We start from the raw sequence: 288,358 nt of genomic DNA, 5'->3' as shown, positions 1-288,358 counted from the left end.
CAACACGGCACGACTATTGCTGACCCATTTTGACAGAGTGAATCTTCCTTTCTGACAAAGTGCAGTTAAATCCTGGATCATTTTCCTAGCTTCCTCTTTTGAGGCCATTGAATGGAGGCAATCATCAACATAAAAATAGTTTTTCACTGTACTCACAACTTCTGGCGGAAAGTGTTCTGCATTGTCATCTGCAAATCTTCTCAAGGCATAATTGGCATAGCTTAGCTATGATATAGCTCCATATAGATGTACCTACCTTCATGCGGTATTCCTGCGAATCCCAAGCAGTGTCACCACCTGGCCACCAGAGGAAGCGGAGAAAAGCAATGTGCTTATTTGAGACATGAACCTGGTGAAACATGCAATAGGCCACTATTGCAATAGGCTCCTGCCTAAATCGGACTAAAACTCCAATGAGGCTGCTGGTAAGGCCGGGGCCTTGCAAAAGCTGACTATTGAGTGATATGAGGCTGCACAGTCAAAAACAACTCTTAGCTTGCCCTTCTGAGGATGATACACCCTGTGATGAGGGATATACCACACCTTTCCATTGCTCTGTGTCAGCTGGTCCAAAGGAACTGGCTCAGTATGTCCCTGTGTTATCATTTCATTTAGGAACGTGGTATATTCCTCCTTAAAAACACTGTTCCTGTCAAACTTTCTTTTCAGGCCCCATAAGTGCTGCTCTGCTATATAGCGATTATCTGGCAGCATTACATTTTACTTTCTGAATGACAAGTCAATACAGTAATGGCCTCCAATTAGTTTTGCTGTACTACTGACAATATCCATAAACTTTATATCTTCTCTGGACATTTCAATCTGCTCTTCTGATGATTTCTCATTAAAGTCATGGTGATACTGCTTAACAAGCATTTCTTGCAGATGTTAAACGGAGATGCAATTTGCTGTTACAGCAGAATAGCCACTCTTACCTCTACGGCTTCCACCATGAAGAGGACCATTAATGACCCAACCAACCCTGGTTCTGACAGCATATGGGCCCTCATCTTCACTATTTATTACTTCCTACGGCTCCAAAACCTTGGGGGTGTTGGTTGCAATAAGTAAAACAACATTTGTATGAATGTCATGGAGTATTACATCCTTCAAATATGGCCATAGGTCAATGGCCAAAGTGTAGACACAGGTATAGTTCTTTGAGTCAAAACATCAGGAAGCTCTATAAAATCTTCAGCACCCATGCCAGACACTTCAAGACCTGACAAAACATGAGCATTCACAATCTTTCGTTGGCCTATTGTTCTCAACAAAATACTTGTCTTCTTACCTCGCAAATTAAACCTTTTCACCATGGTTTCTGTACAGAATGTGCCAAAACTGCCAGGATCCAGGAAAGCATTTGTATGCATGATCGTATTAGTCAGTTTGCTTCTGACCTTTACTGCAACAATAGAGAAGGTAGAATAATCTTCCACACCATCCCCAATATGGCCACATGTCTGAAAGGTTACGGTCGAATCACTTGGAAGGCTCACAGAATGTTTGCCTTGTTCTACAGATATGCCTTTATCCTGTTTTTCTATATAAAGGACCCCGGGGTGTTTCTGATGACATACATAGCAATCCAATCGACTCCTACATTCCTTGCTTGTGTGGCCTACCTTCAGGGAACCAAAACAAATACCCTTGTCCTTAATGAAGTTGATCTTGTCCCGGTGTGACTTGGCTTTAAACTGTGAGCACTGACCTAGTGTATGATTTCTGTGCAGGCAGAAAAGACAGCAATGAGTGGAGGGAGTGCTATGTTCTACAGACTTTGCCATAGCTTCTTCTAGGGCCCTATAAAATCCGTGTTATTTTTTTCCCAAATTCCGTTTTATTTTTTCCCAAATTCCGTTTTCTCCGTGTTATTTTTTGCAAATTCCGTTTTAGCCGTTTAAAGTTTGGGCAATTATTTTTTTTACCCTTTACTTTTATGTTAGTCATAAAAAGAGTGTGCCTTTAATGTTAATGATTAAAATGTAAATGATTTGTGGAAAAACTGGATAACAGGATTACTTAATGACTATAAAAGATGCATTTACACACGCACATACACACGCACACACGCACAACTCAATTCAATGCATTGTTGAGTGTTGGTGCAGGAGGCTACAACAAGGTGTCAAAGCAGTGGTGCCTCCAGAAGTGCCTTAAACATATATTTTATACACAATCGCTTGAAATGCATATAACTTTACAAACATACACAGGATAGTGATCTGACTTAGGACAGCATGAGCACGCAGCTCTTTGCACGTGGGAGCGAAAGAGAGACAGAGAGCGGCGCCATGATGCAGATGATTATATTTTAAATGCGAGGGATAGTTAGTTTGCCTCAGCCCGCTTGAAATGCATAAAACTGAACAAATACATGAGGATTTGTGTTCGCACTTCGGACAGATGCGTGAGCGTGTGCACGTGAGAGAGGTACAGTGAGACAGACGTGGATGAGAGAGTGCATGTATCTTTGCGCTCACCGTGAACAGAGTGTTGACAAAACTTCCAAAATAACAGTTCTCCGGTCACATAAAAGTCATGTGAGACCTGCTCGGAACTAAGTGCTTAGCGTCGAATTTCTTAATTTTTTCGCTGACGAAAGCAGAGTCGTGGAGAGCGACTGAAACGACAGGAGGGGGCGTGTCGCCCAGATTTACTTCCCCCGGTCTGCATTTCCCCCAGACATACGTTCGTGTCCCACACAAAAACACAATTTTATTCAAAATATGTAAAATTCCGCAAAATTCCGCAAATTACTAGATTCTGTGTTAATTAGCCAATTCCGTGATTCCGTCCGCGATTCCGTGATCGCGGAAATTATAGGGCCCTATTCTTCCCTCACAGGAGTGACATTCATAACGTAGCGGCTCCCCTTCCTTCTTTGTCGTAGCTGACTGCTACAGGAGGCCTTAGGATGTTGAGGATCTTGAATGTTTTCAAAAACTGGATCTTAAGCAATTTTCACTTGTCTCTCAATAAAATATACAACCCTACTGAAAAATCCAGCTAAAACCAGCATAAGCTGGTAGCTGGTTTTAGCTGGTTTAAGGTGGTTTACGCTGTCCTCCCAGCCTGACCAGCTAAGTCCAGCTAGACCAGCTTAAAATGGGAGCAAAACACAACTAGACCAGCTTGCTACACCAGCAAAACCAGTTTCCTACACCAGCAAAACCAGCTAAAACCAAGCTGGAGACCAGCTAAAACCAGCTCACCAGCTTATACTGGTCTTAGCTGGATTTTTCAGTAGGGAAGATCAATGAATGTAGCTCTCTGTCCACTTCGATCTTGCAGATCACATGCAATATTCCTCCATTTTGGAAATTAATACTCCGCATGTTAGTTGGTAAGTCCAGTTCCCTCATATACATTACTTGTTCTGTTAGATTTGAACATCCTCTGAGAAACAGAAATAATGATTGTAATCCATTTACATCTTCACCTTTAATGGGTGTACAGTTAAGTATTTTTTCCATGTAGGCGGATGCAATTTTATATTTATCTCCAAAATGCTGAGCAAGAAGACTCTTTCTATGAGAGGGGAATAAACGGAGGTCGGAGCCAGCTGCAAATGGGTGGGTTAGCAGCAAGTGGGTGGAGCTTTACCCGCAAGTGGGCTGTACAAACTTCCAGAGGATTTTGATTGGTTTATTTATATCACCTGTAGCAGTTATTGGTTTATGCTCCACAGTTGGTGGCGCTAATGTGTAAGTTTTGTTGCGATCGATCAGAAAAGAAGAAAACCGCTTTCACATGTCAGCGTGTCGTTGAAATGAAGGGGTAAGTTTGCTGTACAGTTTTTAGTTTTGTAAAAAAGCATTATAAGTTTTGAAGAAGACCATTTTATAATGGCGTTTGTACGCTGTTTTTAGTCTTGATGTATTAAAAAAGATAAGGGTTAAGTGTATCCAGATACATTTCTGTAGTTTTTTATTAGCACACAAATTACAAAATCTGTAACGTGGATGACAAAATCTTTGCATATTATGGGATGCACTGTATGTTATTCTGGGACAGAAGTTTGACTTCACTGAAGTAAGTAGGCTATTTATTTTTGTAGCTATATGCATTTTAATATAATTGAAAATTGTACTAATTCATTACTTTATGTACACAGCTAAACATGAAGAACATAGGAAAATGGTGGTGTGCCATCTTGCTTGAAAATTAAGTAAGTGTTACTTTTAACGTGGTGTTTTAAGAAACTCTTAAAGAAGTGAGGAAATCTTGTTCAGTCTGTAAACTGTTTTGGGAAGACATGGAACGGAATGATTTAGTGACTCGCTAATAACACTATTTCAGTAACAATATATTCTGCAGACACTGAAAAGAGTGTTTCAGTGATGATAAAAATCAGCAGGTGTAAACACTACTTGCTCTATCAAACTCCTTTAATAGCTGTTCTTAATACTATTAGGGGTTGGCAAGATTTTGAAATGTTTTTGTATTCAAATTTTGTTGTATTCATTGGTGAATAATTTAAAGTTGGACCATTAATTCAAATTTTTTCTATATTTACAAAAGTCTTTACTGTAATTTGTAATCAATGTAATGCATCCTTGCATTTAATTCATTTTGATATCGAACTTGTTCTATTTCTTACTTTATTTGTTTTTGTTGCATGACAATCAAATTGTGGAAGACATGGGAGAAAGAGAAAATGAGCTGTTGTAGCTGGTATTGTCAGCTTTTTATATTTTGCTGATATTTTTTGTCAATAAAAAATTAATGGATAATTTTATCACGTTTTTATTCTAATTCTTTTTCAGAAGAAGAAGAAGAAGAAGAATGCTCTGCACTCCCTGAAACCTATGGGAAGAAAAAAACTGAACTTGCATATGAAAGTAAGAACTTTAATATAAAACAAAATACATATACTTTGCTGGGTTTCAAATTATGTAACTATAATATTGGTCAGCTAATTTTAGTTTACTTCATTTCAGCAGACCAAACCCCAGTTGTGCCCTCTGTTTTTAGCAAGGTATGCATAATCAATTGCAATGATGATTTCAAATGTGTATCATAGAACAATTTTAATCCACTTATATTTTTCTTTAATAATGAGCAGTTAAAAGATGATGACCCTCCATCATGCTTCATCTTCAAGGTAGTTGAATGTTATATAATGTGCTTTTTAAAAAAAATTTAACGGCCTGTGCTAACTTTGCAGTTATCAGGAGCGTTACTGAAGAATATACTTCTTGAAGTTGTTCTTCAAGAAGAAGATGCTGCCTACACGACCCTGTCATTGACCTGCTCAAGGTTCAGGGACATAGTTGGGGATGACAAGTTCAAGAATCAGGCACACTTCTTATGGCTAGAAAGTAAATATTGACATTAAAAAATAAAATGCATAACAAGAACATCATTGATAATGTTAAATGTTATGTGAATTTTTTTCACCTCAGCCTCAGGTGTTACATGCTGGAAAAAGTCATCTCACTACAAACAGCTCTTCTGGAAGATGTACTCATTCTCCACTTGTTTGGAGTGTGGGTTTGAGTACAAATGCTGCACATAGGGTGACCACCTGCTGATAAGCCCAAGGGGGGACAAGGGGTGTGTTTCTGAGGGACATTGTGGGACACTCCCTGGCCCGGCGGTGCACCCGACCCACGGGACGACTTATTGATAGTGGTTTACCCATTTCTAGCACATACCACCTTACACTGCAAAAAAACGTATTTTCTAGAAAAATTTCTAAAAAAAATTATTTTTGTCTTGTTTTCAGTAAAAACATCTAAAAATTCTTAAATGAAGATGCTTTTTCTTGATGAACAAAACGACCCAAGAAAATAAGTCTAGTTTTTAGAAAAAAAAAAATCTAATTTAAGTGATTTTGTGCACAAAACAAAAAAATCTGCCAATGGGGTAAGCAAAAAAATCTTTAACATTTTTCTAAAACACTTAATTTAAGATTTTTTCCTTGTTTTATGCACAAAATCACTTAAATTCGATATTTTTGGTCTAAAAACTAGACTTATTTTCTTGGGTCGTTTTGCTCTTTAAGAAAAAACATCTTAATTTAAGAATTTTTTGATATTTTTTTTTACTGAAAACAAGACAAAAATACAAAGACATCTTTCTCCTGAAAATCATTTTTTGCAGTGTACATGGCATATTAATAATGCCCTATTCCCCTAAACATGATGTATGCTCATGAATAGGCCAACCAATGTGTATTTTTTTTTAAAATAAAGATTCATAATATTTTGAACATTCAATGATTGACAGATGCACTTTCACTTACGATTTACTTTAGTTTATTCACTTTAAATACATTATAATATAAAATTATAGAATTAACAGGAATTGAAGTTGCTCAATAATACAGAAACCGTTAAAAAAAGTCTTAACTCACAACTCCAGGGGTTCACGGAACGAGAAGAGGGAGGAAGGATGGTGAACTTGCATGTTAGTAAAGGCAGGCGCAGGAAAAAAACTGCTCAGTGTTCTGGAAACATCTTTAGGACTTTTAGCCACAAATATTTATTTTCCAAGTCTTTCTTGTACCCACACCTTCTCTTTTTAATTGATGATGGCGGTGCAGAGTCAGACTCAGTCTCTTTCTCCATTTTTCGAATTGGAAAGCGCGTATCTAAAAGGGATGCACGTGCGTGGCTGCGTGCGGACTGCGCTGTCATGACAACAACGAAAAGTTAACAACAACCTGTCAGCAGTTCAGCTGAGGGGCAACAGTAGCGTGCGAGTAGCGAGTGGCGAGCCAGCATGAACTGTCTAGTAATGTCCGTTTGGCTTGATTGATTATGCGTGACACGGTCTCAATATGCGGGACGCATGAATTGGGCTTCAAACGCTGTGCGTTCACGCGCTACGCGGGACGGGTGGTCACCCTAGCTGCACACCTGGTACTTTTTGTGTAAATTGGTGATGAATAAACTAGTTGTTAGTCTAAAGGAAAACTAAAAATCTAATTTACTTATATCATCCCTTGGAGTTTAAAAGTTCTGGGGCCTCATTTATAAAGCGTTTTTACGCACAGATTTGATCTAAGACCGTGCGTACGCTCAAATCAGCTCAAATGCTCAGATTTATAAAACTTGTCTTTGACGTGGAAAAGTACTTACCTCCACGTCAGGTTCCGACTTGACGTACGCACGTTTCCTTGTGGCAATATTGCAGTATTGCAGGTAGGCATATTCGAAACTTTTTGTTTTGTACCTTTTGTGGTCAACATGCAGAAATTTTTTTCATTTGTTTTGGAGTTATTCAAAAAAAAAAGAAAAAAAAAATGGTTAGATTTGTGCTCTTTTGTTAGAATTCATATATTTTTCTTAAGACTTTGGAAAATATTTAATTAGTTTTTTTCTCTTATGATATCTTATTACATACGAAATATTATTTGATTAATGTGTTACTTTTGTTTGCAATGTTTATTATAAATAAATGTAAATATGGTGATTATAAACCATTATTCCGTATTTTTTTATTAGAAGTTAAGCAATAGGTTACCTAAAATCTATTAATAATCTGATAAACAAGAAAGCTGCTAAATGTATTAATGTATGTCAGCATTTCCATGTTTTTATTAAATTATTTTTCTCTTTCATCCCCTGGCTAATGTAAAAAAAGTGTTGAATATGTTTGATAAAAAATAAATAAATATTCGAAACTTTTACAGCGTCAACATAATCGGTATTAGAGCTTCGATCGGGCACAAAAAACCCTACCCAGTCTCCTGAGGTTGCGTATAAATAGCACGAAGTATAAAACTCGTGCAATACATACGCCAAATTCCACTTTGGCGTGCATGTGATGCGCAGGTCCTTCCTATTCACTTGGGCGGGGCATCTTTTTTTGTCGTTTTGTTTATTGGTTTCTCAATTTTTTTCTGTTTTTTAAACCATTTTCGCTTGGGTTTAGGGTTAGATTTCAGATTTGCTTAATAAGGTTATTTAATATACAGGTTTCTCTATGTTTTTGTCCATATTTAAGCCATGGTCGCTTGGAGTTGGGGTTAGAGTTGGGGTTTGGGTTAGGATGTCATTTTTAAATAACAAAAAGTTGTTCTAACCCTAAACCCAAGCGAAAATGGTAAAAAATAGCAAAAAAATTGAGAAACCAATAAATTAAACGACAAAAAAAGATGCCCCGTTTAAGTGAATGGGAAGGACTTGTGTATCATATGCATGAATTTGGCGTATGTATTGCACGAGTTTTACACTTCGTGCTATTTATACGCATTTTCAGGAGACTGGGCTGAAAAAACCATAACCGAAGCCCCTGCACGTTGTGTCCGAGCCCAGCCCGACCGACACATTACCGACAATGTTTTAATAGTGCGCCGTGACGTTCTCAACTACAATCAGGGCTGGACTGGGACATAATTTCGGCCCTGGCATTTTGGCTCAAACCGGCCCGCACTACATAGGCTGCAAAAAATGATTTTCAAGAAAAAAAATCTTAGTATTTTTGTCTTGTTTTCAGCAAAAATATCCAAAAATTCTTAAATTAAAATGCTTTTTCTTGATGAAAATTACCCAAGAAAATAAGTCTAGTTTTTAGACCAAAAATATCAAATTTAAGTGATTTTGTGCATAAAACAAGCAAAAAAATCTGCCAATGGGGTAAGCAAAAAATCTTGAACATTTTCTTAAACACTAAATGCAAAAAATTCCCCATGCTTACCCCATGGGCAGATTTTTTGCTTGTTTTATGCACAAAATCACTGACATTTAAAATTTTTGGTGTAAAAACTAGACTTATTTTCTTGGGTCATTTTGCTCATTAAGAAAAACCATCTTATTTTAAGAATTAAAATTAAGACAAAAATACTAAGAATTTTTTTCTTGAAAATCATTTTTTGCAGTGTATAATTACAAATACCACCCATCTTTGCACTTTTAAATATGTAGCAATAGCAACTCCAATTCCATAAAAGCACTAAACCCAATTAATAGCAGAAAAGAGTGAGAGTTGACACAACAAACACTTCTAGAACATGTTATTAGTTTAGTTTAGCTTAGTTTAGTTTAGTTTAGTTTAGTTTAGTTTAGTTTAGTTTAGTTTAGTTTAGTTTAGTTTAGTTTAGTTTAGTTTAGTAATCCACACTTAGGAAACCTAAAACAAGCTATATGCAATTGGCAAAATTTGCCATTGAATTGCTGACTTTTTACAAAATACAAGTCCTGCTTACAGTAATATTGAAAACTGATTATTACTTGCAGTACTTACAGGAAGTATTCACTTCATTCACTGAACTAAACTTGTGTGATTACAGTAATAGATATTTTTAAGATTATCTGTCAAGTGTGTTGTTATATAAACATATAACATACACATATATTTTTCTGTAAGCAGATCTCCTGGATTGTTTGATTTTGCTTGAAGAGAAATGATACGTTTTAAAACAGACAATCAATGAAAAATCTACGAATCAGATACAATCTCGTAGTCACAGAGCAAAGAGTGCAATTATTTTATTGCAGCTTTATCACCATAATTTTGTGTTTTGTGTTTTATCAAGGGGTATCTATCTAAACTTGTGTTTTTAAAGCAGTTCTGCTTACCGCACGCACTTATCTCTCGTCTCTCTCCCTCTCCTCACTGACACACTTTGCGTGCTGGTGCTGCGCTGCCAGTGCCACCACCGCCACCACCACCATCATCATCATCATCATCACCAGCGACGCGAATTGAAGGTCCTACTGTGTTATTTTAACACATTTTGCAGCGTCTGCTGAAGAGCCTCTTTCTTTTGTCGCGCAGTTTATCTGTGCCTCCCTTGCGTGTTATCTCTCTCTCTCTCTCTCTCTATTTTGACACGTGAACTGACCGACGACGCATGCTCGCTTGCACAGAGACCAAAGCGGTGATTGGGCCAGCTTAATGTCAATCAAAATAACCAATGGGCTGCTGCTGAGTGGGCCGGTCTATCTAGGGAAAACAGACGATGACTGGGCTGGGCAGTCATTGGGCCAGCTTAATGTCATTAAAAAAAAATAACCAATGGGCTGCTGCTTAAATGTCAGTGGGCCGGTCTGTCTAGAAAAAAAGACGCTAACTGGGCTGCTCAGCAGACAAAGATAGTATGAGATGTAGCGGCCCAAAAAGTACGTCGGCCCACCGGGAAACTGGCCGGTGTGCCAGATGGCCAGTCCGCCCCTGACTACAATTCAGAGTTTTTTGAATTACAGAAATCTGTTTAGAATTATCTTAATGAGCTAATGCAACAAGGACGAAGCATGTAAACTGCGCTGTTTGTTTATTCAGAATAGAACCGTAGAAACATGCAACAATGATGCACACAGAAAATGAACAAACTGTGGAGAAGGCCTACTAGGCTACTCCAAAATAATTTAACCAGGTTTTAGAATATATTTTAAAACAAAATATGTTGGCCTATTTTGATATTTTAAAATGTAGGCCTATTCTAATGCAAAAAGATGGCGCCCAAGCTATAGGTTCAGAAAACGGTTTTCTAGTTCGTCATCTTTTCAAAACATATTTAAAAATATAGCAAAATCGTTTCGCAGTGTTTAAGGCACATCTAAATGTTACAGAACATGTGCTTTATTCAATGAAAGTAAAACCGATCGAATTTAATGATTAAAACAACGTGAAAGGAACTAAATTGTGAAGCCTCGATTTAAGGGACATGCGACATTTAAGAGTGATGGGTATTTAAAAAATTAATACAAATTATTCCCATGCATCGATTTTAATGTTAAACATCGGTAAATCCAAATGAATCCATATGGAATATATTCCGACAGTTTAAGATACGATCTTTGAACTTTAAAGTCGAAAATATCTTATTTTAACACCGTCGCGCAGGAGGCATGGCAAACTGAAACAAAACTTTAAAGACACAAATATAATATATAATATATGTTTAGCCTACGTGTAAAACTATATTTAAATGAAACCCGTGAGTTGAAAGATCCACTAACAATCGCCTTAACTTGAGTGATGTCAATGAAGTTTCCATGTTAGAATTTAGAAATATTAAAAACTTAAGCAAACGACAACAAATATGTTTTCTTACCACTCGCCATTGTAGTAGTCAGAGAATTTGGCCTTTGAAAATTTAATATTTATATGCTAATGAATTAAATTAGGGGCGTTTACAAGGCGGAGTTCTAAAAGCATTCAGCTGCGCACAATTTTAAGATCATTTGCGATTTATAAACCGCACATCTGGAAAAGAGGCGTACGCACGTTTTTTTGTGCGTAAGCTCCTTTTCTCTGAATCACACTTACGATCATTTCAGAAATGGTCTTAGATTAAATGTAGCACAGTTCCTACGTCGCACTTTTATAAATGAGGCCCCTGGACACCATTCACTTGCATGGCATGGACCTACAGAGCTGAGAAATTATTCCTAATGTTTGTAAATGTTCACTGTCAACTATAAACCCTAGTTCTTATTGTGCTTCTTGTGTATCCATCAGGTTATGCTGGGAAGGGAAAGCGAGGAGAGCTCCAGGGCATTTATTCAAAAACCTTCCACCCTGGATTTTGCAGATTTGACTGCATGCAGATCAGTTCTAATGAGCTGATATAGTTTCCTTACAAAGACTAAAAATAATAAAATAAAATAAACACTTTTGCAATAAATTCTGAGTGACTTGTACATGATTTTATTAATTGAAAAAATAATTTAAATGTAATATATGTGTAACACGTTCAGAAAAACATTAGTCTGCTATTTAAAAAAATAATGCAGTAAATGGATGGTAACTTTATTTTACATTAGCCACATGTTTTTCATGTATTTACACATTCACTTCACTAAGTCCAGTTGCATCACATTTTAATATGTTCATTTACTTGATATTGTAGAATATGGAGCTTCAGAAATGTGCTTGAATAAGGCCTACAGCCTGATGAATTTAAAACGCCATCACTTTAAGTGTAAAAAGGTGTAAAAACATGACCTCATCATTGCCAGTGAGTGGTATTGGACACACACAATAATAACAAAGCTGTAAGAAATCAGACCATGATGAGGAACGTGATATTTGATCGTTTATTTTCATTACTGTCGCTACTTCCCGCCATTCTCATTCACCGCCGTCCCATTTGCGGCGTAAACTCCTCCTACTTGCACATTTCTGAAATCCTTCCTACTTGCGGCGTAACCTCCTCCCACTTGTGGCGTAAGATCCTCCCACTTGCAGTCTCCGGGCTGCAGCGATACATACATGCTTTCTATGATAGCTTTAATCTGGAGGTATATGTTGACAACTATGCACAAGATCCTTTGACTGCCCCCTAGTGTACTGTTCAAGGAACTGCAAACAGTCGCTGGGATTGTTTATTTTCTTCTCCACTATATTTTCAAAGGTTTTAATGAAGGATTTATATTGAAGAGGTTGTCTCCATCCAAAATTTGCATAGTTCTTGGAGGAAGAATAGAGGATATATTTTGCTGAACCAACAGTGAAGTGATTTCATTTTGTTTTTGCATAATGCCCATCATGTCATTTTGGTTGTTACCACTTTGAGTTTGAGAATTTAATATATGTCCCATTTGACATACATTTGCAGTCTGTACTTCTTGATATAGAGCTTCTGGCCTAAAACGGCCTTCCATAGATTCGCTCAGCAAATCCTTGGTTTGACCTAAAATCTGATCAGGTACAGCAAGAACATAATTTTCAGGTGGAACAAGAGGATCTAAACCGATGGATCTTTGAGCTTTGCTCCTCTCCAAATAAAAGTTAATTCCATCAGATCGTCTTGAATCACGCTATGATGAGTTTACTTCTAAGACCTGAAGCCTTGCAGTTGTAGCTGCCAAATCTGTTTCAAGCGCCAATTGCTCCTTTTTTCTACCTACGAAGCCTTTCCTCCTGCGCTTCTATATGATGTTTCCCTTTTAAAGCTTCGGCGAATTTAAGAAGAGCTGGTCTTTCGGCCTCTGCATTAATGCGCGCCACATTATCATATATATTTTATATTGTCAAAATATATATTACCAATATGAGCAAAATCATAATTGTTGTGATGAGGCAGAGATGAGTGAGAATCCAAGTGCAGTTAAATGTAAATTTAATATAAAACAAGAAACAGTAAAACAGACAGGCAGGCAAAACAGAGCTAAACTGAAACAACATTAAACAACGACTAGCAACAGGGTAGTGAACAAACAGAGTATATATGTAAAACAAGAACCAATCACAAAGCACAGACAATGAGTAACTATGACAACACACAAGAGGGAAAGAATGAGTCTAATGAGTGTCCAAGGTAACTAACAAGTGGGCGGAGCAAACAATCAACAATGGGGAAAACAGCAGACAGAAACACAGGGCAAAACACAGACAGAATCATTACAGAACCCCCCCCCCTAAGAGCGGCTTCCAGACGCTCCCTGAGCTGGGATGAAATAGTCCAGGTGCAACAGGGGTGGGAGGGTGGGTAAAGTTCATGTGGTGGAGGATTAAGTGAACTCAGCAGAGCAGGTAGCCAGGGCGGTGCAGGTAGAGCAGGTGGCCAAGGCGGTGCAGGCAGAACAGGAGGCCAGGGCGGTGCAGGCAGAGCAGGTGGCCAGGGCGGTGCAGGCAGAACAGGAGGCCAGGGCGGTGCAGGCAGAACAGGAGGCCAGGGCGGTGCAGGCAGAAAAGGAGGCCAGGGCGGTGCAGGCAGAAAAGGAGGCCAGGGCGGTGCAGGCAGAAAAGGAGGCCAGGGCGGTGCAGGCAGAAAAGGAGGCCAGGGCGGTGCAGGCAGAAAAGGAGGCCAGGGCGGTGCAGGCAGAAAAGGAGGCCAGGGCGGTGCAGGCAGAAAAGGAGGCCAGGGCGGTGCAGGCAGAGCAGGAGGCCAGGGCGGTGCAGGCAGAAAAGGAGGCCGAGCAGGAACCCAGGGCGGAGCCGGCAGAGCAGGAACCCAGGGCGGAGCCGGCAGAGCAGGGAGCCAGGGCGTAGCCGGCAGAGCAGGAACCCAGGGCGTAGTCGGCAGAGCAGGAACCCAGGGCGGAGCCGGCAGAGCAGGAACCCAGGGCGGAGCCGGCAGAGCAGGAACCCAGGGCGGAGCCGGCAGAGCAGGAACCCATGGTGGTGCTGGGGAAGCTCGAGGCCTGCAAATAGAGACAGGGTAGAGAGAGGTCGACTCACTCGGCTCAGATGACTCACTCTGCTCAGATGACTCACTCGGCTCAGATGACTCACTCGGCTCACTCGGCTCAGATGACTCACTCGGCTCAGATGACTCAGAAGGCTCACTCGGCTCAGATGACTCAGAAGGCTCACTCGGCTCAGATGACTCAGAAGACTCACTCGGCTCAGATGACTCAGAAGACTCAGACAAATTAGGTGAATCAAGCGAATCAGGTAACTCAGGTGAATCATTGAACTGAAAAATGAAAAAATTGGTCGAACCGGCAGACTCTGTGATTCCTGTCGACCTGATCGGCCCGGCTGACTCCGATGGCCCGATCGGCCTGGCTGACTCCGATGGCCCGATCGGCCCGGCTGACTCCGATGGCCCGATCGGCCCGGCTGGTTCCGTTGGCCCGGCTGGTTCCGCTGGCCCGATCGGCCCGGCTGGTCCCGTTGGCCGGATCACCCCGGCTGGTCCCGTTGGCCCGATCGGCCCGGTCGTGGAGACAGGTGGTTTAATGACGCCGGCCGCCCGAACCGACACCATCGGGGTAGAGATGCGCGGATGGGCTATTATTTCATCCGCAACCGCATCACAAAACTCATCATCCGTCCGCCATCCATCCGCACCAACGTTTCTGACAAGTTTTCAAAACCGCACCCGCCCGCCATCCGCTGACTGGGCGATGCAAGGCGCTGCTGACAGCCATTATAAACGCTATATCAGATTGTTATAACATGTATCCTTCTAGATAATGTCTATTTTATATTAATGTTTGAGTATTGTTGGGTTTGAATATTGTTGTAATGTGTTTATGTTTTGTTTAAATTTAGCTAGCTTACGAAAGATAGACTGTAATTTTAACACCAAAGGCGTTGTAAAGGCCAATATGAAGGGAGAATTGTAATGGCTCAGACATTATTTTCCAGTTTAATGTAAGTTTTGTTTGCTACTTTATAAAATGAATTTCGTTTAAGATAATTTGTCTCTTAATTTTAATTGATGTTTTGTTGATAAGTTTTGTGAATATAAATTAATAAAAACAATAAACTCAACGTCATTAATATATAATGCTCGTTTAGGCATTGCGCTTTTAGCCATTTCTGTGTTGCTAGCGGAGGACGTGCACGGACCTCGCACACTTTTAAAAATTAATGCAATAAGCATTTCTGGTAGGCTAAAGCAATACTTCACCTCTTACTATGTTTGATTGAAGTTTGCATTTGCTGAAATGTATTTTTGCTTCAAGCTCGCTACTGTTTAGTACTGTTCACTTGAATGCTTTCTTTTTAAATCATAAAGACCTTTCTGTTTAGTTATAAAATCAAAATTAACCTATTAATCATATTAATATGTTGTAGGGGGAGCTAGAACAGTATAAGACTTTCCCAAACACATCTTTAGAGGTTCAAAAATAGTGTCTGTTATAGTTGCCAGCAAAGGACCCAGGTATGACTTTTTGTCAATATCGCACACCCCCAGGCTGCATAAACGCGCAAAGGTAAGCTATTATTAGAATAATAAGTTATTTTACACTTTTATGCGCATGCCCAGTTACATGATTGGGCATGTTTCATGCATTTATGGTGGTGTATGGTGTGGATGAAGATTGTTTTTAAAATGCCAGTATAAACGAGGATCGTCTTCATTTTAAAATGCCGTTTTAAAATGCTCTAATATAAACAGGGCCTAAAGCTCTCGAATATCAGCAGTGAACTCAGTCTCCGATTAGCGCACATGGGACAAAAATAAATAAATAAATAGCCTAAATGAAACGCACAAATTACATAGTCTGCACTGGTATCATCCTGATTTACCACTTTGTAAAACTTATTCCAGGCAACCCTTTTCTGACCTTCTATTTCCTTTGTTTTTAATTCTCATTTTTTGAGTTTGCCATGTAAGTTACCTCCTTCGCCGGCGTTGATAAGAGCTGTGTCAAAATGCGTCCTCATTCTCCGTGCTGTTATAATGATAGAACGAATAATCCTTAACAGTCGAGGCTATCCCAAACAATTAAAACCCTTATTAAATAAAAGTGTATTAGAAAACTTTTTCTTGTCACTGTTTTAGTATTACAAGTTATGTTTTGTGTTAATATTATTCTGTTTATGTTGCGTATATTTCTAAGGTTGGTTATTTGTTGAATAGTTTAATCTACATCAATGTGTCATTTTCTAAAATAAATTAATATTTTTGATTACATATTTATTTTAATAAGTCAGAAATGTCTCCGCTGTTTTCTGCTGACAGGCGCGGTACGTGGGCGCTACTGGGGGCGTGTGCAGCAGGTGACGCAAATTATGGGTCCTCAGAAGGCTAGACTGTCTCATTTCAGTTCTCTTGGAGAACTTCTGAGGCTGCCACCCTGAAAGACAGAGTGCTCACCTTTTAAGGTAGCATGCTTAGAAGGACACAGCTAATAAGCAGTCGATCCGCCACCCGCCCGAATTTAATAAAAAAAATATTTTTCGTCACATCATCCGCCCGATCCGCGGTTTATCCGCGGAGTCCGCGGCTGTAACCGCCAACCGCGCATCTCTACATCGGGGTATCCGCTAGGCTCGCGACCAACCGGTTTGCCCAGGCCTCAACTGGACACACCGGTGTAGCAGCCATCATGTGAACAGGCTCGGGACTTGGCGGAGACAGGACTAGCGTGGTGCATTCGGGTGTCTGTGGCTGTTTTGGCTCGGCATCCCACGGACCCCGATGCCTACTGCCCCCCCCCCAAAAAAAATATTTAGGATCGGCTTCCCTCTCAATTCTGCTCACTGTGAGAGCGGACCCGCCTAACAGTAGCGCCAAGTTCACAAAGTCCAAAAATGACCCTACCTCTTGGCCACGAGGCATTAAATAGCGCAAACTGTCCTGTAATCCAAAGCGGAAAATGTCCTTAAGCGCTTTCTCACGAAAATCCACTTGGTTACAAAGTTCCAGAAACAAATCCACGTATTCCTCAATGGATGAATCCTCCTGGTGTAAACACAAAAGAATGTCTGCTGGATCCATGGTGGCTAGTCGTTCTGTTGTGATGAGGCAGAGATGAGTGAGGATCCAAGTGCAGTTAAATGTAAATTTAATATAAAACAAGAAACAGTAAAACAGACAGGCAGGCAAAACACAGAGCTAAACTGAAACAACATTAAACAACGACTAGCAACAGGGTAGTGAACAAACAGAGTATATATGTAAAACAAGAACCAATCACAAAGCAGAGACAATGAGTAACTATGACAACACACAAGAGGGAAAGAATGAGTCTAATGAGTGTCCAAGGTAACTAACAAGTGGGCGGAGCAAACAATCAACAATGGGGAAAACAGCAGACAGAAACACAGGGCAAAACACAGACAGAATCATTACAATAATAGTAAACAAATTAATTATCAAAATTATAACAAAATGACTACTACTGAAAACAAACTAATGTGGCTCCAACAAATATTCCAACACACGTTAGCCTACAATATTAACAGTCTATCCAAACCATAGACTGTAAATAAAGATGGACGACGCCCGTTCGCTCTCTTCCATTGGTGAAAAGTGAAGCCGTCAGTGTCCCGATACGGCGCTGACATCTTGGGTCTTGAGTCTGTACAGCAGCGTTTTCAGGACCCGTCCTGCGCACTAGTGAGCAGGAAGTGAAGCCGCGAAATCAAGGCCCTGCCCGCGCTCTCGCAGAATAGGCATATCAAAGCTGTCAATCATGACGTGACACTACCGTTTTTATAGCATTAAATAACTAAATAAAAACAAACTTATTTTAAAAACAAACACTTGAATTTACATCAGCGTGATAAAAACTACAGTAAATGACAGAAACCAGCTTAGGAAAAAAGATAATTGAAGTGTAATTAAATTGTTTAGTTGGTCTCAAGTCCCATTGAATAACATGGGGAGGCGGAGTTTATGACCTATACTGGGACCAGTCAAACGATTGAGACGTTTTGGCTTCACTTTTCAGGGCTGTGAATCTCATGCACAAGTCAGCTCGTATGGTCTAAATATATTGCTCACTGCTCAGATCCATGCGCAGAGTGTAGACCGCGAGAGAGACGCGCATTTCACAGGGAAAGCAATAGTCGCAAAGTTGGCAACACTGCTTCAAGCCAATCTCCATTTCTGTAGCAGGGAAACCCCACCCACTGGTTAACATAGATTTTGCATGTTGAAAGATTGCAAGCTGAAAATTAAAAAGAAAATGAAAACCAAAACCAAAAAATAAAAGAGAATATTTAATTAAAACTGTAAATCACTATAAGTCACTATTATTACTTGGGCATGAATAAAAAGCCTTTTTAAAAATGAATTTACATTTTCTTTTTTAAGTTTGTCTTTTAATTTTAATATTGGCAGTACTGCCTAAAGATTTAATTGAAATTGAAATGTCAAATCATTAATTGCATTTTTTTTATTTGTCAGGAAAGATGCATTTTATTGTAGCATGTAATTTTCAAATCACATGATTTGCCATTTTTTTATTTAAACATTTAATTTTAAATCGACTGAATGTTTTTACCTTCCATAAATGCTGCCCTCTGGTTTATGGGGAAAAGATAAGGGATACAAGCACTGACATGGAGAACATATTTATATATTGCTTATAAAATCAAAGTCCAGCTGAGCCCTTTTCAGCATTTTATGGCTATGAACTCAGAACACAGAACAGAATAGAATCCCAAATAATAAAAATACTGTACAAACACACAACCCACAGTGTCTCAATATTTAATATTTTAAACATGAAAACAACATAATAATACTTTCTGTCTTAAAGCAGGAAAAATCCCATAATCAAGTGATTGCTTGCATGACAAAACTTGACAGGAAATTCGCAAACAAATTTATGGGTTTTTGCATTTAAATGACAAGGGTTTGACATAGAAAACAAACCGTAGCGAGCAGACAAAAAACTGACATGTTGGTATATCAGGGCAAAGAGTTACATTAAAATTCAGCCCACAGTCCAATGTGTTACCTAACAAAAGGGGTTGATTGACAGTTTGGACAGAGAGGGCATTCTGGGAGTTTAAACTGACTGCATTGTTGCTTTGCAAATAAGCTGCTGTAGAACAGTGAGCATTGAGTAAATAATGTCAGATAAATGTATATCTGATAGGTTAAAATGGATGAATATAGGTTGAAAATGCTTTACAAGTCAGTGTGTTGTAAGTGCACATGAAATTTCTCTTAAGATAAACGATAATAATAATAAATAGGTAGGGGCATTTTCTAAAGAAAATGTGAAGGGGTGCTTCCTGTGGCAAAACTTTGGGGACAATATCATCCAAGAATGATTATATTCCAAGTCGCAAGTAAAATGATCCAACCCCCGTGACTCTATGATGTTTTGATGCAGAGATATAAGGCTTTGTTTATTCTGTTGCTAGTTTACTGTATTTGGTTGCTAGGGAGAAATTTGGCATCCGCTAGTAATAACACTCCAACCCACGAGTTAAACGGTTCAACACCCATGTCTCTTCGATGTTCTGATGCAGATATAAGAATTTGTTTATTCCGATGCTATGGTACTGTATTTTTTGCTAAGGAGAAAATGGAGAAAATTGGCATCCATTAGTGATAATACTCCAAGCCACAAATAAAACGGTCCAACCCCCGCGTCTCTATGATGTTCTGATGCAGAGATAAAATAATTTGTTTATTATGATATTTTGTAGCTAGGGCATGGCTTAGTACCTCTGTAAGCATCCTGGATGGATCAGTAAAATGAGCCCACCCCTATGTCTCTATGACACTGTGGTTCGAAGATATGCTTCTGGGCATTTTATAATGGCAGTCTATGCGATCGGTTGCTAGGGTACTGTCTTTGGTTGCTAGGGCGTGGCTTTGGAGTGGCCAATTATGATGCTCCATAGGCTACTTGCCAGCATGAATGATATCAACCAACCCCCATGTTGCCATGACATTTAGATTTTTAGATATAACTTTTTGAATTTTATGTTGCTAGGGTGCTCATATTCGGTTGTTAGGGGCGTGGCCTAATACATCTGTTAAGGGGGTAGGACAGTGGACAATAAGCGCCGCATCGCATCTAGGACAACTCGGAGGTATCGTTTACCGAAAGTGCACATTAAATAGCGCGTGCTTAGTAAGATAGCGTCCACTTCAAAATGCCAATGTTAAACGATCTGGGACAAATTATGATGTTATTTAATGTTAAACTATGTGAGTGGTGCGACAAGGATTTGAGCAGTGTCCAGAGTCACAGTGGACAGCTCCCGTCAGCTGCCGGTGTGCATACATTCTGTTGTGTAAGATGCAAATTATCCAACCTTTAAATAATACACCTAATTTTATATGTATTTCTTCTGAGCAATATAAATCTGTGGTTTGTTATTTTATACTCCTTTTACTATGTTAAACTCTTTGGGTTGGTTTCCCGAACAGGGATTATCTTAAGCCAGGACTAGGGCTTAGTTTAATTATGAAATATAACTAGTTTTAACAAACATGCCTTACTAAAAGCATTACTTGTGTGCATTTTAAAGCAAAACAAAGGGGACTGATGTATCTTAAGATATGTCAGTGCAATATGTTTTCAGTTTGGACACCTCTTACATTTATTTTAGTCTATGACTAGTCTAAACCCTGTCCGGGAAACCGCCCCTTTATGTTACTTAATACGCCTAGGATTGCTTTGATGTAAAGTATTATAATCATTGAGTTTGGAGTATATGCATGACAGCTCTTAAATTGCATGTTTAAAAAAGTGACACATATATGGTTTTGTATTTACTAGTTTATTAAGAGTAGAGAGATTGATGCATGTATTAGATAGAACAAAGCATAAGGGATACATTACGTTTAAAGCATGATTTAAAGACCTGTCTTCGTGGGAGAAAGCGCAGAGGAGTTCAGAGAAGAACGACAAAGAGACTTTGTCGTATATTTAAGATATTAGGGGACTTTCCCAGTAGACGTAAGGATCAAAGGCGTGCCATGAGGCCCTAAATGTGATTCCTGGAATTCGGACCTGAGACTGTGCCTATAAATTGATGCTGGTGCAGAGCTTAGGCAGATCTGGAGACCGTGCAGCATCCAGCATCTCTGTTGTCTGACAGCCTGAAATCTTGTGTGCTCTAGACTTAGTACTTTTTAGACTTTGTATTTTTGTCTTATTACTTTTAGTTAACTTGGTATTTTTTATTTCTTTTCTTTTTCTTTTTAATTCGGCAAAACTTGTAATCGCAACTAGCTAAATTGTATTAATACATTTTTTAAAAGACAAGAAGAAGTGTGCTTGCGTGAACTTAGCTCAAATAATCAACCACGGGGAAGTCTTCTAATAATTATGTGAGTATAATCCAATTTTCAGTTTCTATCTTATTTAAGGTATGTACGATTGGTATACTAGGGAAGTAATTATTAGATTTGACTGTCCTTGCCTACCCTGAATAGAAAGAATAGGCAAAAGGTACAAATTTTCGTACCGTAAAACAATTCATAGAAAATAATGTGTTCTGTTTTTAGATTTATGGCGCTTCTCATCCGGTGTGCGACCACCTTAGAAACTGATAGAATGCCTGAGTAAAATGAGCCCACCCCCATGTCTGTATGACACTGTACTGCAAAGATATCCATCTGTGCATTCTATAATGGCAGTTTATGGGATATGCTGCTAGGGTGCCCAAAATGGTTTCTAGAAGCGTGGCTTAATAGCTCTGATCCTGAGGGACTAATTGAGTAAAATGAGCCCACCCCCTTGTCTCTACGACACTGTTAAGCGAAGATATCCCATCTGGAACGGTTTTATTCCCTTATATGGGCATGTTCCCTGCCCCATTATAAGTCAATGGGAAATATTGGGTGCCTCTTACACCCCAGGGGTACAATGTATACCCCAATGTGATGTATATTCTAACACAGCCTACCACCCTCCTAAAATGTTGTAACCTTCATGTTTCTACAAAATCCTAGAGCGGAGCTATGACACGTCAAAGTTCGGCCCAATGTTAAGTCTATGGGGTTTATCAGGTGGTTTTCACCCCCCTTTCGGAAATCCTGCACCGATCTCTCATAAAAGTCATAGCAGACGTGTCCTCAATAAGCCGGTCGATTTGAGCCCTCTTTCATGGGTATACGGCAAACCGTGCGGGACGAGTTATCCAGTACATGCACCGGAAGCAGTCACAAGAATTATACACAGGTTTATTGAACACTGGAGATGAACACACAAAACGGGAACAAACACAGAGTCCAGATGATGGTAATGGTAACGAAGGACTATGGTGGTAAGCGGGTGATGGTGGTTGCTGGTGACATTGGTAGAGTGGGTCTGTGGTGAGTAATCCAACAATGAAGACCGGAACATCCAACATGAAGTCGACACGCAACACAATTCAACATGCTACAGAACACAGTCCAAACGGAACAGAGACCAACATAAGAACAAGGATCTGACAGGGAACAAAGAGTCAAGTGAGTATTTATGGAGTGGATGTAATAATGATCAGCTGGAGTGAGACAATCAACACAGGTGAAGGGAATCGGGATAAAGAGCACATGACATCACAGGTGAGGAAACACCACACACATGACACGGAGGAAACAATAGCCGTTTCTCAATACCAAGTACGCCAAACTCGGACTTGTGTCCTTCGTAGTTCGAACTTGCAAGTTCACACTCGGAAGAACGAACTCCTGACGCGAAATGCATTCTGGGAAACTTCGCTGCCATAAGTCCACACAAGTCTCCTCTGATGCATCCTCGATAAAATGGGCGGATCAAGAACACAACCGGGGATTTTATGTGAACTTGTGCTTGATGCGAACTTTGAATTGGAACAGTACTTGGGCTGCGACTGATGACGTTTCACAAGTCCACAAGAACGCAAGTACAGACAAGAACGCATATTGAGAAATGGCTAATGTGTTTGCCTACCGTGACAAATAATAAAGATATAATAAGTATGAGCAATAGTAATAGTGATGCTTTGTATAAATGCAAGCACCACTAATAAGTATGAGCAATAGTAATAGTGATGCTTTGCATAAATGCAAGCACCACTAATAAGTATGAACAATAGTAATAGTGATGCTTTGCATAGCACCACTAATAATTATAACAACCGTTGTGGGCTTTTTATGTTCTTGTTTAAGTCATGTTTGCAGATACATTTTATGTCTGGAACACAATATTTGGCTAAACACACAATTTGAGGAAGTTGGTTATTCACTGGCTTATAATTATGTTTACAAATGAGACTGTCAGTCTGTACAGAACAAATCAGCTGATGAGAAATTAAATCAGTTAGTAAACTGTGCAGAAGTCATGCAGCATATGTGATGAATTGCCCCAATTACTGTATATGTATGCATCTAAAAAATGAATGACACAGCCTTAGTCTTAGTTTCAAAAGAGCATCAGTTTAGGCTTTATATGTTAAACTTGTATGACCATTTAATTACAGTAATGTAGCCATTAAGCTCAAAATGATTTAATCGAGTAATGTTACACTAAAGCACACTGCTAGTAAGCTGGCCTTTATTATTTCCAGCTTACTGAACAGCTTTATTTCTCCATTCTTACTGTTACTAATATGGAGGCAGAACAGAAGAAAATTTTGTGAACAAAAACACTCCCATAATATTCATCCATGCTAAGGCCCAATTATCTGATTCTCCCAACAGCGCATGACTTCTACTTATAGACAGTGACATGAGATCAATATTGCAACTCTCACACAGATGCCCTGATAACATGCTTTCGTGAAATTATACCACTACTGTGTCAGCCTCACAAGAATGACATCATGCACATCATGAATGCATGGGGGTGTGTTCTCACACAGCTAAGGGATTATGTCTCCTATTTCGAGGCCTCAGTAGTTACATTCAAAATTGCGCAACCGAAAAAAATAGGCAAGTGAGCAATGATGTGTTTACACTTTGGTTATAAAAAGCCCGTCAAGAACATAAATTAAGGAAATGTGCTATTGACACGTGCATCGCAATTAATCACGTTAGCCACAAGAGGGTGGACTTGCACCGTTTTTGTTTGTATGATCCATGAAACTGTCAAAGCCACTCAATACTCAAGGTGGAATTGTTTAGTTATATGCTCTGTTTTGTGATCTTTCAAATTTATGTGACAGTGTTGTTGAGATGAAAAATATTCTAATATGTTCAGGATATTATTCATTTCCATTTATAGACAATGAAAATGGAGAGGACAGTATCAAGTCATTAAAAAAGTGCCCGGCAGAATGTATTTGTTGTTTTGATTATAAAAGACCTGATGATTTCGGTTCTGGTTCTTATTATTATTTTACCTTATTTTGGGATCTTTATAAAGATTCTTTGATTGATCAAATGTACTATAGTTGTTTGAAACATGTCAGTTTTGACTGTTTTGTTTATGAACAGTTCAAAAAAATGCAAAATATTTGTAATTCCTATATTTATATTTACGCATAAACTGTAGCAAATGGAGATTAAGGGAATGCTTCATAAACATGAAAAAAAGCAGTTTCCCATCTGCCCACAGTCATAAGTGTCTCAGTGGTCTTATGATGAAGGACTTTTCCCACACTCCAGCACACTGAATGGGCCTTTTGGGAAATTTGGGAAAAATACTGTTTAGAAGTCAATGATGTGTTGACCATCCTCTAAACAGCCTTGCATTTTGTTTATAAAATGTTTTTGCTTACGTAGGACTGTGGCTGACATGCATCTAATGAAATAAACTAAAATAGGACTGGGAGATTTACACTGCAAAAAATTATGTGTTAATTTTTTACACATTGTGTGTGTCATGCCATTTAAAGGGGACATTCCACAAGACGTTTTTAAGATACTAAATAAATCTTTGATGTCCCCAGAGTACATTATGTGAAGTTTTAGCTCAAAATACCATATAGGTAATTTATTGTGGCATGTTAAAATATGCACTTTATGGGTCTGAGCAAAAATGCACCGTTTTTGTGTGTATCAATTTAAATCTAAATGAGCTGCTCAGGTGGGCGGAGTCTCAAGCGCTCACGCTGTAGTCAAAACAGAGCATCAGGGAAATTTTCTCACGAAAGAAGTTATGTAAGCGATGCTAAGCATTATATATTTGAACAAGTTTAAAAAGTCAATCATCTGTTTTGCATACTAAATACATGTTTATCAGCAGATGGGGAACATTGTGGAATAAAAATAAAGACTTTTAGGTCTCATGCTGCCAAGGTTTTAAACAGGCACAATGATTTTCAGCATGTTACAGTAAAATACACGTCCACAAACACTCAGAAGTTGACTTTTTGACCAAACCACACGAGCACATTTAAATGACCTGTAATAAAACAACACGTTTAATGCTTAAACTTTAGAGAAACAGATCAAATGCCATGTTTAAGTTTATTGTGTATGATTGAACACAATCGCGTTTCTGTCAGTCTCTCACTCTCTGTCTTGTAACTCCTCGTATTCATTTGTAACTTCAGAGAAACAATAAACAACATATTTATGCTTATTGTGTATGATAGTGAATACGCGTTGTTCTCTCACTCTGTCTCGTGCAGTGCATTAATCCTCGTGTTCATTCATATAAACTTCAGAGAAACATACTGTATTAAACAACATACTTGAAAGCGAACCGTCGCGTTGCTCTCTCTCTCTCTCTCTCTCTCTCTCTCTCTCTCTCGTGCGTTCGCTCACTAGCTCTCTCTCTCTCTCGTTCGTTCGCTCACTAGCTCTCTCTCACTCACTCACTCTCTCTGTTGCACTAAGGCAGTGTTCTTCACTCCCAGTCCTGGAGAGCCGGTGTCCTGCAGAGTTTAGCTCCAACCTTAATCAAACACACCTGCAAGCTAATCAATAGCCGTTTCTCAATATGCGTTCTTGTCTGTACTTGCGTTCTTGTGGACTTGTGAAACGTCATCAGTCGCGGCCCAAGTACTGTTCCAATTCAAAGTTCGCATCAAGCCCAAGTTCACATAAAATCCCCGGATGTGTTCTTGATCCGCCCATTTTATCGAGGATGCATCAGAGGAGACTTGTGTGGACTTATGACAGCGAAGTTTCCCAGAATGCACTTCGCGTCAGGAGTTCGTTCTTCCGAGTGTGAACTTGCAAGTTCGAACTACGAAGGACACAAGTCCGAGTTTGGCGTACTTGGTATTGAGAAACGGCTAATGTCTTCATGATCACTAGAAAATCACAGGTAGGTGTGTTTGATTAAGGTTGGAGCTAAACTCTGCAGGACACCGGCTCTCCAGGATTGGGAGTGAAGAACACTGCACTAAGGTAAGGTTAATCCTTTAGAACGTTAATTCAATCTTTAGAAAGATTATTAAAACTACAAGTTATAAGATTGTAGGCTCCTGTTTGTGTTTGAGGGAATAAAAACGCGTTGTGCTTTCAGTCATTCTTTCTCTCTGTCTATGTTGTGGTTTTCTTTTTCCTCAAATGAAACAATCTTCAGTCTTAGGTTTTGATTTCAAGAGATAGACTTTTATTTTCCGGTCAAATAAAAAGCCGAGCCTGCCCTGGTGAATCCCCCCAGAACCAGAGTTGAAGTCCTTGGGAGGATCCTCCAAAACCAGTCTGACTCTCTGAGCCGTGGCTTGGTAAATATATAGGTCCCCCTCCATGCTTAAAACAATATAGGATTTGTAATATGAAGAACCACATGACATTCCTCAGACCAGTGTCTCCTTCCCATGACCTATTTGACCCTAGGCTACTTACTCAAACCCTTTGTGCCCTTTGACATGAAACATGAATACACACAGCTGGGTTGCAATAGCAATCCCATGGCAAACTCCTGACACACACACAGCATAACACATGACACAAATACTGCATAGTTGGATTATAATGGTAAACTCATATCCATGTAGATTGGGATTAAAATAAACTTCTTCATCTATCGCACTCATGAGGCCGTTCATGGTTGGATAGCGCAGTTGAAGGGGCGGTATCATTACAATAAGAGCCCCTTAATACGTCATGGGGGGAGCGAAATTTGAATGACCTATTTATTCACATGCTTGTGTCACAAGGTGACGATCTTTTAGGGGGCGGAACCAAAGTTGGGGAAGTTTGGTTCCGCCCGGAAGTGTTTCCATCCGGACCGGAAAAACAGAACACCGGAACTTCCGGTAGCGCCGTAAGCGGGAAAACCAGGGAATTCGATGCACCTGTGCCTAGTTAGGAACAGCGGTTGGCGATTGGAGGATACGCCAAACAAGGCAGTACTTAAGGCCAAGTTTATTCACAGTCTGAGGGCTGTTTGGTGTGTGTTGAAGCGCTGTGTTGTGCCCGTTTGGTGCGCTGCTGGTGGCTGTCTAAACTCTCTCTCTCAGGCTGGAATCGAATGGTTGTGGAAGACATCGCGAACCTTAAAGGTTGAGAACTGAACAGAGTACATTTCAAACGGAGACAAAGTGAAAAGGGGATTGAAAACCGCATTGATGTGAGTACCAAGATCAAGTTGAAAGCGTCCTGTATATTGACCTGGCTTTATGTTAGATTCCTCCAGGAGAAGGAGGGCGGCCCTACCCCTAGCATAGCGTGGTGGGTGAGCCGGAAGAATACTTATTGAAGCAGTCACAACGACGACATCACTAGCTAGGCCGCATATTTCATCGCCAGATCCGAACCAAGCGAAGTGAAGGAAGACGGGTGTCCTTTTTTTGTACACTGAGCGTGGTGGGTGAGTCCTTGTGCTGTGAACACCTTTAATTTTGACGTGGTGCTGTATATTGCTGTGGGTTGCTGTGTATTGCTGTGTGTCCTGTCGGATAAACCCCCGCTCGAGGAAGGACAAAGAGGCTGCTGGTCCTAGCCTAGCTCAGTACAGCATATGTTGTGAGTGTGCTTCAGATCTCGGGAAATAGCACGGTGCCTTGGGACGATCTTTTCCCGTCTGGACATCGGGCGGATGTGAAGAGTGGCAGTAAAGAGCTGAAGGAACAGCAGAGGTGTGAGTACGATTTGGGGTCATTATCATTGATACTTTCAATTGCATGAATATTGTTGTTGCAGAGAGAGAGGTGAAGGAATTCCATCGTCCCGTGGCCTCTACAAAGGGGCGCCCCTGTCCAGAGTTTGAACGCCTGACGGCAGCGAAGAGAGGGAAGCGTTCGGCCCGGTGAGACGTTGAGATATCCCACCCCTCTGCCACCACCGAGTAGTCAAGAGGGTTCGCCCCCGACGCCAAGTAGAAACTACTTACTCCATCAGACGCCTCGCAAAGTGCTGTAAGTCCGCCACTGCTGCCAGTTGTAGATATCAACCTCCTAAGCCGTCGATTCATAAGGACAGAGAATGCACTGTACCCGTTGATCTGTGAGGAGCACCCTAAAGAGAGAGATCGAGTAGAACCTGTACTTACAGTACGCTGAGTCCAGCCAAGAGGTGAGAGCCCTTTAAAGCAAATTAACTGTGCTTTTGTGCCCCAGTTGATACCTGTGGAGAGAAAAGGAGAGAGAGTGAATATTCTGAGGAGAAATCGAGGAAACCTGTACTTACGGTACGCCGAGTCCAGCCAAGAGGTGAGAGCCATCTAAAGCAGAGTAACTGTGCTCTTGTGTCCCAGTTGATACCTGTGGAGAGAAAGGGAGAGAGAGTGAATATTCGGAGGAGAAATCGAGGAAACCTGTACTTACGGTACGCCGAGTCCAGCCAAGAGGTGAGAGCCATCTAAAGCTGAGTAACTGTGCTCTTGTGTCCCAGTTGATACCTGTGGAGAGAAAGGGAGAGAGAGTGAATATTCTGAGGAGAAATCGAGGAAACCTGTACTTACGGTACGCCGAGTCCAGCCAAGAGGTGAGAGCCATCTAAAGCAGAGTAACTGTGCTTTTGTGTCCCAGTCGATACCTGCGGAGATAAAAGGAGAGAGAGTGAATAATCTGAGGAGAAATCGAGGAAACCTGTACTTACGGTACGCCAAGTCCAGCCAAGAGGTGAGAGCCATCTAAAGCAGAGTAACTGTGCTTTTGTGTCCCAGTCGATACCTGTGGAGAGAAAAGGAGAGAGAGTGAATAATCTGAGGAGAAATCGAGGAAACCTGTACTTACGGTACGCCGAGTCCAGCCAAGAGGTGAGAGCCATCCAAAGCAGAGTAACTGTGCTTTTGTGTCCCAGTCGATACCTGTGGAGATAAAAGGAGAGAGAGTGAATAATTTGAGGAGAGAATCGAGGAAATCTGTACTTACCGTACGCTGAGTTCGGCCGAGAGGTGAGACCCATCCAAATTGAACTAACTGTGTCTTTCCGTCCCAGTGGCTACCTGTGGAGAGATAGAGGAAAGTAGTGAGTGACACGACAAGAGCTGTGCAAATACGAGGAAAAGCCTCCACCAGAGAGATTCAGGTACGCAACCAGAATAGTAACCCCCCACACTCATTGGCTTTTGATTTTGCCTCCAGGAGGAAGAAGGAGCGCGCCACGGATAATAAAATCCAGGCCGGATCCTGAGTCCCACCCCCCTGGACCCCCGTTGCCCCCTTGCTCCCCGTCATCTCCCGGCTGAGGCCCATCCTGAGGGCAGAGCCAGAATTTAGTTTGAATTTCCCTTTCCCCATTTCCTCAGTACATTTTAGATATTTATTAAATAAAGATTATTTTATACTTACTTGTTCTCGTGTTGTTTGGTCATTGGGTTGGCTTTGGGGACCTCCTCGAGGTGGAAGTTGAGAAGGGGCGTGGCTTTAGCCATTAGCAGCCAGCCCCTGGGTGTGACAGATTTTGGCGTAGTCGGCAGGGTTCCACCTCGAGTTGAGTAACCAAGGTCGCCCAATGACCGACAACGCGGGGCCCGCAGCCCAATCCCGTGCCATGCCTGTTTTTATGGGTAGCCCGTGGATCCAAAAATACGGAGGAACAGAGTCAGAGGTACAATTAGCAGAATAGAGGGCCCAGTTAGAATATTTGGCCGATTTGCAGGGCCTTAGTGTAGCTCAGTGGCTCCAATTTGTGCTGAACTCCCTGGACGGAGAAGCACGACGAGAAGTGCAAGCCGCCCCCGAAGCTGTCCGAACCACCGCCCAAACAGTATTCCAGTTCCTTACCGAGCAATATGGTGACCACACCCCCGTAGCTGTCCTTCGCTCCCAGTTTTTCAACTGTAAGCAGGGCCCCCGCCAACCGATTAGAGCTTTTGCCCTGAGACTGCGAGAGCAGTTTACCTGACTGCAGGCCCGTCGTGATCATGGGCTGGGAGACGGAGAAGCCTTGTTACGCGATCAGTTTCTTCTAGGGATGAAGGAGGGCCCAGTGAGGCAGGGTTTACGAGTGCAATTTAGGAGAGACCCAGGCCTCACGTTCGAAGACTTGAAGAAGGAGGCATTGGCCCTGGAGGGTGATGAGACTGAGTTAGGCGAGCCCCCGGTGTGTGCGGTGGTCAGTGAAGCAACACCGGCGCGACCGGAGGGCCCTGACTGGAAGCAAACGTTGAAGGCCGAACTTTTGGAAGACGTCCGGGAACAGATGTCTGAGCTGTCTAAGACCCTGCTGGGAGAGTTGCGCCAGGGACGAGCGTGGGAGGAGCCGAGGCAGGCACCCCGAGGACGAGTGTATTCCGAGAGGGGCCGAGAGCCCCCCGGACGTCCGAACCACTTTAACCGGCCCCGTTTCGAATGGGACGATCAGGGGAGGCCAATCTGTAACCGCTGTGGAAAACCAGGCCATTACAGTCGCCAGTGTGGGCCCCGCAGAGCATCTGAAGGGGGTTTTTAGGTCGACCGGCCACAGTGGGTCGTGTGGCCGGTACCCCTCGAGAAGACCCTGGAAGAGGAAATGGCTCTAGGGCATAGCCCGACAACAGATGTTAAAGTGTGTGGTAAGAAGATTCAGTGCCTGGTAGATACGGGCTCACAAGTCACTTTGTTCGCAGAAAGCCTCTCGCAAGAGATCTTTGGAAGGCAAGGAGTCCATGGAGCGGAGACCCCCTGGCTCACTTTGAAAGGAGCAAATGGCCTAGATATCCCATACACTGGCTACCGGTTGGCCGACTTGGAAGTTCACGGCGTGGTGGTTCCCCAGAAGGGAGTGATAATTGTACAGGACCACTGCTTGGGCACGCACCGAGCCCTCCTGGGGATGAATGTCCTTTCAGAATGCTGGGAGGAATTATTTCGGGCAAGGCCCGTTCAGAAAATACCACCCGCCGAACGGCCCCAATGGGAACGCGTGGTGGCCGACTGTCGACGGGTACAAATGGCCCAGGTCCGAAGAGACAGAGAAGACGTAGGTAGAGTGGCATGCCGGTTTGCATTATCTATCCCCGCAGAGAGTGAGGCGATTGTCTGGGTGCGAGTGCCGCCGCGAGTGGTTGGCCCCGAAGAATGGGTGCTTATAGAGCCCCATGGAGACTGCCAGCAGGTGGAAGTGGCACGAGGCCTGGCGGCGGTCCGACGAGGATGGGTCCCCGTAAAGGTGCGGAACGTACACCCATATGCAGTGCATCTGCACCGGCATCAACAATTGACCCGGCTGACAACAGTCACGTTCCATCAGGTACGGGAAGGGAGAGACGTGAGTTTCCGTCAGGTGTGCCCCACCGTCGTCGAGGTGGCCCTGACACAGACAGATCTACCCCCCAATGACGCTGAGGGAGGCGTACCGGGCCATATGAGGGGTGAGTCCTTACAGGGAGAAAATTTAGAGCGGGCACAAACCCAGAAGCTCCAGGCCTTGCTCCAACGATGGCAACATGTTTTCGCAACGCACGACGAAGATTATGGGTGTACCCAGGTCGTGGAGCATCACATCCCCACGGGGGACGCAGGCCCCAGCCGAGAGAGGTACAGACCTATTCCACCTACCCTATACACCAAGGTGCGTGCACTGTTACAGGGCTTGCTGGAGCGAGGCATTGTCCGGGAGAGTAGTAGCCCCTGGGCTGCCCCTATTGTGCTCGTGCAAAAGAAGACGGGGGCTTGGAGGTTCTGTGTCGATTACCGTAAGCTCAATCTAGTCACCAAGAAAGACGCCTTTCCTTTGCCGCGGATTGAAGATTCCCTGGCTGGCCTCACACAGTCCGCATGGTACTCCACCTTGGATTTGGCCAGCGGCTATTGGCAAGTACAGGTGGCTCGGGCAGAGCGGAAGAAGACTGCTTTTACAACCCCGTTTGGATTATTCGAGTGGGACCGGATGCCCTTCGGGCTCTGCAACGCTCCGGCCACCTTCCAGCGCCTGATGCAGCGGTGTTTAGGAGGTCAGTTAATGGAGTCAGTATTAGTGTATCTGGATGATGTGATTGTCTATTCCCCAGATTTCGAGTCTCACCTCCGGCACCTGGAGGAGATCTTCCAGGCAATGGAAAAATACGGATTGAAGTTGCAGCCCGGAAAGTGCCACCTGTTACGCCGGGAAGTCAAGTTTTTGGGCCATGTGGTCAGTGCTGCCGGAGTGGCAGTAGACCCGGAAAAGGTCTCCGCGGTAAAGGATTGGAGTGCCCCGAAGACGGTGAGACAAGTACGGTCCTTTTTGGGCTTTGTGGGGTATTACAGGCGCTTTATTAAAGATTTCTCCAAGGTTGCCAAACCCTTGAACCAGTTGCTGGTTGGTACAAGCCGCTCCAGGGGCCGTGGGTCGCCCACGATCGAATGGAGTGCAGACTGTGAGGTTGCCTTTAGAAGATTAAAACAGGAATTGCTACAGGCCCCCATCTTAGCTTATGCTGATTTCTTGAAACCTTTTGTCCTTTATACAGACGCCAGCAACCTGGGATTGGGGGCAGTGTTGGCCCAACGACAAGACGGGGCCGAAAGAGTCATTGCTTATGCGAGTCGGAGTCTCCACCCGGCAGAAAGAAACGATGCGAACTACAGCTCTTTCAAGTTGGAACTGTTGGCACTGAAGTGGGCACTCAGCGAAAAGTTTAAAGATTATCTCTGGGGCGCAAAGGTAACAGTCATTACCGACAATAATCCATTGGTGCACTTACAGACGGCGAAATTAGGAGCAGTAGAACAGCGGTGGGTGGCCCAGCTGGCAAACTTTGACTACCAATTGCAGTACCGTCCTGGACGAGAACACACGAATGCTGATGTACTCTCGAGGCTCCCTGAAGTAGAGGACCCTAGGGGCCGAGTTGGGCCCGAAACGGCTAGCGCCGAAGGAGATCTGATGGTCGGAGTGATCGAAGCACCAGGAAGCCAGCGAGAGGCTGTGCCTGAGAACTGGGGATGGGACCCCCGCCGGTGGAAGGAATGACAGGCTGAGGATCAAAAGGTAAATTACGTTCGAGAGTGGGTGGAGCAGGGCAGACGGCCGACACTGGAAGAAAGGAAAAGCCAGTCGGATAGAGGGAGACGGCTGCTGGGACAGTGGGACAGGCTGGAGTTACAGGAGGGAGTGCTGTGCAGGAAGGTGAGGGAGCTGGGCAAGGAGATGCGCCAGATCGTGGTGCCCAAAGACCAGGTGACGGCATTGATCACGGCCTATCACGATCGGTTGGGACACCAAGGCCAGGAGAGGACTGTGTCCTTGCTGCGACGACATTTCTATTGGCCCGGCATGGAGGCGTCGGTGCATGCCCTGATCCAAGTGTGTCCCCGATGCACGCTGTTCAAGACAAGAGGTGAGACCCGGGCGCCCATGGTACCTATTCATGCCAAAGCTCCCCTCCATATCATGGCCATGGACTTTCTGACGCTGGGTCGACCCTCCGATCGATATCAGAACATCTTGGTAATTACAGACCTGTTCACCAAATACGCTTGGGCTGTCCCCACCCTCGACCAGACAGCAACTACCACCGCTACAGCTCTATGGCGAGCCGTCTTTCAGACGTTCGGGTGCCCAGAATTCCTGCACTCCGATCAAGGGGCCAACTTCGAATCCAAAGTGATCCGGGAGTTATGCCAGTTGTATGGTTGCACTAAAACCCATACAACGTCGTACCACCCCCAAGGAAACGGCAGTTGCGAGAGGTTTAATCAGACCCTATTGGGGCTACTAGGGACCCTGGACCAACGACAACAGAGTGACTGGGTGAGTGCCTTACCAAATCTTCTCCAAGCATACAACAATAGTGTACATAGTACTACGGGTATGCCCCGACCTATCTGATGTTTGGCAGGCACGTGCGTATGCCCACTGACCTGGTTCTGGGAGTTGCAGCAGGCCAGGAAGAAGGGAGCGTGACCGAGTGGGTGGGGCGCCACCATCAACGATTACACTATGCCTATGAACAGGTGTCGAAGAGGATAAAGACAACAGGAGAGAGGAACAAGCGGCTGTATGATCGCACTGCCCGAGAGGCCCCCCTGCTGCCAGGTGAAAGGGTCTTGGTGCGGGACAATCGGCGGCAAGGAAAGGGGAAGCTGAGCGATCGTTGGGAGGCCGTCCCATATGTAGTCTGCAGACAGCAAAGACCGGGACAGCCGGTGTACACCATCCGGCCTGAAGGCAAGTCTGGCCCTGATCGGGTGGTGCATCGTAATATGATCCGCCCATGCCCTAACTACCTGGAAGCTGCGGAAGAAATCCCCACGGAGCCTGTACCGGCGGCCCCCTGGATCGGAGGTTGGGCTGTGGTACCGGGAAGACCCGTGGTAGCGCCACCCCCGGTTGCCCCGAGAGAACCAGAAGCGGCCCTTGAACATGCCGAGCCCGACTCACCTCCAAGGAGTTCCCAGCGGGAGAACCGAGGCCGACCCCCTGCCCGTTACGGTGAGTGGACGACCCGAAGACGTTCTAGGGACTAGAACGCATTGGCGGGGGAGGATGTCACAAGGTGACGATCTTTTAGGGGGCGGAACCAAAGTTGGGGAAGTTTGGTTCCGCCCGGAAGTGTTTCCGTCCGGACCGGAAAAACAGAACACCGGAACTTCCGGTAGCGTCGTAAGAGGGAAAATCAGGGAATTCGATGCACCTGTGCCTAGTTAGGAACAGCGGTTGGCGATTGGAGGATACGCCAAACAAGGCAGTACTTAAGGCCAAGTTTATTCACAGTCTGGGAGCTTTTTGGTGTGTGTTGAAGTGCTGTGTTGTGCCCGTTTGGTGCGCTGCTGGTGGCTGTCTAAACTCTCTCTCTCTCTCAGGCTGGAATCGTATGGTTGTGGAAGACATCGCGAACCTTAAAGGTTGAGAAGTGAACGGAGTACATTTCAAACGGAGACAAAGTGAAAAGGGGATTGAAAACGGCATTGATGTGAGTACCAAGATCAAGTTGAAAGCGCCCTGTATATTGACCTGGCTTTATGTTAGATTCCTCCAGGAGAAGGAGGGCGGCCCTACCCCTAGCATAGCGTGGTGGGTGAGCCGGAAGAATACTTATTGAAGCAGTCACAACGACGACATCACTAGCTAGGCCGCATATTTCATCGCCAGATCCGAACCAAGCGAAGTGAAGGAAGACGGGTGTCCTTTTTTTGTACACTGAGCGTGGTGGGTGAGTCCTTGTGCTGTGAACACCTTTAATTTTGACGTGGTGCTGTATATTGCTGTGGGTTGCTGTGTATTGCTGTGTGTCCTGTCAGATAAACCCCCGCCTTCACGCACTTCGTCAAGGAAGGACAAAGAGGCTGCTGGTCCTAGCCTAGCTCAGTACAGCATATGTTGTGAGCGTGCTTCAGATCTCGGGAAATAGCACGGTGCCTTGGGACGACCCCCCACACTCATTGGCTTTTGATTTTGCCTCCAGGAGGAAGAAGGAGCGCGCCACGGATAATAAAATCCAGGCCGGAGCCTGAGTCCCACGCCCCGGACCCCCGTTGCCCCCTTGCTCCCCGTCATCTCCCGGCTGAGGCCCATCCGGAGGGCAGAGCCAGAATTTAGTTTGAATTTCCCTTTCCCCATTTCCTCAGTACATTTTAGATATTTATTAAATAAAGATTATTTTATACTTACTTGTTCTCGTGTTGTTTGGTCATTGGGTTGGCTTTGGGGACCTCCTCGAGGTGGAAGTTGAGAAGGGGCGTGGCTTTAGCCATTAGCAGCCAGGCCCTGGGTGTGACACTTGCAGAGAGAGCCTTACCAAAACAAAGTTACAGGGTTGCTAATTTTCATGTTTTCTGGGTTGGTAGAAGCACTGGGGACCCCATTATAGCACTTAAACATGGAAAAAGTCTGATTTTCATGGAATGTCCCCTTTAAGGCGTTTTTTCATGTTAAAATAAATAAAAGGGACCACACGTTACTTGATTAAAAACCGCTAAAAGTAGTGGAATTACAGTAACGGAATTACTTTGTAATGCGTTGCTCCCGTTTTTAACACAACTTGTGTTGTCCCTTTTATTTATTTTAACATGAAATAACGCCTTAACGTGTGTGTGTGTGTGTGTGTGTGTTATACATAATTATTATACACAGTACACCCACATATATTATGTAAACAAAACCTTTTATTCTGCAAATGATTAGTCGCGACTAATTGTGAGGCAGCACTAAATAAACAACAACAACAGCCATAGTGGTTTTTGTTGCCTTTCAAGTCAACATTGCAGTTAATATGAATAGTTTATAGATGGGTTGCTGGTTTACAAACATTACAGGGTGCGCGCGCGTCCAGGAGGCAGAAAGCCAGATTGGTGAGCTGGTCTGCTACTGCAATAACCTTAATTATTGAAGCGTTCTTTATTGTTTGTATATAAATAAAACTTGATTTTAGTTGGATCTGTTTTTCTGTCTTTATTTTTGCAGTGGGCTAGTAACGTAATAGTCGCATCTACTGGTATGTTAACATCAGGCACCCAGCACTGGCTCTGTTGGTACTATTTTCCATGCAACAACTCCATGGCATTTTGACTTACAGACACCGCTATAGCCTACAACACAAGGCACGTCTCTTCTTTCTGCCTCTCGGTTGCGCGCGCAACCAGTTAATGACGTCGCCGTGCAACCCATCTATATGTCAGGATTCTGTCTTGTCTTTTCATGTTCATGTCTTTTATTTTGAAGTCATGTCATGCCACGTTGTCTCTTGTTTCCCTGTTGCCTTATGTATCATGTTCTGATTGGTTCTTTGTCTGTATACATAGCCCTGGTCTTGTTTATTGTTTTTTGCTTTATGTTTATGTTATGTCTTGGATTGTCTTGTCTTGCAAGATGCACTGATTGCTATGCACCAAGGTTCAGGTACAGTTCTGGGCTTTACTGACAAGTTGTAGGGTTTGGTGTCCCAGGCTAATTGCCCTAAAGGATGCCTTAGGGCAGTGCTTCCCAATCCTGGTCCTCGAGGCCCCCCTGACAGAAAGTTTTAGATGTCTTCTTATTTAAAACACCTGATTCAACTTATCAGCCTACTTCAAAAATGGTGAACATGTCTCCCTAACAAGCTGATGAGTTAAATCAGGTGTGTTAAATAAGGAGACATCTAAAACTTTCTGGGAGGGGGGCCGTGAGGACCAGAATTGGGAAACACTGCCTTAGGGCATGATATTGGCTGGGACTCAACCCCACATTCGGAACCTGGTCCCATTGGAATTTTACTGTCTATTGACGGATTTTGTGGGTGCAGTTTTATGTGCTGCCATATCCATTGATGCCAAGTCTGTCAAACCAGAGAATAGTTATGCCATGTCTACTAAGCCAGAGACTGTTCTTGGCATGCCTGTTAAGTCAAAGCCTGCTCACATCATGCCTACTATGCCACAGCCTGCTCACGTCAACCCTGTTTTGCCACAACCATGTTCACCTCATGCCTGCCTTGCCACAGCTTGCCTGAACCTGTTCCCAAGATGACCGCTGCCACAGCTGAACTTGTTCCCAAGATGGCCGTCACCATGCCTGAACTTGTTCCCAAGATGGCCGCTGCCATTGCTCCATGGCCCAGGCCCATCTTTGCTCCTTGACCAAGGCCCACCACTGCATCACGGTCCATGCCATGCCTTGCCTTGGATTTGGTTTCTGTCTTTTAATTTAGAAAAGTTATCTGCATTTAGATCCTTTTCATGCTGCTTCCATCGACTACAACATGGTTTATAAGGGAAAACCCTTAACCTACATTTTATACAATTTATACTTCATTTTAAAGGTCACGTTCTTTCTGATCCCATTTTTAAACCCAAGTTAGTGTGTAATGTTGCTATCATATCATAAATAATACATGTAAAATGATAAAGCTCAAAGTTCACTGCCAGGCAATATATTTTCTTTAACAGAATACGCCTTTCAAAGCCGACAGTGAACGGTCGGTTTGGACTACAGCCCTCTACTTTACCCCTGCTTTAATGACGTCAGCAGAATAGTTTTTTGACTAACCTCCACCCACAGGAATATATCAGTCACCAGCTAAGCTAACGGCAAGCTAAGCTGCTATCGAATCACAACACACTAAACAAACTACACAATCAGAGCTCGATATGTATTTCAGAAGAAGGGACTTCATAGAACAAGGAAGACATCAGCCCGTTTTGAGGACAGTGAAAACAGCGATATACAGAAGAAAATTGTGTGAAAAATACAGTGTTCTGTAAACACAATCAAAGCTTCAAAAACATTGAAAGAACGGGACCTTTAGATGATAATGTTTTAGACAGAGATATATTTTTACTGTGGTCAATAACTCACAAGTGTGGTCTGTCAATACTAGGTGATATACTGTACAATGTAGATATTGTACTCAAGTAAAAGTAAAGTTACTTTAATAATATTTAACTTAAGTAAAAGTAAAGTTACTTGTCTAAAAATCTACTCAAGTAAAAGTAAAAAGTATGCAGAGTAAAAGTTACTTTTTTACAGCGGGAGAGGTGGAGGATTGTAGTATAGTTCAAAAACTACAAGGGAATATAAATCTCAAACTAGTTGTTTTTAATTGTAGGAACATCTTTACAATTAAAGTGCAATAACAAAAAGTTAATAAAATAAAAAGCTTTTTTTAAACTCATTTATGGAATTGTTTAATGATTTTTACATGTGAGTTATGCACTTTTGAAAATGGTCAGCAGCTAGTAAATACAATCACTATAGTAAGGTGGTAATTGATGTATTGCTGGTAACACACATTATTTTATTAAACTATATATAGTTTAAATGAGCATATAATGAGATGAGTGCCATGTCATACTTTTGACACATTTATTGTCTTCTAACTCAGTGGTTCTCAAACTTTTTAGCATGCGGCCCCCCTTGTGTATGGCACATTCCTTCGTGCCCCCCAAACTAAATTTATGACAAAAAAACAGTTCTAAAACTTAACATTTAAATTAAACAAAACATATTAAATCATACAAAGTAGTGCTGTTGGTTAGTAGCCTTATTTTTTATGTTTAAATACAGTGAAATCATGACGGCCCCCCTGGATCCCAGTTTGAGAACCACTGCTTCCCTGACCTGGGTACCTGATGTCAGACCTTTATTCTCTCTCTCTCTCTCTCTCTCTCTCTCTCTCTCTCTCTGCAATGTCTAATGACCTGCGCATTCTCGAGGACGTTCCTAAGTTGTGTTTGACTTGACGCGAAGCTGCTAGACCTCGGAAGATAATGCGCATGGTATTAAAAAAGCATCGTGCAAATGAGCGGTAAAAATCCGGTTTCGAACTCAAAGCATGAATCCTACCTTTCATAGGAATGAAACACTCGCTTCGCCTCAGTGGTCGCTTAAATATGACCAGGGGGTTCTATCATAAGATTTGAACTAAGGCGGTACTGCATTAGCGCGCGCCTGTCTCGTCCGTCTCCATGGTTCTTTTTGCTCGTTCCCCCGGCCCCCGCCCATCAATCATCCGTTGCGCATCTTTATCACCTTGCTTTTTTACTCAGTAACGGATATGACTTAAAATGTAGCGAAGTACAATACTTTAAATAAAACATACTGTAGGAGCCATGTCATGTGACCGTGGGAGAATGGGGTGTCACCTAGCTAATTATGCAACCCTATCTTGGGAAGCATGGGGGTGAGTGCAGGAGCACATATTTTTTGGTTGACCGTACGTACGTTTGTACAGCAATACGTAATGACTGTTTGTTTATTGAGAAGCTGTATTTGATCTTGGGCAAATCACTGTTATTGCTGCATTGAAACAAAACATGCGGAGAATAAACAGCAAACTTGCAAGATGATTAACGAGGCACCATTTATTGCTCTCACTCAGCTCCTTGGCGGTTTTAAGACACTGTGCTACACATACTTAAGTAAAAGTAAAAGTACAGATTTCAAAACCTACTCAAAAAAGTAAAAGTACACAAAAAACTACTCAATTACAGTAACGTGAGTAAATGTAATTCGTTACTTTCCACCTCTGGTAGAATGACTTCAGTATAATTTCACTTTAAACATAAGTTGCACAATTACTTTCAACCCTGTCAGCTGGGTCAGACAGTTATGTGTTTTTTTTTTTTTTATTAAATATACCTGACTATAACTTGTTAGTATGTAACTGCAAACACATTTTTGTCCTTTAGCTTTGAAAAAATCTAATTTTCATCTTAAATTTCAGTTTCATCAAAATAAATAAATAAAGAAAGCAACCCGACAATTATGATTCTGTTCTGTCTGGTGTTCTTTTTTAAGTTGTGTCTTTGTCTTCCATGTCTGTAGTTCTCTGTAGTTCTTTTGTTTATTGGTCCGTGTGCTTATTGTTCCCCAGGTATGTCTTGTTATCCCTGATTACTCTGTGTATTTATGCTGCGTTCAAAAATCTGGATTTTTGGGTGGGCAGCCATTTCTCGACTAAAATGATTCATACCCTAAAATTATGGATGTTTCAATCCAATATTATTTTGCATATGTCTTATAATAAAGGGCCATTTATATGTCCTTTGGCACATTTAAATTTTAAAAGTAGATGCGATTAGATTTATAATGATTTATAATGTTATAATGATTACACTTCATGTAGTTTTACACATTAAGTCAGAGTTAATGAAATCAGGAAAGCAGGTGATATGAATGCAAAGCTGTACATATTGCTATATTTTATTAATGTGTACACTGCATTTTATCTATTATTTCACTTATAGATAAATTAAAGCCATTCTTATACCTACCCTACCCAACATATGCCTTTATTCTAAATAAACACTTGTTAGGCACATTATTTCCACTTCTCAAACATTTTCTTCATTTAAAATAATGCCTTTTCAATGTGATATGTAATGATAAGCTATATTTTCATTAATTCTTGACACTATCATGCTGCTGCAGCAACCTCAAATATCACAACAAAGCACTATGCTTTAAATAATCTATTTTGAAAAATCATGAAAGCAATTTGACATGCATGACAAATTCGTCAAAGGTAATCCTGTAACAGCACCAGACAAAAGCACAAGCCCTTAAATACTGTAAGTGTGATTTGGGACGAGACTAAAGATAAATCACACTGCTTTGTTCATAACACAGCAAATTAGATATTATAACACAACGCAACATTATAAAATACAACGTTTTACCTTACGATGACCTTACGGAGTGAAAGCTCCTCCTGAACTTAAAAGTCGGTACATTTTTGCATGTGAAGTTTTTCTCAAACGCCAGCTGAATGAGCTGACGAATGACGATGACAAAACCGCTAAAATTTGATTTTAAAACTGCATGCGATGCTCAGCTGTTACAATACTGTATATTTACTGTATAACCATCTTATATCATTCATATCTACTATAGTATAGACGGGTTGCAAGTTTACAAACATTGCAGGGTGCGCGCGCATCCAGGAGGCAGAAAGCCCGATTAGTGAGCTGATCCGATATTGCAACAACCTTAATTATTGAAGCGTTATTTATTGTTTGTATATAAATAAAACTTGATTTTAGTTGGATCTGTTTTTCTGTCTTTATTTTTGCAGTGTTACTGTGATACATGTATGAATTATAATGTTAGGCTAGTAACGTAATAGTCGCATCTACTGGTATGTTAACATCAGGCACCCAGCACTGACTCTGTTGGTGCTATTTTCCACGCAACAACTCCTTGGCATTTTGACTTACAGACACCGCTATTAGCAACACAATGCACGTCTCTTCTTTCTGCCTCTCAGTTGCGCACGCAACCAGTTAGTGACGTCGCCGTGCAACCCGTCTATGCCACAACCAAACTGCATATTCTAATTTGAATAAACAGAAGTACGTCTAAAACAAACACACTAAATGCTGCTGGAGACTTGCCATTGGCTGTTGTATTTGAATGAATAAATAATGAGGTGAGTCTAAGAAAGGATAAGGGGCTATTTTGGGCATGTTTTACTATAAAAAAGTTTGATTTTAATATGTGTTGTGTTAATACGTTTATGTAAAACGAAATTGCATTGTTTCTGATATATATTTTAAAGATATATACGTTTTTTTTTTGTTACCGTCATAGAGAACAGTAGTACTTTTCCTATAAGTTAAATACTGCTGAAAAGACCTTTAAAGCTTGAATAAGCTAATCAGATAATAATGGGCGGAGCTGTAAACATTTTTTGTTTAAAAAGACTGGACATTTTTGGGGGGGCAGAAGGAAAATCTGGGGGGGCAATGCCCCCCTCAGCCACCCTGTAGACCCGGCCCTATTTGCACGTATAGCCATAGCGCAGCCTTGACAAGTATGTAGACGATCGCTGACAAATTGTATCCCACATGTTGATTGATTGACACAAGTGATCGGGTGGGAGAGTGGATAGTGTGTCGTCGACTCTCATACAATAACCCTTTAGATCGAACCCCAGGAAACGTATTACTATTACCGTCGTCACAATGAAGTTACATATTTTTTGTTGTTGTTTTAACATCTGTTTGACAACTACATGAGCTTTTAGGCTCATCATTGTCAATAACTATAAGCTGGTCTATTTAATAAATAAATTGAATAGAGATAAATATCACATAAACAATAAGAAATTAATAAAATATATCAAGCCACCATGTCACATATAAATATCTGCTGTGTGTGGACTTAGCCTACTTATTTTTTTACAGATAATTTCTCCAGCCTTTGAAAAACTCCTCCCACAAAACCCACAAGGTCAATATGCGTTTATTTCACTTTTATAAAGATGTGCGATTGTTGTCTGTTCCCGACCGTGCCAATCAAACGCTGATTCGGCAGACCACACCTGATGAAGTGAAACACTTTGAGGCTTCGTTTGGTCATAGTCACGTGACATGGGTGTTTTGAATCAAGCTTCGGATCAGTGTTTCGACACATCTGCGCTTCGTGATCTCGCAAAGCTTCGGAACGACTGTTTCGCGTCAGCCATCCCTAGAAGACACGAGTTTGACTGCCGTTCCAGTGCACTTTCACAGGTAGAAGGTTGTAAAAACACGGGTTACATGCTGCCTGGAACGCATACTCCCAGTTCAGAGTCGTAAGTCGTGGTTTTGAAGTTGTAATTCACGGGCTCAAAAACCTGCCTGGAACGCAGCATTAGCCACAGTGTTTCCATTGTCTGATGTCAATTGTTAAATGAAAAAGTAGGTTGTAGATGGATGTTTTGTTCCTTGTCTTTCTATTTGGATTACTCATTATGGACTATTCCTGCTTGTTTCTTTTGTTTTATATTTTCTAAATAAACTAAACTGCATTTGGATCCTCTGCCTCTGCCTGCTTTAACTTCTATCAACATCCATCATAACAACAGTACAAACTTGAATTGTTGAGAATAATTTTTTAACAGTATGAACAATATGAAAATTAAATTAAATGAGCATAATCTAAATTCTCAAAATAATGCAACAGCAGGACAAAAGAGTGTTACTTTCGTCTAGACAAGAACTCCTGACATTTAGACCAGGTTCACTTTAATACTGAAAAACTCTGAGAAGGCAAACTTTGATTTTATTTTGATCATTTAGTTTTACAGATATTTTTTTCAGAATATCATTGATATATGACTACATTCTAATTATTAGACTAAAAGTAGTCTAATAATGTAACTGCTATTGACCAAGCATTCACATCCTTGATTCAGTACTTGTACTTCAATTTTGGCAGCAGACAATTAACAGCAAATTATGTGATTTTTTTCACCAGCCAGATGTCGCTAGATGCACTCCTGTCCAGCACATTTAGGTCCTTATCTGAAAAAAAGCTAGCAATTTTGCATAAAAACACCGATACTGACCCTGGTTAATGATAAATAAAAGTAAGAAGTGTATTTCCTCATTCCTAAAATTCGTGGCACAGTATACTGAAGGTGGCAGTTTGGTGGCACAGTGTTTTTATAGCCTCTGTCTGGATAGCTAAAACAGGAAAGTTTTTGCAAGAGTGATGTGAAAATAGATAATAAAAGCAAAGGTCAAGGGAACAGGAAGAAAACACTTGTGGTTTGATGTACAGTTGCACGATTGTGTGATTCGTGTTTATGAATGTAGCAAGTCTTATATGGAAATGCATGCAAATTCTGTGTGGGCCTACTCCTACTTATCTGAAACAAGGAAAAATGTGTTCACTCTTACAACCAAGGGTATTACATTGCATGTTTTTAAGAATACATTTCAATTAGAAAGATGTATGCAAAGTGTAAATGACAGATTCGTCGGTTGGTCTACTTTTACCATCATGTTTGTACTAATTTCCACAATAATCACATAGACTAGCTAAATGAACTAGTTGGGTACATTTTCTGAAGAAAATGTGAAGTGGTGCTTGCCCAGGCAAATTTCGGGGGACAATATCATCCAAGAATGATTATTCTCCAAGCCACAAGTAAAATGATCCAACCACCATGTCTCTACTATGGTTTGATGCCAAGATATAAAGCTTTGTTTTATTCAGTTGCTAGAGAACTGTATTTGGTTGCTAGGGAGTGGCATAATACCTCTGTAAGGATCCTGAGAGACTGATTGGATACCTGAGTACCCACCCTCATCTCTCTATGACACTGTGGTGCAAAGATATCCATCTGGGCATTTTATAATGCAGTCTATGGGATCGTTTGCTAGGGTGCCCAAAATGGTTACTAGGGGCGTGACTTGATACCTTCATGATGATCTTAGTAGACTTATTGGATGCCACCCAATTGTCTCTGTGACACAGAATTGTTCAATAAAAAAGCCCTGTATGTCCCAGATATCATAGTAGGAAAACTGCATTACTTTCCTTGTCTTCACCATGTATTTCTATTGGGCTTTAGAAATAGCTTTTGCTCCTCAGGGGAACAATTTACACCCCATTTCGAGATATATTCTTACAGGGCCTGCCATCCTCCTTAAAATTTGTAACCCACATGTTTCTCCGAAATTCTAGCTTGTAGTTATGACTTGTCAAAGTTCGGCGCAATGTTAAGTCTATGGGATTTTTGGAGTGGTTTTTCACCCCCCTTTTGGAAATCCTGCACCCTATCGCTTATAAATATAAACCTCTCCTCAATAAGCCAGTAGATTTGAGCCCTCTTTCATGGGTCTACGGCAAATCGTGCAGGACAAGTTACGTGCCGAAAAATGTGTCCAGATGTAAGAAGAAGCAGAATAAACCTGAGCAATAATAATAGTGATGCTTTACATAAATGCAAGCACCACTAATTACAAGGAAAATGTATGCTACAAGCACCTAATAGAACTCCAGAAAGAAAGTTTAAAAAACTAAACTTAAAAACAGAAAACTCCACCCCAAACTCACACCATATGTTAATCCTGCTTGTCTCAGTCAAATAACATCAAATATTTTTGAATTTTTTACACTGAGTAAAGTGACCGCAAATTCCCTTACTTCGCTCAAAGCTTTCTTACTCTATCTGCACTCAAAGTTTTCCATTTCCTACTTCTAGACATTCTGTTTCCAGCAGGCATGAAACAACAAAAAACAGACATTCAAAATTGCACTCCTGGCTCCAAACTCCAAAGTCTCCTAGCTTTAAATTTACTCCACATATTGTCATCTGAAATTATATAAACGGACAACCAGAAGAATGATACAAGCAGTGAAACATGTCCCAGTGCTGTTATTGTAAATATCAGCTCTTCACTTAGCCAAACGTCTGTTGGCCAATCACAGGGAGGAAAGGCTGAGGCTTTCTGTCCCTGAATGAAGTTGTCACTTTATCTAAATAACTTTAAAGCGTAACTAAACCCCTGTTCAGAGCCTGACTCCACCCACTGGCAATATTTGAAAAATGCAAGAAAAGTGGGCAGATCCCAACGGAGATAGAGGGGACGAACTAAGCTCGTACCAAGCATGTGGTGAGATCGTAACAAGGGCGTGGTGAGCTTGAACCTGCTTACGTCATGAGTAACTTTTTGGACCCAACATCCAATAGGAAAATTCAACTGTAGTAGCCACCGTTCAACCTGAAGAGGGCAGCACTCAGACGTTTTTACACCATATATTGTAGTATTGAAACACTTTATATCCAAATGTCAAAAAACTTACTAAAATCAATGAACAGCTCTAACAAAGCATCATTCTTACAGATCATTAACTAAAAATAGTTGGTTAAGGGTTTAGTTACTCTTTAAAGGCTAATTCGCATTGATTCAAACAAAGTCATTCATTCTTACTCAAAAGTTCGAATACACAAAATGTGTGTTTTCTCGTGCAGTTAAACAATTCCACTTCTAAATTCTGGGGTTCAAAATTTAATTTATTACTAAAAGAAAGTTTTGATTCTGCTCTATTTTTTAAGTCAAATGTAGGTAGCTTTGTGACATTAACAATGTAGACATCATTAATCATGTTATTAATAAAGTTTTCAGAAAGTCAGATACCCTTACTTACTTAGCCTAATTCATGTTGCTCTTTGGAACATTCTTATCATGCTGTGATTATATTAAATAGTCTACCAGAACTGCTGGAGCAAATTATGTTATCAACATAACAGTTTGATTTTAAATAGCTTATTATGCTAATAATATGCTATCAGCAGTTTTAAGCTTATGTAGAATTAATATATGCTAGATTGTAAAGCTATTAATATAATTGGTAGACCCCGTGGCCATGATGTTAAAAATAGCTAAAATAACATTTCCGCTAAGATGATAAAATGCATATTTTATAAGCATATCACAAAGTTTCAGAGTTTCACGTTGTTACGTGATGGTAATAAAGAGTTAATTTTCGTTCGATTCCTCCTCCTACGTAACTCTGTTTAGCCTACATAAACAAACCAAATTTCTGTGCGCTCAGTCCAGCAATTGCGTCGGAGGTTTCGCGCACAGATCTACAGAGATGGACAAGAGTCACGGATCCTCGGACACATTCTCCGAAATCATCGAGCTCAATGTCGGAGGGCAAGTTTACGTTACGCGGCATTCAACTTTACTCTCCGTTCCCAATTCTTTACTCTGGACCATGTTTGGTCAGAAAAACCCAAAGGAACTTACGACAGACAGCAAAGGACGCTTCTTTTTGGACAGGGACGGCTTTCTGTTCAGGTATATTTTGGATTACTTGCGGGACCAGACTCTGGTGTTGCCAGATTTCTTCAAAGAGAAGGCGAGCCTGCTTAAAGAGGCAGAGTATTTCCAACTTCAGGAGCTGGCGAGACGCCTGACACCGGCGGTCACTAAGAAGAACTCGGTCAGCGAGGAGGTGTGCCAGAGCGACCCGGAGGAGGCTGCTCTCTCCAGCGAGCTCGCTGGCACCAGCATCACCAACACCGGGCTCCGCTCGCCGACTCTGGAAGCGAGGAAAACTGGTTACATAACCATCGGGTACAGAGGGTCTTACACCATAGGACGAGACATCCAACAGGATGCCAAATTTCGACGCGTGGCCAGGATCACCGTTTGCGGCAAAACGTCTCTCGCCAAAGAAGTTTTCGGGGACACATTGAACGAGAGCAGAGATCCAGACAGACCCCCGGAAAGGTACACATCTCGGTATTACCTCAAGTATAATTTCCTGGAGCAAGCCTTTGACAGGCTGGCAGAAGTGGGCTTTCACATGGTCGCATGCAGCTCCACAGGCACCTGCGCGTACGCGAGTAACGACCCCAGCGAGGACAAAATCTGGACTAGTTACACCGAGTATGTGTTTTGCAGGGAGTAATAGTGACTTTCGTTAGGGCATTTTGTAACTGTTGCTTTACTTGTTTGACACGCACCTTAATCCGTTACGCATCACGAAAGTGCAACAATGTCAACATGAGAAATATAGAGATCTGCTAACTTTGAGAAAGTTTTATGTCAAATATATATATTTTGCAAGTAACGTTTTAAGAAAAAACTGATCTGTTGTCTGCTTCCTAGAATACAAACCTATTTACCAGCCACAGATGACAATGTTTAGTGTTCAGAGACTGGGAGAAAACACAAACCTATATTAAGTGATATGGCCTTATGCAACCCTTATAAGAAGAAGAATACAAAAAGTCAATCTTATACCATTCTCATGTCTAATACTTCATTGTATCAAGCGTTTATTCCTTAATATAACAGCTGCCCTCAGATTATGTGGGATTACAATCTTCATCATTTCTTTATTTCTAAGAGTACATAGACTCTAGAAAAAATGCTGGGTTATATTGCACCAAACTGTTGGGTAAAAATAACCCAGACATGTTTATATCTGACCCAACAATGAATTAAAACAAGAATCTTATATAACAACCCACTGGGTTGGGTTAGTTCCTTTTTGACCCAAAGCTGTGTTGAAAATGACCCAACATTTTTAGAGTGTACTTAAGATCAAGAAACACAAAACAAAACAATGTTAGATTTATTAAATGTCATTCCTATAATAATCCATAAAGACAGCAACCTGTTGCATAACAAATATAGTCTATACCTACCCCCTGCTTTCACTAAACCTTTAAACCCTCCCATTGATAAGATGATATTTTGTTTGTTTTCAATCTTATGTATCACACCTTTTAATCTTAGCTAATATATCTTTCAGCTTTACACAGAATAAACAAATTATAAAAGACATATGTTTGTTCAGAGACTTTGAATGTGGTATAAGATGATATTTTGCTGTGACAAAAATGCTTTAAGTGACACATTGTACGATACAGTAAGTTACTGCAGCACACAATTTTATATGAGTAGACGACCAGATGTTCTGTCACAGAGCATTGCAGAAACAGGTACCGAAACACACTTTTAGGGTAATGCAACAGTTAGTGTGCAGGGGCTCTAAAAGGAGATGTGAATGTGATTGTAGAAGAGACATTGTCAGGCCTGAGGAAACAGATGAAGTATTAAGAGACAGAGAACAGGAACTAGGCCGGTCTCTGCTAGGAGTCCCGTGACTGTGCACACACATAGACTTACTATTTACCTTGTTTTATATATATATATATATATATATATATATATATATATATATATATATATATATATATATATATATATATATATATATATAAACACATTTTTTCTAATCTTTAAAAAACCCACTTTTCTTATTCAACTATCAGGAATTTTGTACAGTGTATGACAGAATAATGCAGAGCACCTGGTGTGTGTGAATAACGCAAGGACAGTAACAGGAAGCTGTACAAAGAGGAAGAGAAAAAACAGATGAGCAGCAAAAAAGAGAGAACTCAGAAACTCAGCTTTCACTTAAACACAATACATGCAGCAGTTATGATACAGGACAAATGATATGAGTGCATTAATGTCAGTAAATGTATTTACATTGCACAAAAAGTTTCAGGTTGGGATATAGTTAGAAGTATAAAATATTATTAAAATTGTATGAAAACCATCAAAGTCTATGAGAGGTCCTCACTAACATCAGCAAAACAGAAAAAGAATCAAATCAGTGTGTAAATGTGAACATCAAAATTTCAGCATTGTCTTATAAAATATTAACTGTATTTGATGATCACACCACAGTCATTCTACTAATAATAAATAACTAAACAGTTTGAAGGCTGTTGCATGCAACAACCGGGGCTGATTGACTTCACAGTTTTAACTGTTGGTTACTTCTTGATGTCACCTACACAATGACACACAATGATGACATTTTAGATGTTACTCAAAACACACAAAGTCCTTCCTTGTGTTGTGACTGCAGTGAAAGTAGATCTTTCCCCTTCTTCCAAATGCAGAAATATAAGCCTTAAATAAAAACAGCATATTAACATCATTATTGACATGCACTACAAGCGCAACATTGCTTGTTAAATGGTGCTGCACACATTTGATGATAAACTAGAGTAGAATTATGTTCTAAAAAAATAGAAAAGACTAAAACTCAAGTGTTGCTCATTTCCAGATTTTTTAAATATCTCAGGGTCTCTTATTGCTTGTAATTATTCAGTGGGATACTCTTGTCTCTTTTGCCAGACCAGAGACATATGCTGTGGCGGAGACAGCAGATTGTCCGGGTCAATGCGTTCCTTGGGAGACATTTGTCCTATTCAGTCTATTTGAACATATTAATTTATTTATTCTGTTATCCAAAATACACTCTTAAAAATATAGGTTCCTAAAAGTTTGTTTGTCGGGCTGTATCAGTCCATGAAGAACCTCAAAGGGCTAATTCACACTGATCAAATGAACACCAACATACACTGACATTTTAATTTAGGTTGTAAATTTGTTTGTGTTTGTTGGTGACAGTGTTGGGGGTAACGAGTTACAAAGTAACGGATTACAGTAACTATATTACTTTTTTGGGTAACGAAGTAAAGTAACGCATTACACTAATAATATTGGTAACTACACTACTTTACTAGACTATAGGAACGCTCTTTTCTGCGTTACCCAAGCAGTGTTTGCCTGGGTGTAAAGTTCTGTCTGTTTAAGTGGTGCGTGCATGCGTGTCCCTGTACGTGTGCCGTTGCCATAGAGATTGATTTGACGTAGCTGCTGGTGCAAAGGGGAGCGGGAAATGAAGACGGAGGGTTTCAGCCACTGGGGCGATTCACATAACTTTCAGCGTATTGCTCGAAAGTACAAAAATATTCGTGTGAAATGCACACTATGCCCACACGACAAGTGTCTTTCAACTGCTGACAACGCGATGAGCAACCTGTCTGAGCATTTGTAAGCCCAGCATGGCAATACAACACTTGTGGCGAAAGATCCTGCTTAACTTACCGGTCAGGGATCGAGAGGTCCGAACCCGAAGACGGAATTAGGTAAGTTAATGAACCTCAATCGAGTCAGACCCAGAGCATAATTCTTTTAAAGAAAATTATTTGAACGTAACCCGAACAGCAATGTCGCGTGCGCCCAATTTATAGAAAAAAGCCAGGAGTCAGGACCGCTGTTTTCTTCATAATCTTACTTCCAAATCTAATCCTATAAACTTTTCGGTGTTTGATGAATCGCTGTTACCGCCCTGCCAGACTGTCTTAAATAGAGAAATAAGTTAATTCCTTGATTTGCGTTGTTGATTCATTTATAAATAATTCCCCCAAGGGTTTAGTTTATGCGCAAAAAGCATTAAAATGAATAGAACGTGATGATTACGTCTTTCTTTGGTGAAAAAATAATAAAATAAATAAGCCTATATTAAATGTGTTTCACTTAAATAATTAGCAAATTAACAAAACGAATTCAAAAGTAGCCTATAGCCTATATGAGTTTATTTTTTGTGTGACGTGCTCCCAAACCGATGCAGCACAAAACACTTTTTACCTATTTAAAATAGCACAATGTTTTGTTATTATTGCGAGTGTTACTTTACATAAATAAATGTACACATTACAGTTTTGAATGTTGTTTTACTTTTATTTGTATGACCATAATTTAAGGTAATTTAAGGTAATGCAAAATGCAAGCTCCTCACGCGTTTCATGCCATCACCCGCGTGGGTTTACACAGGGCAGCGAGAAAGAGACATTAAACTTTAAACATTTAACATTCTACTTGAGTTTTTTTGGACATCCCTTTGGAATCACTGCAATCATATCATCAATTTATAAGGTAATAATAAATATAAGCGCAGCGCTTATGAGTGTTCAAACACTGCTGACCGCTCAGCTGTCAATCTGCCGACCCTCACAAAGTTTCACATTAAATGATAATATATTTGTCCAGTCATGGTCCTGTGCTTATTTCTGTCAATGTTCTGCATGAAGATCTTTAAAGGTTTCTACTTACATCACGATTTGCGGTGCGGCCGGTCGCAAACTTTATGTAAAACGGTATGAAATAAATTGATGCTGATGTCGGATAACGAGTCAACTGTTATTTTAATCGCGCGGATGCGGGTTATCAAACAGGACTGTGCATGACTCGTATAAGGAAAATGGAATGACAACATGAAAATTATAAAATAGCCTAACTTGCGGTGTTAAAGGGACAGTTCACCCAAAAATAAAAAAAATCTGTCATCATTAACTCTCCCTCATTTTGTTACAAACCTGTATAAATTTCTTTGTTCTGATAAACACGAAGCAACATATTTTGAGAAATGTTAATAATAAAACCAAGCATGAGCCCCATTCACTTCTATAGTAGGAAAAAATAATACTATTGAAGTGAATGGGGCTCATGAATGGTTTGGTTACAAACATTCCTCAAAATATTTTCATTCATGTTCACCAGAACAAAGACATTTACAGGTTTGTAACAACATGAGAGTGAGTACATTATACAGAATTTTAATTTTTGGGCGAACTATAAATCCGATGGGGTCAAAAATTAGGGTGCACCTAACTTTTGTGCTGGTGCACCTAAGAAAAAATGTTAGGTGCACCAGTGCAACCAGTGCAAAAAGTTATTGTAGAGCCCTGGCCGGTCATTTAAAGTAGTCACTCATCATCAGCCGACCCCGCCTAAACCATGTCCATGTATCTATGTGGTAAATTAAGAAAAAGGAAAGTAAAGTAATAAGTAGTGAAGTTACTTTTCAAATGCAGTAACTAGTAAAGTAATCTCATTACAATTTCAAGAAGTAACTAGTAACTAGTAACTAATTACATTTTTTGAGTAACTACCCCAACACTGGTTGGTGATCATCAGATCAGCCTCAAGACCCACAGAACCTCTCTGTTGTATAAAATGTTCTTTAGTGGAAAAAAGATTGAGACTATAAAAATGTAAGAAAGAAATTATTATTTTAAGAACCTTTGATTGAATGGTTCCTTGAGGAAAGGTTCCTTCTTCTATGGCATCACTGCGAAGAAGTGAAACTGAAATTGTCAATACTAAGCAGAAAAGATTTAAGATTTAGTTTGCTTCTGTTAAACGGCCTCTGAACCGTAAATGTCATAAAGAAATATAACGTTTCTGCATGTTAAATATTTGCACATACTGTTTATTTAGAGTAAGCCAAGTGCACAGTTATGAACGGTCCAGAGGACATTCAGGGGAAGCCCGGCCGGATTAGATTGTATTGATCAATGCTTGTCGCTATGGTTTTGGTCTACAGAGAGGCAAAGGCTTCTTGCGGTTTATGACAGGAACATAAATAGACATGTCTGCAACCATGCAGCCTGCAACCTAAATTGTTGCAGACATGTCTATTTATGTTCCTGTCATAAACCGCAAGAAGCTTTGCCTCTCTGTAGACCAAAACATAGCGACAAGCATTGATCAATACATTCCAATCATGCCGGGCTTCCCCTGCCTGCAAGCTCAGGAGGTTTATACCTTTATACTGTTTATTTACTGATCAACACAGGTCAGTGGTTAAAAAAGCCTGCCTGGGTTGTCAGTTAAAGGAATTAAATATCCTTAGCAGATTGTCTGGTTTAGTGAAATTCATTTAAAAGTGAACTCCAGAATACGTCCCAAGAAAGGATAAAAATTGTCAGAAAAACATCACCATGACAATGACTTTTAGGGTGTATACGAAGTCGCTTTACTGCAGAATCAGTGAACAATATTGCACCTGTAAATGCCTGTGTTGATATGGCATGTGTATTCCCTGGGGAACACAGTGTACTGATAAAAATGTACAGCTTGAATTCTGTAAGTTAAAAAAAAAAAAAATGTGCAATTTTATCTTAGTATGGGGAGAGTCTGATCTTAAAACAGTAGATCTTCATATACTTCCAATTTCCTTTTTAACACTTGTAACCAACCTGACCTGGTATTTAAACCTATAAACTTAATGCCACAGACGGTAATAGAAATGATCACTTTTACAAGCAGTTTTATTTATAATACAAAACTTCTAATTCCATATAACATGATAAAATATTTAAAATACTATCCCAGATAGCAAGGTGACATTGATTAAATGTTGAAATTCCATCAGAATCATCATTATGGTCAAGGTTGAAATTTCAATGTTAAATAATATTGAATCAATATTGCTAATGTATTGCTTTCTCAATGTTGAAAATCCAAACATTGAATCAATGTTTATAATAAATTTATTTTTCAATGTTGAAAAGCCAAACATAGACTCAATGTTGATTTTTGGTCAGCTTCATCTGCACACTTTAACACAAATCAAATTGGGTGAATTTCTTTATAATTAAGTGAAAATGTTTACGATCCTATAAAGTCCTGTTCATTTTATGACCTAAAGACCTTTCCCCCCCAGGACCACCATCAGACAAGTTTTTTGCTTTTATACAGCAAGTAAAAATTATCTGGTCAGATCATCTCTAAATATGTGAGTGTTCAAGAAGATTTCAAATGTATGATCATTTTGGGGGAATCAACAGCTATTTTAAATACGTTTAACAAAAATGACCTAAATGCCTTAGACGGAAATGCCTTAGTTTACCATCGTCAGAAAACTGCCAACTAAGTGTATATTAACAAACAACAATCATAAGTCAAAACATATTATTAATAATCACAAATCAATGACATTATAATTTTTTTTATTATTTAATTTTTTTTTGCAGGAATTGGTAAAGTTATGAAATAAATAACCTAACATTAGTTTTGTTGCTCTTATATCTCTTATAGTGTTTGTCTAGCAAATTTGCATATAATTATGTAAAGTGTTATAGAAAAAAAATCGTGTGAAATTTAAATTAACTTTAATTTTCATTTATTGCTCAATTTTAATAGCCCAAAGAACACAGTATATAATAAAAAATCCCCCCACTGACTATTAAATGCGCTACACCCAGTCCAGTAGGTGGCAGTAATGACCCTTCAGTTGCCAACCGCCACTCAGTTTAGAAGCGCAGAAGATTAGAACGTTAAGTTTGGGCGCGAAAGGACAACGACAGTGCCAGCAGGGTTTTAGAGGTAAGTTTAAAATATTCATTAAGTTTTGCATAAGTTTCTTGCTGTCTTGTTTGTTACAGCTTAGTTAGTAATTATTGTTAGGGGAGGTTTGCAAGTTTATGTCGTAGTAATGGTGTGGTAGCAGGATTGCCACCTGTCCCGGTTTTACCGGGATTGTCCTTATTTTTAATAACCTGTCCCGGGAAATTTATCAACTCTCCCGGGACACTAAATGTCCCGGTTTTTGAAAAGCTATGTGAATATGAAATTTAACGCGCGCACGGCAGAGAGGGAGACCTTGCATCTGTGTGTGTGTTTGCCTCATTTAGCGCATGTAAGACAGAGTGAACAAACCAATTGGCCGGGTCATCGATATGTCCAGGTTTTTTATCAGACATGGGTGGCAACCCTATTTGTTAATGCTTAATTTTTCGTGGGTGTTTTTGTAAATATGTCTTAATTTAATGTAACTGCACAGAACTGTTCAGTTTATTTATATTAGTATAGCTAACCTTATAAAGCCTGTTGTTGTTTTAGGAACAGTGATAATACGAATTGTTTATTTAGCCTACTTAAAGAAGAGTATATATTTTAAAAGTTCTAATGTATTTTGACATTCCTTATAGCTTGACGTGGCTGAAGTCAATACTTCACCAAAATTACAACCAATGTTTGGCTCAAAACTTGCCTAATGGGAGTGTTTTTCCCTTTCATTATTTCTCTTTTTGTAGGCCCATTAGAGTGATTTCCTGCGTTCTCTCCCACATGGTAAGAGTGCCTTTCTGCCAGTTGATACATGATGTGACAGGTGTTGTTAATTATTACATAGTTTATCTTTGTATTTTTTTTATTAAAGGTCAGCGAATGGATTATCCAGTCACAGTACATAATGAAAGGTAAATGGCAATTAATTAAGTAATGTACAAAATGTATAAACTGAAGTGTATTCGCTAGCTACTAATCTCTATCATATTACCTCTATCACTCTTTCTAAAAGACTTGCCGAAGTTAGAAGAAGCTGAGTGAATCTTCAGAGTGATTCTTCAGAGAGAAGATGTTATGGTAATGTAAATCTTAAGTTTTTATGTTGTGTATATATATATATATATATATATAAACTAGCCCCCCCCCCCCACCTATTCGGAACGCGTTTTAACTCGTACGATGGCCCGGCCGTGTCATGCCAAGGTTAACATGGCTTCCAGTAGCTACAAAGCAAAAGCAATGAAACAAAATGAACAATTTGCACTGTCCTTTGCCTGTGATCCATCAAAGCACACAGATTTATGTTTAACATGGAAAAAGTCTGATTCCGCTTAAAATCACATACAAAAAGCAACCATATACGTAGCTTAGACACTCCTTTTTCATCGACATGAGGAAAAATATCCCAGTGGCTGTTAAACTTGGTATTAAGATGTGTTTTCGTCGATCAGCTCACAAGTGGACGAGAGAGACACATTACGTTTACACTTGGTGTTTAAATCTGTCTGTCTTTGTCCATTTTCGACTGCTTTAATTTTTTATTTGTATTTAGCCTTCATACAAAATTAAATGTAAACTCACTGTCAAATAATCTGACTTTAGGGCTCACCTTTAATATTAATAAGGTTCAGTCAGTGATAAATGCTGTAATGCAGGGCTCTAAAACTAATGGATCATTTTAATAACAAATTCTTCAATCACAGTATTAACTTTCATAGTGCCATAATTTTTTATCAATTCACTATTATAGTAAAATCTGAAAAAGTGTAAGTGACCCGAAAACTTTTGAATGGTAGTAGGCTATTTAATGATACATAAGATAGTTGGACAGAAACATTTATATCAAAGCTCTATTTGTAATTGCATAGCAAGCTACATAATATATTGGACACTAGCATACTACTTCATATAGACTGTTTCAGCAGTAACAACATAAACAAGCGGCTGTCGCGATCCGCACGTAACTTCCGGTAAACTCAGCTAAGAATAAATAACAACAAAGTTCTTTAAACGTAGTTTATTTATATAACAAGCACAAAAAACAACACATAGATTACCTAGGAAACAAAAACATTTGTTATTTTCGACGAGGCATTTGTTCAAGAGATCAGTTTAGCAACAAGTCAGACCATCAAAAAAAGGAAACCGGAAGTAAGGTTCGGATCCAGACGTGTATCACGTGCGTCCGATGAAACCGTCTATACATATACTCATAACGAGAAGAATAGCTGCCTACATACTTTTATCTATTGCACGTTTCTTTCCCCCTTTTTAACACGTGAACCTGATTTTTCTCATTCGTAGTTCAGTTTTTGTTGCATTACATCTCCTGTTCTCCCTCCCTGGTGTCACCATTGGAAGCTGTGACTTGACACGAACTAAAGCCGCACCTCCTTCTCATATTCTGAGTGATAGCTCTTCTCTGGGCGAACAGCAGATTCATTGATCTCATAATAACAATGATATGATTTGACGCAAGGCACAGATGAGAGTTTAAATTCTATCAGGCATTGTGTTCCGGAATGCACGGCTCATGGTTGCTTAGCTGCAAAAGACGCCACATGCTCTAAAGAAAGAAGCGCATTGACCGGCATTTAATAAGTGTTTTTACACCCCATTAAGACAGCCAGCGACCAGCAGTAAATCTCATTCATTTCAATGGAAATCTGACGACTTCTGCCGACACGAGCGAAAGTAACCGTTGGCGACTGTTTGGGCGTGTCCAGCGTAGCGAGAAAGTTAAGAAAATTTAAACTTTATGCAAATGTTGAGAGAATTTTGGGAGCGACTACCAATGAGAATGAAGCAGCGAAGTTCACATCATCCTTCTTTTGTCAGTTACTGGAGTGGATAGTACTCATTTGTTTATGACTACCAGATTTAAACATGCCTCATTGAAGGAGACGAGCGACACACAGCGATGACGTCGCTGGCTGTCTGAACGTGGGAAGTGACACACAGCGATAACGTCGCTGGCTGTCGGAACGTGTGCACTGACATGGGCACGGCCACGAGATGCAGTAATGTATATCGAAATATCGGAAATGTGTTTAGAAGCCATATCATTGAAAAAAATTATACCGCGACATATATCGATATTTAATTACCCTTCATTCAGACAGCCAGCGACGTTATCGCTGTGTGTCGCCCGTCTCTTTCGCTCAACATTTGCATAAAGTTAAACTTTTATTAACTTTCTCGCATCGCTTAACATGCCGATACGGTCGCCAACGGTCGCTTTCGCTCGTGCCGCCGGAAGTCGCCAGGCTTCCATTGAAATGAATGAGATCGCGTCGCTCTGCTACTGCTGGTTGCTGGCTGTCTGAATGGGGCGTTATTGTCCAGCCCTATATCACTACCTCTATCTCGCATAATAGTTTTTGTACAAACACCCATGGCAGTCGACACACTCTGCTGAGCCTGATTTAAGTTGCAGAAATGCCGTGAATGCGGGCAGTATGACAAAATCCATCCCACACAATTTGTCATTTTATTTCATGGTAGCGGTATATATGTTTAAGATTTATGTTTATATTGTTTTTGGAATATACAAATTTGCCCCTCACTAATTAGCTCTAAATTAAATGCCCATCACAGTTTTTCAAATGTATTAAGTTCAAGGTAGTGTTAACGTGAAAATGCACTAAAGATAACAAAAAATTAAGGGTTGATAGACAGAATCTTGTTTTAAAATCAGTTATTTATTTTCTAGGCTATTGAAGATATAGTATGCATTGTATTTTATATTTATGCATACATAACATTAGAAATAGGCATACAAACAAGTATGAATATGCACAAACCAGACAAGGAAAATACCTGTATATGAGATCTTTAAATATGGAGATTATAAATATGAAGGTGCTATGAGGTAATGATCATGGAGTCTGTTTCGAAGTGGTCTTGTCGCTTTTTACTTTCTTTGTTCAGTCTCTTTTTTGTCATTCTAATAAAAGTTGTTGTCCTGTTAGCAAATGGATCGTCAAACTACATCGCTCAAGCGGCGTTCGCTGCTCAACATACAGTACAATGTTTCCTAAGTGAAAATGTTATTTACACTTTGTGCAGAATAGTAGATCGGATTAACTCTTTAACATTAACTCATTTATGTGACCAAATGAATCTGATCAAGAAGTGACCAGGTGTAAAAAGGACATTTAATGACTGCTGTAATGTAAAAAAATGTTTTAAATAATGTAAACTAAATATAGTAAAAAGGACATTTTGAAAATTTTAATTGTGCAATCATGTTGAGAAAATTGGCAAAATAATTAGAAAAATATGTTTTTTTAAATTGTCAGCTTTGGACAAGAATTTTACTTTTGGTGCATCTCCAATGCTTAGTATATCTTTAATAGCCTACAAAAAATGGCTGATTCGGAAACAAGATTCTGTCTATTAAGACTTATCTTTTATTTATTTTTTTGCATTTTCCCTTTGGCACTAACTTTAACTTATATTTTTAAAACTGTGGTGAGCATTTAGTTAAAATCTAATCAGTAAGTGGCAAACCCGTATACTCCAAAAACAATATAAACACAAAGCTGAAACACTCATATACTGTGATATATCTCATTTTGAACCACACTCTTCCATACACAATACTATGTTGTCTAGGAAATATTTTCCCCATGTAGCCACAGTATGCAGTTCTAACTTCCTGCTTGTTTTTAATTCTTTAGATGTCTCACAAGAACCAATGAAATTTGGGAGACCTCAGAGTATGTCCTTGCTGTGACTGTGCAGAAACAGCTATGTTATGCCCGTGAACGGATTGGTGTATAAAAGGGCCTGCAGTGTTCAACAGTGTCTCTGTTTAATGTGAAGTAAATCCATCACATTTGCATCAGAGGAGGAGCTTCAGTTACTGAATAGTCCTAAACAATGAACTGTGGTAATGTTTCAATTTCAAAATGTTTCAAGAAGTACAGTTGTGTCTTTGAGTTTTGTATGGTACCTGTATCTGGTCATTAAAAATTGAATTGAATTGAAATTGAATTGCTTTTCCAAATTCATTTTGCTGATGTATGTTTATGATGTTGTCTTAATTTTCCAGAGTCCTCTAGTGGCAATATTTATAATTTTAATTTGTACTTTTGTATTTTATGGCAAAAAAATTTGAATCATACAATTGTATTTTACGATATATATATATATATACGTTTATTTGCTCGTGGTATTTAATTTCTTGAGTGTGATGTATCCTGTGTAAACTGTGTGGGTGTATTGCAAGTTAGTGACTTTTTGGTTTAAAGTATGTTAATTGTAGCCCTACATGGTCTCTGATTTAAAAACTAGTCAAAACAGACTTGATTTAGTAACATTGAATCCTGCAGTAGATAAAGCTTGTTTTTTTATATTGCTTCAATGTTGCTATATTGTTAATTACACTATTGAAATGATGTTCAATAAACATTGATCTTATATCCATCTTGATTGATTTTCCATCATTGAAATAACATTATTCTAGGCTGCAAACCTGATGAAAAATCAATGAAAAATGTCAACGTTGTTTCAATGATAATTAGGTTAATGGCATCAACATCAATTCTATGTTGATTCACTGTTGGTCTGCTACCTTAAGTGATTGAATTTATGTTGAATTAAGATTGGTTTTGTAACCATTTAGATTGATTTTGCATCATTGAAATAACATTATTCCAGGGTGCAAACCTGATGAAAAATCAATGTAAAATTTCTATGTTGATTCAATGATAATTTGGTTGATGGATTAACATCATTTCAATGTTGATTCACTGTTTGTCTGCTATCTGGGATGGCAAACCTCATGATGCAGAACAATATTTATACTCTCATGACAAAATCACAGGGCTCCTTAAAAGGCGCCACTGGAATTGTGAAGGATATACAACCACTGCAATGCAACCCCACTTCAACACAGCAATCACAGCACACAATAAAAGGTGCCACGTCACAAGAATATCCCACCACCGCACCAGTCCCAGTCGCACCCACAAGGGAAGCCCCTGTGCTGCCGAGAGTCAGAAAGGATGAAACTACAAAGAGAGGAAACAAAATTAATCATACATTCACAAAAATAAAATAAAAATAATAATAATGAATAGAAAACCCTCAAATCATAACACAAATACTAATAATAATCATAAATCACTTATACAATGAAAAAGGGGTAATTCACCACAAAAATCAAAATATAAAATAGTAACAATAGTCGTGCTCGACCTGTAAAACAAACACTTAATATGAATTCCTTAAATCAACCCTTAAATTAAATTAGAGGTTTTACCAAATTAAGAAAATACCTTTAACATATATCTGGATCTGAGAAAGACAGAATTAAAACCAACCGGTTGTTTCTTCTATTAAAAAGGAACCTACAAACAACCTTTATGAGCAAAAACTTATTTTAGCATATTAACAGAAAGACTTATTAATACTCATTACCTCTAACAAGCATTTCGCTCATACATCACTCATACTCTTTGAAGACTCTGTCGTCAGACCAATCACCATTAACATCTGAAAGATGACAACAACATAAAACACTTTTCTTTCTACCCATTTAACCTACTAATTTCTTTATAAATTCTCATTACCTTAACAATAAAATCTGTACATGAAGATGCCTTATACCCGCATTAAATTAAATGAACAGTAACCTATAAACACACAAACAATTCTAAACATAAGCGATCAACTACTTGGCATTAATTAGCTGGCTTACTTAAAATATACCCCTCCATAGTCATAGAGACCACATTACCTGAAGATCGACAGGCTTGTTTGTAGACCCGACAAATGAGGTGAAAGCAATCCACACTACTATGAGTCTATTTATAGTATACAGACAGCGTGAAGTGCAAATCACTTAGTAGCAAATACTTGTATACAACATCAATGCATAAATGAAACGAAAGTGTGTTATGCTACTACACACCCCATATAATTACACAAACACAATCAAGCACAGGTTACCTTATAATAATGTTTGCTTGTTGGCAACATCAATGAATGAAAGAGGAGGACACGCTATGCTACCGTGCGTCTATTTATAAGGCGTGCTGACGTAAACATTACGCTACTGCATAGCCTTATGGGAAATGCAGTCTCAAACTCATATCACCCCGTTACACACTGTTTTTCTTTTATGTGAAATGAGGCTTTTGGCCCAGGAGACCAAATGGCCTATAATGTGCAGGATGTCTATAGCACAGTGGACACAAAGAGGCTTGAAAAATAGGAATCTTGTGCTAGTCCCAGTGTGGGTCTATACACAAGAGGAATTTAATTTAAGTGCACCATGAATTGAAGCCCCTCAAATCCCCCTGTATGAAAGCAAAGACTTAGAGAGGCTTGTTCTCCTGGCTGATCATTTGAGTTTGAAATTGGCCAATCATCTTTTGAAATAGTGCTCATGTTACTAAGTGGTTGAAACACTAAACTAAAACACACAAAATAGCTACACAGAGAAAGTATGTTTTAATCCAAAGGTGACTATCTTTTCATTCCAGGCTGTTTAGATGAGACTCCATAAATACTTCTCACAGCCATCAACAGGTGCAGTTTAATATCATATTTTTATATAACATCACATTACATAAGGGCTAAGCACATCAAGGAAAATCAGATGAAGTCACTGTTATCATCCATTGACATGTGGGTTTAATAAAGAACAGATATGATCTATTCTTTCACAGACTCTTCTACAAGGACAAATGTGGTCTTCAATCCTGGCCTGAGAACAGATTTGTAGTTTTTATTTTTACACAGCAAAATCACCAGAGTTAAATGTACACTGCTGGTGTTTATATGAGTACCACCAGACCATTAACACTTTTAACACTTGTGATTTTGCAGTGTATGTTCGTAGCTGTGTACATCTGTGTTCATCATGATGAATGAATCAAACCTGGGATCAGGACATAGAGCAGCATCTAAGATAAACACAAGTTGCACATTTCCATTCATCATCGACTGTAGTATGAGAATATCCGAATTATGACAGATGCAAATCCCGTTTTTAGTTGGCATGTGCTGGTGTTCTCTATAAATGTCGCCTCTCCCTCTTACTGTGTCTTCTGCCAAGTCAAGCTTCCGCTCTGTGGAGGTCCAGTTACACTCAAGCTGCTCTTTCTGAGCAAGCTAAAGGCCATCAGCATCAATCAGCGGTGGGGAACAAAAGCTGGAGCTTGGGCACACACCTCCAGCATCCTGCACCCCCGCTGGTCCTTACACAGGGCTCTTTTGGACAAAAAGGAACTCCTGCCGACTCCAAAAAGGCCAGGAAGTCTACAGTCCCAGGACTCAAGAGTGTTTATATGACAAAAAACGTATGGACTTACACAAGTGCACAAGCTTTCATGCCTACGCTCCATTGTTAGTAATACCACATTAACACATTCACAGAGTGAGGTGACAGAAAAAAACAAGTTTGTAATGATTATCAGCCTGTCTGTCATGCTTCCGTTATCTTAAAATTTTTTCTCTTATAGGCAAACCATGTTCTTACAATGTATACAACATACATAAAAAAGTACTGTTAACTGCATGTTCTACTTAATATGGGTTAGGTTCAGGGCTGGTACCTAATAGTATAATGCAGCTACACAGTAAATGCATAGTATTTTAAACAGGACTATCAAATAAAGTTCATGGATAACAACAGTTAAGTTTTCAAAGCAATATTTGAAGTATTAATGTTTACTTTGGAGTTTATAGAAAAATATTTTTATTAACACACAGAAAAATATTGCATATATTACATTATGGCAGTACTCTTTATTTTGGACATTGTACAATTGTAATACCATGGGTTTTTAGACATACATAGTAATACCATAGTTTTTCAAGCATCTTACCATGGTACTATGGGAGTCAGACTGGTAACCATGGGCGGTTTGGCCATCTGGCAAATGCGGGAGAGGTCAGAACATTTATTTTAATTTGGGCCAGTCTGATTTTTAAATATATATAGTCATTGGCAATTATGTTTTACTTTTATTTCTCTTTTACGTTCATAATACCATGGCACACTTAGAAAATCAATGGCATATATGAATATGGTAACTATTTACCCTAAATTGCATACATAACAAAATTTCATGGTATTGCATCATAGTACCACCACACAACATTTTAAAACAACACTAAAGAGTTTTTGCTGTTTGCTTCCCCTACAGGTTGGAAGCGAAATTGTCCATTACCACTGTCGTAAATAATTTAGCCTACTGCAGCAAAGCTGGCTCTGATTGGATTGTAGGTCTGCCTAGCAAGTTTTTGTAGTTTTCACTCGAACTACAGGACCACGAACCGATGGTTGGAAACTTCTTTAGTGCGTTTTTGGCCGATAGAGGGCTGCAAAGCGAATGTGAAAGTGCCGTTCACGCTGTTTCGAGTGGATGAACGACTGCAACTTTTTTGGAAACGTTATTTTAAGGTACAAAACTCTTTAGTGTTGCTTTAAAGAGTTTAAAAATTACACATTTTTTGACTGAATTAATACTTTTATAACACTTAAGCAAATTAATTTTATAACACAATTCACATTGTGATCAGTCTAAGAGCAAAACAAATGTAAAATTCGCTCACATCACCCTAGCGGTACGACATAGATGCAGCATGGATGCATCCAAAGCCAGTGAGCCAGCATTTGAAGCATGTCAAATGTGCCTATATGTCTGGATAGTGTTAGCTTGGGGGGATAACAGTCCTACGTTCTGCAGATGCTCATATGCTTGGAGCTGTAGCTTATATCCGGCACTGATAAGGAGCTTACTTATTTCAGCTATGGTTAGCTCAACAATTCTGATCCGATGAGAGATGGACATTCTCACAGAGGCTGTGCAGTCAGTTGTCGCCATGGCAATTGTGACGCACAGGATTTTCGGTCTACTATTATTACATCTGTTTATTTTAGTGCTTATATGTAAGAAAGGGTCTACTTAAAATAAAAAAAATTATTTTAACTTTGGTCTAAAATCTTTAGGTTTTTTTTAAATAATGTATTTTATCTGTTTTATATGTGTTTATCTGACAGGTTTAAAACAGGACTATTAAAAAACAGACCCAAACATTTCAGGGCCCGTATGTATAAAGCCGCTCAGAGTAAAATTTTAGTCTTAAGTGTGTCAAAATTCTAAGAATGACATCATTTTACTCTTATTCCTAGACTTAAGAATACGTTTAATTTATAAAGCCTTCTAAGTGTTAAGACTAGGTTTCAGCTCCTAAATTATTTAAGAGAGCTGGAGAGGTCTCTTAACCTAGTTAAGAGTAACAAGAGGGCAGCAGAGAGGTGGAGATCATGCACTTTACAACAAAGAATGTGTTAGAATTACTTTAATTCAAATGTATTTCTATAGTACTTTTGTAAAAAATTATTGTTGCAGAGCAGAAAATGTACAATATATACATGTTAGTAGTATATAGACAGTAGATAGGAATTAATATAACATGAAATATAAAGAGTATAGGATTTTTATACAATTATATTACACAGTATAATATACAGTATAAGATAAGTGAAACTTATTCAAGTGCTTGCACAGTACGAAGATTTTTTATGGGACTACCAAGACAGCAATGGTATATACTTAAATGGTATATACATTTGAATAATATACACTGTAAAAAGTTAAAGTTGGATCAAATTATTGATAATGCCTAAAAATATAATGTTTTTTTCAACTTAAATTTCTCAGTTTAAGTGAAATAATTAAAGTTAAAAAAAAATTTAATATTAGGTGTTACCAATTGAAGTACGTTTTTAAGTAGAGCCGCTTTTACATTTTATGACAGGTAAATAAAATACCACAAAATGTAAACAAAATCTACAATAAAAATGTGAAGCATCTACAAGACCGCAGCGACACCACTACAGTGAAACACCCTAAGTGATATCAATAGAGTACACAACCCCGACCCAAAACACAATGCTAGCAATGCCAGCAGTGAGCAAGCCAAAGGCGAAAGCCACAAAGATGGCAAAAATCACAACCGCGTTCAAGTGGAGAAATCCAACTTAACTGGATCATCTTGTTCAGGCTTGATCAAAGTATTTTTTATCTAAGTGTTTGCAAACTTTAGTCTTTTCTTTATAAACAGCTTGTGAGTAAAATCAAAATGATGTGATTCATCATCTTCATTTTTAAATAGCATTACATTTGTATATTTCATTAACATGTTGAAACTGAATCAAAATGGTGCAAAATCGTGTAAAATAAATGCATGTACTTATTTGTAATAACAGTTCTTTAAGCAATTTAAATTAAAATATTTAATATAATTTTAATGTCTTCATTAGTAAACTAGTAGGTTACTTATTGTATACTGCTTGTGTAACAAAGCACTTTGACACTGAGGATCCATCTGCAGGTTTTTATTAAACACACTCATATTCCAACAGGCAAGGTTAAACAACAGCAAACACATTAATGTAGGGCAGTCAAATCTCGTAGTCATGAAACAGGCAAAAGGGTCAGGGCAGGCAACAAACATACTCATAAACCGGGTAAAACAGATAAAGATCAATAAATACAGATAGATATGCAGGCAGGCAGGCAAACCGCTTGCAGGGCCGGCCCGAGCCCCTTAGGGGCCCTAAGCAGAATTTGTTTGGGGGCCCGCTCCCACCATTTTTTATAAAAAAAAAATAAAGAAATTACAAACATCCATAAAAAGAACAAATTTGCACATCAAGTAAGGTCCAAAACCAGCACCAGGCTCAGAAATCAAACCAAATGAATCACAACACCGCCCCCACTGCAGGGCCGGCGTCAAGGGGGGGCATTCGCGGGCAGTGCCCCCCCCCCCCCCGAACAGGTTGTTGTGCCCCCCTACAAAGTTTTTTATTACTTTAATATATATCAAGAATAATTAAAATAAATTAAACATTGAATGTTTCATGACTTGTAATGTAATCAAATGAGGAAAATATAGTTGATATATGTTTTCTTTAATTAAAATAGACCAGTTTCTCTGATTGGATGTATTGCCGCGTCTCACCCGTCCTTAGCATATTTGTGACTTGATACTAGCAACGTGTTTTTTCGCAGCATTTTATGGATCGTGTAAAATATGGATATTAGAACATTTAGAACAAACCAGCACCGCCTGCTTCATCTTCATGCAAACACAGACTGGCTCAAACTCAGAGATTAAAGGTCGAGGTGGAATTTACAAATCTACAGGACACTGTTTTAAGGAAGTTTAATGTTCTTACACGCCGTCTCCAGCTATTTTAAAGGTAAGTTAGTGTTGTTTTAAATTACGTAAGCTTAAATGTGAAGTGTGGCTATAGACCGTTAACAGCATTACGACGTGATTATGGTAAAGCGGCTTTTTTAAAGCTACGCGGTGTGCGCTGCGCTATGAAACCCATTCATTTCAATGGCTTGTGCCGCGCAAGGGCGGTTTGTTGTTGTGTCGAGCCAAGCGCGAGCACAGCGGAACTCAGCTTGCGCTCACGCCGCGGTCGAAGTTCAATAATTTTGCGCATAGTTTGTGGTCTTTTGCACTTTATACGGGAAATGAGCTGACAGTCTGTACTAGTTGTATGAGTCTGTGCTTGCTGTATTTGTTGTTTTAATGTCTTGTTTTTGCAAGTTATTGTTGCTATTGCGTGCCCCCTGTTGGAAGCCGAGTGCCCCCCTGTTAATTATGGTCTGGCGCCGGCTCTGCTTTATTGTATGAATTAAATATAATTATTATTTTTTAGAGCTACAGAAGTGATTTTCTCTTTGTCTTGGATTGCTTGATTAACATTAAAGACACAAATCCAAACGGGCCATAGCGCGAAAATCTGACCTCCCTCACAAAATTTTAATAAAGATCAACCCAGCAACTCTGCTTGGGCAAGCCATTTTCTGCAAGAGTGTGAAAAATTAGGTCGTTCAGAGTTCACCTGTTTTGTGAGGTAGGTAGCGAGGCGAATTACAATAATACCGCACCCTTTATCTGCAATATCCAACCACAGCACTGCCATAGCACAGAGAGAAAGAGAGAAAGAAAAAAGTACTTGACAGCACAACCGAGTTTCAATTACAACAAACCACCATCATAGTGATCAGTGTTTGCATTTCATCAGCTCATTTGTATTTTAAACGACACACCCAAAAACGGCACATTTTTGCTCAAGACTACAAATTAGCAATTTTAACATGCTATAATAAACTAGAGCTCAGAGGTGTCAGAGGTGATCCTCACTACGCCCACCAGAGATCAGAACACTTGATGTTTAAACTTTAGAGAGAGTTACGCTACTGTGTGTCATACTGTAGCCCATTAGCATAAATTTGAGGGATAGAGCACTTAAAAACAACGTAAGGTTTTTATGCTGCGCCGTTTGTAATTCGTCCTCCATCTGTGTGCGTGTGCGCTTAAGTGCACTCGGTAGTGCACACATTTGAAGACGCGTTTCAGCAAAGCAAAAAAAGCAAGCGAACATAACATCTTTCTCTTCTTGACAGGGCACATACAAACAAAATGATCTCCACAGTACTCTTTTTCCAATAAAACATTTGTTTATGTATTAGGTTTATATGTATAGATTAGGCAGAAAGCACAGGTCCGTGCTTCTCTTAAAGAGACAGTAACCTCAATTAACCTACTTAAAGGGGTCATATGTGTGCTTATGTGAAGTTTTAGCTCCCAGAGTGCTTATGTGAAGTTTTAGCTCCAAATACTCTACAGATATTTATTATAGAATGTTAAAATTGCTAATTTGTAGTCTTGAGCAAAAATGTGCCGTTTTTGGGTGTGTCGTTTAAAATACAAATGAGCTGATGAAATGCAAACACTGATCACTATGATGGTGGTTTGTTGTAATTGAAACGTCTCGTTTACGTATGTAACCCTCGTTCCCTGAAGGAAGGGAATGGAGACGTCATGTTGTGACCGACGAATTGGGAACTTGCTTAGAGAGACCAATCTGCTTCGTACTCTACTAAAACGCCAATGAACTTGGCATTGAGATATTTGCATAATGCTGGTGCCGCCCCGCCAGGTGCGCATATAAGCCACAGGTGCAAATATGGAAATTAGCTTCATTTTGCTAAGAAAGCCGGAAAGTGTGACCGGCTGATAAACAGCAGGGAGCAGCCCTGTGGCGACGGGACGTGACGTCTCCGTTCCCTTCCTTCAGGGAACGAGGGTTACATACGTAACCGAGACGTTCCCTTTCAGTCGGTCACTACGACGTCACGTCGTGACCGACGAATTGGGAATCCCTACCAAAACGCCACTGAGGGCTGACCTCTTCCAGTGTCTGCGTAAAGCCCTCCGGTTCCCATTAAGGAGAAGGAGAATTAGGTTTTAAGGCAGAAGGCCGGGCACTAGATGTTCCTTTAACCCCACAGTAGTGCCAGCGACTGGGAAGCGCCATCTGAGCGGTATAGGAACGCTGCGGAAGCCACCGCCCCATTAAGGGCTATTGGTGGGCGAAAGTCAACCGTAGTTGAGGTATAAATGACAGCCGTGGCTGTGTAAGCAAAGCAGTGCTCTGCTGAGGGAAACGTGGGCTAGTAGGATTAACCCCACGGAAAATACTCACAAAGGAACCCGGTGGGATGCAATGTGGATGCCCGAGCCAAACACAGGTTCGCGAGGATGCAGCTAGTGAGAGGCTGGCAGCGGATGCTCCGCAACATCAGGCTGCCAAGGCAGCGGAGGAAGGCAAAACAAATTATTACGCGTTTTTGCCTTGATGGCCTTCCATACTGAGCTCAGTTTGGAGCAGCAGTCGGAGGCTGCAAGCCGACCTGCGAGCCTGTTCTCTGTGCTTCCCCTAACGAGGAAAGAACACGAGAGGGGACAGGCTCGACACGAACACTGTAAAATCTAATGAATGTATTAGGTGTCGCCCAACCAGCAGCTCTACAGATGTCTGTTAGCGAGGAACCACGAGCGAGTGCCCAAGATGAGGCAACACTTCTAGTAGAGTGAGCTCTCAAATTAAATGGACAAGGAATGCCCTGCAGATTATAAGCAAGGGCGATAGTATCAACTATCCAATGAGACATCCTCTGCTTAGTGACAGCTTTCCCTCTCTGCTGACCACCGTAACAAACAAAGAGCTGATCTGAATTCCTGAGGCTTTGTGTGCGATCCACGTAGATGCGTAACACTCGTACGGGGCATAATAAAGCCATGGTTGGGTCTGCCTCCTCCGGGGGCAACGCTTGCAAGCTCACCACCTTATCTCTGAAGGGAGTGGTGGGAACTTTGGGCACGTAGCCTGGTCTGGGTCTCAGTGAGACAGCAGGACCAAACTGAAGGCACGAATCGTCAACAGAGAATGCATATAAATCCCCTACTCTTTTCACGGAGGCCAATGCTAGCAGGGTCAGAGTTTTCATTGACAAAAACTTGAGACTCGCAGACTGCAAAGGCTCGAACGCGGAACCTGTAGTAGAGCTTCAGCACCATGGACAGGTCTCGGAGGAATAGAGGGAGGGCGCGAGGGGTTTAGCCTGCGAGCGCCTCTTAAAATCTAATAACCAAATCATGCTGGCCAACTGATTTGCCGTTAATAAGTGAGTGATGAGCAGAAATAGCGGCGATATCAACTTTAATGGTGGAGGGTGACAGCCTACCATCTAACCTATGTTGAAGATATATAAAAGCACAATGTTAAGCATTCTCTGGGGTCCTCACGTTGCGAAGAGCACCAGGTGACGAAAAGGGTTTCGTTTAAGCGCGTAAGCCCGTCTTGTGGACGGTGCTCGTACCGTGTCGATGGTGTTAGATACCGCTTGCGATAAATCACCTAAACCTTGCGCGCACTCAACGACCATACATGGAAATCCCACAGGTCGGGGCACGGGTGCCATAATGTGCCCCTTCCTTGAGAAAGAAAGTCCTTCCTCCGGGGAATTCACCAGGGAGGGGCTGTCGCGAGGAGCATTAACTCTGAAAAACAATTCCTGGTCGTCCAGTACGGGGCGACTAATAAAAGGCTCTCCTCGTCCTGCCTGACTTTGCACAGTGTCTGTGCGATTAAGCTCACTGGAGTGAATGCGTATTTGCGCGTCCCCCGCGGCCAGCTGTGTGCCAATGCATCCACGCCGAGGCTGCCCTCGGTTAGTGAATAAAAGAGGCGACAGTGGGTATCGTCCGGTGACGCAAATATATATATCTGCGCACGACCGAACTTCTTCCAAATTAGCTGAACCGTCTGGGGGTGGAGTCGCCATTCGCCGGGGCGCGCAGCTCGGGAAAGCGCGTCTACCGCTGTATTGAGCGAACCCGGGATGTAAATGGCACTAAGGGACCTCAGATGCTTCTGACTCCAAAGGAGGAGATGACGAGCGAGATGCGACAGGTGACGAGAGCGCAAAAACTGCCTTAACGGTAAATAACGCAACAGTCGCAATGTTGTCGGTGCCGGCTAATACATCCTTCCCTCGCATCTCCATAGCAGAGCGTACAAGTCCCAGATATACAGCGCACCGCTCGCGGCAGTTGGGGTGCTATGCACACCCCTGAGACTGCAAGCCCGTCATACGTGGCTGCTCATCCCGTGCTGGGGGCATCGTATGTGCTACAGAATGCCAAGAGACCCGACTCAGGGGCATATCCTGCTATTAGAAATGCTGGGACTCGATCGTAAAACCAATGCTGAAGCGGTCTCATATGAAGCAGCTCGAGCAGTGTCACAGCCGCAGCTGAATCCATATGTCCAGGAGCTTCTGAAATTGTTTCAGAGGGACCGCGTACTTCTCTCGAATTAAACCGAGGCAAGTCAGAACTGACTGGTTGCGCGCTCTTGTAAAACACGCCAATAAATCGATCGAGTCTATTTCCATACTGAGAAAAGGATCCTCTGCACGGGGCAAAGTTGCTCTTTTCCCAGTTGACCTGATGACTTAAACGAGCGAGATGCTGAAGCATTAAATCTCTGTGTTCGCGCACGTCTGCCTAGAATGAGCCATTATAGTTGACGTAAATATAAGCAGAATGCGAACAACGCTCTCTCTCTCTCTGAGATTTTAATGCCGTGACTAGCACTTTCATGGAGACACGGGGAGAGAGTGACAGCTCGAATGGTGTACTTAGTATTCATATGCCCACCCCACGAACGCAGAGCGAAAAACGGTCTAAGGTGAGGGGAGATGGACACATGAACTACACGTCTACAGGTCTAAGGCTGCAAACCGATCTGAATATTGAAATACGAGCCTCGGCATATCATCCTAAAGGATCACATTTGTAGAGCCGGCGCGTAAATAAATCGGTCGTAACCCACCGCGTATTTTGGGTAAATGTACTTCGTTACTGTACTTAAGTATTTTTTGGGCTACTTTGTACTTGTACTGAGTATCAAAAATATAAGCAACTTTTACTCTCTACTCAATTACATTTTTGATTGGGTATTTGTACTCTTTACTCCACTACATTTGAAATGACACTTAACGTTACTCGCTACATTGTTTATTCGTCAAATAAAAACGAAACGAAAGTGTCAGAGAGTGATGATGGATAGAATCTGTGGTCGCGAGGTTAAGGCCCGGGTATACTTTTTTCCGCGTCCGCGTCCGGCTCGCGCGCGCACGCGTCCGCGCAGCTTTCCGAGTATAGTCCCCGCGGCTACACGCGGATGGCCGCGTTCGACACTATACGCAATTCAAATGATTTTTTATTCAAATTATTAGTCTAACAGGCTGTCAGGGCAGCACTGATTTGGCGACATTTACAGTACATTAAAACATTAGGATAGGTGAAGAAAAGTTACTGATCCACCATTGCAAACACAGTTTAGAACAAACAATAAGACAACAAAGAACAGGAATCAAACAAACATGCTCCAGGGCTTTCTGTTCTTGGAAGAAGTAAAAGTTAAAGAAGAAAAACGATAGTGTGTGTGCAAATGCTGTCTATTTCCTTTGTATAATTGTTTATAGTGGAGTGTCCTGTCTAAATATGTTCACGCGCATGCGCTGTCGTACGCGGACTGTACGCGCACTGTCCGCGCGGTCTCAAATTTTGGGCTGCACGCGGACGGTCCGCGCGGCCGGCCGCGGACCCTCTTGATGACGAAAATGACGTCATGCGGACGGCGCGCATACGCGGACGTCCCTAGTATACTTTCGGCTTCAGACGGACACACACAACTGAGGGACTTCATTGGCGCTACGCAGGGCAATCGTATGAAATCAAAGTACTGCGAGAGCGAATCAAATGCATATGGAGAAGTCTGGTCTCGCGGTATTTTGATGTCAAACACTGAATGGCTTGCGTTGAGCCACCGTAGCGGGACATCTGCGTGCTGCGTATGTCATAAACTGTAGAGAAAAGTTAGCGTCTTATCTGAGAGAAGAGATAAAGCGCAAACATATGGATGCATATCACATTTGCTTCTGTCAAGGGACCCTTTGTTAAACTTGTGATGCTACAATCAAAACAAAAGTGATGCGCGATTGGGTCATCCCGCAACTCAAAGGCAAGCACAATGTTTTATATACTCTGATGCTACTTTATCAGCTAACCTAAGCTGGTAAGTTACATAACTTGATATAACTTACTATATAAGCCAAAATAAACCAGCGATGTCCTGTACTGATTGCTCAAGTAACTTAAGTCCATTATAAGATTGATAACAAGTGTACAATTTCACTGTCCTCAAATTTAACCAAGTATGCTGTAATGTATTTACTGTAAAGAGGGATGCATGACTAAATGTGCACTTAATGTGAGATAGTGGTGTTACGCACTACATGTGTTTTCAATTAATCTTTCGAATGAACAACTTCCTGTTTTAAATATGCATTATCATATTTCTGTTAGTGTAATTTTAGTTTACTGGAATTTTTTTTAAATTAAAATTATATCTTTTATATCTTTAGGCCTATAAGAATATTTGGTAACACTTTACAATAAGGTTCATTAGTTAACAGTAGTTAATGTATTAACTAACTTGAACAAACCATGAGCAATACATTTGTTACATTATTTATTCATCTTTGTTAATAGTTAATAAAAATGTAAGCTTTAATTGTTTGTTCATGTTAGTTCAGAGTGCATTAACTAATGTTAACAAGATTTTAATGAAGTATAAGTAATTGTTGAAATTAAAATTAACAAAGATTAATAAATGCTAAGTGCAGTTCATTTTTAGTTAATGTTAACTAATGTAGCTAACTAATGTTAACTAATGAACCTTATTGTAAAGTGTTACCATATATTTATATCACAAAGTTAGGCTATATATTTTTCAGCATGGCACATTCAAATACACAATGACACTAGACTAAAATTAAATGGGTTTAAATAAAATGTAATGTTGAATAAAATTAGACTAAAACTAAATCAATTCAGATGACAAAAATATGACTAAAACTAAATTAAATTTTAATCAAAAGACTATGACTATGTTTAATCTGTGTTTGTTCTGCCAGGTCAAAATTTTGAGGTGTTCGATTTCTTTTCTATATTAGGAAATAAAACCTCATAAATAAACGTTCTTAGTTTTCACTGACCTACAATGTCTCTTTGTGTTGAGGACTAGTGCATCTTTGAGCCAACATTCAGTACGAGTAAAAATACTTGAGTACTTTTAAATTGGGTTACTTTAATACTTTTACTCAAGTCGTATTTAAATTGGTGACTTGTAACTTGTAGTGGAGTAATTTTTACAGTAAGGAATTTGTACTTTTACTGAAGTATGGCTTTCAGCTACTCTTTACACCTCTGGTAATATGAGATAAAGGCTGGAAAAACCTTATCATCATTCTCGGTAAGAGGGACTGGCTCGAAATGTCCTTCGCCAGCAGGACATCGACTTTTGCACGCAGTACATGTGCATCGGACGCTTTCACTATAGTGAAACGAAAGCCCGAGAATTTGGGGGAGTGCCGGTAATTGTATTTCGTAACCGAGGCGGATCGTGCGTAAAACCCAACAAGACGGGCTGGGAACTAAAGCCAAGCATCCAGGGACCGTACTAGGAGAATTAACGACACTACCGAAGTACCAGCAGTGGAGCAGCAAAGCGAGACAGGTGGGACTGCCGGTGCGTCTGCTGTGACAGCATAAACATCTACAGTATGTGTTTGTGTGTGACACTGACCTGAGCCCGCTGAGGGTGCGCTGAGGGTGCGCGGAGAGCGCAGACTCCGTAAAAACACCCGCTGGCGATAGAGGAGAGGTAGGGTGAGCTGGTGTGCCCGCTCACGGCTCTCTCGATCCTCTGGAGACCTGGAGAGGGAAGAGGAATGCACTCTTATGTGTGGTTAAGTGGGTACCGGCTGGACAGCCGGTGGAACAGATGCAAACCAAGGATTTTCCACCCGACCCTCTACCGGGGGAAGGAGCGAATCACCGTCTCCTGAAGAGTGATCCTCTGCCACTCCGGGTCGCCCGTCTCTGGCCACAAACTCCCGATTTTCACGGGAAGCGGCTAAGCGGGCGGGGCGAGCTGCTGAGGACCGGGTCCCATGCGCTGCCGAGATGGGGTCCGAGGAGGGGAACAGAGGTGGCCGCCGCAGGGCGCCGACGGCGAGAGGCAGACTGAGGAGCCGGCGTGGTGGACCAAGGGCAGCTCTCTTTCGCCGGGGCATGACCTAGAAGATCGCCTCAGTCTGCGCAGTGGAGCTGTACGACTCCACGGGCTCGCCGAAGAGGCCGGTCTGTGAGACAGGAGCATTCAAGAAGTTGTTCTCGTCTGCGTCCGTCATGTAAGCCAGACATAGCCAAAGGTGGCGATCTTGAACACTGTGGTGGACATCGCACGACTGAAGGTCGCGGCTTCCCTCGTAAATCTTCGCTTGGTGAACCTGCAGTAACGTTATTGCGTGCAGGGCTGAAGCCGCGTCTCCGCATGCCTGACGGGCAGCGCCCGTAACCGGACGACTGTCTATACAAACACGGAAGGGAAGGGTTGGGTGGTCCCTCCAGGACCGCAGCTGCATCGCAACCCCCCGCTCCACTGAAGCGATCCCCCCCTTAGCGGCTCCGTTGGTGAGGGAGGTGAGGGGTAAAAGCTGAACGGCCGAGACGGCCGCAAATCACATCAGCTCTTCGTGCCGTCGGGAAAGGCAGGCACAGGAGGTGAGGACCGTAGAGGCCCGGGCAGCTCCGAAGTACCAATCATGTGGGCGGGACGGTTCGGGCGGAGAGGGGTTAACCCCTCCAACTCTACCGTTTCCGCCGCTCGAGCGGGCACGGCCGCCATCTCCGGGACCACTCTCCCTCGGAGGTAAAAAATGGGCACCCCTCTGATGCTGCAGAAGTGACGGGACCAGACGGAGGTCCAAGGGATTCGGCATAAATCCAAGAACACGACTCTGCAGTCTCCACCGGAGCCTCACCCGGCTGAGGATGAGAAGGCCGGTAGGTGAAGGACGCATCCTCCGTCCTACTCAGCGTAGTGATGCGAAGAGCGTCCTGCGAGCGCTTGACAGCCGCACCATGGCGGCGTTCAGCACTGCAAAGGCACGGACGTCGTTCCCGTAGAAACGACAGTCGTCTCCGCAATCCAAGAGGGTTATGCTCTCACAGAGAGATCAAAAAGCTCTCCACGAACGCAGCCTCGGAGTGCTCGATGCGCAAGCACGAAGACAGCGCTCGTGACCGTCACTGGAATCCCTGTACTTCTCGCACAGGGAGTGGCTGTCTTTAAAAAGACACAGAGCTCTCACGTATCACTCTTTAGGGAAATCACTCTTTAGGTGCTCAGCTGATGATGCGCACAGGGAGAGACAACGCACACACTAAACTCAAAACAAAAAATATGCAGAGCAGTGGAATACTGCGAGCGTCCGCTGTGTTAGTACTGCTTGTCAATCAACTTCAGCAACCGTTCCCAGAAGAGCAGAGAGTAGCTTCTCAGTAGCAGATAATGCCGGCTTTCGAAGCGAAAAAGCTAATTTCCATATTTGCACCTGTGGCTTATATGCGCACCCGGCGGGGCGGCGCCAGCACCACGCAAACATCTCAATGCCAAGCTCACTGGCGCCCCAGTAGAGCACGAAGCAGACCGGTCCCCCCAAGCGAGCTCCCAACTCGTCGGTCACGACGTGACGTCGTAGTGACCGACTGAAAGGGAACTCAATTGTGCTGTCAAGTACTTTTTCTTTCTCTCTTTCTCTCTGTGCTATGGCAATGCTGTGGTTGGATATTGCAGATAAAGGGGGCGGTATTATTGTAATTCGCCTCGCTACCTACTTCACAAAACAGGCGAACTCTGAACGACCTAATTTTTCACACGCTTGCAGAAAATGGCTTACCCAAACAAAGTTACTGGGTTGATCTTTATTAAAATCTTTATGAAAAAAGTCAGATTTTCACGCTATGACCCGTTTAAATTTGTGTCTTTAATGTTAATCAAGCAATCCAAGACAAAGAGAAAATCACTTCTTTAGCTCTAAAAAAGAATTATATTTAATTCATACAATAAAGCAGAGCCGGCGCCAGACCATAACTAACAGGGGGGCACTCAGCTTCCAACGGGGGGCACGCAATAGCAACAATAACTTGCAAAAACAAGACATTAAAACAACAAATACAGCAAGCACACACTCATACAACTAGTACAGACTGTCAGCTCATTTCCCGTATAAAGTGCAAAAGACCTCAAACTATGCGCAAAACTATTGAACTTCGACCGCGGCGTGAGCGCAAGCTGAGCTCCGCTGCACTCGCGCTTGGCTCGACGCAACAACAAACCGCCTTCGCGCGGCACAAGCCATTGAAATGAATGGGTTTCATAGCGCAGCGCACACCGCGTAGCTTTAAAAAAGCCGCTTTACCATAATCACGTCGTAATGCTGTTAACGGTCTATAGCCACACTTCACATTTAAGTTTACGTAATTTAAAACACCGCTAACTTACCTTTAAAATAGCTGGAGACGGCGTGTAAGAACATTAAACTTCCTTAAAACAGGTCTTTTTTAATTAAAGAAAACATATATCAACTATATTTTCCTCATTTGATTACATTACAAGTCATGAAACATTCAATGTTTAATTTATTTTAATTATTCTTGATATATATTTAAGTAATAAAAAACTTTGTGGGGGGGCACAACAATCTGTTCGGGGGGGGGCACTGCCCACGAATGCCCCCCTTGACGCCGGCCCTGCAATAAAGACAGTGTTATGATTCATTTGATTTGATTTCTGAACCTAATGCTAATTTTAGACCTTACTTAATAACTAATCTTTTTATAAATGTTTGTAATTTCTTTATTTTTTTTATAAAAAAATGGTGGGAGGGGGCCCCCAAACAAATTCTGCTTAGGGCCCCTAAGGGGCTCGGGCCGGCACTGACACCACTGCTGCTGCACAAATTAAACATACTGTTAATAATCATGCAAACATACCTTTATCTTGCCCTTTTTTCTCCTCCTCTGTCCTTTTCTACTCTCTTTTCAGCACCAGAGGGATACATCCTTTTTTGTGGCATTGCTTACAAATTGTCAGTTCACGCGAGGTGTCTATATTGCGCATGACTCAACTGCTAGCACTACAGACACACAGCAGTTGTCTGCAAATCAGAATTTTCTTGTCTTGAATTATTCATTTATTCATTCGTATTCATTCATTCATTCATTCATTCATTTATATTACTTGTATAAGTTATTTAAATGTACAAAAAAAATTAAATGTAAAAAAAAAATGATTGGGGGCCCCCTGGTGGCCGCGAGGCCCTAAGCAGCTGCTTAGTTCGCTTATGCCTCGGGCCGGCCCTGCCGCTCAGCAATGACAGCCAGTACAAATCAAGACTTTGCACTGACTGAATGTTTCCAGAGAGTTTATATAGGCTGTCCAATGAATTTCAGGTGGCAGAGTAATCAGTCCAGGTATGCGGGATTATGGGAAATGGAGTCCAGAACGAAAGTTAATATTCAGGGGATTCAGCCATATATATAGATATATATACAACCTCAAATCAGAAAAAGTTGGGACACTGTAGAAATTGTGAGTAAAAAAGGAATGGAATAATTTACAAATCTCATAAACTTATATTTTATTCACAATAGAATATAGACAACATATCAAATGTTGAAAGTGAGACAATTTGAAATGTCATGCCAAATATTGGCTCAATTTGGATTTTATAAGAGCTACACATTCCAAAAAAGTTGGGACAGGTAGCAATAAGAGGCTGGAAAAGTTAAATGTACATATAAAGAACAGCTGGAGGAGGACCAATGTTTAGGAATAGAAATGTTGTCCCATTATTGTCTAATACAGGCTTCTAGTTGCTCCACTATCTTAGGTCTTCTTTGTCCCTTCCTCTTTATGATGCACTAAATGTTTTCTATGGGTGAAAGATCAGGGCCCGTATGTATAAAACCTCTCAGAAATGCTCTTAAGAATAGTCTTAAGCTATGACTTAAGTGTCAAAAAATTCTTAGTAAGGAGTAGGAGCAGTCTGAGAGTAGGAGATGTTTATAAAGAAGCTGACAGCAACTTTCAGTAAAGTGTAAGACTCATTCTTAAGTGCTGACTTAAGTGCCGCAAACTGAGAACTACAATGATTTCAACCTAAAATGGCCACCCTTAACCTCTGAATCAGCCAATAGAAAGCCAGCAATGTTATACAGTCACAGCAGCATGTGACACCATACATTCATGAATCATGAAGACATTCAAATTATATTAAGATTTAAATATTGTAATTTAAATTTGCTTCAAGAAATGTTTAACAATATTACAAATAAGTACATACATTTATTTAACACGATTTTGGACCATTTTGATTAAGTTTCAACATGTTCATGAAATAGAAAAACGCAATGCTATTTAAAAAAAATTAAGATTATGAATCACATCATTTTGATTTTACTCACAAGCTGTTTATAAAGAAAATACTAAAGTTTGCAAACACTTAGATAAAAAAAATACTTTAATGATCAAGCCTGAACAAAATTATCAAGTTAAGTTGGATTTCTCCACTTAAACACAATTGTAATTTTTGCCATCTTTGTCACTTTCACCTTTGGCTTGCTCACTGCTAACATTATGTTTTGGGTCAGGGTTGTATACTCTATTAATATCACTTTACATGTAATGGTGTCACTGCAATCTTGTAGATACTTCACATTTTTTATTGTAGATTTTATTTACATGTTATGGTATTTTATTTACCTATCATAAACTGTAAAATGTAAAAGCGGCTCTATAAAAACTTACTTCAATTGGTAACACCTAATATTTAAACATTTTTAACTTTAATTATTTCACTTAAACTGAGAAAATTTTAGTTGAAAAAACATTAATTTTTTAGGCATTATCAATAATTTGAATTTGTATTTTATTCAAATGTATATACCATTTAAGTGTGCTGTCTTGATAAAAATGTTTGGTACTGTGCAAGCATCTGAATAAGTTTCACTAATCTTATACTGTATATTATATTGTGTAATATAATATACACTGAATAAAAAAACCCTATACTCTTTATATTTCATGTTATATTAATTCCCATCTACAGTCTATATACTACTAACATGTATATTGTACATTTTCTGCTCTGCAACAATGCAACAATATATTTTTTCAAAAGTACTATAGAAATACATTTGAATTAAAGTAATTCTAACACATTCTTTGTTGTAAAGTGCATGATCTTCACCTCTCTGCTCACCTCTCTTGTTACTCTTAACTAGGTTAAAAGACCTCTCCAGCTCTTAAATAATTTAGGAGCTGAGAACTAGTCTTAACACTTAGGAGGCTTTATAAATCAAACTTATTTTTAAGTCTAGGAATAAAAGTAAAATGACGTCATTCTTAGAATTTTGACACACTTAAGACTAAAATTTTACTCTGAGCGGCTTTATACATATGGCCCTGGACTGCAGGCTGGCCATTTCAGTACCCGGATCCTTCTTCTACGCAGCCATGGTGTTGTAATTGATGCAGTATGTGGTCTGGCATTGTCATGTTGGATAATGCAAGGTCTTTCCCGAAAGAGACAACGTCTGAATGGGAGCATATGTGGTTATAGAACTTCGATAAACCTTTCAGCATTGATTGTGCCTTTCCACATGTGTAAGCTGCCCATGCCACACGCACTCATGCAACCTCATACCATCAGAGATGCATGCTTCTGAACTGAGCGCTAATAACAACTTGGGTTGTCCTTGTCCTCTTTAGTCCGGATGAAATGGCGTACTAGTTTTCCAAAAAGAACTTCAAATTTTGATTCGTTGGACCACAGAACAGTTTTCCACTTTGCCACAGTCCATTTTAAATGAGCCTTGCCCAGGGAAAACGCCTGTGCTTCTGGATCATGTATAGATATGGCTTCTTTTTTGACCTATAGAGATTTAGCTGGCAACGGCGAATGACACGATGGATTGTGTTCACTGACAATGTTTTCTGGAAGTATTCCTGAGCCCATGTTGTGATTTCCATTACAGTAGCATTCCTGTAGTTGATGCAGTGCCATCTCAGAGCCCGAAGATCACGGACATCCAGTATGGTTTTCCGGCCTTGCCCCTTTACGCACAGATTCTCTAAACTTCTCTAAATTCTCTAAAATTTTTTTCTGAGAAAATCCACAGTTTGTGTCATTTTTTAAGTTTTGCTTTCGAAACTGCACTTTTAATGAAAGTTTCCAATGGAGTAGAGATCAACGGATTGGGGTGGGGTCTCATTTACAAAGCGTGCATACGCACAAAACAGGGCTGGAAACTTGCGTATGATCTCACGAATTTCCGTGGCATAGTCACGGAATTTTGTGCTCATTTTTCCGTGGCATTCTCACGGATCTCCGCATTTTTCCGTGGCCCTGCTACGGACTGTCTTTTTCCGTGGCATTCTCACGGATTGGTTACTCAACTGTTTTGTCCTATTTTCTTACCATTTTCGCTTCGGTTTAGGGTTAGATTTACATGAAATGACATCCCTACCCAAACCCAACTCTAACCCCAACGCCAGGCGACAATTGTTTAAAGTTTAGAAAATATAAAAGAATACATCTGAAAAAATAGTATAAACCAATAGTTAAAGTGACATACTAACGCAAACACCAAATCTAACCCTAAACCGAAGTGAAAATGGTTTGAAAATAGGAAAAAGCAGTTGAGTAACCAATCCGTGAGAATGCCACGTAAAAAGACAGTCCGTAGCAGGGCCACGGAAAAATGCGGAGATCCATGAGAATGCCACGGAAAAATTAGCACAAAATTCCGTGACTATCCCACGGAACTTTGTGAGATCATGTTGCTGGTTCCCATGCAAAAGTGATTTATAAAAAAACAAACTTAATGGAAGAATGGGCTTGCAGGGTGGGATCTGAGCATGATTCATGTATGCACCCTTGCATGTGATCTGTGATTTATAAAAGGGGACATTGCTTTGTTTTATGAGTCTTAATAATTTTTACTGTATGCCATGATTTTTGCACCACCATGTTTAGCTTTTTTACACTACTGTGGCTTGAATTCAGTACCCGGGGGTACTTTGGGCCAGTTAAAATGTTGATGTGATTTTGCACATGCCTTTTTTGCAACCATGGTGCTTTACAGGGGCTTCTTGCATACAGCTTAGTTTCAATCAAACGTCTTCTGATGTTCACAGTATTTACAGATCATTTTAAATAATCTTTCTAGAGGTGATGAAATGCTGAATCTTTGCCATTCTGACTATTCTTCAATCTGTATTTACCGTAATTGCTTGTTTTTTTGTTGTTGCTATTTTAAAACATTTCAGATTTTCATTTTAGCTGAGCATCCAAACTTTGCTGCATTTCTTTATACATGTTCCACTCTCGTCGTTCCTCTGAGCAAAGATGGAATGGTCAATTTTACTTAGAAATTCAGCAGCAGATATATTTTTCATAATTGGCGAAACATTTGCTTCCCCTCTTTCCTAATTAAGGACAAAAAGGAATAGTTTTATAACAGAATATTCCACTTAAACTTCACACTACTATTATTTTGATTATGCCACTTTCAATATATAAGTTTATAATTCAGAAGAAATAGTGTGGATATAATTACCAATGGGTGTATTGTTTTTCTATTAGACACCTACATCTGTAAGTAAATAATTTTGAATGCAGAAATACTACGAATAACTGGTTTATCAGGTTACTGATGTTGCACTGCTATTATTTTGAACGTAACTAAGAAAATATTTATAATTCTGTTTATAAACAGAAGTGCTCATTATAGCATTGGTTAACTTCATTTGAGCCACCGGCTCAAAATAATAGCAGTGCAACATCAGTAACCTGATAAACCACTGTTATTCATGGTAGTAATATTTCTGCATTAGAAATGATTAACTTACAGATGTAGAAGTATCATAGAAGAAATAGGGTGGATATCACTATTTGGGTGTATTGTTTTTTTTTTTTTTTTTGAGTTATAGAGTGCATGTGACGTAAATGGACCAACAGATAAATGAACCATACAAAAATCAAATTTCAGACTGTTTGATACATAGTTGCTTTGTTAATGTCACGGCCAGGGGCTGGCTGTGCTAGGCTAAAGCCACGCCCCTTCTCAACTTCCACCTCGAGGAGGTCCCCAAAGGCAACCCAATGACCAGACAACACGAGAACAGGTAAGTATAAAACAATCTTTATTGAATTTAAATATTTAAAATGTCTTGGGGAATGGGGAAAGAGGATTAAAACTAAATCTAGCTCTGCCCTCCAGGTGGGCCTCAGCCAGGGGATGACGGGAAGCAAGGGGCCAACGGGGGTCCGGGACGTGGGACTCAGGCTCCGGCCTGGCCTTAATAATCCGTGGCGCGCTCCTTCCTCCTGGAGGCAGAATCAGAACCAGTATGAGTGTGGGGGATTATTATATTGGTCGCGTACCTGAATCTTCCTCGGGGAGGCTCTCCCTTGTAGTTACACAATTTTCGTCAGGTTACTCACTACCCCTTTCCTTCTCTCCACAGGTATCGACTTGGACACAGAAGCACCGTTAGCTTGCTTTAAGATGGCTCTCACCTTTCAACTGGACTAGCGTACCGTAAGTACAGGTTTGGCTCGGCTTCTCCTCAGAATATTCACTCTTTCTCCTCTTCTCTCCACAGGTATCAACTTGGACACAGAAGCACAGTTAGTTTGCTTTAAGATGGCTCTCACCTCTCGACTGGACTCAGCGTACGGTAAGTACAGGTTCTTTGCTCAGTTTCTCCTCAGAATATTCACTCTCTCTCCTCTTCTTCCCACAGGTATCGACTTGGACACAGAAGCACAGTTAGTTTGCTTTACGATGGCTCTCACCTCTCGACTGGACTCAGCGTACTGTAAGTACAGGTTCTTTGCTCGGTTTCTCCTCAGAATATTCACTCTCTCTCCTCTTCTCTCCACGGGTATCGGCTTGGACACAGAAGCACAGTTAATTTGCTTTGAAATGGCTCTCACCTTTCGACTGGACTCAGCGTACCGTAGGTACAGGTTTTGCTCGGTTCCTCCTCAGATTCTTCCCCACAAGTCTACCGGATCCAGTGCATGCTCCGTCTCTATGGATTGACAGCGTAAGAGATTTAATAGGCACACAGGCAGCAGTGGTGGACTTACAGCATCGGCGCGACGTGCGATGGGGTAGGTAGTTCCTAGGTGGCGTCGGGGGCGAACCCTCACGACCGCTAGATGGTGGCAGAGGGGTGGAATATCCCAACGTCTCACCGGGCCGAGCGCTGCCCTTTCCTTGTTACCGTCAGGCCTTCGAACTCTGGAAAGGGGCGCCCCTTTGTAGAGGCCACGGGACGATGGATTTACGTCACCTCTCTCTCTGCGACAACAATGTTTATGCAATAGAAAATGTCAATAATAATAGCCCCAAATCGTACTCACACCTCGGCTGTTTCCTCGGCTCTTCACCGCCACTTTTCACCTCCGCCTGAGGTCTAGACGGGGGAAAATCGTTTCTGGGCACCGTACTGTTTCTGGAGGCCCGAAGCACGCTCACAACGTATGCTGTAATGAACTGAGCTAAAGCCAGCAGCCTCTTTGTCTTCTCTCAACGAAGTGCGTGAAGGCAGGGGTTGATCTGACAAGACACACAGCAATATACAGCACCACGTCAAAAATAAAGGTTTCCACAGCACAAAGACTCACCCACCACTCCAAGTGTACGAAAAAGGCGCCCGTCTTCCCTCACTTCGCTTAGTTCAGATATGGCGATGAAAATATGCGGCCCAGCTAGTGATGTCGTTGTTGTGTCTGCTTCGGTAAGTATTTCCTCGGCTCACCCACCACGCTCTATGAGGGGTAGGGCCGTCCTCCTTCTCCTGGAGGGAGTTAACATAAGCCAGTTTAATACCCAAGACACTTTCAGCTAGATCTAGGTACTCACAGCGATGCCGTTTCAATCCCCTTTTTCACTTCGTCTCAATCCGTCATGTGTTCGTTCTCCTCACAACCTATAAGGTTCGCAATGACTTCACAATCAACAGTTACAGCCTGAGAGAGAGAGAGAGTTTAGGCAGCCACAAACAGCGCACCAGCGGCCACAACACAGCGCTTCCACACACACCCAAAAGGTCTCCAGACTGTGAATAAACTTGGCCTTAAGTACTGCCTTGTTCAGCGTATCTTCCAATCACTAACCGCTGTCCCCAACTAGGCACAGGTGCATCGAATTCCCCGATTTCCTGCTCGCGGCGCTTACCGGAAGTCCGGTGTTCGTCTTTTCCGGTCCGGGCGGAAACACTTCCGGGCGGAACCAAACTTCCATAATTTTGGTTCCGCCCCAAAGAAAAAAAAAGATCGTCACCTTGTGACATTAATGCATTGTGATATCCGCTGGTTGGTTTTGAACAAAGACCTTTTTGACCAAACACAGGGATAATCACTTGCATGTTAAATAGAAGTCAACAGAAAATCTCAGAAGAATACTCCCACACAAAAAGAGAGGTGAGTCATCCACATACCTTTCCAGACTCCCCTCAGCTGTCTGCCTTCCCTGTACAGGGGTTTCTATGACAACCGCCGAAGACTGTGCTTGGCTGGTCACTGACCCCAAGTCAATAGAGTCCACCAGACCACACGGTAAACCACAAAAATGTTATACTAAGATCAGGCCATATGCTGGAATCATATTTACAGTAGTGTTGTGTTTCCTCCCACACATTCTTCTGGCAGCACTGTAATTTCTGCTTTTATCCTGACTGTCTGATGAAAACCACAAAGTTTTATAGAACGAGTTGTTTTTTGCTTAATATGCCATCCAAGAATGTCAACAAGCGTCATTCACAACTGTTGTGTAAACAAAGAAAGGTATCAATGCAAGACGACTTGAAGTGTCATTGTGGCCACAACAAATTTATTGAGAAAAATCGAAGGTTTCTTTTGACGAGGGGCAGAGTGGGACAAAAACATTTACAGAGACATTTCATAGACCACCAGCCCTCTGTGGTAAAAAAAAAAAAGAAAAGAAAATGGTTCCCTGTAAATAAGCAAATGCTGAAATCTACAATTACAACAAAATGATTGCACAACAACAAGAAATACCAAGTGTAATAATTATTATTTAAAATATCTTAAAGTCAACAACAGTTCCCTAGTTTCAGGTAAGCTAAAGCTTAATTTGGTTGCAAAGCAGTTGCTTAAAAAATATTAAGCCTATTTGGAGAGAGATGTTTAATGTGACAAAATGTCAGTCATTGTGTGATAACGAAAATATAACGAGGCCTTCCTAGACTACATGTTCTGAGCAGGTGTTGTCAGTGAACAGGCTGTAAAACTTTTGGCTAAGTTACAGACACTCATGAAAAACTGATGCTGATTTATCTGGGAAACATTAACAGCAGTCAAGTTGTCATTGTTTGTGTCAAACAATGTTTGTGCCTTTGTTATAACATTAAAACAGGAGATCAGACTCTTACACTCTGAGGCTATTTTGGGGATCCTCGCCTGGACTTGGCCCACCCAACCTCAAAAGCCTCTCACACCCACAAGCAGAGGTGCACACACAAAAGTTTGGTATCATTTAACAGGAAACCCTTTGAAATTACATAAAACACTGGTAAAAGAGCTCAACATTGATGTATGTGTTGTCAGTCCTCTAATAAACACAAAAATAAATAGGCGCTTTTTGATGTTTTTTTTCTAAAGTCTGTATTTAAAAGTGTATAACTCTGGCCCTGAGTGGTAACGAAACCTGCAGACAGTTTTGTTTGATTCCAGCAATTGCCAGCTTACAGGAAAAAAATGATTTTTTTCTCTATCATAATAAATGCAAAAGTTATTTTACTCCAACTGATGGGAGGACTAATACGCTTTTGGTATACAATTTCTGCCAAAAAACATTTGAAGTGCTCCCATAACCACATACAATGGAATAAATGCAATATCTTTATATCATTTTGCAGAAAACCCTTTGAAGTTACATAAAAAGCTGCTGTTTGTGACAAATATTGTTATTTATGTGTGTTTTTTTTTATATGATAAAACACCAAATTTTCTTTTTTTATGTTGTAAATACTGTCTCTGATAGTGTATAACTCTGGTTCTGTGTGCTCTAGCAGACTGCAGACAGTTCTGGTTGTTACCAGCAGCAGACAGTAAACACCCAAAAAAGAATGATCTCTTTAGTATGTCGCATTCAAAAGTTATTCTTATTTTACTGAAGTGTGCGAAAATACATTTTTCATATAAATATTAATTTTTTGTTTTGCACATATAATAAATAGCAAGGGATTAATTATGCACACAACCAAAGAAAATGCTGTGAATGGACTCATTTTTTAGAGTAGGACCTAAGAGAAAAGATGGTGTATCATTTGTGGCTATCTGTGCTATCTGAGGCAGTTCACACTCAAGTTTCCCATATGTTTACAAAAGACGATTTTTTACCTCATTATTCATTCGACAATTGTAGGATATGTGATAATAGGACAAAAATAACGATGCAGCCTTATTCCTGAGAGTGAGAGCTTTCATTTGATATAAGACTTGCCCATGTTTGTCATACTTGAAAAATATGAAATATGTGAATATTAAATTATATTAAAAAATATGGGGGGGTGATAGTGTAAATTAAGTGTAACTTTCTTACAGTAAAACATATCTCAAAGTGATGCATATCTGCAGAAAGTAGAGAGTCTAAGCTTTCAAACAGTATCTCATATGTGGTACTGGGTCCATGACAGACCATTAAAAATTAAAGGAAAATTTTATATTAAGTCAAAATAAGATAATTCTGGACCCGGTACAGGGTCCACAGAGTCAAACAATACAACAGTGCTGTTTTCTGATTGGCGATTGTGTAGCTTCTTTCTTTTTTTTGTTTGGTGATAAGTGTCATGCTCGACTAGAACTCCAGGGGAGATGGGCTTGATAGAGAGAGCGGTGCGGCCAGATAAATTTTGGGCGCTGCAGCATATTAAACATATTATAAATTATTTTCTGTGTGAGAAATACAGTGTGTAGTGGGAGTGCATGACAAAAGACTGAAAGCCCAGCCATTATCAGACCTTCAAAAACACTACCGACCCACTGGGAAAAGTCCCGACGCTCCCGATTACCACTCCGCTACTGCTTTGACACTAAAACCAATCACAGTACTCAAAAAATTATTTTCTGAAAACAATATACCTTTATTAAATTATATACCTGTTATATATACACCCAAATATTAATGGCAATATTTCACAATTATCACAATTAAAATTAAATTAAAGTTTTTCAGATTGTAAAGATTTGGAATGCATATAAATTCGAGTTGATGTTAATCAGAAGTTTGAACATAAATAAGCAGTGTATCTTCATAACCTATTGTGCTTTCTGGGATTGAGAATTGAGTTATTACAACTTTTTACAACACAAGTTACTCATATGACCACATGATCACCATAGCCTACCACTCAATAAAAATGGTCTTTGTTGTTTCTATAAGGCTGTAGTGGGCCAATAGGATATGGACAACAACATATACGTAACCAGATATTGTATTTTGGAAGTGACCCTCGTGGAATAAATATTAAACTGACTGTACAGTATCCCTTAAAGGAGTCATATGACCAGATTTCATGTTTTCCTTTGTCTTTAGAGTGTTAAAAGATGTCTGTGCATACAAAAGATCTGTAAATTTAATTGCAAATATTTTTAAAATAAGTTTTAAACCCAAAAAGATCTTCTTTTAGAAAGTGAAGCCTCATCTACACCTTTTTACACCTTGTTCGAACACACACCCTTGCAGTTGGATGTCATACTGAAGGGAACATTTGCACCACCCTAATGTATATGGAAAGATAGAGGGTGTAACATTCATTCACACTAGAGTAGAGAAAACAATAAGAAATCAATGGTTACGTTTTATTTACAACACTGTTCCAAAACAGTACAGCTTAAATATTAGATTGTATGCTGCATATTTACTTGTGTCCTATACATATGAGAGTACACTGGATGTGCACAAAGGTTTCTCTTCTGTTTCACAGCCTGCAAGTCAAATATTTAAATAATTTTATATTGACGATTCAAATGCGAGTTTTGAGCAGTGTAGAGTAGCGCATGTTGTTTTTCCTTTCCACGATCACAAATGCAGACATGGTTTTATCTTTTAGTATCCTTACTATATACCGATCTTTTAAGTTCTGCTGAAGTCACACTGACAAAGTTGATATATTAGCTTGGTCATCTGTTTTCTGGGTCAGAATCGGGCTTGTCTCATATTGATAAAGTTGTAAAGACAATATTATCTTCTGGCTTTCACTATAGACGGTTTCATCAGATGGTTGTGCATTGTTGCAGTTATGCATCTGGTCTCTGTTTGTTTAAATGGTCTGACTAGTGGCTAAACTGAACTTTGAAAATAACTCCCCTTGTTTCCTAAAGACAAGGGGAGACAACAATCATGTATCACCTCTATGTAAAGGTAACTAGTTAACAATGTATATTAGTACACATTTTACACAACAACGTTAGCTCAGTGTCAATTTTGATACACTTTATTTACAGTATAATATAAACTAATAAGGTAATTGTTTATTTTACTTGTTATTAGAAATACTCTAAAAGGACTCTGTTGTTATTGATTATTTGCGAAGTTTACTTGAAGTTACGTTTGTTCCACAAAAGCCATTTGTTTATGTTGTTACTGCTGAAACTGTCTATTGCTTTTGAGCTGATCTTTCAAAGATGGTAAGGAGTTTCACATTTCAGTTTATGCATTTAAGGTATTACAACACACTGAATGCTGGTCAATAGGATCATACCCTGCTTTCTCAGAATGATAAGCTTTGTACAAATCGCTGCATTTCAGAAAAGCGGGGCATAGAGGACAAACAATAATGCATGGTATATGGAAGATGTTTTTTGAGAACCGCAAACCACGCGAACACATTGCATTACACTAAATACACAAAGTAATGTGCTTTTTAAAAATGGAATATTGGCCCTTTAAGTAAACAGTGTATTAGCCAAATTGTAAAAAGTGAATAGCCACATTGCAAAAAGTGAAAAGTTAGATCAACTTAAAACTAGTTAGTAAAGTTTGAAAACAAACTTTATGTTGGCTTGACAAAGCCTGGCCTGAAAGTTAAAAACGGTTTGAAAGAAGTTTTACAGGATAAACGTCTACTTCTTAAGAAGTTTAGTTTAGTATTCTAGCTGGCTGTTAACATGATTTAGCATGAAGCTAGCATAATGTTAACACGATTTAGTATGAAGCTAAAATGATTTAGCATGATGTTAGCATGATTTAGCCTTGAAACTAACACGATGTTAGCATGATTAGCATGAAGCTAATGATTTAACATGCAGCTAGCATGATTTAGCATGAAGCCAACATAAAGTTAGCATGATTTAACAAGAAGCCAACATGACATGAAGCTAACACGAAGCTAGCAAAATTTAACATGAAGCACATGATTTAACATGAAGATAGCATGATTTAATATGAAGTTAACAATATTTAGCATGAAGCTAACATTAGCATAAGCTAGCATGACTTAAAGGTGCAAAAGAGGATGTTTGTTTTATACATTTTTACAATATTAATTATTTGGTTGCTAGGGTGCTCATATTTGGTTGCTAGGGGCGTGGCTTAGTACCTCTGTAAGGATCATGAGAGCCTGAGTACAATGAGCCCACTCCCATGTCTCTATGACACTGTGGTGCGAAGATATGCTTCTGGACATTTTATAATGGCAGTCTATGGGATCGGTTGCTAGAGTTCTGTCTTTGGTTGCTAGGGCATGGCTTGGGAGTGGCCATTGATGATGCTCCATAAGCTACTTGCTAGCATTATTGATATAAACCATGTCGCCATGACATTCAGATTGTAAGATATAACTGTTTGAATTTTGTGTTGCTAGGGTGCCCATATTTGGTTGTCAGGTGCATGGCTTAATACCTCTGTAAGGATCCTGAGAGACTGATTGGATGCCTGAGTAAAATGAGCCCACCTAATGTCTTTAAAGATATCCATCTGGGCATTCAGACCTATGACCGGTCAGGTTTTTTTTGCAAGGTTAAATCTATGTTATTTTCACACCATTGTTTTTCATTGGGAAATTTGGTGCCTCATACACCCCAGGGGTACAATGTTCACCCCAATGTGATGTATGTTCTAACAGAGCCTTGATCGGAGTCATGATCCATCAAAGTTCGGTGCAATTTTATGTCAAAGGGATTTTTCTGGTGTTTTTTTGCTCCCCTTTCGGAAATCCTGCACCGATCATTTATAAAAGTCATAGAGACAGAGCGCAGCGCGTCATAACCTGAAAACCACGCCCACCGGGGGGGGGGACAATCCAACAGTCTCCATTGACTTTGTATTGAGAGAGGCCGCCTCCTTGTCATTTCTGGCTTATAACAAAAAACAGAATAATGCCTTAAAGCTGCTGTGTGACAATATGTACAGCTAACAAGCCAAAGAACCCAGAAATACGTTTGTATAAGCTGTCGAGCTCAAAAAACGAGCGTTTACAAAAAGAAAAGTGGAAACAGGCAACTTTTCATAGTACTCATATTAGTAGAACTGCGCCCACTAAAGGTAAACGTAGTCGGCGATCCACTTTTTTCTCCTCAAAGGCAGGGTTTTACGGCTCGACAGTTTATAAAAATGTATTTCTGGGTTCTTTGGCTTGTTAGCTGTACATATTGTCACACAGCAGCTTTTAGGCATTATTCTGTTTTTTGTTATAAGCCAGAAATGACAAGGAGGCGGCCTCTCGCAATACAAAGTCAATGGAGACGGTTGGATTGAATTCCCCCCCCCGGTGGCCGTGTTTTTCAAATTTGCATAACTGCGCTCTGTCTCTATAGCACACCTCTCCTCAATAAGCCGGTCGATTTGAGCCCTGTTTCATTGGTCTACGGCAGGGCTATTCAATTAGTTTGTCGTGGGGGCCAGTTCATAAAAAGTATCTTAAATGAGGGGCCGGAGATATAACAGTGATATGATGACTACATTTTTCTACCTTTAAACATATTCATGTTGTATTTTGAAACTGCACAACAACAAAATCAGTGCATTGAACAATAGGCTTTTTCTACAAACATGTATTTTGAAACTGCATTCAACAACATTAGTGCATTGTTAGATGTCAAAGTAGGCTTTTTCTACATCCAGATATGTTCATATGTTGTATTTTAAAACTGCATAACAACATAAGTGCATTGTAAGATGCCCAAGTAAGCTTTATTCTACATTTAAATAGGTAAATAAGATCCATATCACACTTATTGAGAATTTAACTCATTTACTCACTTCAGTGCACATAACAAAAAAGTTTATAATATGGAACATAATTGTTTTATGCAGTTTTTTTGTCAAAAGCTAATTATTACAGTAGCCCTATTTAAACTACAACAGCCATCTTAATAATTGGCAAACATTAGGCTACCTTCTAATAAACAGAATATGTTTTTAGATTTCGCAAGAGCAGTAAAATCAGGTGTATGTTTGTCAGCGCGATACACATACAGTGGTGCAGGTGCTGGCTGTGAGCGATGGGCGACTAACTGTTACTCGTTTTAGTTGCATTCTTGTGTGAGAACGATGACTCGCATAATATTTGAGCCTTTGTCTGCTTTGAATTTTGGAGAAACTGCAGGATCTTTTTGTCTAGTTCACAAAATCGTTTCAACGAGTTTCCATTATCTAACGTTAATATCATTGTGGATAAGCATAAACATATCAGACAACAATTATCGGAAAAGGTGTTTTAAGCTGAAAATACAACAAATAAAGTTAAAACAACCATAGAGTCCGGTCTCTTAACTCACCACTGTCAGCTATCGCGTCTTGAGACGCAGGCGCGAGCGGGGGAGGCGATCGCTTTGAACTTGTGGACCAAAGCGCGAATATAATCACGTGACACAGCTGCTCGCACCAGTCACGTGACTCGCGCTCTGCAGCTCATGCTGCATGAAACAGACGCACGCGCATCAACTCATAACTGTACGGCCCGTTGTCTAACTTACTAAATTTATTTTAGAGACGTCTTTTTTACAGACTACAATAAGGGGCCGGATCAAATTACCTTGGGGGCCGGGTTTGGCCCGCGGGCCGCCAATTGAATAGCCCTGGTCTACGGCAAAGCTTGCGGGACAAATTACACACCAAAGTTTTGTCCAGATGGAAAACAAAGAAGACGACAACGACGACAAAGAATAAATTGAAGACGACGACGAAGACAATGATGAAAGCTTGCAGGATGAGTTATGTGCCGAAGTTTTGTCCAGATGAAAAAGGAAGATGACGATGAAGACGATAAAGATTTGCGACGACGACGACGACAAAGAAGGCGACAAAGACGCGACAAAGAAAACGCGACGAAGACAACGATGATGACAAAGACAGCAACGACAAAGACAGCAACGACAAAGAAAGCGATGAAGAAGACGTGACAAAGAAGAGGGTGAAGAAGAATATGACAGGGAAGACGGCAATGACAACAACGAAAAAGATGAAAGCTTGCGGGACGAGTTATGCACTGAAGTTTTGTCCAGACGGAAGATGAAGAGGTCCTTAACAGCCGAGGTTATCCCAAGATTCATCACGCTCCTGCAACGGCTGCATATAAAGGCTGGATATTCTAAAATAAACAAATAAAACCTGTGTTCTCTTGACGAACTTCTGAGGCTGCCACCTTGAAAGACCGAGTGCTCGCCTTTAAAGCAGCCCTTGAATTGGGACATAGTTGAAGACGAAGAAGACAAAGTCAGTCAAACTCTGTTAAAAATTACTGGACTATAAAAGTTTCTGTGTTCATTTGTTGTAAAAAAAAAAACCTGAAATACTAAAATGGTGCAAATATACACAAGATCATCCAACAATAGCAATTGCATGACTTGATCCGATTGCACAGTGCCATGCTAAAGCACACAGGTGAGGCAAGCATGGGGCTGCAACCAAGCTGGAGTGTCTTAACTTAAGCCGAAGTAAATATCCCTCTAATAAAACCAACTGAACAAGTGTTATCTCTGTCTCTGGTCCCCGGCATTCTCTTATTTTCTCACTCAAAACAGATAAGGAGAGAAAACAGTGTATTAATGGAATCTTCAGTACAGCGCTATTAAAAGTCATGGTAACACTTTATAATAACTGCACACCACGAAGCATTAGTAAAGCATTATTTAAGCATTACTAAATAGTCAATTCATAATTTATTAAACATTAACAGACACTAGTAAATAGTTTATCAATGCTCCACTCTTGATCCACAAGCGTATATATAATGCGTTCAATGATTGTCCTTTCATGCTTCATTAATGATCACTTCATCATTTCTAAAATAAGTATTACATTATTTACAGACCACTTATTAAGATGTTGTCATTGGTTCATAAGATCATTTAGGAAGTGTAAATAAATGATTAATAAACTATTTAAACATTCATTTATACATCTTATACTTAGATGTATAGTAATAAGTTAGTCAGTGTGTTAATAAATACTTCATTAACACATATTCCTACTGTAATTCATGATTCATTCAGGTAGCTATTGAACATCCAGAAGTGGTCAGTCACCCATCCCTGTGAGCTCATCCAAAGTGAGGACCTCCAATGCCCTGCAAAGCTTCTACAAAGGAGATTCAAAGTCCACGCCATCTTCCAAAAAGGAAACAAACACAACACAGAGTAATACAAAACATGAAACATATTTATTTCAAGATGCAAAAATTACACTGTACAACTGTACACTTCCAACGTGATCTCATGAGAATATGTGTGTATTTTTACGTTTCAGTGTGGTTGTACCATACGTACATTTACTTACATTTAAATGACAGACAGGACTAATACGTAAAATAATTACGTATTTACAGATTTACAAATGTACAAATTTGCACGTAAGTTATTCTTATTCATAAATATAAAAATCGCGGGCATTAACGTTTCTTACTCATATTAATGACATGTTTTCAGTCATATTTTCTGACTTACTTATTTAAGACAGTTTCTCCATTTACCTAATGAAATGATTATGATATTCAGATAATTTCACAATATTGATCATTTAAAAAAAAATTCTGTATTTATTTAACTATTTTTTAAATATTTAGTTTGCCATGACAAACAAAAACGCGTTTTCTCTATGCAATACGTGTCTTCTATGCAATACGTTATTATTACTACTAAGCAACAATTACACCAAAATACAACATAAATTCACAAAAGATATTACTTTTATTCTGTAATCCACATCTTTAAAATTCATACGATTCCGAGGAACAGATCCAAATTCAGCCCTCGGGCGTTCGTCATATGCTAATATAAATTTGATTTCAAATATCGCGCCTCAAGAAGCCTTAGGACACATTGCTTTATGGCATTGATATTAAAAGCTTATTGGCTCTTTGCGTGCCACGTGACATATTTGCGTCGTTTCCATTTCCGTTGGTGTACTGAAATGTAAAAAAAATGCGTTGTGACAGAGGGAAGGCATATCAAAGTTCTGGATTAAAAATTTAATAGTTTTCTTTACTTTACTTCATATACTCCAGGGAGGACCTTGGCATTACGTTTCAAACATTCCAGAACAGCAGTGCAGATTGTGGACATGTTTCAGTCCATTATACAACTTAAAAAAAAATATATATTCACTTTCTTTGTTGTTGTTTATTTATTTTATTTTTTTATGATATAGCAGAGGTTTATTTTTCCTTTGATATGAAGTGTACAGTTTTACAGTTTAATTTTTGCATCTTGAAACAAACATGCTCCATGTTCTGCACCACTCCGTGTTGTGTTTGCTTCCCTCCCAAAAGACAACGTAGACTTCAAATCTCCTCCACAAAAGCCCCACAAAGCATAAAAAGTCCTCAATTTAGATGAGCTCACAAAAATAGGTAACTGACCACCTCCAAATGTTTTATAACTACCTTTAATAAAGCATGAAAAGACAATTATTAAACACATTATATATACGCTTATAAATCAAGAATAAAGCATTGATAAACTATTTACTAATGTCTATTAATGTTTAATAAATGAAGAATTGACTATTTAGTAATGCTTAACTAATGCTTCATAGTGTGCAGTTATTATAAAGTGTTACCAAAGTCATCTCTCTTGTTGGTGCTCTTACAGCTTTAGAGCAGGTGGGTTGGCCTTGCAGCTCTCCTATACAGTCTTATATCAGGTTTAAAAAAAATTAAACACTACTGATTTAATGTTCTAGGTTACATTTTAATATAATCTTAGTACTTTTTAGCTGAAAGTACACTTCAACTAAAAACCTGGAATGATCATTTAATGTAAGGATTCGAACCCTCAACACGTATAATGGTGGAAAACTGAAAATTTAAGCAACTGCAAGAAAAGAAATGTTAGAGGTTATTGGATGCAGATGCAAATTAAATGTCAAGTTCCAACCTCACACAAGCTCACCTCACCTCAAGCTCAAAACCCAGGTCAACTATACAGTCTTTCTTTGCACCTTCATCAGCTTGCTTACTTTCATTTTTCCATCTCTTTCTTTGTCCTAGATTTTAGGCTCTTCATTGTCTTCTCATTTTCTTTTTTCCTGTGCACTCAGGATTTAACTTTAAAATGAGAGCCTGTCCCAAAAGCACTCTTCAGCTGATGAACTGACTCAATTTGGATGATCTAATTTATATAATTAGCAGATACTTGCTATCCAGTTTAAACATTTATATTAAAACCTAATTGAAAATGGCAACAGATGTTAAAATAAATTTAAAGTGTCAAAATATATCTCCCACAGCTGAAAATATAATTATGGGTTATAATTATATATATGGTAGAGATTTTGGACTATCGTCTTTGTGCGGTGCGTTGTAACGTTGTACACTTATTTAAGCACCACCATTTTTAAAACAAGTAATTTTAAGCAATTGAAACACAAACAACAATGCTATATGTGCTTGCTGTTTCTGTGTGTGAGGAGCGTGCAAGTCACGCATCCACTGCCCATTAAGCTTGTGAGCATTTTTTGCCATAAATATATACTCTCAAAAATCCCGTCTTTGCAAGTATCTTCACAAACATGACCATTTAGGTCTTAAAGAGACACTCCACTTTTTTGAAAATATGCAAATTTATAAGTAGTATATTTAAAAAAAAGTGCAGTATTCCTTTAAGAGAAAGTAAACAGCTGAAAAAAGGAAACGCATGTGTAACAGTACCTATACCAGATCCGGATTTTGGTCTTAAAGAAGTATGCTAGTTACCTAATTTTGCTCCTGTATGTCAAAAGACAGAAAACCTCACACAGCTCTTGACAATCATAAATAATAATGATAATAATAAGCATATTATTATATAAATAAATAAATATGGCAACACACACACACACTTTTTTATTATCATTCTTTTATTACTTATCACTGACTGTTTATCTTCAGTGAGTATGAGTTTTGTTTGTTTTTATATCTTCTTTTTTATGCGTGTATAAGTTTTCTTGTAAGAATTATGAACATTATATGCATTAAATATTTTAATAACATAAGAAAACGTGATACATATCGTTACCATGATATAAAATGAATCCTATCTTTATATAAGATTTTGGTCATATCTCCCACCTCTGATGTAAGCATTCCTGAACGTGATCATATTACACACTACACAAGCATTCTACTAACCATTTACAGATTAAAGGGATCATGTCTTTCTTAAAAAAGAAGAGCAGCAACAATGTCTGAATCAATAAAGTCATATGGGTTTAGATCAGCATTAAGTAGATGATAAAAGAATTAAGGGGTGGTTTCCCGGACAGAGATTAGCTTAATCCAGGACTAGACCTTTGTTTAATCAGGAAATATAACTAGTTTTAACAACCATGCCTTACCAAAAACATTACTATTGTGCATTTTGAGGCAAAACAAAGGGCACTGATGTATTTTGAGATGTCGTTTCAAGTGGTTTTCAGTTTGGACAGCCCTTACATTTATTTTAGTCTTGGACTAAATAATCCCTGTCTAATCCCTGTCCGGGAAACCGTCCCAATGTGTGTACGCTTAATCACTAAAAGAGAGCACCTGCTAAATGCTGCAAATGTAACAGCGTTTAAAACAAGATGAATAGAGGGCACAATATTATTAAAGATCAAGTTTTTCCTGTGTTTTCGAAGCTTTGATTGTGTTTACGGTGCGCAATATAACACGTGTTCACGTTTTGTGTGAAAAATACAGTTTTTTTTACACACATTTACCTCTATCTTTACGGCTGTTTTCACTGCCCTAAAAACGGGCTGATGTCTTCCTTGTTCTTTGAAGTCCCTCCTTCAGAAATACGTAATGAGTTCAGATTGTGTAGATGTTGTGATTCCACACCAGTTTAAGCCTAACCAGGGCCGTTAGACCTTATAGACATCATATACGTAGACGTGCTGGAACGTAATCCAGCATCGCTGCCATATTGAAAAGCAAATTCTGGCATTGATCTTTGAGCTTTATAATTTTGCAGGCAATTTATGCTGTAACAGCAACCTTACACACCAACTAAAGTTTAAAAAATGGGATCACGAAAACGTCTCCTTTAAAACTACACTGTTAAAACTTTTATTATGATCTACTAAATTTTTTGGTGAAATTGTTTTACACTTAAAAATATTGAGTAAATTTGAAAGCTGTACAATCTAGTAGATTTCAATAATTACATTTATTTCTAATCACAAATTAAATTGAGATAAACATTTTATTTTATTTATTTTCATGTAAGTAAAAATATTAAAGCAAAGAAAGACTTCCTAAGTGAAGTCTGCTAAACAAATTAAGCAAATATTTTTAAAAATGTTACTTGGATGTAGCTGAAAATTTTGTGAATATTATTTAACTACTAAAAAAAGTTGGATTTACTTAATGTAAAGAATTTATTTCATACTGAACTATCAATTATCAATGATAAAGCAATTTTGTACACAGGTTATTTTATTGAAAATGACAAACAGTGTACATGTTACAAAAACAATGAGCCTGATATATAAAGCGGGGAAAATAAGTATTTGACACATCAGCATTTTTAAGGGGATTTCTAAGTATGCTATTAACACAAAATTTCCACCAGATGTAGCCATCAAACCAAATATTGAAATCAGAACATTTAAGTATACAAGTTGAGTCATAATAAATAAAGATGAGTCGTCTTTATTTATCGTCTAACAGTGAGAAAGCTTGAATATTGGAAACGAGCAAATTAATTAACTCCTGCTGTGGTTTCCTAGGAGAGAAGAAAAAAAATACTTAATGGTACCTTTGGAGTGTCAAATGCATCGGAGTACAGTTAAATAGAGGTATCTAGATTTTACTTGGTGGCTTAAGGTAAAACATGATGACGTACTGGGAATGGAATGACAGGCTAACCATGGGTGATGCAGGAAAAAATTCAATATGATTTTGCTGCCCGGCACATGTGTGGCAGTTAAAATATATTTGAAGACAATCGTAAAAAGCATTTTATAAAACGGGCAGTTCTGGTTCTTCATTCTGATTGGTTGAAACACGTTCTAAGCCGTGATAAAATACACCGGTAACCTCACGGTTCAGACCACATTACATAAGTATCACTCAGTGTTGGGGTAGTTACTCAAAAAATGTAATTAGTTACTAGTTACTAGTTACTTCTTAAAATTGTAATGAGATTACTTTACTAGTTACTGCATTTGAAAAGTAACTTCACTACTTATTACTTTACTTTACTTTTTTTTTTTCCTTTTTCTTAATTTACCACATAGATACATGAACATGTTTAGGCGGGGTCAGCTGATGATGAGTGACTACTTTAAATGACCGGCCAGGGCTCTAGACTAACTTTTTGCACTGGTTGCACTGGTGCGCCTAACATTTTTTCTTAGGTGCACCAGCACAAAAGTTAGGTGCACCCTAATTTTTGACCCCATCGGATTTATAGTTCGCCCAAACATTAAAATTCTGTCTAATTTATTTGAAAATCAGGTTTGTAACTCTCATGTTGCTAGAAACCTGTATAAATGTCTTTGTTCTGGTGAACATGAATGAAAATATTTTGAGGAATGTTTGTAACCAAACCATTCATGAGCCCCATTCACCTCCACAGTATAATTTTTTCCTACTATAGAAGTGAATGGGGCCCATGCTTGGTTTGGTTACAAACATTCCTCAAAATATTTTCATTCATGTTCACCAGAACAAAGACATTTATACAGGTTTCTAACAACATGAGGGAGAGTTAATGATGACAGAATTTTTTATTTTTGGGTGAACTGTCCCTTTAACACCGCAAGTTTAGCGACCATGGTGGTTTCATACAGAATATAAACATGTAGGCTATTTTATAATTTTCATGTTGTCATTCCATTTTCCCTATACGAGTCATGCACAGTCCTGTTTGATAACCCGCATCCGCGCGATTAAAATAACAGTTGACCCATTATCCGACATCAGCATCAATTTATTTCATACCGTTTTACATAAAGACTGCGACCGGCCGCACCGCAAATCGTGATGTAAGTAGAAACCTTTAAAGATCTTCATGCATAACATTGACAGAAATAAGCACAGGACCATGCTTGTTCAAATATATTATCATTTAATGTGAAACTTTGTGAGGGTCGGCTGATTGACAGCTGAGCGGTCAGCAGTGTTCTGCGCTTATATTTATTATTACCTTATAAATTGATGATATGATTGCAGTGATTCCAAAGGGATGTCCAAAAAAACTCAAGTAGAATGTTAAATGTTTAAAGTTTAATGTCTCTTTCTCGCTGCCCTGTGTAAACCCACGCGGGTGATGGCAAACGCGTGAGGAGCTTGCATTTTGCATTACCTTAAATTATGGTCATACAAATAAAAGTAAAACAACATTCAAAACTGTAATGTGTACATTTACTTATGTAAAGTTACACTCGCAATAATAACAAAACATTGTGCTTTTTTAAATAGGTAAAAAGTGTTTTGTGCTGCATCGGTTTGGGAGCACGTTACACAAAAAATAAACTCATATAGGCTATATGCTACTTTTGAATTCGTTTTGTTAATTTGCTAATTATTTAAGTGAAACACATTTCATATAGGCTTATTTATTTTATTATTTTTTCACCAAAGAAAGACGTAATCATCACATTCTATTCATTTTAATGCTTTTTGCGCATAAACTAAACCCTTGGGGGAATTATTTATAAATGAATCAACAACGCAAATCAAGCAATTAACTTATTTCTCTATTTAAGACAGTCTGTCAGGGCGGTAACAGCGATACATCAAACACCGAAAAGTTTATAGGATTAGATTTGGAAGTAAGATTATGAAGAAAACAGCGGTCCTGACTCCTGGCTTTTTTCTATAAATTGAGCGCACGCGACATTGCTGTTCGGGTTACGTTCAAATAATTTCTTTAAAAGAATTATGCTCTGACTCGATTGAGGTTCATTACCTAATTCCGTCTTCGGGTTCGGACCTCTCGATCCCTGACCGGTAAGTTAAGCAGGATCTTTCGCCACAAGTGTTGTATTGCCATGCTGGACTTACAAATGCTCAGACAGGTTGCTCATCGCGTTGTCAGCAGTTGAAAGACGTGTGGGCATAGTGTGCATTTCACACGAATATTTTTGTCCTTTCGAGCAATACGCTGAAAGTAATGTGAATATCGCCCCAGTGGCTGAAACCCTCCGTCTTCATTTCCCGCTCCCCTTTGCACCAGCAGCTCCGTCAAATCAATCTCTATGGCAACGGCACACGTACAGGGACACGCATGCACGCACCACTTAAATAGACATAACTTTACACCCTGGCAAACACTGCTTGGGTAACGCAGGAAAGCGCGTTCCTATAGTCTAGTAAAGTAGTGTAGTTACCAATATTATTAGTGTAATGCGTTACTTTACTTCGTTACCCAAAAAAGTAATGTAGTTACTGTAATCCGTTACTTTGTAACTCGTTACCCCCAACACTGGTATCACTGCGCCACTGTTGCTACGTACTGATTTATGAAAATAAACACCAGTCTTTGATCATATTTTTAATTTGTCTACAATTGCACAATTAATGGCGATATCCAGATAAATGTCAATAAATATTGTTGAGACATCTCGTCGATAAAGAGAAAACATTGTCTGAGGAGTTTATAACTCAAGTTCATACGTCCGCTATATCCACTGGGTGGCGATCTTACCCAACTTAAACACTGATGCATTTACTCAACAACACTGAAAACCTCGTGTTTTCATCAGGCTCTGAATCTGATCTCTTACAAAAGTTCTTCACAAAAATGGAATTATCTCCGCTTTTAGCTAAAAAATCGGAGAGGTGATAAGAGAACAAATGAAGGTAGGATGAAACGTTTTTTTTTTGTTTTTGTTTTTGTTTGAAAGCGGATGGTCTGTTCTTTCATTTGATATTTTATGTTTATTTAAAGAAGATAATTTTTCTGAAAGGCATTAAATGCAGGGTAGGCAGGAATTATCCAAAAAACTGAACTGTCTTTATATACAAACACATAATCAAAATGCAAGTACTCTGAAAAAGAGAGTACAAAACTCAAGTTTCTGTAGACCTCCCACGACTGTTCCAAACACAGCTAATTATCTCCATTCAGGACGAAACAAATGATTAGCTTGCGCGAATATCACTCTCTCTCGCGACCATGGCACCACCCGTTGCTATGGGATCTGCCCTGACATGCGCACACCCGATTGATTTGAACGTGCACGAGGCACTCTAGAAAGAGCACAAGCATGGCAGAGAAAGTGCATTCAGAACTCTCAGTAAGTGAATTCAGAACTCACAGTACCTGCATATCCAGTCAGCGAAGGCAAACAAGGCAAAAAGGGAATACACGAAGCAATCAAACGAGAGTAAATATCACGTGGCTTTTCCTCGAGTCGACGATGCGACGTAGCGGTATTGTCTGCGGAGTGTAGTCCTCATCAGAGTCAACAATGCTTTCATCACGGAAACTCTTCCATGCAAAACACTGGCTTAATAGTGAGTACTAGAAGGCATCCTATCTGTTTATATTCCTAGTGATAAAGTTAGGTGTATTATTACATGTGATTGTGATATGATGTTACTACATGCACCGCGCTCCTTCCTCTCCGCTTGTCTGAGGTAAATCCTTCTCCCAGCAAAGCTGTCGGTGTTGCGCGTTCATGTGTTTTGGGGGCGTGGCTTTAGAAGAAACCCAGAAGGGAGGGGGTGGAGTGAATGGAAAAAATGAGCTGTGTTCAAAACAGTGGCCAGAGGTCCACAGACACTCAATTTTTATTCTCTCTTTTTCAGTTTACTTTCATTTTACTTATGTATTGATATATAAAGACAGTTTAAACAAATTTGTAAAAAAGTTTTTTTAGATAATTCCTGCCTATCCTGCCTTTAAACTAAAACAGGGGGGCAACTTAAAAAAAAAAAACGCTGACGTTAAGCATGCTTCCAAGCATATTTGATCATCACTTCAACAGTTGCACAATATAAATGTTAATGTATAAATTAGATGAATGGTGATTTATAAAATAAACACCACAGTCTTTAATCATATTTTCATTGTGTCTTTGCTGCATCTCTAGTGGTGGGGAACTGCGCTCTGTTTCAGTCACACTTGATTCTGAGGAACTACTTTGTTTGGCGGAAGAGTAATATTTGTACTAATATAATTACAACTTATTTGTGTATTTTATAAAATCCCGCTAACTTTATGCATATGAAGTAACCGTTTTATAAAAGCAATAAACCCCTCGAAGCGTTGGGCCACCAGTGCATCTTATAACAGCCAAGGGGGTTTTAGCCCCTAACAACGTCCCCTAGCTGTTATAAAATGCGCCGGCAACCCACTGCCTCTTGGGGTCCACCGCTTTAATAGCGAGGGGGCGCAGAGCGCCCTTATTAACTGGAGTGTGCTTTGTTGACAATTTTAGAAGAATGTTTTTATTTCATTAGAAAGCTTCAAAGCCAGCATGCAGGACAAAGCAAAAGTTAGCATTGAGGGTAGTTTACCTTTAAAGCAAAACTGGCGACAAAGCTATAAATATAATAAAATAAAATACAGAAACCCAAAAGAGGTGGATGGGTCCAATGATTTGCACTCAGCGATCAGAATGTCAGGGTCTTCAAAACTTTTTAAACTTTAGGGCGATGCACCGTTGGAATAGCATCGGGTGGTTACACTCTTAAGAAAAATGGTTCTTCAAAGGTTCTGAAATGATGGTAAAGGTTCTATATAGAACCATAGCTTACTAAAGAACCCTTTTTTGTTGAAATGGTTATTTGTCTTGGACAAAAGGGTTCTTTAATTCCCTCCTTTTTGGATTTTAAATTTAGTCAGTTATTTTCAAGCTGCATCATGATTATTTTAACCTGTAAAAGCACTGAATCAACAGTCCTGCTGAACCGCCTGCAGATTAACTTCACAAGCAGGTAAGAGAGGAAAATAATCATCATTTACTGTTAAAAACATTATGAATATTGAAGCTTTGTGTGTTTTTATTGTAATTTATTTCTTTTATAACAGGTAAACTTTATACTGTAAGCTTCATTCCCTTTACAACAGGTAAGCTTCATACTGTTTTAAAGTATATATTTAGGGGAATCTTATTTAAAAATGACATAGGATAATGATTTGTTAAAAAGCATATACATGTATATTGTACATTAAGTTTATTAAACTAATTATCAGAAGAATGTGGTACAACATGTGTTTAAGTTTTTTTTATTGATATTTCAGAGTTTTCGTATGTGAGGTTATCTTTCTTATGCTGGGAGTGAAGGCAGAGCGTATGACCGCTTGATATGAGAGACAAATCTTGTTTTTAAAGGTGATGTATGCATGTTGCTTTCAATGCTGGTATTAAAATAATATTTATTTACTGTTTAAACATTTTGTAAATTGAAGTTTTGTGTGTTTTTGATGTACTTTATTTCTTTTATAACAGGTCAACTTTATACTGTAAGCTTCATTCCCTCTATAACACGTAAGCTTCATACTGTTTAAAATGATATATGTAGAGGACTCTGCTTTAACAATGACTTAGGATAATGATTTGTTAAAGTGTTAAATAGCATATACATGTATATTTACGTTTATTAAACTAATTATCTTAAGAATGTGGTACAACATGTGTTTAGGTTTTTTATTGATATTTCAGTTTCGTATGTGAGGTAATCTTGCTGGGAGTGAAGGCAGTGCGTATGACCGCTTGATATGAGAGACACATCCTGTTTTTAAAGGTGTTGTATGCATGTTACCTTTAATGCTGACATTAAAATAATAGTTATTTACTGTTAAAAACATTTTGGAGATCGTGTGTGTGTTCTTGTGGCACATTTACTTGTAATAGTAGAATTACTTATTATTTTTGTCTATCTGTTTTAGGTGGATCGTGAGTGAAGCTCTGCAGGTCGGCCATTAGCTTGATAACAGTGGTTTATGTGAACTGAGTGAATTCAATTTATAAATAAATCTTTCATCAAGCATTTACATGTTTACTGACAAAACAGGTATCTTGTAGCCTGACGTTGTCATACTCAATTCTAGACAGAATTTGAGTCTGATACCGCTCCATTGAGCTATAATTATGAGGCGTGTCTCAACCGAAAAATGCCTATCCACTCAATTGGATAGACCTATGACCAATCAGAGCAACGGGGTGTGTGACGTATGTTGAAATGTCGTCTTTTGCAGCCTGACCGAACTGCTAGTTATTTCGCTACAATGACACTAACATCATTGTAATTATACTAAGTCTGAGTTAGCGAACGTACATCAACACCTACTATGTTTACAACATTTAATTTATATCACAACATTAAAGTGTAATACTGGATGTTAAATAATCAACTTTAATTTTATTTATGAAGAGACACTATAAAACAATTAAACCTCAGGTGGTGTTGTTAACCCAAATTTGACTCTTAGGTGGAACTGGTTACAGACATGAAACTCTTGGTGCTCCTAATCTCTTCATCACAAAGACTTTTGCACTGTTAGCCTTTAGGCTCACATCACTGAGTTTCTGCTGAAATATATGATGTAATGTATACATATTTTGTGGTTCTAAGATTGTAATTTTATATTAATGTTTAGTATTATTTTAAAGGTCATGGTGCGATGAGTAAAAAGGTCTCATTTCTATAAGTCTAAGATCAGATGGATTAAGGTTTTAGAACTTTGGATAGAAGATGCATTTCTTGTAGAGGTGGGGTTTTGTCTTGATATTTCTGGCTAGTTTGACCAGTTGCCAAGATACTCCTGGCTAGTTTGACCAGGTGCTGTTTAGTATCACTTGGCACATGTCAAACTGGACTTTGACCAGGTGTTCTTTAGTATCACTTGGTACAGGTCAAACTAGATTTTGGTAGTTTTCTCAAGCTGTGTATAAAAGGTGGCCTGGCAAAATGTTCTGGGAGCCATTCTGTACCCAGAAGCTCCCACACTCTGTGTGTATTCAAACCTTATGGAGGCATCCTGTAATCAGGAGCTCCCACACTTTGTGTGTGTATTAAAACATAATGGAAGAAATCTTTAACAAAGAATCTTCCTAGACCACTTTGTGTGTCTTTAATTGCCAGGTATGCTTTGTATTTTATGAAATGTTCATTTTTCTATGCTGATCTTTTAGTGAATGTTTTGATATATTTTTGATGGATTTGAATAACCAAATTATTGATTTAAGTGTAACCTGCCTGGCAAAATAAATTGTTAATCTTTATTGATTTCAAAACTTGTCATATCTTCTATTATATTTTCAGGGATTAAGATAAATGTATTGAAGGGGGCATAGATTAGGAGAATTGCCTCTATTGAAAATATTACTGGAGTAATTGCCTCCCCGTTTTAAGGTTAGATGGAGAAACCTCAACCTAAAACATAGATGGATCCTCTTATTTTCAATGTGTTTTGGAGAAACCTCTAACTTTAACTTAAGTTAGAAGGAGAATGCCTCTATGCCCAGCTGTATGGAATTGCCTTAGCACCTTCAGAATCACACCTTAGTCCCTATGTGGATATAATTCATTCTAAATAAATATAATAATAATTTTATAAATTATGATCAGCATCAGAATAGTATTGGTAACTTATAAATTGGAGTCAGATTATAATTTAACCGCAGAGGTCAAAGAAACAAATTAAATAAATGGAATTATTCTTCTAGAAGCGCTACGGACGGAAAGAACACGTGATACCTTCACCACACCATTGGACTTTGAATTTGGGCCAATTGGGTGGCGTCTTACAAAAGGAATAGTCTACTCATTTTCAATATTAAAATATGTTATTACCTTAACTAAGAACTGTTGATACATCCCTCTATCATCTGTGTGCGTGCACGTAAGCGCTGGAGCGCGCTGCGACGCTTTGATAGCATTTAACTTAGCCCCATTCATTCAATTGTACCATTTAGAGATAAAGTTAGAAGTGACCAAACACATCAACGTTTTTCCTATTTAAAGGGGCCGTGAATTGGTCGATTTTATTGCTTTATGACGTTGATTGATGTCTACTTATGCATTTCTCGTTGTTTTTACATTCAAAAACATCAAACGCAATAATTAATACGCTATTTTGTAACATGTATTAATGGCTGTCTTGTGAAATGGTTCGTTTGAAGGGGCGGGCCTCATTGAAGACCTGACCGTAAACACCCACTGCTATGATTGGACAGCTTCATTCCCCGTCATTACATGTAGGGAAATGTTTTAAAAACATTAATGTGATAAAAATAGCAGCCGAACACAAATATGTTTGAGACACAAAAGATTCTGGGTGCTAAAGATGATACACATAAATGACAATACGTATATTAAAGTAGAAACAAAACTCGACGTGACTAAATTACCGTATAAAACACAGTAAGCGTGCATCCGAATCTAAACTGCGTCTAATAAATCCTTATCAATAACTTTGTATATTTCTATTGTGCTTGTGAGGTTGCTTTTACATTCACGTAATGTTAAATACCACAGTTATATGATAAAAAATAAGCTTTGTTGAGTGTTTGACCTTTCAAACGCAACTTGCCTAAATTACCGTATACAACACAGTAAACGGGCATCAGAATCTAAACTGCGGTTGATAAATCCTTCCTTATAACTAACTTTGTATATTTCTACCTTTAAATTACAGTCGTATTGTTAAGTGTTGTACCTTTATTAATCGTTTAATGTTTTTAGTAAATTAAAACAGTCAACAAACGTATTTAGACACGGATGTTACAACAGGACATATCAAGCAATCTCTTTTAACAAAGCAATAGTGAAACGCAGTAACTTAAATAAAGTAAAATGTCTTACTGTGAATTATACTGCTGTGTCATTGTTGTCAGATCCAATATAAGTGGTGCTTCTGAGTCTCTCTGCAAATCCAGCATCGACTTCTTTACAAATGAATCCATGTCCACAACGTTAACAAACGCTCCCCACACGAGCTGGAACTTCTTCAAAAGCAAACTTTATCCAAGCATATTGCTAATGTTAAGTTCCAAGCCTCCGAATTGAAGTATTTAGCTTCTGTGTTGTTCCCATGGTTGTTCCCACGCGGTTCTTTCACAACCGAAAATGCGTTTCCATGGTATCATAACAGATCACCGCGTCAAAATAAAAGTCTCTCAGAAAAAAATGTATTTAAAAAGTCATTTTGGTTAAATTTGTCAATTTTTAAAGACATGTTTACTTACTGAGACACACGTGTCACGCGAAGCTGTGGGCGGGGCTACAAAAGTAGACTTGTCCTTTTGGTTATGGGGAGGTGTTTCAATTCTACTTTGACGTCATAGATTTCCGAATTTTTCACTGGAGTGTTTGGCTGGCTTGGTGCCAAAGACGGTTATATTTCAGTAGCACGGACGTTTTCAGTTCTGAAACTTGCAGGATGTTCATTTAAGTATGATGACCTCTTATATAACAAATTATCAAGTTAAAATTGAGTTTTTGATTCACCGCTCCTTTAAGACGAGTAGCTATACGAGCAAGCCCGGTGTCACAAAACAAAACGCAGCGCTCCTCCAAGCAGACCCAAAAGAGGAACTACACTGTATGGCGCAATAGCACTCCTGGGAGCACCTCGACTCGCCTGAAAAGTCCGCTCCCCTTCTCACTCTCATAATGGGATAGGGAGGGTGTTACTGCGCCGAGTCGAAGTACTCCCAAAAGTGCTATTACGCCATAAAATACAGCTCCTCTTTTAAATCCGCTTAGAAAAGCGCTACGTTTTATTTTGTACCACCAAACTTGCTCGCACAACCACTCGTCCCAAATAGGAAAAACGTTGATGTGCCCGGTCACCTCCAACTCCATCCCCAAACGGCACCATTGAATGAATGGGGCCAAGCCAAATGCCATCGAAGCGTCGCAGCACGCTCCAGCGCCCACGCGCACGCACACAGACGATAGAGGGATGTATCAACAGTTCTTAGTTAAGGTAATAACATATTTTAATATTGAAAATGAGTAGACTATTCCTTTAAGTATTTACTAAGTCATACAGTAAGATTATCTCTTACCATTTGTACGTTAAGGTGAACTTCATCCACGACGATACCCATTACGTTTGTTTGAAAAATATCGGAGCCTAGCATGTCCCTCCACTTATTCAGCAGCCACGATTCCGGGGTTCCGAAAAGAAGCTGGCAACGACCGCTAATTATATCCATCTCGTCGTGCACGCCGAGTTGCATCGCCGTGACACTCATTTCAGTTGCTTCTTTAACTTTGTCCTCCATAAGTGCGACCAACTTTTGCCAAATCCTGTAGGAAGGACGGCAAAAACATAAACAAATGCGTTGCTCGCGTTTCTCTGTTCCTCTTTTAAAATCAATGCTCTGTCGATATCTTTTAGAACAGACTCAAAGTCAGAATCCACACATCTGAATTCTCCAGCGGCAGCCGTTTCGTTGTAAACAGATTCAACACACGTGCTCTTTGGTGATGTGGTTGCTTACGTTACTGTTGATCATCTGTCCATCATCGTATAAAGCCCGCCCTGACAATTTGATTGGTTCGACCAGCTTTGGGACTCGCATAGTAGCTCCTCAACGGAAAAACTCCAGACCGATCTTCCCATTTATCAAATGGTGGGCGGGGCTAAGATCGGCTGGCACCCAGGCTAGGTATCTTGAGCAGAATCATATTAAAACTTCTGTCCAATCATGTTTTACATACAGAATGTAAGCAAACTCCAGGCTAATATTAACTTGTTTTGTCTCCATGTCTTATCCTTTCTCCCATGACCAACAGATCCACATCTTGTTCGACATGATGCTCAACCTTGTATGATGATGACCACAGCAAGGTGATGGAAATCTGTGTTAATCACAGCCTGCATCTCAAGATCAACATGACAATAGCAGACCATTTCTTATCTTACTTCTTATCTGACTAAATGTTCAGCATCATTGCCACAAAAGAACATTGGATGGAGTATGTACGTACAATGATCCAGCAAACAAAATAATGTGGACTTTTTTGGTCAGATTCTACAAAGATTGACAAAATCCTATTGACTTTTATTTTTACAGTTATTAATGCATTATAAACATCCCATTCATTTGTATTCTATGTCATCGATCTGTTTGTGCTAAAATGTATACATCTGAATGTAATGTCATATGTTCATATTCAGGATTTATTATCATTTGCATGTTTTGATGTTGCATGTCATGATTTTATTGATTTCATGTAATTGTTGTCTATTTAGAGTTATTGTCTTTGCCAAATTGTATTGTTAATTTATTTAATATTGAAGCTGTTATTTAACATCCATATCTTATTTGAGTATTTTTTTGTTATATTTGCATAATAATTCATATATTTATTCTGATTGTGATTTTAATACACATATTTATTATTGTATGATATCTCATGTAATGAAAAAGTGAAAATAAAAGTATTTTTCTGATGTCTTGCAATTCTGTTTTTAAACTGTTAAACCTGCTATAAATAAGAAAAAACAAATAAAAATAATCCTCCTGACTGCTGATAAATGAAAGGGTTCTTTATAGCACCACTGAGGTTCTATTTAGCACTTTTTCAAGGCAAGGTTCTATATAGAACCATCTAAAAAAGGGTTTTATATAGTACCTAAAAGAGTGCTGCTATTGTTACAAGCTAAAGAACCCTTATTTGGTACTATATAGAACCATTTTCTTAAGAGTGTAGATTACAATTTTTCTGTGAATAGAAGAGGAACTGCATAGTTGTGAAAACAAAAACCCTACACACTTCAGAAATTTGCGTCTAATTTTTCCCACAGGATGCTAAATAAACTTTTGCAACCATAAAATAACGTCTGATAAATTAAGCTATCGTCGGAGACACAATTTGAAGATAAACGTAGGTGTTTATGGTTGCAATAAGCCCGTAAATAGACAGATTGGAGTGATGAAATCAGACAGAACACCAGAACCATAAAAATTACAATTGAATGGTAAAACACTTCACACCGCTACTGCAGAGCAGTCACTTTCTGCCACCAGTTGGGCTCTGCCCACAAAAAAGTCATCTCTGTTTGCAAACACGCAAAAGGTCTATTGTCTACTGTTTTATAGAATGGATATGCCAATTCAATTTTGGTGTTGTAAATCAATGTTTGCGTGGTAGGTAATAGAATCAGGGTATCTTCCGTCCATTCCATATGCGTTTTAAAATCAAAAATGGAAAACGAAATAAACAAACCGTATTTACATTTATCGTTTCCTTTAATAAAATGAAAAAAATTGAAAGCTGCTTTAAAAAAAATGAATTGATACATTTTTCTATATTTAGTTTTTCAGTCTTACTTCTTAAAACTAAATTGTAAAAAATGAAATAAAGAAAATATTGGAATGCTTTGTTTTCCAATTTTCAACTAGGGAGCTGCCTTTTCTCCCCAGCATTTACAAACGTTACCGCTGGGGGGAGCAAATACACGGAAATTGCACCTTTAGCAGGGCACGCAGATGTAATCATTAAGATTTTTAATGATCATATGAATTATAATTTTTTGCATACCTTTTAATGGGCGTACAAAAATGCTCTGCAATGAATGTTTGCAGGTTTTGCAGAGAACACAGCATGAAAAGTCACTGCCACATAGATGATGACAGCAATTTGCCAGTGGCTTGGAATTCATGATCAGTAAAGATAACCCACCTCATCACCCCCCCAGATCCAGCCATGGACACAATCATCATCACCAATATTTAGTAAGATTTGCTTTTGCTGGTTAAATGAGTTTTCTGTAATGTACTGCACTCATAATAAATCTGCCCTTACATAACATTGACAAATAATAATGAGCTTAAAAAATAGTCCATAAACTTATCTTATTTATAGATATCTATGAATAGAGTGGCAGCAACGTTTCACGTTTCAACTTTTCACAAAATCTCCAAAACATTGCAGAGCATTTTTGTACGCCCATGTGGGAAAGGTGTGCAGAAAAAATATAATTCCCAGTTGGTCCCAAATTGCTCAGTGGTAAAGCATTGCTAGAGCATTGCAAAGGTCATGAGTGATGAACCCAGGGAACACAAATATTGATAAAATGCCTTATAATGCACTTTGAAGCGTCTACCAAATGCATAATTGTAAAAGTTTATTAGTCATAGGATAATTAATCATGTTAATGATTAAATCTGCGTGCCCTGCTAATTGGAAGTCTTCGCTTCCCTCGTCTCAATAAAGGGCCATTCACATTATAACTATAAAAAATATTGTTTAAAAATATTTTATATTAAAGAGAATAGCAGAGTTCACACCACAACTATAACAACAAAGTTACAATGAACGATATCGTTGGGATCACTTTCTGAGCGATTTTCCTCCAACTGATTAAACGATAAACCATTGACAGCCAATTAAATCTATTTGAACTTCAAGTGCACGCATTTGAATGACAGATGCCACTTTGAAGAAGCTAAGGTACATTACATAAAATTACATCAGGTATCTAGCACTGATGCAGTTACTGTGAAATTGACTACCTAATGCTTTTTACTTTACTACATTAACTACGCCAAAATGTAAGATATTAGATTAAACAAACTACTATTTACTGTTATGTAAAACGCAGCGTGAGGACATCTGCTGGTTACCCGATGTGTAAACGCAACAAGAACAGTAGCTTTACACATTCAATGACATGTAAACAATTGCAAAAGTTTTTATGACAGGAAATATGCAATATGCCTTTGAAGGTTAGTGATTTGCATAAATTTGTCGTTATCGTCCAGTGGTGTGGACGCTAATATATTTATTGTTAAAATTAACTTCTGTTACAAGTGAATATAATTAACATTATAGTCAACACACGCTCAAGGAAAGTCGTGTTATAGTAACGAAATTTTTAATTAATTTATTCGTGAGAACGGCCCTTAAGAATTTTCCAGTAAGACTGAGAAGCTAACTAGAAAAATGTATCAATTCCTATTTTTCTTTTTTCTTTTTATAAATGGAAACAATAAATGAAAATTCGATTTGTTTTTTTCGTTTTTCGTTTTTGATTTTAAAACGGATATGGAATGGACGGAAGATACCCTGATTTAATAGCCATACATCATCAATATAATAACAACAAGCTACCATAGTTGAATCTGCAAAGTTGAAAAATCGATTTGCATTAGGCTATAGCCTGATGCAAGACACTTTCACCAGAAAAATAAACAAACATGACTATCAGCAGTCATCAGGCTAGTTAGCCTAAAAGATGAATTTGTCAGTCTAATAATGTATTATTTACTTGCAAGAATGAAGCCCCCATCAAACTTGTACACGCCATTTAGAATAGGCTAATAATAATAATAATAATAATAATAATAATAATAATAATTCGCTCCTCTACTAGCATTACTTGATTCATGAAGATAAATGGAGGACCAAATAGCTTCTGTAACAGTCAGGCTGACAACAAATTACCTAACTTACTAGTACAACAGCATGACGGCCAAGTCAGCATCGGTCGGGCAGCCCTCCACCTCCTTTAGCTCACGCCAGCAAGCAAATGCTGTACCAATGTTTATCCTCGTATCCTCGCCTTTTATTTTTTTCACTCTCCCTTTTTCTCTTCCTAGACCCCTTCGACAAAACCTTTGCCTCCTTGGGTTTCGTTGCTGCTTCGGCATGATAACATACACCCGCACGACAGCACAAACAACTGCTAGTTAGGCTCTCACGTCCAAACTTGATGAAATGGGGGTGGGGCGGAAGTGAGATTGAGTTCTTTTTGTGCCATGGTTACTACCCGCACCCCGAAGTTCCGTGGTGCCAGTAAAAGCAATACAGACCCGTAAGGCTATTGCATACGTGTCATTCAACCTATTGTAAGTCAATGTACCATCACAAGGGTCTTGGAAATATATTATGAAGGTTGAAAAACTACATAGTATTGCTTTAAAGCTACACTGTGTAGGATCTACTCCCACCTAGCGGTGAAATTCTACATGACATCCAACTGAATATTTTCTTATTAGCCCCCCACCTCATTCGGAGCGTGTTTTAACCCTTAAACAGGCAATGTGCACCACTGGATACACTCTCTTCAGGGGTAGTTCAGGTAGTATGCAAAATTAAAGGGATAGTTCACCCAAAAATCTAAATGCCGTCATCATTTACTCACTTTCATGTAGTTACAAACCCACATACATTTCTTTGTTCTGATAACAATGAAGGAAGATATATTGAGAAATGTTTGTAACCAAACCGTCTGTGGACCCCATTTACTTCCATAGTAGGAAAAAAGAATACTATGGAAGTAAATGGGGTCCACAAACGGTTTGGTTACAAACATTTCTCAAAATATCTTCCTTTTTGTTCATCAGAACAAAGACATTTATACAGCACTCTAAAAATGGTTGGGTTAAAAACAACCCAATTGGCAACCCAGCGCTGGGTAAATATTGGACAGAACACATGCTGGGTTAAAGTAACCCAGCACGTTGGGTAACACATTTTAACCCAGCAGGTTGGGTTGTTGAGAAAACCCAACATGTAGTCATTTTAACCATTTATGGGATTAATATTCTGGGTTTTGGGTTATTCTTGCTGGGTTATTTTTATCATGTGCTTTATTGTAAATCAAGACCATTGTTAACAGCAAATAAATGTTTATTTGACTGCAAAATAACTACAAACTCTTACATTTTTACAGTTGTAAGTTGCAAAATCATTTAGAGTGAGGTTTGTAACCACATGAGAGTGAGCAAACGATGACAGGATTCAAACTTTTGGGTGAACTATCCCTCCAATCAATTCTTAAATAATTTACCAAACTATTATTATCTACAGTTTCAACGCAGACCTCCCCGTTTCAATGGCGTGAGAGCGTCAACAGTCCGGGCTCAGGACGAGTCGATATTGCATCAGGAGATCTGCAATCTCCTCGCCAAACGAGTGATAGAGTCAGTTCCGATGCAAGAGAGAGAGAGCGGTTTTTACAACCGGTACTTTGTCGTCCCGAAAAAAGACGGTCTCAGACCGATCTTGGACTTGAGACTAATCAACAGAGCATTACACAAACGTGCTTTCAAAATGACTACACTGAAGCAGATCCTCGCCCACATTCGGCCCGGGGACTGGATTATTTCAGTGGACCTAAAGGATGCTTATTTTCACATTCAGATTGCCCCGCACCACAAGCGCTTTCTGAGATTTGCATTCAAGGATGCTGCATACCATTTCACTGTCCTCCCGTTCGGCCTGGCTCTCGCCCCACGCACATTCACAAAATGTGTAGACACAGCGCTGTCCCCGCTGAGAGTGAGAGGCATTCGCATCCTGAATTATTTGGACGATTGGCTGATTTTAGCGCAATCCAGAGATGCGCTCATCACTCACAGAGACGCAGTACTTTCACACTTAGACAACCTCTGTCTGCGTGTGAATTTGCAAAAGAGCGCTCTAACTCCGACGCAGGAGATTGCGTTTCTAGGTGTGCGTCTCGATTCAGTCTCAATGAAGGCATTCTTATCAGAGGAGCGCAAACGAGATCTGACGTTTGCTCTGAATGCATTCAGCCACGGGTGCACCGTGCCACTGAAACGGTTTCAGAGACTTTTAGGCTTGATGGCGGTAGCCTCCCCGGTTTGCCCACTCGGCCTGCTCTATATGCGCCCGTTACAGCTATGGTTACGGTCCAGAGTGCCCAACAGGGTGTGGATATCTGGACGAGCGCGCATTACAGTTACGAACGGATGTATGCGAGCGCTGAGACCCTGGTTCGATCCCAACCTGTTCAGCGGGGGTGCCCCACTCGGGCTGGTTACGAGACGGAAAGTAGTCATGACAGAAGCGTCATTAAGGGGCTGGGGAGCCCTATGCGATTGCGTCCCGGCTTCGGGCTCCTGGTCGGAGACGGAGTGGTTGTGGCATATAAACCGTCTAGAGCTCAAAGCCGTCTTTTTAGCACTGCAGAGCTTTACCACGCTGATCGGGGGCCATCATGTTCTCTTCCAGACGGACAACACTACGGTGGTTTCATACATAAATCGCCAGGGAGGGGTGCGCTCCAGGTCGCTGTTCAGACAGGCAGAAAGGATACCTTTCAATAAAAGTGACGCATGTGCCGGACAGTATGAACTGTGGAGCGGATATGCTGTCGAGGAACGGCATTCCCCAAGGGGAATGGAGATTAAACCCCCTATCTATCGAGCTGATCTGGAGTCAGTTCGGGAAAGCAGAAGTGGATCTGTTTGCGTCCGAGGAAAACACACACTGCCCGCTATTCTTCTCATTGACAAGCTCTCCTCTGGGCGGGGAAGCGCTGTTGTTGCCATGGCCAAGAGCCAGCAAATACGCGTACGTCTTGGGACCTGGCCTTGGTGCTGAAAGCGCTAACTCTTCCTCCGTTTGAGCCTATTCTAGTGGTAGGTTTCAAAGAGCTTTCTCTAAACTGTGCTTCTACTAGCTTTGGCTTCAGCTAAGCGCATAGGAGATCTGCATGCACTCTCTGTGAATGCTGAATGCTTACATGGACCAGGAGACTGTAATGTCACGCTAAAACCCAGAGCGGGTTATGTGCCTAAATCGCTATCCACGGCATTTAGAGCGCAGGTTATTTCTATCCCCGCCTTCTTCTCGGATGACGCAGCATCTACTAACGCGATCGTCCAGAGTGAGCTTTGCCCGGTAAGAGCGCTAAAAGCTTATATTGGTTGCTCGGCGCCGTTCCGGACAGCAGAACAGCTGTTTGTTTTGGAGGCAGAGCCAAAGGACGACCCGTTTCCAAACAAAGACTTTCGCACTGGGTGGTTGATGCTATATCACTGGCATACTCTAGCCAAGGAGTGTAATGCCTTTTGGATATTAGTGCCCATTCTACGAGAGCTATTGCATCGTCATGGGCCTGGCATAAAGACACATCTATTCAGGATTTATGCTTGGGTGCTGGCTGGTCGTCTCAGAACACCTTTGCTAGGTTTTATAATCTGGATGTCTGCTTATTGGCTTTCCAAGTGCTTTCGGTAAGCACGGCCTCTACCTCCAGTGCCTGACATACCTGCTGGTTTCTATAAGGTCGTGTGTGGGGGCGGGACTTCCGCGACGCCAACTTGAGAATACCTTAGCTTCGGTCGCTGAGTATTTAACACAGATATGGTCGCTGAGTATTTGATTTATTTACTACGAGAATACCATGTACTGGTTTTTCGGATTATCACTTTTGCATTCCTGACGCCCGAAATCACCCGCTCGCTGGATGCTGAATCATATGAATACTGCATGTGAATTATTTCCTACAAACTTTTAACGCCAGACCTCGTCCGCCCGTTGGGCAAGTCAACATGTGACTGCAAGAGAACTGTGTTCACCGCTGCTAGTCCAGTGATCTAACACTTCCACAACTTATGCGCCGGACGCCGTCCGATCGCTAGGTATGTTGCTTAATTCATTAACATTTACTTCTTACCCGCTTAATGTTGTAGTTACGCTAGTAGGCTACCGGCCCTGTTATGGTTTTTAACTGGTGCTTAGTACAGTATGCCGTTATCCGGCTGGTCATTGAGATTGTTGCATGTTGTTTGCTTTGCTATGCTAGGCCTATCTTGCCGTATGCACGGCGCGGTTCTATACAATCTCCCATAGCATCAGCTAATTGACGCAATGTCGAGAGAACGTTCTCGACAGGGAACGTCTCGGATACTAACGCAACCTCGGTTACCCGAGAGAACGCGAACGAGACACTGCGTTAGCTGCCGTGCTCACGGCTTCGTTAGGCTGTACGCTCGTTCAGTCGTTTTTATTGAAGATATTCGCTCAGGATGGCTGCTATTATAGTAAGAAGACCACGCCTCCTTTGCCGTCTTGAGCGTCATTGGCTAGCGCAAGTTCCAACTGCACTGGTGTTGTGCTATAAGGCTTCAGGGTAATCATGATTGAAGGATCAATCCCATAGCGTCAGCTAACTGATGCAATGTCTTGTTCACGTTCTCTCAGGGAACCAAGGTTACGACAGCAACCGAGACGTTTTTGCTAAGAATAAACTCAAAAAAAACTACACAGTGTACCTTTAAGTAGGCATTGGTTGTGTCCAAGTTTTCTTTCATTTCACATTGGAAATTTTATAATTTGTTTCATAAAACAACATTTCATACTGACAGTTAACTCGTTTACATGGATTTTTAAAAATACTCTAGGCACATGAACAGTAACAGGAAATGTTATTCCCAATAAGGTTTTGTTTTCCATTCATTTAACAATACATCTCTTTCCATTCTTCTGTGTAACAGTACTCTACAATTAAATAAAGATTCAGTATTTTTTCTGTTATCTGATATGCAGAAAGACCACAACATGCACTGACTGGTAGCTAACCCAAGCCACGTGTTGTTTGTAGATATGCTCTTCAAGGAAAAACAAAACATTTGGCTGGGTACAGTTACATTGCTTTAGGGCAGGGCTATTCAATTAGTTTGTCGTGGGGGCCAGTTCATAAAAAGTATCTTAAATGAGGGGCCGGAGATATAACAGTGATGATGACTACATTTTTCTACATTTAAACATATTCATGTTGTATTTTGAAACTGCACAACAACAAAATCAGTGCATTGTACAATAGGCTTTTTCTACAAACATGTACTTCGAAACTGCATTCAACAACATTAGTGCATTGTTAGATGTCAAAGTAGGCTTTTTCTACATCCAGATATGTTTATATGTTGTATTTTAAAACTGCATAACAACATAAGTGCATTGTAAGATGCCCAAGTAAGCTTTATTCTTCATTTAAATAGGTAAATAAGATCCATATCACACTTATTGAGAATTTAACTCATTTACTCACTTCAGTGCACTATGCACATAGCAAAAAAGTTTATAATATGGAACATAATTGTTTTTTGCTGTTTTTTTGTCAAAAGCTAATTATTACAGTAGCCCTATTTAAACTACAACAGCCATCTTAATACTTGGCAAACAGTAGGCTACCTTCTAATAAACAGAATATGTTTTTAGATTTCGCAAGAGCAGTAAAATCAGGTGTATGTTTGTCAGCGCGATACACATACAGTGGTGCAGGTGCTGGGCTGTGAGCGATGGGTGACTACTGCTACTCGTTTTAATTGCATTCTTGTGTGAGAACGATGACTCGCATAATATTTGAGCCTTTGTCTGCTTTGAATTTTGGAGAAACTGCAGGATCTTTTTATCTAGTTCACAAAATCGTTTCAACGAGTTTCCTTTATCTAACGTCATTGTGAATAAGCATAAACATATCAGACAACAATTATCGGAAAAGGTGTTTGAAAATACAACAAATAAAGTTAAAACAACCATAGAGTTCAGTCTCTTAACTCAACACTGTCAGCTATCGCGTCTTGAGACGCGGGCGCGAGCGGGGGAGGCGATCGCTTTGAACTTGTGGACCAAAGCGGGAATATAATCACGTGACACAGCTGCTCGCACCAGTCACGTGACGCGCTCTGCAGCTCATGCTGTATGAAACAGGCGCACGCGCATCAACTCGTAACTGTACGGCCCGTTGTCTAACTTACTAAATTTATTTTAGAGATGTCTTTTTTACAGACTACATAAAGGGCCGGATCAAATTACCTTGGGGGCCGGGTTTGGCCCGCGGGCCGCCAATTGAATAGCCCTGCTTTAGGGCTTTAAAAGGGACAGCCCTAGTTCTGCCAAGATGATAAAGAATAGGCTAAATAAATTAAACTGTATCCTAAACTCACTGCATTGCCATATAAAGAAAGAGAAGTACAAATGTGCCCTTAAAATAGGGCATGTGTCATGAACTAGCTGAATGGACCAGAGAAAAAAATACAGATCATAAGATCAACCAATGTTAGAGATTATATGTCATCATGCATAAAAGTGAAAACTTGTGAATTATCATGGGCACAAGATAAAAAGAAACTAATCGTGTCAGGCGCCCAATACATACTGGACTTCAACTTGTGACTTGTGCTTAGTATCATTCACCTGGAACAGGCTTTATATTTCTATAACAGAAACATAATTGCAGCAATATTTGGCTCTATATTAAATAAAGAATGCTACCAATTGACCATTGCTTTCTCAGAGGAGTTCTGATCCCTCAGTCAGCAGATCCAGATCTCAAATTCTGTGAATTGAACTTCATTGCTAAACTAGAAAAGAGGACATATATTAAACTCAGTTGCACACATCAACGGAAAGCTGTGCTTTATGCGCGATGTGAACCCGTGCGGCTAGCGCACTAAGGTCATGGCTTCCATAACAATTCTGGGAAGAATGTTAGCTGCTGGGGGAAAAGATTTCTGTGTGGACCGAGATGTTATGAATAGAAGGGCAAAAGACCATCGTACTGTTTTTTTTTTTTTTTTCGCAAATTATGCAAAAGCATACAAAGCCACTCTTAAATTACCCTAATAAGAGTGAAGAACATGTTTTTCGAAAGATGATATATACAGGTAAAAACAGGCTGCAATAAAAAGTAAAAATTTATTTTAAATTTGAGAAGACAGCAAAACATAATTCAATGTGCATAAACTGTTTCCTAACACAGATATGATACGGATATACATTCTAAGTGCTAATATGCAAAGGTGCTTGAACCAATCTATTTGTTCTTATTACACCTATTTGTGTGAGTCACATGGATTGGCAAAATCCAGTATTCATGAAACAGAAAAACAAAGCTGTACTGTTTTTGCTCAGATCCCCACATACTGGACAGCATCTCTTCCTAAAAAGCATGACAGACCACATGTTGTTTTTCCCTTAACTCAATAGGCAGTTTGCTTGAAACTTTAAATTTACAAATGCAGAACAATGACTCACTTGCATTACAGTCCAACTACCATTACCAGCATGTGCTTTGAACCAATGAGAAAAGTGGTAGATAAGTGATTCAAAAACAAATAAAGTGTGTTTAAACATTTACGATAAATCTGAGGAAGGAAAGTTTATATTAAAGAAATAAAATATTATAATATAATATATGCTAAATTTAAATGAGTTATTTGCAAGGAGTTACATGAAAAAAGCACATACAAAATCTCTTAGGAATTATTGGACACGTTAGACATGTAATTACATGTCACTAATGCCACGTAATAAGTAATATAAGAACAGCTGTGCATTCCATCTAACCTTGAACGTAAGCCATTACAGGAATAACCTCAGGGGTGCTACGATGTTGTGTTGTTCTTGTTCTAACTTTTCACAACAGATCAGTCACAATATGAGAAAAATTACAGAAATAAAAAAACGGTCAAACTTTAACTGGATGTTGAAACCGTAATTTAGGTTGTACTAGTAGTTGTGATTCCTGAAGCGGTTTCTGTGGTACATTCCTCTTCAATCTGTTGCAATGCATTCTGGTCACTTAAGGATTGTGGGACGCACTGAGAAAGAAAATGCACATTAGATTAGTTAACAGATATCAAAATAAGAGACCTACATTCCAGAATAAAAAGGTTTTTGAAATAAAGGATCAAAACGGCAATTATTGACCCAGTGCATCATATTTTATTAGGCACACACCATTGCATAAAACACCATTTTACCCCCAAATAACTGTATAAGGGCTTAATTATAATAATTTTAATCATATAATATAATAATCATATAATAATCATATAATAATTTTAGGGGTGGTTTCCCCGACAGGGATTATCTTAATCCAGGACTAGGTCTTAGATTAATTAGGAAATATATCTGGTTTTAACAAACATGCCTTACTAAAAACATTACCTGTGTGCATTTTGAGGCAAAACAAAGGCCACTGATGTATTTTAAGATATGTCAGTGCAAGTTGTTTTCAGTTTGGACAGCTCTTAAAAATGTTTTAGTCTAGGACTAGTCTAATCCCTGTCCGGGAAACCGCCACTTAATCATATAACAAGAGCAACTACTTTAACAAATCTCAAGGATTGAGATTTCGTGGTGAAATCTCAATCCTTATATTACTAGACATTAGTGCAGCCTTTGACACAATAGATCACAGAATCTTACTCAATAGACTAGAAAACTATGTTGGAATCAGTGGTCAGGCGTTAGCCTGGTTTAGATCGTATCTAACCAATCGATATCACTTTGTTTATGTAAATGAGGAAGAGTCATATCACTCCCCCGTTAAATACAGCGTACCTCAGGGATCAGTTCTAGGCCCCATCCTATTCCCGTTATATATGTTACCTCTAGGAGACATTATCAGGAAACATAACATAAGTTTTCACTGCTATGCGGATGATACCCAGCTTTACATCTCGTCACATCCTAGCGAAACCCACCAGTTTGCTAAGCTAACAGACTGCATTAGTGATATTAGGGACTGGATGGCACATAACTTTCTTATGCAAAACTCCAATAAGACTGAGATACTTATTATTGAACCAAATCGCTCCAAACATAATATGTCAGATTACAAGTTGTCCGTAGATGGCTGCACGGTGGTGGCATCTTCCACGGTTAAGAATTTAGGCGTAAAGTTCGACAGCAATCTATCTTTCTATAGTCATATCTCCAACGTCTGCCGCACAGCATTCTTCCATCTTAGAAATATCTCAAAAATACGCCATATGCTGTCTGCATCAGATGCAGAAAAGCTTATCCATGCTTTTATGACCTCTAGAATAGACTATTGTAACTCGTTACTCAGGGGATGCCATTCAAATCAGGTAAACAAGTTACAGCTGGTTCAAAACGCCGCCGCAAGAGTGCTTACTCGATCTAAAAAGTATGACCACATTACTCCAATTCTGGCATCTTTACATTGGCTACCAGTTAAATATTGCATACAATTTAAAATTTTACTAACCACCTACAAAGCCTTAAATGGCAGAGCGCCCTCGTATATTAACCCTCAAACGCTCCTCGTTTTCTGTTTACACTTCTGGCCCTTGGGGTCTATATGACCCCAAAATTGAAAGCATAATTGTAAGAAAAATATACATTTTCAATAATACAAATAATATATCATTTTTTTTGTTTACTTCTCATCTATACAATAAAGCTGTGTTTTGAGAGATTTGAAGTAGTTTTGTACCTGTTTACCACTAAAATCCTCAACTACACAATTTGCTTTCCTGAAAAATATCAAATTTTTATGAAAATTCACATAAATTATTATCTAAATTTGATTTAAATTGTTTTTAGATATTAATATAGGTGTGAGGTGTTGAATTCAAGCATCGGTTTTTAGAAAAAAACATAAGAGAATTACAGTGTAGAAATTAAATCATTTAGACCGGCAGATTCCCATAGAGACCCATTCATTTTCCTGGATATGGACAACTGCTCAAATCATTACTTTTGTGATACATTTTGTAAATCTATGTTTATATAAACATTAGAAAGGATATTAAAAATAAATATTATGTCAAATAGTAATTTTTTTATAGTTTTTTATGCATTTTGAAATGTCTGTTTTTACAAAATGCCATAGAAATTTGACTGAGTGTAAGTGTGTGTGTGTGTGTGTGTCTGTGTGTGTGTGTGTGTGTGTGTGTGTGTGTGTGTGTGCACGCATGTGTGTGTGCGCGCACGTGTGTGTGTGTGTGTGTGTGTGTGTGTGTGTGTGTGTGTGTGTGTGTGAGAGAGAGAGAGAGAGGGAGAGAGAGAGAGAGAGCCAAGCATGTGTGCTTGAGAGAATGTGTGTGAGAGGCAGAGGGAGAGAGCATGTGAGTGTGTCTGTGTTTGTGTGTGTGTTTGTGTGTGTGAGAGAGAGAGTGTACATGTTCGTGCATTAGGTTACACCCCTTTGTATCCTTTTTCTACATTTGTGACTGATTTTATTTGCCAAATTTTATAAAAATGCTCTCTGTGGTAGTCTGCGTTTGTTTGTATGTGTTTGTGTGTGCGTGTGTGGGTTTGTGTGTGCGTGTGTGGGTTTGTATGTGTGTGTGTGGGTTTGTGTGTGTGTGTGTGTGTGGGTTTGTGTGTGTGTGTGTGTGTGTGTGTGTGTGTGTGTGTGTGTGTGTGTGTGTGTGTGTGAGAGAGAGAGAGAGTGTGTGAGAGAGTGTGCGTGAGAAGGAGAGAAAAAGATCATTCGTGTGTGTGTGTGTGTGTGTGTTTGTGTGTGTGTGTGCGTGCATGCGTGTGTGAGCATGTTTGTGAGTGTACATGTGTGTGCATTATGTCACACCCCTTTATGTGTTATTTTCTGCATTTGTGACTGATTTTATTTGCCAAATTCCACACAAATGCTCTCTGTGGCAGTCACACCTGTGTGTGTTTGTGTGTGTGTGTATTTGTGTGTGTTTGTGTGAGCATGTGTTTTTTGCATTGCATTTGTGCACAAGTACCAGGCCTTCATTTCTGTGTCAAAATTTTCAGATTTACGCTGGATTTATTGATATTTATTTTTTGACAAATGGAAAAAAAGTACATTTTTTTGCATTTCCCATTCACTTTCAATTGGGGTCATATTGACCCCAAGGGACAGATTGATAAAAAATTTTTTTACATACCTTTAGAACAACCGAATCAAGCCCAGTTTTTTTGTGCATGTAAAGATAGATTATTTAGGCAAAGTCACAAAGTTTTACATCTCTGAGATGAAGGGAACCTTTTTTGTTAACCAATGAAATGTCGTTTGGGGTCATATTGACCCCAAGGACCGATTGAGGGTTAAAGAACTACTATCAGAATACAATCCACCACGTAAACTGTGCTCACAAAATTCTGGTCCTTTAATTATCGCTAGAATATCAAAAGTGTCTAAAGGTGGTAGATCTTTTTCCTACTTGGCCCCTAAGCTCTGGAATGATTTACCAAATAATGTTCGAGTATCAGACACAGTCGATCAATTTAAATCTAAACTTAAGACATTCTTCTTTAACAAAGCATTCACATAAAATATGTCCAGTAAATGTAATTTTCCTGCAGTAGTTATTTTGTCTACAACAAAGCACTCACATACCTCATATGGGTAATATACTATTGCTGCAATAGTTAGCCTGTCTGGAGCTGAGCTGACATAAACCACTATAATGTATGACACTTGCATTACATGTGAATGGCCCCTACGCTAATAGAAATAGAGTCTTTGTTTCCCTGTCTCGTCCTCGACCCTGAGGACAATGAGACAAACAGACCTAGTTCCTGTTGCTGTTAAGGTCATCGCACCGCTTATCTACTGGCTGTCCTTCAACGTGATGCCTAGCCGATGCACGACCAACAACCACTGGCTGAACCAGTTTAATCCGGCTTCCTATACCTACCGTATCTATATATGTAAATATATTAATTTCTCCCAAGGGTTTTTGTCCTTCTAGGAGTTTTTCCCACCGGGTTTTCTCCTAGGGGGGTTTTTCATCCCAGGGAGAGTCAGCCAACTTTGGCTTAACTTAGCACTTTACTGTAAACATTAAATTATCAATACGCTTGCTTGTAAGGTTTAACCTTAGCCGCTATATTCTACATCTTATATTATCTATTGATTTTCTGTGTTCTACTCTACATCTACTTATGTAAAGCTGCTTTGCAACAATTAACAACTGTGAAAAGCGCTATATAAATAAAATTTAATTGAAAAATCCTCTTTAAATAAAAAAATTTAAACTCTAAAATAATAAACTCTTAAAGCTGCCGTTTTCCGTGATCCCATTTCGTGTTTTTGCTGTTACCGCTCCCGGATCGCTCTGTTCCGTGCCTGGTCGCGGTTTGGTTAATCGCACCCCGGCCGGTTGCAGAGGTGGGCTGGAGCGCGGTTGACATGGGCTCAGCTGCGGAAGACTATGTTGTGAGCGCAATCGTGCCAGCCCAATCGTGCCAGCGCAATCGTGTCTGAGCGCGATTCAAAAGGAGAGACGTCAACTGCATGACCACTCACCTTCATCTGCCTCCGTAAAAACCTTTTGATGCACGCAGTAGGGTTACGTGAATGTCTGAGCTGCACATGTGACAGATAAACTAAGCAATATGATGGCATGTGAGAGGGCTGTGTGTCATCACGCAACAAACTGATAAAATAACAGGCTTAACATTACGATGGGTTCTGGTGTTAAGAGAGCATCTCCTGCTTTTTTCAAACAAAAAAAATCACATCTTAATGACGAAAGCACGCACGGTCTCGGATTGATAAAAATACAGTGAGAGTGCGTGCATCTGGGGAAGTAGGAAGGGGGACAATCACGCTGGGGCATGGTTTGGTTTGGATAATATGAGTGCCTCCACCCAGAAGAATACACCAGTCACCAGCTAAGCTAAGGTGCTTTGAATCACAACACACTAAACCAGCTCGTTACATATTTCTGAAGTAGGGATATGAAGGTATTTTTGGTGCAAAACAATTGCACACCTGTGACAGTGGAAGATGTTCTGTCTGCCATCACGCTGGGTTCAAACCAAAACACCTATAACTTCAGGCGGATGCACGTGATATTGTAACACGCGCGAGGGGGAGGGGGATCTGTGGCACGTGCAGGTACTGTGATTGACAGGCAGATTTTTCACAGCCTTGCGCTGATTGGACCACATGAACCGGCCTGCGCTGATTGGACCAAATGCCGGGAGCGGCATTTGAATCTGGATCGTTGCTATCAATTACAGTAGTAACATTGGCTGTAGTCGGCTTGTTCTCATCATACCCACAATTTTTCAAATTTGCAAATGAGTGTGTATACGTATGTTTACAGCGGAAGTTTGATGCGGCTGAGCCGACTCATAATCCATGTCATAACCAAACGTTATGCTTACGTTTACACCAATGATTTTAAACTTCAGACCCCCCCCACGAGAAGGTAAATGCAATTATACCCAGCCAGACTCTTTCTATGAAGCGAAACAAAATAGCAGAGGATGGTACCAGGCTAATTAAGTACAATAGAACAATATAAATAGGAGTGCTAATTATACACAGGTGAAGGTAATTACAGCGGGGAAAATAAGTATTTGACACAGCATTTTATCAGTAAGGGGATTTCTAAGTGGGCTATTGACACAACATTTCCACCAGATGTAGCCATCAAGCCACATATTGAGTTCATACAAAGAAATCAGAACATTTAAGTATACAAGTTGAGTCATAATAAATAAAGTGAAATGACACAGGGAATAAGTATTGAGCACAATTTATTTAATACTTTGTAGAAAAGCCTTTTTTTGGTGATTACAGCTTCTAGATGCCTCTTGTATGGAGAGACCAGTTGTCTGCATTGCTCAGGAGTGATTCTGGCCTATTCTTCCACACAAATGATTTTTAAATCTTAAAGTTTCCTTGGGCCTCTTTTATGAACGTGGATCTTCTCTCCATAGATTTTCTTCAACAACTTGATTTTCTTTCTTTGAAACCAATTCATTAGCCCTATTCGGACGGGATTCGTTTTACAGGGGGACCTCTGAGAAAATCGTGCTTCTCAGAGGTCCTCTGTGTTTTTAATCCCGTCCGAATTGGCCATGTCTGTGTTTTTCTCTGACGACCTCCGTAAAAATTCCAGAGCAATTTACCTACTGTTTTTCCGCCCAACTCAGAGGTCCTCTGAGAAATTAATCCCGTCCGGATGCAAATGTCTGTGTTTGCCCGCAATATCTTTTGAAAACGTGGTTCATTTCGTGTTTTGGCCAACATGATCTGCCGTAAGGTCTTACTAATGCGCGTATATTGTATTTCCTGAGTCCTGTTCATTCAGATATGGATGTTTTTACGCATTCGGCAAAATAAAATAATTAAATCAAGACGAGCTGAATATCATACACTGTTAAGACTAAACACTGTAATATCATTAACATTATAAGAAACTCCGTTCAAAGTTGTTCAACTCCGGAATGGTAATGTTAATTAATAAAGATATTACATTTTATTAATCATTATTTCTTCATTACTTTGTGTTTGTTATAAGCAGACAGTTATATAAAACACGTAGGCTAACGTTACTTTAGTAGGATTTGTATATTTTATTTTGATTTGTTAAAATTAAATTAATAAATTACATGTTCTGTCATGATTTTACATTTAAAGCAAAATATTTAACATTACAAACACGCGTATCCAGAGCACGTGCTACTGCAAGCCCAAATGCATGAAACAGACACTCCCATCTCTAGAATAGCCTGCATCATTTTAATCCCGTCCGAATCGGTACATAAAATCACAGACGTCCTGGGGGACACGCTGAAACTCAAACGTCGTTTGGAAAACGAATCCCGTCCGAATAGTGCTATTGTCTCCTTGCCCTTGTGTTTGGGATCATTGTCTTGCTGAAATGTCCACCCTCTTTTCATTTTCAGCTTTCTGGTAGATGGCAGCAACATTTTTCCAGAATGTCCCGATACATTTCTCCATTCATCCCGCCTTCAATAATATGAAGTCTGCCAGTACCCCTTGCTGAAAAGCAGCCCCAAACCATGATGCTTCCACCCCCAAACTTAACTGTTGGAATGGTGTTCTTGGGGTGGTGGGCAGTGCCATTTCTTCTCCAAACACGGTGTGTAGAATGACTGCCAAAAAGTTCAATTTTGCTTTAATCTGACCATACTATAGTCTTCCAATAATTCACAGGCTTCTCCAAATGCTCTTTCGCAAACTTTAACCGATCCTCAACATGCTTTTTGTTCAGCAATAGAGTCTTGCGTGGTGAGTGTGCATAGATGCCATGGTGGCTCAGTGCATTGCTTTTAGTTTTCTTTGAAACAACAGTACCTGCTGATGCTAGGTCTTCCTGAAGTTCTGGCCGAGTGGTTCTTGGCTCTTTGAGAACTCTCCTGATTATTTATTGGACTCCTCGGACAGGGATCTTACGTGGAGCACCTGATCGTGGCTGGCCTATGATAAAGTGATGCTGTTTCCATTTGCAGACAATGGCCCCCACAGTGCTCACAGGAACATTCAGCATTCTGGAAATGCGCTTATAACAATTCCCATCAAAATGCTTTTCAACGATAAGATTATGAAGATCGTTGCTTATGAGAGTTCTTTGCTTTTACCCATCATGAAGTCTTTCCTGTGTGCCTCCTTGGTAATGAAAAGCCTTTATAGGCCATCAACTAGGACTAAAGCAGCTGATATCAATTAGTACTTATAGGGGGCAGGGTTTCTCTCTCAATACTGACAGATTTCAGGTGATCTCCTGGCTTTCTATGCCATTTTGCACCTTGTTGTCTTCATGTGTTCAATACTTATTCTGTGTGTCATTTCACTTTATTTATTATGACTCAACTTGTACACTTAAATGTTCTGATTTCTTTGTATGAATACAATATTTGGCTTGATGGCTACATTTGGTGGAAATTTTGTGTCAATAGGCCACTTAGAAATCCCCTTACTGATAAAAATGCTGATGTGTTAAATACTTATTTTCCCCGCTGTACATCCAATACTCCAATGATTCATTAGTAAACTAATTATAAAGTCTTCCATAAATTTCAAACAATCAATATAAGTTGATAAAAATACAAGCAGAAAATACACATACATTTAAGATGCCAAATAATGTAAGTCCAATCAATTTTTAATATCATAATAATTCTAAAAAACAACCCAAATCAAAATCTACCTTAAAACCAAGTTCTCATATCCAAAAGGCCTCCTTTCTAAGTAAAATTTGGTCCAACTCACCTTACAGGTGGAAATATGCTTTCTTAATTCCTATACATAATGAAGTAATAGAATAATTAAAAAATAATAATTAAGTTCAACAAAATGCAAAATGCAAATAACACTTTGGGATTTTTAACATTCTTTAAAATAGTCTCAGAATAAATTTTGTGCTTGGCGTCCCTTGAGGCCATTTGAAATGTAACCAAAGATTCTCTAACCAGGTCAAAATGTACTTGAATTTTAGATTTTCTCCATCTCCTCTCTGCCTGCCTAGACAGTCGTCTCAGCGTGCGAATGTCATCATTTACCCATGGCGGGGAAGTATGACTAGTATGTTTACTTGTGAGCGGAGCAATAACAAAAGATGTTCTTCAATCCTTAGAGAGCAAAGTGCATTTTCAGAGCATATGGTTGCATACTTTCTATCATAAAGCTCTGCAAACTCGTCGCTGGTGTTATTTTTCTAGTCTGCTCTTTTGTCAGAGGCCTTATTAAAGTCATAGCAATACACAGATTAAAAACACTGATCTGTGATCTGAAAAGGGGACTTCATCGACATTTAGGTCCTGAATGGGCAAATTATGAGATAAAACCAGATCTAACATATGGCCCAATCTATGAGTAGGCCCGTTTACCCATTGTATTAAGTCATACGAATCCATCACATTCACAAACTCCTTTGAGATTGCATCCTTAGCACAGCAGATATGTATATTCAAGTCTCCAAGGATTAAAAAGTAATCAAACTGCGTTGTCAGTCTACCTACAAGATCCGAGAATTCCGAGATAAAATCTTTGTTTGCCTTGGGTGGGCGATATACCAATGCAATAGTGATTGGATTTGTTGACATGATTTGAAATACTTGTAGCTCAAAGCTGTTGTAGGGTGCAAACATTATTTGTCGACATTTAAAAACGTTCTTAAAAATAGTCATAATGCCACCTCCACGCCCGGTTTCTCGCGGCGTGTTAAAGTACAAACAGTCTTGCGGCAAAAGTTCTGACATTGGTGAAATATCTCCTACCTTCAGCCATGTCTCAGCCAAGAAAAAGAAGTCCAGCTTGTTTTCCGCCATAATATAATATACTAGTGCCGCAATAGCTAGCCTGTCTGAAACCGAGCAGATATTAAACCACAACACTGTGTGAAACTTCCTTTACATGCGAACGGCCCCTACGCTAAAAGGATTTTGTTTCTCTCTCCCTGTCTCGTCCTCGATCCCAACAGAGTCAGTTCCGGCTGCCATGAAGGTTAACACACAGCACACACATACATATAGACAAAAATGTACTTTTGCCAATTACAAAAAAGCATACCTGTCAAGTATCCTGTTTTGGCCAACAAAGTCCAGTATTTTACCCTTCTTTCCCACCGTCCTCCCTTATTAGTATTTTCCCGTAAATCTCCCATATTTTAACCTGCGTTATTTAAAAAATAATAATAGCCCAGGCGGAGAAAAAAAATACATTTCCAATCTGAGCTCTGTCACACGTGATAACTGTCACAAGGTTAGTGTGTGAGGTCAGATGATGAGTGATGGACGCTACGACAGAGACAGAAGGGACTCCTGATAAAAAACAAAACCCTCATGTAAACCGCGATCAATGAACCAGCGAATTTACTTTTTTGAAGAGGAGCAGGGTGGGGGACAGTCACTCGTTTTGTAAGTTTTGTTACTGCGACTTTAGCATCTCACACGGGAAAAGGATGACTCTAGACAACAGAACTGTTTGCACTCTACTCTCATGTAAAATTAACCACTTTGACCCAGCCCACAAATACTCCATAAAAAAAGAATATTAAAAAATACAAAGTCTGCAACAAATTTGTACAAAAGTTATGTGAAATGAAAAGAAAAACTGTAAAAGAAAAGCAATATAAATGATAAGAATGTGTGGAATGAAACTAAAATGTAAATGTAAAGACAAGCAATGTTACATAATACCCCTAATATATATAGTAGTAAGGAATAAATGTAGTAAGGAATACTGGAGCTGGGGTGGTGGGACTGCTCGCGGTGGGTGCCGGAAAATTTTCCTTATTTTTCAATCCAAAACTTGACAGTTATGCAAAAAAGACATTTCAAAAACCTACACAACCATGGTTCCCTTTCAGTCGGTCACTACGACGTCACGTCGTGACCGACGAATTGGGAACTCGCTTAGAGGGACCAATCTGCTTCGTATACTACTAAAACGCCAATGAACTTGGCATTGAGATATTTGAATAATGCTGGCGCCACCCCGCCAGGTGCGTATATAAGCAGCAGGTGCAAATATGGAAATTAGCTTTTTCGCTTCGAAAGCCGGCAGTATCTGCTACTGAGAAGCTACTCTCTGCTCTGGTGGGAAACGATTGCTGAAGTTGGTTGGACAAGCAGTACCACAGCGGACGCCGCAGTTGTTCCACTACTCTGCATCTTTTTTGTTTTGAGTTTTAGTGAGTGCGTTGCTGATCCCTGTGCGCATCATCAACTGAGCATCTAGAGTGAATTTCCCTAAAAGAGTGATACGGAGAGCTTTGTGCCTTGTTAAAGGCAGCCACTCTCTCGTATATCCAGAGATCAGCGTTCTTTTCAGGATGGCTTTTTGTCCGTGTGTTCTTGGACGCTGCAAGTACATGGGTCCAAAGGACGGTCACGAGCACTGTCTTTCATGCTTGGGCATCGAGCATGCGGAGGCTGCATTCGCTGGGGGTGCATGTTTTCACTGCGAGGAGATGTCCCTTCTGGATTTACGCAGGCGGTTGTCGTTTCTACGGGAACGGCGTCCGCATCCGGTGAGTTCTGACTGCCGCCACGGAGCGGCCGGGAAGCTCTCTAAGGACGATCTGCGTCTAACTGTGCTGAGCCGGTCGGGGGATTCGTCCTCCGGCTCTCAGCCTTCCCGTCCTCAGCCGGTAGAGGTGCCTATGGAGACTGCAGCATCGTGTTCTACGAGCGCTGTAGAATCCGTTGTGCCTCCCTTTGGACCCACTTTGACCGCAACATGCGAGGGTGGGCCCCCTCTTTCCGAAGCTGACTTCGACGTTCTTCCCCCCTCTGGTCGGGTCGTGACTCCGGAGTTTGACCTGGAGATGGTGGCCGTGCTCGCTCGAGCGGCGGAGACCGTAGGGTTAGAATGGGTTAAGAGTGGATGATTGGTTCTTCAAAGCTGCCCGGGCTTCACAGCCCTCTCCACCAGTACCTTTCTTCCCTGAGGTGCACGAGGAGCTGTCACGGACTTGGATGTCACCGTACTCTACCCGGTTACGGCCGATTCAGCCCTCCCCCTTCACCTCCCTCACCATCGTGGAAAGGCGGCTTCGGCTCTGCATGCAATGGCTTTGCTCCAGGTCCATCAAGCGAAGGTCTTACGGGATCTGCACGAGGGAGGACACGACTCACCCGTCTTCTCGGAGCTCTGGGCTGCCACTGATCTGGCTCTTCGCGCAACGAAGGTGACGGCGCAGGCGATTGGTCGTGCAATGTCTACACTCATGGTCCAAAAACGCCACCTATGGTTATGTCTGGCTGACATGACGGAAGCAGACAAGAACAAGTTCCTGGACGCTCCAGTGTCACAGACTGGCCTATTCGGCGAGTCGGTGGAGTCTTTTGCTCATCAGTTCACCGCCGCTCAGAAGCAGACTGAAGCGATCTCAAAGATCATGCCCCGGTGCAAGAGGCCTGCCTCTCGTCCACCAGCACCGGCTGCCCAGTCTGCTCCTCGCCTCCGTCCCCCCAGGACATTATCCAGGCAACGGAGGGGGAACAGCCGTCGACAGCCCGCCCCGCCCGCTTCCCGTGGTGGCAAATGGGGATCTAAGCGGCCCTGAGACGGGCAACTTGGGATCGGATGGGATAACTCTTCGGGAGACGGTGAACGCACCGCTCCTTCCCCCGGAGGAGGGCCTGGTGGAAAATCTTTGATTTCATTTTGTTTCTGTTGTGCCGGCTTCACAGCCTGCACACACAAAACCACAAAAAGAGTGCATTCCTATTCCTTCTCCAGGTCTTCAGAGGATCGAGAGAGCCGTGAGCGGGCATTCATCTGCTCATCCTCCCTCTCCTCCATCACCAGCAGGTGTCCTGAGGAGTCCGAGCTCTCCACTGAGGAGACCAGACCACCAGCACCCTCAGCGGTCTCAGGTCAGTGTCACAACACACACACACACAGTAGTTGCGTGCGCTCCTACGGCGCGCGCACCGGCAGTCTCACCTGTTCCGCTCGTCTGCCCCACCGCGAGCTCTCCGGTAGTGCTGTTAATTCCCCTCGCACGGTCTCTGGAAGCTTGGCTTCAGCTTACCAGCCCGTCCCGTTGGTTATTATGCACGATCCGCCTCGGCTACGAAATTCAATTCAACCGGCACACACCCAAATTTTTGGGCATTCGTTTCACTACAGTGAAAGCGTCCGATGCACATGTACTGCGTGCAGAACTCGATGTCCTCCTGGCGAAGGACGAGATCGAGCCGGTCCCTCCAGCCGAGATGAGCTCAGGCTTTTACAGCCCGTATTTCATAGTTCCAAAAAAGGGCGGTGGGTTACGACCGATCTTGGATTTGCGCGTTCTGAACCAGACTCTCCAAAAACGATCCTTCAGAATGTTAACACAGAAACTGATATTTCAGTCAATACGCCCCCAAGACTGGTTTGCAGCGATAGATCTGAAAGACGCGTACTTTCATGTGTCCATTCTCCCTCGTCACAGACCGTTTCTCTGCTTTGCGTTCGAGGGGCAGCATACCAATACAAAGTACTACCATTTGGGCTGTCTCTCTCTCCCCGTGTATTCACGAAAGTAGTGGAATCGGCGTTAAAGCCCCTGAGAGAGAGCGGTGTTCGCATATTGGCTTACCTCGACGATTGGCTTATAATAGCGCTTTCTTGGCGGATGCTTTGCGAGCACAGAGACTTAACGCTTCGGCATCTCGCCCGTTTGGGTCTTCGGGTCAACTGGGAAAAGAGCAAACTCTGCCCCACGCAGAGGATCTCTTTTCTCGGGATGGAACTGGACTCGATCGATTTATCAGCATGTTTAACAGAAGCGCGCGTCCAGTCAATTCTGACTTGCCTGGTTCATTCGAGGGAAAAATGCGGTCCCTCTGAAACAATTTCAGAAGCTACTGGGATATGGCAGCAGCCGCGGCTGTGACACCGCTCGGGCTGCTCCATATGAGACCGCTTCAGCGTTGGCTTCACGATCGAGTCCCGAGGAGAGCGCGGCGCGCCGCCATCCATCGTGTAACCATTTCACCTGCGTGTCGCCTAATGTTCCCCCCATGGTCAGACCCTGCGTTTCTGAGAGCAGAGGTTTCCATGAAACAGATCTCGTGGCATGCTGTTGTACACACAGATGAATCCAACACGGGATGGGGAGCCACATACGACGGGCTTGCAGCCTCGGGGTGTGGACAGCACCCCAGCTGCACTGGCATATCAATTGCCGCGAGTTGTGGGCTGTATATCTGGGACTTGTACGCTTCGCTACGGAGCTGCGAGGGAAGGATGTACTAGTACGCACCGACAACACTGCGACCATTGCGTATATCAACCGTCAAGGCCGTTTGCGCTCTCGTCACATGTCGCCCGTCATCTCCTCCTTTGGAGTCAGAATTATCTGAGGTCCCTTCGTGCCATTCACGTTACGGGTACGCTCAATACAGCGGCAGACACGCTTTCCCGAGCTGCACGCCCCGCCGAATGGCGACTTCACCCCCAGACGGGAAGGGGCACATTATGGCACCCGCGCCCCGACCTGTGGGATCTCCACGTATGGTCGTTGAGCGCTTACAAGGTTTAGGTGATTTATCGCAAGCGGTATCTAACACCATCGCTGCGGCTCGAGCTCCGTCCACAAGACGGGCTTACGCACTTAAATGGAACCTTTTCGTCGATTGGTGCTCTTCGCAATGCGAGGACCCCCGAGAATGCCCCATTAATATCGTGCTTACATACCTCCCACACTGATTAGATGGTAGGCTGTTAGCCTCCACCATTACAGTTGATATCGCCGCTATTTCTGCTCATCACTCGCTTATTAACGGCAGATCAGTCTGCCAGCACGACTTAGTTATTAGGTTTTTAAGAGGCCCTCGTAGGCTAAACCCCTCGCGCCCTCCCTCTATTCCTCCTTGGGACCTGTCCATGGTGCTGAAAGCCCTGCAGGGACCTCCGTTTGAGCCTTTGCAGTCTGTGAGTCTGAAGTTTTTATCTATGAAAACTCTGACCCTGCTCGCATTGGCCTCTGTTAAGAGGGTAGGTGACCTTCATGCATTCTCCATCGACGATTCGTGCCTTCAGTTTGGTCCTGATGTCTCGAGCGTAACACTCAGACCCAGGCCAGGCTACGTGCCCAAAGTTCCCACCACTCCTTTCAGAGATCAGGTGGTGAGCTTGCAAGCGCTGCCCCCGGAGGAGGCAGACCCAACCATGGCTTTATTATGTCCCGTACGCGCTTTGCGCCTCTACGTGGATCGCACACAAAGCCTCAGGACCTTAGATCAGCTCTTTGTTTGTTACGGTGGTCAGCAGAGAGGGAAAGCTGTCACTAAGCAGAGGATGTCTCATTGGATAGTTAATACTATCGCCCTTGCTTGCCCTTTGCGCCTCTACGTGGATCGCACACAAAGCCTCAGGACCTTAGATCAGCTCTTTGTTTGTTACGGTGGTCAGCAGAGAGGGAAAGCTGTCACTAAGCAGAGGATGTCTCATTGGATAGTTAATACTATCGCCCTTGCTTATAATCTGCAGGGGATTCCTTGTCCATTTAATTTGAGGGCTCACTCTACTAGAAGTGTTGCCTCATCCTGGGCACTCGCTCGTGGTTCCTTGCTAACAGACATCTGCAGAGCTGCTGGTTGGGCGACACCTAATACGTTCATTAGATTTTACAGTGTTCGTGTCTAGCCTGTCTCCTCTCGTGTTCTTTCCTCGTTAGGGGAAGCACAGAGAACAGGCTCGCAGGTCGGCTTGCAGCCTCCGACTGGTGCTCCAAATTGAGTACCAATATGGAAGGCCATCTAGGCAAAAATGCGTAATGGTTTGATTTGTCTTCCTCAGTGCCTTGGCAGCCTGATGTTGCGGAGCATCCGCTGCCAGCCTCTCACTAGCTGCATCCTCGCGAACCTATGTGTTTGGCTCGGGCATCCTTTGTGAGTATTTTTCCGTGGGGTTAATCCTACTAGCCCACGTTACCCTCAGCAGAGCACTGCTTTGCTTACACAGCCACGGCTGTCATTTATACCTCAACTATGGTTGACTTTCGCCCACCATTAGCCCTTACAGGGGCGGTGGCTTCCGCTTCCTATACCACTCAGATAGGGCGCTTCCCAGTCGCTGGCACTACTGTGGGGTTAAAGGAACATCTAGTGCCCGGCCTTCTGCCTTAAAACCTAATTCTCCTTCTCCTTAAGTGGAACCGGAGGGCTTTACGCAGACACTGGAAGAGTTCAGCCCTCAGTGGCGTTTTGGTAGGGATTCCCAATTCGTCGGTCACGACGTGACGTCGAAGTGACCGACTGAAAGGGAACGTCTCGGTTACGTATGTAACCCATGTTCCCTGAAGGAAGAGAACGGAGACGTCACGTCCCGTCGCCACAGGGCTGCTCCCTGCTGTTTATCTGCCGGTCACACTTTCTGGCTTTCTCAGCGAAATGAAGCTAATTTCCATATTTGCACCTGCTGCTTATATACGCACCTGGCGGGCGGCGCCAGCATTATGCAAATATCTCAATGCCAAGTTCATTGGCGTTTTAGTAGTAGTCCCTCTAAGCGAGTTCCCAATTCGTCGGTCACGACGTGATGTCTCCGTTTCCTTCCTTCAGGGAACGTGGGTTACATACGTAACCGAGACGTTTTCACGATCATTGATGTCATGTTGCGGTACTTGTGCCTATCCCTACAGTATAGTTAAATTAAGGTGAAGTGAGATTCTTAAGAAAGAGCAGCAAATACTTCAGAACTATGCATTGTTTAATATGCATTTAAACACAAATGCTTTGGTTTTTCTTCTGTAACACCATTATGCACCAGTTCATTCTTAACTACTGCATATAAACCTAGGCTCAGGCATGAAAACGGGTCAGGGGTGAAAAAGGTGAGAAGGGTGCTCGAGGGGCGATGTGGCCTCTGTTAACATTTGACTAGTAATCGAAACCACGTTTAATTAAATGGGTGGATAAAGGTGCAAAGCTGTAACAAGTGGCATCTCCTTACTATTTTACATCTGCAATAATTTTATTTTGCCATAATCTGTCAATCAGTGGCAAGGCCATAAAATTTTAAGTTGGCCTTGGAATAGGGTGGACCTGAAGACATCTTTAAAATGACTTAATTTTACAATATAGTACTGGTTAAATGAATTACATTATGGTTTTTGAGTCATGGGTTGAATAATTTTCAGATAAGCAAAAAAGATAATGTGATGTGGGAAAATAAAATAAGAACAAATCAAGACATTACAAGCATATCAAATCGAAAAGAACAAAGTAGCAGTATTGATTAGGTAGAGAAACAGTATCAAATTAATATAACACTGTTTTTTTATGATATAAATTAATATAATTGATCTTTTTAAAGCTATAAAAGTGATTTTCCTTTTGTCTTCTGTAGTTTGATTAATATAATGACTCAAACATAAGCATTTCTTATAAGACGAACTGTCCCTTTAACAACGGAGAAGCGATCTATACACTGAAACATGATCAACTTCTCACTTATGATAAACTACTGTTTTTATGAGAATTCTTGCAGAGACTGTGGTATTACAATATAGTTTGTATATCTCCTGTCAAGCCCAAAGAACTTGTGTTTGCGTGATTTTTGAAACGCGTTTCAGTTCGTGGGCGTTGCAGTTTGTGCGCGTATGCGGACCGAAAACACTTCACTTTAGCATCTTTATCGCTCAAATAGTCTAAAATCGCTTAAATGTTACTGTAACGGTAAACTTTCTCATTAACAGTATTAGTAACAGTATGTTCTTATTACAGCATTTCATGCAACATTTTGCAGTTTAAGTACTTACAGCCGTAGACTAGTAGACCCATGTGACTTAGCGAGGAGTATGTCCATATTCATTCCAATCCATTCAAACAAAAAATCTTTTAGGTCACTTTGCAGTGTCAGTCTGTGTATGTATATATATATATATATATATATATATATATATATATGAAGAGTTTGGTTCCAAAACGCAATAAATCCATTTTGACAAATTTCGGTAAAAACGTGTTTTCTATACCAAGAAAGTGACAAGATGAAAACCACTATTTTCTGTTACAAACTTTCACATAGCATCTTTAGGTTATAAAAACATAAAAAATTCAAATCCATAACTTAATTTTCACAGATTTATTATAAAAATGGATTATTTTTTCCACAAAATGCAATAAATCCATGACAAGTTTTTATTAAAAATGCTATAAATCTATTGAATCAATCGCCTATATAAATGTGCATTCATCTTTGCCATGTTATATTCATTTAGTTGACTAGTTGTACACACTAATTAAAAATATAAACATTAATGTCATTAATCAAAACACTTACTTTGTGATATTAAGAAGTCATCCTGACGTCCTCGCTTAACGTTTTTCAAAGCGATCAGCTGTAAAATGTTTTGGTCCTGCTCGATTTTCGTTGACTTTGAGTAAAATTATGGAAAGTTTTTCATAAGATCCCCTGGGGTCAATGTGTTATCATGACAGTAACTTGATGCTGTCAGCCCGGCCAAACAAGCACCGGTCTCCCGAGTTCCTCTGCGTAAATTATTACATGTTGATGGCTTACGTTTCTTTCCCGTCACAGAAAACCATCACAGGTTTATCAATGCTATCAAAGTATTATTTTGTTTTTGTTTGTTTGGTGATCACGAAGTACAAAGTAGATGAGGAATACTAGGATTCCGTGTACTCAGCGCGCCGCCATTCTTTGTTTACATTGCGTGAATGGTGCGCTGTAATCTGTGGAGGAGTGGATTTATGGCATTCTGTAGAAAAGGGTAAGTGGCGTTTATTGCATTTTGGGAAAAAAGGGAGAAAAGATGACAGAATAACACTGCGGAAATTGGATTTTGCATAAAATTAAGAATTTACTTTATAAAACTGACCTGATATAATACTGATTCTGGCAGTAACTCATTTTTTTCAAAAATGGCGTTTATTGCGTTTTGGAACCAAACTCTTCATATATATATATATATATATATATATATATATATATATATATATATATATATATATATATATATATATATATATATGTTGTTTTAATTGATTGCCGCATTAGAATTCTACAGTTTACAGCGTTTTCTGTTGACTTTACGTCCTGAAGGCAGTCGCTCTACGCATCTTCAACAAGCGTGTATGACGAAGAACACAGAAAGACAGATGACATCACAGTAGTGCGAGAGCCATTCGAAAGCAGACTTCCCGATTCACTCTCGTGATACTTTGATGTCACCTGCCTGCCTGATGTTTTTTTTGCAGCGCAGAATGATCTCAAACAAACCTAAATTCTGGGATACATGTTGGATACCCCCTCTCCCCCGAAAAAATGTTTTCTCATCGAAGCTACACGATTCACGTGTCACCTTTTTTGGCTTAAAAACTTCGAATTTCGCTGAAAGGTGAGGGATTTTCATGCCTGTAGGCTACGAGAGATTCATACCTGCAACATTGCTGTGAGTTTGGATGGGGCTCACTTGAAGTTGTGACTGGTGGAGTGGAAGAGTTGGAGGCAAACCAGGAGCTCTGTTTAAGACCAGAAGAGAAGATAGCTGAACTAGGACCCAGGGTGCTACGTCCGCTTCTGTAAGTGCCAGTGCTGCCCAATGCAGAGCGAGGTCTGCTTGAAGTGTAGGACTGCCTGGACAAGGAGTTGCTTGTGAGGAGGTTGTCCAGAGACTCGTATCTGTAATGGTGGGGCAGACAGTACAAGAACAGGAAATTTGAGCTGTCATTTAAAATTGCTGTGAAAGAAAATGTTTACTTTGTGCTAAAGTAATAAAAATTGTTGAGGGATTCTAAAGAAAATGAAACAATATTGTTACATTAGGGATGGAATTATGAGACAAAGACGCAAATCTGATCCTCTAGAGCAGGGCTATTCCCTGGAAGGCCAGATCACTGCATAGTTTAGCTCCAATCCTGACCAAACACACCTGAGCAAGCTAATCAAAGTCTTCATGATCACTAGACAATCACAGATGGTTAAGTTTGATTAGGGTTGGTGCTAAACTCTGTAGTGCTCGGCCCTCCACGGTAAAATTTGAATAGCCCTGCTCTAGAAGGCTGGGTTTACACTTTGCATTAACATGCGATCTCGGTGATCCGATTACGCAGATCGGATCATCAGTATATCAGGACACGGCGCGCTTACATTTGTCCACATCAAAGTGGCTTCTGTATCCGGATGTGTGATCGGATCCCATGCGGGGAGATGCGCTGGATGAATAGCTGTCAATCAAAATGGGTACAGCTGTCTTTAGCCACATGATTTAGGGTTTTCGCGCTAACCGCAATCCCGTATTGTACAGTGCTACTGAGAAGCCAACAGCAGAGAATAACTAGCAACCCCAACAACCGTGATGTTCACATTTTAAGCGTTATATTTTTTAGCTTTAAAAGCCTTATCTTTAAAAGCCTTATAGCGTCCGCACCGCGGATGAATGTCCTGTTTAACTTTACCTGAACTTGACTTTCACCCGCATGCTTTAAATCAACAACAAAATCCGTGTGAAACATGACCGACTCCACTGTTTTATTCTACCTTAATAACAGGCTTTTGGCTCTGTCTGAACTTATATGTATATTTATATTTTAACCATAAACTGTTGTTTAGTTATGTTTCCTGGTAATTTTAATATGATTGAATTAAAAGAGCTGTAACCCTTATTTTCTGTTGTAATACTCCCGTCTCTTCGGCGTGGATAAACATAAATAAACACGGGTTACACCGGTAATAATTCACGTTTCATGTTTATTCGGAAGCATCGGCAGAGAAGCATGAACAGCTGCCTAACGCACACACTCTACAAACTTTCCGCTCTCTCTCTCTGTTTACACATGCGCACTTCCCTTAAAGGGGCAGATGCACCAAAAAGTATTACATAGAAATAAATGCACAAGGCATATGAAAACATTTCTAAATAACTCTTAGTGTTTGAACGTAGGTTCTTTTCCCTTTTTGTTTTTATAAATCATAAATCAAAATAATAAAATAAAATAATGATTTAACAAATTCAAGGTTACAGTCTTCCCCTGTTTGACAAAGAAACGTCCTCGTTTCTACTTCAATATAATACTGAAAAGTACATAACCCATTTCTAAATCAACATCATACAACTTAAGTGCATAAACACTCTGAATAAGTACTGCAGCACAAAAACAAACAAACAAAAAAAAATACAGCCATGGCCATGTAGTATAAATTCACTCCACAGACATAGAACACATCCCGTACATGCTGTAATTCTTTGCAAACTGTAACAGATCAACCAATCAGTTAACACAAAACCATATGTAAACTGGTTATATGCATTTGACAGTACATTTTACAGGAAAGGACAGAGAAACAATATGTGAATACCATCTCAACAAACAAAATCATTTAACTTGACAGGTTTTTTAACCACACGGCCACTACGAGTCTGCTGAAGAGGGTCCACTGATATGACCTGTTCAGGAACCTGAGCGACTGTAGGGGAAACACTATGAAGAAAGAGTTTGAGATTGACATTCAGTTCTAGACCCACAAGCATTTAGTTTTTCAGGTTTGTTAGGTACATATGGCGGGGTGGATGGGCGGAAAGGCAAAGCTCCTGACAATGCAGTGAGAGGAACTGAGTGAGGAGCCTTATCACTATCCACAACAGTAGGCCCCAAAACTGGCACAGTAGGAGCAGGTAAATGTTGAAAAGAACCCTTACATGTCTTTAAGCGATTGTGATGAACAACCCACTTTCTGGACTGTTGATTTTGTGGATCTGTGATCTCATAAGTTACCCCAGGGTTGTCACCCTTGTCCAGTCTTCTAAGAATTTTGAACGGCCCCTTCCATTTAGGAGCCAGCTTATTCTGCTTTTGAGCTGGATCGTCCAAAAACACAAAGTCACCTGGCTTATGTGGGTGGAAAAATGTCTTTTTGTCATACTGCTGTTTCTGACTTAGTTTAGCAGCAGCAGACTGCTCAGCAGCATCTTTGAAAGCATAGGACAAACGCGTGGTCACATCACGAGCATAATCCGCAGGGGTGCCTGGCGTACAAGAAATGAAAGCAGGACTACAGTTCAAAAGGATATCCGCAGGTAGTCTTGGTTCTCTACCGTGTGCAAGAAAGAAAGGAGAAAATCCAGTGCTGGAATGAACACTAGAGTTATATGCCAATTCCACTTGAGGCAGATATCTGTCCCATTCACCACCACTTTCACATGTACTTAGAGAGTTGCTGTTTCAACGTACGGTTCAGTCTCTCCACCATACCATCACATTGAGGGTGGTAGGGAGAGGTACGTGTTTTCTCAATGCCAAGTTGACTGCACAGATGTTTAATTAAGTCTGACTCAAACTGTCTACCTTGGTCTGTGTGAATTACTTCAGGAACCCCATGCTGCTTAATGTAATCCTCAAAAATGCACTGTGCTACAGTTGTCGCACGCTGGTCTTTTAGAGGGTAAAGGTTGACAAAACGGGTAAAATAGTCCATTACAACTAAAACATACCTATTCCCCAGTGTAGTAACAGGTAGTTCAGTGATGTCAGCAGCAATTCGCTGGAATGGTCTTTCTGCATTAATTGACTGCAATGGGGCCCTTTCGTGATGAGTGGTAGAAGAACATAACTGACAGGATACACATTCAGCACAGAACTTCTGGATATCATTGGACATGTAAGGCCAGTAGCATATCTTTCTGGCTCTCAACAAAGTACGCTCAGCACTCAAATGACCACTAAACTTCTCCCCGTGAAAACACTTAAGAGCTGTTAGAATGAGTACCTCAGGCAAGACTACTTGGTAACTAGGAGGGCTATGAGGAGATGACTTCACTCTACGACACAAAACACCATCTTGGACTGACAATTTGGGGAATTCATGCCAAAGTTTTCTCAGTGTGGCAGGCGAACGCTTGAGTCTGCCTAATGGAGGTCTCTGATCACCATTCTCTTTCCAGTCTATGACAGTACTAAGACAAAAGTCAGCCTTTTGCTGAGCTTGTAATTCAACCAAATCAACTGATAATGTTGGACTTGTGTCAGGAAGAACACCATAACACTTTGGTACTTCAGCAAAAGAGACCCTTTCAGCAGCGGTATGGCTGGAAATTACACACTGCACTGCCTTTGTTTCAGTCACAGGCGAGCTAGGACGCCGCGACAAAGAATCAGCATTACTATGCTGCTTTCCTTCTCTATGAAGTATGGTAAAGTCATAAACCTGTAGCTCGAGTATCCAACGGGCCCGTCTACCTGTTGGATCAGTATCAACTGAGGCAGTCTTCAAGTTCAACAGGGGTTTGTGGTCGGTAATTAGCTTAAATGGAATTCCTGACAAGAAATGTTTAAAATGTCGGATAGACCACACCACAGCCCACAGCTCACAGTCATAAGTTGACCATTTCTTTTCAGAAGTGGTAAGAGCATGACTGGCGTAAGCAATTACGCGCTCTTTTTGGTCCTGAATCTGAGCGAGCACTGAACCTACACAATCCTGTGAAGCATCCGTGTACAGTAGAAAAGGCTGTGTGAATATAGGGTGAGCTACAATGGGAGGACTAGTGAGGGCGTGTTTCAGTGACCTAAACGCTTCCTCACATTCACTCGACCATTTGAAGACAGCACCTTTTTGGGTTAGAGCATGAAGGGGTGCAGCCACCACAGCAAAATTCTTCACAAACTTCCTGTAATAGGAGCACAAACCAACAAATGCTCTCACCTCTGTCACAGTTCTGGGAGTAGGCCACGACCGGACCTTTTCCAGGTTCCTTTCATCTGGCCGAAGACCTTGGCGACATACCACATGACCTAAATATGAGACTACACTGCAAGCAAAGTGACATTTGCTACCCTTCAATTTTAGACCTGCTGAACGAAAACGGCTGAAAACCTCCTCAAGACCACTAAGATGTTCACTGAAAGTTCGACTGAACACAAGAACATCATCAAGGTAAACCAGACAAAGCTTCCAATGAAGTCCACGTAGCACCAGCTCCATTAGACGTTGGAAAGTTGGAGGGGCATTCGTTAGACCCATTGGCAAAACTTTGAACTGATATAAACCACTACCTGTGTTGAATGCAGTTTTCTCCCTATCATTAGGATCTAGCTCAACCTGCCAGTATCCACTGGACAAATCCATTGTGCTAAACCAACATGCACCTGACAGGCTGTCTAAAGCATCAGAAGGTCGAGGTAAGGGGTATGAGTCTTTTACAGTTACGGCATTAAGCTTCCGGAAATCAATGCAAAACCTATAACTGCCATCTCGTTTCTTTACTAAGACGACAGGCGAAGCCCAGGGACTACAACTTTCCTCAATAACATCATGGGAAAGGAGCTGCTGAACTTGCTTGTCTATCTCAGCTCGAATGGATGGTGATGTTCTGTAAGCCCTCTGCCTAATGGGTTGAGCACCTTCAGTACGGATGGTATGCTTAACCAAATCAGTGCGACCATAATCATGCTCATTTGCACTAAAGACATCTGAATATTTTGAAATCAGAGTCTCCAGCTGAATCTGTTGTTCCCTATCCAACGTAGAGCGACTGAGGTCTAGCTTAAGTTTTGGACAGGGCTCACTTTGTGTCTGTATCTGAGCTACTGTGGGTTCTGGCATTGTGTATTCTTCACCCGGTTGCGTGACTAAGGAATGAAACTCACCTAGCCTCGTGCCACAGGGAACATGACAATCTTCACATGTGAGATTCATTGCTCGAACGCAAGTCACACCTGCTTTTACAGCGGTTACAGTACGTGCCACATATAGACCTGGTACTGTCTGTGTGTCAGGGTCTAAAAGGCCAACATAATTGTATGTGAACTCTGTTTCACCACTTTTAGGTTGAATTTTTGCCAAAACATTCATCTGTGACCTGGCAGGGATCAGAATGGGCTCCAAAGTAACAGCACTACTCTTAAGAGGGACAATGTCATGTGAACACAAAAGAGGAACAGTGCAGTTCCACAATTTTAAATGATTCTCTCTGAGGTCAATTATAGCATGATGTCTGTTAAGAAAATCCCAACCAAGGATAACTGGCTGTGTAGCGTTTCTTACTACCTGAACATCATGTGAGAACACTTCCTCACCCAGCCTAATAGTTATGGGCAACATACCAAGAGTGTCAAGATAATCACCAGTGACTGATTTTGCCAAAAGAAAAGATTTCTGAATAGGCTTTGACATGAGAGATGGAACTGACATTCTTAATGTTTCACTGATCAAAGAAATTTCTGAACCTGTGTCTACAAAAGCTTGCACAGCAATGTTCTCAATAACAGCAAAAACATAAGGTGTAGGAATAGCATGAGTTACTTCAGTGCTCTTGGGCCTGGTCATAGACTCAGCAGATACCTGGCCCATGGTACCTGCTACCAGTCGTTTCCCTGAAGATCTGAATCCCCGTCAACGAAACTGACATGATGATCACCAGTAGAGGGCAGGCGGTCACTAGAAGATCTTTGACTATATTTCTCATTGGAAAATTTGTTGGAAGACCACCCTGTTGCATGACGATCCTGACGATGTGAAGTGTTATGTAAGTGACGATCTCGATGATCAGACGTTGGGCTGGCATAACGATCACGATGATACAAAGAAGAGCTGTCATGCTGGTTATAATGAAGCGAAGCAGGGCTGGCATGAAGATCTCGATGACGTTGCGAAGGACTAACATGACGATCTCGATAGTGAGGAGATGGGCTTACATGACGATCTCTGTAGTGAGGAGATGGACTGACATGACGATCTCGGTAGTGTGACGATGGGCTTACATGACGATCGCTGTAGTGTGAAGATGGACTGACATGACGATCTCTGTAGTGTGAAGATGGGCTTACATGACGATCGCTGTAGTGTGAAGATGGACTGACATGACGATCTCTGTATCCCATTTGTCTGTCATCTCGGTGGTTGGCGGAGTAAGGCTCACCTTGACGAGATGATGCAGGCGATGATGGATATCTCCTTGGATGTAAGAGTGGAGAGTAACGACGCTCGTCTCTACCACGTTCAGGTGAGTGGCCTCTCTGTCTGAAGGAAGCATGTTGAAAACTGTGATCATGTTGTCTCTTTATCTGACTGACTTCCAACCTGAGAGTCTTAACATCTGCTGTTAGCTGTCTTACTGCAGACATTAGTTCAGAAGAATTTTCTGAGGATGGCACTGTTTTTGTAGACACCATTGCAGAAAGGGATTCACCGCTGGGCAAAGTTGAAGGCACATGTGATGTCTGAGCTGAAATATGGCTGTGAGAAACAGGAGCGAGTTTAAAAACTTCTTGTGCTCGTTCCCACTTACAAGCAATGGCTAAAGCCTCCTCTAAGCTAGTAGCACCATGTTCATGACATTTTGCTTGGAGAACCGGGTCAAGACCAGCAATGAATCGTCGGAATCTTTCCATAGCAATGGCAGATTCACCATAATTAGGAAAAGCTTCAAAAACAAGTCTTGTGATCTCAGCAGCAAATACTTCCAAAGATTCTTTGGGCATACGTGGTCTGGCATTGACAAAAGTTTGAAAATGCAGCATAAACTGTTTCTGTCCAAAAACATCATTCAATGCAGTAACACACTGTTCATAGTTTTGCTGTGTTTCTGGCGACAGTGAGAGCCAGTAAGCTAAAGCATCCCCACTCAATCTAGTAGGCAAAATAGCAGCTAGATTTTGTGTCTGTCCATCAGCACAGGCCTTAACAGCAAGCTCCAATCGGGCTTTCCATAATGAAAAACTGTCTTTATCCTTACCGTCCCCATGAAAACACGGTGGAAGATTGACTTTGAAGTGCAGCACCTTTGTTGTGTGATTAGTTGAAGAAGCGTTTTCTGCACGACGATCAGTAGTGTTTACTTCATCGTCATCACTCTCATCCGGAGACGAAGCTCGCGTGGAGCGCACGTGAGACTCGGTAGACATGTTTACGTGAGTTTAGGCACTGTTGAACGTAGTATACAGCGGCGATAACATCGTTTTAAACAGACCAAATCTCTCAGCAATATCTCACCACCATGCGTCGCGTTGAATAAAAGAAATGTGTCGTTTTAGTTGAACGCTACTGCCGTGAAACTTCCAGAAACTCTTGAACTTCGATCCGCTGCCACCAGTCTGTAACCCTTATTTTCTGTTGTAATACTCCAGTCCCTTCGGCGTGGATAAACATAAATAAACACGGGTTACACCGGTAATAATTCACGTTTCATGTTTATTCGGAAGCATCGGCAGAGAAGCATGAACAGCTGCCTAACACTCTACAAACTTTCCGCTCTCTCTCTTTGTTTACACATGCGCACTTCCCTTAAAGGGGCAGATGCACCAAAAAGTATTACATAGAAATAAATGCACAAGGCATATGAAAACATTTCTAAATAACTCTTAGTGTTTGAACATAAGTTCTTTTCCCTTTTTGTTTTTATAAATCATAAATAAAATAATGATTTAACAAATTCAAGGTTACAGAGCTAACAATTTCCTAAATTTCCTGTTCATAGTGCATAAGAATTAATGTAATTTACAAACACATATAAGTAACCTTGCATAAAACCAACACTGAATAAATGTATTTGGTTAATGTTATTATGGTTTGTACGTGTTTTAAAGTAACTTAAAATGTATTAAATGAGACAGAAACAGCTGATTGACCAGAAAGAAGCGCAACATTCACGTTGATATGTCACCATGGAAACTCAAACATTATAACGATCCTGAATTCTGCCATTAAATATTAAATCTCTCTATGAATAGGAACATATAACATATGCCTGAATAACTTAAATACAGTCAGCAGTGTTAAAATGCTTTTGAATATCGATTTATTAAAATACTTTTAAGCGTAGCTTCCATTGCTCCACAAATATGAATGTATGCGTCTCTCACCTGCGCTCCATGACCTAACGTCCTTTATTTTTGACAGTTGTCAGTGAGAGGAGATGATAGTGGGCGGGGTTTTTTGTGACGTTGACCTGTAAATGCATATACGATGGCTGGATTGCGTTTACATTACACTGAGATCTGATCACAAAGCGTCCTCGACTACCTCTGCATCAGGACACACAGATCGGATAACATTCCGATCACATACGCGCTTACACTTGTCTTTTCAATGTGTATGTGGACAACATCCGGATACAGGTCGCATGTTAATGCCAAGTGTAAACGCAACCGAAGATTCCACTTGAAATTAGTTTTAGGACCTCCTGATAGATGATGTCAGGTTAATGGGCTCTTTGTTGATGCTAGGACTGCGCTGGCGTATCCAACTGCTGTCTGTAAGAAGTGGAGTCCTCTTCCTCATCTCTTCCAAAATCTGTAGGCGTTCTTGTTCTGCCTGTGACACCTGGCCCTTCTCCTTACTGCTGCCTGCAGACAATCAGAGAACAGAGCAGAAATGACAACCAATAAAGAGGCGAAAACAGCATGAGTTACTAGAACTCGCATAAGAATAATTCAAACAAAGTGAATCAGACCTTTTGCATGTTGTTTGTGAAGTCCTTCAAGCGCAGGGGTTGATTTAGACTTTGTCCTATAAAAATTTAATCAATCAATTAATTAACACCCTTTAATAAAACAGCACCAATCCAAGGGCAACTTTAAAGGTGAGGTAGAGCCTCTAATCAGCTAGTGTTAGCTTTGGTGTCATCTACTGTATATGCTAGTGTACTCCAGAACATTGACATCAATATTTTTGCAAAGAAAATATTCCCGCTCCATCAACAACCTTTCGCATTGGCCATTTCAACTATGATGGGTTGGACTCAAAGGTCAAAAGGGGCTCTCCCCACTCACCTTCACTTGGTGAGACCTGCCTGCTCTTAGGACAGTTTTTCGGGCATGCTTCACTTTGGCAACTTCGAACATCTCCTCCGATTAATCCGGTCAACGGAAAAAGCAAGGAATTATACACGCAACGGAACAACTTCAAGGACCCAGTCACGTGACCACGAACCCAGCGGAACACTTTTCCTCATACTCTTTTGTGCACAAGCATCTGAACGCGCCTTTGAAAAGCCAAAGCAAGTATTGTTTATTAATTCGCGGATGCCTAAGTTTTGCTTCTTTTTATTAAGGAGATTCTTAGATGTCCTGATGGTTTGTGCAGATGTGTAATCATTTAGTGATTGCCCTTCTTTTTGCTCTCTCTCTACCATTTTCCATCCTTTCGCTTTCAATAAACAATAAACATAAAACATGTTTTATGTTTATTGTTTGTTTGCATGTGTAGTTAGTATTGTGTGTTTTTCGTAGTGTTATGTTAGCTAAATAAACCGGTTTTGCATTTCACAATTTAATTGTTTCAGTGTTCAATGCTCAGCAAATCAATGTCAATTTATCTGCCTTTTAATCTTGCTATAAGCTTTGAGGTAATACTGTATAGCAGTAAGAACGTTATTTTCTAAAAGCCACGGAATTAACTTCTTAAATGTACAAGTATGAGTATATTTGCTGAATAAATGCATACATTTATTGTTACTACTTCTGCTAAATCAGGTAAAACCTTATAAATTTGTATAGTTAATTAGCGGTAATTACACTTATTATTCCCTTTCGAGCTAAATCTGGGAATTCTCTTAACGTAGTGTTTCAGTAGAAGGTTCAATAGTGTTTTAAGTAACATTAAATATTTTCCTCCCGCTGAATCACTACATAAACAATGGAGGTTTATATATTGACTGGTTAACTGTTAACCGAAGGTAAGAATTTATGAGAGTAATCAGAAAAGAATTTGTTAAACGCATAGTGCGTCAACATGTGCCAACATTTCGCCACTTTTCTATCCTTAATTTGTGAATGGCCTGTACATTACATGAATTATTGCTGCCCTGATGGTGTGGTAAAGTAATAATTTGTAAAATAAATAATTTGTAAAGCATGTGTGTCCAGACTTGAGTATGATTTGGAAGCTGTAAGAAGATGCGTATGTGTGCACAAGATGAAGTAGTCTCACTCTCGCACATGTCCGGCAGACCTTGGCTGATCGCCTCCATCCTAGACCCTACCCACAAACATCTCTCTCTGCATGAACAGAGAAATAAGACGCAAAAGAAATGTTTCATGCTTTAAAAAAGGCCACTGTGGCAGATAAAGAAGAGACAACAATACACCCTCTTTGGATATGAATCCTCTGGACGTGCTCTTTGATAATGTAATGTTGTGCAATTTATGAGTCAGGGTTCTTTTGTTGATCTGTTGCTGCCGTTTGCATGTTTAAATTGAATAAAATGTTTGTATTGGTTTTACCAGGTCACATTTTTACCCAATGGCAATTTAATATTAAAATCTTCTCAGTTAACGGTTAACGTTCGCTGCGGTTGTCAGTCAGATAAATTAACTGAAATTCACATCCATAAATGTAATCATCCGTCAACATTGTTTTCAAAAACACTACAACATTCATACTATCCATATTTATATTAGTAAATAAATAAACAAGTGTGTAAGTTTATGCAGCTTTGTTTCTTACAATTTAGGGGGCATGGCGCTTTAGAGTCTAGAAAGCATTTGATTGAACAGAAAATTTCTTGAAAAGCTGAATTGTAGAATGATGCCATAAAATTTCAAGACTTTATTTGGTACACAGGACATTTTGAACGCTTGTATATTCTCAATGCAAATGTAGTCATTGTTTTGAAGCACACTAGCTTATAACCTCTATCCTAACATAATCTTACTAAAAGAAAAAAAGACATTTTTATTTCATGGGGACTTTAAGACACAGAGCGAGCACAGAGCAAGCGCTGCCAACATGTCTTATCTTATGCCACAATTACAGTAAAACAAACAAACAAAACCACAAAAGCAAACTGACCTGTCTGAAACTGTAAGTATGGCAAACCCATAGGACTCCTCTGACCTGAAGCAGTACACAAGCAGCACACACAGACATACATACAATAACCAAAGCAAGCAATATATGCTTAGACCACAAATAAACAACACTACAGTCTATGCCAAAACTTTGCATCAAATTACAATTTCAGACCGGATTCTGAAATCCACATTACATATTTAGGGAAAAAATGTAATATCCACATATTTTCTTGGCATAAACCGCAAATGGCTTAAAACCCAATAAAACTGAATATTTTCCAACCTGTATTGGAATATTTCTTACCACTGACTCTTTGTGGTTAAATCACATTCCACTGCCGTCCTCTGTGAGTGATGTCCTGGTGCTATTTGTACAGCACCCTGTCTGTTTTGTGCTACTTCCACCTTCTCTGCATTCTGATTGGGTGTCACTGAAGTGTAAATGGTGGATTGGTTAAAGAAGGGAGGTGTAACATAAGACGTGGCATTTCCATTGGATAGCACATCTTGGCTTTTCTGCTCCTAAAACCCAAAGGATGACAAAAACGTATTATCCTATTTAGTATTTAGAATGGCAGTAGAGTGTTGAGGCAACCAAACCACTGTGTAACGGTACGTTTCCCTGTGCTATGCAACACCTCACTAAAATGCATTTTTAGTAACTTAATACAATAAGTACAATTACAATTAGTTAACGACCAATTCTTCTACAACATTTGTTCGTGTTAATTTCAGCATTTACCAATACATCATAAATCAAACGTTGTAGCTGTTAATTAACATTAGTTAATGCACCATAACATGAACTAACATGAATAACTGTATTGGCATTGGAAAACATTAAAGAGAATTCATCAAATGGTGAAAAACTATATTGTTTATTGTTTGTTCATGCAAGTTAATGCATTTACTAATGCTTAATAATACAACCTTAAATATTCTTCTGACCTCAAGACCCCTGAGCTCCTCTCCATACACCTCCTGTTGAGCTCTCCTCCACTCCTCCTCTAACTTCTCCTGATCACGTCTGTATTTCTCCTGAAACACATGCAAACATATTCATATTACACAAAAACCAAACCTGAACTAGCTATAAAGTACTGCTGTTTTAGCCAATGTCTGAAGGCATGAAAACAAAAATATGTAAAACCATTAGTAACAGTACTAAAACATCTGCCCACCAAAGGAAAATAATTTCTTTCAAAAAGAAAAATCACTTTTCTGACAGTCAATAACAGGTTGAAACAGACTGACTGACTGAAGAGACAAAAAAGTTGTTTGGATACTCCAGAACTGGGAAACACCCCTTTTCCACTGGGGCTGGCAATGGAAGTCAAACCTAATCAAAAAAAAAAAAAAAAAAAAAATGCAAACAAGCTCTGGCTCCGTGCTCAGGTCCTTTTAAAACTAGCTCAAAAATCAAGTTTGTCAACATATCAATGAGACATGGCCATCCAATGCAGATTTACCATGGCTAAAACATGGTTGAAAAAAGCAAAAAACTTTCAAAGTGACTGCAAGTAAACAATAAATAAATAAATATTCAGTAACAGCTAAAGCTGAACTTAAGAGGTATAAATGTGTAATGAGTACAGTATAGAATATATTGATCATAAGATGACCCTTTACTGATGTTCATAATAGTTATTTTGTGTTTTCAGGCAACTTTATTAGGTTGTGAATGATAGTGAGCTGGTACTGAGCTAGTGGCAGGTCTGGCCGAGCATTGGAAGTGGAAGCCCCAGTGAAAAAAGATCTGCTTGGGTGGTACCTGCAGGAGGCGCTCTTGCTCCATCTGCCATTTCTCTTGCCGCCTCCTCTCCTCCTCATGGTCCCACAACCAACGAGATGAGGTGGCACTGATGGAAGGAACCTGAAGCTAAGTATTAAGATGAAATCATATAAGATGTGGATATTTAGATGGCATATTTCTTAGATGGGAGTTCATTTAAAATTACTTTGGGCTGCAATCTGTAACTTTTTTGGGTGAAAACAAAAATCAATTAAGCAAGAATCTGCTTGGGTGGTAGCTAGCCTGGATAGAGTGACTTGATCTGATCTGCTTGTGCTGTTGTTTAGAACTTAACACCAGTACCTCTTTTTTTAAAAAAACAAAAACAGATGACTTATTCATTTAGATTAACTTTTTTATATAAATGCCTTGTTGACATACATCCTAGTGTCATGTACAATTAATGTTTTGCTCTGACATGGTAACTGACACCCATACATATACCTCAAGCTATCAGATTGATCCATGCAGAGAAGCAGATCCAAAGCACAACTTGTGCAAAGTTACAGATTGCAATTTTTAATGTCTAACATCCCCACAAAATGGTTCACCCTCATGTCATTCTAAACCAGGAGTGGGGAACCCTGGGTCCTAAAGGGCCACTGTCCTGCAGAGTTTTCTTCCAATAATCAAACACACCTGCATTACATTTCCAAGTAATCCTAAATACTTTTTCAGGTGTGTTTAATTAGGGTTGGAACTAAACTCTGCAGGACAATGGCCCTCCAAGACCAGGGTTCCCCACCCCTGTTCTAAACCCATATGACTTTCTTTCATGAAACAAAGAGAAATTTTGATGCAGAATAATGGCTTTGCTATTTGCATGACTGGAATCAAAAGATGAAAATGTAATTTACATAGAGGTATATTCAAATACAATATGGCAAGTTCAAGATTGTTTTGCATCTACTGTGCATATTCCCAATGGATTTTCGTCCAAACATGTGTCTATATTCAAACCGATCTGAAGAGATTCAATAAATACAACAAAGAGTAAATTTGTTTCTAAGACAAAGCTGCTGAATAACGTACAGTACAATAGGGTCCAAGACTGTTATGGACTACTGTTATGGTAATTATATGATGCATTTTATGGTTCTGAAGACAGGCCCTTGTCACCTTTTACTTTATTGTATGTAAACATCCTGGTTGGCTTAGATCAGGGATTCTCAAACATTTGAGCGTGCGCCCCCACTGGTGTGGGGTGCATCGTCTCGCGATCCCCCCAAAGAAAATTCATGACAAAGAAATCTCAAAATTAGAATTTGAAGTAAACAAAACATTAAATAATACAATGCAGTGCTGAAGATTAGTAGCCTTGTTTTTCTGAGGCGTACAGTAGTTACACATAATTTATGATAAATTGATGCATTATAAATTGGCATAAAACTAGGGGCCCCCTGGCACCATCTCACACGCCCCAGTTTGAGAACCACTGACTTCGATTGTGAAAAGAAAATCATACGAGTTCAAGATTGACAGAGGGCAAGTAATAATGACAACATTTTTTGGGTGGAACTATCCCCTTCATTTTAAGTGACAGCAGTTACTCACATCAGATATGGCAGACTCAGAGCCTCCTAATAAGCAAAAAAAAAAAGGGGGGCAGACATTATCCATTGAAACAATGTCCACATTTCCCCAGTCCTGTAACCTGTAGACTTATGCTGTTCGGTGGATTAAGTCCCACGCCCACCCTGCTCATATGACATAAAACTGTAAGCAATGCCAAATTGATCAAAAGAGCGCACAGCCAATTCAGTCTCATGCTGGTGTGCAGGCTTTAAAGCAACACCATTTAGTTTTCAACCTTCATAATATATTTCCAAGACCCTTGTGATGGTACATTGACTTACAATAGGTTGAATGACACGTATGCAATAGCCTGACGGGGTCTGTATCGCTTTTACTGGCACTATGGAACTTTGGGGTGCAGGTAGTAACCAGAGCACAAAAAGAACTACAAAATTTTACTGCTTTACAGCATACCTTACTTCCGCCCCCACCCCCATTTCATCAAGTTCGGACGTGAGAGCCTAACTAGCATTTGTTTGTGCTATCATACGGTGTATGTTGTTATCATGGCCGAAGCAGCAACGAAACCCAAGAACGCAACGGTTTTGTCGGAGGAGTCTAGGAAGAGAAAAAGGGAGAGCGACAAAATTAAAGGCGAGGATACGAGGATAAACCTTGGTACAGCGTTTGCTCGCTGGCGTGAGCTAAAGGAGGTGGAGGGCTGCCCCGACCGATGTTGGCTTGTCATGCTGTTGGACTAGTGAGTAATTTGTTGTCTGCCTGACTAACTTACGTTACGATATCTATCTGGTCCTCCATTTCTCTTCATAAAACAAGTAATGCTAGTAGAGAAGTGAATTATTATTATTAGCCTATGTCTAAATGGCGTGTACAAGTTTGGTAGAGGCTACATTCTTGCAAGTAAATAATACATTATTAGACGGACAAATTCATCTTTTAGGCCAACTGCAGGCTGACTGCAGGCTGATAGTCATGCTTTTTTTAATTTATTTTTCTTGTGAAAGTGTCTTACAGATTCATCTATGGTAGCTTGTTATTATAATATTGACAATATGGCTATTACCCACCACACAAACATTGATTTACAACACAAAAATTGAATTGGCATATCCATTCAGTAAAACAGTAGACAATAGGCTACTATAATAACGCTGGCTTGTAAACGTGAGCTACGTGATCTTTTGGCGTTTGATAAAAAAATAAAACCCATGGAAATTATATTGTATATAGTGTTTATATATTGTATAATGATATTATATATTAAATTATATGACATGCTAAAAAAATGTAGAGTTCGTGGGTTTCGCACGTGTATCCCCTGGTGTAACCATGACAGATTTTACGACAGTAGTAGAAGACAATACTGTTTCCCAACTGTAGGGGGAACCCGAGAGCTAATCTTACATGGTATTGCTTTAAAATACACACTTGACACAAACAGGATGAGAATTAAACAGCATTTCAAATAACTTGCCCATCCTACAGTATTACTGTCTGTTTAAAATGCTGTCACCATGTAAACGGTCAAGGAGACTGACCTTGGATCAGCACTTCTGATCTAACCCCAGATTTCCTACGCTGTGTTACGGCTCCGCACTCCGGCAATACCCACCAGTTCGTATTTGTTGCAGAACGGCTGCATGCTGAAGTGACGAGGACCCATGAGGTCTCGCAATTTCACGTGATGATCGCGCGATATCTAGTTCTGTCTCAACAGTTGGGTGCCGCCCACAAAAAACGTTAAACACGCAAAAGGTCTATAACCTTACCTCGGAGGCTCAGAAACGAACATTAGAATGCACTGGAATGTACTGCGGATTCATTTGTAAAGAATCCACAAATCAATGCTGGATTTGGAGAGAGACTGTGATTAAAAGCACCATTAATATTGGATATTAATATTGGAAGTTACTATGTTTCACTATTGCTTTGTTAGAGATTGCTTTATATGTTCTGTTGTATCATCCGTGTCTAAATACATATTAAACATGTATCAATTTACTAAAAACAAACTATTAATAAAAGTGCAATACTTAACAATACAACTGTAATATAACGATAGAAATATACAAAGTAAGTGATAAGAAGGACTTACCAGCCGCGATTTAGATTCTGATGCCCGCTTACTGTGTTTTATACGGTAATTTAGGCAAGTTGCGTTTGAAAGGTCCAACACTCAACAAAGCTTTTTTATCATATAACTGTGGTATGTAACGTACGTGTATGTAAGAGCAACCTCACAATCACAATAGAAATATACAAAGTTAGTGATAAGGACCAGCCACATTTTAGACTCTGATGCACGCTTACTGTGTTGTATACGGTAATTTAGTCACGTCGAGTTTAAAATTTTGTTTCTACTTTAATATACGCATTGTCATTTATGTGTATCATCTTTAGCACCCAAATCTTTAGTGGCTCAAACATGTGTGTGTTCGGCTGCTATTTTTACACATGTTTTTAAAACATTTCCCCACATGTAATGATGGGGAATGAACCTATCCAATCATAGCAGTGGGCGTTTACGCCCTGGTCTTCAATGCGGCCGCCCCTTCAAACTAACCATTTCTCAAGACAGCATCAGAACCACCTATTACTTATTACTTTATGTTTTTAAATGTAAAAACATGCAAACATCATAAGTAGACCTCAGACAACAGTATAAAACAACAGTATAAAATCAACAGCTTCATTGCCCCTTTAAATTATAAAAGACTACAATAAAAAACTCGCAGTCCTCACTGTTATAATTGGACACTTCAAACCAAGTGCAAACATATCACAAACAAACAAGACAAACTACAACATTTGTCAGGTATCAGTGCTGGAAAAAGAACTCAAACCAGCCAGTTTAGTGGTTAGCTAGTTGTCCAGCCTTTTCACACTGGTTGGACTTGCCTGTTTTGATCAGATTTAAGAGGAGTTTTGGGAACTTTCAGTCGGTTAGGCTTATGGTGGAAGCTAAATTCCAGCTTTAAAAAAGGCTAAGAGACTAGCATAACCAGTTCATAAATGACCAATGCTTTCAGAAAATAGGTACATTTAACTGTACTTTAAAAAGGTACACAAAAGTTAGGGATGTCCCAAAATCGGGCCCGATCACGTAGTTTCAGACTTGACCGGAATCGGACATTACCTCCCGATCAGGATTCGGATACATATCCAGGGCCGTCCGGGGCTAAGCCCGGCACACAGACTGAAGGTCTCACTCTGCTCCGCGGCAGTGTATGCGCTGCGCTGGTGCGTGTGAACTGACAAAAGCAAATAATGAGGTGTTTTCATTCATAAGCTTCACACTCGTGCATGCGGTGCACCCATGACAAAACCGGGTTTTTACCGCTCATTTAAAAAAGCATAGATCGTTTTTGTCACCATGTGCTCAGGTAATCTAAACCGGTACGCAGCTCTGCATCTCACTCAGAACCTCAAGAACCCAAGAACCCACATTCGCGCAGGATCATAACATTACACATTGTAGTGATGAGAGAGAGAGAGAGAAAGAGAGAGAGGTACGAATGGTGCCCATGTCGAAAAAACTTAATAGAAGTCTTGAAACAAAGTATTAAAGTATGTATAGCCATGTCACTCATCTCATTACAATATGTTAACTAGATAACTGGATACAACTTATTGTATAGTTTAATAAAATAATATATTTTGATTATACAAATCAATTACGACCTAACTATAGTGATTGTTTAACTAACTGCTGACCAAATTAGGGAATCTATATGGCTAATTTATAAGACATATTGCTGAATCAGTATGTTGTTTTTCTTGTTAATTGACTCTTTTTGGGTAGCCTATCTTATGCCTAGAAGTAGTCAAGGAGGTTGATTCTTATAACTTCCTTCAAAGTTTGATCAATTGTGAATAATGACAACAAATGCATAGGTGTCAGAATCATAGATGTGCATAATTTAAAGTTCAGGTTTTAAAGTTTGGGTCAACCTGTGGCACAGCTTTAAAATTGAAACTTATAAAATCCAATCAGAGGTCCAAAATGTCATTGAAACACACCAGTGGCTTTGCTTTCATCAGGATTAAACATGTTACCACTTGAACCCTCCCTCCCAACATAGCCTCCCCACAAAACAAATCCCAATTTATCCCCAGTACATACACACACACACACACACACACATATGTATCGGCAGATACTCAAAATCAAATGGCTTGGACTCGAGGGCAAAAAAACCTGATCGGGACATCCCTAACAAAAGTTATAAAGGTACTAACAAGAGGTACAAAACAATTCCCCCGACAGTACCATCCCATTGATGGCCAGTTGTACCTTAAAAAGGTAGTTTTTTGAGAGTGTAGGCCGTTTTTCAGCATGAATATCTTAAAAGCATTACAGTGTATCACAGCACACACACACACACACACATCAATTTTCATTTACCACATAGATAGACCCAGGAGCTAATAGTGCCACCTGAAGGACAGAGCATTATCTTTAGCCAAAAAATATGAGAAGCAACTGAAACCCATCAATTAATTTCAGAGAGTTTTACTTACAGCCTGTCTTATTAAAGCTACTGGTATATAATCGCAGTGGAAAGTTATTATAAAAGAATGTCAAAAACTTCTACTCATTTGGGTTACTAAACAACTGATGGAGATGCTTTTATTAAAGCTAATCAAGAGACAGACTGCCAAACAAATCTATCTGCATGAGACAATGGCTGTGGGTTCACATATAGAAGACCTCACCAATACACACACAATAGGGTGGTCCTTATTTTTCAACTTTTAAAAGTTCATGCTCTCACCACACCAATATGTTTGAATAAAAAAATTGGCCTTTTTTTCAATATTAATTAATATTTAGAGGTTGCTCAAGACCTTTGAAGTTTAACAAATTCGCGTATTATGTGATACTTTCAAAGCAAGAAAGCTTTAATGTGAATGAAGCACAATAGACAACTGAGACAATGGCTGAAGCAACACAAAGCTAGTCCGCTATATGGTTACTCGGATTAGAAGAGACTGAAATTACTGGAACAAAGTTACCCTGCAAGAAGCAAGTTTTATGTGTGTAAAGTTTTATATGTTGTGCGTTTTTAAATGGTACAGTTTTTGCAAAAACATGTGATTTCATAAATATTCAACCTCTTGATATTGTAGGAACAATTCAAAATTTTGCACAGTGTGTTTTTATTGATATCCTAACACATTTAGGGAGAGAGAGTTGAACATTTAAAAAAAATAAGCCAGTCCTTATTATGCAGGTAGACCTTGTTCACACGGTCAGTCCAAATTAAATTTTTCTACATATTCGATTCAAATCTGATAATATTTAGCATGTGTGAATGGCAAAAAACACACAAGCGGTTTTGGAATATCTTTGTATTTATTTCACTTTCTAACACAAAATCAAACGTAAGTATGTCAGATTATTCAAGAAAATGAAAAAGCACTCTAGGACACACAGAATTGGACCTGTGTTACACAGTGTGGACCATAGGGCTGCACAATTAAATCGAAAAACTAATCAGGATTACAATTACATGTACGAAGGTAATTACGTATTAGCCAGGATGTCCCATATTTTGAGCCTAATTTATTGTCCCGTTTTCTGACTGCAACGCTGATCTAACCAGTGACCGATACAACAGGCTTGTTCAACTGTTCAATCAGACAGATAACATCAAAATCCTGTGGTACTTTAATGCAATCCACCTGTCAGTTCTTGCGGCACCACAAGCAGCAACAGCAGTTTTTTACCCTTAGTGCAGGAGTCACACGTGTTTTGTTTTAGACAGATATTTAAGGTAATTAAAGGCAGAGGTGGGACTAAGTCATTGTTTTGCAAGTCACAAGTAAGTCGAGTCTTTGCATTCAATCTTGAGTCAAGTCACGAGTCAAGACAGGCCAGTCCAAGTCGAGTTGCAAGTCATCAACTTTAAGCTTCATGTCTTAAACAAGTCATTAGTGAACTTTGCCCAAATTAGTATCAGTATTAATAATCATATAATTAAAAAAAAAAACTATATCAGGAAGGATGGTAGAATGTTTAAAATAGCAGTTTAATTTTATACGAGATGGGTGCCCTTAGCAGAACTACTTGTTCAATTTAGGGATTGTGCCAAAATAGGACAAGCAGTGAAGAAAAACACTATTTTAGTAACAAAATATTAAAGAATGCGAACACGTGAAATATTAAAGTGAGTAAATGACAGCACAGTCTTCTGGCAAACTGTGTTTTTAAATGTGTCATTGCTTTCTTTAAATTTAAAGTTATATGACTTTTTAAATACACTTGGCATTGGATTTTATGGTGAAGTGACACTTTTTCGCATCAATCCACAATCATTTAAATCATAAACAATGCAGCTGTCATACAGCCAATGCCAAACCGATCGCGGCACTACTATTTCAGCACTGCCCCTAGGGTTGTGACAATTAATTGGGCAAATGCGCGTTTTCTCAATGAATTAATTTGAATGAATTACGGTAAAATGCCGCCACATTCAAAAGCCCGAGGGCGCTTTCGTGCAGAAACTCCATTTGTGCCACAGAAGAAGTATCATTACAAACACTATTCCAGGAAATATCTAGAGGCATATTTATAGTGCTGTTCTTCAGATTGTTTCAGGTATTTTCATGATAATAGAGAATATTTTGAATGATTGTGTTTGACGAGTGTTGCTTTTTTAAATGTTAAAAACAAGTCGAACTCGTAGTGATTTTAGATTGATAAGGACTTCCTACTGATCACAGAGCCGTAGTACATGCAGAAGCTGTGCATGAAAGACTGAATCGGAGCCTTACGATTCAGAATCAATTTTTGACAGGTCTTTTTAATGGGAACGCGATGCATCGATGCACATCCTTAAAAGATTTTCCCTCTCACCCTTATGCTTACACGCCCCAAAGTGACATCCCATAAACACCACCAAACTCACAAAATGCATACAGTATATAGGATCTACATGTAATTGAGAGCATTCTGAAAGACATGTCAGTATATTATAAGCAAGAAAAGACTTTAACAGCCATTACAGCTGGGGACACTGGACTGATTTTTAGACAGATGGTTTAGTTTTAATCAACATTTAACTTAGGCCAATATTAACTCTGAAGTATTTAATAAAATGTTTACAATCTCCACACCATAGCTAACACATGCACAAAACTTTAAACATGTTTAAAATAAATAATGATCCACTTTTTCAGTAACTATTACTGTATTACCATTCAGTAATTTAAAGGGACAGCAAGTAAGATTTCCCCCATCTAGTGGTGAAATTGTATTTTGCATTCAAACAAATAGTGCTCTAGCACCTCGCTTTTCCTAATGCGTGTTGCCACTACGGTAGCCGTTATATACTCACTGATCTCCTTGTCCGTTTAGCTGGTTCACGTGTTCGCATTCTGGAAACGTGTTACGCTATTTGTCCCTCTCTGCTATTATATTTTTTCAATATGGCGGAACGACTTACCTGTTCAATGCAATTAAAGAGAAGAAATTCTAAGCTTACCAAGAAAAGTCAGATCATTGCCAGAGGTCATTTGACACCATTGAGGACATATTTATTAATACAGACATTGATTTTGACTAATAATGTCCCTTTAATGGTGTATGATGACCATAAATTAAGTCTCATTTGCATAGTGGCTGATACAAAAAGCAGTTTTTTGCATATATTACAAGCGTTGTCCTGGAATGAAAATAGGTGTTTATTTATTAATTATTACAAGACCCAAAAGTGTAATTTATTCGGGGGGTCTGATATGAACATCAACACAGATAGAACACAGAAGTTTGAGATCTTATATAGGCCTGCATTAAAATAATGAACGTAGATATAAAAATGAACACTTTTCAAACGGAAAGTTTAACACTGTGAAGCACAAACATCCTATAAGAGAAACTGAAAGCTAATGGATTATAGGGGTGTGACGGTTTTTATATAACCGTGAGACCGACGGTTATAGTTGTACTTCATCTGGCGATATGCAGTTCACTTGGTGATATCAAAGTACCGCGAGAGCGAAATAAAGCAGAATTCTCTGTGTTTTTTCTCGAATCGCTCCCGCGATACTTTGATGTCCTTCGTCTGTCGGTTCTTGAGGCACCACACCAGTCTGGTTTCCAGTCACTTTTGCATCACCGTGGTAATTTGATTTAATACGCCGATCGGATCACACAACGGGTCAAGTGCACACTGCAGGGACCCATCTAGAGTGATCTCTGATCTGATTATGAAGTCTTTCCAAGTCACAGGGCTCAAGTCCAAGGCCCAATCCCATTTCTCTGTCTTACCCCTTACCCCTACCCCTTAGTTTTGCACGTTCACGAGAGCGAAAGGGCTATCCCGATTGGTCCTTACTCTCACGTGAACATGCAAAACTAAGGGGTAGGGGTAAGGGGTAAGACAGAGAAATGGGATTGGCCCAAGTCAAGTCTCTAGTCATTGGTGTCAAAGTCTAAGTTGAGTCTCAAGTCTTTTTTAATTTTGTCAAGTCAAGTCGCAAGTCATGTGACTCGAGTCCACATGTTAAAAGTACCTGCTGTAAATTAACAAACTATTAAAAAACCTACCATATGTTGCCAAGGCATAAGAAATGAATATTCAGGAGATAACCTATCATTTTGACAAATGGCTTAAATACACATCCCATATTAGACTGAGAAAGATGGCAACTCTAATTACAGACGAAACAATTAAACATAAAAAGCCAAAAAGCCTCAAATTACTGCTGTCCATGTGTGTTCTTTTCTGTGCATTTCGGCAGTATGTTTGGGGACCAAATACAGGGGTGAATGAGAGATTTTAAAATTGATAAGTTGATGTGTCCTTTAGCCGTTCGTTTTGGATTTTTACTAACAGCATAACTCCCATAATTATTTGTGATTATTTAGTTTTGGATGTTTAGAATTTACCATGCAGCTGCTTTATAGAAAGCTTTAAACATTCAAAACATCAATGTAAAAGCTATTAATCGACAATAATAATAATAATCACAATTACAGTATCAAGGTGAATAATTAACAATTATGATTTTTGTCATAATCGTGCAGCCCTAGTGGACAGTCACTCAGTCAAATTCATTCAAAAGATATGTACAAATTTATGTACACAATTCGGTCAGAAACGTCAAGATTGTGAGGCGAACATATCGTTTTGAGGATTTATGATCAATTTGTTTTGGACAATTTCACCGAAGCGGATAAAGGGAAGATTTTGAAGGTAAGTAAATAAACTTAAACCGCGCCGCCCGGTTTAGGTAACTTACAACTAGATTACAGTTTTATGACTGCAATAAATCATTTTATGCTTTGTGTGTGGGCTTAATTAAATCCTGAGAGTCTAAGCTTTCAAATGATGCTGCATGACCGTATTTTTCAAAGATTTAATGCTTCAAAGTTACAATGAAGTTTAAGCAGCCTCACTACAGCAACTTTTTTTATAAACTGTGTTTTTGCTCTGATATCTTATTGGAAATCAACAGTCATGCATTGGTCTCTACTAAAATGTTGCTATTGTGACAGCCTATTAAAAATTTAACAGAATTTTCAAGTTTAACCCTGAACAAGGAAGAAGTTGGTCTGACTGCCAAACGTATCTTAGAGTGCTTACCTTTGTTTTGTATAGCAGCTGACTTGTTCAAGAAACTTCCATTCACCATTTTTGACAGAACTCCCTGACAGTAAAAAAAGATAATAATGAAAGGGATAATTGAAGCATAAAACTATTACAAATCAAACATATAAATCAAGTAAAGTACATGGTCTCTTTCATTTCACTTTATAACTCACATTAGCAGGTTGTCCATTCACCTGCGTCTTCCCTGCAGACTCCACAGGTGAGTTTGAGCTTGTGCTGATAGAGACAATGTGCTCTAGTCGCCCTACATTGGAGCTGGTCAAATTGATGGTCTTATGGCTCTTGTATGGAAGGGAAGGAGGGCCACTGCCCCAGCCTGTCCAGCACCCAAACACGTCAGCAATTTAGAGACACCAACTCACTTGCTTTTGGATTTGTGGTAGAGATTACATTCTTGTTTGTGTAATGTTAACCATAACTGTCAAATTTAAAGTGACATATTTGAGCAATCCTTAAAGCGTAACTAAACTCCTGGTCAGAGCCTGACTCCACCCACTGGCAATATTTGAAAAATGCAAGAAAGTGGGCAGATCCCAACAGAGATCGAGGGGACAAACTAAGTTCGTACCAAGTGTGTGGTGAGATCGTAACAAGCATAGACATTATATACGTAGACACCTCGTAGACTGAGCTGCCTATTGGAGCTGACGTATCGTGCGACCGCCATCTTGGATGGGTCTCCAGTGCGCTCCCTTGCATTCATTTCTAATGAGGAGTAATCATAACTCCCCTAATTTTTACCGGATTTTCACACGGTTTGAGTTGTTATAAGCGGCAGAGATTTAGTTGTGATACAGGACGCTGTCACACATTGAAAAATACTGCTTTCATGCTAAATACTTTGTATTATTATTGTATTATTACAGAGGCAGACACTACTTAAGTATTTTACTTTCTACATAAAAGTAAATTTTCAAGTATCTGTATTTCAGTGTTTTTCTTTGGAAAACTTATATTCCAAAGCATATTATCATAATTTTTACTCCACTACATTTCATAATTTCAAGTTTTTGGTTTATATTTAAGTACATTAAACATCTACTTATTTTACTTTTACTTAAAAAGTACTTTAGTACACAATTTTTATGTAATTTTTACGTAATTAGGTATTTTATGTAATTAGGTATTAAATTAATTTTAATATGAATGAATTGAGAATGAATTGGCTGTGAGAATTTTCATTCCAAATAGCGGTCGCGCTACTTAAGCGCCATCTAGTGGCTGATGCTAAAAACGAATCAGAGTTTCCCCTCTTGTTCTTCTATACTCTTTGCTACAGAGCTTTGACGACTCTGTCACAACAAAATCCTCCCGTTTTATAGCAACTTCCCATTGCCTCCTCATGCCTGTATCACTAGGAAACCTTCAAATGTGAAGAAAAAACAGCGAGAGATCATGAGAGAGAGTACCAGTTCCTGCTGAACATTGACATATTATTATAAATAATAACGTAAAATAACCAAAATGATTGTTCAATCTTACTTGTGAAATGTAATCCCATGTGATCTGGAATCAATACTGCGCCGGTTATTGCAACCGTAAGCTGCACAAAATACGGCCATAGTATGGCTTTCTTTCTGTTAACTCCCATTGACTCTGGTGCTAGCGTACAGTGAGGAGACCCATCCAACATGGCGCCGACGCTCGATGCGTTCCAGCACGTCATGAGGCGTCCACGTATATAATGTCTATGGTAACAAGGGCGTGGTAAGCTTGAACCTGCTTACGTCACAAGTTATTTTTTGGACCCAACATCCAATCGAAAATTTAACTGCAGTAGCCACCGTTCAACCTGAAGAGGGCAGCAATCAGACGTTTTTACACCATATATTGTAGTATTGAAACACTTTGGGCCCTATCTTGCACCCAACGCAATTGACCTTGTCAGTGACACATGTATCATTTCATATTTTGCACCGGCGCACAGCGGGTTTTTCCCTCCACAGACGCACGTCGGCAAACTAGGGAATGAACCTGCGCTCCCTGGGCGGTTCAGCGCAAAAAAGGAGGCGTGTTCCGGCGCAAACCATCCCTGATGCTATTTTGCAGTTAGTCTAAAGTCAGTGGCGCGTAGTTCATTATGCTATTTTAAGGGCGCATGCTTGACCATAATGTACAGCGTGCACAACGCGCATTGCTTATCTAATCTACACAGATGCAACAGTTATTTTTGCAAATCCTTAATTGTTACAATAAAAAATATTAACACATGAGATAAGGGAAACCATTGTGGTGAGCATTGTGGTGATAGTTTTTATGTATTGTGTGTCTGCGTTAAAAAATTCTCATGCAAATAACGATTAAAATATTTTCATAAGTTTGTTGTGTGGCTGTTTTACATTTATTTTATGTAAATAATAATTAAAATGTTTTCATAAGAAACCTTAATGTATATGAACTTGATTTGTAAGTGTACTTTGGGGTTGGACCTTGCTTGCGTTTCTGATTTCAAAGCCCCCAAACCCTTTCAGCGGTGAGGGTGGACGCAGCGATGTCCTCTGCTGGCGTCAGGTCCTGTGTAGAGACAGATCCACCTCCCGTTACACGGCGTGCCCGATTTATGCTGGCAAGCTTGGGATCCCCCGTCTCCTGACATCATTGTAGCGCTTTGCGCAACGATGGGGAAGCCAGCTGATGAGACAATTGTGGCTATTTCCTCTCACGCCTGTTTAACCTATGCTGATTTGGGCGGGTTTCTCCTATCCCCATACAAAACAACTTCTCTGTATTGGCCTGATCTTACAAGAACGTCGGTCTCCTCGGCTGTGAACCGCTCCTGGCGTGCGCCTGGTAAATCCGTCATAATAAGCAACCCGCCATGGAACTTGCGCCCTTGCGTTTTAAGGGAATGTTGGATAGCGTTCTGATTGGTTTATTTGACATTACGCCCAAACCACACCTATGAATAATGAACCTACTTCAGACCAACCCCTTATTGATTTGCGCCTGGCGCAAGACTTATTTCTCCCACCGGGAAAATAGCAACAGCGCCCAAGATCCGCCCACAAAGTCACTTGCGCTTTGCGCTTCGCACTTGCGTTTCAGATCGTTAAAATAGGGCCCTTTGTATCCAAATGTCAAAAAACGTACTAAAATCAATGAACAGCACTAATAAAGCATCATTCTTACAGATCATTAACTAAAAAAAGTTGGTTTAGGGTTTAGTTACTCTTTAAATGTCAATAATGCTCAACTACTAATTTTATCCAAAGTTGAAAGTAGAGCAAAGATTATTGGTGCAGTACAGTGAATGTTTGAATTTTCTATCTTTTCTCAAACTGTCTGTCAGTCTCACGTTCTGTTCTGAACAAAGACAGACTGACCACATTACCACAGTTAAAGAAAAGCAAGAGATAAAGCATCAAACTTTTAGTATCTGCTAATGTGTTTAGCTTGGCATTGAGCTGATCTAAAAACTAGAGGCTAAAGACAATGTTCTTAAATGATAAGCACAGTTTCGTTTTTAAATCATTTTGACTAGCTGATTATTGACCAGAGTTAAACCACACACACACACACACACACACACCATTCTGGCCATGATGCCTGATGTCCATTAGCAAAGACCCATTTTGCTGTGCTCTGTCCATGCTTTCTTTAAACTGCTCATACTTCATATCAGCCACCCTGCAGCCTCCCAGCGCCACAATCTCATCACCCATCTGCAGACCACACAACTCTGCTGGGCTTCCTGTGTGTTTGGGTAAAAGCACACCTTTCCAATTAACCAATACATTTGACTTAAACATTGCCAACAAATAATCTATTCTGTTATTAGTACATTATTTTTTTTAACAGCATATGCTTATAAAGGTTAGTACGATGAATTTATCCTTGGGAGACAATTACATGAGAAATGGGAAGACAAAAAGTTTCAACAACTGGTAAAGATATACATGGTATACAGTTCAGATGGGTGAGATCTAAAGTATGACACTTCAGTATGATTTTCTGTTAAGCTGCCTTAAAGTGGGTAAAAGCAGTATAGCAATAAAAATAACTTATCTGCTCAAAAAATATGCTACAAAAGTAGAAATTGACACCAAACTCCTGGTTCAAATATATCATTAATCAGGCTATAACATGTACATCGGAAATGGAGTTCTGGCAGAGGACATTAACCTTCTAATGGGTGTTTTTTTACACAGTATGTGGCAAGCGGCGGGTTTGCCGTGCAACATGCTGCTTTTCTCATGTAGTTGAAGCATTTTGTACAGCACTTACTGCAATTTTTATCTTTAGTGGGCCTTGCAATGAAAAGCTGTGCCCGCAAAAGGGGAAGGATTCTGGGTGCACAAGCTCCATGTGCAGACCGTTTCCTTTTGAAAATAAACTAGAGAGTCGTGATTGCCACGTCCTGTCTGGAAGGCCCATAACTTGTCTGTTATCTCCACATGATATTTCTGATTGAAAAGCCCCTGTAGAAGTCAAGCCCTCTCCATCTCTCTTACACATGAATGCAGTTCTTGCAGAACACATAGGTCACAGATAAATGCTAAAGTTACTCTCGTTCATGGAGCAAATTGCTTTAATCCTAGCTTATGACTTGATGCAGGACTCTTCATGATTCCTCCTCAGTTTAATCAATTAGACTAATGCACAGTACAGTAAGAAACACCTTCACTGTTCTCTATAAATCATTCATCTTAGTCTGAAAATGACACTGTTACTGCACGCAAGTGTACATGGCACAATGCGCATAAAATCACTCTTAAAAACAAGAAACTAAACAAGACATCCAGTGTAAAGGACATATTACAAGGGCGATACGGTAAAACATATACCACGAATAGAGTAACATTCATTACAAATACCCAAAGTAAACAAATTTACCTTGTTCTTAAGTGGTTCTTATCCTCAAAGTGCAATTAGAAATTCCTAAAACCATCTAAATTGCATCTATTTTACAATTACATTAGCTGTAAGTTTTTTTTTCCAATGATGCTCTAAACCATAACGAATTATGAGAGTATTACCTGTGTGGACAAATTTAACACAAGCACCAGTTGAGTCCCAGTGAGCCTTGAATCCGAAGTCTCTCTTACTGTTAGGTTTCTGATTCAGACAGACTCGCATTTCACTTTGACCCACCTGTGAGAGAGAGAGAGAGAGAGAGAGAGAGAGAGAGAGAGAGAGAGAATGCCAAATGCAATGCTATTTCATTCAGTTTAGGAGTAAGCGTTTAACATTCATAAGATTCATGCTGAAAACATTTATAAGAGCACTAAACAAAGTTCTTGTTTAAATAGCCTAACATTCTTTATAAAAAACGATTAATATAATGCTATTATAAGCACTGTTGCATAAAGATAAATAAATTATCCTTCCTAACAGTAAAGTATTAACACACATGGTGGATGGTTGTTTAAAGGATGGGGCCATGGTCACATTAGTGACAAGTGACCGAAGTGGAGGTGCTGATGATCTTTCATCTATTCTCTCTTCCCTGTCATCCCCATTAATACTGATTAGATGAGTGCTTGAATGAGATTGGCCTGTGTTGGCAGAGGTTGTGACCTTTCCTTGGCCGCTGAGGAAAGAGGGAATGAGGGAATGATCTTTCTGCCCACTGATCAAGTTCTTATGAGAGTCATCCATCTGTAGACACAGAAGAAAGAAATAAAAGGAGTGGACACTTGAACAACTACTTCTGTATTGACATGAGGAAACTTTGTCTCCAAGACATCAGTTGATTGTATTGTGATATCCATGAAAACTGCCTTATTTTTTCTGTAAAATACACGTTAAAATATGTCTTGTATGATCTAGTTCCGCCACGCTGAGAGAGAGACGCTGAGAGAGAGACGAGGAGTCGCAAGCCTGGAGCTCCGTTGAGCTTATCAGCTAAATCCTATTTTTTCACTATCTTATTCCTATCTATATAATATAACTTATTAGTTTATCTTAGGAACACTTTGACGATTACTGAATTGTATTACTAAGCGATACGATTTTATCACTAGTAACACCCAGTGTTAGCATATAGCCCGCTAGCATCACCAGTCGGTGCCGGCTAAAGCTAGCATTTCTTACCGTCTGTTTACTTAAACCTCCCTTCGTTGGCGATCTAATGGCGGATTCATCTGATGTATGCTTTTCTGATCTGTCCACACCAGATCGGGAAGCTGTGGAGGAGCTGATGCCCGGCCTTCGCAGAGTCAGCGTGCCTAACATCACCCTGACCACAGACGCTCGTAGGCGGCCAAGGCGTGCTGCGAGCGAGCACCTGTCTCAATGCAGCTTCACGGACAGCGTTCGGCCGAACGGAGACGCCATCTCCCAGCATGAAAACGGTAAGACTCTGCTTGTCATTGTAGCCTGCACTACTTGCCACATGCACAGTTTAGCTTCTTCCGTCAGCATAGAGGGGTTTACATGTGCTAAGTGTATTGAAGTAGTAAGGCTGACGGAGAAGGTTGCAGAACTAGAAGCGCGCATCCGAACGCTAGTTGAGGACAGTAAGACCGCTGATGTTAATGTTTCAAACACTGATTCGTGTGCGCCTAGTGTTAAGCGTAATACACATGGCTCGGTTCCGACTTCAGAGTCAAGGCGGCAGACTAACTGGTAGAGGTCGACTGATTTTATCGGCCGGCCGATTAATTGGCCGATTTTTGGCATATTTTTAAAAATCGGCTTTGGCCGATTTTGCTGCAAAATTAGGCCGATTAATAGGCAGGCGCATCTGCGGGCACCTAAGCGCTGTTGTAGAACTCGTGGCGCTGCCTCTTGCTGCAAGCAGATCGCTCCCGTCTCGTGTGTGTGCAGCCATGCCTTGTTCACAAACAGCTTTACTAAATGATGGCGGATCGCGCAAATTAAGCAGCCAGTACAACAGCGCGACGGGCTAATGTCTCGCGGTGCACTGTCCGTCCAAAGATTAGGCTCATTTCATGTGATTAATGAGTGATGATGAGTTTTGTTTGCGTGACAGAGAGAGAAGAGCCGCGCGTGCATGCTTTCTGTCTCCCTGCTTTTATTACTCAAAACAAAACTGACTCGATGGCGAAAGATCGGAAGACCAAATCATATCCACAAAGGAAATGTTTTTCGTGTTGTTACAGTAAGACTTTGTTTACAGTTTTGCGCTGCTCAGCCTGGATTAGAACACAGCGCGTCCGATTCGCGAACTGACTCCTTTGAACGGATTAGTTTGAATGAACGGTTGAAACAACAGATCTGTCCCAACACTAAACTCACAAGACGTCACTGTCAGCACAATCAGTCACTTATAGCGTCTCAGAAATGAGAATGTAAATGTGTTTAAAAAGATTTGCCCTAAATAACAGTCTCAACTAAAAACCATAGACATTTACTATGTTAACTTTATGATGAATAAATATTTTATCAGGTCTACCAAATAAGGATTTTATCCTACAAAGCAATAAAAGCCATTGTAAAAAACTGATCAAAGATGATGACAGCAGAGTGTCAGGTAATATCTGTGTCTGATAAATGCATCGTGCAGAGGAGGTTGTAAAACTCTTCAGAAAGACCAGTCATATATTTTTAAATACTTTGACTTAAATAGTGACATTTTTGCATTTAAAATATCTGCTAATAATGATGAGAACATTTTGATTATTATGTACATATAGAAAATCGGCCAAACATATCGGCCATCGGCTGCCCTGATTTCTAAAAAATCGGCATCGGCCAGAGAAAAAGCATATCGGTCGACCTCTACTAACTGGGTGACTGTCAGGCGGCATAGTCACATTCGGCATCCAAATCACGTTCCTGTTTTAATATCAAACAGATTTTCTACACTCAGCAATACACCGGCTGAGACATCTGTTAAAGGTGCCCTGGTTATTGGAGATTCTATACTCAGGAACGTTGACATTGAGGCACCAGCCACCATAGTCGATTGTATACCGGGAGCCAGAGCGTCTGACATTAGATCCAAACTTAAAGTGCTGGCTAATTCTAAACGTAAGTTTTCTAAGATTGTTATTCACACCGGCATGGATGACACCAGACTCCGCCAGTCGGAGATCACCAAAGATACTATTAAAGAGGTGTGTGAAATTGCAAAAACAATGTCAGACAATGTAATTTGCTCTGGTCCCCTCCCCGCCTACCGGGGGGATGAAACTTACAGTAGATTAGTGTCCCTTCATGGCTGGATGTCAAAGTGGTGCCCTCAGCATACAATAGCATCCAGCTGCAGCCCCGCAGACTCACCTCCGACTAGACACCAGTGGCTGGACACCAGTGGATAGACAGCCTACGTAATTTCCGTTTAGCCGCTAATTTCCTTTTTCGCCGCTGGATGAACAGCAATTTTATTTCATATTTTCACCTCTGGATAGACAGCATATTTATTTTATATTTTCACCTCTTGATAGACATCATATTTATTTTATATTTTCAACTCTGGATAGACAGCATATTTATTTTATATTTTCACCTTTGGATAGACAGCATATTTATTTTATATTTTCATCTCTGGATAGACAGCATATTTATTTTCGGTTTTCACCAGTGGATAGACATTTTTTTGTAGGCTTAATTGCACACGTCTTTTCCGTAATGTCATTTTACTTTAATGACTTAAAATATATAATATAAAATGTGTGCAAATTGAAATATGATCTTTATCATATCTCTTTACATAAAACAATTCTCAATAATATGCTTAATATTATAACATCAATAATTCATGCAAACTGCATTCACAAGAACCACCTTGAAAATATATATTGTTCAGATCATTTGACTATTTTTTTGTGACTTAAATTCAGCCAGATCACTGGAATATAACGGTTTGTCAATACAACAGACTTGTAACTTTACATGTTAATTGACCACAGTTTTTTTTTATGTAACCACTTCTGTGTTTAAAATATACGATTCACATGATCAGACAAATTGCCAAACAATGCAAATCAAATTAACACTTCGTGGTTTTGCAATATTTATTGGAAATTACTCACATCTTAGTAAAATTAGACAAATCTGACCATCAGAATGAAGATGCAACAGTCAGGCCCGTAAGGTTGTGGGGGAAGTCCCGATTTCAAGAGAAAATAAAACATGAACAGTTCCAAATAAACTATTGCACACTGTGCACACCACACCTCATTCCTGCCCCCTAAAACTGTCTAGCTAGTTTGTGCATTTGAATTCATGACCGATAAATCATCGACAGTTTATTATTTTTTCTTACCGCTACATGTGCATGGCGCGTCAAATTTGAAAAGTGAATGACGATACGGAAATGACGTCAGCTGTCCGTCCACTGGTGTCCAGCCACTGGTGTCTAGCAAGAAGTGAGTCTGCGGGGCTGCAGCTGGATGGCTCTCTCAGCATAACGTAGGGTTTATAGACAATTGGAAGCATTTCCGGGGAAGACCTGACCTGCTAAAGAGAGATGGCCTCCATCCGTCTCCGGAAGGAAGTGCTATACTTTCTAGAAATCTGACCAATAGTCTTACTTTTGATATTGTCTGACTATCCAGGGCCCAGGTCAGGAAACAGACAGATCGGCTGACCCATCAGTCTGTTAGCTGCCTTGACATGTCAAGATCACATATATCCCAGCACATAGAGCCTTTTTTACCAGAGTACCAACACATCTCGACTGTGTCTGTTCCTCGAACAAATAAATACAGAGCACCGTTTACCTCGTCTCGTACAAATCTTATTAACATACAATTAGAACACAATACATTAACAGATGAAACTCAAATGTTAAAATTCGGCCTTCTTAACATTAGATCACTTACCAATAAAGAACCTATTATCAATGAAATAATTACTGACCAAAACTTAGATGCACTCTGTTTAACAGAGACCTGGCTTAAAGCAGACGATTATATCAGTTTAAACGAATCCACCCCACAAGACTATTACTATAAACACGTTCCTCGTCTAAAAGGGAGAGGGGGTGGTGTAGCTACAATATACAAGAAAATATTTAAAGTAAACCATAAACCCGAACTAAAATTTAATTTGTTTGAAATAATACTGTTAAATATGGAAATAACTGATCGTAACAACAAACAGCTTTCGTTCATTTAAGCTACCATATATAAGCCTCCGGGCCACCACACAGATTTTCTTAAAGAAATAGCAGACTTCCTATCTGAGCTCACAGTCACTGTAGATAAAGCTCTTATCGTTGGTGATTTTAATATCCATGTGGATAACCCAAAAGATGCATTAGGACGTGCATTTATGTATGTTCTAAATTGTCTTGGTATTAAACAAAACGTGGCAGGGCCCACGCATACTCGTAAGCACACATTAGACTTAATTCTGTCACTCAGACTCAATATTAATGACATCGAAATATCACCCCAGAGCGATGCCGTTTCAGACCATTGCCTTGTGTCATACACAATGCTTCTAGATAGGACCGCTCAGTCTACAACATACTATAGATTAGCCAGAACAATAATCTCCACCACAAAAGATAGCTTTATTAGCACTCTTCCAGACCTGTCTCAAATGAAACATGTAGCAGATAACCGTGAAGATCTGGATATTATAAAAGATAACCTAAACAACGTTTGCACTAGCACATTGGATGCCGTTGCTCCCATTCGAAAAAAGAGAATCAAAGAAAAACGCCAGCTCCATGGTATGACCATCATACTGCAGCCCTTAAAAAAGTAGCTAGAAAAATGATAAGAAACTACCGAAGCACAAAGCTAGAGGTATGGCGTTCAGCATGGAAAGAGTGTTCAACACTACAGACAGGCTATTAAATCCGCCAGAAATACCTCTCTCATTACGCTTATTAAAGAAAATCATAACAACCCTCGTTTCCTCTTTAGCACAGTTGCGAAACTGACTAGAAACAAAGAACAAACAGAAACCATTAGTAAACTCCGACACAATAGTAACGACTTCATGAACTTCTTTACTAACAAAATTATGTTTATTAGGGAAAACATAGAAACTACGCAAGCGGCCACCACTATACCCAATAGTACATTTACCACTAGATTACCATACGAACATCTTGAGTCATTTAAACCTACTACAATAGAAGAGCTCTCTAAATTAGTAACTTCATCCAAATCATCGTCCTGTATACTAGACCCCATTCCCACAAAATTACTAAAAGAGGTATTTCATGTAGTGTCAGACACGGTACTAAATATCTTTAACTCATCTCTAGAATTAGGATACGTTCCAACAGCTTTCAAACTAGCAGTTATTAGACAGCTCATTAAAAAACAAACATTGACCAGGGAGATCTTAATAACTTTAGACCAATCTCAAATCTACCTTTTCTTTCTAAAATATTAGAAAAAGTAGTGGCAAGCCAGCTACGCACATTCATAGCGAATAATAATACATATGAAAAGTTCCAATCAGGATTCAGGCCCCACCATAGCACAGAGACAGCACTGCCTAGAGTTACAAATGACCTCCTATTAACATCAGATTGTGGTGAAATCTCAATCCTTATATTACTAGACCTTAGTGCAGGCTTTGACACAATAGATCACAGAATCTTACTCAACAGACTAGAAAACTATGTTGGCATCAGTGGTCAGGCGTTAGCCTGGTTTAGATCGTATCTAACCAATTGCTATCACTTTGTTTATGTAAATGAGGAAGAGTCATATCACTCCCCGGTTAAATACGGGGTACCACAGGGATCAGTTTTAGGCCCTATCCTATTCTCGTTATATATGTTACCTCTAGGAGACATTATCTGGAAACATAACATAAGTTTTCACTGCTATGCGGATGATACCCAGCTTTACATCTCGTCACATCCTAGTGAAACCCACCAGTTTGCTAAGCTAACAGACTGCATTAGTGATTAGGGACTGGATGGCACATAACTTTCTTATGCTAAACTCCAATAAGACTGAGATACTTATTATGTTTGTAGCGATTTGGTTCAATAATATGTCAGATTACAAGTTGTCCATAGATGGCTGCACGGTGGTGCCATCTTCCACGGTTAAGAATTTAGGCGTAATGTTCGACAGCAATCTATCTTTCGATAGTCATATCTCCAACGTCTGCTGCACAGCATTCTTCCATCTTAGAAATATCTCATAAGATGAGTCTAATGAGTGTCCATGGTAACTAACAAGTGGGCGGAGCAAACAATCAACAATGGGGAAAACAGCAGACAGAAACACAGGGCAAAACACAGACAGAATCATTACACAGACACAGTCGATCAATTTAAATCTAAACTTAAGAGATTCTTCTTTAACAAAGCATTCACATAAAATATGTCCAGTAAATGTACTTTTCCCGCAGTAGTTAGTTTGTCTAGAACAAAGTACTCACATACCTCATATGGGTAATATACTATTGCCGCAATAGTTAGCCTGTCTGGAACCGAGCTGACTTAAACCACTATAATGTATGACACTTGCATTACATGCGAACGGCCCCTACGCTAATAGAACTCTGTCTTTGTCTCCCTGTCCCGTCCTCGACCCCGAGGACAATGACACAAACAGACCCAGTTCCTGTTGCTGTGAAGGTCATCGCACCACTGATCTACTGGCTGTCCTTCAACGTGATGCCTAGCCGATGCGCGACCGGCAACCACCGGCTAAACCAGTTTAACCCGCTTACCCGCTTCCTATCCCTACCGTATCTATATATATATATACATATATTAATTTCTCCCAAGGGTTTTTGTCCTTCTAGGAGTTTTTTCCCACCCGGTTTTCTCCTAGGGGTTTTTTTCGTCCCAGGGAGAGTCAGCTAACTTTGGCTTAACCCTTGTGTGGTGTTCGGGTCTGTGGGACCCGTTTTTAATGTTTACCAAAAGAAAAATTATGCAATTAATTGTAGTTTCAACCTCAGATTCATTGGCCTTGGCTCATTTTCTATAAAGAACATAAAAATAATCAACTTTATAATGACTGGACACCATACAACCCCCTACACATTTATATTACATATGTGGTGTTCGGGTCCACTGGACCCGGGGGTAATAAGAGAGTGAAAATTGAATGTGCTATGTAACTTTACTCTGTTTTTCTCCTATCTGAGACTCATGTGAGTGCATGAGTGTGTTTGTATATATGTCTGTACATATGTGATGGATGCATGGCAGGGTTTTGTCCTTCTGCACTTGCTGTAACAGCACGAGGATACAACATGTTATATATCAAGCATGAACACTTCTCTGCACCCACTGTCCCAAAAACTTTACCTTTTGTCTAAAAGGAACAATTCTACATTTTACCATTATATTCCTTATAAAAAAAATAACCATGGTTGTATTATAGTAAAAGTGTAGTAATCATGGTAAATTGGTGTATTGATTACCATTTGTAAAACCATGAGTTTACCACAAAACCTATGGTGTGTGTGTGTTTGTGTGTGTATGAGTGTGCGTGAGAGAGAGAGTGAGAAATAGAGAAAGTAAAATTTCATATCTAAGCATTTTCATCATTTTAGGTTGTAGCCAATAGCAACACATTGTACTGCAGTGTGTGTGTGGACATAACATGGACAGGAAGAAATATACGTCTATAAAATGCAAGAAATGGATATGCAACACAGCTACACAGTAAAAATCAGCTTCTTATGTGTTGTGCAGGCTGGCATGAACAGATTATGTGTTCAGTGTGGATGATGTGTTATGATACCGCATCTTTTCAGATGGGGCTTGTGCTGTGACGGACACAAATGTGTACAATTTCAAACTAAGTTCAAAGAATTAAACATAAAAGTGATGAAAAACTTATTTGAGATGAAAAAGTGATGAAAATACTTATTTTAGATAAACATCTGGAGGAGAATAGAATTTTCTTCCTTATTTCATATTATCACAAAAACAAATAGCACTTTAATCTATAAATAGTCCTCTACCAGTGGTTAATGACAAATATTAACCATAAATTCTGTCTATATTACTTGCAATAAGGCTAAAGTAATCATCTGTAAACAATATTACATAAATTTGTATGACGGCATTGGTTTAAAGATACGAGTAGTACAGCGGGTCCACTAGACCCACAAACATTGTCTAAGTAACAAAAATATGAACACCACACAAGGGTTAACTTAGCACTTTACTGTATACGTTACGTTATTAATACGCTAGCTTGTACAGTTAAACCTTAGCCGTTATATTCTACTTATATTATCTATTGATTTTCTGTGTTCTCCTTTACATCTACTCATGTAAAGCTGCTTTGCAACAATTAACAATTGTGAAAAGCGCTATATAAATAAAATTGAATTTAATTTTTCAAAATTGTCACTACTCTTATGAAGCCAGTGCTGCATCACCACTTAAGTTCAATGTATTTCTAATGATCATAATTTGAAATTGCAAAAGTAAAGTAAGCTCTGAATTTCAATTTATGTTGATTTAATCTTCAGTGTGTATGTGGCAAAAAGCCTTTACTGTGTGTACTTTATCCATGCTTGATGAATTTATCATGGAAAAGCACACATACACCCAACACAACAATAGCTTAGGTTTCACAAAGTACCCAGAGCGGTAGTAGTGACTTGATAAATTTTTTATAAGTCAGTTGCAAGATGATCAGGTGGTGAAGAGTAATACTAAACTTCACACACATAACACTGCTTAAACAACCACTCCATATCCCCCACTTCTTCACCAGAGCGAGAGGTACCTAATTATTAGTGTACCTTTAGACACTAACAATTACTGAAGGTACATTTGGGGATTTTTACTCGTGTGGAAAAATTGAGTGCCATTAAAGACCACTGCATACTTCAATCTTCAGACTTTTAAAAGTCAGCACTATTATAAGCTTGGTTCTCCAAAAAATAAATATTCTGTCATCATTTAGAAATGACACGCCTGTGACAAACCTGTGTTGCTTTTGCACACAAGTTTACGCAACTCTTTCCAGTCCAGTAAATGGTGAAGTGTCTGTTAAAGGTCCCGTTCTTTCTGTGTTTTTAAAGCTTTGATTGTGTTTACAGTGCGCAATATAACGTGTTCTTGTTTCATGTGTAAAAAAACGCAGAATTTTTCAAACAATTGGCTTATCTGTATACCGTGGTTTTCACGGTCTTAAAACGGACTGATGGCTGAATCCGAAATCACATACTTACTGAGTAGGTACTGAATTTCACTGAGTACCTACCTAACATGCGCTAAGACAGTACGTACACTTGCGTTAGTATGGACAGCATCCACCATATTGACGTTATCATGTGACCTATAATGTAGTAGACTTGTTAGAGTTCATGCGGAACCACAAGAACCGACAGGAGGACGACATCACAATACCGCGGGAGTGACTTGAAATCCGACTTCTCTGCATGATTCCTGGAATTGCTCTCACGGTACTTTGATGTCATCCGCTTGTTGGTTCTTGCAGCAGTGCATGACCTTAAAAAAACCTAATAACAGGCATGAAAATGTATGTGTTTGTATGAGGGACAGGTGCACTAACACCTGATCAGTAACTTGACAACTCTAATATCTGTAACACTGACAGAGGTTGTAGTATATTACACATTATTTTTTAGTGGACAAAAATAAGTAAAACAAGCAGACTGTAATTTAATATGTATTGCCAGATGACAGCTGTGCTTGTATACAAACTAGATCAGGGGTTTTCAAACTTTTGGTGTGTGTGGACCACTATTTGTAATCAAGAATTTTCGCGGACCACCTCATAATACTCATAATAAAATATGTCTACACAAAGTCCTGAATTAATCTTGCCCCTCTAAATAGGCTTAGCACTAAAACTATAGGTCACCACATCAGTACAACAGGTTTGTTAAAAGAAAGTTTACTGCACAAAACGGCTGCCACATATTTTATTTATTTTATTTACTCAAGCGCCCGAGGGCATGGCTTATTTCCATAGCAATGGATTAGTATGAAATCCATACAGTAACAAGAACACTTGGATATAGTCAACATATCAAAACCTTTGGCGATTTTATGCAAGGATTATTAATCTTCAGAGTTTAACAAGTCCACTTAACAGCACATCCGCGGAAACGCGAGATCAAGAAACGAACTAGAAATTAAAATAATAACAGGCCTTATTCATTCCATTTATAAACATTTCATTTCATATAAATTGCCTATAAAGGCTATGAATGAATGAATGAATGAATTCTTTATTTCTTTTCAGTGAACCTGTTGCTATCCACCGATTCATTTTGTACGGCACTGAACTTGAAGGTCACGGCCGAGCGCCACTGGCCTATTTTAGTAATCACACAATAACTTGACAATTTAATTTAAATTTATATCAATATTCTTATATCAATATTCTATATACATATTCTTAAAAAATATATTTTATATTTTATTTTGCCTTTACACGGACCACCTGCAGTACCCTCACGGACCACATTTTGGGAATGGCCGAACTAGATAATGCAGGCCATGTGATTATATACACATTTTAGTGAAGCAATTATGCTTTTTTATTTATTTAAAACAACAGGAAACAGTATAGAAGTGAATACCATATGAAACAAAACTTTATTCAAATGTATTTTTGTAACAAACTATCACATATTTACTGCCATCTCAACACAGCTGTGACGATTCTGCAGCTTTATTTTCATGAATCAGCTGAGGACTTTGGGGCTGTTTACACTAGGTATTAAGATGTGTTTTCATCGATCGGATCACAAGTGGACGAGAGAGACACATTACGTTTACACCTGGTATTTAAATCCGTCTCTTTGGTCCACATTCGACCGCTTCTGTCCTGAATACTGTGAGGGGGTGGTCTGTGAGACGGTGGGCGGGCGAGTCTCTTCTGCTGTCATTTAAACGCCAGCAGGAGTAATGATGAGTTTATATTGACGCAAACTAATATTATGTCGGAGTTCGCTACTTGTTTAGCAAGTAAACATGCTGCACAGAGTTTTGTATGTGTATATGTTAGAGCTTTCTCTGAATTTTCAGCGCAATTGATGAAATAGGATCGCGCAACTTCCATACGCTTTCAAAACGAAACTACGGAGATCAGACACTTTAGTTTTATCAATGAAAGGTTAAAAATAGCACTGTTCAAGCCAGAAGTCAGAAAAGACGTAACACTTGTGTTTAGTACCTCAGATTAGATAAATGGGCGGAGGGAAGGTGTCCCGTGTGACTGTTCGAACACATGTCAATGTAGCCTACTGCATTTTCCAAAAAAGATAGCTTAAGATGTTTGTTTGTTTTTCGGACAGACCGGCACAGGAGACACCTAATCAGCAGCCCATTTGGTTCTTTATTTAACATTTGGCTAGCCCAATCACAACTTTTCGGGCTTTTTTATGAAGCATGCAGCGTCAATGTGCGTCTGTCAAAATAAGAGACTACTGAGAACAAAGTTGACCTGCAGAACTGCTTTTAAAACACTGTCGTTAGATATCCTCTTGATAAATGCAGTTAAAAAAACACAAGTGATAGACCAAAATGACAATGCAATAAAATACAATGTGGGCAGAATTATTAGGTAGCTACATCAAACGTTTGATCACAGTAATATATGTTTGATAAAAACTAATTCCAAACCAAATTAATCTTAATACTACCATTAATTTAGTGAATAAAGCATTTATAAGTAATACATTATTGTTAATGATGCTGGCTGGAGAGAAAAGCACCTTATATTCTGGTGTGCAGAATTATTAGGCACATTTCCTTTTACATTTAAAAAAAAGTTTAACACACACACTGGAAATTCATTATTTGATGTCCATAAGAAAGATGCCATGCATGGAAATTGCAAGGGAAAATATACATAGAAAAATGAATGTTAGTTACTCAAATTACTGTGGTTTGAAATTGGTAAAAGGTGTTCAGAAAAAAAAGTGAACAAAATATTCTGCACACACTGTAATGGGACTCATGGCTCTGCCGCAAGACTGCGACTTCATTGTAACATTTATCAGGTCTCGGACTTATAATAAGGTTGTCAGAATGTTTAGTTTAAGACAATTAGCAGATTTTTAAAAACCTGCAAAGCCTTTTACAGCACATACATTTTTCTAATGTCACTTGTCAGCTTTTATTCTTTTCTACTTAATCATTATATGGAGTTGGTAGTCAAGATTGTACAAAGATTTGTGATCCTATGTAATGGGCTGGTCCGGGTCAAAATGCCAGGGCCAATTTTTTGTCCAAGTCCAGCCCTGGCTGTAGTGCAAACCAGCCGTTCGCTGTAGGGTATTTTATTTTGATATCATGTTCTGTTTCTAGTCTTTTATTTTGAAATCCTGTCATGTCACACTTCACCATTCACTTCCTGTTTGTCACTATAAACCGGTTCAATCTCAACCTCACATTGCGCAATATTGTTAGTGTAACACTGCATACCAAGTGTTCTGGATCTTGTTTTATGGTTCTTGTATTCATGTTATGGTTTTGACCCTTGCCTGTCTTTTGGATTACCCTTTGGATTTGTTTGCCTGCCTACGTGGATTTTATAATAAACTTCTCTGCATTTGGATTCTCTCAGTTTATCTCGCTTTGTGTAAGCAGCCCTTTGTTACAACTTCTATAATATTTTCTTTTTTCTACTAATGAAAGTCAACAGTTCTCAAGTTTCCCGCTTGATTACAAAAAAAATCTACAGGTTTAGAAAAACTTGAGGGTGAAATATCCCTTTAAGCTCCAAAAAACACAAAGACACGATTAAAGCACTATAAAAGTAGTCTAACTCATGTACAATTCTAATTCTCTTTGGTTTCAACAGAAGATTTTTTTTATATTTTCTATGTCATGATGGTGAGATTTATTTTCGAATGAACCATCCATACCATATGAGATATTTAGGCCACACAAGAAAACCACATTACAAGAATATAAACTGAAACAAAATCAAAGGAAACAATTGAACGCCACATGAAACAAGTCTCACAATTCTGAGAATTAAGAGAAGACAGAGTATGCTGTATGAGAACCATTAAAACATTAGACTATTAGTGAAAACTGGACTTACAGCATATACTCTGGGCAGTAAGGACACATTGGATGGCTTGGTTCCAAAAGGACGTGGTGTGACTCCCATGGAGAGGCGTGAGCAACCTTCTGACCTTCGGAAACCTCTAGGTAAAGTGGCTGATATCCGTGTTCCACCTGCATAAATGTTCTCTAAAAGGCTGGCCTGCCGCCCTAAGTCTGGACCAGGTTGCTGCTGGTAGGGTTCTGGATCTGAGACGGCAACAGCTGCAGATGAACTATGTTGGATGTTGGAGCTGGAAGACGTTGCAACTGCATTGTTTGCCTGTTCTAAGGTCTGAGGGTTTAGGTGAATCTTCTCTACAAAGTCTGGAGTATGTGAATGCCCCAAGGTTCTACAGGAAAGCACGTGGCTTCTAGCGATCTTGTGTGAACTGAAAAATGGGTAGAGAAAAATTTGGGTCTGTTTAATAACCCAAACCGAAAACATCAAGGTATGAGCAACAGTGTTTTTATTACCTCGTACCAGTCCCTACTTCTTTAGTAATAAGCTCCCTTTCCTCTCTCTTCCTGTGGAGGTCAGAGTTTACACTTTTCCGTCGACTTTTCCACTTGCTCAGATCCTGCAGTAACAGATAAAAACTGACTGATACTAAAGTAATTTTAAGTAAATTCGCTCAGCAGTGCTCTTTGTAGCACTATTCTATGTAGGTAATGGGCATACAAATAAAAATGTTGCCATTTTAGCTAAGAGATGAGAAGCAAATAATCTCAGGCAATCCCTGAAAAGGTGTTTGGGTCTTTAGACTGGAAGACAAGCAAAGATGAACGTGTGACTTGTGAATGGTCTAGAAAATAGTTTTCAAACTGTGTCTTGGATTTGTCTGATCCATAAATGACACAAAACCCCTGTTTATTAAATACAACGTCATGAAAAAAAAACAAAAAGTACTCTACTAAAAGAGAAAATTTTTATCTAACATATTTCATTTAAAATGTATTTTGGGGTGGGGGGGGGGGGTTGAGGTAAATAAAAGAATATTCCTAGAATGAAAAAAAGGCAATCACTTATATGTTTACTGAACTATTTATCATTGAGCAACCAGTCAAATTGCAGAAGGTTAGTTTTTGAAACTTATGAAACAAAGAAAACTATTTTGACATTTCTGTTTAGTGCAACTTACTTCACAGAAATTTCACAATTTGTTTTTAACTTATTGCTGTTTTGTTGTAGATGTTCACTCAATGGATTCACGTCACTCACTTCCTGCCACTTGGCTTCACTTTCCTTCATTCTGACCCGTATACTGTGTAACTGCTTCTGCTGAACTCTGTGTATAGCTGAGGGTTCAAAAGTCAGCCCTTCGACAGATCTCTGTTGATCATGCAGCGACCCCAGTGGGTCAAAGCTCAGGCAGTTGTCAGATTCCTGTGGTATGGGCTCGAGTGTGATGTAACCCATGGATTTGCTCCTGTTAGTTGATGACAGACATAGCAGTTCAATAACTTATCTATACATAAGACCAAAAGATATGGCATACTATTTGAAAACCATGTCCTTCACACTACAATAAATGTGTTATACTGACATCTAGAGGTTTAATAATACCTGACTTTGTTATGGCTGTGGCAGGTACATTATCAAGACTATCATCAGTTAATTAAAGATAAACCAGCAAAAACTCAGCTAAACATTTAACATTTACTGTACATACAGTTCACAAAAAAAAAACATTTTAAAATGATGCAGAGATAAGTTTTGAAATGACAATGCAAACTGTGCATACAGTACAGGTATGTGCAGCAAGGCAACAAAAAACAGAGGCACAACAACAATTGCATATTCATTGTAGCATTTCGGAAAATTCGGAGCAATTACAGTACATTCTTCTGCTCAGTTGGTAGAGCAATGCATTGGTTCAGCATCACACAGGTTGTGGGTTAAAATCCCAAATAAATGTCTGGGTAATGCAAAAATGTAAATTTATTTTAAAAACAAGTCCTTTAACTCTTTCCCCGCCATTGACGAGATATCTCGTCAATCAAGAGAAAACGCTTCCCCGCCAATGACGAGTATTTCCGTCTTTCCGCAATATTGCTATTATCCACTAGGTGGCGCCCTTCCGCAACTTTTTAAAACCGGAAGTATTGCCCTATGGCAAGCTGCTGCATGTCCGTGTCTGTTTTAAAGATCACTCTGAATGGGATCTCTATGAAAAGTCCGTCACAAAAATGGAATTGTCTCTGCTTTTTGCTCAAAATGTGGTGTTTTTGCAGAAACCTACCCATATTCAAAAGCTGATTACAAAAGAACTACTCAAGGTAGGATGAAACGTTTTTTTTTTTTTTTGAAAGCAGAGGGTCTGTTCTTTCATTTGGTATATTGTATGTTTATATATTTGAAGAAGAACATTGTCTGGAAGGCATTAAACTTTTGTGAAAATCATGAAAAACGCTGGCTGGCAACTTTTTTAAAAAACGCTGGCGGTGAAAGAGTTAAGAAAGAAACCGGCTTTGGAAAACCTAAATTCAGCACATTAAAAAATACAATAAGCAGCCCACAACATTACATCAGAAATGAAGAAAGCAACACATATTTGCTATCATAAGCCAATCACTGAAGCAACATCCAGTATCAGGAACTCACCCAATGTAATGAGAGCATCTTGTGGGCAATCTGGGAAACATGAAAACATTGATTTTTTTAATAGTCTTAGCCTTTTTAGTATATTTTTTCCTTCAGAGAAAGAACGGATTAACTAAGTTAATTGGTGTTTCAAGAAAATACAATGTCTCCAGCTGAATTAAAAAAGCTAAGAAAAAAACTCTTACCATTGTAACAAAACCATATGATTTCCATCCATAAAACAAAACAACAAAAATTAAAAAATGCACTGGTTGCAACTTTTGTCCACAGGAAGTAAAGCTTCCACACAAATGAAGACATCTAGACTTTCAAAAAATGTCATTTTGTGTTCAATATGTATATGCCTTTGGATTGATTTGAGTCTGAAAAATTATACCAAAATTCATTTGGGAGTAAATTCCTAAGGATTTTGTAAACAAAGACAATAAGTTTCACATGAATTACGGGTTTTGGAGTTGGTATTTTTATTGGCCCACAGGAGTTAATATGTTAATCTGACATTTCAGTAATAAAGTTCAGCAAACTTAGACTCTGACATATTAGATAGACACAACAAAAATCATTTGCGAAAAGCTCCAGTTCTTATCTATGTGCAAACAGAACCATATTCTGTTTTACAATTTTGAAACATCAAAGAAAAGCTCATAATGATCTTTTGTGATCCCTTTTAGTAAGGCACACAGAAAGGCCTTAAGTTTTTGTTAAATAACTTTTTCAGTCCTAAATTACAAATATAGAAAGGGGCATCACACTGTTCCAGGTTTGCTTTGGCAACTGCATGCTTGAAGTAGACCTGCATGTCATTTGCGCATTAAACAAACACTGCTTTGTTTAAGTCATCTCTAACATCTACATGGTGCAATTTTTATATTTAACATTAATCGATAAGGATGTTACCAAATTAGAAATGTCACAACCGAGCTTCATTAACTCTTTCACCGCCAGCGTTTTTTAAAAAAGTTGCCAGCCACCGCCAGCGTTTTTGATGATTTTCACCAAACTTTGATGGCCCTTAGAAAATTTTCTACAATGAATATTTAAACATGTTATATATCAAAATAAAGAACCAAGCCTCTACTTTTAAACAAAAAATTTTTTTTTATTGTATCTTCATGCGTTCATTTGTAATCACCCCTTGAATACAAGTAGGTTTTGTCAAAAATGGAACATTTTGTACAAAAAACTGAGAAAAACACATTTTTCTGAAAGGAGTGCATTTTTAAGCAAATTACATTCAGATTTCATGTTTTTTTGATAAATAAAACCTTCAACTATAAATTAGCATTGAAAATAAATATAAAAAATAAAAATTTAAGCACTGTAATTTATCTTTTGAGTGTTAAACTCTGTAACAACTTTTGCAGAACGAGGTCAAACCCTTACATGCACAAACCCTGCATCTTCTCGTCTGGTGTTGCTTTTTGAAAATGTACATAAAATAAATAAAAATTAAACACTGTAGTTAATCTTTGAGTGGTAAACTTTGTAACAGTTACCAGAATGTAAGGGGACACAACAACTTTTGCAGAAAAATGAGGTCTCCTTTCGCAAGCCCTTGCGTACACAAACCCTGCACCTTCTCGTCGGGTGTTGTTTTTTCGAGGTGGACGCAATTGGAACAAGTGCATGAACTGCAAAAAGGTCATTCACCCTCTGTCTAGGGTCCCTGTTGTAGGGTGCTCTGGGAGTGTTTTCATTTGGGGGGTCATCGCGTTCTTCCCCACCACCAGCATGTGCTTGGCTGGTCCATGATTTTATAACACTCTTGATGAAAGAGAGGAGAGTTTTACAATTACCTTCTGGGTTTTTTGCCTTGTAGATGATAAAAGCATTGAAGAAACTGATCTGAAACAGATAGGTGACAAATTTCTTTGTCCACTTTTGTGACTTCCTGACGAAGGGGTAGTACCCAATGTTTTGATCCAATCTGTCAACTCCATTCATTGCATTATTGTATTCCACAATGCATGCTGGTTTTTGCTTTGCAACTTTTTCTTGGCAGCCTCTCTGCCATACATCAACAACTTCCATGTTGTTTACATGACATGTTGAAACCATTTTCACAGTTTGTTTGTCTCGCCATGCCAAGACCATCACATTTTCAGTGTGCCGCATGACTGTTTCGCCAATCCTAAGGTCAGCATTTGTGAGATCTCGAATGACGGGTGGTTCACCTCTGTTTTTTCTAATTGTACCACAGACATGGGTTTTCAAATCAAGGAGGCGCTCACATAGTGGTACAGAGTTGTAAAAATTATCCATAAACAACCTGTAACCATGACCTGCTAGGCGATCAAGAAGAGAGACAACCGTGTCTCCCAGGGAAGCACTTTCTCCACTATAGGGCTTCATGTTAAAACAGTACCCCGTTTCAGAATCGCACAAGATGTAGGATTTTATCCTCATATTTTTTTGAGGATTGTACACCCTGAAAGCTAGGCGCCCACGCCACAGAAGCATACCCTCGTCAATGCAAATGTTTGTGTTAGGCTGATACATTTCAAGGAATTTTGACACAAGGTGATCTAAGACAGGCCGGACTTTATATAGCCTGTCAGTGTCATTGGCTGGCCTTGCTGTATTGTCATTGAAGTGAATAAATCTCCATATGATTTCAAACCTGTTGCGAGACATGACCTTGCTGAAGTAGGGGGTAGCTAACATGTCATCTGTAGACCAGTACATTTCAAGTTCGGGCTTATGAATGATACCTGTAAGAAAAAACAACCCCAGAAAGGTTTTCATTTCTGAAACTGTGACAGGCTTCCATGAATGACTTCTAGCATATTGTGAAGTGTCATCCACCGCCTGTATACACTGATGTGCATAAAGATTAGTCTGATCAACAATGTTTTGAATGAGTACATCAGAAATGAACAAGTCAATAAAGTCTTTAGGGTCATCTGAATCCAGAGCAGCAGCATCACTGAGAGGCCCAGGATTCTCGGTGAAAGGAAAGTTTTTTTTCTGATAGTTTGATTCATGCCAACCATGGCTATCAGGTTCAGGAACTTCAGCCGGACGGTTCACAGAAGCCCTTGGCTGGTCACCAGCAGCTCCATGTTGATGTGTCTGATGTCTGTCTTGTTGCTGTGTTCTACCTGTAAATAATTATATGAATAATTAAAATTACTGTAACAGTGACATGCATGCATGCACGCGCGCGCACACACACACACACACACACACACACACACACACACACACACACACACACACACACATGGACGCACACAAGAATGCATGCATGTATGGACGCACACAAGCACGCATGCATGCAAGGACGCACACATGCAAGAACACAAACACGCATGCATGAATGCAAGAATGCACACAAGCATGCATGCATGCATGCAAGAATGCACACATGCATGCATGCATGCATGAACACACACAAGCATACATGCAACAATGCGCACAAGAATGCATGCATGCAAGACGCACACAAGTATGAATGCATGCACGCACACACGCACGAAAACATCAGGCAAAGGTCTGATAATAAATGCTAAATTTCCCAGCTTGTCAGTGAACTACACCTTTGTTTAGTAAATGCTTCTTTATCTAAAAGCAGGTGATGGCAATTTAGCACTAATCATAAGCGTGCACGCACACAAACATGATATAAACATGATATATACATGAAAAACATCTTAGATCACATTTTCTTATGTTGTCTTACCTTTTATCACTCTAGCACGTGGGAAGGTAGAATGAGACCTTGGCATTGAACTGCTCCATGAAGTGTCCGACGTATCGCTGTCTGACTCTGAATCAGTATCCAGACGTTGACACACTGGGGCACTTCGTCTTCGCTCAGATCGACGGATTATTGGTGTATCACGACTAACAGACGGCAAACTTTGTGACCCAGACGCGACACTTTGTGACCCAGACGCGACACTTTGTGACACAGACGCGACACTTTGTGACACAGACGGATAAGTTTGTGTGTCTGAAAAGGCATCCCCCTCACGTAAACACACCGGAGCACTTAGTCTTCTTTTAGATCGACGGGTTATTGGGGTATCAACGACACGACTAACAGACGGCAAACTTTGTGACACAGACGTGACACTTTGTGACACAGACGCGACACTTTGTGACACACACGTGAAACTCTGTGTGTCTGTAAAGTCATCCCCCTCACTGACCTTGTCCTGTTCCCGATCTGATTCAAAATGATCAAAACATGAATGATCGGAGTTCGAGTCCATTAGCACCTCCAGTGCCTGTTCAACGCTGTATCTCTTCATTTTTATATGATCTACAATGTTTCTGATACTTTCCTCTCACGCCGATCGTCTCTGCAGTTTTGATTACGCACCTGCAAGTACCGTAAGTCATTGAGGACATGCGCAAGACCCTTCTCTACCGTAATACACCTAAAACACGGATTGACGGAAAAACTCGTCATTGGCGGGGAAGCGTTTTCTCGCAATTGACGAGATATCTCGTCAATGGCGGTGAAAGAGTTAAAAAGGAAGCAAACTTTGTGCTTGTATAAAACTGCTGCCTTAATTTGTTTTCAAACCAAGGTTATAAATCAAGGTTTTTATAATCTGATAATTATTGTATAAATATTTGCTTTATATTATTTGCATTTAAGAAGCTTTACAGTATATTTACTGTAGATTTACACAACTTAGGAGTTAATTATCCAATGCACTAAAAAACAAACAGTACAATAATTTTTAAAAGTTAAAAGAGTGCGTAGGAGTTCTCAAAAGGTGTGTGGAGAATTGGGAGCAGGTGAGAAGGATGAAGCAGGTGAAACTAGCTAAGGAGTGATGTCAAAGTCAGACTCATCCTGTTATGATCCTGTTCTGTGTTTCCCCTGTGTTGACTCTTATTTTGAAGTCCTGTCCATGTCTACCATATCTGTAGTCCTTTGTAGTTCTTTTGTTCATTGGTCTTTGTGTTGATTGTTTCCCAGGTGTGTCTTGTTATCTTGTTACCCATGTGTATATAATCCCAGTGTCTCAGTTGTCTGGTGTCGGTCGTTGAATGTGTAATGCCTTGTTCCTGGGTCATGGGGCAGGCTTGGACCTGGGTCATGGGGCAGGCTTGGACCTGGGTCATGGGGCAGACATGGAGCAGGATCAAGGGGCAGACATGGAGCAGGATCAAGGGGCAAACCTGAAGCTTGATCATGGGGCAGGAATAGACCCAGATCACAAGGAAAGGAAGGATCAGAGTACACTTCGGCCTCCGCCTCGGTGTCCATCCTGCCTGTGCCTAAAATGGCCGCCATCCTGCCTGTTCCCAAAATGGCCGCCATCCTGCCTGTCTCTGCACTCGCACCTGTTTTTGAGAGAGCCACCATCATCCCTGCACCTGAACTTCAGAGAGCCATCGTCACCACCACACCTGCACCAATGAGGGCGGTAGTTCATCCTGCACCTGCCATTAAGATTGCCATCATGCCTGAATCGTCCACCACAGAGGTATGTCTCATTATCATCCCTGAATTTGCCATAGCCCTGTGGTGCGTTTGGTCTGCCTTCTGCTCTGCTGTTCCCTATGTTCCTCAAGACCCTGAACCCGAACCCCTGGACTCATCTGATCCGCCCGACTCATCTGATCCGCCCGACTCATCTGATCCGCCCGACTCATCTGATCCGCCCGACTCATCTGATTCATCTGTTCTGCCTGATTCACCTGTCCTGTCTGATTCGTCTGATTTATCTGACTCACCTGGCTCATCTGATTCACCTGGCTCACCTGATTCGTCTGATTCACCATCTGAAATATCGCCACCCTGGTCTACGGAAGCTTTCCCAAGTTTTTTTTTTGGGGGGGGGGTAGTACCCGGACACAGGAAGGAGGCAGAGGACACCGAGGCGGAGGCCGAAGTGTACTCTGATCCTTCCTTTTCTTGTGATCTGGGTCTATTCCTGCCCCATGATCAAGCTTCAGGTTTGCCCCTTGATCCTGCTCCATGTCTGCCCCTTGATCCTGCTCCATGTCTGCCCCATGACCCAGGTCCAAGCCTGCCCCATGACCCAGGTCCAAGCCTGCCCCATGACCCAGGAACAAGGCATTACACATTCAACGACCGACACCAGACAACTGAGACACTGGGATTATATACACATGGGTAACAAGATAACAAGACACACCTGGGAAACAATCAACACAAAGACCAATGAACAAAAGAACTACAAAGGACTACAGATATGGTAGACATGGACAGGACTTCAAAATAAGAGTCAACACAGGGGAAACACAGAACAGGATCATAACACATCCTCAGAGGAACCAGACATCTTTCGGCTACATGCAGGACAGACAAAAAGAGAGACAGAGACAAGGAAAGAGAGAAGGAAGAATAAGCAGAAGAAAAAGGAAAAGACAGGGAGAATTTAAAGAAACCAAACTGAAATGTACAGTGATTATCAATAACATAGCCTTTATAACAACTATATAAAAGATATGGAATGTAACAACATTTAAACCAATATATAATATTTATATGATGCAAAAGTATTGGGTTAATATAAATAATAAAAAAGTTGCCTGCTCATTAAACATGACAAATTATTAACATTTGACTTTTTATTTTTTGATGTACAGATGTACAATACAGGTGCTGGTCATATAATTAGAATATCAAAAAGTTGATTTATTTAACTAATTCTGTTTAAAGGGTGTGTTGCAGGTTAAATTTTCAACGAATTTGTGCAATTTGCTTGTTGATAATAAACATTTAAACTGTTATCCATTGTATTTTATGTTGTTGGGTATCACAAAACCCGAAAAAGTATGAAAAAGTACAGCGGTTTGCAATGATTCTCCTTTCCCCCACAACGCACTGTATGACGTCACGCTGGGGAGAGAATTTACCAAAGCCGCCTTGAGAGCATTGAGAGTGACTATAGAAAGACGAGTAAAGTACAGTTCTGATAGCGCAGATTATAAATAGACAGACAGACAGACAGACAGACAGACAGACAGATGGATAGGCTATAGAGAGATAGGCAGACATCCAGATATAACGTTATCATAACTTTGTGTAGAAAGTAAACAAACAATTAACATACTCGTGCATGCTGGCTTGAGGGGGTCCATGATCCTGCCTGAAATGGGTGTAACTTTATGCGATCTTCAGCACAAACGAATTCAGACAATCCTGGAAGCTGAGTGAGGCACGTCACATCTGTTCGCGGGGTCGACCAGTGACCGAAACGCACTTACTTCCCTACAGCCAGTAGCAGAGTGGCAATCGGGAGAGTCAGGACTTTCCCGGTGGGCCGGTCTAATAATAGTTATACATTTCGAGTTATATTAGCAACACCGTCTGGCGGCGTGAGGTGCGGCCGGTTCCCGCAGCCCGCTGGTCAAACTGCCTCTCTGCTCAACAAAGTATATAAAAGTGCTCAACCTGTTCGGCAGGTCCAAACATGTACAGGATTTATAAAAATACGGTGATCAATGAGCGGGTCCTCCTCAAATGGCATAGACTGACGTTCTTTGATGTAAAAAGCCGCCGAACGCCTGTTTATTACAGTATGTATGCGGTTGGGTCCGAGTGTGCTGCAGCTGCTGACTTCTGCTTCTGCGTAAATGATCGTGTGATTTGTTATAAACGCATAAACAATATAACAAAGCATTCTTTTATTTCACAAAACAATATATTTGAGATATTATTTGATAGACTAGTAAGTGTGGATTAAGGATGTTTAAAAATCTCTAGCCTGGTGGTCAGGACATGAATGGATCAAATCAGCAGATTTGCGAAGTTTAATTTATCTCCACATATATCATAAATAATAATTAGCATGGTAACTTTGCAGTATACCACATTATATATTTCCTACGATGTATATATGATTTCCAAATTATATACGCAAGTATTAAACGGCAATAAATGTCTCATCTATCTCTATGGCTCTGGCTGAGGCTTTCTCCACTTCTCCCCAACGTGACGTCATCGCAGAATTGCGTAAAAAAAACGTTAACACCAAAAACGTAAAAAAGTGGTCTTTAAGACCATTTTTGAGACATTTTAAAAATTATACACATATCTTGAGTTATTTATGTACCCATTAATCGACAGTGGTGGTTAACCTGCAATCAAATCAATCAACATTTATTTATACAGCCCTTTACAACACTCAAGGTGAACCAAAGTCCTTTCCAATAAAAACAGTAAATAAAAACCTTCAACAAGAAATGTATAAATACACAAAAATACACATAGTGTCACAACAATTGCTAGACATTAAAAGCCAGTCTAAATAATTAAGTTTTAAGTTAAGCTTTAAAAAGGCAGAGGTCAGTGATGGTACGTATACCGACAGGAAGCTTATTCCACAGTCTGGGCCCAGCTACAGAAAAAGCCTGGTCACCCCATTGTTTGTACTGTGACCTTGGGACTTCCAGCAAAAGTCTATTTGCTGACCTAAGAACTCTGTTTGGCTGATGCAGGGCCAGCATCTCGGTTATATAAAGTGGGGCAAGACCATTAAGAGCTTTAAAAACAATCATTAATCTTAAAATCAACTCAAAGAAACTGGAAGCCAGTGGAGCGAATAAAGAATTGTATTTGTAAAGTTAATTGTAAAGTTATGTGCTCAAGTTTGCATGTGTTGGTTAAAAGACGGGCTGCAGCATTCTGCACCAGCTGAAGGCGCCTGAGGGAAGACTGTGAGACACCAACATAAAGTGCATTACAATAATCTAATCTGGAGCTAATGAAAGCATGAATGGCTTTCTCAAGGTCAGAGTGATTTAAAAATGGTTTGACCTTGGCCAAAAGATGTAGCTGAAAAAACTAGCTTTAACCACACTGTCAATTTGTTTATCAAATTTCAAACTACGATCAAAAGTCACACCAAGATTTCTGATATTTGCTCCAAGCATTGAATTCAGCGCACCAAAGTCAAAAGATACAGATTCTCCAAATAAAATATATCAGTCTTTTCTTCGTTTAAATGAAAATTTTGCTCCAACCATAATTTAATGTCACAAATGCAATCAATTAGTGATCCAACTGCTTCAGCGTTATTTGAACTCATAGGCAGGTAAATTTGCAGATCATCAGCATAGCAATGAAAGGCTATATTATGTCTGGCTATGATGGACCCGAGAGGCAGCATGTACAGTGAAAATAAAATGGGCCCAAGAACAGAGCCTTGAGGCACCCTGCAAGAGAGACAGAAGTACTGGAGGAGGAAGAGTCCCCAATCATTACAGAAAATTTTCTATTTTTCAAATATGATGAGAACCACTGAAATGCAGTACCCTGAATGCCAATGTAGTGATGAAGGCGAGACAGAAGGACTTCATGGTCCACTGCATCAAAGGCTGCCGTGAGATCAAGCAGCACTAAAATAACAGGGTTCTTCGTGTCAACAAACCGAGCAATGTCGTTGTGCACCTTTAACAGTGCAGACTCAGTGCTATGTCGTGATCTGAATCAAGACTGGAATTTCTCAAAAATACAATTATTTTCTAAAAAAGAATGTAATTGTTTGAAAACAACTTTTTCTAACACTTTTGATAGAAAGGGCAGGTGTGAGACTGGTATAAAATTGGATAAGACTGAGGGATCCAAATTAGTTTTTTTAAGCAAAGGCCTAACCACAGCATGTTTAAAAATAGCAGGGACTGATCCTGAACTAAGACATTCATTAATTAAAACCAGCAAAAAAGGCCCTACAGTAGTAAAGACCTCTTTTAACAATTTGGTTGGAACAAGGTCCAAGGGGCAATTGTAGCCTTAATTTGTTGCACTATTTCATTAAGGAATGACAGTGAGACTGGTTCAAATTGTTCGAACACTGTAGAATGTGCTGCAGTGACTACTAAATCAGATCCAGAACTCATAGTGGTGAGTTGTCTTACAGACTCCACTTTATTAATGAAAAAGTAAAGAAAACGTGTATTTTATATTCATTCATTACACAAACACTGATATATTTCAAAATGTTTATTTCTTTTAATTCTAATGATTATAACTGACTACTAGGGAAAATCCCAAATTAAGTATCTCAGAAAATTTGAATAATGTGAAGTTTCAATTTTGAAGACCCCTGGTGCCACACTGTAATCAGCTTATTAACTCAAAACACCTGCAAAGGCCTCTAAATGGTCTCTCATTCTAGTTCTGTAGGCTACACAATCATGGGAAGACGGCTGACTTTGCACAAGGAGGGCAAGACACAAAAGGTCATTGCACAAGAGCCTGGCTGTTCACAGAGCTCTGTGTCCAAGCACATTAATTGAGAGGCGAAGGGAAAGAAAAGATGTGGTAAAAAATGTGTACAAGCAATAGGGATAACCGCACCCTGGAGAGGATTGTGAAACAAAACCCATTCAAAAATGTGAGTGAGATTCAGAAAGATTGGACTGCAGCTCAAGTCAGTGCTTCAAGAACCAATACACACAGATATATACAAGACCTTGAAAGCTGTCGCATTCCTTGTGCCAAGCCACTCTTAAACAACAGACAGTGTCAGAAGCACCTCGCTTCTGGACTGCTACGGAGTGGTCCAAAGTTATGTTCTTTGATGAAAGAAAATTTTGCATTTCCTTTGGAAATAAAGGTCCCTGAGTCTGAAGGAAATGAGGAGGAGCACACAATCCATGTTGCTTGAGGTCCAGTGTAAAGTTTACACAGTCAGTGATGGTTTGGGGTGCCACGTCATCATCTGGTGTTGGTACACTGCGTTTTCTGAGGTCTAAGGTCAACGCAGCCGTATACCAGGAGATTTAGAGCACTTCATGCTTCCTGCTGCTGACCAACTTTATGGAGATGCAGATTTCATTTGCCAACAGGACCTGCACACAGTGCCAAAGCTACCAGTACCTGGTTTAAGGACCGTGGTGTCTCTGTACTTAATTGACCAGCAAACTTGCCTGACCTTAACCCCATAGAAAATCTATGGGGTATTGTGAAGAGGAAGATGTGATATGTCAGACCCAACAATGCAGAAGAGCTGAAGGCCACTATCAGAGCGACCTGGGCTCTCATAACATCTAAGCAGTGCCACAGACTGATCGACTCCATGCCACGCTGCATTGCTGCAGTAATTCAGGCAAAAGGAGCCCCAACTAAGTATTGAGTTAGGTACATGCTCATACTTTTCATGTTCATACTTTTCAGTTGGCCAAAATTTCTAAAAATCCTCGCTTTGTATTGGTCTAAAGTAATATTAAAATTTTCTGAGATACTGAATCCTGGACCCTCATAGTTGTCAGCCACAACCATCAAAACCAAAAGAAACAAACATTTGAAGGTGGTGCTAATGACGGAGTAAGACGTGTCTTTAAGAGCTCCTCTAGCCAAATCCGTTAAAAACTATTTTTAAAGAGACAACAACTATGTAAAATACATGATTTTGAAAATAATTTAACTTTAAAACACTACAATCTCAAATTCGAATGGATATCTCAACATGAGCAAACAAAAATCCAGGAAATCGAAATTGACTCAACTAGGCCTTAATCAACCTCCGGCCTTGCCTGACACGCAACCCGATGAGTCCAGCGGCGATGAAGAGGATCCACCTAACCGAACTCTACTAGCTGCTATCACAGCACTCAGAAGTGAAATGACTAAGATAAAAGATGACATCTGTGAGAACTTGGAAAGACGTATTGAACGTGTGTATAATGATTTGAGAGAGGAGATCGTCACGACTAACAACATGGCCCAGATGTCAATTGCTAATCTTGAAGCAAAATCCCAGACGCTACAAGCTAAAGTTACGGACATAGAAGAAGCCGCTACTGCACACTCCGATAGCATTACTCAACTTGAACAACAGGTGACTAAACTCAATGTCGAAGTTGTCAGCCTTAAACAAAAGAATGAAGATTTAGAAGGAAGATCTCGTAGAAACAATATTAGAATTACAGGCGTACGAGAGGGTTTGGAAGCGACAAAACCGAGGGATTTTATTGCCAACTTGCTGAAAGACGTACTCTCGCTGGGTGAAACCCCGCTTATTGACAGAGTCCACAGGACCATTCGCCAACGTTCAAACCCCTCTGACCCACCACGCCCATTTGTAATACGACTCCATTACTATCACGTCCTGGAAGACATTCTCCGCAAAGCTGCTGCTAGGAGAAATCTCCACTATCAAGGTAAATCCATAAGCATCTTCCCCGACTACCCTCCATCAGTGGCAAAACAAAGAGCGCAATTTAACAGAGCCAGGCAAATATTGCGCAACCTACCCGGCGTCAGATATGGTTTACTCTATCCAGCAAGATTCCTAGTGACTCACAACGGCACCCAGTCATCCTTTACAGACCGCAGAAAGCCGAGGAGTATGCTGAACGCCTCATTACAACACCATTGGGATCAACTGGAAGAAGTAAAAAAAACGGATAATATATTAGGTACCATTTCTGACAGAGAGCCTTACAGACTGTGGTAAGATAACGCGACAAGAACTGTAAGTGGAGAGATAAATATTAGATTTTTATTGTCAATATGCTACAAATCTCTACTTAAGTTAATATCCTTTCCCATTTATGTAGTGCTGCTCCACAGTCGCTTAAGTTTTGCTCTGGAGGTACCCATTAAGATTAAAGTATAAGAATACAGTGTTAAGTTTACAAACCTTTCACAATATACGATTATTATATAGGCTTTACGTTTTTCTTTATTATTACTTTTTTATTATTATTATTATTTTTTACTCATAAATTTACCTATAAATAATTTGTTCTATATTATAAATGGCTATGAAATTATAGTTAGGCTTGAGGGCCTTACCCCAACAGGAGTAACAGTCTTTGTTAAGTTACTCATACAGGAAAGCTTTGTTTTTGTTTTTTCCCGTTAACCATTTTCCTGCAGCTACATTAGATTAGCTTAAGGTATTTAAGTTTATGTTGTTTACTTATGTCGTTTGTTTATTGTGTTTATGTTCGTGAATATACGGAATTACAATTTTTGTGCAGCAATAGAAGCAAGTCTCATTCTTTATAATTCATATAGATATTTGATCCCTTATCTTATTCATATGCCAATTTTCTTTTCTATTACAAATGACGAATGCATTGAATTTTAAAAAGGGACTGACATTTACAAGCTGGAATATACGAGGCGCAAACAATCCGGTGAAAAGAGGTAAAGTTTTGAATCACCTAAAGTCACTACACTCAGATATAACCTTTTTGCAAGAGACACATTTAAAAGACAACTGTTATAACAGATCGAAAGCCAAATGGGTAAAAGAGATATATCATACGTCCTTCTCCACAAAAGCAAGAGGCGCTGCTATTATAATAAAGAAAGGGATACCCTTTATTCATAATTCTACTGTAGCCGATTAAGACGGTCGCTATATCATTGTCTCAGGAGAGATACATAACACAACTTTAACTCTCGTAAATTTATATGCTCCCAATATAGATAACCCTGCATTTTTTAAGAAAATCTTCAGTTTACTTCCCAATTTATCGCAAACTATGTTAATAATAGGAGGAGATTTTAACACACCTTTAGACCCATTTCTTGATCGGTCAGCATCTTGTAAAATTCCAAAAATAATTCAAGTGTTCTTATAAATTCATTTCTTAAAAGTATGAACCTAATAGATTTATGGCGCTTTACCAATCCATCTGGCAGAGATTATTCCTTTTTTTCAGCAGTTCACAACTCGTATAGTAGAATTGATTATTTTTTAATTGACGCTAAACTAGTTCCATTTACAACGAATGTGAAATATCATACCATACCAATTTCAGACCACAGCCCACTAACATTCAATTTACATTTGGAAGGTATGGACCCACCCACTAGATCTTGGAGATTAAACCCTCAATTACTGACAAATAGGGAGTTTTGTGAATTCATTGAAGCTCAAATAAAACTATATTTCGAAACGAATGAACCCTAGAAGTCACATCATGTACTTTATGGGAAGCGTTTAAAGCCTATTTGAGAGGATGTGTGATTTCATATGAAGCGGCCAAAAAGAAAAAAGAAACAATTAAATGTAAACATCTTGAAGAACAGATACAACAATTGGATCGACAAAATGCTTTAAATCCCACTCCCGCCTTGCATAGAGAAATAACTAATTTGAAATATCAATTGAACCAACTTCTCTCCAGGAAAATTACATCAGCTTTCTTATTTACTAAACAAAAATATTTAGAATTTGGAGAGAAACCTCACAAATTATTAGCTCGTCAACTTAAAAAAATAGAAGCCGACCGTGCTATTCACAGGATTGGAGATGACAGGGGGCATATATTACTTAAACCAAAGGAGATAAATACACGTTTTTTACAGTTTTATTCTGACTTGTATACTTCAAAATGTACAGTTGTGTTCAAAATTATTCAACCCCAACTGAAATTGATTGTTTTGGCCGGTTTGACATTGATTTTGATCATTCAGTCATCCTGCTTACAATTACATCAAAGAGGCATGTGTAGGTCAGACAAATATAACATAACATTTATAATGAAATAACCACAAATGTCTTTTCTGTGCTCACATCATTTTCAGTTTTATTCAACCCCCAAGTGACATTCAAACTTAGTACTTAGTACAACATCCTTTTACAGTTAAAACAGCTTTTAAACGTGAAGCATAGCTTGACACAAGTGTCTTGCAGCGATCTACGGGTATCTTCGCCCATTCATCATGGGCAAAAGCCTCCAGTTCAGTCGCATTCTTAGGCTTGCGCACTGCAACTGCTTTCTTTAAGTCCCACCAGAGGTTCTCAATCGGATTTAAGTCTGGTGACTGCAATGGCCACTTCAAAATGTTCCAGCCTTTTTTCTGCAACCATGCTCTAGTGGATTTGGAGGTATGCTTGGGATCATTGTCCTGTTGAAAGGTCCAACGTCTCCCAAGCCTAAGGTTTGTGACGGACTGCAACACATTGTCATCCAATATCTCCTGGTACTGAAGAGAATTCATGGTACCTTGCACACGCTGAAGTTTCCCTGTACCTGCAGAAGCAAAACAGCCCCAAAGCATGATTGACCCCCCACCATGCTTCACAGTAGGCAAGGTGTTATTTTCTTCATAGGCCTTGTTTTTCCTCCTCCAAACATAGCGTTGATCCATGGGCCCAAACAGTTCTAATTTTCCACAGAACACTATCCCAAAACTTCTGTGGTTTGTCCACATGACTTTTGGCATACTGCAGTCGACTCTTCTTATTCTTTGGAGACAGCAAGGGGGTGCGCCTGGGAGTTCTGGCATGGAGGCCTTCAGTACGCAGGGTGCGCCGTATTGTCTGAGCAGAAACTTCAGTACCCACATCTGACAAATCTTTTCTCAGTTCCTCAGCAGTCACACTGGGACTTTTTTCCACTCTACGCTTCAGATAGTGCACAGCAGTCGCAGTTAGCATCTTTTTTCTGCCACGACCAGGAAGCGTTTCAACAGTGCCCTTTGCCTTGAATTTGCGAATGATGCTTCCTATGGTGTCTCTTGGTATGTTTAACATCTTTGCAATCTTCTTATAGCCATTGCCCTTCCTGTGAAGATTAATCACCTCTTCTCTTGTCTTCCTGGACCATTCTTTTGACTTCACCATGTTTGTAACCACACCAGTAAATGTTTAGAAGGAGTTGAGTATCACAGTCATTTTAAAGCTGCCTAATTGGTGCTTATTAGGCTTTATTGCTGTTCCCTGACATCCATAGGTGTTTTCAATACCTGATTGAAAACACTTCAATGAACCTCTGTTCTTCAGAGTGGTAGTTCTTTAAGGGGTTGAATAATTGTGTCAATGAAGAATTCACAAAATAAACATTTACTACTATATTACAAAACCAATTGATGTCATTTTAGTTGCATATGGTTCTTTAAGAAGTCATTGTAGGATTTCATTCTGAATACAATTACAAATGTACACTAAATTCCCTAAAACCCTTAACAGCATTGGGGGTTGAATAATTTTGAACACAACTGTAATTATGATCCCAACATTATGAATAAATTTCTAGACGAATGCAACTTATTAAGAATCTCACCTGAAAACTCGGAAAGGCTTAATATAGATATTCACGCCACAGAAATACAAAAAGCAGTAGCCACTCTTAAAAGCGGAAAATCGCCTGGCCCTGACGGCATACCAATTGAACTTTATAAAAAATTTTGTGATATTCTTATACCATTTCTCCATAGAATGTACAACCAAGCTCAATTAGACGGCGCCCTGCCACCAACATTAACTCAGGCTACAATCACTGTTATTCATAAAAAAGGTAAAGATGAATTAAATGTAGGCTCATATCACCCAATTACTCTATTAAACTTAGATTATAAAATATATGCAAAAATACTCGCCAATAGATTAACTCCCTTAATGAATACAATAATTCATAATGATCAAACTGGCTTTATATTAAATAGATCCTCAACGTCTAATTTACGCCGTCTGTTTGATATTTTATACACTGACAGGAAAACCCACAACGACCTAGCCATATTGACTCTCAACGCCGAAAGGCGTTTGATCAGATAGACTGGGAATATCTGTTCGACATACTAAAACGATTTAATTTAGGTGAGAGGTTTATAAAATGGATAAGACTTTTGTATACAAATCCTAAAGCACAAATTCATACTAATCGCAACCTATCTTCGTCATTCAATTTGTTCAGAGGAACAAGACAAGGATGCCCCCTGTCAGCACTAATTTTTGCTCTTGCTATTGAACAAAGTATCCGTTTAAGACTAAAGGTCTTTACACACCGAGACGATTTTCGTGCGCATTTAATGTCGACGTTTTACATGACGTTTTTCTGCTTTCACACCCAAATGATTTTTACTGGCGCTGAGCCGAGTGAGGTGCAAATTCACTCCCTGGACAGTAGATGGCGCCTAATACAAAACAGATATATGCCGGTTCACAGGGCGGCGCTGCGAGACGTTATGCGTCTGTTCTGACACTCACTTGTCACACAGAAGAAGAGAGACGGTATTTACACTCGCGTGTAGTCACCATTCATAAATATACGATTTTTGGTTAACGGGCAAACAAACAAAAATTGCTCTTTAATAAATATATAATCTTTTTACAAACAAAATATCCGTGAACTTGAATACATTTTTAATTTAAAAATATTTGATTAGATTATTTTATCAACAGTTAAAATATAAGCAACACCACAAAAAATTAACTATTTTTAATAGAACACGTTATATCAAAATTAAAACTCTTCAACAAAATATAAGGTAATGGTAATGGGTGATCCGATGTGTGTACTTTTAACCAATCTTTTACAAGCACTTTCTCTGTTAACAATTTTCTCAAATTTCCTGCCAAATGTATTGTTTTTGTGATTTGGCTAAAGATTTAAGATCATTTTTACCAATATACTCGTTTTATAGAGGTTGGGGGGGTAGAACAAGGAACCACCATTTTTGTTGTGCCCAAAAATGTTATTACTCCTGCAAATTGGTAAGTGTTGCCTATAAATATAATGATGCAATAATTAGGTATGTAGTTATTACAATAAGAGGTCAACAATACTGATGTACAAATATATGCATAGTGCCAAAATGTCACGTTATTTACAATTCTTTTTTTTAATCAAACATTTATTTTTGTGAATGAACTGCAGTTTGCAATAACAATCAGAGACATGACAGTAAAATCAAATAAAACAGGATTCAGAAATGTTGGTCCACTCCAGAAAAGTCACAATGAATGTAGTGCAACTGAATGGTAGTGCAAATCAACATTTAGAAATTAGACATTTTCAAATGTATTTCTTAAATGTATAAACACTTAAAATACATAAGTAAAATGGTATATAATAAACATTAATTTGTGTGAACAAGAACTGGCAGAGCTGTAGAGCAAATAAGTCACAATGATAGAAGTCTAAGTGAACTGTAGTGCAAATAAACATATCTATGAAATGTACATGTTCAACTTTATTTCTTGAATGTATAAACATAAAAAAACTAAATAAAATGGTATATAATAAACATCTATAGGTGTGACCCAAAACTGGCAGAGCGGTCCTTCTGTGCTCCTCTTTCTCTCTTCTGTGCTTCGCTTTCAATTTTTCCCTGTAGCATCTTTTGATAAGAGGTACATCTCCAGAGGTTCGTCTCGGACTGTTTTCTTTTGTTTAGACTGGACCTTGTCACGGCTGGTGCTGGATGATCCTGAAGACGTGCTTCCTGGGGCCTCCTCACTTTTGCTCACATAATTTTTAGCAGAAATATTGCTGTGAACACTGTAAAGATAAATTTAGTTTTCATCAGATACAATCTTTCACACTGAGTGCCACGATATCTATGAGGTCAATATTTGATTACAAATGTAATTTAGATTCATGGTATTTTATCTGGCTGAACAAATGCAGCAGATGTTACCTATACACAGAACACAAATTAACCTCCTAAAACCCCACCTTTGGTTTGGCTTGCATTTTAGATTTCTCCAAGCTATTTGGGGTTAGGAAGAAGCAATGAATATAATAACCAAATATTTTTCTTTGAACACGAAGCAGTGTTATTGTCCACGTTTGTGTACAACAGGTTCCAGTTACACACAATGAAGTACTATGGTGCAAACAACAAAACATGTGATTTCAGACAGTGTACAGGGAACATGCCATGGTATGAAGTGTTCAATGTCAGTGCATTACATATCGTAATGTAATGCACCAATAATAATTTTTTATTACTTGCACAGTTATAATGTAGATTTGCACTACTGGTCTGTTCAATACACTACTGGACTGTCTATTTCATACTCCCTGTTCATTTGCATTGCTGGACTACTTGAATTGCATCGTCTGCACCCCTGTCTACTGAATATTAGAATAACTATTCACAATAACTTAAGCCGTTGCACTATTAACTGACTACAATCCAAATTTATTCATGCACTACTTAAATATTAATTTCACTACTGTTCTGTTTAGTTTATTATGTACACATCCACTTGTACATTTCTGTATATTATGTTCATAGTATTATGTTCATAGTACCACCCATAGTAAGTGTTTACATCGTATTACATAATCCTGCACCTATGCAATTATTATTGCTATCCTGCACTTTTTATACTGCTTTTGCACCTAAACTGCATTTCGTTGCCTTGTACTTGTGTAATGACAATAAAGTTTAATCTAATCATATAGCCCACACAGCTATGTTTTGTAACGTTCTAATGTATATCACGTTACCTTCGAAATTCAGTCGATGATGTGAGGAACTCCGACACCTTCATAAACCTCCACAGCCTCGATGCATCTTCTTTGTGTTTACCTGTTCCACGTGCTCCGCAAGACCATTTTGTGCTTGAGCGCCGCCAAGTCGTGTTTTACTGGAACTTCAGCAGCGCCAGGCACGTGAACAAAAGCGCCAATCTCATTGGTCGGCCAACTTTTAACGCGCCGCGTCAAACCAAAAAACGCGTCCGAGGCGTTTTTCTGAAAATGCCGCTTTTGCGCGTCGCACTTTCCGCGTGGGTGTGCGCACTCACATTGGCGCTCGTTCTTGAGTCACGAGACGTTAAACGTCGACGATAAACGCACCCGAAAAACGTCCCGGTGTGTAAAGACCTTAAGACCACTACAAATAAAATTTCGCTATATGCAGACGATATTTTGTTATATGTGACCAAACCTCTCCTCTCCATACCATATATTCTTGAAAAAATTGAAATGTTTGGGAAATTTTCAGGATATCGAATAAATTGGACCAAGAGTTTATTAATGCCAATTCATGACATCCCTCAAATAACGTTGGCAAGGTTTCCCTTTAAGGTTACTACTGATAAATTCACATACTTGGGTATAGAGATTACAAAGCAACTCTCCTCCCTCATGCAGTCTAACTTTTTACCTTTATTAGAAAAACTCAAAAATAAAATAAAATTTTGGAAAACCTTGCCAATATCACTACTTGGGAGGATAAACGCCATAAAGATGATCTTTTTACCACAAATATTATACCCGTTTCATAATATCCCTGTTTTTTTAACAAAATCATTCTTCAAAAAAATGAATTCAGTTATAAATCCATTTTTGTGGGACTACAAAACGCCAAGAATTAATAAAAAACATCTAACCAAATCTAAAACGAATGGAGGTCTATCCCTTCCAAATTTTATGATGTATTATTGGGCGTGTTCTTTTAAAAAAATAAACTCCTTCAACATCACTTCTAACACACTCCCCACTTGGTTAATTATTGAAATGGAAGACTGTGATCCATATTTACCTACAGCCCTAATACTCTCACCAACACTACCTGACAAAGCAAAGGGCGTTCAAAATCCAATCATACATAATTTGTCTCGTATATGGAAACAAATCAAATTGCACTTTACCCACAAACACTACCCCTTTCTTTACCAATTGCTAAAAATCCATCCTTTGCTCCTAACTTAGATTTGACCTTTTCAGACTGGAGGAAATTAGGATTATGTTATATCCGTGACATGTATATTGAAAATAAATTTGCTTCATTTGCACAACTTCAAAAAAAGTTTAAACTACATAACAATATTTTCTTTAGATACCTACAGGTTAGAGACTATATTCGAAAATTCATGCCAGGTTTTGAGACGCAACCACAATCTATGCTAGATGAATGTTTTATTATACCTCCATATGAAGATAAATTTATTTCTATCATATATAATAAATTACAAACAATGTCTTCCCCTTCATCTAATAAATATAAAGACAGTTGTGAGAAAGATATGGGTATTCATATTCCTGATGACATCTGGGAAGAATCTCTAGAATACATACACTTCTGTTCTAATAACACGAGACATTGTCTTATACAGTTTAAAACTATACTTTATTTTTCAAAAGCAAAGATTCAAACCTTTTTCCCCGAACACTTCAGCAAACTGTGATAAATGTCAGTCCCTCAATGCAACACTTTTTCATGCTTTTTTTTCTTGCCCGAAAGTCACCAGTTATTGGTCTGATGTATTCAATGTACTGTCAATAATTCTTAAGATTACATTATCATTGGACCCATTGTTGATTATCCTTGGTACATAACCGGTATTTAGAAAATTGACTCAGACTCAACAACGGTTCATTTCCTATTCTCTTATTATTGCAAAAAAGTTACTTTTGATGTCATGGAAAAGACCAGCGATACCCACTGATAAAATGTGGCTTCGAGACTTGTCCAATACTTTACATCTAGAAAGAATCAGATATCTGTTGAAGGATAATCTCTCAGGCTTATATATTATTTGGCAACCCTTCATAGATTTCTTACAATCAATATCTGTATAAATTCTTTCATTTTATTTGTATAAATTGTTATTGCACTTTATACTACAAAACTGTTTATCTTCCGCGTGGTTTGTCCTGTCGTTTATATCCCTTTATTATTATTATTATTATTATTATTATTATTATTATTATTATTATTATTATTTTATTACCCATCTTTTGTTTTGTTTTGTTCCTGTTTATTTATATAAAAATACCTGAGCTTTTTTCATATTGTTTAAAAATTGTATATCATTTATATGCCCAATAAAAAATAAAATAAAAAAAATAAATATTTGAAATATATCAGTCTGAATGTAATGAATGAATATAACATTCAAGTTTCACTTTTTGAACGGAATTATTGAAATTAATCAGCTTTTGGATGATCTTGCACAACCGCCTCTAAAACAATGAGTGCCCTTCTTTAAGGATAGTATTAGGCCCTGCCCCAAATGGCACACTTCATGTGGCCTTTCGGTCTCATGGACTTAAATTGCTCGTGCTCGCTTAGTCTACGTGTCCGTAGGGTGTCCCATCTGTCATTTTTACGCTTTAAAGTGTGCTCATCAGCGCCCCCTTTGCCCCCTTGATGCTGTCTCCCGCGAAGCCCGCAGTGCAGCAGTCATTGTGCCCTTTACCAACCCAGAAGTCCTTGCGAAAGAGCAATCAGACCAATCCGACACTGGAAGGAAGGAGTTCACACGTGCAACTTACCTTCCTATTTCCGGCGTGATGCTCGAGTCTGTCCCAAAACACGACTCAGAGTGCAGACTTTAGGGACTCTTGATGCGAGTCCACGTGGGTGCACTAATGATGTCATCAAGTGTGGACTCTGAGGGGGACCACAAGTCCGGAGTGTGCCATTTGGGACAGGGCCATTGGGAGACCAGAGCATATGTGAAAGGCGCTTGCAGGATTAGCAGGAAACTGTATATCCGTGTGTGCAAATGTCTCAAATGATCAAAATCATTTTGAATCTTGTGACGCATACATGTACATTAATTTGATCACATTGTTTAGTGTTCAAGTAAACACAAACTTCAGATTTACTGTTTTTAGCTCAGAATTATTTCATTCCAATTCAAGCCAAAGATGTATCTGAAGGAAAATTTAAAAAAGATAACGGTCAGAATTCTTACTGATAGAGACCCAATCTCTAGAAACAAAGCCTTCATCACAAGACAAACCTGAAACCCTGCAGCTTTTTGTACCATGGCCGACGCTGGGACCCTAGCATGATCTTTCCGACATGCAGTTCTTCTTCAGGGGTCCAGAATTTGGGCAGGAACTTGTCTGGATCAGCATTGACAGAGGTCTGATGTTCTGATAGAAGCACCCGCCGTACATAAAGGTCGTCGTGCATGGGGTCAGCATATTCTCTGTCCTCATCAGAATCGCTTGTGGTGTCATTTATTGCTCACTGAAGAAACTCTCTCTCTCCAATGCACCCGTTTTCAAGTCCGTGTTTCCATTTTCACAGGAAAGGGAGGGTGGCATGCTGCTTTCCAAGAAAGAGCCATTCATACCAGGTATTAATTTTCCAGATCAACCGGGTGAGTGCAAAAATAATCAAGTTTGTTTATCCAGGAAGCACACATGGACATGCATGCAGAAATGAGAACTACATTATCAGCTTTAGTTAGTGGAATGCACAATATCCAACCACTGTTAGTTTTGGTTATCAGATTGATACACAGAAAATCTTGACTCCCAACAAGTATCTTGACATAGCTAGAACCACACCCCAAGCAGTAACAGACTCTTCTTCCAAATGATTTTTAGCAAAATAGAACTGCAGTTTTGAAAAAACTATGTACAGCTTGTAAATAAACAAGCTTGTTTAGTCAGAATCTAGAGATAAGTTGATAAAGAAATAGTAGTTTGATGCAAATAAGCACAATGTTAGGGAGGTATGACAGACAGAGTCACAGCATAAAACACTCTTAGACTCTGACCTCTGATTAGATCTCTGGGGGAGCACGTCAGTCAGGTGTGAGGCATCTGACAAGGTGAGCAATGAGTTTCTTGCACATGGCACCCTAGAGTTCCCTCTGGGGCCCCTTGGCTTTGAAGGAACAGCAAAGTTCATGGGTGCCATAGAGGTTACAGAGCAAAATCTGCGACTCGCTAGGTCATCCTGCACACGGTCTGGTTCAGGTCGGTCCACATCAGAGTCAGAGTCACTGTCACTCTGGTAACTGCTTGTCCATTGGAGGAAAGCAGAAGCTGGAGGGAGGTCATGGCAGTAGCCCCTCTTACTTTCACTACAGCCAAAAAATGAAGCGGACAGACTAAGAAAACCACCTCAAAGCTCAGTTTTAGCTGCAAAAGAATGCATTGATAAAATATGTTAAATTGTTTTCTGATATCTACATAAAAGGTATGACACATCAAGAAATTATTTTTTTAGTATGGATCTGCAAAATGTAACTGTAACTGTTTGCTGACACAACCAGCGGCAGACGGTAATAAGTAATCATGGTCCATAAACAAGCAAGCAGCCTGTTACTTTCGCATTTATCCATGACACTGTTGTCATGTGGTCTCTACTTCAGTTAAGGCAGTAACAGAGGGTTACATGGATATAAACGTCATTGACAAGCGACTGTACTGCCCTGTGTCACTGTTTAGAATGGCAATTTTCTCATGATTTACAAATAGTTGAAACCATAAAGAGATATTGTAAGTAATCAGCTAAACAAAATATATATCACTGGTCTAATGATTTTTGGATATTTTATTGCAAATATCTTACAAAGTGTACCTTTAAATTTAAGACCTTTAAGATCTTTTAAGACCATTATGAGTAAAATTTAAGACCAGCACGACACATAACTAAAAGCATTCCAATGATCTCAGAAATTCTCAAATTTGGCGTTTAAAAGCCTCTCTAATTATACAATAACAGATGAATCTGCATTAAGAAAACAAAATTTACCATTAAAAGGATGTTCATTGTTTGTTATGCCTTGCTATGTTATCCACTAAGGCCGTTTCTCAATCTGAAGGCTGTAGCCTCCGGAGGTCGCATTTGTAGGCTGCATACGCCATCAAGACTGTCTTTTTTCAGAATATTAACAATTATAAAGTTGACTATTATTTTTAGTTAATCGTAAATTGTTGTAATATGCTTATGTCTTGCGAACGTTATGCTCAGTTTGTCATGATTTCGGTCTTACCGGTTTGCTGTGTGTCCTGTTTTCCTTTGTTGTTTGTGTTTGTTTGACAGATTCACGTCCGCGCCTCACACAGGTGTTCCTGTTCTCTGTGATTTCCTCACTGCGTCATCCTCACCTGAAGCTTGTTTATTCCCCAATCGGCATTAGTACAAGTTCTCTTCTTTCCCCTCAGTATTTGCGAGTCCATCAATTGATGTTTGTCGACGTGCCGTGTCTTGTCTTGTCTAGTTGACTTAATATTAGTCTGTGATATCTGCTTTTCGCTTTTTCAGAGATTCAGCTGCTGTTTTCCTTCAACTGTGAATATCCATGTCTCCGCTGTGGATTTGCTACATGCTTTTGGACTATTAAGAGACTCTGTTCCTCCCGTAGACTTTGCCATCTGTCTTTGAACTTCACAGCGAGCAGGAACGGAGGTTTTGTGCCATGAGGGTATGCCCGTTTTGCGGGTCACTAATAACTGTTTCTCTCTGTGTTCATAGACTGCCTTTGCATTTGCTGAATGCCCGTTTGGATCAGTTCATCAGCTTCCCTATTACTCCACCTGCGGTGTCCCGCTGCGGAGGCCTGGTAATCCGATTGGCATCTCCCCTGTGCCTGGGTAGTAAGACAGCCCTCTCGTTCAGGCTTCTGCGTTGTGGCGCACGCAGGAGCAGCTTACGTGCCTCACCCCATATTGGGGTCCAGATACCCGTGTAGCTCCCCGTGCCGTGGACGGCCGGGGCATCTCTTACTTCTATTTCACCAGCGGCAGTTTTTCCTATTTTCCTCATTGTCAAATAAAAAGTACCTTTTGCATTGGGATCCTGACTCTGTCGCTCCTTACAGAACGGACTCGCCATAAAGAGAATTTCTTCGCACGAATTACCTGAATCACTGGAGGCGATTATCAATCTGGCCCTCCGCATCGAAGCCCGCAGGTCCTTACGATCCCAGCGGCGAGCTCTTCGACAAACCAGAACATCTTTATCTCCTCGCCGGCCACAGCCCTCTCCTAGTCCTTCTTTCGTCTGAACCCGAACCTATGCAGATGGGTGGATTCCACCTATCAGCCAAAGAGAAGGAACGCCGGCTCCGCAATGTCCTCTGCCTTTATTGTGGCAAGCCAGGTCATATGACAAGGGTTTGTCCGTTAAAAAGCCCTCGCCCATCAGTGATGTCGGGAGTCCTGATGGGCACAACTACTCCTAAATTCTCCCCTACCACCTACACTAGCATGCCAATCACTGTATCCTTCGTCGGGCAGGATTTTGCCACCTCCGCACCAAGGTTATTATAGTTCTGCTTTTTTAAATTTGTTTTATTTTAATATCGTTTTCCATTTTGTTTTATATTTAAGTTTAGTTTTAGTTAGTTTCATGAATGTTTTTGTTAGTTTAAGTTTAGTTTTTATTTTGCAAACACATTTCTATTTAGTTTTTATTTTATTTAGTTTCAGTTATAGTTTTAGTAATTATAGCTTAGCAGCTAACAGCAGCTATACTGTCTGACATATTTATAAGTTAACTGATGTTGCTGTCAGTCTCAGCTGACCTCACATGCATAAAGCGCCATCTACAGGTAAAAGACCACTAAGTTTGTAAACGTTGCAACGTCTCCAACAAGATGACATTTTAAAGTCAAAACCTCAAACTTTTAGCGCGCCTGCTATGAGTTCTTCCTTATGTTTTGCCTCCGGCTAGAGTGGTGACATCAGAGTGACATAGGCGATTAGGGGTCCTGTTTGGTTTTAAACTAAACCACGTCAGATTTTCCGCCACGGGATGAGAGCTTATTAATTACGAAAATGAATACTTATTTTTGATAATTATTATTTTATTTCAGTTAGTTTTTTAATAACTGTTGCTAGTTTCGTTTAGTTTTAGTTTTTAATTTATTATGAATTTTAAATTTTATTTCAGTTAACGAAAATGTTTTTTAGCTTATAGTTTTAGTCTTAGTTTTAGTTTTTGTTTACGAAAATAAGCTTGCTCCGCACTTCTCGACACGGAGGCAGAGGGCAACTTCATTGACCACGATTTAGCTCTCTCCTGGGGGCTCTCCACTGTTTCTCTCAAGACTACTCTGGAGGTCTGGTCTCTTCGCGGTTAGCAGATGGCACAGATTACTCACTGCACCACCCCTGTAAGCCTTTTTATCTCTGGCAATCATCGTGAGAAGATTGTGCTGTACCTGCTTCATGCTGCTTTGTCCCCCATAATTTTGGGGCATGGGTGGTTTGTACAACATAATCCTCACGTGGATTGGCAGAGAGGTGTTATTTTGTCTTGGTCTCAGTCTTGTCATGTGTCTTGTTTGGGTTCCGCTGTTTCTGCTCTTGTGTCTTCCCCTCCGCAGGTACCGGCAGCCGATTTGACCGGGGTCCCGGCGGAGTATGCTGACATGGGTCAGGTTTTAGTAAAGCCCAGGCCACCTCCCTTCCTCCCCACCGGCCGTATGATTGTGCCATCGATCTCCTCCCAGGCAAGACCCCGCCTAAAGGTAGACTTTATTCATTATCAGGTCCAGAAAGAGAGGCTATGGACAAATATATTAATGATGCCCTTCGTGCTGGTCTCATCCGACCCCCCACCTCGCTCGCAGGGGCAGGGTTTTTCTTTGTCAAGAAGAAGGACGGCTCCCTTTGTCCCTGTATTGATTACAGAGGGTTAAATGATGTTACTGTTAAGAATCGGTACCCCCTTCCTTTAATGTCATCTGCTTTTGAGCTTTTACAGGGAGCCCAGTTGTTCACCAAGCATGATTTGCGCAATGCTTATCATCTGGTATGCATAAGAGAGGGGAATGAATGGAAGACAACCTTTAAAACCCCTACTGGACACTTTGAGTACTGCGTTCTGCCCTTCGGGCTCACAAACTGTCTGTCTTTCAAGCTCTGGTTAATGACGTGTTGAGAGACATGATTAATAAGTTTGTCTTCGTGTATTTAGATCAGTGGTTCTCAATCCTGGTCCTCTAGGCCCACTGGTCTGCACATTTGTATGTCTTCCTTATTTAACACAGCTGATTCAAATTATCAGCTCATTAGCAGAGATCTTATTGAATTGAACTGAGTCTGTCAGATAAGAGAGAGATACAAAATGTGCAGAGCAGTGGGCCTCCAGGACCAGGATTGAGAACCACTGATTTAGATGATATTCTCATCTTTTCTCCCTCTATGCAGGAACACACTCAACACGTTCGCAGAGTTCTTAGACGCCTTTTAGAGAACCAGCTGTATGTTAAAGCAGAGAAGTGCGAGTTCCACTAGAAGTCGGTTTCGTTCTTGGGTTTTGTCATAGCCACTGGTGAGATACGTCCAGACCCCGCAAAGGTTAAACCCTGGGGTCCAAAAACGCGGCGCCGCATTTTGACGTGTTTTTTCCTTATCATTGTAGAATCAACTTAAAATACTCTATCATTAATAATCATACACTTACGTGTTTGACATCATTTAAAACGGTAAAGGGTCTTCTTTAATATGTGTTCATTCACAATAACAACAGATCTTTGTGTTTTTGTCAAATAAAGAAAATAAACAGGGTGTGCATCCAGGCATTTCTGTTTCCGCCAGCTGTCTCTCAAAACACGTTACAAAAATCAATTGAAACTCTGCGAATACTCATCACACAAACATGATACACATATCCAAAGAAAGCCTGAAATGTCTACTTTTAAACAAGCTAAATATAATCGAAAACAATTAATGCCTGTTTGTGTAATCTGCATTGAAGTAAAGAGAGTACAGTTTTTCCTGGCTGACTTCATTATCTTTAATTCGGTCACGCCCACAGGTGGTACCCGCTGTTGACATGGAAATCAACAGACGAGCGGTTCAAACCATAATGAACAAAGCATAAAGTTTATCAGATTTAAAGACTTTACCGCATGTTTGGATTATAAACTTTATACACACACGTGAGGAATATCTTCATTTATGTCTGGACATTGAGGAAGAGAAGCATTTATCTGTAACGTTACCTTAGAAGAACAATGGAGGACGCACTGGAGCTGGAGGAGGATATTAGAAGTAAGTAACGTTAACAATTAATTTATACCATTAATATTTGCTATCATGTAATATGCTCATGGCTTGTGCAGTTCAGCCTACATACAGTAAGCAACCTCAGCAGACTGCACGCTTCAGATTGAAAAACTTTCGCATTGTTTACAAACGGACGCAATCTTACGTAATGGCGGATTTCACTGTTGCATGCTGTAACAGTGTTAACCCTCTGGGGTCCGACCATTTTGGGACACTGTCTGAGGTTCTGACATGCTCTTACATTTGGTATTTTTCAGTTGCTTTAAAACATAATAATGGCAAGTGTCTCATACCACTGTGTTCAAATGGGCTAAAATATTATATGAGCTACATGTATGTACATGTTTGTATTTTTGAGAGAAAAAGGTTTATGCATGTTTTTTTTTTAAAAAGCAAAAATTTTAAGTCACTGATATAAGTCCACAAAACCCATACTAAACATGTTTTAACAAGACTTTCCTAAACAGAATCTAGTAGTCTAGAGTTTTTTCTTTAAAATGATGTGAAAATCATCCTGCCTACTCATTCACATAAACCAATATATTGATTTAGAAATTGTAAGACACTTTTTGTTTAGAGGGGCCATATGCGAGAAGGATTGATTGACAGCTAGCAAACAAAGGCTCGCATAATGAGCTGCATAATGAGCTGCATAATGAGGCAGGAGGGAACTACAGTAAAGAATGTGAGGACAAATGTACATGTTTGTTTGAGGTTTATTAAGAAGTTAACAATATAATCAAAATAGAAATGAAGGTCAGTATGACATTTTCAGTTTATTTGGAAACGAACCCTATTCAAAAACTTGTATAAGAAACTGATAAACAACAGAGCTGTAAACTTCATGTGGGTCATGTTACCATATAACTTTATGTCCAAAAAGTGTGAATATGTTTTTCCACTTCATAGTTTTGTACTGATGAGAGGGATGCAGACCTGTAAGAGAACTATGAACAGCTGTTAGCATAAATTGTCCACAGAAATACCCTTACATCAGTAATTCTCAAAGTGTGGTCCAACCCCCCCCCCCAGTGGTCCGCCAAAAGATGACCTAAACTAGGCAAGTGTTTATACAATCGTCACTTATTTAAGTAGATTTTTAATGCACTTGAGAAACTGTGATATCAGTTCTTGCCATTTTGTTTTAGTAACGTAAAAATGGAGGAGTCAAAAGAAAAGATCAAGCGTCAACTGAAAGCAGGTAAAATCCACAGATCTATTAGTTTTGTAATGTACTAGTTTTTGTTTTATGTGTAAAATCCCTGTAATTTCAGTGATTTTGGACATTAAGGGGAACATTTTTTTTTTCAATATTTTATTGTTACCATAGTTACAACCATAGACTTCATATACCCAACCACCTCAGTTTTAAACTAATGTCTCTTTGGAATGACATTAAGTGGGACCTAGGCTGTTATAGTATGTTTAATTGCATTTTATTTTCACATGTGCAGTTTGTTGTTCATATTAAGCTGCAACTCATTTCACATTTACTTTTTCAAATGAAATAAAATTCATATAATAATTTCTGAACATAGCATTGCACTTGTGTTTTAAAAAATTCGTTTTTGACTTGAAACAGTTGCATACTAAACTTAAACTTAGCTTATTCTTCCTATTTTGTTGTTTTTTTGGGGGACTGTTAGAGTGGGATTCTGTTAGGTGGTCCTCAGAAAAAAATTGGAAGATAAAGTGGACCTTGGGCTGAAAAAGTTTGAGAAACACTGCCTTACATGCATAGCTGATGGGTAAATGATAGCACTACATTCAGATAAACTATCATGTACATAAACTAAATTAGTATCTCAGATAAACATCTGCAATGATTAGTTATATAAAAAGCTGTTTTCAGATGACTGTTTTCAGATGCCCATCCCCTTATCGTCTAGCTTCTGTTTTAAACGCGTTTCTGTAAGCGAGTATGAACTTAAAAAACACATTGCATGCCATATGTCCATGTGCGCAAGCTCGCGTCTCCGTGTAAACAACACGGAGCTCATAATAAAACGGTGTCGTGTGTAAAGCGCAATGTATGGAATGTGTTGCATGTAAACAATATCATATTACAGCAGATCCCCCAGTGCAGCATTACTCAAAGTTGCCATGAAGGATACGAAAGTGAATAACTGTGTCTAACACTGTACAGCATGTAACAATGAAATCCGCCATTACGTGATCACGCGTACTCGTTTGTAAACAATGCGAAAGTTTTTCAATCAGAAGCGTGCAGTCTGCTGAGGTTGCTTATGTAGGCTGAACTGCACAAGCCATAACATATTACATGATAGCAAATATAAATGAAGACAAATAACTTACAGTTTCTTCAGGAATATATCCTCCTCCATTGCGTCTTCCATTGTTCTTCTTCTTAGGTAACGTTAAAGGTAATGCTTCTCTTCCTCAATGTCCAGACATAAATGAAGATATTCCTCACGTGTGTGTATAAAGTTTATAATCCAAACATGCAGTAAAGTCTTTAAATCTGATAAAACTTTACGCTTTGTTTATTATTGTTGGAACTGCTCGTTTCTTCATTACCATGTCAACAGCCTGTGGGCGTGACCGCATTAGAGATAATGAGCTCAGCCAGGAAAAACGGTACTCTCTTTACTTCAATGCAGATTATATAAACAGGAAATATTTGTTTTTGATTATAATTAGCTTGTTTAAAAGTAGACATTTCAGGCTTTCTTTGGATATGTGTATCATGTTTGTGTGACAAGTATTCGCGGAGTTTCAACTGATTTTTGTAACGTGATTTGAGAGACAGCTGGCGGAGACAGAAATGTCTGAATGCGCACCCTGTTTATTTTCTTTATTTGACAAAAACACAAAGATCTCTTGTTATTGTGAATGTACACTTATTAAAGAGGACCCTTCAGAGTTTCAAGTGATGTCAAACACATAAGTGTTTGATTATTAATGATGGAGTATTTAAAGTTGATTCTGATATGATAAGGAGAAAACACGTCAAAACGCGTCCCCGCGTTTTTGGACCCCTGGGGGTTAAACACAGTTATTCAATTATATCCTTCATGGCAACTTTCAGTAAGCCTGAACTGCTGTATCTTTTAAGTGTGTGCTGTAATATGATTCCATGTTTACATGCTTATTTACAAACAAGTCCGCGTGACCTCCCGTAATGGCGGATATCTTTTACATGTTTTACAGTGTTAGACACAGTTATTCACTTTCGTATCCTGCATGGCAACTTTGAGTAATGCTGCACTGCAGGATTTGCTGTAAAATGATTCCATATTGTTTACATGCAAGGTAATTACATACATTGCGCTTTACACGCAACACCGTTTTTATGAGCGCCGCGTTATACGGAGACGCGAGCTCGCGCACATGGACGCCATATGCGATGTGTTTTTAAAGTTTGTACGCGCTTACAGAAACGCGTTTAAAACAGAAGCTAGACGATAAGGGGATGAGCATCTGAAAACAATCATCTGAAAACAGTTTTTTATATAACTAATCGCTGCAGATGTTTATCTGAGATTTAGTTTATGTACAAGATAGTTTATATGAATGTAGTATCAGTGATATTTACCCATCAGTTATATATGTAAGGGTATTTCTGTGGACAATTTATGCTAACAGCTGTTTATAACTCTCTTAGAGGTCTGCATCTCTCTCATCAGTACAAAACTATGAAGTGGAAAAACACTTTTTGGACAAAGTTATATGGTAAAATGAGCCACATGAAGTTTACAGCTCTGTTGTGTATCAGTTTCTTAGTTTATACAAAGTTTTTGAATAGGGTTTGTTTCCAAATAAACTGAAAATGTCCTACTGACCTTCATTTCTATTTTGATTATATTGTTAACTTAATAAACCTCAAACAAACATGTATACATTTGTCCTCACATTCTTTACTGTAGTTCCCAACATTCCTGCCTCATTATGCAGCTCATTATGCGAGCCTTTGTTTGCTAGCTGTCAATCAATCCTTCTCGCATATGGCCCCTCTAAACAAAAAGTGTCTTACAATTTCTAAATCAATATATTGTTTTATGTGAAAAAGTAGGCAGGATTCTAGTTTAGAAGTCTTGTTAAAACATGTTTAGTATGGGTTTTGTGGACTTATATCAGTGACTTAAAATATTTTGCATTTTTAAAAACCACGCATAAACATTTTTCTCTCAAAAATACAAACATGTACATACATGTAGCTCATATAATATTTTAGCCCAGTTTGTGCTGAACGCAGTGGTATGAGACACTTGCCATTATTATGTTTTAAAGCAACTGAAAAAAGACCAAATGTAAGAGCATGTCAGAACCTCTGACAGTGTCCCAAAATGGTCGGACCCCAGAGGGTTAAAGCAGTCGCCCAATGGCCAGTCCCCGTGTCCCGTAAGGAGCTGTTACGGTTTCTGGGTTTCGCCAACTTTTACTGGCGATTTATCTGTAACTACAGCCAGGTTGCTCAGCCACTTATGGATCTCACCTCAACTAAGACCAGGTTTGTTTGGAATAGAGCGTCTTAGGAGGCCTTTGATAATTTAAAGTCCAGGTTTATCTCTGCTCCTGTTCTTTCTATTCCAGATCCAGCAGCTCAATTTATTGTTGAGGTTGATGCTTCTGATGTCGGGGTCGGCGCTATTTGTCTCAGAGGTCTTCGAAGGACGCCAAGGTGCATTTGTGTGCCTACTTCTCACATAAGCTTAACCCAGCAGAACGAAATTATGGAGGAGTGGCGTCACTGGTTGGAGGGGACCTCAGAGCCTTTCCTGGTTTGGACAGACCACAAGAATTTGGAGTATATCCGTTCAGCCAGGAGATTAACGTCTCATCAGGCCCGTTGGGCACTCATCTTTGACCGGTTTAACTTCACTCTCTCGTACCGGCCTGGCTCTAAGAACACCAAGCTCGATGCATTTTCCTGTATGTTCGAAGGTCCTCAACCCACCAGAGACGAAAACATCCTCCCGGAGGGGCGGGTGGTGGAGTCCCTGCGTTGGGGCATCAAACAGAGGGTAGAGCAGGCCGGCCAAGAGGGGGAAGTGCCAGTTGAGTGTCTGGCGGGTCGACTGTAGGTTCCGGTTGTGCTATGCTCTGAGGTCATCCAGTGGGGGTACGAGTCCAGGTTAGTTTGCCATCCGGGGGTTCGGAGAACGTTGGCTGCCGTCCGCCAACGTTTCTGGTGGCCCTCTATGGCTACCGATGTCAGACAGTTTGTATTAGCCTGTCAAGTCTGCACGTAATAAGGCGTCCCATCAAGCTCCTGTTGGTCATTATATGCCCCTTCCGGTCCCTACTCGTCCCTGGTCTCATTTAGCCATTGACTTTGTTACCAACTTACCCAGACATTGTTTCAGATAGGGGGACCCCCAGTTCATTACTCATTTCTGGCAGGAGTTCTGTAGACAGATAGGCTGCACAGCCAGCTTGTCTTCAGGTTATCACCCTCAGACCAATGGGCAATGTGAACGGGCTAATCAGGATCTAGGTCGAGCGCTCCACTGTCTGACATCTCAGTATCCGAATTTCTGGTGCCAACAGTTACCCTGGGTAGAGTACGCGCACAACTCCCTCCTGATGGCTTCTCTTAATATGTCCCCTTTCGAGGCATCCATGGGGTTCCAGCCTCCTCTTTTCCCATCTCAGGAACCTGATGCGGCGGTTCCGTCTGCACTAGCCTTTGTCCAACGTTGCAAACGCACCTGGAAGAGGGCTAGAAATTTCTTTCTCCAAGCATCCAGACGAACCAAAGCCGCGGCTGACGTCACTGCAGACCCGCCCCTCGTTTTATTTGTGGGCAGAAAGTATGGCTTTCTTCCAAGGATTTGCCTCTCCGGGAGCCTTCTCGTAAGCTGGCACCCCGTTTCCTTGGGCCATATACTATTATTAGGGTAATCAACCCGGTGACAGTTAAGCTCAGATTGCCACCTACTCTCGGTCGGGTCCATCCGGTTTTTCATGTCTCTAAATTAAAACCGGTATCTTTCTCTCCCCTTAATCCTGTTCCTTCTGCTCCCGTCCCTCCCGCCCCTCAAGCTCATTGATGGTATTCCGGCTTTTACTGTCAAGTCTCTTCTAGATGTGCGCTGCCGGGGAAGAGGCTTCCAATATCAGTCCGGAGGAGAGGTGTTGGGTACCGGCCCGGGACATCCTGGCCTGATAAGGGATTTCCGCCGGCGATGAGGCGAGCCCCCCGATGGTCCGCCAGGTGGCGGCTGTGGGGGGGGAGTAATGTCATGATTTCGGTCTTACCGGTTTGCTGTCTGTCCTCTTTTCCTTTGTTGTTTGTGTTTGTTTGACAGATTCACGTGCGTGCCTCACACAGGTGTTCTTGTTCTCTGTGATTTCCTCACTGCGTCATCCTCACCTGAAGCTTGTTTATTCCCCAATCGGCATTAGTATAAGTTCTCTTCTTTCCCCTCAGTATTTGCGAGTCCGTCATTTGATGTTTGTCGCCGTGTCGTGTCTTGTCTAGTTGACTTTAATATTAGTCTGTGCTATCTGCTTTTTGCTATTTCAGAGATTCAGCTGCTGTTTTCCTTCAACTGTGGATATCCATCTCTCCGCTGTGGATTTGCTACATGCTTTTGGACTATTAAGAGACTCTGTTCCTCCCGTAGACTTTGCCATCTGTCTTTGAACTTCACAGCGAGCAGCAGCGGAGGTTTTGTGCCATGAGGGTATGCCCGTTTTGCGTGTCACTAATAACCGTTTCTCTCTGTGTTCATAGACTGCCTTTGCGTCTGCTGAATGCCCGTTTGGATCAGTTCATCAGCTTCCCTTTTACTCCACCTGCGGTGTCCCACTGCGGAGGCTTGGTAATCCGATTGGCGTCTCCCCTGTGCCTGGGTAGTAAGACAACCCTCTCGTTCAGGCTTCTGCGTTGCGGCGCACGCAGGAGCGGCTTACGTGCCTCACCCCATATTGGGGTCCAGATACCCGTGTAGCTCCCCGTGCCGTGGACGGCCGGGGCATCTCTTTCTTCTATTTCACCAGCGGCAGTCTTTCCTATTTTCCTCATTGTCAAATAAAAGTACCTTTAGCATTGGGATCCTGACTCTGTCATTCCTTACACAGTTAAACTTAAATAAACCAGGTTTGATGACGTATGCAGCCTGCATATGCAACCTCCGGAGGCTATACAGCCTTCGGATTAATAAACGGCCTAAAGGGCTCTGATTCTACCGCTACAGTATTTAACCGTAAATCCTGAACCATTTACGCTATAAAAAAGTTTGAATTGTTCCTAAAAGAAGACAATTGCACCTTTTGGCAATATATAGTTAAAGGTATAGCGGAAGATTTTCATTTTCCGGGTGGATCACCTCTGTTATTGGTCATCCCAGATGTCAATCATTCTGATTATATGTTGACATATAACCGTTGTACGTGCTCGCCTCTAGGTTTGCTTTCTGCACATGCGCACTTTCACGTGTATGTGTGTTGTGCTAAGGTCGCGTTCTCACTGTGTTTTTTTCAAAATGTCTGAAGGTTGCAAGAGAAAAAGTGTCTACGAATTGTATTGTATGACAAGAAGAGAAAGGACTATAAAGAAAGAAACAAGACCAGAGTGTTTATGGGAGACTATTTCACACACTGGCCGCTGGCGTGAGCTAAAAGGATAGGTTGGGCTTCCCACGCCAAGTTTCTACTGGAAAGGTACATTTTGTCATGCTATTTGGAGAAATCCATTTAAAATCACTGCTAGTAAAAGTTGATGTGCCGGGGCTAGCATCGCTAATCATAGCTTACGAGTCACGAACCGCACAGACACGGTAAACATGCCGACAGCAACTTGTAAACAGAGCGAAGAGAAGAACTGAGCTCCTGCATGGTCTCTCTCAGTCTCATGCACGCGTTTAACAGGCGTTCCCTCTCGGGAGGAGGGAGAGTGTTGTGTGTGCATTAGAGATGTGCGGTTGGCGGTTACAGCCGCGGACTCCGCGGATAAACCGCGTATTGGGCGGATGACATGACGAAAAATAATATTTTAATTAAATTCGGGCGGGTGGCGGATCGACTGTTTGTTATTAGCTGTGTCCTTCAAAGCATGCGACTTTAAAAGGTGAGCACTCTGTCTTTCAAGGTGGCAGGCTCAGAAGTTCGCGAAGAGAACTGAAATGAGACGGTCTAGCCTTCTGAGGACCCAAAATTTGGGTCACCTGTTGCACGCGCCCCCAGTAGCGCCCATCGCGCCTGTCAGCAATAAACAGCGGAGACATCGCTGGCGAGCGGATGGCGGGCGGGTGCGGTTTTGAAAACTGGTCAGAAACGTTGGTGCGGATGGATGGCAGACGGATGATGAGTTTTGTGATGCGGTTGCGGATGAAATAATAGCCGATCCGCGCATCTCTAGTGTGCATTTTTTTAAAAATATGGATGGGCGGTTCTTTTAAATAATTCGGGAAAATCTTCCGCTATACCTTTAATTACGGTATTTTCTTGCTTTCCCCCGATCGCTGCTGTTTTGTGAAGGGCTGAAGGGGGAGCGCATTAGGTTTGAGTGCACTGCAGCAGAGAGAATATTAAAGTCAAGGGAGTAAACACGCATGGAGCAGTGAGGTAAACAAAAGCCTCCTAAGTGAAACCTGTGTAACACTGAAGTTGACTCACTGTGGGTGGCTCAGGATTCCACGGCCCGACTGTTTAAGATGATTTTCAACAAAGTGAGTTTTTCGCTGCTGTGTCCTCTATGTTTCAGAACCTGGCAATGTTCAGGTAAGTTAGTTAAATTAAATTAAACCAGAAAAGATTTTTGCTTATACAAAACTAATAAGATTTGTTTTTTGCCAAACCCACACTATCCACTTTATTTTGGAACGCGGAAGTTATGTAACGTATTTTCCTTCTTTGTGCGAGATGTTCAATAGCCAGCCAGCAGAAAACAGTGTGGTGGGAGCATGCATAAAACGTGATTTAAATAGTTTGGTTAAGATTTACTACACCTGCCATGTATGAACCCGTGTGAGGGTGAAATTATGAAGTGGCCAAATATATCATGTGAAGATCTATTTAATAATTTTGTGTTGTTGCCCGGGGTTGACGGGTCTTCAATGCGCAAATATAAAAGCACAGAGACCTACCAGTACTTTACAATGGGAAAGTCATAAGAGTATTTGTACATGGAATATACCAAGACTGTGTGTTTTTAACATTTTCAGGATGGTTTAAAATGTCACAAGCTGTCCCACTGCTGTGAGGTTTTTTTAAATGGCAATTTTTAATCGACTTGTTTGAGTTTTTATGACGACACAAACCTTCACACGATCCGACAGTCAGCAGCAACTCTCATTTAACCCCCTGGGTCCAAAAACGCGGCGCCGCGTTTTGACGTGTTTTCTCCTTATCATGGCAGAATCAACTTAAAATACTCCATCATTAATAATCATACATTAACGTGTTTGACATGATTTGAAACTGTAAAGGGTCTTCTTTAATATGTGTACATTCACAATAACAACAGATCTTTGTGTTTTTGTCAAATAAAGAAAATAAACAGGGTGTGCATCCAGACATTTCTGTCTCCGCCAGCTGTCTCTCAAAACACGTTAAAAAAATTAATTGACATGGTAATGAAGAGCAGCTCAAACATTAAGAAGTTATGTTTGATTTAAGTTCAGATTTAAAGGCAGGAATTATCTAAAAAAACTTTTTTACAAATTTGTTTAAACTGTCTTTATATATCAATACATAAGTAAAATGTAAGTACTCTGAAAAAGAGAGTATAAAAATCGAGTGTCTGTAGACCTCTCACCACTGTTTTAAACACAGCTCATTTTTCCATTCACTCCACCCCCTCCCTTCTGGGTTTCTTCTAAAGCCACGTCCCCCAAAACACATGAACGCGCGACACTGACAGCTTTGCTAGGAGAAGGATTTACCTCAGACAAGCGGAGAGGAAGGAGTGCGGTGCATGTAATAACATCATGTCACAATCACATGTAATAATACACCTAACTTTATCAGTAGGAATATAAACAGATAGGATGGCTTTTAGTACTCACTATTAAGCCAGTGTTTTGCATGGAAGAGTTTCCGTGATGAAAGCATTGTTGACTCTGATGAGGACTACACTCTGCAGACAAACCCGCAACGCATCATCGACTCGAGGAAAAGCCACGTGATATTTACTCTCGTTTGATTGCTTCGTTTATTCCATTTTTTGCCTTGTTTGCCTTCGCTGACTGGATATGCACTTTCTGTGAGTTCTGAAAGCACTTTCTCTGCCATTTTGCTCTTCCTAGAGTGCCTCGTGCACGTTCAAATCAATCGGGTGTGCGCATGTCTGGGCAGATCCCACAGCAACAGGTGGTGCCATGGTCGCGAGAGAGAGTGATATTCGCGCAAGCTAATCATTTGTTTCGTCCCGAATGGAAATAATTAACTGTGTTTAACACAGTCGTGAGAGGTCTACAGAGACTCGTTTTATACTCTCTTTTTCAGAGTACTTACATTTTAATTATGTATTTGTATATAAAGACAGTTTAAACAAATTTGTAAAAAAGTTTTTTAGATAATTCCTGTCTACCCTGCCTTTAAAGACTTTACCGCATGTCTGGATTATAAACTTTATACACACACGTGAGGAAGATCTTCATTTATGTCTGGACATTGAGGAAGAGAAGCATTTATCTTTAACGTTACCTTAGAAGAACAATGGAGAGCTGGAGGAGGATATTTGAAGTAAGTAATTTAATTTATACCATTTATATTTGCTATCATGTAATATGCTCATGGCTTGTGCAGTTCAGCCTACATACAGTGAGCAACCTCAGCAGACTGCACGCTTTGGATTGAAAAACTTTCACATTGTTTACAAACGGACACGATCTCGCGTAATGGCGGCTTTCACTGTTGCATGCTGTACAGTGTTAAACACAGTTATTCACTTATATCCTTCATGGCAACTTTCAGTAAGGCAGCACTGCTGTATCTTTTAAGTGTGTGCTGTAATATGATTCCATGTTTACATGCTTATTTACAAACGAGTACGCGTGACCTCCCTTAATGGCGGATATCTGTTACATGTTGTACAGTGTTAGACACAGTTATTCACTTTCGTATCTTTCATGGCAACTTTGATTAATGCTGCACTGCGGGATTTGCTGTAAAATGATTCCATATTGTTTACATGCAAGGCAATTCCATACATTGCGTTTTACACACGACACCATTTTTATGAGCGCCGCGTTACACGGAGACGCGAGCTCGTGCACATGGACGCCATATGCGATGTGTTTTTAAAGTTCCTACGCGCGTACAGAAACGCGTTTAAAACAAAAGCTAGACGATAAGAGGATGGGCATCTGAAAACAGCTTTTTATATAACTAATCACTGCAGATGTTTGTCTGAGATGTTCTGAAGTTATACATGTAAGGGTATTTCTGTGGACAATTTATGCTAACAGCTGTTCATAACTCTCTTAGAGGTCTGCATCTCTCTCATCAGTACAAAACTATGAAGTGGAAAAACACTTTTTGGACAAAGTTATATGGTAACATGAGCCACATGAAGTTTACAGCTCTGTTTACAGCAACTGAAAAAATAACCTTGTAGGTCCACGTTTATCTACAAATAATTAAAAAAATAATGTTCCATACCCCTGGAACATTTTCAACCAATCAGAATAAAGCATTTAAAGCTTGTGGTATATTTTTATATAAAACTCATTTTGCTTCCTTTAGCTCTTTAATTTTGTACTCTGGAAAAGATGAATTCTGCTTTGAATTTGGCTAAAATGAGGTGTTAGGAGATGGCATCCTTAAGTTCTCTATCTTTTTGAAAGAGGCAGCTCATTCAGTGGTAGAAAAGGGCAAGTCAATTACTCAAAAAAGATGTGCTCTACACTTCTTAAACTACTACTAATCAAAAAACATGTCATGCACACAATATCAGTGATGTACTCGTCTAACCATAAATTACATCAAATCCAAGGGCGGTAAAATCTGTCAATTTCAATTGATATTTTTCATCATGAGCTTAGCTAAATTTGTCATCCAACATGTGCATGCAAAGTCAGGGTTTGAAGCAAAGCAGGGCAGAAAGCATTTTACCTGATTAAAAGCCCGGTGGAACCTCTGCCCCCCTCTTGGTGTTCAACCCCTTTCCTTCTCAGAGCAGATGGCCCGTGGTGCCTTTCTCTGCTAGGGGCATCGCTCTTGCTGCCATCTGTCATCCTAAAGCAATGTTCAGCTTCTGCGTCACTACAGCAACCTGGGACAAAAAAGTGAAATGGTGAACGCTATTTGAAATAAGAGAATAAACAAATAGCAAAACAGAGCACCATGAGCAGATTTTTTAGTCCCTCAAATGTGTGTAAATAAGACAAGCCTGTCAAACTTGGCAGCATCTTTATCCATTACCCAACGGGTGTGAAATGATCTGAACAAGTCTGAGTGCTGCACTTTCATTACAAGTTTGAATTTGGCCAGCATTTGGCGGGTTCACATATAATTTAAGCTCTTTACCTGTGCTGTTCTTATCTATATTTTCATTTTGGCTGTTTCTGCACCACCGGCTCTGCAGCTGAGCAGAGCACATACTGTACAGAGAAGCATCCCTCGCTTTCATTGTGCAGCTTGAAAGCACGCCATACTTGTTGCTCGTTATATTTTTCAGCTTTTAAACGTCTGATCAATCTCTCCTTGTCCATGTTTCATGATTAATAATTATAATGTGCTGAACCTTTATTCAATGGGATCTCCAAGGCGGAGCTGTCAGCCGCGACATGGTTTCTAAAATAATATAAACAGTCTTTTCTTTAAAAACAAAATTGTGAAAATTTGTTACATTTATGACATATAAATTAGAATCAAATGAATGAATAAATAAATAAATATGGAGCAAATTTCAACATTGTAACAGAAAACTGACAGCATTACCATCAATAATTTTTTCATCAAATGAAAAAATTATATATTTTTTACAAATGAATAAATAAATGTACTGCAAATTGAAACACTTAAAACAAAAATATCAGTGGTAATACAGGGTGAAGACTTCACAGAGGTCAAACACAACATAAATATGTCCTATATAAAAAATTAAAACAAATAAATAAATATCTACAGCAAATTTGAAACACTTGAAGGGGAAAAATCTGTGGAAATAATTAGGGCGATTGCATGGTTTTTGAAAAAGCAAAAAAGTCACTGATATAAGTCCACAAAAAGGTGCTGCAAATGGCCCGCGGGCCAGGAGTTTGAGACCACTGCCATAGACTATATAGATTTAAACGAATATGCTAAATTAGCTGTGGAAAAGATAGAAAGAAGGCAACTTTGGCGTCCCTTGAGCCTCATGATCGTGGAAAACGAATGTTACTCCAATATTGACTTTGGTCGTCTTGTTTTTCCTGTCGCGTTGTCGTATTAAATCTCTTTTTCGCTTCCTTGGTGACTCGTTTTAATGTACTCGAGAATAGGTCTTCAACCGGCTTTCAAATCAGCCTCAAATCAAAGCATTAGATCGCGGGTTCCTCACGGCATGTGGATGTTGTTCAATCCGAAGGCCTTCAGCCTACGCAGGTCGCATATGCAGGCTGCATACGTCATCAAGACTGGTTTATTTAAGTTAACTGAGCATTTAAGTTTCTTCGCAAGAGAATCAGTTCTCAGTATATCTTCATTCTTCTTGATGAATCTTAATGCATACTTAAAATTTGCATTTGCCCGTTTCTTATATTCAAACAGAGGACCATATCTGTGTCTGCCTGACTCAATCCAGGCCTTAAAAGCTTTTCTAGCCTCATCATAAAACTCTTTTACATATTCATTTCACCCTGGCTTAGCATTATACATCTTAGATTTACGTAGAGACCTACTTGAGGTTACAAGAGACTCCACAATATTATCATATAAGACACATAACTCACTTCCATGCTGTGGGTTTTTACAGTTAGAGTCACATGTAACTGCATTTTAAGGGAACTTAATATTACTCAACAACCCATCAAATTGAGCATGATATTGTTCCAGTTCCTCCTCTGTTGTTAAGTTAGACCAGTCTAATTTCCTTCCCTGCATGTTGTTATTCATAGGCAAAAGTGTGGGTAAATTGTCCATATTTATAGACACAGAAAAAGGCACATGATCAGTGGTTGCAAACTCAATTGATTCTCATGGAATCTAATGAGTCATCTGCATCAGTACAAATGCAGTGATCGAACCATGAGGTTGACAGTGTTGTGCACTTTATGCTCAGGCGAATACATTGATCCGTAAGTTTGGTATGTGCTCAGAATCTGTGAAGACCACACTTTTTAGAGTATATTGTACCCCTATGCAGGGCCGTAGCCAGGATTTTCTAAATACCGAGGTCCAAATATGAATTTTGGAGGGTTTGAAATAAAAATTTTTTAATGTTGAATGATTAAGATCATGTCAAAGACTGAAATCAATGTAAAAATAAAACCAATGAGTGAAATCAAAATGTGATGCTCCTAATCTCAATATTAGATTATAGATTATATTAGATTTTAGCCTGGATTTCACAGACAAGAGTCACATATACAGTATGTGTAGCAATTATGAATATATTGTAGGCTAATGCTTATTCTATCCTGAGCACAGTGGGCTACCTGCTCTTTCTGTCTTATCTCCATCATCTTCTCTCTTTCTTTTTTCCCCAGTCTCATTCTCTTGCCCTGTATCTTTTCTCTTTTCAAATCTGAGCTTTGTTTGAAGCAGTCTTTTCATTTTCGTCTGTATCAGTAAAAAAAATAAAGTTATAAATGTGAATTTACTGAAGGCTTCCAAGAAAACCATGTAAAGAAAACTTTATTAGTTTGCATTCCCTGATTATTAAGTCAGTCGTTTAACATTTTTATCATTAAATAGCTGTATAATATTTAATGTTTACTTGCATTATAAGCTCTTTAGCTTATGTGAAGTGCAACTCCGCCTGTTGTGATTGGTCATCGCATGGGCAGACTTTGACGCTACCGCGAGAGTGCTCGAAGCGCCGGTTGGTTGTTGTGGCATTTGTCCCGCCTCTTCTTCACTGTGATTGGACATTGATGTTACCCTAAGTTGAACAACTGTAGACGCTCAGCGCGGAAAAACTGACAAAACCTGCCAGCTGTTGGCGCTATTGAAAAGTGCGTCTCCTCTATTGAAAACAATTGAAAACATACGACGACAGAGACGAAAATGTCTTTGTGTACTCGCCACCTTAATAGGCTATTATTTTACAACTTCTATTATGTAAACCTCTGAGAATTACCGAGGTCCGGACCTCGGGGACCTCAATGGTGGATACAGCCATGCCCCATGTATACTGCCCATCTGTGGCGAAATTATGTTTGTCAGTGCTGGTGTGCCTACCTGTGCTGCTGTAATACGAAATCTCATGCATAAATGTAGATTATTGGACTCTTCTAGCAGTATTATTTTATTATTGACGAACCTGGCACAGAGTTCAGTCAGGTTTTTTTCAAGAACGTAGAATCATTGGTGTTTTAGTTTACATGTACATGAGTAAATGTAAACGTATGTGTCTTTGTGTGTATATTTGTAGTTGTTGTTTTTTATGAGCCGAGAGCGTGTCCTTAATAAAGATTATTATTATTATTATCATTACATTCGCAAGTCATAAGCATATTACATCAATTTACACTAGTTTTATGACATTAATCCGGATGTATTAACGCCCCACCCCGAGTGACGTACCTTCTTTTTTGTTGTTTTTTGTTATTTTCATTGTCCAGTCTGTGTTTTTTACCTTATGTGTAGGTCTCGCTGGCTACTCAAGGCCATTAAAAGTGTTTGAATTTCAGGTCCCTCATCGGCGAATGAATTTCAAAGATGGAGGCACAACATGGATTCAGCCATTCAAGGGACTCGCCCGTATGTATTCTAAATAGCAGATTCTACACTTAAGAGAATACTTTGATTAGTAGGTGGAAGTAACTAAACATGAATTAGCACATGTTTTTGAAAGAACACATGGGTTTTTGCTAAGAATTAACTCAAACTACACAGTGTAGCTTTAACATTAACTAGTAAACAAACTTGGTTTGCTGTCCTCGAAAAGAACTCAAACCTGATGCTCAGCCTGAGCCCCAAGTTCAGATCTGCACTAACGGCGCATTCACATGGGGCGTAAGCGTTAACGCTTAATGGAAGGCTTGTCTGAAGCGTGGCCAACAGCCAATCACAGTGGCCGCTACACATGCTCCGTTCTTCCATAAACGTAATTGGCTGGCTCTGTCTAGGTAATTTGCATAAGACGATCTGATTGGCTGACGCACGTAGGGATGTCAGACGATTGTCGCTGGGAAAGCAGAGACAGGACTGAATGTTAGGCTCCTCCCAAACCTACGTTTAAAACATTTTACGTTTCATTTAATGTTAAAACTAGGAATGTCAGCGTTAACGCATGCGATTAACTATTTAATCATTAACTCGTTAAAATTAGTCAGTCTGACCACTAGCACTGCGCCGGGGCTTGATCTGCAGACACATGGTTTGTTTTTAGTGCTGCGAGGACCTTGTAACAATAAATATTCTATAAATTTTGTGTGTCATATTATCACCATTTATATATGCAACCAGAGTTTTGTAACAGAGCACAACATTGTTTACAAGAACATTAAATTCCTCAAAAATTTACTGACTTATTTTTACTGTCAAAATGCACCACATTGATTTACATTTTATTTACATTTAAATGCACAAAGTGACTGTATTTATTCAGTCTGATGGTTTACTTTGTGGCATAGTAAATGATATTTAACAAAAAATGTTTAACAAAAATATTAGTATATTCTTAATTTTGCAAATTAACAAGTAGAGTGTGATTAACCTGAAAATATATTTAAGTACATCTTTTTAACATGTAAGTCATTAATCTCATTTAAGTTTTTATTTAATTGTAAGCACAGTGCAGTGTTAATGTTCAAACTCTGTAATGATTGGCTGAAAAATCAGGCTTGTGCACAATTCAGAATTTCAGAATTGGCCTCCATTCAATTCATGAATTGGAATTTGAATTGAATTGACTCCGCCCTACAGAAAGTTGAATTTGAATTGGAATTGGAATGACAGGAAGTGGAATTAAATTCATGGCAATTCAAAGAAATTCCACAGTCACACAACAGAAAGAATCTCACATACATTCAGTGTTAGGAAAGTTACTTTGGAAAGTTACATTGTTTGGCAATCATTTTAAATACTTGGTTAAAGTAAAGCATTCTAGGAAATGAAGTCATGTTCCATCGTGTTCCACAAAATTACATATCTGACATATACTGAAAGCTTCATTTTTAACACTTCACTTACTGTATAATTAGGGCCCGAGCACCGAGGAGCAGGCCAGAATGGCCTGCACCGAAAGGTGCAAAGCCCTATTGTTTTTGCTCGGATTATTATTTTTAGGGCCCGAGCACAGAGGAGCAGGCCAGAATGGCCTGCACCGAAAGGTGCGAAGCCCTATTGTTTTTGCTCTGATTATTATTAGGGCCCGAGCACCGAGGAGCAGGCCAGAATGGCCTGCACCGAAAGGTGCGAAGCCCTATTGTTTTTGCTCTGATTATTATTAGGGCCCGAGCACCGAGGAGCAGGCCAGAATGGCCTGCACCGAAAGGTGCGAAGCCCTATTGTTTTCCTTAGGATTATTATTTTTAGGGCCCGAGCACCGAGGAGCAGGCCAGAATGGCCTGCACCGAAAGGTGCGAAGCCCTATTGTTTTCCTTAGGATTATTATTAGGGCCCGAGAATCGAGGAGCAGGCCAGAATGCCCTGCACCGAAAGGTGCGAAGCCCTATTATTTTTGCTCGGATTATTATTAGGGCCCGAGCACCGAGGAGCAGGCCAGAATGGCCTGCACCGAAAGGTGCGAAGCCCTATTGTTTTTGCTCGGATTATTATTTAGGGCCCGAGCACCGAGGAGCAGGCCAGAATGGCCTGCACCGAAAGGTGCGAAGCCCTATTGTTTTTGCTCGAATTTATTATTTTTAGGGCCCGAGCACCGAGGAGCAGGCCAGAATGGCCTGCACCGAAAGGTGCGAAGCCCTATTGGTTTTGCTCGGATTATTATTTTTATTATTATTATTATTATTATTATTATTATTATTTTTTTTTTTTAACACTTTTGAACATTTTGGGGGCCTTAACATACTCGAAAACTCTTGAAATTTGGCACACACGTCAGAGTCGTCCGTCATCGCCGAAAGCCAAAGGCTGGAACACGGGCGTGGCAGGGGGGCTCTGTAGCGCCCCCTGTAATGCAAAAACAAACAGTAGTGCACAGATCGGGCAAAAATGTACGCACATGTATGAAAGTTGGTACACATATAGATCTCATCGACCCGAACAACTTTCGCCCTCTAACATTTAAGCTCCGCCCAACAGGAAGTCGGCTACTTTGGATTGTTTAAAAAATGCATGCAGTGAACTTTTGAATACTCCTCCTAGAGGATGCATGCGATTGACACCAAAAGTGGTGATCATGATGTCGAGACATTGTACTTGCTAAATTGCGAAGGGATTTTTGATATCTCGAACGGTTCTGCCATGGCGAGGCGACAAATTCATGGCGAAATCAGAGAAACAGGAAGTGTCTAATATCTAAGGCAAAAAATGTCTTATTGTGATGACACGCGGGGTGTTTGTTCGTCTGAAGATTCCGATCGCATCGATGTGCTTATTGTGAGTCTCGGGTATAGCGCCACCACCAGGCGCCAGGAAGTGTGTCAGTCACAAAGGTGGATTTTTTTGACTGTTTCATCCGATGTTCTTTTAAATACTCCTTCTAGGATATTCATGCGATTGACACCAAAAGTGGTCAACATGATGCTAAGACATTGTAGATGATAAATTGCGAAGGGATTTTTGATATCTCAAACGCTGTTCCCATGGCAACGCGTCAAACTTTTTACTTTCATTTTAAAGGCTTATTTAAGCCTGACAGTTGCTTGCAATGTTCTTTTAAATACTCCTTCTAGGGAAATAATGCGATTCACACCAGAAGTTGTCAACATGATGCTGAGACATTGTAGACGCTAAATTGTGATGGGATTTTTGATATCTCGAACGCTGTTCCCATGGCAACGCCCCAAACTTGACTTTTATTTCAGGCATATTTAGGGCTCTTGGCGTGCTTAGATTAACCTAAAAGTCGGCACACACATCAGAGTTGTCGGCTGTTAAGTGTGCACAAACAGGTCAGACATAGGCGTGTCTCTTAAGTGGCTCACTAGCGCCCCCGTTTGTCTAAAATATGGGGTTTCTTTTACCTACAGTCCCCAAATGGCTCAGTAGCAACATTAAATAGCCCACTGATATTTACCCACTTGATGCCCTTGCCCACCGTGCATCGTTTTCTCGGACGCACCGTGTAGCGGTAAAAAAACGTGCGAGGGCCCGCCATTGCTGCTTGCAGCTATATTTTTTTTTATTTTTTATTTTTTTTATTTATTTTTTTTTTAACACTTTTGGGCATTTTGGGTGCCTTAACATACTCGAAAACTCTTGAAATTTGGCACAGACGTTAGAGTCGTCCGTCATTGCGAACAGACAAAGGCTGGAACACGGGCGTGGCACGGGGGCTCTGTAGCGCCCCCTGTAATGCAAAAACAAACAGTAGTGCGCAGATCGGGCAAACATGTACGCACATTTTCGAAAGTTGGTACACATATAGATCTCATCGACCCGAACAACTTTCGCCCTCTAACATTTTAGCTCCGCCCAACAGGAAGTCCGCCATTTTGGATTGTTTAAAAAATGCATGCGGTGAACTTTTGAATACTCCTCCTAGGGGATTCAAGCAAATGACACCAAACGTGGTGATCATGATGTCAAGACATTGGACTAGCTAAATTGCGAAGGGATTTTTGATATCTCGAACGGTGTTGCAATGGCGAAACGGCAAAGTCATTGCGAAATCAGAGAAACAGAAAGTGTCTAATATCTAAGGCAAAAAATGTCTTATAGTGATGACACGCGGGGTGTTTGTTCGTCTGAAGATTCCGATCGCATCGATGTGCCTATTGTAAGTCTCGTGTATAGCGCCACCACCAGGCGCTAGGAAGTGTTGCAGTCACAAAGGTTGATTTTTTTGACAGTTCCATGTGATGTTCTTTTAAATACTCCTCCTAGAATGATTATGCGATTGACACCAAAAGTGGTCAACATGATGCCAAGACATAGTAGATGATAAATTGCGAATGGATTTTTGATATCTCGAACATTGTTCCCATGACAACGCTTCAAACTTTACTTTCATTTTAAAAGCATATTTAAGCCCTTCAGTTGCATGCAGTGAACTTTTAAATACTCCTTCTAGGATATTCATGCGATTGACACCAAACGTGGTCAACATGATGCTGAGACATTGGAGATAATAAAATGCGAACGGATTTTTGACATCTCGAACGCTGTTGCCATGGCAACGCATCAAAGTTTACTATTATTTCAGGAATATTTAAGCCTCTTGGCATGCTTAGATTAACTTCAAATTTGGCACACACATCAGAGTTGTCAACTGTTAAGTGTTGACAAACAGGTCAGACATAGGTGTGCCTCTTAAGTCGCTCACTAGCGCCCCCGTTTGTCCAAAATGTGAGGTTTCTTTTACCTACAGTCCCCAATTGGGTCAGTAACAACATAAATAGTCCACCAATATTTACCCACTTGATGCACTTGCCCACCGTGCATCGTTTTCTCGGAGGCACCGTGTAGCGGTAAAAATACGTGCGAGGGCCCGCCATCGCTGCTTGCAGCTATATTTTTATTATTATTTTTTTTATTTTTTTCAACACTTTTGGGCATTTTGGGGGCCTTAACATACTCGAAAACTCTTGAAATTTGGCACAGACGTCAGAGTCGTCCGTCATCGCCGAAAGCCAAAGGCTGGAACACGGGCGTGGCACGGGGGCTCTGTAGCGCCCCCTGTAATTCAAAAACAAACAGTAGTGCACAGATTGGGCAAAAATGTACGCACATGTATGAAAGTTGGTAAACATATAGATCTCATCAACCCGAACAACTTTCGCACTCTAACCTATTAGCTCCGCCCAACAGGAAGTCGGCCATTTTGGATTGTTTAAAAAATGCATGCAGTGAACTTTTGAATACTCCTCCGAGGGGATACATGGGATTGACACCAATCGTGGTGATCATGATGTCAAGATATTGAACTTGCTAAATTGCGAAGGGATTTTTGATATCTCGAAGGGTTCTGTCATGGCAAGGCGACAAATTCATGGCGAAATCAGAGAAACAGGAAGTGTTTAATATCTAAGGTAAAAAGGGTCTTATTGTGATGACACGCATTGTGTTTGTTCGTCTGAAGATTCTGATCGCATCGATGTGCCTATTGTGACTCCCGGGTATAGCGCCACCACCAGGCGCCAGGAAGTGTGTCAGTCACAAAGGTGGATTTATTTGACAGTTCCATCCGATGTTCTTTTAAATACTCCTTCCAGGATTTTCATGCGATTGACACGAGAAGCAGTCAGCATGATGCCGAGACATTGTAGATGATAAATTGTGAAGGGATTTTTGATATCTCAAACGCTGTTCCCATGGCAACCTGTCAAACTTTACTTTCATTTTTAAGGCATATTTAAACCTTACAGCTGTATGCGGTAAACTTTTAAATACTCCTCCTGAGGAAATAATGTTATTGACACCGGAAGTGGTCAACATGATGCCGAGACATTGTAGATGATAAATTGCAAAGGAATTTTTGACATCTCAAAAGCTGTTCCCATGGCAACACGTCAAACTTTAATTTCAGGCATGTTTAAGGCTCTTGGCGTGCTTAGTTGAACTTTAAATTTGGCACACACATCAGAGTTTTCGGCTGTTAAGTGTTGACAAAAAGGTCAGACATAGGCGTGTCTCTTAAGTGGCTCACTGCCCCAGTTTGTCTAAAATGTGGGGTTTCTTTTACCTACAGTCCCCAAATGGCTCAGAAACAACCTTAAATAGCCCGCTGATATTTTACCCACTTGATGCCCTTGCCCGCCGTGCATCGTTTTCTCGGACGCACCGTGTAGCGGTAAAAAACCGTGCGAGGGCCCGCCATTGCTGCTTGCAGCTATATTTAGGGCCCGAGCACCGAGGAGCAGGCCAGAATGGCCTGCACCGAAAGGTGCGAAGCCCTATTGTTTTTGCTCAAATTTATTATTTTTAGGGCCCGAGCACCGAGGAGCAGGCCAGAATGGCCTGCACCGAAAGGTGCGAAGCCCTATTGTTTTTGCTCGGATTATTATTAGGGCCCGAGCACCGAGGAGCAGGCCAGAATGGCCTGCACCGAAAGGTGCGAAGCCCTATTGTTTTCCTTAGGATTATTATTTTTTATTTTATTTTTTTTAACACTTTTGGTCACTTTGGGTGCCTTAACATACTCGAAAACTCTTGAAATTTGGCACACACGTCAGATTCGTCGGCCATCAGGTCCGGGCAAAGGCTAGACCACGGGCGTGGCAAGGGAGCTCTGTAGCGCCCCCTGCAATGCAAAAACAAACATTGGGGCACAGATCGTGCAAACATGTACGCACATGTACGAGAGTTGGTACGCATATAGATCTCATCGACCCGAACAACTTTTGCCCTCTAATATTTAGGCTCCGCCCAACAGGAAGTCAGCTATTTTGGATTGTTTAAAAAATGCATGCGTTGAACTTTTGAATACTCCTCCTAGAGGATGCATGCGATTGACACCAAAAGTGGTGAACATGATGTCGAGACATTGGACTTGCTAAATTGCGAAGGGATTTTTGATATCTCGAACGGTTCTGCCATGGCGAGCCGACAAAGTTGTGGCGAAATCAGAGAAACAGGAAGTGTATAATATCTAAGGCAAAAAATTTCTTATTGTAATGACACGCGGGGTGTTTGTTAATCTGAAGATTCCGATCGCATCGATGTGCCTATTGTGACTCCCGGGTATAGCGCCACCAGCAGGCGCCAGGAAGTGTGTCAGTCACAAAGCTGGATTTTTTTGAAAGTTCCATGCAATGTTCTTTTAAATACTCTTCTAGGATTTTTATGCGATTGACACGAGAAGTGGTCACCATGATGCCGAGACATTGTAGTTGATAAATTGCGAAGGGATTTTTGATATCTCAAACGCTGTTCCCATGGCAACCTGTCAAACTTTACTTTCATTTTAAAGGCATATTTAAGCCTTTCAGTTGCATACAGTTAACTTTTAAATACTCCTTCTAGGATTTTCATGCGATTGACACGAGAAGTGGTCAACATAATGCAAAGACATTGTAGATGATAAATTGCGAAGGAATTTTTGATATCTCAAACGCTGTTCCCATGGCAATGCATCAAACTTTACCTTAATTTTTACACATATTTAAGGCTGACAGTTACATGCTGTGAACCTTTAAATACTCCTCGTATGGGATTCATGCGATTGACACCAGAAGTGGTCAACATGATGCCGAGACATTGTAGATGATAAATTGCGAAGGAATTTTTGACATCTCGAACGCTGTTCCCATGGCAACGCGTCAAACTTTACTTTAATTTCAGGCATGTTTAAGGCTCTTGGCGTGCTTAGTTGAACTTTAAATTTGGCACACACATCAGAGTTTTCGGCTGTTAAGTGTGCACAAAAAGGTCTCTTAAGTGGCTGACTAGTGCCCCTGTTTGTCTAAAATGTGGGGTTGTTTTTTACCTACAGTCCCCAAATGGCTCAGAAACAACATTAAATAGCCCACTGATATTTTACCCACTTGATGCCCTTGCCCACCGTGCATCGTTTTCTCGGACGCACCATGTAGCGGTAAAAAAACGTGCGAGGGCCCGCCATTGCTGCTTGCAGCTATATTTAGGGCCCGAGCACCGAGGAGCAGGCCAGAATGGCCTGCACTGTAGGTGCAAAGCCCTATTGTTTTTGCTCAGATTCTTCTGCTTTTTCTTCTCCGAAATGAATCGCATTTTTGAGGGCCTAAACATACTCGAAAACTCATGAAAATTTGCACACGTGTCAGAAGTGACGAAAATTTACATGTGGTATAGGTGTCAGAAGTAGGCGTGTAGAAATGGCTCGATAGCGCCACCTGCAAAATTTCAAATGAACAACCCTCCCGCTACGAAAAACGTACAGATACGAAATTTGGTAGGATCATCTATCACCCCAAGACCTACAAAAAAGTCCCTTGGAACCAAGCTCTAAACTCCACAGGAAGTCGGCCATTTTGAATTTTCGCTGTGATTTCTGTGGAAATTTTGGCATTTCCAGGCTTTGTACTTTAACGAACTCCTCCTAGAGATTTAATCCGATCATCATCATATTTGGTCATTATCATCTAAAGGCCTTTGCGATGCTAAATTGCGGAGCTTTTGACTTTTCGTTCTAGGGTGTGTCCGTGGCAGCCTGACAAATTTCAGCGTTTTCGCCATGAAACAAGATGTTGTTCTAACTCAGGCATAAAATGTTCAATCTGCCCCACGCTTCACATGTTTGATAAGAGTCCTGGTCTGAACACATTTCCATGCCAAAATTCAGCTTCAGTCATAGCGCCACCTAGAGGTAGCAGGAAATGCCATGTTCTACGCCATGATTTACTGCTCTTAGAGATTTAATCAAATCATCATCATATCTGGTCAGACTGATCTTAAGCCCTTTGCGATGATAAATTGCGAAGATCTTGACTTTTTGTTGAAGGGCGTGTCCGTGGCGGCCTGGCAAAGTGTGATGTTTCGCAATGAAAGATGAAGTTATTGTAATTCCGGCATACATTGTCCGATCTGCCCCCGACTTCACACATTTGATAAGGGTCCTGGCCAGAACACATCAACATGGCATAATTCAGTAACACTCATAGCGCCACCTAGAGGCAGCAGGAAATACCATGTTTTACGCTGTGACTTACTGCTCTTAGATATTTAACCATATCAACATCATATTTCACCAGTGTAATCTCAAGACCTTGTGTGATGATAAAAAGCAACGACCTTGACTTTTCATTAAAGGGCGTGTCCATGGCGGCCTCGCAAAGTATCGCTAAATGAATCGCATTTTGACAGGCTAAACAAGCTCAAAAAAATCATTAAACGTTGCACACATGTCAGAAGTGGCGAAAATTTACATGTGGTATAGGCGCCAGAAGTGGGTGTGTAGAAATGGCTCGATAGCGCCACCTGCAAAATTTCAAGAGAACAGCCCCGTCGCTGCGAAAAACCTACAGATACGATATTTGGTAGGGTCATCTATCACCCCAAGACCTACAAAAAAGTCTCTTGGAACTAAGCTCTAAAGCCCACAGGAAGCCGGCCATTTTGAATTTTTGCTGTGATTTCTGTGCAAATTTTGTCATTTCCAGGCTTCGTACTTTAACAAACTTCTCATAGAGATTTTGTCAAATCATCATCATATTTGGGCAATCTCATCTAAAGGCCTTTGCGATGTTAAATTGCGGAGATCTTGACTTTTCGTTGGAGGGTGTGTCCGTGGCGACCTGACAAAATTCAGCATTTTCGCCATGAAACAGGAAGTTGTTATAACTAAGGCATACAATGTCCAATCAGCCCCACGCTTCACACGTTTGATAAGAGTCTTGACCTGAACACATTTTAATGCCAATATTCAGCTTCAGTCATAGCGCCACCTAGAGGTAGCAGGAAATGCCATGTTTTACGCTGTGATTTACTGCTCTTAGAGATTTAATCAAATCATCATCATATTTCGTCTGACTGATCTTAAGCCCTTTGCCGTGATAAATTGCGAAGATCTTGACTTTTCGTTGAAGGGCGTGTCCGTGGCGGCCTGGCAAAGTGTGATGTTTTGACATGAAACAGGAAGCTGTTGTAATTCAGGCATACATTATCCGATCTGCTCCAGACTTCACACGTTTGATAAGGGTCCCGGCCTGAACACGTCAATATAACAATAATCAGGTACCATCATAGCGCCACCTGCTGCACACAGGCGGTGTGGCACATCAGTTTCCCTTTGAATATCCTCCTGTATTTACCCACTTTAATTTATACCCCCCTGGTTTACTGTTTTACTAATGCCATAGGGTAGCGGTGCACCTGCGTGCGAGGGCCCTTCCATCGCTGCTTGCAGCTTTAATTAGGGCCCGAGCACCGAGGAGCAGGCCAGAATGGCCTGCACCGTGGGTGCAAAGCCCTATTGTTTTTGCTCGGTTTATTATTATTATTAGGGCCCGAGCACCGAGGAGCAGGCCAGAATGGCCTGCACCGTGGGTGCAAAGCCCTATTGTTTTTGCTCGGTTTATTATTAGGGCCCGAGCACCGAGGAGCAGGCCAGAATGGCCTGCACCGAAGGTGCGAAGCCCTATTGTTTTTGCTCGGATTTTTTTTTTTTTTATTATTATTATTTTTATTATTATTATTATTTTTTTTTTAACACTTTTGGGCACTTTGGGTGCCTAAACATACTCAAAAAGTCTTGAAATTTGGCACAGACGTCAGAGTCGTCGGCCATCAGGTCCGGGCAAAGGCTGGACCACGGGCGTGGCAAGGGAGCTCTGTAGCGCCCCCTGTAATGCAAAAACAAACATTGGGGCACAGATCGGGCAAAAATGTTCGCACATGTATGAGAGTTGGTACGCATATAGATCTCATCGACCCGAACAACTTTCGCCGTCTAACATTTAAGCTCCTCCCAACAGGAAGTCAGCTATTTTGAATTGTTTAAAAAATGCATGCGTTGAACTTTTAAATACTCCTCCTAGAGGATGCATGCAATTGACACCAAACGAGGTGATCATGATGTCGAGACATTGGACTTGCTAAATTGCGAAGGGATTTTTGATATCTCGAACGGTTCTGCCATGGCGAGCCGACAAATTTATGGCAAAATCAGAGAAACAGGAAGTGTCTAATATCTAAGGCAAAAAATGTCTTATTGTGATGCCATGCGGGGTGTTTGTTCGTCTGAAGATTCCGATCGCATCGATGTGCCTATTGTGACTCCCAGGTATAGCGCCACCACCAGGCGCCAGGAAGTGTGTCAGTCACAAAGGTAATTTTTTTTCACAGTTCCATGCGATGTTCTTTTAAATACTCCTTCTAGGATTTTAATGCGATTGTTACCAAAAGTGGTCAACATGATGCCGAGACATTGTAGATGATAAATTGCGAAGGGATATTTGATATCTCGAATGGTGCTCCCATGGCAACGGGTCAAACTTTACTTTCATTTTAAAGGCATATTTAAGCCTTTCAGTTGCATGCAGTGATCTTTTAAATACTCCTTCCAGGAAATTGATGCGATTGACACCAAAAGTGGTCAACGTAATGCCAAGACATTGTAGATGATAAATTGTGAAGGGATTTTTGATATCTCGAAGGCTGTTCCCATGGCAACGGGTCAAACTTTACTCTCATTTTTACACATATTTAAGACTGACAGTTACATGCTGTGAACCTTTAAATACTCCTCGTATAGGATCCATGCGATTGACACCAGAAGTGGTCAACATGATGCTGAGACATTGTGGACGCTAAATTGCGAAGGAATTTTTGACATCTCGAACGCTATTCCCATGGCAACGCCTCAAACTTTACTTTTATTTCTGGCATAAGGCTCTTGGCGTGGGTAGATTAACTTTAAATTTGGCACACACATCAGGGTTGTCGGCTGTTAAGTGTTGACAAAAACGTAAGATAAAGGCGTGTCTATTTAGTGGCTCACTAGCGCCCGCGTTTGTCTAAAATGTGGGGTTTCTTTTACGTACAGTACCTAAATGGGTCAGTAACAACATAAATAGTCCACCGATATTTACCCACTTGATGCACTTGCCCACCGTGCATTGTTTTCTCGGAGGCACCGTGTAGCGGTAAAAATACGTGCGAGGGCCCGCCATCGCTGCTTGCAGCTATATTATTATTTTTTTTTTTAATTTTTTTTTTACGTTTCGGGGCAATTTGGGGGCCTTAACATACTCAAAAACTCTTGAAATTTTGCACAGACGTCAGAGTCGTTAGCCATCAGGTTTGGGCAAAGGCTGGACCACGGGCGTGGCAAGGGAGCTCTGTAGCGCCCCCTGTAATGCAAAAACAAACATTGGGGCACAGATCGGGCAAAAATGTACGCACATGTACGAGAGTTGGTACGCATATAGATCTCATCGACTCAAACAACTTTCGCACTCTAACATTTAAGCTCCGCCCAACAGGAAGTCGGCTATTTTGGATTGTTTCAAAAATGCATGTGGTGAACTTTTAAATACTCCTCCTAGAGGATTCATGGGATTGACACCAAACGTGGTGATCATGATGTCGAGACATTGTACTTGCTAAATTGCGAAGGGATTTTTGATATCTAGAACGGTGCCGCCGTGGCAAGTCGACAAAGTTGTGGCAAAATCAGAGAAACAGGAAGTGTCTAATATCTAAGGCAAAAAAGTTCTTATTGTGATGCCAAGCGGGGTGTTTGTTCGCCTTAAGATTCCGATTGCATCGATGTGCTTATTGTGAGTCTCGGGTATAGCGCCACAACCAGGCGCCAGGAAGTGTGTCAGTCACAAAGGTGGATTTTTTTGACTGTTCCATCCGATGTTCTTTTAAATACTCCTTCTAGGATATTCATGCGATTGACACCAAAAGTGGTGAACATGATGCTGAGACGTTGGACTTGCTAAATTGCGAAGGGATTTTTGATATCTCGAACGGTGTTGCCATGGCGAGGCGACAAATTCATGGCGAATGCAGAGAAACAGGAAGTGTCTAATATCTAAAGCAAAAAATGTCTTATTGGGATAAAAACGCAGTGTGTATGTTCGGCCAACGATTCCGATCGCATCGATTTGCCTATTGTGAGTCTCGGGTATAGCGCCACCAACAGGCACCAGGAACTGTGGCAGTCACAAAAGGTGGATTTTTTGACAGTTGCATGCGGTGTACTTTTAAATACTCCTCCTAGGATTTTCATGCGATTGACACCAAAAGTGGTCAACATCATGCTGAGACATTATAGATGATAAATTGCGAAGGGATTTTTGATATCTTGAACGCGGTTCCCATGGCAACGTGTCAAACTTTACTCTCATTTAAAAGGCATATTTAAGCCTTACAGTTGCATGCAGTGAACTTTGAAATACTCCTCCAAGGATTTTCATGCGATTGACACCAAAAGTGCTCAACATGATGCTGAGACATTGTAGATGCTAAATTGCGAAGGGATTTTTGATATCTCGAACGCTGTTCTCATGGCAACGCCCCAAACTTTACTTTTATTTCAGGCATATTTAAGGCTCTTGGCGTGCTTAGTTGAACTTTAAATTTGGCACACACATCACAGTTGTCGGCTGTTAAGTGTTGACAAAAAGGTCAGATAAAGGCGTGTCTCTTAAGTGGCTCACTAGCGCCCCCGTTTGTCTAAAATGTGGGGTTTCTTTTACCTACAGTCCCCAAATGGGTCAGTAACAACATTAAATAGCCCACCGATATTTACCCACTTGATGCACTTGCCCACCGTGCATCGTTTTCTCGGACGCACCGTGTAGCGGTAAATAAACGTGCGAGGGCCCGCCATTGCTGCTTGCAGCTATATTTATTATTAGGGCCCGAGCACCGAGGAGCAGGCCAGAATGGCCTGCACCGAAAGGTGCGAAGCCCTATTGTTTTTGCTCGGATTATTATTTAGGGCCCGAGCACCGAGGAGCAGGCCAGAATGGCCTGCACCGAAAGGTGCGAAGCCCTATTGATTTTGCTCGGATTATTATTTTTATTATTATTTTTTTTTTTTTTTTTTTTTTTTTCAACACTTTTGGGAATTTTGAGTGCCTTAACATACTCGAAAACTCTTGAAATTTGGCACAGACGTCAGAGTCGTCCGTCATCGCAGAAAACCAAAGGCTGGAACACGGGCGTGGCAGGGGGGCTCTGTAGCGCCCCCTGTAATGAAAAAAAAAACATTGGTGCACAGATCGGACAAACATGTACGCACATGTACGAAAGCTGGTACGCATATAGATCTCATCGACCCGAACAACTTTCGTACTCTAACATATTAGCTCCGCCCAACAGGAAGTCGGCCATTTTGGATTGTTTAAAAAATGCATGCGGTGAACTTTTAAATACTCCTCCTAGTGGATTAATGGGATTGACACCAAACGTGGTGATCATGAAGCTGAGACATTGTACTTGCTAAATTGCGAAGGGATTTTTGATATCTCGAACGGTTTTGTCATGGCGAGGCGACAAATTCATGGCGAAATCAGAGAAACAGGAAGTGTCTAATATCTAAGGCAAAAAATGTCTTATTGTGATGACACGCGGGGTGTTTGTTCGTCTGAAGATTCCAATCGCATCGATGTGCCTATTGTAAATCTCGGGTATAGCGCCACCACCAGGCGCCAGGAAGTGTTGCAGTCACAAAGGTTGATTTTTTTTTACATTTCCATGTGATGTTCTTTTAAATACTCCTCCTAGAATGTTTATGCGATTGACACCAAAAGTGGTCAACATGATGCGAAGACATTGTAGATGATAAATTGCGAAGGGATTTTTGATATCTCGAACGTTGTTCCCATGGCAACGCGTCAAACTTTACTTTCATTTTAAAGGCATATTTAAGCCCTTCAGTTGCATCCAGTGAACTTTTCAATACTCCTTCAAGAATATTCATGCGATTGACACCAAACATTATGACCATGATGCCGAGACATTGTAGATGATAAATTGCGAAGGGAATTTTGATATCTCAAACGGTGTTCCCATGGCAACGTGTCAAACTTTGCTTTTATTTTCCGGCATATTTAAGGCTTACAGTTACATGCAGTGAACTTTTCAATACTCCTTCTAGGACATTCATGCGATTGACACCAAACGTGGTCAACATGATGCCGAGACATTGGAGATGATAAAATGCGAAGGGATTTTTGACATTTCGAACGCTGTCGCCATGGCAACGGATCAAAGTTTACTATTATTTCAGGAATATTTAAGCCTCTTGGCATGCTTAGATTAACTTCAAATTTGGCACACACATCAGAGTTGTCAACTGTTAAGTGTTGACAAACAGGTCAGACATAGGCGTGTCTCTTAAGTCGCTCACTAGCGCCCCCGTTTGTCCAAAATGTGGGGTTTCTTTTACCTACAGTCCCCAAATGGGTCAGTAACAACATAAATAGTCCACCGATATTTACCCATTTGATGCACTTGCCCACCGTGCATTGTTTTCTCGGAGGCACCGTGTAGCGGTAAAAATACGTGCGAGGGCCCGCCATCGCTGCTTGCAGCTATATTTTTATTTATTTTTTATTTTTTATTTTTTTCAACACTTTTGGACATTTTGGGGGCCTTAACATACTCGAAAACTCTTGAAATTTGGCACAGACATCAGAGTCGTCCGTGATCGCCGAAAGCCAAAGGCTGGAACACGGGCGTGGCACGGGGGCTCTGTAGCGCCCCCTGTAATGCAAAAACAAACAGTAGTGCGCAGATCGGGCAAACATGTACGCACATTTACGAAAGTTGGTACACATATAGATCTCATCGACCCGAACAACTTTCGCCCTCTAACATTTTAGCTCCGCCCAACAGGAAGTCCGCCATTTTGGATTGTTTAAAAAATGCATGCGGTGAACTTTTGAATACTCCTCCTAGGGGATTCAAGCAAATGACACCAAACGTGGTGATCATGATGTCAAGACATTGGACTTGCTAAATTGCGAAGGGATTTTTGATATCTCGAACGGTGTTGCAATGGCGAAGCGGCAAAGTCATGGCGAAATCAGAGAAACAGAAAGTGTCTAATATCTAAGGCAAAAAATGTCTTATAGTGATGACACGCGGGGTGTTTGTTCGTCTGAAGATTCCGATCGCATCGATGTGCCTATTGTGAGTCTCGGGTATAGCGCCACCACCAGGCGCCAGGAAGTGTTGCAGTCACAAAGGTTGATTTTTTTGACAGTTCCATGTGATGTTCTTTTAAATACTCCTCCTAGAATGTTTATGCGATTGACACCAAAAGTGGTCAACATGATGCCAAGACATAGTAGATGATAAATTGCGAATGGATTTTTGATATCTCGAACGTTGTTCTCATGACAACGCGTCAAACTTTACTTTCATTTTAAAAGCATATTTAAGCCCTTCAGTTCCATGCAGTGAACTTTTAAATACTCCTTCTAGGATATTCATGCGATTGACACCAAACGTGGTCAACATGATGCTGAGACATTGGAGATGATAAAATGCGAAGGGATTTTTGACATCTTGAACGCTGTTGCCATGGCAACGCATCAAAGTTTACTATTATTTCAGAAATATTTAAGCCTCTTGGCATGCTTAGATTAACTACAAATTTGGCACACACATCAGAGTTGTCAACTGTTAAGTGTTGACAAACAGGTCAGACATAGGTGTGCCTCTTAAGTCGCTCACTAGCGCCCCCGTTTGTCCAAAATGTGGGGTTTCTTTTACCTACAGTCCCCAATTGGGTCAGTAACAACATAAATAGTCCACCGATATTTACCCACTTGATGCACTTGCTCACCGTGCATCGTTTTCTCGGAGGCACCGTGTAGCGGTAAAAATACGTGCGAGGGACCGCCATTGCTGCTTTCAGCTATATTTATTATTATTATTCCGTTTCTTCTCCAAAGTGAATCGCAATTTTTAGGGCCTAAACATACTCGAAAACTCATGAAATTCTGCACACACGTCAGAAGTGGCGAAAATTTACATTTGGCATAGGCGCCAGAAGTAGGCGTGTAGAAATGGCTCAATAGCGCCACCTGCAAAATTTCAAAAGAACAGCCCCCCCACTACGAAAAACGTACCGATACGAAATTTGGTAGGATCATGTATCACCCCAAGACCTACAAAAAAGTCTCTTGGAGTGAAGCTCTAAACCCCACAGGAAGTCGGCCATTTTGATTTTTCACTGTGATTTCTGTGCAAATTTGGTCATTTCCAGCCTTCGTACTTTAACAAACTCCTCCTAGAGATTTTATCAGATCGTCATCATATTTGGTCAATCTCATCTAAAGGCCTTTGCGATGTTAAATTGCGGAGCTTTTGACTTTTTGTTGGAGGGTGTGTCCGTGGCGGCCTGACAAAGTTCAGCGTTTTCGCCATGAAACAGGAAGTTGTTATAACTAAGGCATACAATGTTCAATCTGCCACACACTTCACACGTTTGATGCGAGTCTTGGCCTGAACACATTTCAATGCCAATATTCAGCTTCAGTCATAGCGCCACCTAGAGGTAGCAGGAAATGCCATGTTTTACGCTGTGATTTACTGCTCTTAGAGATTTAATAAAATCATCATCATATTTGGTCAGACTGATCTTAAGCCCTTTGCGATGATAAATTGCGAAGATCTTAACTTTTCGTTGAAGGGCGTGTCTGTGGCAGCCTGGCAAAGTGTGATGTTTCACCATGAAACAGGAAGCTGTTGTAATTCAGGCATACATTGTTTGATCTGCTCCAGACTTCACACGTTTGATAAGGGTCCCGGCCTGAACACGTCAATATAACAATAATCAGGAACAGTCATAGCGCCACCTGCTGCACACAGGCAGTGTGGCACATTTTTTGTCCTTTGAATATCCACCTATATTTACCCACTTTAATTCATATCCCCCTGGTTCACTGCTTAACTAAGGCCATAGGGTGGCGGTGCACATGCGTGCGAGGGCCCTTCCATCGCTGCTTGCAGCTTTAATTTTTATTATTTTTTTTATTTTTTTTAACACTTTTGGACATTTTGGGGGCCTTAACATACTCAAAAACTCTTGAAATTTGGCAAAGACGTCAGAGTCGTCCGTCATCGCCGAAAGCCAAAGGCTGGAACACGGGCGTGGCACGGGGGCTCTGTAGCGCCCCCTGTAATGGAAAAACAAACAGTAGTGCACAGATCGGGCAAAAATGTATGCACATGTACGAAAGTTGGTACACATATAGATCTCATCAACCCGAACAACTTTCGCACTCTAACCTATTAGCTCCGCCCAACAGGAAGTCGGCCATTTTGGATTGTTTAAAAAATGCATGCGGTGAACTTTTGAATACTCCTCCGAGGGGATACATGGGATTGACACCAAACATGGTGATCATGATGCCGAGACATTGTACTTGCTAAATTGCGAAGGGATTTTTGATATCTCGAACGGTTCTGTCATGGCGAGGCGACAAACTTATGGCGAAATCAGAGAAACAGGAAGTGTTTAATATCTAAGGCAAAAAAATGTCTTATTGTGATGACACATGGGGTGTTTGTTCGTCTGAAGATTCCGATCGCATCGATGTGCCTGTTGTGAGTCTCGGGTATAGCGCCACCACCAGGCGCCAGGAAGTGTGTCAGTCACGAAGCTGGATTTTTTTGACAGTTCCATGCAATGTTCTTTTAAATACTCCTCCTAGAATGTTTATGCGATTGACACCAAAAGTGGTCAACATGATGCCAAGACATAGTAGATGATAAATTGCGAAGGGATTTTTGATATCTCGAACGTTGTTCCCATGACAACGCGTCAAACTTTACTTTCATTTTAAAGGCATATTTAAGCCCTTCAGTTGCATGCAGTGAACTTTTCAATACTCCTTCTAGGATATTCATGCGATTGACACCAAACGTGGTCAACATGATGCCGAGACATTGTAGATGATAAATTGCGAAGGGATTTTTGACATCTCGAACGCTGTTGCCATGGCAATGCATCAAAGTTTACTATTATTTCAGGAATATTTAAGCCTCTTGGCATGCTTAGATTAACTTCAAATTTGGCACACACATCAGAGTTGTCAACTGTTAAGTGTTAACAAACAGGTCAGACATAGGTGTGCCTCTTAAGTTGCTCGGCAGTGCCCCCGTTTGTCCAAAATGTGGGGTTTCTTTTACCTACAGTCCCTAATTGGGTCAGTAACAACATAAATAGTCCACCGATATTTACCCACTTGATGCACTTGCCCACCGTGCATCGTTTTCTCGGAGGCACCGTGTAGCGGTAAAAAAACGTGCGAGGGCCCGCCATCGCTGCTTGCAGCTATATTTATTATTATTTTTTTATTTTTTTTAACACTTTTGGACATTTTGGGGGCCTTAACATACTCGAAAACTCTTGAAATTTGGCACAGACGTCAGAGTCATCCGTCATCGCCGAAAGCCAAAGGCTGGACCACGGGCGTGGCAAGGGAGCTCTGTAGCGCCCCCTGTAAAGTGCTTTAAATTTGGCACACACATCAGAGTTGTCGGCTGTTAAGTGTTGACAAAAAGGTCAGATAAAGGCGTGTCTATTTAGTGGCTCACTAGCGCCCCCGTTTATCTAAATGTGGGGTTTCTTTTACCTACAGTACACAAATTGGTCAGTAGCAACATGAAATAGTCCACTGATATTTACCCACTTGATGCACATGCCCACTTTGCGTCGTTTTCTCGGAGGCACCGTGTAGCGGTAAAAAAAACGTGCGAGGGCCCGCCATCGCTGCTTGCAGCTATATATTTAGGGCCCGAGCACCGAGGAGCAGGCCAGAATGGCCTGCACCGAAAGGTGCGAAGCCCTATTGTTTTTGCTCGGATTATTATTTTTTTTATTAGGGCCCGAGCACAGAGGAGCAGGCCAGAATGGCCTGCACCGAAAGGTGCGAAGCCCTATTGTTTTTGCTCGGATTTATTATTTTTATTTATTTATTTTTTTAACACTTTTGGGCATTTTGGGTGCCTAAACATACTCGAAAACTCTTGAAATTTGGCACAGACGTCAGAGTCGTCGGCCATTAGGACTGGGCAAAGGCTGGAACACGGGCGTGGCAGAGGAGCTCTGTAGCGCCCCCTGTAATGCAAAAACAAACATTGGGGCACAGATTCTGCAAAAATGTACGCACATGTACGAGAGTTGGTACACATATAGATCTCATCGACCCGAACAACTTTCGCCCTCTAACATTTAAGCTCCGCCCAACAGGAAGTCCGCCATTTTGGATTGTTTAAAAAATGCATGCGGTGAACTTTTAAATACTCCTCCTAGGGGATTCATGCAAATGACACTAAACGTGGTGATCATGATGTCAAGACATTGGACTTGCTAAATTGCGAAGGGATTTTTGATATCTCGAACGGTGTTGCCATGACGAAGCGGCAAAGTCATGGCTAAATCAGAGAAACAGGAAGTGTCTAATATCTATGGCAAAAAGTATCTTATTGTGATGCCATGCGGGGTGTTTATTCGTCTGAAGATTCCGATCGCATCAATGTGCCTATTGTGACTTCCGGGTATAGCGCCACCACCAGGCGGCAGGAAGTGTGTCAGTTACAAAGCTGGATTTTTTTGACAGTTCCATGCAATGTTCTTTTAAATACTCCTTCTAGAAAAATCATGCAATTGACACCAAAAGTGGTCAAAATGATGCCGAGGCATAGTAGATGATAAATTGCGAAGGGATTTTTGATATCTCGAACATTGTTCCCATGGCAACATGTCAAACTTTACTTTCATTTTAAAGGCATATATAAGCCTTACAGTTGCATGCAGTGAACTTTTCAATACTCCTTCTAGAAAAATAAAGCAATTGACACCAAACGTGGTCAACATGATGCTGAGACATTGGAGATGATAAATTGTGAAGGGATTTTTGATATCTCGAATGCTGTTCCCATGGCAACGCCCCAAACTTTACTTTTATTTCAGGCATATTTAGGGCTCTTGGCGTGCTTAGATTTACCTAAAAGTTGGTACACACATCAGAGTTGTCAGCTGTTAAGTGTGCACAAAAAGGTCAGATAAAACGTGTCTCTTAAGTGGCTCTCTAGTGCCCCCGTTTGTCTAAAATGTGGGGTTTCTTTTACTTACAGTCCTCAAATGGGTCAGTAACAACATGAAATAGTTCACCGATATTTACCCACTTGATGCACTTGCCCACCGTGCATCGTTTTCTCGGAGGCACCGTGTAGCGGTAAAAAAACGTGCGAGGGCCCGCCATCGCTGCTTGCAGCTATATTTATTATTATTTTTATTATTATTATTATTTTTTTTTTTAACACTTTTGGGCACTTTGGGTGCCTAAACATACTCGAAAAGTCTTGAAATTTGGCACAGACGTCAGAGTCGTCGGCCATCAGGTCCGGGCAAAGGCTGGACCACGGGCGTGGCAAGGGAGCTCTGTAGCGCCCCCTGTAATGCAAAAACAAACATTGGGGCACAGATCGGGCAAAAATGTACGCACATGTACGAGAGTTGGTACGCATATAGATCTCATCGACCCGAACAACTTTCGCCCTCTAACATTTAAGCTCCTCCCAACAGGAAGTCAGCTATTTTGGATTGTTTAAAAAATGCATGCGTTGAACTTTTAAATACTCCTCCTAGAGGATGCATGCGATTGACAACAAAAGTAGTGAACATGATGTCGAGACATTGGACTTGCTAAATTGCGAAGGGATTTTTGATATCTCGAACGGTTCTGCCATGGCGAGCCGACAAATTTATGGCAAAATCAGAGAAACAGGAAGTGTCTAATATCTAAGGCAAAAAATGTCTTATTGTAATGCCATGCGGGGTGTTTGTTCGTCTGAAGATTCCGATCGCATCGATGTGCCTATTGTGACTCCCGGGTATAGCGCCACCACCAGGCGCCAGGAAGTGTTGCAGTCAAAAAGGTTGATTTTTTGACAGTTTCATGTGATGTTCTTTTAAATACTCCTCCTAGAATGTTTATGCGATTGACACCAAAAGTGGTCAACATGATGCCAAGACATTGTAGATGATAAATTGCGAAGGGATTTTTGATATCTCGAACGTTGTTCCCATGACAACGCGTCAAACTTTACTTTCATTTTAAAGGCATGTTTAAGCCCTTCAGTTGCATGCAGTGAACTTTTCAATACTCCTTCTAGGATATTCATGCGATTGACACCAAACGTGGTCAACATGATGCAGAGACATTGGAGATGATAAATAGTGAAGGGATTTTTGATATCTCAAACACTGTTCCCATGGCAATGCGTCAAACTTTTTACTTTCATTTTAAAGGCTTATTTAAGCCTGACAGTCGCATGCAATGTTCTTTTTAATACTTCTTCTAGAAATAATGTGATTCACACCAGAAGTTGTCAACATAATGCTGAGACATTGTAGACGCTAAATTGCTAAGGAATTTTTGACATCTCTAACGTTGTTCCCATGGCAACGTGTCAAACTTTACTTTTATGTCAGGCATATTTAAGGCTCTTGGTGTGTTTAGATTGACTTTAAATTTGGCACACACATCAGATTTGTCGGCTGTTAAGTGTTGACAAAAACGTCAGATAAAGGCGTGTCTATTTAGTGGCTCACTAGCGCACCCGTTTGTCTAAAATGTGGGGTTTCTTTTACCTACAGTACCTAAATGGGTCAGTAGCAGCATGATATTTACCGACTTGATGCACTTGCCCACCGTGCATCGTTTTCTCGGAGGCACCGTGTAGCGGTAAACAAACGTGCGAGGGCCCGCCATCGCTGCTTGCAGCTATATTTAGGGCCCGAGCACCGAGGAGCAGGCCAGAATGGCCTGCACCGAAAGGTGCGAAGCCCTATTGTTTTTGCTCGAATTTATTATTATTATTTTTTTTTATTATTATTTTTTTAACACTTTTGGGCATTTTGGGTGCCTTAACATACTCGAAAACTCTTGAAATTTGGCACAGACGTTAGAGTCGTCCGTCATTGCGAACAGACAAAGGCTGGAACACGGGCGTGGCACAGGGGCTCTGTAGCGCCCCCTGTAATGAAAAAAAAACATTGATGCACAGATCGTGCAAACATGTACGCACATGTACGAGAGTTGGTACACATATAGATCTCATCGACCCGAACAACTTTCGCCCTCTAACATTTTGGCTCCGCCCAACAGGAAGTCAGCTATTTTGGATCGTTTAAAAAATGCATGCGTTGAACTTTTGAATACTCCTCCTAGAGGAATCATGCGATTGACACCAAACGTGGTGATCATGATGTCGAGACATTGGACTTGCTAAATTGCGAAGGGATTTTTGATATCTCGAACGGTTCTGCCATGGCGAGCCGACAAATTTGTGGCGAAATCAGAGAAACAGGAAGTGTCTAATATCTAAGGCAAAAAATGTCTTATTGTAATGACACGCGGGGTGTTTGTTCATCTGAAGATTCCGATCGCATCGATGTGCCTATTGTGACTCCCGGGTATAGCGCCACCAGCAGGCGCCAGGAAGTGTGTCAGTCACAAAGCTGGATTTTTTTGAAAGTTCCATGCAATGTTCTTTTAAATACTCCTCCTAGGATTTTCATGCGATTGACACCAAAAGTGGTCACCATGATGCCGAGATATTGTAGATGATAAATTGCGAAGGGATTTTTGATATCTCAAACGCTGTTCCCATGGCAACGCGTCAAACTTTACTTTCATTTTAAAGGCATATTTAAGCCTTTCAGTTCCATACAGTTAACTTTTAAATACTCCTTCTAGGATTTTCATGCGATTGACACGAGAAGTGGTCAACATGATGCCGAGACATTGTAGATGATAAATTGGGAAGGGATTTTTGATATCTCAAACGCTGTTCCCATGGCAACCTGTCAAACTTTACTTTCATTTTAAAGGCATATTTAAGCCTTTCAGTTGCATACTGTTAACTTTTAAATACTCCTTCTAGGATTTTCATGCGATTTACACGAGAAGTGGTCAATATGATGCCGAGACATTGTAGATGATAAATTGGGAAGGGATTTTTGATATCTCGAACCCTGTTGCCATGGCAGTGCATCAAAATTTACTTTCATTTTTACACATATTTAAGGCTGACAGTTACATGCTGTGAACCTTTAAATACTCCTCGTATGGGATTCATGCGATTGACACCAGAAGTGGTCAACATGATGCCATGACATTGTAGATGATAAATTGCGAAGGAATTTTTGACATCTCGAACGCCGTTCCCATGGCAACGCATCAAACTTTACTTTAATTTCAGGCATGTTTAAGGCTCTTGGCGTGCTTAGTTGAACTTAAAATTTGGCACACACATCAGAGTTTTCAGCTGTTAAGTGTTGAAAAAAAAGGTCAGACATAGGTGGTCTCTTAAGTGGCTCACTAGTGCCCCTGTTTGTCTAAAATGTGGGGTTTCTTTTGCCTACAGTCCCCAAATGGCTCAGAAACAACATTAAATAGCCCACTGATATTTTACCCACTTGATGCCCTTGCCCACCGTGCATTGTTTCTCGGACGCACCGTGTAGCGGTAAAAAAAATGTGCGAGGGCCCGCCATCGCTGCTTGCAGCTATATTTAGGGCCCGAGCACCGTGGAGCAGGCCAGAATGGCCTGCACCGAAAGGTGCGAAGCCCTATTGTTTTTGCTCGGATTTATTATTTTTATTATTATTATTTTTTAACATTTTTGGGCATTTTGGGTGCCTAAACATACTCGAAAACTCTTGAAATTTGGCACAGACGTCAGAGTCGTCGGCCATTAGGACTGGGCAAAGGCTGGAACACGGGCGTGGCAAGGGAGCTCTGTAGCGCCCCCTGTAATGCAAAAACAAACATTGGGGCACAGATTCGGCAAAAATGTACGCACATGTACGAGAGTTGATACGCATATAGATCTCATCGACCCGAACAACTTTCGCCCTCTAAAATTTAAGCTCCGCCCAACAGGAAGTCAGCCATTTTGGATTGTTTAAAAAATGCATGCGGTGAACTTTTAAATACTCCTCCTAGGGGATTCATGCAAATGACACCAAACGTGGTGATCATGAGGTCAAGACATTGGACTTGCTAAATTGCGAAGGGATTTTTGATATCTCGAACGGTGTTGCCATGGCGATGCGGCAAAGTCATGGCGAAATCAGAGAAACAGGAAGTGTCTAATATCTATGGCAAAAAATATCTTATTTTGATGCCATGCGGAGTGTTTGTTCGTCTGAAGATTCCGATCGCATCGATGTGCCTATTGTGAGTCTCGGGTATAGCGCCACCACCAGGCGCCAGGAAGTGTGTCAGTCACAAAGGTGGATTTTTTTGACAGTTCCATCTGATGTTCTTTTAAATACTCCCTCTAGGATTTTCATGTGATTGACACCAAAAGTGGTCACCATGATGCCAAGGCATAGTAGATGATAAATTGCGAAGGGATTTTTGATATCTCGAACGCTGTTCCCATGGCAATACCCCAACCTTTACTTTTATTTCAGGCATATTTAGGGCTCTTGGCGTGCTTAGATTAACCTAAAAGTTGGCACACACATCAGAGTTGTCGGCTGTTAAGTGTGCACAAAAAGGTCCGACATAGGCGTGTCTCTTAAGTGGCTCACTAGCGCCCCCGTTTGCCTAAAATGTGTGGGTTTTTTTACCTACAGTCCCCAAAAGGGTCAGTACCAAAATATAATAGTCCACCGATATTTGCCCACTTGATGCACTTGCCCACCGTGCATCGTTTTCTCGAAGGCACCGTGTCGCGTTAAAAAAAACGTGCGAGGGCCCGCCATTGCTGCTTGCAGCTATATTTTTTATTATTTTTATTTTTTTTTTATTTTTTTTTTAGGTTTCGGGGCAATTTGGGGGCCTTAACATACTCAAAAACTCTTGAAATTTTGCACAGACATCAGAGTCGTCGGCCATCAGGTCCGGGCAAAGGCCGGACCACGGGCGTGGCATGGGAGCTCTGTAGCGCCCCCTGTAATTCAAAAACAAACATTGTGGCACAGATCAGGCAAAAATGTACGCACATGTACGAGAGTTGGTACACATATAGAACTCATCGACCCGAACAACTTTCGCCCTTAAACCTATTAGTTCCGCCCAACAGGAAGTCGGCCATTTTTGATTGTTTCAAAAAGGCATGTGATGAACTTTTAAATACTCCTCCTAGGGGATTTATGCGATTGACACCAAACGCGGTGAACATGATGCCGAGACATTGTACTTGCTAAATTGCGAAGGGATTTTTGATACCTCGATCGGTTCTGCCATGGCGAAGCGACAAAGTCATGGCGAAATCAGAGAAACAGGAAGTGTCTAATATCTAAGGCAAAAAATGTCTTGTTATTGTAATGATACGCAGGACGTTTGTTCGTCTGAAGATTCCGAACGCATCGATGTGCCTATTGTGAGTCTCGGGTATAGCGCCACCACCAGGGGCCAGGAAGTGTCAGTCACAAAGGTGGATTTTTTTGACAGTTCCATGCGATGTTCTTTTAAATACTCCTTCTAGGATTTTCATGCGATTGACAAAAAAAGTGGTCAAAATGATGACGAGGCATAGTAGATGATAAATTGCGAAGGGATTTTTGATATCTCCAACTCTGTTCCCATGGCAACGCGTAAAATTTTACTATTATTTCAGGCATATTTAGTGCTCTTGGAATGCTTAGATTAACCTAAAACTTGGCACACACATTAGAGTTGTCGGCTGTTAAGTGTGCACAAAAAGGTCAGATAAAGGCGTGTCTCTTAAGTGGCTCACTAGCGCCCCCGTTTGTCTAAAATGTGGGGTTCTTTTACCTACAGTCCCCAAATGGGTCAGTAACAACATTAAATAGTCCACTGATATTTACCCACTTGATGCACTTGCCCACTGTGCATCGTTTCCTCCGAGGCATCGTATAGCGGGAAAATAACGTGCGAGGGCCAGTTATCGCTGCTTGCAGCTATATTTAGGGCCCGAGCACACCGGGGTGTGAGGACCCTATTGTTCTTCAAGGAGTTTTTTTTTTTTTCTTTTTCTCCGACTTCAGCGGGACTTTAGAGGGCCTAAACATACTCGAAAACTCATGAAATTTTGCACAGATGTCAAGAGTGATGAAAATTTACATGTGGTGTATGCTTTAGAATTAGGCGTGAGAAAATGGCTCTATAGCGCCACCTACAAATTTTCAACGAAGCAGCCCTCGGACTGTGTTTGACGTACAATTACGAAATTCGGTACGCGTCTGTAGCATGACAAGACCTACAAAAAAGTCTCTTGGAGCGAAGCCGTAAACCAAACAGGAAGTCAGTTATTCTGAGTTATTTTTGTGATTTGGGCGCAGTTTTTGTCATTTCCAGGCGTCATACTTTAACTAACTCCTCCTACAGTTTTCGTCGGATCATCTTCATATTTGGTGAGTGTCATCTTAAGGCCTTTGTGATGCTAAATTGCGAAGGATTTGACTCTACGTAAAAATTTGTGTCGGTTCTGGCCCGACAAAGTTTGATGTTTTCCAATGAAACAGGAAGTTGCTGGAACTCATGCATACAGTGTCCGATCTGTCCCAAATTTCACATGATTGCTAAGAGTCCTGACCTGAACACATCTACATAACAATTTTCATTTATAGCCATAGCGCCACCAGCTGGCAACCTGAAGGAACATGTTTTAGCGCCACTTTCAAATATTGAATGAAGCAGCCCTTGGACTGTGTTTAACTTACATGTACGAATTTCGGTATGCTCATGTATTATTACAAGCCCTACAAAAAAGTCTCTTGGAGCAACGCCCTAAACCAAACAGGAAGTCAGCTATTTTGAATTATTTCTCAGATTTTGGCTCAGTTTTTCTCATTTCCAGCAGCCATACTTTAACTAACTCCTCCTACAGTTTTCGTCGGATCATCATCATATTTGGCGAGTGTCATCTTAAGGCCTTTGTGATGCTAAATTGCGAAGGATTTGATTCTATATTAAAATTTGTGTCTATTTCGGCCAGCCAAAATTTGATGTTTCGCTATGAAACAGGTTGCTGGAACTCAGGCATACAGTGTCCGATCTGTCCCAAACTTCACATGATTGCTAAGAGTCATGACCTGAACACATCTACATGTCAATAGTCACTTATGGTTATAGCGCCACCAGCTGGCAACAGGAAGTGACATGTTTACAATGATTATCCAATGTCTGATCTGTCCCAAACTTCACATGATTAATAAGAGTCCTGGACTGAACACATCTACATGTCAATAGTCACTTATGGTTATAGCGCCACCAGCTGGCAACAGGAAGTGACATGTTTACAATGATTATCCAATGTCTGATCTGTCCCAAACTTCACATGATTAATAAGAGTCCTGGAGTGAACACATCTTCATGTCATTAGTCACTTATGGTTATAGCGCCACCAGCTGGCAACAGGAAGTGACATGTTTACAATGATTATCCAATGTCTGATCTGTCCCAAACTTCACATGATTAATAAGAGTCCTGGAGTGAACACATCTACATGTCAATAGTCACTTATGGTTATAGCGCCACCAGCTGGCAACAGGAAGTGACATGTTTACACTGATTATGCAATGTCCGATCTTTCCCTAACTTCACATGATTAATAAGAGTCCTGGACTGAACACATCTACATGTCAATAGTCACTTATGGTTATAGCGCCACCAGCTGACAACAGGAAGTGACATGTTTACCCTGATTATGCAATGTCTGATCTGTCCCAAACTTCACATGATTAATAAGAGTCCTGGACTGAACACATCTACATGTCAATAGTCACTTATGGTTATAGCGCCACCAGCTGACAACAGGAAGTGACATGTTTACACTGATTATGCAATGTCCGATCTTTCCCTAACTTCACATGATTAATAAGAGTCCTGGACTGAACACATCTACATGTCAATAGTCACCAGTGTTGGGCAAGTTACTAAAAAATTAGTAATTAGTTACAGTTACTAATTACTTCTTTTAAAAGTAACTGAATTACTCTACCGGTTACTGTATATCAAAAGTAATTAGTTACTTAGAAAAGTAACTTTTAAGTTACTTTTATGTCTGCTTTTTAAATGTAAATATGAACAGTACTGAACAGTCAAACAGTAAAATGATATGGATGGGCTATTTTACACGTAAGACTCTAATATATCACATACTGTAGGAGCCTATTTTGCTTTAGATTCAACCTTTGAATATTTTTGTTAGAAATTATCTTAATATTTAAACTTTTATAATATTTAAAGTTTATTTATGTATATCATTTAGACCATTTAGACAAATATTCTGCATGTTTACAAAAATATAAAATGTGTTAAAATTGTGTAGTGTCTCTTTAAAAATTTGGAGACAATTGTGTCAACATGTCAAATTTTCTAAAATAAATTATAATTTTTCTGATTTCATATTTATTTTAATAAGTTAGAAACGTCTCCGCTGTGTCCTGCTGACAGGCACGATGCGTGTGCAGCAGATGAGGCAAATTATGGGTCCTCCGAAGGTTAGACCGTCTCATTTCAGTTCTCTTCGCGAACTTCTGAGCGCCTTGAATAGGCAAGTGCTCACCTTTTATTGCATGCTTAGTAGGGTGCAGCACTTGAATTGGAACACAGCTTGTGAAGCTTGCCACAGGGACTGCGCTCTTTGGTCATATATTGTTTGTTTTCTGTTGGATTTAAATGATACACAGGATTAAAGGAAGATATTTATTCAGAAAACGGAGTAGGCTACGTGGATTGTTTTGTCGGACGGACACAGAGCGAGTGGATTGTTTTGTCAGATGGACACAGAGCGAGTGGATTTTTTGTTCGGATACGGAGAGACTGAAACTAAAACTAAAAGCGAGCTCACACATACTATGGAGTTTTAACACGGGTGTACACCGCAGTGTGAATATTTTAGTGGAAACAACAATCGCGGATCGTTCTCTTCCATGAAGCCGATGTAAACATCTAAGAATATATGATCATTTCTTAGATTTATTACCTTTGTGGACTACAAATGCAAGTTGATGTCATACTGCGATTGCTTGGTGAAGATAATTTACAAACATGAGACCGGATGGATTATGACTTGCGCACAATTTTTAAACAAAGGTATGTTGTCCCGTTTAGATTTTTCATGTTCATTCTATATGCACTGTCAGCTATGATGAAGTGTAATGAATCATTGCGCCGCCAACTACAGTCCTGCGACGTCAGATATGTCTTGTCTATTTTTTACAAAATAGAGTAACGCGCGTAACGATCTCATTTAAATTTCAGTAATTGTAATTGCGTTACTTGATTTAAAAAAATAGTGGAGTTACAGTAACGCGTTACTCCCATCACTGATAGTCACTTATGATGCCAATAGTCAGTTACGGTCATAGCGCCACCAGCTGGTAACAGGAAGTAACATGTTTACAATGATAATGCAATGTCGGATTTGTCCCAAACTTCACATGATTGATAAGAGTCCTGGACAGAACACATCTACGTGCCAATATTTACATGTGGTCACTCATACACACACACACTCGCTCACTCACTCTCTCTCTCTCATGCTATCTTACACGATGCTACCTCGCTGTCATTTGTAATTAGCAACAGGAAATGTGGCACATTATACTACACTTTTAAATGGTTCACCTATGTTTACATGCTTAAATGCCTATTTACTACTGTTCCCTTTAATTCTTCTCATGCCACGGCGTGGCGGTGTCAGGTGTGCGAGGGCCCTTCCATCACTGCTTGCAGGAAGTGACATGTTTACACTGATTATGCAATGACCGATCTTTCCCTAACTTCACATGATTAATAAGAGTCCTGGACTGAACACATCTACATGTCAATAGTCACCAGTGTTGGGCAAGTTACTGAAAATTAATAATTAGTTACAGTTACTAGTAGGGATGTCCCGATCCGATCACATGATCGGAAATCGGCCCCGATCACGTGATTTCAGACTCGATCGGAATCGGACGTTACCTCCCGATCAGGACTCGGATATTTATGTTAATATATTCTCATATTTTTTTAACAAATCTATAGTTATGCGGTGGCAAAGAGTTAGACCCTTTTTAAATCCAAACAGAAACAGCAACGCGTGCGGCATGACATCACTTTGTTGCAGAGACGCCATTGGTTAAATGCCGGGGCAAAGTAAAACACGGAAGCAACTTAAAGCGGAAAGCGCGAGCATGTCGTCTGCGGTCTGGAAGTATTATAAAGTTGATGACAACAACGTTGCCATAGCAAACTGCGAGATATGTAAACTTGGGATTTCAAGAGGTGGAAAGGAAAAGGCTACGTTTAACACCACAAATCTGATACGGCACCTCAAAAACAAACACCCGACACAATACAGCGAGTATACCCAGGCAACCCAGCCGAAGACGAGTCAGCTCACGCTGCAGGAGAGTTTGAAGAGGAGAGAAAAAATGCCCCATGACAGCGCGAAGGCACGGGACATTACAGCCAAGATAGCACAAATGATCGCAATGAGTGACCTGCCATTCGCCTTTGTAGAGAACCCTGGATTTCTTATGCTTATGGAGCACGTAGAACCACGATTTGAAATGCCGTCTCGTCACTATTTTACCGAGAAAGCTCTGCCAGCCCTTTATAAAAAGATTACTGACAAACTACTTGTCATGTTATCAGATGCACCCCATGTTTCATTCACCACAGACATCTGGAGTTCGTCCGTAGCTCCCATGTCTCTACTAAGCCTTACCGCACAATGGATTGATTCAAGTTTTGTTTTACGCCGTGCGACCCTACATGCACAGGAATTTCGCGGATCGCACACCGCAGAGCGCATCCAGCAATCGATGGAAACGATGCTCAACAACTGGAGAATTGATAAGCAACGGGTCCACGTAATTTTGCGTGACAACGCGGCAAATATGAAGAAAGCTATGAGGGATATGGGGGTGCCGAGTGTGGGCTGTGTCGCCCATTCCTGTCAACTCTGTGTGCATGAGGGTCTGCTGTCTCAGCGCAGCGTGACAGAGACTCTGGCCAACGCAAGGAAGATTGTAGGCCATTTCAAACACTCCCCATTGGCCTACTCTCGACTAGAAGACATACAGATTGACCTAAATATGGATATCAAGCGCCTACAGCAAGATGTATAGGTGAGATTCCTCTAGTAACATTCTTTAATGTATGTCTATTGTATTATTATTTTATTTCCCATACACTTGATTTAGTAAGCCACTAATACATTGCGTGCTCTGCACTTAATAATTTGCACAAACATAAAGTGAATCATGTTCTCTTATGTGCAGACACGATGGAACAGCAGCCTCTATATGCTGCAGAGCCTACTGCAACAAAAACGTGCTCTTAGTGTCTTTGCAGCTGAGCGCACTCTACCAGCAACACTGACAGCTCACCAATGGGAGCTGATGAAAAAGACTGCTGATGTGCTATCCCCATTTGAAGAGCTGACTAGGGATGTGAGCAGGGAGACTGCAACTGCAGCTGATGTAATCCCTGCCATAACAGGTAATATATATTTTTATTTATTCATGTTGTTTGAAACAAACTATAATCCCATGCATTAATTAAGTCATTCATTCCCTCATTAGTCCTCAGACGTGTTCTGTCTCGGGAGGATGATGATGACCAGGGAATAAAAACAATGAAGAGGACTCTGCTGGAGGCAGTGGAGAAGCGCTTTGCTGATGTTGAAACTGAGCCACTCTTTTACATCGCCACTCTTCTAGATCCCAGATACAAAGATGGGCAAGTATAGTAAAAATAAAATGCACCTTTTGTACATCATGTTTATATTTATTTCCTTTTTAATAAAGTTTTGTGTAATTTCGTTCTAAGGTTAGATTTATTTTATTTAATTGTTAATTAATGAGTACATGTGTAGGCAGTTGCTTAACTGAAGAGCTATGCTATGTGTTGTCTCTTCTTGTCTTATTGTTTTTAATTGTGTGTTACTTTTATCTGTTTCTAGCTTTTTCACAAAGTCAGCCAACCTGTTGCATGCAAAGGAACATCTTATCCAGGAGGTGGCAAAGACAGAGGGGAGGAGGGCTGTCAGTGCAGTGCCAGAGGAAAATGAGGCTGCAGCAGCAGAGCTAGTGAGCAAGTCACCACGTCATGAAGCATGTAGCAGCCTGGACATCGCCTTTGAGGAAATCTTACAAGAGAGGCAGTCACAGGGACGGTCCGTGAGTACCACATCAGCAGAAACTCAAGTGCAGACCTACCTCTCAGAAAAAAACACCCCTAAGAAAAGTGACCCACTTCAGTACTGGAAAGAACACGCTTATCAGTTTCCGTCTATGGCTGCTGTTGCAGCTCAGTATCTCAGTGCCCCCTGCAGCTCTGTGGACAGTGAGAGACTTTTTAGTGCTGTTGCAAACATCCTTGATGAGAACAGAAACAGGCTCAAATCTGACAAGGTAGAGATGTTAGTTTTCATTAAGAAAAACATACATTTCCTTCTGTAAAACTTACTACTGATGACAGTAAGAGTTAGGAGTGCAGTTCCTAAAAGCACATTACTGGCTTTGCAAACACTGTGGCACTTTTATTTTTTTTCTTTGTTTACATGCCTGCCGGGAATTTTAAGTTGAGGTGCTATTTGTTTTTATATAGAGTTTTTTATATTTACTGTTGCACTAAAGTCCAAAAGTGAAGAATTTATGTTATTTATTAGTTGATTGTTCAAGCTACCTCACAGAAGTGCTTTGTTTTATAACGGAGTTGTTGAATGTTAAAATAAGGTGCATTAAATAAAAAATAAGAAACATCCTGGATCTGTTTTTTGCTCTTCTTTATCCTTTTTTTATGTATTTTATAAGTATCGGATCGGGACTCGGTATCGGCAGATACTCAAAATCAAATGACTCGGACTCGGACTCGAGGGCAAAAAAACCTGATCGGGACATCCCTAGTTACTAGTTACTTCTTTTAAAAGTAACTGAATTACTCTACCAGTTACTGTATATCAAAAGTAATTAGTTACTTAGAAAAGTAACTTTTAAGTTACTTTTATGTCTGCTTTTTAAATGTAAATATGAACAGTACTGAACAGTCAAACAGTAAAATGATATGGATGGGCTATTTTACACGTAAGACTCTAATATATCACATACTGTAGGAGCCTATTTTGCTTTAGATTCAACCTTTGAATATTTTTGTTAGAAATTATCTTAATATGTAAACTTAGTTTATTTATGTATATCATTTAGACCATTTAGACAAATATTCTGCATGTTTACAAAAATATAAAATGTGTTAAAATTGTGTAGTGTCTCTTTAAAAATTTGGAGACAATTGTGTCAACATGTCATATTTTCTAAAATAAATTATAATTTTTCTGATTTCATATTTATTTTAATAAGTTAGAAACGTCTCCGCTGTGTCCTGCTGACAGGCACGATGCGCGTGCAGCAGATGAGGCAAATTATGGGTCCTTCGAAGGTTAGACCGTCTCATTTCAGTTCTCTTCGCGAACTTTTGAGCGCCTTGAAAGGCCGAGTGCTCACCTTTTATTGCGTGCTTAGTAGGGTGCAGCCCTTGAATTGGAACACAGCTTGTGAAGCTTGCCGCAGGGACTGCGCTCTTTGGTCATATATTGTTTGTTTTCTGTTGGATTTAAATGATACACAGGATTAAAGGGAGATATTTATTCAGAAAATGGAGTAGGCTACGTGGATTGTTTGGTCGGACGGACACAGAGCGAGTGGATTGTTTTGTCAGACGGACACAGAGCGAGTGGATTGTGTGTTCAGATACGGAGAGACTAAAACTAAAACTAAAAGCAAGCTCACACATACTATGGAGTTTTAACACGGGTGTACAGCGCAGTGTGAATATTTTAGTTGAAACAACAATAGCGGATCGTTCTCTTCCATGAAGCCGATGTAAACATCTAAGAATATATGAACATTTCTTAGATTTATTACCTTTGTGGACTACAAATGCAAGTTGATGTCATACTGCGATTGCTTGGTGAAGATAATTTACAAACATGAGACCGGATTGATTATGACTTGCGCACAATTTTTAAACAAAGATATGTTGTCCCGTTTAGATTTTTCATGTTCATTCTATATGCACTGTCAGCTATGAGGAAGTGTAATGAATCATTGCGCCGCCAACTACGGTCCTGCGACGTCAGATATGTCTTGTCTATTTTTTACAAAATAGAGTAACGCGAGTAACAATCTCATTTAAATTTCAGTAATTGTAATTGCGTTACTTGATTTAAAAAAATACTTCGTTACATGCTCGTTACTGCTAAAAGTAGTGGAGTTACAGTAACGCGTTACTCCCATCACTGATAGTCACTTATGATGCCAATAGTCAGTTATGGTCATAGCGCCACCAGCTGGTAACAGGAAGTAACATGTTTACAATGATAATGCAATGTCGGATTTGTCCCAAACTTCACATGATTGATAAGAGTCCTGGACAGAACACATCTACGTGCCAATATTTACATGTAGTCACTCATACTCACACACACTCGCTCACTCTCTCTCTCTCTCTCTCTCTCTCTCTCTCTCATGCTATCTTACACAATGCTACCTCGCTGTCATTTGTAATTAGCAACAGGAAATGTGGCACATTATACTACACTTTTAAATGGTTCACCTATGTTTACATGCTTAAATGCCTATTTACTACTGTTCCCTTTAATTCTTATGCCACGGCGTGGCGGTGTCAGGTGTGCGAGGGCCCTTCCATCACTGCTTGCAGTTTTAATTAATATATTGAAATTGTGTTAAATTGGAACAACTTCAAATATATTTAGTGCAATTTAAGTGTACTTCTTTAAAATTCATTTGAAATGCACTTCCCATACACTTAAAAATACAGTTAGAATACATTTAAAGCTTAATTTAACTGTGCTTTAAGAACACTTTAATAGTACTTCAGCATATTAGAAATATACTAGCATTACATTAATAGAAATGTATTAGCATTACACTACTATTTTATTATAAAGCTGTTTTTAATATTTAAAATGTTATATTAAAATCATTAAATATTAAGACACATACAAAGATTTTGAATACAGAACAATTTAATATACTTCATATTGTGTTGTGTACATTACAAAAATATCTAAAGTAAATTAATCAAGCACAGAGACATACATAATCTATTGACCAAACAGAAACAATATAAAACAAATATCAGAAAAATGCAATTACAGAGCTTCTTCTATCAAATTGTACAACATTAACATTAAATGTATTAATGAAAAGTACACTATGAATATGCAATCACTAAATAGGCATAAGCAATGATTATATAATAATCATAATGTAATTCTCTGCTTAAAAAGTTACTGAAAAATTTTTTTTAAGTGCAATTTAAAGGCAAAGTGCACAATGTTTGAAAAACACTTTGGAAAAGGAAATGTGGCGACTACCAAAACACACTTGTAGCCAACCAGCAGTAAGGGGCGTGTCTACTAACCGACATCCTTGCCGGGGTTGCGTATGTGTGTGGTGGGTCTATCAAAAGAATTCTATTGGGGTAGAGGCATATTTGTTTAGGTAATTTCAAATGTTAACATTGGCTTTCAAAAATTGTGCACTCCGCCTTTAACCAACTTAAGATAACCTATAAAAACCTGAACCAAAACACAAAACAGTTTAGATGTCACATGTTTAAGTGGAGGGTCACTTCTTCTTGCAATTCAGACACCTTAGTAATTGAAGACTGCTTTATCGCACGTGTGAAAAGGAAACAGAATATACCAATTAATTAGCGGATTTAAAAGAGGAACCATATCCCACGGCGCAACAGCACCCTCGGGAGCACCTCGACTCGCCTGAAAAGTCCGCTCCCCCTCTCCCTTTTATAATGGGAGAGGGAGGGTGTTACTGCGCCGAGTCGAAGTACTCCCAAAAGTGCTATTACGCCACAAAACATAGTTCCTCCTTTAAATCCGCTTAGAAAAGCGCTACTTTTTATTTTGTACCATCAAACTTGCTCGTATAACTACTCGTCTTAAATAGGAAAAATGTTGATGTGTTTGGTCACTTCTAACTTTATCTCTGATTGGTACCATTGAATGAATGAGGCTAAGCTAAATGCTATCGAAGTGTCACAGCGCGCTCCAGCGCTTACGTGCACGCACTAAGATGATAGAGGGACGTATCAACTCTTCTTAGTTAAGGTAATAACATAGTTTAATATTGAAAATGAGTAGACTATTCCTTTAAGGAAATCAGAAATGATGCCAAACAGGGCTCCAGACTGCCATCAAATGGTGGCATTTTGCCACCTAAATTTGAGAGTGTGCCACTGAATTTTACATCCAGTCGCACATGTGCAACCAGCAAATTTGACCTTTTTTGTGATATGACACTGAATTTGAAACAGCACATTGTACTTTCTGAATCTATAATTAAAGTATTTATTAGTGATACAGTGGAAATTAGTAGACATGTGAATATTTGGTTAGCATGTTGATTTACCATAGGTGACTCTAGTAAAAAAAAGTTAGTCTGGAGCCCTACCAAATGGTATATGCAAGGATGGCTAGGCCAAGTCCCTTACAGCTTTACAATAAAAAAAAAACATTTTTTTTATAACTCAAAAGGACAGAAATTAGCCACCTGGAATGGATGTGTTGCAAACGTTTTTCTTCTGAATCACTCCACATTTGTCCCGATTTAAAAATGTCAATAGCAGTTGATCTGAAAAACAACAGGCAGGTAAATGATGATTAATAATTTGTTTTCTTTTTAAGAATTACTTACCCTGAGTACAATATATTTAAGACAATATAATATAATCAAACCCAGCCTCGGCAGTTTTACAATCTCTCATAAAAGTATCCCTTCTTACAATTAAATTAAATTCAATTCAATTTTATTTATATAGCGCTTTTCACAATTTGGTAATTGTATCAAAGCAGCTTTACATAATAGATGCAGTGAAAAGCACAGAAAATCGACAGATAGCACAACATAATAAACGATAGCACCAGCAGTTAAATTTGCTACGGCTATAAATCAACATTATAAGCAAACGTATTACTAATGTAACGTATAGAAGTTAAGCTCAAAAAGGCTGCCTCCCCGGGTTGAAAAACCCCCTAGGAGAAAAAAACCCCCGGAATTTTAGCCGGGAAAGTAAAAAAAGTCATAGAAGGAAAAAACCCTTGGGAGGTATATATATATATACACACATTGAAACGGAAGGAGATTAAGCGGAGATTAAGCGGAGATTAAGCGGGTTCTGCCGGTGGTCTTTGGACAGGCATCAGCTGGACATCACGTTGAAGAACAGCTAGTAGATCAGTTGTGTGCCGACTTTCACATGTACCGGAACTGGATCTGTTTGTCTCGTCCTCGGGATCAAGGACGAGACAGGGAGAGAGAAACAAAATCTTATTAGCGTAGGGGCCGTTCACATAGAAAACAAGTGTCACACAGTAATGTGGTTTTAGTCAGCTCGGTTCCGGACAGGCTAACTATTGCTGGTTAAGTGTATTACATATAGTTGATGATTTTAGAAACGGAAACAGAACTCGTTTGACTAAGGCCAGAGGCCCCACTGCCGTCGTTAATACTAACGTACAGTGGCAAACGGTTCTGTATGACATACTATTTTAAGGTCATGGGAAAAGGCCAAAATTGCAAGCCGGCCATATTTGGCAGTTAAGACTCAATCGAAAACCAATTCAAAGTTTCAGCATATTACTAAAGAGTATTAATGAGATTTACCATGCTTTGAAGTGTTGACGAGAAAAAAAGGTTTTAATTTATTCATTAATTTATTTATTTATTAGGTTGTACAAGCTAGCTATTAGGAGAAGAGTACCATTGTTAAAACAACTATTTGAAAGCCTTGTTAAAGAGAAAAGTTTTAAGTCTAGATTTAAAGTTATCTACTGTCTCTGATTTTCGGACGTCGGTTGGTAAATCATTCCATAGCTTAGGGGCTAAGTAGGAAAAGGATCTGCCACCTTTAGACACTTTTGATATTTTAGGGATAATTAAGAGGCCAGAATTTTGTGACCGCAATGCACGTGATGGATTGTATTCTGATAATAATTCTCTAAGATATGAGGGTGCTAGGCCATTTAAGGCTTTGTAGGTGATTAGTAATATTTTAAATTGTATACGATATTTAACTGGTAGCCAGTGTAAAGATGCCAGAATTGGGCTTATGCGGTCATACTTCTTAGTTCGAGTAAGAACTCTTGCAGAAGCGTTTTGAACTAGCTGAAGCTTGTTGACCTGTTTTGCATGGCATCCTCCGAGTAACGAGTTACAATAGTCTATTCTAGAGGTCATAAAAGCGTGGATAAGCTTCTCTGCATCTGATGCAGACAACATATGGCGTATTTTTGAGATATTTCAAAGGTGGAAGAATGCTGTGCGGCAGACATTGGAGATATGGCTGTCGAAGGATAAACTGCTGTCGAACATCACACCTAAATTCTTAACCGTGGAGGTTGGCACCACAGTGCAGCCATCTATGGGCAACTTGTAATCTGTCATATTATATTTGTAGCGATTCGGTTCGATAACAAGTATCTCTGTCTTATTGGAGTTTAGCATAAGAAAGTTATGTGACATCCAGTCACTTATATCGCTGATGCAGTCTGATAGCTTAGAAAAATTTTGTGTTTCCCTAGGATGCGAGGAGATGTAAAGCTGTGTGTCATCTGCATAGCAGTGAAACTGTATGTTATGATTTCTGATAATATCTCCCAGAGGTAACATATATAACGAGAACAGGATAGGACCTAAAACTGATCCCTGCGGTACGCCGTATTTAACCAGGGAGTGATGTGACTCCTCCTCATTTACATAAACAAAGTGATAGCGATTGGTTAGATACGATATGAACCAAGCTAGCGCCTGACCACTGATGCCAACATAGTTTTCTAGCCTATTAAGTAAGATTGTGTGATCTATTGTGTCAAAGGATGCACTAAGGTCTAATAATATAAGGAGTGATATTTCACCACGGTCGGATGTTAGGAGAAGGTCATTTGTAACTCTAAGCAGCGCTGTCTCTGTGCTATGGTGGGGCCTGAATCCTGATTGGAACTTTTCATACGTACTATTATTTGCTAAGAATGTGCGTAGCTGGCTTGCCACTACCTTTTCTAATATTTTGGAAAGAAAAGGGAGATTTGAGATTGGTCTAAAGTTATTTAGATCTCCCTGGTCAAGGTTTGGTTTTTTAATGAGCGGTCTAATAACTGCTAGTTTGAAAGCTGTTGGAACGTAGCCTAATTCTAATGATGAGTTAAAGACATTTAGTACTGGGTTAGACACTATAGGGAATACCTCTTTGAGTAATTTTGTGGGAACAGGGTCCAATATACAGGACGATGATTTGGATGATGCTACTAATTTAGATAGCTCATCTATTGTAGTAGGTTTAAATGACTCAAGATGTTCGTATGGTAGGCAAGCGTTAAATGTATTACTGGGTAGAGTGGTGGCTGCTTGGGTACCTACAATGTTTTCCCTAATAATCATAATTTTCTTAGTAAAGAAGTTCATGAAGTCGTTACTATTGTGTGGGAGTTTATTAGTGGGTTCTGTTTGTTCTTTATTTCTAGTCAGTTTCGCAACTGTGCTAAAGAGGAAGCGAGGGTTATTATGATTTTCTTTAATAAGATTGCTGAGATACGTAGATCTGGCGATTTTTATAGCCTGTCTGTAGTGTTTAACACTCTCTTTCCATGCTGCATGCCATACCTCTAGCTTTGTGCTTCTATAATTTCTTTCCATTTTTCTAGCAGCCTTTTTAAGGGCAGCGGTATGATGGTCGTACCATGGAGCTGGCGTTTTTTCTTTGATTCTCTTTTTTCGAATTGGAGCTACGGCATCCAATGTGTTAGAACAAATACTGTTCAGGTTTTCTATTACAATATCTAGATCTTCAGGGTTATCTGCTACATGTTTCATTTGGGACAGGTCCGGAAGAGTGCTAATAAAGTTATCTTTAGTGGTGGAAATTATTGTTCTGGCTAGTCGGTAGCGTATTGTGGATCGAGTGATCATATCTAGAATTACCGTGTATGAAACAAGGCAATGGTCTGAAACTGCATCGCTCTGAGGTGATATCTCGATTTCATTAATACTGAGCCCGAGTGACAGAATTAAGTCTAATGTGTGCCTATGAGTATGCGTGGGCCCTGTCACGTTTTGTCTAATATTGAGAGAATTTAGAATATCCATAAATGCTAATCCTAATGTATCTGTTGGGTTATCAACATGTATATTAAAGTCACCAACGATAAGAGCTTTATCTACAGTGACTACGAGGTCAGACAGGAAATTTGATATTTCTTTAAGAAAATCTACATGATGGCCCGGAGGTCTATAGATTGTAGCAAGGACAAAAGAGAGCTGTTTATGGTTACGATCAGTTATTTCCATATTTAATAGCATTATTTCAAATGAATTAAATTTTAGTTCGGATTTATGGTTTACTTTAAAAAAAATTTGTATATTGTAGCTACACCACCCCCTCTCCCCTTTAAACGCGGTTCATGTTTATAATAGTAGTCTTGTGGGGTGGATTTGTTTAAACTAATGTAATCGTCTGCTTTAAGCCAGGTTTCTGTTAGAGAGAGTGCATCTAAGTTTTGGTCAGTAATTATTTCATTGACAATAGGTTCTTTATTGGTAAGCGATCTAATGTTAAGAAGGCCGAATTTTAACATTCGAGGTTCATCTGTAAACGTATTGTTTTCTAATTTTATGTTAGTAAGATTTGTACGAGACGAGGTAAACAGTGCTCTGTATTCGTTTGTTCGAGGAACGCACACAGTTGAAATGTGTTGATACTCTGGTAAGATAGACTCTAAGTTCTGGGATATATGTGATCTTGACATGTCAGAGCTACTAACAGATGGACGGGTAGGCCGATCTATCTGTTTCCTGACCTGGGCCCTGGGTAGTCAAACTGTATTAGAATTTAGAGTATTGGTCAGATTTCTAGAGAGTATAGCATTTCCTTCCGATGACGGATGAAGGCCATCTCTTTTTAGCAGGTCAGGTCTCCCCCTGAAGTGTTTCCAATTATCTATAAACCCTACGTTATGCTGAGGGCACCATTTTGACATCCAGTGGTGAAGAAACACTAATCTGCTATAAGTTTCATCACCCCGGTAGGCGGGGAGGGGACCAGAGCAAATTACATTATCTGACATTGTTTTTGCAATTTCACACACCTCGTTAATAGTATCTTTGGTGATCTCTGACTGGCGGAGTCTGGTGTCATTTGCGCCGGCATGAATAACAATTTTAGAAAACTTACGCTTAGCATTAGCCAGTACTTTAAGTTTGGATCTAATGTCTGACGATCTGGCTCCCGGTATACAGTCAACTATGGTGGCTGGTGCCTCAATGTTCACGTTCTTAAGTATCGAGTCTCCAATAGCACCTTTAACAGATGTCTCAGCCGGCGTATTGTTTAGAATGTCGAATCTGTTAGAAATTACTAGGGGGGACTTCGATGGGCATCGAATATGACTACGCCGCCTGACAGTCACCCAGTTAGTCGGCCGTGTTAAATCAGTTGCCGGAACCGAGCTATGTGTACTACGCGTTACCGTAGGCGCACCCGAAACAGTGTTTGAAACATTAACATTAGCATTAGCGGTCTTACTGTCCTCAACGAGCGTTCGGATGTGCGCTTCTAGTTCTGCAACCTTCTCCGTCAGCCTTACTACTTCAATACACTTAACACATGTAAACCCCTCTGTGCTGACGGAAGAAGCTAAACTGTACATGTGGCAAGCAGTGCAGGTTACAATGACAAGCGGAGTCTTACCGTTTTCATTTTGGGCGATGGCGTCTCTGTTCGCCTGAACGCGGTCCGTGAAGCTGCATCGAGACCGGTGCTCGCTCGCTGGCTGCCTCGTACGTCTCCGGGTGTCAGGAGCCAGGGTGATGTGAGGCACCCTGTACCGCCTGGTGCTAATGCCGGGACACAACTCCTCCACAGCTTCCCGCTCTGGTGAGGAAAGGTCTGAAAAACATACATCGGATGAGTCCGCCATTAGATCGAAAAGGAAGGCAGATTTACAGTAAACAAACAGTGAGGAAACGGTAAACAAACTTCAGCCGGCACGTTTGTTGAAGCTAGCGGGCTATATGCTAACACTAAGTGTTTACCAGTGATAAATCGATTTAGTTATAAATACTGTTGAATAATCGTCACGCTAAAGTATTCCTAAGATGAACTAGTAAGTTATATTATATAGATAGTAACAAGATAGTAAGAAAATAGGATTTGGATGATGAACTCGACGGAGCTCCGATAACAGTGTTGCCACTCTCTCTTGCGTCTCTCTCTTGCGTCCAATGTAATGTCATTTTTGTGTCCATATGTAATTAGAAATACATTTAAAAATAAACAAAAAGACAATAAGGTTGTCAAGATTGAACTGCTATACATTAGTCATTGAACATTACTGGAGTTATAATAACCATATGGTCATATCGTGGTATTTTCAGGTAAGACAGCTCAAACATTCATTTTAAACTAACGTTAGCATTGCAAGAGAAACATTAGAAAAACTTAAACGTGAACTTAATCTTATTCAAATAGCAACAACAAACTTATGTAGCGGGTACAGAACCTCTGCATCAGCTAGCAGTTAAATGTGCAGCAATTTGAAGCCATCTGCTCAATGATGAAAGAAAGACAAACACAAAAGAGTGCGTGTGATCAGCTCCGGTGTTGCTGTGTTATATATTTTCTCAAGAATTTCATAGTGATACAGATATAAATATTCACAGTATTACACATGCCAATATAGTTATTCACAGTATAACAAATATGATTGTTCAGAAACACACCATGTCTCAATAAACCACTTCTTATCATTGGTTCAGTCTCTCTTACTTTAACATAATGCATTAATGAAAACTCATTCAATAATCAATCACTGTGTTACTTATTTGCATCTTCAAATATACATGACTTTCTATTTTTCATTTACAATTTAAATCAACCTCACAACATCATGTTCAAACACAACCTTTTCACAAAAATCCTAAGTATTAAACTTCATCAACACGTGTCATCAAACATACATGGCATGCAATCACAGAAGAATGTTATAATTTATTTGAGGATTAAACTTTATCAAAAGTACTCAATTCACACCAGTTAAGATGCACTAACATGCATTCTTTCTACATCCACTTAGATTAAAATGGTATTGCTATTTGACTAACCTGTTCAATGATGAAAGAAAGACAAACACAAAAGAGTGCGTGTGATCAGCTCCGGTGTTGCTGTGTTATGGCCTGCAACACGGCCGACTTATAACCATACACCACACTCACATATCGCCCTCTAGCATTCTGGAAGTACCATCACTCCCTTCAATGTGTTTTTACATACAAGAAATATGTTAAACAATACAACAATCTGTGAAGACCAATCAATTGGGGCGTCACACTCTCCCCACCTCAGAAGGTGAATCCCTTTATTTATTATTATTTTTTTTTAAACATTACTTAATAAGTTGGGACCATAACCGTGATTGGCATTACCTGGTGTGCATTACTGTTATGGCCTAACCATGTGGGTGTAGTTGTGTGTATCAGTGGTAATGGCTGAGGTGAGTTTACTGTTACTGTGTGGAGTGTAGGCAATGCTTGGAATATAGGTTGCCCAAGGCATGGGTAAGTAAGTCTTTGAGCAGGTTTTCTTTCTTTGCATGACCTTCTGACTGCCTCTTGTTGCTGTACTTCTCTCTCCTCAACAGCCTGTTCCTCTGGAGGACTTTCACATTCTGATCCCATGTCTTGTTCCAGCTCAGGATATTCAACAATTGGTAAGTAGGAATCAGCAAGTGTGTACTCTGGTTCTGTTGGCAAATAATCTGCAATCTCTCGTGTGCCAGTCACTGGTGAATCATCTCTCTCAACTGTAACTGGTTCATTCAATCCTCCTTGATTCAACTCTCGCTCTGATTCTTTTCTTTCAGATCTTGAGTATCTTGAATTATTGACTCTTCTCCAGCAATAAAACTTCATCTTCCTCAGAACTAGTCTCTGATTTTTCTACCTCTTCTCTTTGTGTCATTCTTCTGTTCTTCTGTCCTCTTGTTTCAACACTTTCTTTTCTAGGTGTGTCCTGTCTCTTTGGATCCAAACTTTCCAGTGTTGGCAAGTCATTTACAAGAAGAAGAAGATTTCTATGCAATGTTCTGATCTTGTTCTCATTGTTCTCAGGATGCACTTTAAACACAAAGTTTTCTCCTAGTTTCTCTTTTACAATGTAAATAATGGGTTCCCAATATGAACGCAGCTTTCCTGGTCCTCCTCTTTGTCTCAAATTTCTTACCAGAACACGATCTCCAGGTTTGAGGATAACACACCTAGCTTTCTGGTCATAGTACTCTTTGTTCCGAGAACTCATCTGCTTACTGTTATGTGCTGCAATTTTGTAAGCTTCGGTCATTTGATCCGCCCAGCGTTCGGCATACCCATGTGGCGTGGTGAATTCATCTTCCTGTACCAATCCAAACAACAAGTCAACGGGAAGTCGAGGGTGTCGACCATACATGAGGTAGAACGGTGAGTACCCTGTAGACTCATGTTTCGTACAATTGTATGAATGAATTGCTTTCGGCAAATGTTCTTTCCAATTCTGCTTATCTTTGTCTGTTAACGTTCGCAGCATCTGGAGCAAAGTTCTGTTTAATCTCTCTACAGGATTACCTTGGGGATGGTATGGCGTAGTCCTTGAGTGACCAACTCCAGACAGCTTCTGCAATGTGTGGAACAAGAAATTCTCAAATTCACGCCCATGATCGTGATGCAACTTTGCAGGAAATCCAAAGCGAGGTATAAAATCATTGAATATCTTCTCTGCCGCCGTCTTCCCAGATTTATTCCTGGTAGGATAAGCTTGAGCAAATCTCGTGAAGTGGTCTATCACCATTAGGATGTATTCATACCCTCCACGACTGGTCTCTAAATGCAGGTAATCAATACATACTAATTCAAGGGGTGCATTTGACGTGATTCCTCCCATTGGGGCACGCACCTGTGTTACTGGTTGTTTCTGAGTTATGCATGGACACTGGCGAGTTACATACTCTTCCACACAACTCTTCATTCCTGGCCAATAGAATCTCTCTCTGGCTAACTGTAACACCTTTTCTGCTCCAACATGACTCATATGATTATGTAGCTGCTGAAGAACCATTTGCCAATACTTTGCAGGTAATACCAATTGTTTTCTTTGAGTTGTTCTCCTGTACAAGATGTTATTTTCAAGTACTAACTTGTGCCATTCTCTCAAAAACTTCTTCATCTCTCTGGGTGCTCTGTATCAAACATCAGATGTCACTGTGTTACCAGCTTCCTTCAATCTCATGACTGGTCCAATTACCGGATCCTCCTGTTGAGCTCTCCTCAATTCATCAGGACTGATGGTCAATGAAATTTGGTTATGGATCACATCTGTATCTGGTGCCTTCAAATTCAAAGCTGCGACCCAAGCTACATCTTCTTGCTTAGACATTATATTTCCTTCCCAGGTTGCTTGAATAACCTCTGGTCGCAAATTCTCTGTGCACTCACTTATGTACTGGTCCATATCCAAAGGACAACGTGACAACAGGTCTGCATCATTGTTATTCTTGCCAGGACGATATTTAATCTCAAATCTAAAATCTGCTAGTTCTCCTACCCATCGATAACCAGCTGCATTCAACTTCGCAGAACTCATTACATAAGTGAGTGGGTTATTATCTGTGTAAATGGTGAAGCTTGGTGCATAATAGAGATAGTCACAAAATTTCTCACAGACAGCCCACTGTAATGCAAGAAACTCCAGCTTGCCTGAATGAAGTCTGTAGTTCTTTTCAGCAGGTGACAAGGTTCTTGATCCGTATGCAATAACTCTTAACTTTCCTTCTTGTCTTTGATATAATACTGCTCCCAATCCTTGTTCAGATGCATCTGTATGTAATACAAACGGGGAATCAAAATCAGGATATGCCAGGATGGGTGGATTTGTCAGCATGTCAATGAGCGTGTCTAAGCTTTGCTGGTGCTTATCTTCCCATGTTACCGGATGTCGAGATGATAACTGTGGACTTCTCTTCCTTTCCTTCTTCCAACCCACTTGTGATGGACTTTCTGATGCACTACCTTGAAGCAGCTCATAAATAGGTTTTGCCAACCTGGCGAAATCTTGAATGTAGCTTCGATAGTAACTTAAAAATCCTACAAGACGATGAACTTCTCCAACATTTTGTGGTGTTTTGTCACGGAGTACTCTCACAGCTCCCAGATCTTTTGGATCTACTCTTACTCCATCCGCAGACACAAGACGACCCAAATACCGGACTTCTGGCTTAAACAACTCACATTTAGCTGGACGTAGCTTCACTCCATGCTGTCGCAGAGCTCGGAACACAACTCGCAATTTCTCTACATGTTCTTCAAAAGATTTGGCAAAACATAATACATCATCCAGATAAGGTAGGCAACACTCATCACGGATAGAGTCTAACATCTCTTCCATGCTTCGCTGGAACGCGGCTGGGACATTTGAAAGTCCAAATGGTATCCATAACCATTCAAATAATCCCCAAGGCATCACAAACGCAGTCATGTGTCTTGACCCTTCAGCCATGAACCCTTGGTGGTAGGCCTTTCCTTGGTCGAGTATGGAGAACCAACGGTACCCACCCAAAGTATTCATGAGATCCTGAATTCGTGGCAAGGGATGGCGATCAGCTACAGTTTTCTTGTTAAGCTGTCGGTAATCAATACACAATCGTAGTGCACCATCTTTTTTTCTAACACACACCACTGGTGCAGCGTAGGGTGACTTGGATTTCACTATCCAACCCTTGGCCAACAAATCCTGCACATACTCCTTCACTTCTTTCAAGAGTGGCTTGGGTATCGATGTGTAAGCTTTCTGTACAGGAATATCATCTTTCAAGTTCAACGTCATCTGCAGACTGGGTATGCTGCCTATATCATTCTCATCACGTGCAAAGACAGCTGACTCTTCATAGAGTAGTTGTTTTACGACTGTTTGTTGGCTGGATTTTAGATGACTCAGATCTACGGGAGGGTGCCACAGCGTGCCACTGTTATCCAATTGCTGTGATTGCGATGAAGGAGCTTCCTGTGTACTGCTTGTTTCAACTTGATCCGTTTGAATAATTTTAGCAATGCCTGCTATTTCTCCAAGTATAGTTCTTTTTGGAATGGTTACATCGTGCTTTGTGTAATTTCCAATTGGAACTCTGATGTATGACTGACCTGCTTTCTGGATCTCTATCAATCCTTCTCCGAAGTCAAGACTACTCAGGGGTGAAACCTCATCACTCGACTCAAACAGAACTGTGGAATCCATAATACTGAAGTTAGCAGGTACTCTACATTTCACATTAGCCACCTGACCAGACCGAATGGTGTAACTCTGTGGTCCTACCCTCACTGGAGCAATATCTGCATATATTTTGTCTGCGCGGATGAACCCAACTGACACCTCAACAAAATCATCTGGAGTGTTTCCAGTGCTACTCATCAACGAATGCAAAGTAGTCAGAATGCTTGTGCTGTCCCCTGGTTCTGTAACCAACACTGAAATCACATTAAATCCTAAAAGTGGCCTCTCCAACTTCATCTGACTCACCAGAAAGGGAACTTGAATGGAGTAGTGAGTCCCGTCATGTCCAGGTAGAGTTACAGTGGCTTCGACCCATCCACTGAATGGAATTGCATCTCCATTGATGGCAAACACCTCCAATCCAGCGCTAGGTCCTACTATTTCACATAAGAGCCGAATATCACATTTTGGTAAGTATTTTTCTCTCCAGCTTTGATCAATGATGCTCACCTGTGCCCCAGTGTCGAGAAGCATGCTTACTTTATGGCATCCAATTTCTCCTTCCAGTAGGCACTTCTTTCCAACAAACTGAACCACTTTCTCTTCAGAGTTCTGTGTTTTTCGTCTGCTTGGTTCTCTCGCTCTACTACTTGCATGATTCCACGACCCGACATTAACTGTATAATTACGGCTGTGTGACCCTGGCTTGAACACTGTAGCCTGTGGGGTGCTCTTCAATCTGGTGTTTGGCACTGATCGGTTTTGTCTTTTCAAGCAGCCAACAGCTCTATGACCCTCTTCACCACACACAAAACAGTGATTGCAGGTATCCACTTTCCCTCGTTCAGTACAGTTGAGACAACCTCGTCTTCTTTTCTCAGGAACATTTGCTGTACACTGACACTGTCGTTCTGTTGTTTTATTTTGTTGCAATGAATTAACAACTTTTGTCAACGTTTCTACCTGAGTTATAAGTTTGCGAATTTCTCTATCAGTAACCTAACCCTGTTCATTAGTAGTAGCAGCTTTAATTTCTGGATCCCCTTCGATCTGAGCACTACGAGCATGAGTGACTTTAAGTCTTGACAGTGACTGGAGCCGACGTTGTCTCTCTTCCTCTTCACTTGTGATTTTTACAAGTTGTCTGAGAAGCATGTCGTCAGTTACATCTCCTGCAGCGATAAGTTGCTTAAACTCACGACAAATCTCATTATATTTTGGCCCCAGACCCTGGCAAACTTTATGAAGAAACACTTCTTGAATGGTCTTCGCATCGTATCTGATATCAACTGTGTTTTGTTTCGACGCAAACTGGATTTTCTGCTTTAGACCAATAACACGATAAAGGAACTGCTGTGGATTCTCGTTTTCTCCTTGGCGTGCACACATCAGACTCTGAAACAGCTCTGTGCTACTCTTATCACCCAGATGAGACTGTAGCAGTCCTTTTAACTCTTGCACAGTCAAATCTTCTTTTTCCATTAACATTTCCTTGAAATTACCAGATTTGGTTATTTTTAAAACCCCTCTAATAATTTCACTTTCACTGAAATGCTCTTGTACGCCCTCTTCGATCTGTCAACATAAGCTATTAAAGCTAATTTCAGAAGAGGAGTCGCCAATTTGACCTCCATGTACTTTAAAATCTCTTCGTGAGAGATATGGAAGATCTCTCCTAAACATCTGATCATCAGTGCTGTGCAGGGTATGGTAAGTTTGCGAAGGGAGTGGGAGAGAACTAGGCTGTGGTGGTACATGGTAAGGATTTTTAGCTTTAATTTTCCGGCCTAGCTCTTCATACATCTCCAACATCTTCTGATATTCTGCAGTGTATGAGTGAGTGTGACTAGTCATTGTGTTTGTGTCAGGTGTTATGTGATCAGAATGAACCTTAGTTTTGGCTGTGTCTGTGACATATGCTTTGTCTTTGTGTACTGCTACCTGTTGGGATGGAACAATCTGTGAAATTTTATCTTTCAGATCAAGTAACACAGCCATTCCCTCATCCTCTCTACCAAACAGGTTCTTTCTATACAAAAACTCACAACATCATGTTCAAACACAACCTTTTCACAAAAATCCTAAGTATTAAACTTGTATAAGAAACACATTAAAATATCCACCTTCATCAACACGTGTCATCAAACATACATCCCAGACAGCACACGTACGTCTGCCCGACGTCGGCTCAAGAGCGTACGTCGGCCTCCTTATTTGAAACATCTAATAAGTATCGGCCACGCATTGGCCAAATCTTCAGTCAAGTCAACGGTATTTCCCACTCATCAGGCTTGTCTGTTACGTCGGCTTTGGGTCGGATAACTATACCGGAGGCCGATGCCGCGCTTCTCTCTGTTGGTGCGTGCCCAGTTATTACACCTTTTGCAACCACCAGAGCAAAGGCGACATTATGGGTGTAAGTATGTACAAGAACTAAGTAAATGATAATAAGTGAAGAAAAATGGAATCCGTTAAGTAAATGTAAATGTTTTAATATAATATACAAGTAAAATAAATAAAATAGCAGCGCCTTCTTTGCTTTTAATGACACACAGCTGCTAAGTTCCATTATTCCGAAGCAGAAGGGGGCAGTAATGTACATACGCTGGTTGCCAGCCGCCGTTAATACTCAAGTTAGAGAAAATGCAACTGGGGAAAGTGAGGAAAAATAAGGAATTATTGGCTTGTTTTACATGTATCATTGTTTTGTGTTCCTCTCCTGTGTAAAAAAACAAACAATTCCATGTCAACTCGAACACGCAAAACCCTGGTATGAAGCATTGTCATGGGCATGCCAAACCAACATATGGCGATATATTCCTTAACCCAGAGAAGCCACTCCAGTATCGTCTTGCCATGAACAAGGAAAAAGTGCGGGAGCTGACTTCGCAAACATCCGTGGTTCAGGTAAGTTTTCGACAAAAATCTTATATTAAATGTCTGTGACTCTTAAAAGTTAGTATAAGGCACTCCGTCTACTACAGCACAGCAAATAAAGTCATAGTTACTAACATTTGTAGTACTTGCAGCGCTATTCAGACTTGAGGCATTTTTGCTAAAATGTTTGTGTATTATTATAATTTCCATTAATTTTTGTTGTTCTAAAATGTTTCTGTAAAACAATACGTGTCAGCTTGTTGTTATGTATAGTCTGACCGACTAGAGGTAATGTTGACGTTGAAGACAGAAATGTCATTTCTCGTCTTGTTTTTTATACTATGACAAAATGTGGTACTTGAAATCAATCTAAATACCTTTCACGCGTTCAGTATTGTGTTTTTGTTGCTATATAAACGATGCACTTAATATAGGCAGATGGCCATTGCTTTTCTGGACAGCAGTTGGAAGTATTCTGTACGGAGGTAATTTAAATTTTAGGAAAAATATGAGGATGATTATCGATGATTATATAATTGAGTTCAATAACATAGTAATTTTGGTTGTTTAATTTTTTTTATGAGTGTTTGTTTGGTGTTTAAATGATCAAGTTTAAATGATCAAGCAGTTTTAGTTACTGTATAAAGTGTATTATTATGATCTGTATGATAGTTTGAGTGCTCACAATGGCAGCAAATTTAAAAACAAAACAAACAAGAGATGTTTACATTGACATTATGTAAGTTAGTTCAGATACTTTGACAACCATTTGGTTATGCACAGTGCAATCTGATTTACATTATTGTATGTCAGATGTATGAAATGTACAGTGATTTAATGAACAGGTGTTTCATATCATAGTCATTTGCCATACTGTGTATTTTAAACACATCAAGGGCTGGAAATGACTGAATACATTTCTTGCATTTTTTCTTAGCTAATATTTTCCTTATATATGTTTCCTCTCTTCTTGTGTGTAAACAGGTCATTGGCACTGCTGTGTAAGTATTTCACTGACAGACACCTCAAGACATTTTAGTGGGTGTAACTGGAAATCTTTTATGTAAATCTGTAATATTCAATTGTTATGTTTTATGTCTTTGCAAAACAGATCACAACATCATTTGCTGTAAGTTGTTTTTAACCAGCTGTGTTTTTGATCTTAACCATACTGTCATATTAGTTTTATCGGAGAAAGGATAAGCCATCTGTTTCTCTGTGCAGGGCATGTACATCTAGGATGCGGCCTATCCAGATGAGATTCTCTCCAATGCCAGCAAACCGACAGTGGAAGACACGAGCCAGCACTTCTCCCCCCACATTGCCTCAGGCTTTTGAGATAACCACTTATAACTGCTCCCCCTTCATGAGACCGGATGCTATGTTGGGATCACCGGGGCCTCCATCGCCCGGCATGTACACGCTACATCAGGTGTAGGTAAGACGCACACTCACTGCTTCCATGGTGCTTGTGTTCTCAATGTTTCTGTGCAGGTGCCTGGGATAATGAAGACAATTTGGGTTGTTGTGTTACACGCCAGGTGAACAACATCAGAGTGCGGCAGTCAGAGATCCTAAAGAAGGACTCCATATGTTTAGTCGAGACAGTACGCCGTACATCTCTTATGACGAGGATATTTGTGTCAGGACCGCTTTCCCGATACTGACAAGGACATTTAAGGTTCAATGGACAACTTGCTTTCAATGAATGGTTAATGTCTGTAGCCCTTTTCACACACACATTATGGAAAAAATACAGAGAACACATAAGGGAGTTGTTCGGGATTATTTGATTTTGGTTCATTCACGCTGCCAATAGTTTTCTGAATTTGTTTGTGCTTTCACACACATTCCATAAAGACATGTCATTTTTAAAGTCTTTCACTTTGTAGTTTTTTTTTTTGTAGCATCTGTAGTTTGCTTATCCGTGATTTCTCTCTCGAGAAACCACACGTGTATTTTTTTGTTTATGATAAGATCATAAAGGAGTGCGTTACACCAGTGCTTCCCAATCCTGGTCCTCGAGCACCCCCTCCCAAAAAGTTTTAGATGTCTCCTTATTTAACCCATCAGCTTGTTAGGGAGACATGTTTACCATTTTGGAAAGAGGCTGATAACTTGAATCAGGTGTTTTAAATAAGTTTTTGGGAGGGGGTGCTCGAGGACCAGGATTGGGAAGCACTACGTTACATGCTGTTTTGTTATGCTGGTGAATGTTCGTAGCTGATAGTGACGAGCCCCATGATTTCTTCTTCAGTCCAGTCTGCAGATATTTCTCATTGTGAATGTTAATCTGCATTTATATCTGCCATGTCAAAGGGGAAAAGGCTATATTTTTGTCGTGATGACACAATATTTATGTTGACTAATTATCGACGTTGAAATTGACACCCCCGATTCTATCGACCAAACGCAACAGCTCTAAGTCTAGCATACACATAATTGCATTCACTAACCATTGCCTCAGGTTATAAATAACTTAATAATCACAACTATCCACTACCTAAAAAGCTATGAACAGCAGTCATGCTACTTTTCTCAATTTGCTTTTCTATTTCTACTAGCAATTATGTGAGCTGCAGTCTGGATCCTGCCTCTGTCAAATGACCTAACACAAATTGAAAGATGACATCGGCCCTTGCAAGGACTTCAGACGATGCCAGCACTGGACTACATACAGTGGTAATCATGTGCGTTTCATGTTTAACTTTATACCTTTTGGAGATCATTTCATCTTCCCCCTCGCTTAAATGTTTACATTAACAGATTTTTTTTACCAGGGGTGCCCAAACTTGTGCATGTCACTGTACTGATATATACTATACAAATAATGTAAGTTGAATTTACTTATTTAAAACACATTATACTAAGCACTATACTGCAATGTTGTTTTTAACGTTTGTGCATAATATATTATTTTTTGTCTTTTTCATTAATTAGATTTTCAGTAGTCCATGTCAAATTTTATTTCAAGGTAAGATAGCTTTACATGTCTTTCATTGTGCTTTCAAAGCAACAAGATGACTTGGTTCAGACAACTCAACCCTTTTAAAATGTCTTTTATTTAACAGTGCATTTTATCCTTTATCTTAGACAAAGCAGAGCATGTTAATTTCATTTAATACATTCTGGAACAAATCTGGGTCCACTTATCTTTTCTACTTACAAATTAACATTTCTGTTGTGCTCCGTTTACAGTGTTTGGGTGAGATCTAGACAGAGGACTAAGGCGTATACTAGGACAGAACTAAGTGTTGTGGCCCACAGGTGAGACAAACTTTGCTACTTGGTATCTGTTAGACACGATACATTGAAGAAGGGCCCATTCATATTATACTTAAACTTGGTCCAGGACCATTTGATTTTTGGTTCATTCTCACTCTCAATGATTTTCCGGAATCTGTGTTTATGCCGTAAAGACACATGATGTGTTTAAAGTCCTGCACTTGATAGGTTTTATTCACAGTGTCTGAAGGTTTGTTATTATTGGTTATTTCTCTCTGCAGAAGACTGCATTTTTGTTTATGATAAGACTAAAATGGAATGTGTGATGCGCTGTTCTAGTATGCACATGAATTAACCCAATTTCAAAGTGGATATTTGAAACTCCCTGATCTCTGTCCTAGTCCAGTTTGCAGACATTTCTCATCGTGAATGTAAATGTTCATTTAAACCCCCGTTTTAAAGAGCTGAACGGTATATCTTGTTGCGATGACGCACATGTATTTTGTTTAATATAAGCTCATGTGAGCGCCTGACACGCTAGAACTGTTATGCTGCTAAATGATCTCTGCTTCAGCGTGGATAGTGACGAGCTCCCTGATCTCTCTGCTTCAGTAGAGTTTGCCGACCTTTGTAAAACCCTTGTTTTAAAGAGCTGAACCATAACTTAAAAACTACGCCATTGTTTCTGCATCTCAATCATAAAGAGGGCTTTCCAGGTATGTTACGGTAATGGTACTAGGTCCTCTTTCCTGGAACAATCCCAGAACATCTACAGCATATGTTTGCCTTCACACAAATGCCTGTCTGCCAATTTATGGATATTTTCTGGGACCAAAGTGCTGTGTGAATAAGGTTATACTTTACTCGATTACACGAACACTGATGCAAGCACTTGTTCAACACAGTTTGGTGGTAAGCAAGTGGGTGACTGTTATCTTTAGATATCTTTCACAATAAAATGTATAATTTTCAAGACATTTGCATTAATTCCTCCTATAGCACTTAAGTATAGCTGAGGATGCAAAGAAGAATTAACACTGTTTATAATGCACAGCCAGACACATTCAGGAATGCAACAACACAGTAGACCAGATGTTTTATATGCTTACATAAAGTACTGTATGCTTTGTGGACCTTTTTGATTATCTATCCAATATACACGATTGTTCATGTTTGCCATAGGCACCTAAATTTAAATATAAAAATGTGATCGTATGATTAATAATTTTTTTGGATGTTTCCATTTCAGGTGATCCTAAAGCAATAAAAGAGGAACCATGGAGAGGAAGAAGTGGTGTCCAGATGTTTAAAAGGCGGTGTTCGGGACAGGAAACAAAGGCAACAAAGAGCAACCTCTAAGGTCTAAAGGCGCTGCTTGCAGAGACAAGTGTAGGAAACAAAGACAGAAGACCTGACGAGAATGTTTTATGATTAAATGTTTTTGTTATGTACATGCACATTATTATTTACAATATATTTCTAAGATACATAAATATGTGACCTTGTATATGAAATCCAGGCTACTGTCTTAACATCTAATGACATCTAAAGTTTGAATTTACTGATTTAACATTGAGTTCAGTCTTTGGCATGACCTTACTCAGTCAGTATTGAAGGTGTCAAGATTATATTTTCAGAGAATGTTTTCTGAATTGTGTAGGATGATTTTATGTAGAAAACAGTAAGTCACAAAGAAATACTTTGCTGGGTTTTCACAGGCTGTGTCCCATTTGTACAACATATGTGAAATATCCTGAGACTAAAACTTCTGAAATCCAAACTGTTATATTTTAGCATTTCAAATGCAGCCACCCTTTGCCTAGAATTTGAAATATATACCATTGGGTTTTTTCAGTAATTTTTTGAGATCTCACCCTAAGATATTTTTAAAGAAATTTCCATGTATTATGGACTTGAATTACTTGTTTATTTTATCATTTTGTCAAAGTAATTTGAAAAAAAAAGTTTTAAATTAAATTTTAGTTCTCAATTGAAAAATGTATATGTTGAGACTATATTTTTGTCCAAAAACGTAATTGAATCAGAGACCTTAAGAGTATATTATTTTGAAGGTTATAAGAAATATTTTAGTTAAGTGTTTAAAAACGTTTACACAGTAGTATAGCAGTGTATAATAGTTACAGAATATGTAATTTATGTGTGACACATCTATTCTGTTACTGATTTATCCAAGTTGTTTATGTGTTAAATTCGTCAAATGAATAAATTTGCAACGGTTATTGACAGTGGTGTACTTGTTTTTAGTTGTTATTGCACAGAAGCACATTATTCTGAATAAGTGTGAATGAATAAAGGTTTAAATTAATAAATAAATGCCCGGTAAAGCCCGTGCAGAGCGGCTGAAATTGCATCGTTTAAACATCGGCCCGAGGGCATTTGCGACGAGATGCCGACATCTAGACGACATCTTCCCAATGAGCAAACGCTCCCTGAGCGACATCTTGCCGATGGAACTTTGAAAGTCGGCACAACGTCGGCCAGATGTATGTGTGCTGTCTGGGATGGCATTCAATCACAGAAGAATGTTATAATTTCATTTGAGGATTAAACTTTATCAAAAGTACTCAATTCACACCAGTTAAGATGCACTAACATGCATTCTTTCTACATCCACTTAGATTAAAATGGTATTGCTATTTGACTAACCTGTTCAATGATGAAAGAAAGACAAACACAAAAGAGTGCGTGTGATCAGCTCCGGTGTTGCTGTGTTATGGCCTGCAACACGGCCGACTTATAACCATACACCGCACTCACATATCGCCCTCTAGCGTTCTGGAAGTACCATCACTCCCTTCAATGTGTTTTTACATACAAGAAATATGTTAAACAATACAACAATCTGTGAAGACCAATCAATTGGGGCATCACACTTACCACCAATAATAATTATTTCTATGCGCTGTATCTTCATTTGTTCCTGTCTACTTGGCTCTGGTTGGGCATATTTATGTCGCTGTGCTAAAAAAAGAAAGGTTTTAATGATTTCTGAAATGCTTAAGAGAAATGCTTAATCACACAATAACGATGTTCCAATTACCACACGTGACACCGACATAACGTTACATAAAGAAGCTGGGTTAAAATAAGGACAACTGTAATGTTTTACTTATTTAATAGTTAACTAAATAAAGAAATGCGAAAATCTGTCATCACTTACCCTCATGTTGTCTCGTTCATCTCCAAACAAAAAGCGACGTCAGATGCACTAAAACTGCTCACATTTTTAATCGAGTTGTTTTATCTAAGTCCTCTGGTGAAACATGATCGCCGATTAATTAAATAAATACGTTTAATGCCAGAGTCGCCATCTAATTTAACAGTTTATACGTTTAATGCAAGCAACCGCATGCACCTCGTGAACTGAACTGAACTGAACAACAACAGCTTTCAAA

The 288,358-nt window shown here is 40.0% G+C and overlaps 3 protein-coding genes and 3 long non-coding RNA genes across 9 annotated transcripts in view; 4 read left to right on the top strand and 2 right to left on the bottom strand.

Annotated features, from left to right (window-relative positions):
• The first annotated feature begins 2,005 nt into the window (after positions 1-2,005).
• Positions 2,006-5,691, top strand: LOC129444478 (uncharacterized). The gene is made up of 5 exons (XR_012360415.1): positions 2,006-4,035; positions 4,118-4,171; positions 4,643-4,677; positions 4,770-4,844; positions 4,944-5,691. It is a non-coding gene; the product is annotated as an uncharacterized lncRNA (long non-coding RNA).
• Positions 5,692-46,985: 41,294 nt separating this feature from the next.
• kctd12.2 (potassium channel tetramerisation domain containing 12.2) lies at positions 46,986-48,756 on the top strand. The gene has a single exon (XM_055205187.1). The coding sequence runs from the start codon at positions 47,054-47,056 to the stop codon at positions 47,873-47,875; it is 822 nt and encodes a 273-aa protein (XP_055061162.1). The 5' UTR covers positions 46,986-47,053; the 3' UTR covers positions 47,876-48,756.
• A 411-nt stretch (positions 48,757-49,167) lies between these two features.
• LOC129444477 (uncharacterized) lies at positions 49,168-63,796 on the bottom strand. Of its 3 annotated transcripts, XR_012367822.1 has the most exons (6): positions 61,655-63,796; positions 61,488-61,550; positions 61,336-61,410; positions 60,695-60,926; positions 52,858-52,906; positions 49,168-49,896 (listed from the first exon to the last, which is right to left on the bottom strand). It is a non-coding gene; the product is annotated as an uncharacterized lncRNA (long non-coding RNA). The 3 variants fall into 3 exon arrangements; XR_012367815.1 differs by lacking the exon at positions 61,488-61,550; XR_012367831.1 differs by lacking the exons at positions 52,858-52,906; positions 61,488-61,550.
• LOC129446627 (uncharacterized) lies at positions 53,786-60,339 on the top strand. Of its 2 annotated transcripts, XR_012367813.1 has the most exons (5): positions 53,786-54,945; positions 55,656-55,692; positions 55,781-55,820; positions 55,922-55,986; positions 59,592-60,339. It is a non-coding gene; the product is annotated as an uncharacterized lncRNA (long non-coding RNA). The 2 variants fall into 2 exon arrangements; XR_012367812.1 differs by lacking the exon at positions 53,786-54,945 and having other exon boundaries at positions 54,982-55,692.
• Positions 63,797-121,067: 57,271 nt separating the features above from the next.
• lmo7b (LIM domain 7b) lies at positions 121,068-230,197 on the bottom strand. Its single transcript, XM_055206644.2, is given in 22 exon segments — positions 121,068-121,986; positions 140,772-141,014; positions 149,509-149,674; positions 149,782-149,837; positions 152,121-152,165; positions 152,427-152,644; positions 153,071-153,160; positions 153,894-154,001; positions 155,469-155,494; positions 165,041-165,104; positions 165,220-165,383; positions 168,597-168,758; positions 170,044-170,158; positions 170,414-170,665; positions 183,955-184,348; positions 184,434-184,537; positions 185,179-185,386; positions 208,947-209,197; positions 209,200-209,257; positions 209,715-210,023; positions 226,987-227,174; positions 230,156-230,197. Coding segments are annotated over 22 exon segments (3,282 nt in total). The 3' UTR covers positions 121,068-121,967.
• Positions 230,198-288,249: 58,052 nt separating this feature from the next.
• The window catches only part of LOC141361635 (uncharacterized), a 3,285-nt gene continuing 3,176 nt past the window's right edge, over positions 288,250-288,358 (top strand). Inside the window, exon 1 of the mRNA XM_073863202.1 lies at positions 288,250-288,358. This exon is cut by the window's right edge and continues 1,101 nt beyond it. The gene's annotated coding sequence lies outside the window, so the exon portion shown is untranslated.

Source organism: Misgurnus anguillicaudatus, chromosome 3 (genome assembly GCF_027580225.2).
Source record: "Misgurnus anguillicaudatus chromosome 3, ASM2758022v2, whole genome shotgun sequence".
NCBI lineage: Eukaryota > Metazoa > Chordata > Actinopteri > Cypriniformes > Cobitidae > Misgurnus > Misgurnus anguillicaudatus.
Note: the sequence above shows the minus strand (reverse complement) of the source record. Positions and strands in the feature narration are given on the sequence as shown.

Bases quoted from the DNA above. Each gene is read 5' to 3' on its own strand.
- kctd12.2 (XM_055205187.1), top strand. From the start codon at position 47,054: ATGGACAAGAGTCACGGATCCTCGGACACATTCTCCGAAATCATCGAG.